We start from the raw sequence: 281,344 nt of genomic DNA, 5'->3' as shown, positions 1-281,344 counted from the left end.
CCCACATCCAGTCACAGGTTATCATAGTGCAGCCTGTCTGGGTTTTGTATGGATAAGGTTGGGGTGCCCAGTCCCACTAAAGCTGCCGTTTGTCTTTTAGAGAAGTTGCAGGTGAGAAGTGCAATGTGGAGCACAGCCAGATCTTGGAAACCTGGCTATTGCTACAGGTGCCCATGGGAACAGTGTTTTTGCTCAGTGTTTTTGAGCAGCATAGGCAAAAATCCTGTGATGTGCATGGGAATGGTCCAGGGACACTAAAACATAAGAGCTCTGGGGTAGAACGTTGCTATTGGGGACAGAATTTGTCCCCAGTCCCTCTATGCAGTAACAAGCTGACCCAACACCACTTCTCCATCCTCAGGGGGCATTGGTAGGAACCACCATCCCTCTTCCCAGGACTTTGGTTTAACAGAGCTGTGGCTGTTTAGCTGCTCAGATGAATCTCTGTGTTTTAATTAGAGCTGATGCTGAGGATGAGGATGGTTTGGATGCTGTGGGCTTCATGGGCATGTGTGCAGTTAGCACAGGGGCAGTCCAGGTCGAGGCTGTGGACTTTGGGATGCTTGAGCAGGAGGCAAGGCTGATAGCAGCCCAGAGCACTCCAGGGAAGTCCGAAATCCTCCCTCTTATTCCCAAGCTCTGTAAATGCTGCTGTAATGACAGCTCTGCAGCACTGATCCTGTCTTCTACTCAGCTGCGAAAACTGGAGCTGTTGAGTGGCTGTGGGGCAGCTTGGCAGTGTGTGGCAAAGTCAAGCCCATCATTTCACCACACTAATTGCACCCTTCCTGAGGGGGCTTTTGCTTGTGTTTCAGCTGGGTTGAGATTTAGGCTTTAGAAACCAGACTGAGTTGGAAACAAGTCTGGGGGTATTAGTGAAGTGTGACTGGTCATGAAGGTTGTGGGATCATCTATGGGCTATGAGGCAGAGCTCACGTCTATGACATTGGGGTCCTCAGCAACCCTGCTGCAGTGACTGTGGGAACAGCGTGGGAGAAGGTTCAAATCCACACCACTGTTTATTATCTCCACTGCCTGGAGTTTGTCAGTCCCAGCTACAGCAAGCCTGGGCAATGAAACCTGAAGTAAGAGCACATTGTGGGAATAGCATTTGATCAGAATGTCTGGCAGCTCTGGGCTTCCCCTCTAGTCATGTCCATGGCTGCGGTCAGACTTTCTGATTCTACAAGCGTCTTTTCACAGGCCCTGAGTTAGGGGGAGGCGGGAGAGGTTCCTCTTTGGGGTCCCTCAATCTCGCCTGGGTTCAGCATCCTGCTGTGCACCTTGGTCTAGTGGTGCTGTGGGAGGTGGAAGAGAGACCTCACACTGAGGATGTGGTCTGCAGCTCCCAGGTTGGGTTTGACCAGCTGATCCCTGTGTCTGTCCCACACTGGTCAGTGTGGCTGCTGCTACCCCAACACAGGGCACGTGCTGAGCCCCAGCTCCTGACACTTTCTAGGCATGAATCCCCACAAATGCATAAGGAATAACAGGGGTCAAAAATCCCCAAACAGTTTTGATGTACTCCTTTAAAAAAAAAAAAACAACTTCCTTTTCCCCCCTAAGTAAACCTGATAATTAAGTGAATGATATCTTCATTACAGCTTCCAATTGGCTGGGCCAATCCTTAGCTCTCCCTAATTAGCTCTGCATTAATGACCTCTTTAGAGTAGGACTGGCTTTTGTTGGGGAAGGTTTTAGCATGTTTGCTGTGGTGCTGGCTGGAGTTGAAGGCCTTGCTTTGGGGAGCAGTGCAAGGGCAGAAGAAACAGGAGCCAACAAAGTGAGTTTGATCTGATCAGCCATGTGGAAATGCAGCCCAGAGATGCTGTAGGGAAGCTGTAAGTGTAGCTTATGTCGCTAAGCATTTTTCTTTTTATCCACCCCAATTATTGAGGCTAAGGCTTGGGTTTACAGTGGCGATTGGAAGCAAGGAGTCTGGGAGGGTTATATTTAAATTAAAATACACTGGAGTAATTTCTGAGGAACTGACCCCAGCTGTCAGTGTGTTCAGGGAAAGGTTAAAGTGAAGTCTTCATTCTAGTAGCTGGAGGAAAAAAGAAATGCTGTTTTCTAAAAGCAGCACAAGCCGCAGAATGCAGTTTTTGGGTCTAGTGAAGACAAACTGGATGAAAGCAGCAGGTTTTTAGGAAGAAAAGTCTGTCAGAGAGTATGGCATTAGCATCCAGAACTGTTAGTCTTTATTTTTAAGGCTTTTACCTTGGAAGGCAAAGCAGCAGCACACTGGAGTAAACATCAAGTGCTGCAACCAAGAGAGCCCTGTGATAAGCACCTTACAGCAATACACAGGGTGTGAGCTGCAAAGTCCTCCAGGGACCAGTGCTGCAGACTGGGAAGCCTTAGGCAAAAGACAGCCTGGTCCCTGGCAGTGCTGTGGGGGTCGTGCTGTTGTGTTATGGGGGGCAAGCCTAATCCCAGAGCTGCCCCTTGAACTTTCTGCAGCAGGTCTCCCTGCAAAGCCTGCCCATGGGCACGCTCACCCTGCCCTTGCTGGCCTCCTGTACCTCCCAGGGAGCTGCCAACCAGCAAAGCCATTTGCTTTAAAAGTGCTGTGAGTTTCCCCCAATCCCCAGGCCTCCCATACCTTGCCTGGAACGACCTCTCACACTGCCAAGCTCTAAGACTCGGTTATTTCAGCTTGCACTGGGAGCCTGTGGCGACAGCAAAGCAGGTTTTAATTTGCTCAGAGTCCATGTCAAGCCCAAATGGTGTTCATCTGGGGAGTCTGGCTCTGCTCCATGGAGCAAGGTAGTTAATTAATGAAGGATTTAACTTTTGGTTCAAGCAATAATTTTTACTGGACCCCACTACTTTGTGGACAATTGTCTGTATCGAAATGACCAATTAAATTGGGTGAAGGAGAACTGACGTGAAGAGATAATGACTGAAGTACCTGACTGGCATGGAGGAGGTACAGGGAAGCAATTAAAAAGGGAGATCTGAATGTTCTGGGACACAGGCTTGGCTAATGAGAAAATAGGATGTAATGCTGAAAAAAAAATAATGCAAGTGCTGAGTTAGGAATACAAATCCTTTAAAGACAAACCAGAGGAATGAGTTAAATATAGTTTTGAGATTAATAAGAGACTTCTCTTAATAGACTTTATTGGAGTTGACTGCTCTGATGGTCCCTTTCCATCTCAGCAGCACAATTCATTATGTTTCCAGGTTTGTTTCTTAGCCTTAATGCGCTTTTCTAGGCATTTTTTAAGGTTAATATAAATAAATCTCTGGGTTCCAAAGGTGGAATATAATTGGAGCTTAAGAAAGAGCAAGCAGAAGGGAAGAATGCATCTGAGTACATAGGAAATTAGAAGAAAGAATAAATAGCATCATGGGACTTGGGGAAAGAACAGAGATAACCACACAGTGTGAGAAGAATACATGAAAAAGTGGAAAATTCTAGCCTGGTAGAAAGAGGAAATTGGCTGTGTTGCTGCAGACATGACAGCAGATGGCAAAATTGAGCTACAGAGAGCAGAGAAGCACCTGGAGGGATTAGCAGAGGCTGTAAAGGTGATGCAGACTTGCTGCCACAAAGCAGAATAAATGCAACCTCCTTCCGTCGTGATGGAGGTCCTGGCTGGGAGCTCAGCGTGTGGCTGTCTCCAAGGCACCCTTTCGACATGCGTGGCCTGGGCTCTGGTTTACATGTCCATTAGCAACAGAATTTCCTGCAAGCCTCAGTAACACCCTGCTTTTCCTGTGCTGCTGAGGCCACGGCAGCCGTGCACTTCTTGGCTTCCTCTTCCCACTGATGTCAAACCTGAGGTGGGAACAGCATGGCATTGATTTCTCCTGCTAATTTAAAACATAAACCCCAAGATCTGGCACCTCCTGCAGTCACACCATGGTAGCAGTGTCCTGGCAAAAGAAACATCAACCTCCCACTATCCTGTAGCTCACCTCGGCATCCATTCCCTCCTGCTATCAAGGTCATGACAGGGTGATGGTATTGGCAAGGGGCCCTCCAAATGATCACTTTGGGGAGTGCTCAGAACTAAGGTAAATGCTGAGATTAGAGTGCAGCTTCCTACAGAGGAAGAATCCTTTGGTAGGAAGGCTCATCTCCTTTCCATGAGGTAAATTCAGTTTAAGAGCTCTCAGTAGTTTGAAGCTGGTATTGGAGGTCACAAGGACACTGGGAAAATGGATGGAAACTGCAGTCTGTGGAAAAAACCATTGAATGGATTGGGGAAAAGATAGGAAACGATCTCTGGTGTAAGCTCATTGGTGTACTTTAGTCTTTCAAGCACTGAGCCTTTTCCAAGGGAAAGGGAAATCCCCCACTTTGCAAAATGGCTGGTTTTCTTCCCTAAAAAGGAAAGAAGCTTCATGTTCTACTGCTCTTTCAGATTTAAAAATAAAATCCAGAAAAAATGAAAGGAGAAGAGGAGTTGGGTAGGTAATCCAAACCAGGGAGTAACTCCTGTCCATAGCTGTGTTTTCTGAACCAAAATTTTAATACTAAGGCCTAGCTCCCTTCATTTGTGTACTGGTATATGCTCTGTAGTTCTGCTGATGTTAGTGAACCTTCAGTGCCTGAAGGTAACCCCTTTTCATGCTTAGATGTACATCTAATGAAGATTCATGGCTTCAAAGTTGCTCTCAGGCACCAGAGCAGCCAAGTCATCCCATGGTTAATATACATCACACAATCATCTGTGTATTTAATGCAGGGCAGAGAATTTCTGTGGAGAAATCTATAGCTTTTAATCCAGCGATGAATCATTTATGGGAGTTTTGGGTTATTCACTTTGCACTGAATTAAGTTGTCTCTCTTTCACAAAGTGAGATCCCCCCCCCCCCCCGCAACATGGTCTGTGTCACAGACCAGGCTGCACAGTGATGTATGTTGCAGGGATGAATTATTTATTGGACCTTTTAGATCATTTGCCCAGCAGTGAACTAAGCCCGTTAATTTTAAATCTGTTCATATCTATTCCAAAGTACTCAAAAAGGATTTTATGTACGTGAAATTCATCTCTCCTCCTTCCTCCCTCTGCCTCCAGTATACTAGTGAATAATCCATGAAGTTTAGGTTGGGTTAGTTTTAGATGCGAACTTTGCCTTAGGGGAGGTTGTGGCAGGGTTCTGGTGTGGGGGAGTGTTTGTTCAAGCCATTTTTTGGACCTTGTGTGCAGAAGGTGTTTGTCTGAGCCCTTCAGCCCTCAGTTGTGTCCTGCTTTGAAAACTGTGGAACTGAAATGACTGTGATTTCTTAGCTTGTAATACTCATTATATAGTCCTCTTAAACTGTCTGCACAGCTCCCTTGGGCTTATCAATGGACTTTGGAGTGGGGAGTATGAAAACTCCCACAGACTAATGATCAAGCACAGATATTTTTTAATTAAAAAAAAAAAAATTCAACCTGGAAACCTCAGCTTTCCCAGGGCTTTCCTGTGAGCTCTGCTTCAAGGACAAGGGGAAATCAGTCTCTCAATGGAGTGGTTAGGCAATGCTGCTTTTGAATTCTGCTTGGTGTTTTATGCCCTTGGTCCATTATCTAATGGAGAATATGATGAGGTAATTATGGAAATACACAAATTGCAAACTCATGAATACCAAAGAAATTCATGATGATCCATGCTAAAAGAATGCATAAAAATGCAAATCATTTGTAAATGGGGAGCAGTAAATCTTGTTAATATTAATAACTTAGAGCATTTAATTTCATCAGGTCTGGATGAATTCTAACCAAAGCCCTCTGAAGGGAGGTTTTTAAGACTCTATCCTGTGAACTGTGTACCATGAGGTCAAGAGGAACTCTAAGTTGGATCCACTTGGTGTGTAGTTTCCTTTCACTCCCTCTATAGCCAAGGGAGGGAGGATGAGAGGGTGATCCAGAAGGTGACCCAGCTCACCCAAGGGAAGGTGAGGTATGCTTTTTTGTGGGAGAACGTTACTACTTGAATGGGCTTTGCTAACTATGTGCAAGATTCTGGACACATGTCATAGAGGCTCACAGTTTGAGGCTTTGTGTCGGCTGTGTGGCTTTGACTGTGTGGTTAGATGAAATGGTTCTGATGGGGAAAATGCCCTCAGTGTATAAAACCTCATTTCCTTGTCAGATGTTCAGGCTCTCTTAGCTGGACCAGTGTTGGGGGGTGTGGCTATCTGAGATTAGTAAGAGTGGATTGTCTCTGAGGTAGGATAAGGTCTCTATCTTCTCCTATAAGACAGGATGCCTGTGTCATTCTAGCTTTTAAAATGTTTTTTTTTTTCCCCCAGTTGCCTCATTAATAGTTAAGAGTATTCAGTAAGCTACCAAATAAAGAGCTCTAGTGTAGCACATCATGTTGTCTCTGCAGAAAGCTAGCTTATCTGTGGGCAGAGATGTCACCACCCTCTTGATTTATGCCAGTTTTCTCAGTCTACCAGCACTTCTGACAAGCTTGTTCCACACTGGGGGCCCAATGTTAGTGATCATGCTCTGAACACCATCAGCATGATTGAGCCGAGCATCTCTACAGGCTCAGTTGTGGATGTCACTGCACAGAGGGGATGGTAGAGAGCTGGATCCTGTGGTGGACTTGGAACCTGCAGAAGGCCATTAGATGAATCAGTAATAAAAATGGAATGAGAGGCCATTGACTCTTTATTCCAAGTTCTGTTTCTGGCCAACCTTATCCCTTCTATCTCTAGGTTGCTTAGTTTACAAAGCTGGGGAATGTGTCCCTGTACCCATGCTTAAGATGCAGCTATGGTGCATCTTAAGAACTGTGCAGGAAGGATAAGGGCTACAGCTCAGCGAGCAGAGGATATATATATAGGTGATGACTAAGTGCTTCTGCTTTCCCTAGAAGCCTGATCTGCTCTGACTGTGTACTTCAGACAGACATCACGAGTGACAAAACCCTTCCAGTGCTGGAAAGAAATGGAGTTGGTTTATTAAGCTTACTGAGAGATTCCCAACATGGATGTATAGTTTACAAAGTCAGGGAAGGTCCTGTACCATCACTGTCGCTTGAATGGTTTAAACCAGTTTTAATTAAAAGCAAGATACTGGGAAAACACAGGACCTCCCTTTCTGCAGCATAAACACTGCTTGGCCAGTTCTTCTGTGGGTTAATGATGGTGCTGGGATTTGTTTCAGGCTTCTGTCTGGGTTTGTCCTACTGAATCCCACTGGGTTTGCTAAGCTGTGTGAAATGTGGTCCCAGCACTGTCCTGGGGAGGAAAGGGTGAAGAAATTGTGTTCAGATTTTCAGCTTTTTTCGTGCTGCTGTTGTGTTATCTCTAGCCAGGGGCTTTTGTTAGGAGTCAGGGTTGAGATTCCCCCTAGACACCCACTCCCTGAAGCTTTCCCAAGCTGATAGCAAGTTTGTTCCTTTTCCTTTAAACTTCGCCAGGCTTGTGAGCGGCGAGTGTTTGGTAGGATTCATATTTATCCACTTGTTCTTTCCTCTTTAGTTCATTCATTTCCTGTCTATAGCTGAGTTATTCTACAAAAGAAATTAATTTTATAATACAAAGATACTGGATGGCACTTTCAGACATGATGCCTGCAGCTTCATAAAACCTGATGGAGAGAGGAATATTCTAAGAGAAAACGAGAAAAGGTCATGATTTATTGCTTATAAACAGCTCCCTGGATCTTATTATCTTTGCTGTGTAGAAGCCTGGAGATCTAGACTGAGCTTTATAATTCACATTGAAATTCATTGTATCACATGTCTCCTGTAAAGCCACATTTTTGAATGATACAGCAAACCCTATTAAACAGGTACTCATTAAACTACACCACCTTATAAATTCTTCTTGAGTTTTGTTGACAGTACACATCAAACACAAACCATTAAGTGCTCTTCATTTTCCTGGTAGTGTGCGATCATAATGCATTACATGACAAAATAATGTGTTTACATGACAGATTTAATGCTTGATCTGCTGCATGAAATGCTTCTGAGCACCAGAAGATAAGAGAAAAATGTAACATTATACTTCCAAGTGTCTATTAATTCTTAACTAATAATAAATTACAGTGGGATGCTGATAGAAATGGATGAGAGAGGCACCCGCACATGGGAGGAATTCATGAGGATCAGTGACACGGCAATGAATACTAAATGCAGACATCATAACTAGAGCTAAACTGAAGCATTTCTGTGTTGGCAAGAGAGCTCCTAGAGCCTATGGACTTGATGCTGCTCCATGGGTGTATGCTGCTTCTTTTGCGTCCCTACAGCTGGCCCTAGTTTGCAGTGAAGGTCATGCTAGATTTCCTTTTACTCATCCCTCCCTCCGAAATGGTGCCTGGGAATGGGAAATTGGGAATTGGCTAGGCACAGCCAGCACTGAAACTGGACACCAACTCTGGGGACATCAGGGTGCCCTGTGCTGCCCCACAGACCTTCCTGCCAGCCCCTTTGTTTTACCCTGGGGCTTAATGGCTTACCCACTTAAACCTTGTGACAGCAAGGCTTGCTACAAGAAGTTGGTTTCCTTTATAAATTTGTCAGCTGGTGTCCAGCCTGACAGCTGAGGCTGTGTCCTGGGAGGGCTCTGTGGACCAGGGGGCAGCTCTGCGGACCTTGTGGCTCCACAGCAAACCTCTACATGGGTTTTGTGCAGGGACGATGGGTTCGGTGAGAGACACACGGGCAATCACCAATCTCCCCTGGGGTTGAGACCTCCAAAGAAAAGTCAGCCTTTGCTTGCTGTCCTGGTTCGGGCCAGGCCAGAGTCAACCTCCCCAAGGAGTCAGCCCAGGTGAGCTGAGTCAGCCTGGGCTGTTTTCCACAGCACCTGACATCATTTCCCCATAAAAGGGGCTGGTTGGGGAGGGGCACAGGCTTGGTGTCTTCAGGACAGCTTGAGCACAGCCAGGGTGTTGGATCAGCTGGTAGGTCCTTGTGTCATGCAGCACTCTGTAATTGTTGGGTCAGTAAGGTACGCTGTGTTATCGCTGGGTGTGAGTGTAATTGGCTGTTATTGTTCTATGTTCACGGTGATTTGGTCAGTAAACTGCCCTTATCCCAACCCACAGCAGGTCTGGCTCTTTCTCTTCCAGGAGTCAGCGAGCGGTGTGTGGTGCTCAGTCACTGGTTGGGGCTGAACCACCCCATTTGCAAACTGACTCCCACCAGCAAAAGAAAGTAACCAGGTTCAGTTCCTGTTTTGTTTGCCATCCAGAAGCTGCTCTGTTGTGGGGTTATGGGGGGGGGGGGATGTTTTGTGGCTTGTTGTCTTTTTTTGGTTGTGGGTTTTGGTTTTTTTTTTTTCTAAAACAAAACTCCTCATTGGCTCCTCTAGCTGGGAACTGTTCCATCCTTGCACTTGTCATGCTGATACATGTGCACAGCGTGGGGCACCTGGTTTCCCACCTTCTTCCTGCATGTCCCTGTTCTGCAGCCCATGCATCTCCAAACTAAACCCCAAGGGAAGGCTTGCGCCCACATAAATGGACTGTTGCTTGAGCAATGCTTTGGTTTGGGTAGTGCTTGATACTTGTCTTCAAAATAGAGCACAGACAAATCTAGTATCAAGGCATTCTGTTTGAAATTTCATTTTCCCCTTCAAAAACCTCCAAGGAAACTGTTTCTACTGCCCTTGCTTACTTGTTTTCATCAGAAATGGCTGCTGGTTTTGGAATTTCTTTATCAAGAAATGTTCTTCTCCAGGTCTCACTAGATCACTGCCAACCCTTTTGCTCCATGAAACCCTACTGTAATCCATGACTTAATTGACTTCTAGCCCCAACAGATAACTGTCAGGGCTTTGAACTTGGAATTTCAAGAGTGATATTCAGCTGCTTCACAAGTTTGGAGTAAGAGGGCAGCTGTGTCTATTAATCTTTAAAAAGAACCCAAATCTCTGTTTTTTTTATTGCAAGTGGGAGCTAAGAAGGAATTGGTATGTGGGAAAACAATGCTGTAATAATGACATACAATCAAAGGGAGGGTAATAAACCTGCTAGTTCTGTGTATTTACAGGGGGAGTTTGCTGGGGAGCAGGAGCTCAGGCTTGTTTTAACTACAGACAGCTTTCTCCTTTCAGTTTTTATGGCTTTCTCAATCACTTTGCTCATCTGCTGCTGGAGGCTTTTATTTGCTGATAAGGGCTGTTAACCAGTTGGAAAGTGAGACCAATGAAGTTATGTAAAATGCAGTGAATGTTTTTTTTGGCAGGTTAGAGTCATGGTGCCAGAGGACTGAGGGAGGTAGGAGGGCTCCTGCCTCTCCTGTTAGAAGGTGAAGTGCCCTGAGGGAGGGAAAAATTGCAGTAAACCAGTAAAATATGTATATATGCTCTCAGGAGGGGACAGATGTACATATATACCTGTATACTTATATACTTATCTGTCCCTGCTCATTGGCATCTGCTGGTGTTGATGGGACAACATGTTCTTGTTAGTTCTGTTAACTCTTTTTTCAGAGAAATTTCTAAAGTCTTCTTTAATGGGGAAATGAACAACAAATGCTGCTTTGCAGTGGGAGGGGTGCTCAGGCTGCCTTACCCCAATGTGGTCCTGTGAGCAGCATCTCTTACTGAGGGAATGATCAGTTAACTTCCAAGAAGTCTTTGAGGTATATTAGAGACCACTTCCAAAGAGACTTTGTAATATGTAATATTTCCTTATGTGGAATAAATGATAATAAAGGAAAAAATACCTGATTTTAATGTTGCAAAGAGCGGTCCTTGGCACTGTATCCCTGCAAGGATACAGGGAGCAGTGCTATAGCTGCAGTATGTTCTTTTCTAGCAAAAGAGTTTCTAGGAGAGGAACATCAGATATGTGTGGGCTTCCCTGTATGTCCATGGGTGGTTTGAAAAATCCCAGGCTTTGCTGGGAGTTCATACTTTATAAGCCATGCCTAGCAGTGTGATCTTTTTTCATTGTGTTTAGCTGCTGAGACAGTATTTCTAACCTCTGGGGCTTTGTGTATGATGCTGCTGCAAAATTCAAGAGAGCACAATTAGTTTGACTTAAAGCAATATCCAGCATGGAAAACTGGAGTGTAGGACACAGGGCATTCTGATCAGTGGTGAACCTGGCTTTTTTGATTTGGGATTGGAATTGTATTCTATAGAGGGTGATTTTTTTAGAGGCAACAGTGATTCTGGGTGTGCTTTGATTTGATTCTTCAGCCATTATTTATCTCATTTGCCTCTTTCTAAGAGAATTAAAAATTAATCAGCAATGTCACGTCTGGAAGGTCATGTATTTATGTATATATAAAATCTATATAGCTTTAAAGTTAAAACAACAACAAAAAACAAACAAAAAACCCCCCACTCTTCCTGATATCCAGCTACTTTCTGGTCCCTCTGGGAAATTGCCAACGAATTAAGTTGACCCAAATGCACTTTCAAAAGTTTCTCCACTTTTGAAATTTTTAAAAGGTTTCTAATTTGCTTTAGTTTATTTCATGTCCCCAGAGTTGTGGATTGTCTTTAAATCCTGTATTTCTCATCAACTAATTGGAGATCTCCATTACTGGAATACAGCAACATCTAGCTTAAACAAAAAACAAACCCTGGAAAAGTAGGCATCATTTGGTCACCTCCATTTAGTCATCACTTGAAAAATGAGGAGCATCAGATCCTGATGCATTTCAGTTCCCTGTCTTGCTCTTTCAGGATCTTTTTGCCCTGAAACAAATTGGAAAAATTCTGTAGTATTTTCTTGTAAAGTCTTGTAATGCTCAGATTGTGTGTGATAAAGGCTCCTACTTACCTCCTACTTTTAGACTTGAGAAACTTCCATCTACCCACAAGGAAATATGAAGTCAAAACTGACGGCTGGGTCTGGAAGTCCTCCTGTGTAATGTGACAGCTCCTCTTCCCCAGAGCAGAGCAGCAGCGCAGGTAGCTGGGGAGAAATACTGCTGACTCCAGCGACCAACTCACTTGATTTTCCTTTTCCTCTCTGGAAACAGTTCGTTCAAAGCCCTTTGCAGTCAGGAGCCAGAGAGAATAGCTTTACAAGGTGTAGGAAAGCATTTCCTCTTTGTGTTAGTTGACAGACTGCAATCAGTGTAAGGCAGTTAATTGAAAACCAGGGCAGGAAAGGCTGTTAAAAGGTGAGTACCATGTGAATCTTGGCTGTAGGTAGTAAAGCCAAGCTTTCAAGCTAGTGCCTTCCCTGTTTCTTTTTTGAAAGAAGTGCAAGTTCAAGGGATAGAGATCTGAAGGTATTTGGAGGGTCGTAAAGCTGCTTGGTAATGACAGAACATCTCCTGCCAGAGAGCAGAGTGAGTGCAAGGTGTTCGCTGTGAAATCCCAATGGGCCTTTGACCAAATGCTTGTTAGAGTAACTGACTTCCTCTATTTCTGTAACTGTATGTGTATAAACTTCCCAAATTGCTATTGCATTTGATCTCTCCCCTCTGGCAGTCTGGGTTTTGGGTTCAGCACACTGACATGGTCACAGCAAGGCAGGTCGCTGCCCTGACCCCACACCTTGCAGGTAGGGATTGCTGCATTTGCACTTGACAGATCTGCCCAACTGCTTCATAATTTGGAAGATCTCTTAACTGTGTATAATGCTGGCACTGAAGGTGAACCTCACTTTAAGAGAGGCTGGTATGACTCCCTCCAGAAGGAGTAGACCCAGCAGGACTGTATGTCATGTGCTGGTTCCATTGTCTAACCTCTGCAGCAAGGATTTGAGATCTCTTTGGCTGATGTTACACTTTCTGATGGAGATGCATTAAAAATTGATTACTTTTTTTTTAATCAGGCTCCACTACTTCCATGCTGGGGCTATTTATGTAGAACTAGATTTAAATATCTCCTATTTACTCATAAATTGTATTGACCTGGTAAAATCCATGCCATTTTCAGCACAGTCTGTTCCATTTGCAAACAAGATATGAATCTTCTGACTTCAGAAAGCTTTTCTAAAAGACCCTCATCTGATGCATAGGTGGGGTCAAAGCAAGCTAGAAACTGAGATCCGAGTACTGGTGTGTTGCTTCCTCCTCACCCAAGCTGCCACCTGACACCAAACTCTACCAGTGCTGTTTTCCTTTGTTAAACCCCTCCAACCATCAGAAAGTTTTATTTCTTGACAGTTCTACTTGTGGGTTAATAAAATCCATGGTCTTCACAGACTCAGATGCTTTGAAACTCTCTGAGATCCAGAAACAAGGCATGCAGCTGGCTGTCAACTGCAAGGGAGCTAAAGCCTGTGACCTGCTCCCAGGGTGATATTATGCCTGAATATGAAGTTTCTTACAAAATAGAATTGCTGCTGCTTTCTTTTAAGACATGACCAGAGGAAGGAGAGGTCCCAAGGGAAAATCTCTTTAAAAAGTAACCTGTGAGTTACAGTGGGTGCTTGTGCATTGGAAATCAGGAATTCATTTCCACCCTCTCTTGAGGGAGTCTAAACTCACTTCTCCAGAGATAGTGGGCAAGTCAGGGGCCGCTCTGGATTAGGAACACTTTCCTCCATTGTCTGGAGCTAGGATACTGTCAAAAAATTTTAAAATTAGGTCTCACTGGTGGCAGAGACAAAGTACTGTCAGAAAGGAGGGGGAATCCAGTGAATAGGAGACCTGAGCTCTAGGCTCTTCCCCACCACTGCTTTGCCTTTTTCCATTCAAACAAGTATATAATCATTTGAACCAGGAATTAAGTCCTTTTCCCTCTCTGTGTCTTAGCTAGCAGCTTATGCACACATAGATCTTGTGCCCCTTTTGCCTGTTAAGATGACTGAAGGTGGATCATCCCTCTGGATAGATCAGCTTTGCCTGGATCATTTCCAAGGCAGCTGATGATCTGTGTGCAGTGCCCCTCTTCCAGGCCCTTCACTCCAGTGCCTGGATCCACTCCAGCAGCAAATAACCTTTATTCAAACACAGAAATGTCCATGCCTATAATTTCAGATGCAGAAGGTACTTTCATGCAGACCTGAACATATACACACAGGAATAAGTGAGCTACTTGAAGAACTGATTAAAGATTTAGATCTTAGAGCATATGGGGAAAATCCTGGATCAGGAATTCATCTGTCTGCACTAATCCATCTATAATTTTCTCTCATGACTTTGTATGGATTCATTTCCATGCCATGCTGCAACACTGGGTCAGCAGTCTGTGTCTGGTATTGTGATATGTTGTTTATCTGTCTTCTGACTCATTTTGGTTTTGATGGCATCTATTAGCATGGTTAACTCCTCTGTTACTATATCCCAGATACTTGTCTCTAAGAATATGGGAGGAGATCAGCAAGTGGTTCTTGCTTTCTAATGATGAGCAAGTCACTGCAGCAAGCAGCAAGCCCAGTGCTGTGCTCCTGCTTGGGCTGAGTGTAGACGTGGGCGGGTGTTGCTAGTATGGGCACGGACACTGATCAGAGATGTGTTCTCCAGCTGCCTGCTTGCACAGCCCTTGTCTTTCTCAATGACTGGTCCCTCTGAAAAGGGACTGCTCCATGTCTCTCTGGGCATGACCCACTTGCTGCCTCTCATCAGTTGTGATGGGCTTTTAATATTTTAAAATGCCAGAGAACATGTATCAGCCCCAGCAGTGATGAAGCCTTTCTTCGGTGTTCCCAGACTTGTAGAAGTGGTGTTGCAAGGGACTGCAGAGCACTTCTGGTTAGTTTCAAATCTTCTTGTAACAGCTGGGCTGTATCATCTCCTGTGCTCAAAGCAGCACAGCACGGTGACCCCTCTCAGCAGGCTGCTTTCTCGCTCTCAGCTGCATCCCTTCAGGGTGTCTCTCATCCGACCAGCCCTTCCTGAAAGGTGTAGCAGATGCAGAGCAGCAGTCTCCTCTTGGGATTACTTATCATTTTCCTTTGCTGGACTGCCTGACTAACAACAGCAATACTTCTATCATTGCTGTCCATCAATTAGAAAATCCTGTGAGTTCCCTAAATTACAGCTATTCCTCTCACTTACTCTGGATTCCCAGTAACAATAAAAAAAAGACAGCTGGGCTGTGCTGTGTAATTCCTTCCTTGCTTGCCCAGAGTGCTTGGTTTCAAAGTTCTGAGGCCAGGGCAATACTTTACCTCCAGGGCTTCAGTAACTTGACTATGTCAACTGCCCCATCCCACAGCCAGAGAGAAAAGCAGCTGCTGCTGGAGAGACATGGCAGCAGGGTTTAGGAGAGGTTTAGCTGCTGGCAATTAGTGTTGCTCTGAAACACCTCCATGGGCTCCCAATGACCTGTAACATGGACACAGAAGTCTTGCAGATAATCCACTCACATATTTTTGGGAAGACTAAAAGCCCTCAAATTTTTCATTTCTTTTTTATTTTCCACCTTATCAAGCAGACAGGCCTCAGCTGTACAGTGTCCCTAGCCAGGATTTAGATGAGGTCATGACAATTTCTGCCCTCCCCCCCCCCCCCCCCCCCCCCCTTCACACAGTGGCTCCCATTCATCCAGGAAGGGCTGCAGCCCCAGAGAGGAATGCAAGCGTTGGTGCATCGGGGCAAATGCTGTTCTTATTTCCTGGGTTGTTGGTGGCATCTGGTGTGTGCCTGTTCCTACTGCAGTAAGATGAGCTTTGACTCCGTTCTTTCACGAAAAGAGTGGCATCTTGACTAAACCATCTACCATCAGAGCAGTCCATTGTGCTTTGGAGGCATTGAACAGGGGTATGGGAACTCCACCAAGATTAGTCTGAGACCTCTCATAGTTTTGTTTCTGATTTGATTGCATCCATATCAAAGCCATGGTTTCTCACTGTGCCTTTCTTTGCTCAGCACCAATATTTCTTCCCTGTGAAAACCCTCATTTCCAATTCTGACAGGTTTTGACTTTTTTCATAAAAAAATTTGACCTTTAAAACGTCCCATGGACTCCTAGTTTTCTAAATCTTAAAATGTTTTGTACGTCTCTTTCAGCCAGTCAGTTTAATATGCTTTTTAAAAAAAGCCATCGGCACCAGAGTTGAACCAATATCCTGGGTTTGTCTCACCAGTGGCACAGTTGGGAGTAAAACTTCCCTTCTTCCTTCTGCTTGCTCCTGTGTGGTTGAGCTGGATATGTCCCCAGTCTTTAATTCAAATACCTCCTGTGATAGAAAATCTATTAGGAGCTAATGGAAGATGTTCCCATGGTTAATTGCTCTCTTTGGTTTGGGGAAAAAAAAATAAATTAAAAAATTAGAAAATTATTCTCATACTTGGCTTGGATTGATCCAGTTTCAGCTTCCAGTCACTGGGTCTTATCGTGCCCCCATCTGCTAGTTTAAAGAGCTCTTTCTTAATAGAAAATCATGTGGATATTTTACTGACCTCTTAACCTCCTCTTGGGGAAATCAAATAAACGGAAGCTCTTTGGTCTCTTAGTGCAAGGCAAGCTTTCCTCATGAGGGTCAGGGCAGGGCAGCAGGTCAGAGATCACAAAAAAAAAAAAAAGAGAGAAAATATCTATGCTCTTGGCCCATTTTCTGGAAACCCAAAATAGCTGAACTCTGAGAAGGGATTGGGCACTTAAAGACATTTCCTCTCTCCACTCTTCATGATTCAAATTAACAGAGAACTAATGGACAAAATTAATCAGGTGCCGTTTCATCCATCTCCTTCAAGAAAAGGCAGGTGAACGTTAAGGTAGATTAAATATTGCTTTCTTATGAGCAAATTGAGATTCCATACAAATACAGTTAATTACAGATTGAGACCAGCCAATTACATGAATATATACAAGAATGATTTGAATACGAATGCTACAGGATTGGAGACTGCTCTGAGACCCATCAGACTGGCAGGCAGGCACCCAAAGAGATCACAAGAATCACAAGGTTGGAAGACACCTTTGAAGATCGAGTCCAACCATTCCCATCCTATGCTAAACCATATCCCTAAGTACCTCATCTACCTTTTTTTTGAACACATCCAGGGATGGTGACTCAACCACCTCCCTGGGCAGCCTGTTCCAGGCCCTGACAACTCTTTCAGTAAAATATTTTTTCTAATATCCAATCTAAACCTGCCCTGGCACAGCTTCATGCCCTTGCTCTATCTTCTGTCCCCTGGCTGAAGAGACCATCACCCACCTCTCTACAACCTCCCGTCAGGTAGTTGTAGGTGGTGAGAAGGTCTCCCCTCAGCCTCCTCTTCTCCAGGCTAAACAGCCCCAGCTCCCTCAGCCGTTCCTCATATGATTTGCCCTCCAGCCCCTTCACCAGCCTGGTTGCCCTTCTCTGCACTTGCTCAAGGCCCTCAGTGTCCTTTTTATGGTGAGGAGCCCAGAACTGCACACAGTACTCAAGGTGTGGCCTCACCAATGCCGAGTACAGGGGCACAACTACCTCCCTAGACCTACTGTTTTTGATACAAGACAAGATGCCATTGGCCTTCTTGGCTGCCTGGGCACACTACTGGCTCATGCTCAGCCTGCTGTCAACCAACACCCCCAGGCCCTTCTCTTCCTGACAGCTGTCCAGCCAACCTCCCCCAAGTCTGTAGTGTTGCATGGGGTTATGTCCCATGTGCAGCACTCTGCACTTGGCCATGTTAAACTTCATCCCGTTGGTCTCAGCCCATCAGTCCAGTCCATTCAGATCCCTCTGAAGAGCCTCCCTACCCTCAGGCAGATCAACACTTCCTTCTAGTTTAGTGTCATCTGCAAACTTACTGAGGGAGCATTCAATCCCTTCATCGAGGTCATTGATAAAGATGTTGAACAAGACTGGACCCAGGACTGAGCCCTGGGGGATGCCACTTGTGACCGGCCTCCAGCTGGATTTGGTTCCATTCACCACCACCCTTTGGGCCCGGCCATCCAGCCAGTTTTTAACCCAGCTAACCGGGCAGCCGCCGCGGGGCGAAGGAGCCGCACACGGGGTGCCTGGGTGTAGGGAACCTCCCTGCACAGCCCGACCTGCCGCACGGCCCCTGAGCTTACCTGAGGGATCGCTGGCACCGCTGATCGTCGCTCACCGGCTGGTGAGATGCCTCATCGTCCCTTTCTTGGCCTCTTTGGCTTTCAGACCTCCCCTCTTTTTTCTTGCTCTTCTGGATGTTGCTGTGTTGTTAATGAGCCCTGATCATGCTGTTGGTTTATGGGTCTGCAAATGAATATAAATGAAAAGAAAATCTCTACCCAGTCTTTTATCCAACCTATGTGCATTTACTTGTCCATAACAACAGTACCAGAGGCTTGGTTAATACGTTGGTCACAGGAGCAGGGTCCTGTTGAACACAGATAGCATAATTTAGCCCTTAAATCACAGGAGATTTGGGAGATTCTTGAATTATGCTATTATAGCTGGGTGAATGTTACAGTTTTAGTGACCTCCAAGCAAGGGCGAAAAATAACTGCTTGCTGTCTAAAGCCACTTTCTGCAAAAATAAGGTAGAGTTCCTGCACACAGAGGAGAGAAGGCAGCATAGATTCAGAAGCTATGTATGGGAGTTATACTTGCAAATTTTTCATTTGCTGTAAAACATTGATGGGTTGAATTCAGCGTCTCCATTCCCCTCTGGAACTGACCTTCTCCTGGGAACAGGCTGCTGAAGCATTTAATATTTAGATTGCTGCCAAAACTTCCTGCAGCACAAACTGCACCAAGAAGATGGGAACACATTATTAAGGTTTTGTTGCAGTGTGCCTTCACAGCCCTTTCAATTTAGGCTGAGGACCATCAGGCAGCAGAAACCTCTCTGATCTCACTTGGCAGCTGCAGAGCTGGCAGTTCAGTGCATGTTGCTGGTAGGGAAGGTAGATTTGGCTCCACCTTTCCTTTTCTTCTGTGCTGAAGGGATGGAGTTTTGCTTTTATGAGCATAAACCGCTTTTCATTATGGGAAGCTAGAAGGAAACCTCCCTGGGACTGGGTTATCCAGCAATTGACTACCAGGGAGATTTTGTACCTACCTTTGTAGTATCTGGCTGTCATCACACCCTTGCTTGACAGCTGTGAGGATGAGAAGGCTGCATTGGCTCACAAAATGAAGAAGCCACTGGTTCATTATAGGAGAGCACTCATGAGGACAGGAGGAAATCCACTGAGTGATCACAGGAGCATCTTGCTCATGCAATGAGCACTAAACAGCAACAACCAGAACTGGGCTGGAGACAGTCTTTCTTGGAGGACCCAGTCTTTGTGTCACATCTCCCAGAGGCCACATATATCAGCCTACACTGGCAATGCCATGCAGTTTGGGACAGAGGAAAGCTGAGCTGTGTGTGGTGCTTACATTTACACTGTGTCACATAGAGGTCAGAGGAGACGATAAGATAGTGGTTGTTTTGATTCCAGGCATATAGGTGCGCTCTCTGCTAGGGAAGAAAAAGTTATTTGTGAAAGGGGAGGCAGAGTCTTTTGGTTTGTATCGTAGAGAACAGAATAGGTGCTAACACGGGCATGCTAGAAATGTTGACAAGGGAGAAAAAGAGGAACAAAGTAGCACCTTGAAAATGTTTGGCCATTAGGTGACACTCTTGCTACGTTTCCAACAGCCAACGATGCAGGTGGACACCACTAGAGAGACACAAACTCTTATTTTGGGTAAGGCATGTGTAATTGTTTCTTCAGTCTTCAGGTTTAATTCACATGGGAACTTTACCAGATATTTTCTGATCAAGAAACCTCATGCTTCATCCAATTCCTTATTAATTTGATTCTCCACTTTAATGTGACTGAGAATTCAAGAACCAGCTCCCTTGCATTCAGAATAATAACCATCAATATATATTGCTTGGTTTCAATCTGTTTAGATAGGTATTGAGAGAGAATTTGGTCATCAGCTCCAGGGTGTAACTGTTTAGTTTGTGCAGAGGGTGGCATTTCAACACCATGGAAGGAAAAGGAGTCCAAGAAAAATATGTGAATAACAGGAAAGAGAATGACAAACAGGGAGTTATTTTGCTGGGATTTCTGGCTGTGCCACTGATCTGTCTAATGAATTTGGTCAAAACAAAGACTCTGAAAGTAGCACAGAATAACCCTCCGGTCAGAGAGATGAGTTTTCCATTTTCTGGCAGCAAAGCCTGTACAAGGGCAACTATTCCACCTGCTTTTCCACTGTCTTCTACTATAACAAAAGAGAAATGCATGCTTGGCCATCCCTCGAAAGAGCAGCATTGGCTTCTCAGATTACATCCAAATCATAACAATTCAGCTGAGGATGACAGCTTACATGGAAAAAGCAGTAGCATTAATTTATTTTAAGGAGCATTTGAAAGATTTATAGCAAACTTGCATTGTAGTTCTAGGGAAGTAACTAGATTAGTACTAATTGAAGACTATGCTTTAGATTTAAAAAAAATCCAGTCACTTATGGATTGTGGATATAAAACTCCCTGGTTTTTGCTCCTGAGATTTTGTTGTTGCTGCAGTCAGCAAATGGAAAGCTGTTTGCTGCAGTGTACCTTGTTGGGAGGAAAATTGTCAACATAAGATGTGAAGGAGACCGGTGGGGAAGGCATTATATATTCCTTTTTTAATCTTTTTAATATCCATGTGTAAGGGACGCAGAGCCTGTCGTGACCTCTCCCCAGGTGATGGAGTGCCTCTGCTCAAGGTCACTTATTTATGCCTCTGTTTGTTTGCTCCAGAGACCACCTATCTTCCTGAATAATTCACAAGCATGCTTGGGCCCAGGAACCCTCTTTAATGAGTTCGGGAAGCAGCCAGGGCTCGGTGCTGCAATCAGCTTCAGACTGCTGAACTGCAGAGCATGGGGCACCGTGCGCCAGCCCCAGGGCTCCAGCATGTACCTAGACAATATTGGTTGTCCAGCAATTTACACTCAGTGAGGGCAGAATAGGGAAGAGGCTCCAACAAAAGGCTGCCAGAACTGTCCCAGTGTTTCTTCTTCTCCAACCCTTCAAGATAATTAAACCTGATAAGAAGTGAGGGACAGAGATTTCATTTCTGCTGTGAGGACGCTCTGATGCTTCTCTTCTCTTTTGACTTTTTTTCCCTGGCTAGGGCCCGATCCTGTCCATTTTGCAGGTTGAACTGAGTCACTGATGTGGGAGTGAAGTATTTGATGAGAAGTCAGGGTGATCAAACCAGGCTTGGAGGAGCCAGTGCAGATGGTTTTATTCTGTCTTTAGGGAATATGTCTACTTGCTGATCTGCTGAGAGCTTTCCAGTCATGATGCTGTTTGTAAACCCAAGAGAAAACTGATCTTTTGCTTTCTTTGATGCTAGATTTCTGGTTGTGGGGCAGAGGGAATTGAGTCTCTCACAGGCTCCCATGGCAGTATCTCTATGCAAGACTCACGAACAAGAAATGCAACAAGATCTGTGAATGGGCTCCCTGTAGCAGTCAGCAGCCTTCATCCTCCTCCTGTTGAGCACCTCCGCTCTGGGAGGAGCCAGCATGGAATAGGATTCCTATGCCCACCCCAGCCAAGCTGGTATTCATAAGCTTGCTTACAAGTTTTTAGAGAAAAATCAGCTTTGAATATGCTGCACTAAACCATAATGACTTTGGTGTTGGTTTTTCATTCTGTTGGCATACTTGTATTTACTTTTTTGCAACACTTGAGGTTTTGGGTTTGTTTTTTTTTTTCTCTGTTTCCCTTTCTGCATCTGTGTGAAATGAGCAAGGCAATTTTCTGTTTGAATTGCTTCTGAGGAAGGCACGTTTAAAGCCACACACATCTCAAGAGGCATGTTAAAGATTTAAAAGGTCATCTTGGGGACCTAGCTGTATACCTTGACTTCTCTAGGATGTCAAAAAGGGCCATAATCTGTATGGGTTCTTCTGATCCTTTCAAGAAAAAAAGGGGGGGGAGGGGAAGCTTAATTTGCAGTAGGTTTTTTGTCGACTATTATTGGAAGCTTTCTAATGACTAGTTCGTTGGAACAAGCTGCAGGAGGCTTTTGACAGCGGATTATGCCATCACCCATCAAATGCTGCTGTATTAGATCCTGCAATGAAAGAAAAAATGGATTTATTCCTTCTGGATTCACTGTTTATGATGTCACCTGCCAGATCTGGGTAAGCAAGCGTTACATTGTTGCCCTCAGTAAGTTTGTAAAGACTTATGTCTGTTTGGCTCTTCTGTGAACCTGAACTAGACTGGTGGTTAGACAAGATTTGTGTTGTGCAGCGACCCCACCTTTCTGTAGGATGGTTTTGCTCCCTTTGTTAGTAGCACAGGCTAAGGTGGGATTGTCAAACCTGGGAAATTATATGTTTTTAAAATACTTGTTCCTATTGCAAAACGAGCTTTAAAAAGCAAGGGTCATGTCCCACAAGGCTATGGGTTTTGATTATGGCTTTTTGGCTGGTCAATTGAAACATTTGATCTTTTCTATAATGCATAATGAATACTGGAACAAAAGCCATACCACAGTGCTGAAGCAGTTGAAGTGCTCCATCTTGACATTTGCAGAATAGAAGACAGATGTTACCAAGATATTTATGGGATGGCCTGTGTTTTTCTTTAATGAAAAATCATTAGCAAGCAAATGTCCACAGAAGGTCTGAACTTTAATGCAATGGCATTTTTCTGATGTTTTACAGAAAAGATGTTTTACAGAAACTGGCTGTTGTGGGGGTTTTACAGTTAATTGGCATACCCTTTCCTTACGTATGCCCTCAACCCTGCTTTTGTGATTTGATCAGAGAATCTTCCTCCTAGAAGATATTGCTCTGCATCCCGCTCTGTGCCACATTCCCGGGGCTCTTTGCTCCTCTGCCCAAGCTCTACCAAATGGTGCTATGGCATTTGTGCTGGCCTGTAAATAAGACAGAGTTGTGTCTTTAGAGATCAGTTGGCTGCAGGCTCAGTGCCAGTGGAAAGCTGTTCCTGAGGACTAGTGCAGGAGGTTTGTGATCAGGTGCTGGAATGAGCCTCAGGGACTATTTCATGATGTCTGCTTGTGGAAACGTGTAAGAGCACATGTAGGTTCTCTCTGTGACCGTGCCTTGTTGCAAAGCCTGGGGTTAGAGATGGGCTGGCTGGGGCATGTTGGACAACTTAGTGCTCTGCACTGCTTCACTTCAGAAAAAAGGTGGAAAAAGAAATTACACTTCTGTGTATGTAAAATCCAGTCAGGCTGGTATCTTTTCTCACTGTGGTGGTGTGCTTGTTCTGTGCTCCCTATGACTACAGAGTATTATGGAGATTGTTCATTAATTGCTTGCTAATTGATTGAAAACATAACTAAGGTGTTACTTTGTACGTCTGTTTTCACTAAATTCGAAAGAATAACATTAGCAAATTGATATTAAGCACAGATTCAAGGCAGTAGCATCTCTAAGTGCTGCCTCTCAAAGCTCTGTGGAGAAGTTACAGTCCTAAGGGCCAGTAAGGGAGAAGTCTTGGGTCTTAATCTCAGCCTTTCTCTGGTTGGGCACAGAGAAGAGCTTGATGGAAAAAAAGCCACCTGAGACCTAAGGGGGCAATGTGAAAAAAGATGGGATCAGTGGAGGTCCCCAGCGAGCAGGGGGCTGCCAGCAGAAAGTGCCATGGGAGGGTTTGCTCATTCTGACGTGAAACCTGTGAAATTATTCAGATACTGGTCTTTGTGGTGTCACTGAGAGCCCACAGCTGCTGAAGGAGGGATGATCCAGCTGCAGGGATTGAGGCCTCTGGGACTCTGCTCACTCATGTGCTGCCAGGTCCGAGCTGGCTGCAGTGTCTGTCTGAGCACAGCCGGGCTCTGGCAAAGCCACTGCTGGGCTGGGCAGGCACGCTCCAAAATCTGCATGCACCCGGCTGGCTGGAGCGTGCTCTGAATATGCTGGAAGCATCAGAATTTGCCTTCGTTCAGCCAGTGCTTTAGGGAAATAGCAATGCGGAGATTCCCAGGTTTAAAAAGCACTGGGCTCACTCCCTTTGTGAAGGATGGTTTCTCTGAAAGTCAGATCTATATATGGACCAAATGAAGGTTCCTGCTTGGTACTCAGCCTGCAGACCCAGGTCCCTGCGGCTGGAGGACACCTATATTTTAGTCTTTCTGCTGCAGGTGGCACTACTGTTCCTTTTTTTGTTAACCATCCCAAACCTGAAGTGATGAGTTATTTGCTATGGTCCAAAGGGCAGCAGAAAAGGCTGACCAAATTTAACTAAACCAGAAGGGCACAAAAAGGATTTTGAACAAAATGTGAGTGACTTGCTTGCCCTGCCCATCCCTTCTCAATTACTGTGAGCAAATAACTTGCATGTAATGGCTATGGGGGAGAGGCATGGTGAAGAATCACAAAAGTCTTTTTTTGCAAAACTGGTGAGCTTCAGGTGGAAAAAGAAAATGAATTTCACAGTGTTTGCATGAACACGGTGTGTGCTTGGCTGGCTTGGGTCTTCAGCTGACACTGAGCAGCAGCAGTAGGCTGGCACTGAGGGTACCCTTTCAGATTTAATGTTCATCCTTTGCACCCTGGCGTGGAGGTGCAACTCTCCCCAGTGTCAGCCCCCCAGAATATGTGCCTGAACATCTTTCCTAACTTGCCTAAGGTCATAATGAAAATTAGTCCCTTTAGCACCATGGTGATGTTTCTCCTCCTCCAGCCTGATGTGCTGGGGATGTGACACAGAAGATCCCCAGGATCCATTGGGTAGGTGGTATCTATAGGGTGGTAAAGGCCAAATTTCCCTGGCAGAATACAAGCAACTAGTTTTCTTCCGTTTCTCAAAATCCAGATGAAGCTTTGTTTCTCCTTATGAACTGTGTTTGGGTAGTGGAAGGGAGGAAACTAGTAGTAGTTAATGGACCGAGTGCACTAATCAGGTAGTGCTCAGGTAGGAGGAGGGAGGTGGTGGGACTCTTTCCCATCATCCCAAATAAGTCAGCAAGGCCCAGTGTTTGGGCTGGTTCCACCTGCACAAAACCATCCATCAAATCATAGCAGGTTCAAAAAAGAACAAAACTTGAAGGTGTAACTGTGCAGGGCTGAAGAAGCTAAGGCATTTAGGGCTATTATCCAAGGGAAGATTAAGAGGTGACCCAGTCACAGCCTGTAAGTAACAACACCAGGCAGAATAGTTTTTTAATCGAAAGGAAAGAGTGTAAGTAAATTTCAAAGCCTGTAAATAGAAGCCATATAAATCCAAATGGGAAATAAGGCATGTGAAATGCCATTCAGTGCCTACCCTGGGCAGGTAACAGGACGGTACAAGCAAGATGTATTTCTTGCTTGTGTGCATCACCATGTGCACTAATCTAAAAAGCCCATAAAAATCTTCCTGCCGTTTAGCTTGATTCCATGCAGTACAGGAAGAGTAAACAGAGAGGAAAAGTATATGGATTGAGTTGATGGAAATTTACTTTCGACTGATTGAAACCGAGGTGACATAAAGCAGATGGATTTTTTTCTCACCACTGCTAGCTTAAGGAAATGAAAACTTGCATGATGATCCAATTTTTTTATTAATTTTCATATAAAGAACACAAAATATTGTGGCTGTGGAATAGCTGAATATGAAGCAGATATAAAATATGTACGTAGAACAGGGTAACTGACAGCTTTAATACATTTTCAATTTATATGTGAGTATAGACACAATTCCCCCCTGCACAAACCAAACACCTAGCCACAGGGTATATAACACAGGGAGCGTAACATCAAAGTGATGTGCAGCACTTGAGCTAGAGAAGGGATGGTGGAGTGGTGACAGAGGGCAGGTACTGCCCATTGGCTTGATGGGATCATCCCCTCCCTCCTTCCATGCGCATCTCTGTGGCACACATCAGATTTGCTCAGGCCCTGACTGGCACAAATCTTCGATCTTTTTGTGTTGTGCCTAACGATTTCTTCATCAGCAACTTGGATGTTCTGCTGGAATCAGAGAAATCATCAGGGTTTGAAGAATTGATTGTAATGGCTGTGTATGACAGACAGCAATTGGAAGGTAAAGCTGGTGTGACCAGGGTGTAGCTGTTTCCTAACAGCTCCCAGATGACCCGTAGAGGCTGCTTCAGGATTGTTCTCAATTGCACTGGGCTCAAGTCACATCCTGTGGGACACTGGTGCCATAAAACCACTCTTACCCCCATGATGTCTGTACTTCACCTAAAATTTTTTTGCTAGCTTTAAAATAAAACCAAAAAAACAGTGAGAGAATGAAAGGAAAGGAGAACAAAGAACCACCCCACCCCTCCCACCTTCCCCCCCCAAGAAAGAAAAAGAGTAGAGACACAAACATAAAGGCAGAATAAGAGGTAAGAGATTAAAATTTTCTGCACCCACAGCAGTAACCTGTCTGACTCCCAGGGTGCCAGGCTGTGCCCAGTGCTGCCTTTTTAATTATTGGCATAATCAGGTCATGCGGCTAATCGGCACCCTGGTGTGGGAGCTCATCCTCACGCTGGCTCGCCTCTGCCAAGGAGGTTTTGGAATTTGCTTAGCTGCACGACACGGTGAAACCTCATTAGGAATAAGACCGGCTCTCCATAAAGGATAAGTTCTGATGAGCAGGTCTTTTCTCTTCTGCTTGAGCTATTGTGAGGGCTTCTTGAATTAATTTGATATAAGCAGCAACAAAAGCCTCTCAGACAGCTCTGCATTCTCCTTCCCACATCGCTGCTCATAAGGATTCCACTGTCCTACCCTGTGTTTTTCAGCAGAAACCTTACAAATACTTAGCAGATGCCACCAGGACCTGCTGCAGCTGCTCCTCACTCCCCTGGGATGACAGTCCTAATGCAAAGAGTTGTTGTGATACTGGGAACTGCATCTTCTCCTGTGGCTGATTCCCTGCCGGAGCGCTTGGGTGGCTGTAACATACCCAGAAAAGAAGGCTGTGCTGTGCCTAAAGAAAACCATCTCCAGGGAAAAGGGACTAGGGATTTTATATGGGTTTTTGAGGATTGTCCCCATCTAGACCTTCTCTCTAGATCCTCTCAGGGTTTTCCAGGAATGCCTTAATCTAGATCTTTTCTAGGAATTTCCCACAGCTTTTCAGGAACCCAAATCCTTTCTAGGAAATCCCCACGACTTTCAAAGAGCCTAACAGTGGCTTTCTAGAAATCCTTGCTTTAGAAGGTTTGGAGTAATTTCCCTGGTTTTCCAGGTATTCCTCAATCTAGAATCCTCCTAAGAAGCAATGTAGTGCTTTCCACCAATTCCTTGGGCTAGAGTCAGTATGGAAAGTTTCCTGGTTCTTTCTAGATGATTTCCTGCTACTTTTAAATTACTTTTCCCAGCTGTTTTCAGGTTGATTTTTTTTTTAAACCTTTTAGACAATTTTATCGCAACCTTTCAGCATGTGTTTTCTGGGAAAAATTCCACTTCTTTTTGTGACTTCTCGTGTTTTTGAGGAATTTTCTTGGACTTTTCTAGGAATTTTCCTGTTGCTTTTTAGGAATTTGTGTACTTCTCTCTAGGAATTCAGTTGGTGCTTTTCAACTTGATTTTCTTCTAGAAAATTAAATTAACTAATTTAATTAGAAATGAATCTATTGTTGTCTAGGAATTTTATTTGTGCTTTCTTGAAGCTTTCCCACCACTTTCTAAGAATTTAGATGGTATTTTCCAGACATTTACCCATAGATTTCCAGACCATGGCTTTCTAGGAATTTTCTGCTGTGTTTGAGGACTTCATCAGTTGCTCTGTAGAAATTTGGGTTGTGCTTTGGGGAAATTGTCCTGTGCTTCCCAGGAATTTTCCTGCTCCTTCCTAGTCATTTTTCCACTACTTTCAAGGATTTCATTCACTGCTTTCTTGGCATTTTCCACTACTCGCTAGGAATTTGCTTTGCTGCCTCAATTCATTTGTGAGGTCAAAAATCTGTAAACCCCTTTCTGCTCTGTTAGCAAGTCCTGGCTGTGCTAATGATGTCCACATTAACAGTGCGTACCATCTGTGACCAGGTCAAACAGCCCAATGAAACAAGGTGATGGTGTAGAGGGCAAAATAGGGCAACTCTTACACTATCACCCATGATTATAACTTGATTCTGCTATTGCAATTTCTGTCTGTATTATGTCAGAGCTGAGATTTGAGGGGAAACTTTATCTTTTTAAAAAGTTGATTTTTTTTTCCAGTGGAGTAACACTTAAATAAAGGGGTTTTGCAATTAGAATTGCTAATGTTCAAGTGTGGTAACAGCCAAGCACGATGCAGCCTTTCTGTTTGGCACAGCACTAGTGAATTGTTAGGAAAAGGAACTGATTCACTTTACTAAATTAGAACTGATGCCACAGGCATTATGAATGTTAACATCCATGTGATTATGCAAAATATTTGTACTTTTATCTACATTAAGCATGGTACAAGTGTACAAGACACAGGGGCTGTCAGCAAAACACCCACAACTTACCCAAAGAAAAGTTTCTTATCTCCTTTGTTCCCATGGAAAAAAAAAAGGGAAAATGATAAAGAAAAGAAAAAAGAAAAGAAAAAAGAAAAAAAGACAGGTGTAGGGATGGGACACCTAAGTCAGCGTTCTGTAGCAAACTTAAGCATAATCAGGATTCATAAAGCAGAATTCGTGGTCTGGGGTCTCCTTCTTGGTAATGGGAGGAGCTGGCCTGCTGTGCTGGGAACACTGGTCCCTTGGTTGTAATGCTACCTGTGCAGCCCCTGGGAAACAGGAACTCACCATTTCTCCCTGTGAAATAAGATTTGAAGGTAACCCCAAAGTCTGCATGAGGAAATGGAAAAATAATGAATGACCCACATAGATGATATAATGAGAAGTCAGGCACAGTCCTTTTCTTCATTATTCTTGCTAAAGAGGAATTTTTGGGGTTTTTTTTTTTTTTCTTCCCCCAGCCCTTTCTGGGTAGTTATCACCCTTTCCTGCAGTGCCAGAGGTCAACTCACCTGTCTGGAGCTGCTCTCGTGACCTCAGAATAAGGTAAGGCACCTATATTATTATGGTAGCCATGGATTAACCTTTTCTGCTTGCCAGCTTGGACTTGGTGGTAGGACTCAGTACAGGGCAAGGCAGGTGGCAGTCTGAGGAGAGACAGCAGCATGTTTCACCCTGACAGACTCTCTTAAGCTGAACTAATTGAAAGGATAAGCGTGTTTAGAAGTGATAGTGTACCTGTGCCACTTGTAGCTGCGTATCTGCGGTGACACTGAGATCTTTGCAGGTAATGCCATTGGATTCACACTTTTCCTTATTTGGGGAAAAAGACAAATCTTGGTAGTTTAAACACTAAATCATCCCACATGTTCAGAGCTGCCAAAGATTTATTGTAGAAATAACCCAAAATAGATGATTTTTACTTTCAGCTGTTTAAAGTTTTAATCTGAATTTAATTACATTTGGGGAATGGAGGTGGTGGTGGGGGTGTTACTACAGAACACTAAAGCTTCAGCACTTGCCAACTGGAAGGTGACTTCTCAAAGGAAAGGATTTCTTAAGAAGGCTTTCAAGGGCAGACACACCTATTTTTAACCAAAAGGAAGGCGCTTGAAAAAGATTCTGATCAGCAAAACCCTTGATCCTTCACTTTGGCTTAATAGATTCTTTTTAGAAGACTTTGTCACTTTTTCCTGCTCATTATTTATCTCAGAAGCTTCATGCCTATGCTCTGAGAGATATCTGACCTTTGTATGTTAAAAGTTGTTCAGGTGGGAACTCTTTTAATAGAAAAACCACCTTCCTTCTGTAAGCTGAACTTTTACTGACATATGTATAAAACCATGACAGTTTGGACAGCAAAACCCCATGGTCCTAGAAGAGATGCTATTTATTCATCAGGCTTGAGAAGTAAATGACTTTTCATCAATATTAACATGGTTCTGGAAGTCAATACCCAATACCTCTGCTTATACTCCAGGAGATGGTTTGAGACAGCAGTGATAGAGATGAAATTCCTCTGTGAGGTCCGTGGTATGAAAACCTTGGCAGTTTATTCACTCTTCCACTATTCTGGCAGCCATGGGAGAGAGGTATTTGTGAACCAAAATGTCTCAGTTAACCTCAAAATATCTCAAGAGCTTTGTATGCTGTGAGGTTCTGGGCTGGATCTCACTGTTGAAAGAGGGGTTACTATTTTCTTTAATGCACGCTATGAGTATTAATTACTAATACTTATCAGCCAAGTATCGACTCAGAGTTGGGCTTATCAAGTTCAGCCATGTCTGGATGGAGTTAAGGTGACAGAATTAGGACTTATCCCTGAGATGTTCTGAGGGTTTTTCTCTTCTGTTTCTTTTTTAACAAAATAGAAAAGGTGATTCTGAAGCACCAGCCTGTTGTAAGGCAGTAAAACTGTATTCCAGCACAGCTCCTAAGCCATCTTATTCACAAAATCATCCAATAATCCTTTCTGCTTTTTGTGAAGATCTACAAAACTTCAAGCCAGCTTCTCCTTCAGAGAGTGCATTAAACTGAATTACTTCTGCTGTAGATACTTCACTACAGAAGCAGTCGCATTTAAGTGAGAAACTGCAGTAAATGGGATGTAACTGTAAGAGCCATGGGGCATCAGTGGGTTTGCTGTCTCCCCTCATGAGTGATGGTCTCAGAGCAGGCTGTTCCCATGGCTTCAGTTGTCACTAAAGCTCAAGACTTTGCAAGTGTAGCTCATACTGTTAACAGAATTAACTTTTTTTTTTTTTCCTAAGATCCTTTTTATCATGTTAGATTTTATATGAGAGTTTATGACATGGGACCATGCCTGAACAGGGCCCTGGGAGCCTGGATGTGGGGTGGTCAGAGATGGATTGCAAATTAGTTCTTTCACCGCAGGATGAGCAATCATCCTCTTTTCCCTCATGTTGTCCAGACAACTCACAGTCACCAGGCTGAGTCCTACCTCCTATGTGGAAACAGATTTTGTTTGCTGTTCTGCTGAGAGTCTGGAAAACTCTGCAATTGGTTTCTCACAGATGGGTCTTGGGCACAAAGGTATGTCACCTGTGTCTATGTGTGTGCACATGTGCACAGACATGCACCAAGTGCTGGTTTGCCATGGCTGGGCATTTTAACCTGCTGAGGGAAGGAAAAACCCTTTATTAAATGAAAACACCACCCTAAACCCCAACTCCCAGAGGGACCGTTTATTTTTAGAGAAAAGCTAGTTTCACCATATGACCCCATAAAAAGATGAACTGATGCCCTCTGGAGAAGCTTATGAAACTCATTTAGCAAGTAAAAGGGCACTGCTCCCAGGTCTAACAAGTGCAGCACTCCCTCACCCCTGGGTCCTGCAACTGGCATAAAAAAACATCCTAAGGTGAAAAAAACAAGTAAGAAATACTGGGTTTCCTACAGGAATCTTATGTCTCACCTTAGCAAAGTCCAGGCAAGGTGTTCCTGTGGGCTGAACTGGGGACCTGGCTGTATCCTGTTTCTTCAAGTAATTTAGCGATTTCATTTTTTTTTTATAGCCAAAATTGGTAAGTGGTGGTGATTGCTTGACACAGAGCTTTAGCACCTTTTATATCTTGTCTTCACAGTCAGTTCTTTTAAGGTGCCTCAAATTACACTCCCTGGGTAAGATCTGCTCCTTCTGTGGGGTATTACAGTGTTTGAGCAAGAGAAGGACAGTGTGTGTGTCCATCAGCAGATATGACATAAGGCAAGGAGAAATACTGGTTGTAGCTGGGTGAAGCATTGCTCCTAAGTCCTCTTACCTCCTTCTTTCATTTCCAGAAGGGAGGAGTTGAAGCAGAATGAGGTGGTTTGCAGTTGCTAGCTTCAAGTTTGACAAATAACTGCAACTGCTGGTGGGATAGGAAAGTCCACAGTGGAAGGCTTGAAGTGCTGATTATCCCACCCTTAAGCTAGATATCTGATTTTTTAAACTAGAAGGTCAATGTACCACAATTTAGCTTGGGAACAGTCTGTGAAGTTGTTTATAATTCTTTTTTAGGCTATCACTGGGTGAAATACTTTGTCAGTCATGAAATCTGTTCTAAGTCCTGGAGAACAGCTGAGGAAGAAGCTGTTTGTACATGACCACAGAACGGCGTCTCCAGACCTGCTGCATATTTACAGCTCTCCCCCTCAGTAGTTTTCCTGTTTCAATTAGGAGTCAGGATGCATAAGAAAAAACCACTTTCACTCTCTCCTGCCTAGATTTGGGTCAGCACAGGAGGAGCGAGGGAAGTCAGCTGAGCAGGGCTAATGTACAGAGGAGGTATGTTGTTTGTATTGACTGTCATAAATAGCTTGAGCTCCAATATGCGATTCGGATGGGAGACTGCCAAACTTCTGTGTCAACATCACAGAGAGCAAGCTCTGTAAACAATCCTTCACAGTGTGACTTTCTGCGTTGTTAGACAAAGAGGGAGCAACTAACTGGAGCGTTATTTTCCTAACAAAAGCTCACATTTTGCTCCCAGTTACATGTCATCAACTACACTAAAGTAATTGGAATAACACCTCCAGCAGAAGTAGTTCAGATACCATGGTGATGAGAGCTAATAGAATGACTGCTTAGATGAAGCAGGATCTGTAGATGACAGATCTGTTCAGTGTGTTTTAAAAGTCAGAAAGGTTTTCACCTGTGGCTTTCCTTTGAACCAGACAGGTAGTTTTACAAGTCTTCTTCCCAGAGAGGTGTTCATTTGCAGGAGTTTTAGGTTTGCTGTACTAATGCTTCAGAGATCCAGTTTGTTTTCTTTGATGTCAACAGAAATTTTGCAGTTATTAATTGTGATCTTGGTTATGAAATCTCACTTATTACTGGAAATGTAGATAATACACTTTTCTACCGTATCCGCTGTATGATTAGAAAGAATTTTCTATATTATATATTTAAAGATCTGCAGCTCAGGAGTTTTCAGAGTAGGCTAATGACACCTGGATGCTAGTTCTGAAACATGGCTAGAAAATCTGTAGGTAAACTTAACCAGCATGTCTATAAATGTTTCATTGCTATGAATATTTGCTGAAGATCTGTTCCCCTGGCACTAACCACAGAGGACAGAAATTGATTTTTAAAATTCCCTTTTATATTTTTTCTCAGCTAACACTCAAAGAAGATGGAGAAAACTGTTCATGACTATGATTTTTCTTTTTTTATTTTATTTTCTCAAAACATCTGGAACCAGTTATTAGGGAGTTCAAACGATTAAACTTGTGATTATTCTATGACAGGCCAAAGTTGATACTAACTTTATTCTCTGAACTGTATCACAAGTAAATTAGTGTGTCTGGGATGGAACTGGGCTGGTGTGCCTAGAGAAGAAATCAAACTGGCTTATATGCAGCAAAAGCAGTCACTGTATGCCTACCAAAATCTAGATAAACTACTCAGAGCAGGACTTGGCCACTCTTTCCAAACAGTCTGTGGGAATCACTAGGCAGTTTAAAGGGAGCTAATTTGCACCTCAAATGTCCACATGTCCTCTGAAAAAAGTTAGCTCAGTCATGTAGGACAACATCTCCACCTCCTTCCTTCCTACACTCAGAAATCTTCCACCTAGAATTTACTTGTGAAGATGTACACTGGCTAACAAAGTTCTGCATCTTTCACTAACAGGTTACTTTATAGAGCAGAGCCACAAAACTGATGCTTGTGAGAGCATCTGCTTATAATTGCTTGTAAGTGCTAATCGAGCTGTTCAGCCATTAAAATACCACCTGCACTGAAATACAAAGGTGTGTTGAATGGTGATGATCTTCCACCACTTCTGCCTAGGAAGTTCCAGTGGAAATAATTAAATGCTTTGGTCTCATATAGCCGAATAGTGTCTCAAAGCTTCACTCAGTGCAGAAGTACTGATGTTCATCTGGAAAATGGAAGTGGTTGCCTATACATAAAAGCAAGATGCACAAATTTTTTAGAAATCAAAGGTCAACTTTATAAGAGGGATTATCTTTTTCTTTTTTAGGAAGTTAAAGTCACTGTTTGATGGGTTGCAGCTGACAAGAAAATTATATGGGCTGACAATCTTCCTGCTTAAAGTAGAAGGTCAGCTTCCATGGTATCAGGAATCATTCCTTTTGTAATTGTTCTGGGCAAATAAGTGGGGTTTTTTTCTAAGTTTCAGCCAGACTCCAATACAAAAGCCTGTAGATCAGACATGGTGGGAAGCAGATTGTCTCTTCGTAGGTGTCTCAAAGCTTATTCAATGGAAGACTTCAGCAAAAGATAACTCCTACAGGTATCTCCTAGTCGTGTCACATGGGCTATGTTTCGTTTCTTCTCTTCCTCAACTTCTGCTTTTCCCAGATTTTGTCTAAGCCCTTTAGACAAACAGCTTCTGCATTACTTCATGCTCAGGGATGTTGCAAATGGGAGTGTTCTGTGTTAGCCCTTGCAAGAGGGCTGTACGCATGTGCTTCTCCTCATATGTTAGATATTGGAGTAGAACTAAGAGATGCTTCTGTACTGAGGTTATCTGAAGCTTCTTTGTGCTGATTGTTTCGCTATGTATTAGAGAAGAATCTCCCAAGAAATGTATTAATCTGAGAATAGAGCTGCAGCCAGAGATACTAAATGGCTTATTTGGAATTGCTGTAAGCACAAGGTTTCCTGGACCCTAGCCTCATGCATTAGTCTCAAAGTCAATCTTCCTCAAATAGTTTGCTCTGTCTAATTTTGTTGTAAGACTGAAAATTTAAAAAGTTGGCCTGTGCTTCACTTTGCAGCTAGAAGCCAGAATTAATAGCACTTTGCTGAATACTAACGTTTCCACCTACAAGATAGCTCCTCCAAGTCCATGCCAGCTGGTGGCTACTCTGATAGAGTGCGAGGTATTGGCATAGACAAGAAGCTTCAGAGCCCTGAATGGAGAAATTCAGCTCTTTTGTCCTACCTAACTATATGTCAAATGTTAATTCTGCCTTGGAGATAACTCACATCTCTAAATTTTTGGGCTAGTGCTAGGTGAACTCACTCAGATGAGCCTCAGAGTTAGTATGTGTAAAACCAGACATTATCTTTCTATGTCGTTCTTCACATTGTTATCATGTCTAGCAAGGGGGTGGAAGAGTGCTGTTTCCACGTTAAATACATGTTACTTGCTTGCCTTTATCATTTTGGAAAGCAACTTTTTGCATCTCAGAGGTGTCTGACCTGATGCCTGCAGAATCTCCTGCAGGGTATGTCAAATCAACATTTCCAAACTTCTGCCAGTTAGAGCGAAAATAGTCAGAGGAAGGCATCTGTCAGTCTTTTGCCAGCTGAGCATCTGGGAAATACAAAGTGGTCCCAGAAAAGTTGATGCACTGAGGCATTTCAACAGCTATTTGCTAAGCAAATATTGGTAATTAATAGAGAACTTGAGAACATTACCTATCGGGTTTTCCATGTACCTAGCATCTCATTATCTAGTGTACAAGTCACAACTGTGTGTGTTATTCAGTATCAGGCTGAGGACCACCTTAAGAGGTGCATCAGGGACAAAACAGAGGCAGTACAGCAACATTTGCTGAGGAAAAGCAGAACAAAGCTGTCTTGGATAGAACATCTTCTGCACCTCTGATCTTGGACTCATCTCCCTTGATTATCTTTCTTCTGGGGCAAGTCCCAATTTTCTGACATTGCCCTCACATCTGCCATGCGGCAGTAGATGTCCAGGGCACAGAAGCTTGGCTTCAGTGATCAATAGCTAACATCAGACAGACCATTTCTTCCAAAGACTCATTGCTTGCTTATCTACAAAGATAAACTCCTGGAGGACTGGGCCTCCCAGCACTGCCTGTGGTTTTTCCTGTTAGAGGATTCAGCCATCTGAGCTTCACTAAGCATTGTTTGAGATGATGAAACCACAAGGTGAGGGATAAATTATGTGAGAATTGTCTTGGCAGTGGGGTCTTACTGCAGCCACACTCCCAGCCTGGGATTTGACTGAGGGATGGATTTCTTTGCATGGGTAGGAACTGTTCTTGGTGCCCAGGAATCTTGCACCACTCTGGTGGGACAGCAGATGCCTTTGCCTTCCTATGCTCTGCAGAACTGATTGTTGAAGAGGCTGCAAGCCCATCAGTTTAGGCTGTGTGGGGTTGGCTTTAAATGGAGCATCTGCATGAGGGATGTTTCAGTCTGCTTTAGCCCTTCTCTATGCACCTGATCAGCCCTCTCATCTTGAGGAAAATAATTGTGGAGAGGTGTTGGGATGTCAGGGGCTTTCTGTGCCAGCTCCCCTGCCCAGCTGAGCCAGAACTAGCTTTTCTCTCAGGCAGACTGGGCCATAATCCATCCCATTTTCCCAATGACTGTAATCCTAGCACTGTTTATTCAAGCATGGCCATGCTACAATTAGAGCCAAGGGCTTTAAACATCCAAATGATGCCACTGGTAAAACTTGTGGTCCAACAAGTGAACTGCCAGCTCCTCCTCTATGCTTTGGGCAGCTTTTTCCAACCAATAACCTTAATATGGTCTTGAACCTAGGTGGAAGAAAAGGCTTTTCCAGTCTCACCCCTGCTTTTCTTCACACCTTATCTCTGGGCTTTTAAATAACTGGCATGGCTGAAGGGACCTCCTTTTTCTTCTGAAACATTTAAACTCTCACTCCATGCAGAACAATCTCCTGTTTGAATGCTGGGGAAAGTCCTGAACACCAAGAGCTAGAAGAGAGAAAAGTTTTTATTCCTCTGGATATTCCTCTCTGTGCAGCAAGCCCCCCTCCAAATCTGCCTCCTGCTGATGAACAGAAAGCCCATCCTGCTATCACTGGCACATCTGCATCCACCCCTGAGAGGCAGCTACCTCGCAGGCTGCCAGCGGCCGCTTCAGAAGCATGTGCCTCTCCTCAGGTAGGTGTGTGTTCCCACCAGACTTACCCTCAGCACTTCTGGATTAAGAAATACGATTTCATTGCTAATTCTTTCAGCTGCCTTTTCACTTGAGCCTTCCTGTTTGAAGGGGTATTTGCTAAGGCTGACAGCTTCCGAAAAGGCTTAAACAAACAATGGTCCCTGGAAAATGCAAGTTAAAGCTAGCTGTTAGGAGTCTAATGCAGGCAGGCCTTTTTCTCATCCCAGCAAGCTCCTGATGGCTGTTAGTTGACATGTTAGATTAAAGATGTGTAGTTCCTCACTCCAGCTTCAAGGTCTCATGAATCATAGCGAGGAGCAGTGTGGGACAGGGATGTCCGCACGGTGCAGTGCAGCAGGGATGCTGAGGGCAGTTGCTGCTAGCTGGTGCTGGATGATGCTGGGGGATGTACCTGCCCAACATCATCAACATCATATCTTGGTTTGTGATGAGGAAGAAGTTTGTCTTCTAGAGCTGATGCTTTAGTGGAGGACAGCTGCCTTCTCCGTGCCATGTTTCTATGTGTCTGGCTGTGTTTAGTGTAAGGAATGGACTCCAAGTCCTCTGTTTCACTTCCTCCAAGTTTTTCTGTTTGGGTGGTTTGTTTTTTTTTCCCAGTGAAAACTGTCAACTTCTCTACTGCAAACAAACTACCCCAGGAGACTCTACTTGGCTTCTGGGATTGAGGGAAGGCAAGAGAAATTGCCCCCAGAGCAGTGCAGCCATGTTTTATTTCTTGTGGAGGTGACAAATTCCAACAGTGAAAAATCTTGAGGGGCACAGAAAGATCCAAGGTGGGAAATCACTGCCTAATCGATTTTGCAGTTCAGCAAGGATCACTTAGAATTGGCCATTTATCCAACAACACTATTTTACAAGAACATTATATTATGGCTTAATCTCAGCACAGAGCAAACCTGAAGAAGCCAGGACACTTCCAGTGCCACTTTGTCACGATACCCTCTGGGGAGTGTATTCTTTTCTAGATTTGAATAAAGAGCAATTGCTTCTGGATTTATCAGAGTTTTCTGGATATGCAGCCTAGGCATTGTCATGATGGCTTTTAACTGGTTTGTTCAGGTGCAGATGCCCATGTACTCCTGTGCAGCACCGTGTGGTAGTTGGATGATGGGTGTTTGGGTGATGCAGTCTCAGGGACAGGTTATTCTCCATTTCTTTGGGATGGTAGGAGATAAATTTAACAGTTTTGGATTCCTATTAGGTCCTCCTAAGGCAAGAGTCAGGCATGTGCAATGAAGCTTATTCTGTCGACAGTAAAATAACAATATCCCCAAGTCCTAACTGCTCTCATAAATTAAGTGAATAATTGAGGTCAGGCCAGATACAGTTATTTTCTGGAGTATGTGTAACTTTACAACCGCCTGGCAGTGACTTCTGGTCCACATGACACCAAAGCCATTACAGCATTAGATCAGCTCTGCATCTGATGGAGGAAACAGGTTTCTCAGTGGTCCCAAGCATGCTGCATTTATATTCCTGTTGCATCCAGACTTTTGCTGCAGCCCAGATTGCTGTAATACGTGCATTAGAGCTTTCAGCCTGCTCCATGATGGGCTGGTCTGGGCAACGTTCTCCTCACCTAATTATTTTTTATGTGGTGAGATGAAAACAGAAGACAACTGGTTTTTCTTTAATATGCAGTTAGGGGTCATTTTATATAGGCCATGCAATGTTAATGGAATTTAGCAGCTTATACATGTTGTTTAATTGCAGATAATTCATTGTAACTTACTGAATGAATTATTTACCCTGAATTGCCTGCCACCTCCATTCCTGGGCCTTCTAAGGCTTATCTTGACATCCTCTGTGCAGCTCTCATGCAAAGGAGGGATGAGAATATTCATGCCTTTGGTTGATTATTATTATTAAAGTATTCATTTCTCCTTTACCCTTGTTTTGGCTCCAGTGGCTGTTTTAGTCTTGTATTTCTCAGGAAGTGTATAGCTCACATCAACTCTCCTGAGACTAATCAGCCTATGGTTTAGATGAATCTGGATCCAAACTGTCATTCATGTCATGTCAAACTTTGGTCCTTTCGTTTTAAGCTGGCTGTTCTGTCTCTTAAAAGTGGAAGTGACAATCCATATGTAGACAGAGCACCCATTGATTGCAGTGGGGACTGTTTGAACTTGCTGCAGGGCTGCAGTTTTCAATATTTCTACTGTCATTTTTGATGTCTCCCATCATCGTCTTGGGGAAGGAAAGAGCAAAGCAGTGAGTATGTCTTAAAATGGCAGTAGGGGGGAGAGTTAAGGTGTCTTGTCTCTACTGAGCTCCCTAACAATGGTCATCTACAGAGATCCAAACATCAAATCACAAAGAGAATACTAAGAAGAAAAAGAATGAGGCTTGATATCTCCCTGACTCTGCCATGTGAGAGAGAGAGGACAGTTTTGTCTCTCTCACCGTGCTCTTACCTTTCTCTGTGATAGAATTTACACGTGCAATGTCTTTGTACTGCAAAACTGGCAAAAACCAGGCCCCTCCTCAGCACATTGTGCTTAGCACTTTTGTCCCACCCAAGTATTTTATTTGATGGACACCAAGCACACGTGGAAGAGGCCTCAGGTCAAGAAGTCATTGGAGAAAGCGGAAAGGAAAAATGAAAGGAAAGGAAAAATGAAAGGAAAAATGAAAGGAAAAAAAAATAAAGGAAAAAGAAAAAATGAAAGGAAAAAGGAAAGGAAAAAGGACAAAGGAAAGGAAAACAAAAAATGAAAAAGGAAATGAAAAAGGAAATATGAAAGGAAAAAGGAAAAATGAAGGGAAAAAGGAAAGGAAAAAGGACAAAGGAAAGGAAAACAAAAAATGAAAAAGGAAATGAAAAAGGAAATATGAAAGGAAAAAGGAAAAATGAAGGGAAAAAGGAAAGGAAAAAGGACAAAGGAAAGGAAAACAAAAAATGAAAACGGAAATGAAAAAGGAAATATGAAAGGAAAAAGGAAAAATGAAGGGAAAAGGAAAGGAAAAAGGACAAAGGAAAGGAAAACAAAAAATGAAAAAGGAAATGAAAAAGGAAATATGAAAGGAAAAAGGAAAAATGAAGGGAAAAAGGAAAGGAAAAATGAAAAAGGAAAGGAAAAAATGAAAGGAAAAAGAAAATATAAAATGGAAAAGGAAAGGAAAAATGAAAAAGGAAAGGAAAAAATGAAAGGAAAAAGAAAATATAAAATGGAAAAGGAAAGGAAAAAGGAAAAATGAAGGGAAAAAAAGGAAAGGAAAAAGGAAAAAAATGAAAGCAAAAAGAAAGGAAAAAAATGAAAGCAAAAGAAAAGGGAAAGGAAAAAAATGAAAGGAAAGTGCAAGTGAGAAAGAGGAAAGGAAAGGACAGGACCCTGGAAAAATCATATTCTGATGACTTTGTTGTTTTTATCTGCTCTCCTTCAGCTGGAAACATTGACCATCCTCCTCCACCCATGGCATTTGATTTGCAGGGGTGTCTTAAGTGTTTTACCTGCTTCCCAAGGTCAGATGATATAAACTTCTTTAAGCTATCATAGCATCTTTCTGCCTTTATGTTCAGTCTTTATGGTGAAAAAAATAACACAAAGGAAGGGCAGCTTCTCACTTGCTTTTGGGAATTACCATGGCTTCACCTCATCTTCCAGAGCCTACACGTGTGTGAGTCAGATTTACCAGGGATGCACTGCTGCTTTTCTTCCCAAGAAGGAGCTCTGAATGCAGTTCCCAGCATTGCCAGGAATCCAGTTAGGTTTGTTTATGCCTGTTATCCATGTTTGTGTTAGAGAAATAAGGCACACAGCAGCGGGTTAGCCCAACAGTGTGCCACGCAGCTGCGTGGCCAGCATCAGGACGATGGCTTGTCTGCAGTCACACAGTCAAACCAGGGACCCCAGCTGAGAGAGAGGTAAAAAAATCCCCACAAAAGCATTGATTTAATGTCATGCTGAAGGCTGCTGCTGGTGTGGAGCTCTCGCTGCAGAGCCCATTCCAGCACTGGGCAGGGACAGCCCCTTTTACAGCCTAGCTATAAAGAATTAATTTAAAAGCAGAATGTGGCCTTTATACCTCCTGATTTCTTTGTTCCTGTCATTAGCCCTTAAGCAGCAGCTTGCTGCGCCTGTGTTTTAGCTCAGCATAAAAACAGAGCGGTGGGGAAAGGTGTGAGGCAGTGGGTGACCCCTCCTGACTGTCAGAGCACTGACAGCCACCACAGATGCCTGTAGCCTGAGAAGTGTTCCTGTCATTCACCTGGCACGGGATGAGCGATGACATGTGCAAGTGGGGTCACAGGGTATGTCAGGATATTAGTACACCAGGCCAGTGTTTGTTAGGACTCGGATTATTTTTGTCTTAGACTTCCTTAGTGTGCAGCTCCTCACCCATACACTGCTAAATGTCTTGCCAGGGGAGCAGCACACCATGTCCCCTGCCGTCACTGTGTTTCCTTTGACTGCTAAACTGTTCATTGCAAATTCATTCATAAATAATGCATTGGGTGTTGCATTCTGTGCTTAAAAGTTCATGGTGTAGGTGGTAGGTCGTGGGTTTTTCTTGGAAGTGATGGTGCTTTTCTCCTTTCTTTTTTTGTTTTGTTAACTGGGTGTGTGTGCAGAGCTCCCATGTACGTTCACAGCCTGGTGGCTCCACTATGGATGTTTTAATGTCTTTACAGCAGATGATAGTTATTTTCAAATTTAGTTATTATGGTTTGTGATGAGTGTGTTGCAGAAGCTCCCTTTTGAGACTGGGGTTTATTGAAATACCCAAATGCTTTTGGGAGCTGCTAAAACTGACACAAAAATAACACGTTATTAAGAAATGGATGCTCCCCATCCCCATGCATGTGCGCGCGCACACACACACACACACACACACACACACACACACACACACACACACACACACACACACACACACACACACACACTCTCTCTCTCTCTCACACTTCCTAGTCAGGTATTATTGCTAAGCCTGCTGTTACTAGAAAGCAATGAGGTTTTCATCACCCTGGTTTTCACAGGCAGGCTGTGTTTGTTGGGTGGGCATTAAAATAAACATTATGCAGACATACTGAGATGCAGTGCCCCTTTTTGGGTGTACATGTACTCTTTCCTTCCTTTTTTGTTACATCTCCCCAGTCTGGTAAAGCAGATGCATGAGCCATAGTCAGAGACCGAAACTCCATCTCAGTTCTGCTCCACATCCTTCAGCTGGCTTGGAGCTCTCAGCTGCTGAACTCAAGTTGCAGGCAGAGTTTCAGCCAGGTAATGCAAATGTACTTTTTATTTGAAAATGTGCTGAAACACTGAGCAGCACCGAGGTCTTATTGTTCCCTGTGTACTTGTGTGTTCCACTGTCATTTAAAATATTTCTGTTGCCTAGCCAGAGTCAGGCAGTGGCATAGGAAGAGGGCTCTGGAGGAAGGAGAGGTAGGACCGGGAACCCCAGGAGGGGTCCAGCCCCAGCAAGACCCCAGGCTGCTGCCAACTTTGCCTCTGCAGCTGTGTGCTGCAGCAGAGACAGCAGAAAAGAAAGCCAAATGAGGTTATTTCAGAGATTTAAAAGGTGTTTTGTGCTTTTTTCCCCCCTCCCTACATGCACCCACTGAATGGAGCAAAGCAGATGGCCACATGCATTCCTCAGCGAGGAGGCAGCGGGTTGTTTTCTGCCTGCATTGCTGTGCTGCTTAGGAGACTGAAAGCAAAGCTTAGAAGTAGGGCAAGAAAATGTCCCTGTAGGTGTGAAAGGGAAAATACCACAGCTGATGTTACACAAGCTTGGTTGTATGATGGCCTGAAGCAGAGCTGTTATGTGAAGGGCTATTCACAAACCCCAATTTTAAAAAGTGCAGATCATATCAGTTATGTATATTACAATAGCCTGATAGTGTGAATCAAATATTTAAAGACTACCTTACACTCTGCTTTTTGTTCTGAAATGACTGCAGAAAAGAGCCAAGTCCTAGCTGCTGGCCAGACTTCTTGCTTTTTCTGTATTAAATGAGGCCATAATAATTTTCCTCTGGGATACATTTGGCACCAGGGCTATTGAGGTCTGAACTCTCGTCATTAAATTCAGAAGGATTTTTCTGTTCAGTTTAAGGAAAGAAAAATCAAGGTCACAGCACTGGAGAAAAACTGTTAAAAACAGATACTTCTCATCACTGATTTCTGGACACAGTTCATAAAAATAAAAATAATCACCCTGATTTAACAACTGAACTTCAGCAGCAGCTTGTCTGTACTAGACTTACATGAAGAATACAAAAACCTGGCTGCACATAAGATTTTAAAATGTTGAGGTTGTTATCATTTTAGAGAGTATGAAATGGACTCATTTAATCTCAATGATTCTTTTCTGCTTTTGCAATTCTTTTTTTGGGGGGGGTTGGTTCATCTTTTCTGTTTGCCATTTAGGGACTGAACAGATAACTTCCAGGGTAGAAAGGAAAGAAAGCAAAGATCAGGGAGTATTTCTTAAAAAGTGAAAGGCAAGATACCAGGAAATAAATTACACTTTGCTAATTTCCCCTGGAGCCAATACTGAAAGACAAATCCTGGTTTTCACTACAGCTTCCCAGGCTTTAAAAAATGCTTACCATACTGTGGCTACTCAGCCACCACAGTTTGCCTTTCTAGCATGGGGGGACTGAGCATGCTGATAGTAAGGCTGAATTTCATACCTACTCTCTGCTTAAATCACAACCCACTTCCAGGTGAGGAATTTGCTATGACTGGGGAAGGAGTCAGCTGCTGCCTGCCATGGGTGCTGCCCGAGCAGCTATGTAGAGTGGGTCCTGTGACATTCCTGCCAGCGCGCTTCTCCATGGAGGTTAATTAATGAATTATTTCACTGTCAGTTTGCTAGAAATTCCAAATTCGGGCCAGGAACTGCAGCTGAAGTTCAGCTGAAAGATCTTTTCTTCTTTTTTTTTGTTAAAGTACAAACCACCCAAACCCCAGCGAGCGAGAGAAAGGCCGTGTGTGCCCAGCCAACAGCACTGAGTGAACCTATTTGAAGCCTGGTAAACAGTAGCTCCTACAAACTGGTAAACACGTATCCCAACAGCCTGGGTTTTGGCAGTGTCTCAGCAGCCAGGACTGGGCTGGTACTCTCTGTGTGCTTGGAAGGCACGTGGGTCTTTTCAGCCGGATTGAATTCTTGCTATTCGTTCAGATAACGAGCCTCAATCAATGCTCTCATTTACTGACAAAATCCAGGGCAACAAATTCCTACTTAAAACCCAGCTCCTGCAAAATGCCCTCGCAATTGATTGCCTGGCATGTGCAGAGTCACCCATGAGCAGCTGATTAGTTAGCCAATTAAAATAAAACTGATGGATTGTTAAAGCAGACAGAGGTTGTCAAGTGGCTTTTTGTGAGTTTGTCCAGGATTCTGGGCGAGTTTTTTTGCAGGCAGACTTGAGCCTGTGCTCCCCACTCTCTGCAGAGCTCGTTCCTGGAAATGTGCACCCACCTCTGGTCCCTCTTGGAGAATCTTGAGCTCCTGCTGGTTTGGAGCACAAAGAGCACCAGATGCTCACTGCTGAGAGAGGCAGTGATCCTGAGAGGTGTGTGATGCTCAGCAGGGACCTCAGTTGCTGCTGCACCTCTTGGCTGTGAGGGTCTAAAGGTAGGGCAAGGGTGAAAAGTTAAAGAAAAGTGGAAGCAAGACGGTAGCTCAACTTTTCTCAAAGGGAAGATGTTTTGCTGACCACAGGTTTTCTCCTGACAGTCATCTGCAGCGATGCTCATTCTGTCCTCTGCAGCATTTCTGGCATGAATATATCCATCGAGTTGACACTGTGAAATGGATCACTAGTGTGATCGTGTCCTATGGACATACAGATATAGAGATGTATCCTACAGACATACACAAGTTTGAGGTCTAATTCACATTTTCCATGCTCAAACAAACAAAAGAACCCCTCAACATCTCTTTCCTTCTTAACAATTATTTTATTAATATATTTTACAAGATTGCAGTTGAAATCATTTAAATACAAATTTTTTTTTTATACAGAAAGTGTAATAAAGTTAAAATAGTTCCTTGTGTAATTCATAGCATTATTGCAATGCTTACAAAATTTTGCATAGAGTGTGCAAGGATTGATGTTATTTGATACAAAAAAGCTTTATATTTTCCCACACAACCACACACATACATAAATTAAAAAGAAAAAAGCCAAACAAATCTGAATTTCTTAATGAGAACTGTGATAAGACTTTCAATTAATTTTGTCCTGTTTACAAGATCATTGGTGGTTATCAGAGTAGAGGTCAGACAAGGTATTTTACCATCACAGATGAAAACTGCTATAGCATATGGGTCATGCCTTTTATGCTAATGCTGTAGGTGAATGGGTTTTTGCTTTGACTTGCACCAAATGTTGCTTTGCTGTTGGGTCTACCTACACGGAGCATTTGTTGTGTTAATACCGACAACTCTGTTGGCATTTGTGCACAAGGAAACTAATTCAAATAAGGGGTGTGCAAAGAAAAAAACCCCAAACCTCAAACCCAAGGGGATCCGAGTCAGATCCAGCAAGAACAACAGCCAAAGCCACCCAACAGCCTCCCCCAGCTCGCAGGCTTCCCAAGTGAAGGCAGCATACTGGGTACCACCCCATGCCATCCTCTCTGATGTGGTACAGGACAAAGCAGAGGTGGCTTTAAGAGCCACTCAGCTGCACCTGCTGCAGTTACTGCCAATGCTTCCAAGGTGGTGAAGGTCTTGTTAGTACAGCAACCACCAACTACCAGCGTTATTTACACCTCTAAGGCTGCAGATACATGGAATCTGTAAAATCATTCATACTGCCAAAGTGTCTCACTATCCATTACAGCACTGATAGCAAACGCACACGCCCAGAGGAGGACCTGGATGAAGGCGAAATTATCAGGCTCTGCTTTAGCACAGGAGCTACCTCTGTTCTAAGGCAGCTACCCTAGAGAAATCTTGCCGGCGTGTTGGGGGTGGTGGTGTTTGCAGCTAAGTAAGTGTGGGAGAAACTCTAGCAGCAACATTTTTTTTTTTTTTTCAACTACAACCCAGCCTTTGATAAAAATAGAACCGCCCCCAAATAATTATTCTTTTGCTCTCCAGTGTGAGCCTGCCTCGAGATGTTTCAAGGACTCCGGTAGGAAATTTTTAAAAGACCAAAGAAACTACATTGCTTTAGAAAGCGATAATGCGTTTAGCAGGAGCAGGCTTTGGCAGGCTTTATCTCCTATCGGCAGTTAAGCCTTTTGAATGGGGTAAAGTGTGCGAGTACAATGCAAGTTAAAATTCCTGTTACATGCAAAGATGCGCATGACCTGTGCTTTGTGATGGGCTTGTTCCTATAAATGACAAATATGTTAGAAAGAGTGAAACTTTCCATTTGGGTATGACCTGATGAAAGGCTCCAAGCAGTCCTTTTTAATCTTAGGAAAAAAACCCAACCTGTTTAAATAAGGCTGAGTGTTTTTATCTGAAGCATTAGGTAGCAGGGCACAATGTAAATGTAACAACTTCACACAAAGTTCTCCTCCTGATATTTTTCTCTTGCTGGCAGAAAGATTCAACCAACTAAATGTGAGACAAACATACAGTTACATACCGGTTCACAGTGGGCATATCCTTCCTATTCTTTAATACTGGTTAAAAAAAAAACAACCCATAAAACAATCCATGGGGAGGAGTTACCTGGAAGGAAGTCTGGCTTCCTCTGAATGAGCAGCCTGTAGCTACTGAAAATCCCAGCTGCTGTGTGGCTTCGAGCTGTAGTAAGGTGAGAGATTTCCTCGTGGTAGTACCAGTGCTAAGTTTCCCACAGGAATTATACTTGCAGCAAATTAATTTTTAAAGGAACTCGCACCTCTAGCTTAAAGTGACTTGCACGGGAAATCTCGGTGGTGCGCTATGATTCTATTTTCTCCTTTGCTTCGGATAAAAAATCCTGCAGCTTTAAATATCCATCCTTTCCTGTATAAAGCAAAGTGTGTCGCTTTTCACAAGGGCACAATATAATTCAAATGGCAAGACAAGAGAGTCTGAAATGATAAAGCCCCAGGGCTGTATGTGCATAACCATGGGCTTCTCAACCACATCAGACTTAAAAGCTTTCTAAATACAAGCTATTCACTGTAATTTCCCTCCAAGCCCCAAGCCACTGCCGTTATTGTGGATGGAAACAACACCCTAGCAATCTTGAATGGCCCAAGCTGTAAGTGGTTTCAGTGACAGTAATTTCACCATGCACCATGAAAGATCAAGCATAATTGCTACCATATTTAGTAAAATGGATGTTATTAATCTAAAGTATAATAGTGTAAACAGACGGAGAAGTTTGCTGCATTACTGTGATTAGGGTGAAGTCTCTCACCATTTCTTCCCTCTCCCTTCTACCTGCCTTCTTTAATTCACTGCACACGTGCTTGAATAATCTCATCAGTGCCACATCACTCTAACCCTGCTCCACTAAAAGCCATAAACTCAGCTACATCAGCTGTGAAAACACTGCAATTGCAGTGCCAAATTTACCTAAAAGTCCCAAATCTCACCTTAGTGCCTCTGCCACACGCAGGTTTTGGTTCCTCCGGGGTGAGATCTGAGAAGCGGCACGATGGGGATTTGGGGGCTGCTGGACACCTGTGTGTGGCAGGACACTGGCTACCCAAATATTGCACAGTGATTCCAGAACTGAGGGGGAAAAAAGGTTTAAAAATGGGGAAAATGGAAATGTTGCTGGGGTTGTGTTCCTGACCAACAATGGCAATAAAAAGGCTGGTATTTTCGCAGTTGAAAAGCACCAAGTGCTTGGCAAAGCGCTGCAGGAACGTGCCCTGCATTTGCTGGGGCGAATTCTGGATGCTGACATTTCAAAATTTAAAATGTCAGCCCTAAGGAAAAAAGGAAAAGAAAAAAAAAAAAAAGGAACACAGCCTCTAACTTATTTTTTTTTACCGTATGCACTTTTAAAATGAAATCATCACGGCACAGTTACTCTTCTTCACCGAGCAGCGACCGGAGTTCCTGGTCTTGCTAAAGCTCAAGTGCAGGTTAAGTGAACAGCCGGTAGCACTGACTCAGTTTATTTATACTTTCAGCCCAGGATGATGTCTTTTAGCATTCTGGGTTATTTCTTCACATTTCAAATTTCAGGTAACCTTGCCCTCTCCTCACATTTAAAGATTTTTCACATTATTTCCTTTTGTCCCAGTTAACGAAGTTAGCGTTTTCCTGCCACTTTACTCTCTCAAATGCAGCTTGGTGATAAACCTCTATTTTTCCTGCCTGGATTCGAAAAAGCACCATTAAAGTTAATGCATTTCAGGCATGAGGGCAACCAGCAAAGGGATGAATTTCTGTAAGTCTTTGGTCTTTGTCTCACTCTCTTTTGCAATGTGAAACTTAAAGCCATAACAAAAATATAAAGATAATTGGCTTTTGTTGTAAACAATATGTGAATGTGTATATACTTATAAATATACATATTGGGGGGTGTGTACACGCATCTGGGGACAACAAAAGCTAATTTCCTTAAGAGCATTTGTGTTTGTAGACTAGATATGATGTGAACTAACCTGACATCTTCACAAGTTTCACAGGTATCTCTCTTTAAGCTTGGAGGGCTTTACTTTTTATTATTATTTAGACATAATTTTTGCTATACTGTATATTGAAGATGGTATTTTTAGGTTTATGCCTTAAACTTTTTTATTAGTGCATATATGCGGTATTTCTGCCTAAAGAGGAAAAAAAAAAACCCACATCCTCTCAAAATACAGCTGTTTGACAGGACATGACTGAGAGAACCAAATACAAATCATTCTCATTGCACCCTTGTTTTAAAAACCAGTATAACTAGGAGAGGCCTTATACATATTTTAGCAGTTACTGTCTTCTTTTGATGACTTCCTTTACTGTTAACATTTCTTTGTACTCTTAAGCTACCCATTTCACTGACTGCTGAGTAATACACTTCAAAAAGTGTAAAAAAAAATCCCCCCGAAACCCATAAAGAAACTGGAGAATGGATACAGTTTTATAATCAGCATTATGATCACTGCTTTTGCTAATGGCAAAGTCTTTTTTTCTTTTTTGCTTTAGAAACCCCACCACAAGTCCCCTGTGACAGCAGGAGGGCCATACAGGATGTATGGATATAGTACTGGTGTACAGGTGAGCACTGCGTACTAACGTGTCACATTTAAAGCAAATTTGCCAAGGTCCCAGAGCCCTATAAAGCCAAGAGTCGCAATACAGAAGCGTATTTATCTTTAACTGCACTATTCATGGTTGCCTAAGGTATATTGAAATTAGTATGGCAGTCCCTTGATTTGCATTTCAATGGGTTTTAATGCTCTCAGCTGCAATGCGGACTTGCACCAGTCAGGGTTTGGTCCCGCAGCCCCCCCCCAAGGGCTGTCAGTGTTTCCACTGATGGTGGTGCCCTGAATTTTCACCCACCCAGCTCCTGTCAGGTTGTGAAGTCATCAGCGTCTCTTCCATCCAGCTCAGTAAAACCAAATCCACCACCCACCCCAGCCTTGCCTTAGTGTTGGGAGGTAAAACTAAACACCAGCGTGAGATAAACGTCAACTTCCTAAACAGCAAATGCTCTTTAGAACTGAATTGCAGGCCCAGTTCATAAAGAAATATGCACACCCTTGGTCATTCTATTGATGGCAGGTAGAGCACATGGACGAAGCTCCAGCTGGGGTGGCTCTAGTTTACACTGACTGAGGGAAAAGCAATCCATACAGGTACAGCGACTGAGAAGTGTTTCTGGGCAAGGCAAAGGGACTCTGGTGTATTTGCTTCATCCAACAGCTGGGTCAGTCACTCCACAACAGCCCCCAGCATCAAACTGTGACGCGTGAGATAGCTGGATGGGTGTGCATGCTGCTTTTTAAACAAAATGCCTGGATTTTCCCCTGGGATCTTGGAGACATGGTCCTGTTTGCTCTGCTTTGCCCCTCACAGTACAGCAGGGCACTCACGGGGAGGCCAGCACAAGTGCAGAAAGCATCGTCTAAACCCCTTCTTAAAACTCAAGTGGGGCTCATATGGTTTCCATGTCTCTATACTGGCTCAATCTCTGGCAACAATTCTTCATCTTTCAACACATCATCTACTTTTATGCTTTTTAAGATGGCAACATGATTGTAAAATACAATGAAGCAACCAAAATTCCTTATGTAGACATTATTAAGGTACCTTTCTTACCTCAGAGAAGCATCTGCAGTGATGACACAGCTCCTCCCTCCCGAAATTCATACCACAGTAAAGAGCTGAATGCCCTTATGGAGTTTCTTGGCCTTCATACACGAGAAAGCCACAACCTCATCCAAGAGCCCGGCCTCCCAAAATTAATTTGTTGGGATGGATATCCTCCGGAGAGCAGCCAGAGGATGCATGGGGATATGGACTGAGCCACCAGCCACTCTGGAGCTGAGTACGGGAATCGGGATGCAGCATCCCTGCTGGGTCAGTCCCTGCGACCAGCCCTGCCTTTCTCACCTCTCTGCATGGGGAGGTTAATGCAACTCATCGTCCATTCCAGGTACTCTTCCTGCAGCACACGTGTTCACAACTGCTTACATGGGATTTGTTTATGAATTGGGCCATGCTTGCTATAAGGTTTGTGACCAGTATTAAATGAAACAGGGGGAAAAAAACCCCAAACCTCTGCAGTGAATGTAGGACTATGAATGGGACTTCAGATGTGGCCCCAGAGGTAACGTACACAGTATTTTTCTATATTTAACATGGTAAAAAAAAGTCTGTATCACTCTAGGTGCCCCTACAGTCTTAATGCATTTCATTAATATCTGTTTTAAGTTGTACAACCAGTTCCCAAGACACCCTCCTGTCCCTCCCCCCCTCCCCCCAAATAAACTAGTTTTAATAACAAGATAAATATGATGTGCTTCTCCTTGCTGAGTGCATTGACTTAAGGCATAGGCACAATTCCCCTCTTTGAACAGAGATGGTATAGTCCTGTGTCCCAATACAATTGTTATCCTGGGTGACCCTTTGCATTCAAACGTTGACTCAAGACATAATAATTACAGGAATCATTCATTAACGAATAGTTGGGAGTTCACTAATTAATTGGAAAACATTACTGAAATAAAAGGAGATCATTAAATCTTCTTTCATGAATAAATTTTATGGGAGTGTTGCTCTGTTAGGCAGTAACATTTCTGTCCTAAACTGCATAGAAAACTTTCTGTGGAGTCCAGCCAGTTTGGTATTAAACCAGAATTGTTCATCAAAAAAAATAAAATATATATATATAATCAAACCCTGGTACTCTCCAGACCACAAGAAAATACGTGGAAATCTGTAAAAAAGGAATTGGCTAAATTGTTTCTAAATACTTCTGTCAGCTACGTTATTTTCCTTGAAGCTCACTTGAAGTATACCAGCTTTGTGTATCAGTAGGGATGGGCAGAGATCTGTCATATCTGCAAATGAGGTAATATTTTCAAAAGCATCTCAGTGGCTTAGAAACCTTGCTGTCCTTGTGAGATTTACTGCGACTTGGACACTTCTACGATAATCAGAACGTTTGGTTTTTCAAGGATTTTTTTTACATTCATGTGGATGCAATTATGGGTCAGAATTCAATCATCTGGGCTCTTCTCATTATTTTTCAAAACTCCAACTGTGGAATTAATACCACAAAACCAGATTTTCTCATTTTATCCTGCTTCTAAGTGACTCCTGGACTTCTAAAAAAAAATTTCACTTATAAAGAGATTCAACCACAGAAGTTTTTGGGGGCTCAAATTCTAGATGAACCAGCACCCAAAGCTCTTGCTTTCCAGCAATCTGGCTTTGTCACAATCTTTTGTAACTGCTTAAAAAAAAGCCTGTTTTATTGTCTGCATCTCTGATAATTTGTAGTCTCCACCAAATCTAAGTGGCCTTGGGCTGTATATCCTGAAAAGAAAGGTGACAATACACATCTGATTTGGATGACTTTCTCTGTACTTATGGATAGAATTGGTGATTTTCTCCACTTCTATAGGCATTGATAGGTAATGTCTGAATCTGGAAATCTTCACACGGTATCTTAAAAGATTTTCAAAAGTAAAGGTGTTAAGGGACAGTGTGTAGGGTGATCCAGGACACCTGCTAACTGAGGAGGCTCAGGATTTTTCTATTTAGTCCAACATTTACAACTATTTCCTTCCAAGAGCTAAATGCAACGATGTTTTGTTAGCACAGAGGTGACTTTAGGTTTGGGTTAGAGCTGGAGCATCACATCTGAGTAGTGTAAGGCATCCCTGGCCATGGCCAGGCAAGTCTCAAACCCCTTCAGAAAAATATGTGATAACTCCAGCTAGCTCTGGACTTTTCATCTCCCACCAGGGAGCCATGCTTCAGGTGAAAATTAAAGAGTGTAACTTAACTTCAGGTATCTTGGATCACTCTAGGTGATCAGTACAACACATCTGGGTATTATATTGATTTTGGCTTTTTTTCATGCCACTGATTTAATGGTGAAAAAATAATCAGAGATGCTTCTCTTCCCTTTGTAGGTTGGTGGCTCTACATCGGTTCCAGGGTCTTGCCCAGCCAGCAATCCCATTGGTCTGAGAACATGATCAAAAACGAGGGTGATCATGAGACTATATTAATACCAGGGGAGCATCAAGTCCAATTCAGCAGATTGTACCAGTAAATTTTGGTGTGGGAAAGAGAAATACTACACAAATGTAACAGGGTCACCCTGGGATTCTTTGTACTGAAACATCATTTTACACAGAGGATATATATATATTTTATATATATATTTTTATATATATATTCACACACACGCGCGCGCACACACAAAAAAAGTCTTTGATAGGCTTTCTGTGTTCTAGTAAAAATAGTTGGCAGCTGCAATCTGTGAGACCAGAACTGGCTTTTGTGCTGCCTGCGATGCCCCACTGCAAATTGTCTCTCAAAGGCAGACGCTTGTATTTATCTGGCAGGTCGAGCTAGTACCTGCCTGAGACAGAAATAACCTCCCATTGGGACACACACAGAGCTCGTAGATTTTTTGCCTGGACCCTGCAGAAGAGGAAGATCCTTGAGGCAAGTTAGGTAGTTTGATTTTTGCAGAATTCAACGTTATCTAAAGTCGGAGGAGGGAGAGAAACAGAGAGAGAATTAGCGGTCTTGTGTATAAAGCAGCTTCCTTTGGACACCTCAGCTGCTACAAATGCTGGGTAGGTAAGTGTATTAAGATGGTAAAGGCTGATACAAATCTAGGTAAGAATGTGATCTGCCTTTACCATGAGCTACCTAAGACCTCTGGCTTGTTTCTGCTAATCCACCCACCGTGATTTCTTGGCTTGCGGCTTCCTGGGGCACCTCAGTGTTTGGGTTAACCCAACCAGAGGTACCCCACTGCTAAGTGGGGAGCATGCAGTGACTCCTCTGGGACTTCTGGCACTGTAATCCCATTGCCAGTAACACTTGCAGGCTCACAGTACTGACTTTTATGTGTCTTTTATGTATACGTGTAACACTTTTATGTTTATTAAAACTAACTTAAACGCCACAATGGGCCTGAATTTCTTCTTATAAAACAGAACATAAAAGTGAACATGTGGCAGCTGTTGGACATGTGGCAGCTACAGGGGAGTGCTCTAACGTCACCAAGAAGAGCACAGTAAGATAACCCGCACAGCAGAATATTACAGGGTGACTGACAGTACATGCTCTTATCTTACAATTACAGTAAGTCTCTAGTTTTAGTATCCAACCACCTCATCTCCCAAGACAGATGCATTTTAAAAGAAAGTTAGTGTTAAAAACACTAAGGCAACTGCTTGCAGTAGTGAAATGCTTTGGATGTCAATTGTAGTATTTTAACACCTATTTTGTTCTGTGTTAACCACTTATTTATTCTCTCTTCCTCTTAGGAAGTCTCCCCAGTGCAACAACCTGTGTCTCCTAATGTTCCCTTTATTTCCAAATGAAAACATCAGCTACAAATGCCTTTCAGATCAATACTGGTGTATTAAGGTCTTATAGAAAAATGTATGATAAAAGATGTAATTATGTTGGCCAAGTAAATCTTGTTTTAAAGTGACAAGGGAACAAAGAATTTAGGAACACTGTGTGTTTTACAGCCACATAAATCTGCTTGAATAACAGATGCTATTATCCGAGCACTTTAAAACTAATGAATCAGCCTTTGCCACAGAGTGAGGCTCGTCTGCATATGAGATGTTCAATCACCACTAGCAGAAACCAAGCTTGGAGTGCCTGCTGCACTAGTGCTTTCTCATCAGTGTTTCAAATGGAGCCCCTCAGTGACTCAGGAGGCCACAAATCTGCGAAAGATCTGTGGCATGGTTTGTTTTTGCTGCAGATCTGGAGATCCTTCTCTTACCTCTCCATCTTTGGATTCCAGCCTGAGCTCTGTCCTGCACGTGGCTTTCAAACTGCCGGCCTCAGCGTTGATCTCGATGCCTTTGGGAGCCTCCATCACCAGCGCGCGCGTAGGCGACTCCAGTCTGTAACAGAAAGGGGAGTTACAGAGCCTGGTAGGTTCAATAGTCACTCTTACTCTCAGGCTGTCGTCTTGCACAGCCTGACTGCCCACAGCGCAGCACCTTAGGACCTGCTGATGTTCAGATCCATGCCTGGTTTAGTTAGTGGAAAGAATTCAAGCACGGTGTGGAAAACACATCACAAATGCAATCTGCTAACATTTCACATCAAGTTTGCTGCTGCCAATGCTGGCACAAGATGCGAGAGCTTCCCTGCATTGTTGACTTCCCCATATGCAAGATGTGAGGTTTGGAAGGGCATTAGGAAATAAATGAAAAAAAAGAGAAAAATTTCAAGACCCCCAAAATTCCTGGTCCCCACTCCTACACTCACATCCCACTGCTCACAGCCAGGCCCCCTGTGCATCGCTTTGACTGCTCATAACTATGGATACAACACACACACACAGATCTGATGACCCTGTTATAGCACTGGCTAATACAGCCAAACCTTTTAGTTCAGGCAATCAGGGTTAATGCTGTAAGAAGCAGAAGTGCAAGGTTCAGTCTTCACTGATTATCCATTCATGGGTCTTGTATTATACCTGTCTCTTCTTTATAATACAGTGTCTCATTACTTTCTGCATTGAAAACAATAATAAACTCCAATGTTCCCTCTTTGGGAATATCCTCTTAGTTGAATTTCTCACCATTTATTTACTGTTCCTTCACAAAATCTAGACTATGATGTCCCCAGGTATAGCGAGCAGGCGGACTGGAACAGAAATGCTTCTGCTTTGACTGCTTTGGGCAGGCAGCAGCGGCGACCGAAGCGCACAGCCCTGAGCTTACTCAGGCAGCTTTTAGGATTTGCTTGCATTACTGCAGTGGCACTTCAGCTGTTTCTTCAGCTCTTCATATATAATCATTTGTGCAAGTAAGTGTATTCTTAAATGGACTCCTGCTGCTACTGAGACAACATTATGGGAGACTGAGGGAATTCGGCTGTATTTATTGCAGCCAACAGTTCAATAAAGCAAAGGCACAGTTCCCTCTGTGTGGCACTTTTCAAGTTATGACTTTCCCTCTTGTTGCTGTCTTCATATCACTGCTTTTTCAAACACTTTTCCCTCAAGACCCCCAAACTCATCTGTAATTTCCTGGCTGACTCAACTAAACCTAAATTTCAGGGAATAACTGAGGCATACACAGCCAAAGGAACGAGCATGGTCTCTTGCTTAGCAGCCTCTCTCCAATCTTTCTGAGCTGCTTTTTGTTTGCTCTCTGCAGGGAAGCTACTTCTAACATAAGCCTTCTTCTGATCCCTCCACTGGTATCACCCCTTGGCTGGTTCCTGTACAAGGAACCTCAGCTTAAGCCTGCTGCTACTCGCTTCGCCCTGCCCCCCTGATGGAAGTGCAGATTGCATGGAGGAGAAAAAAGCTTGCAAAGAATGATTCACATTAAATATTGCTACCTGAGATATGATTCCCTTTGACCTTCCAATTGCAATAACTGCCTTTCCAATACCTGTTGGAATTTCTTTATGGTAAAAACAGCCACAGCACCCAGGATTCGGGCTCTGGTACGTGCACTCTGGTGACTTTCATTACAGCAGCTTAATGCACTGCCTGCCCCAAATTCTCCCTGGAGGTTTCTGCCCAGGGACACAGAATATTCTCATCCTTGGTGGTGCAGCTCTCAAGCTAGTGTCTACCCCAAAAAATGAAAGGTGCTCTACCTGTTCTAAACTCACAGGATTTGAGCTGCAGTGGTTGGGATGCAGACACACATTCCCTCCTGCTGCCTCTGATCCAGAGGCAGGACGCTCCAGAGAAGCAGACAGCTAAGGCCAGTAATGTCTTAAGTCACTGTAGCTAAATTCACCAGAGGATGTGTCCAAACCCCAAGACAGCTGAGCTAATCTGAGGATAAAATAATTCCTAAGAACCATGGCCAGGTGACTCTTCAGCTCTCCGACATCTTAGTGACTTCAATTTCTTTGATGTCTTGGCTGTCTCAACATATTTGTTCATCTGTTAATCTTGTGGCTCTTCTGCCTACTAAGAAATAAATCTTGTAAGTGCAAAACAGCACTCAGACACCACAGTGCAAATGCACTCATTTGCAGCAGCAGGAGCCCTCAGTTCCTGCCCTGTACAGGAACAACCTCCCAGTCCCACACCAGTGCTTTACTGGAGACTGCAGAGAGCTGGGAAATTGTTGGATCTCTTCCTATGGTGTGGGACCATCAAGAAAGGACCTTCTTGTGTATCTTCTCCTGTGCACACAGGTCCCCATAACATTAAACCTAGTTAAATCCGAGCTTTGATCACGTTACCAAATATCTGGGAGTCTATCAGATAACACTGTCCCAAAGATTTATTCTCTTTCCATACCCAACAAAGAGACTGAGCTCTTCTCCCTCCTCCACCGATGAAAACCTACAGGCAGGACAACAGCATCTTAAAAACACTGGTGAAAACCTACAGAATTTTAGACATATCCTGATGTTTCCAGAGCTTCCTTCCTCACGGAGGCACAAATGACCCTCTCGAGCACCTCCAGACAGTTCATGCTGTAGTGTGGGACAAGCACACAACGTCAGGGCTTTGCTGCTGCTCTGTAACAATTGCTGCAGCACCACGTATGTTTTTTTTAGTTACTTGAGCTGACCCCCTCTCTGTCATCCTAAATCACTAGCTCAGACAGCCGCAATCTTGCTGACAATTAATCAAAAACCATCCCTTTAATGTTAAAAATATAATTTTGAAGCCATGAGGCTTTTTTTAGAGCCTTAAAACTATGGAAATGAGTGCAAGTATTATAGCAGCAAAGTGCAACTCTTCCAAAGATGAGAAACTTGGGCTCTCAGCCCACAGGGTTTTAAACTCGTGTCGTGGGTTTGAGGTTTCTCTCTTCTGTCTCTTACATGCTGGTTATTGGTGTTAACTCCATCTTTTTTGCAGGGAACTCCTGTCCTGATTTGTGCTACCGTAAATGAGGACAGAAAGGTCTTAATAACATTTTCCTTGGCGTTTGAGGGGCATATGATTGTAAGGGATTTAATTTGATTACTTTCTGATATCCTGAATGAATCCCTGAGACACCTGCCTTTAAACCAGGAGCTGAAAAATCTATGCAAAGCCAGAGAAAGCAGTTGAGGAGTTTATGCTCTAGGGGCTTTGAGTAATGTTTACCGAATACTTTCATTTGAAGCAAGTGTTTAAGAGACACTCTGCTTTTAAACCTAATTCTGTCTTCCAGAGCAGAACGAATTTGGAGACTAATAATGAAAGAAAATGATTTAGCGATGAACAGATAATTTGTTCAAAATCAACATTTGTTTTCCAGTGTGATACTCTGGAGCTTTCAGTAGGATTCACATCTCCCGGTCAGGTGTAAGCCTGTATTTACAGCAGTAGGCTGGAAAGGTGTCTGCCTGAATATAGATTGTTTCATTATTTGCTCCTGCTCTTGAATTTTCCATCCCAGCACCAGGTATGCAAGCCCTTTTTATTGACTATGGGTGCTGCTTATTTTTGCTCCTGTATTTCCAGGACCTGATTCTGACCCCTCTCGCAGAGCTGCGTCAGGAGGGCAAGTTCAGAGCTGTCCAGGGAGTTACAGGATGCTGAATTCAGGACTGAAGTAAGCTTCTTCCTCCCACTGCCACAACATTGCTCCTGTTCCACCTACAGTCTCTCTGGATAGGTAGACAAAGAGACAGTCTCCAGTCTGGGTGACTACTCACAACATGGGAAACTCTCCTACCGATCCCAGGGTGTCATGTAAGCCCAAAAGTTTAAAAGGAAGGACACAAGTAATAGGATTTTGAGAACTATCAAAGTACCCGGGTTCCACTTATTAGAACAGGTGTTAGGTACTTGTGAGAATCCCATTGAGCACCTAAATGCCATAACAAATCTGACCCTTAATCTCACTTCTTGGTTCTGCAACAGAAGTAATAGCACTTCCCAACTCAATGAGGAGGATGAAAAGATAAATATATTAGTGGTTGTGAAGTGGTTACGTACTGTAATAACTGAGGCCAGGTAAGAACCACAGCCAAAGATAGATGGCTGGCAGATGGGTAACTGATCTTTCCAAAGCTGAAATATTAAGCTCTTACCTTCATCAAAAATACTGTTAGTCTTGTTCCTCCCACTGAGCACACTCTGCCTGCATATCAATATGTGAGATGATGTATGCACAGGAAGCCTCTCTCCAGTGCACCATGCTTAATGGACAGTGCTAAATGTGCCTCTCAAGCCCTTTTACTCAAGCCTATCACCGAAGCATCTCACATTTTAAAGAGAGGTGGTACCATGCGTGCATCTCGCAGTGAACCCCTCTCCTGCTGTCGCTGGAAATTCTGTGCTCCTGGGAATCAACAAGGGGGCAAAATTTCCTGTGCCATCCCTGCTTTGCTTTGAAAACTTCAGCAATAATTTAAAGGAGGTCAGCACACAAGTTTATATTGCTGTTCCAATGAAAGTAATTCGCTTAGAAAGATCATTACTTACCCAGATTTCTAGTTTTCATTTCCTTCATCATAAACAGTCACATTAATCACTCCAGTAGCACGGATTATATTTCCTCCTTGTCCCTCTCCTCATCCCCTCCAAGATAATGCATCGCTTTCCTTACCATTATGAACAGCTTTTGAATTTGAGGAGAAGAGAGGATATTACAGACGACGAGGCACTACCACCAGCAGCACCACCACTTCAAATAGAGTGGACATAATTTCCTTTAAAAAAATAAAGTTTAATGTAAATAGTTCAGGGAGAAAAATGCTCTTTCAGGTCCAGCACTGATGCAAACAGGACTTGCAGTCTGTGTTGCGTACCACAGGCTGCAGCACAGTAGAGGGAGTTAACGTGAAGGGAGTTAATGTGAGCTGGGGACTTACTGCTGCCACTTTTTAATTCTTCAAAGTTTTTATTACTTTTTTCTTTGTTTGTTTTAACAAGGAATGCCCCTAAGTGTCAGAATTTCTTGTCCACAGCAGGGGATTTTTCTGTGTGGGGCACAACCTTTGCTTGCAGTATGGAAATGGAAAGAGTTGACTCCCGTGAGGTGAGGAGCATATGATGCAGCAGTGTGGTAACACGAGCTAATTTAATTTTGCTTAGAAACCTCTGGACTGAGAATAGAGCATGTATTACTGCAGCTGTAGCCCATTATTTCTAATGACTCTAATTATTTCTTATGGTATCCATCTGACCAGCTATAAGATTTCACATTGAGCATAAAATTAGCCAATGTTACCACTGTGCCTGCTTACATCTCATACAATTGGTAAATTATGCTAGCAAGTAAACGTAGAGCTCCATCAATTTGCTGGTAATGAACCAGTATCTCAGGTTGAAATTTGTTTTCAGTTTTAACTCCCTTGTTTCAGTGAAATCAATGGGATCGCCCATTCGCAGTGACTTGTACTTCTGACCCCATTATTTGTGTGTTATCTTATATATATATCTGTTAATAGAAGAAAACACAATACTTTTCTCCCTATTAACTGGAAGTTAATTAGCTTTTACTGAATTGCAAAGAAACCATGGTTAGTTTCTATTCCTAGAATTCCTTTAAACTTTTTTTTTTTGTAAAAAAACTTGTCTTATCTTTCTTTGTGTTGGAACAGAAAAAGTTTGGGAAGAGGAGTAAGAGGTTGAGACTGGACTTGCCTGGTGAGAACTTCAACTACGATAAATTCAAGCAAAGTCCTGTCATTTCCCAAAGAGCAAAAGGCTCTGCCTCGAGCTCTACACTTCATCACTAGATTTCCTTCCTACTGGAAGGTACTGCCATTTCATGAGAATAAAATAAGCTAAAATACGTCAGCAACAGCAAGCCTCATACAAACAGGAAAGAGCAAAAAGGAGATCTGGCCTTGCTACGTCAGTGAGAGGTTAAAATCAAAAGGGGATAAATCCACAATGTGTTTTTCCAAGATACCACAATTTTGACAAAATGTGACATACATGGCACAGTACAAAACCAGCAAGTACCCTGAGAACTTCTAGAAGAGATCATTGCTAATAAGAAAATATGTATCCCTGTTATTTATTGCCTAGCATCCACATAAATCTTGTTTTCAATTACATTTTAATGAAGCACACCAATTACTGTTTGAATGGGGACATCTGATTGCAGTCTCAATCAACAGAAATAAATCTTCCTTATGGAATGTTTCCAGGACATTTTCTTTAGGAACATTAATTACAGAAGTAAACAAGGATATATTATTATCATGCCTTCCAATTGTAAATCCTGCCTATCGCTGTAAATACTGGTTAGTTTGAGGATGCACATCACCTTACAGATTCCAGTGTTTATGCTGCAAATCTAAGAAGTGACAATTCTAGTGCAGCCAGACTCTGAAAACAGAATTTTAGGGCTGGTGGTCTAAAGCCTCATGTAATATCTTACATGACCTAGCAGACAATAAATGAAAGTTCTTTTAGCTATCATCTACAAAACATGGTTCATGCCTAAGAAAAGTCCAGTTAAATCTCTCAGACCTGAGCAGAAGTCTAGTGATGCTTTATTGGGAATTAAAGCTTTCTAATAGAGCCAGAGATAAGTCTGGTTCAGATGGCAGGAGGTTCAACAACTTTGCTTCTCTGCATTCGGGCAACACAGATGCTAAAGAGATTCTGTACAAAGTTGAGTCAAGAGAAAAAGAAATTTAGAAGATCATATGAATTACCCTTGTGCTTAATAAGCACAAGCTTACAAAGTTCACAAGCTTTAACATTTCTTTTGATAGGGAACCTAGTGAACATGCTGCATGAATAGTCCTGCTTGGGCTCTGCAAGTGCTGCAGGATGGATGGACGGATGGATGACAGATGGATCCATCCTCCACTCCTGGTGTGCTACATCTCCCAAGTCCTGACCATTTCTCTCTACTTCAACTCTGCTAATTAAGTATCAAGCTAATGCCTTAAATCTTGGTTTACAGCTTTCCTTTTCTTTCTTTTTTAAATTTTAAAAATTTTTATTAAAACAGAACTCTTGTATCTGCAATACACAAAGAAGTGCTTAATCATCATATGAACTGTAATAAATCTTGCTAACTTCATCTTAGAGCCAAATGATTCAGGTTATATTTTTTTCACTTAGCTGGGAGCTACAGGAACTGTATTTTGTGAATTCTGCTTAAACAGAATCCATGCTAAAACAATACTGCCCTGATGGTATAATAGAAACATCTTAGTATCTCTTCAGAGACTACACCCCCAGGACAAGGGCTAATTCAATAACAGGAGCAGTTTGAAACCATTACGAAGTAGGTCAAAGACAGCATGAGGACAATGCTCCACTAATATTCAAAGAAGATTTGAGTGGGGTTAGACAAATGAGGAACCAGAGGAGTTTGAATGTACTTGCAGCAGTAAACAGGTGAGAACTGCCTTTCATTCTCCTCTGGAAAAAACTTTCCTTAGGAAGAGGAAAAGTTTGAGCATGCAGTTCCTCCTGCCACAGTGCAAATCCCCTGTTGTAGTCTTCCAGTACACTTTGCACTTGCTGAGGCTTATCCAGAACACTAAAAAGCAGTAAAACTAGAAAAACAGGGACGAGTCAAAATGCTCTGTAAATTCTTTGTGACTGCCTACCATGCTACAGTATGGGAATTGCTAAAGGAGATGTAATGATGCAAAGTTGTCCTATATGTTTTTGGGTTGGGTTTTTTTTTGAGGTTGTTTTACTTTTTAAGTAATCTCTGGAATGGTTTACAAGAAGCCAAACATAGTATTTAGAAGACAAAAGCAGAGATCAAACAGGAGATATCAAATTAATCTATGTACTGTGTAATACTATTGAGACCTAGTTTCATCATGAACTGGTGAAGTGGTGAAAGGTAGAGATTGTCAAAGAAAAAAAGTGCAAGATTAACGTTTAATGAAGTGGAGGTATGGCTGAGAAAATTAAAATCATCTGGATAATTAAAAAATTCTATTGCTTATAAATCAAGGAAAGAAATTATCATAGAAATTGGGAGATAGTTGAAAATGATGTGTGGTAAATACAGATGTGGTTTAAGAAGATGATGTGTTTAAGTGGCCAGGGAAGGGATTGAGGGATGCAAAATGAATTATTCCTATTTGATGTGTAGAGATGACTGCAACTTCACTCTCCTCACCCAGTGGGTTGTGAGCAGATTGGTTTTGCTCCGAATCCCTACTGTGCCTGACAGACCCGAGCGAAGAGCTGTCTGCAGGATTACCTCTGTCCTGCCGTGCTCAATCTTTCAGCCTTAATTGATAAGCTGGAAGACCTAGAGTCATTAGTGTGCCATGAGGTAAGGAAACCTCCATGTAACATGGCGTGGCTATGGCCAGCAGAAGATGCTGCGTGCTCGGGGGCTGGTGCCACTGTGCACTGCTTGGCAGTGGCGTGATCAGCTGGGAGCATGGACGGTGTTAATAAACCCCCAGCCACTGTAGGTGGGATGGAGAAGAATCAGCCCATAGCATATAGCCCTCTATGTTACCATACTCTCTGCCAGGAACCAGCCATGCAAGGCTGTGAAATACAAGAGAGCAGGCAGTCAGCTCAGGCTGGAGGAAAATCAAAGGACAGATGTCCCCTACCCTGGCATCATCAGAAGTGGGACAGTAAATGACATTATCACAGAGCTCAACTAAGCCACAGCACTACTATTGGTGCTGTCAGCTGAAACTTAAAAGCCTGTAATTATTTTTATTACTAAAAGCTCACCACCAAATGTCTCTCATAAAAATTACGTAGTCTGGGGCAAAACTGGTCAAGTAATGGTCTGGAAATTCCCTTGTGGCTGGAGTGCTACCCAGAGGGCTTGGAGCTGCAGCATGGCCATGCCCCTGCTCCCGATGACTGCAGCTTCTCTGCACTTGGTAGTTAGAGAAGTTCCATCTACCACCTGAAACACCTTTTTTTTTTCCTTCTCAGCTGATATACCTTGTTACATAACTTACTGCAATAAAATAAACCAAAGTAAAATCCTCCCCCCTCCATGCCCCCCCTGCTGGGTGCATTAATGAGCACGCTTATTTCACACATGGAGAAAAATAATTACTTTTTATGTTACCGTAATTGCCTAAACCACAAATGCATTTTTCAGAAACAAAGGTTGGGCTAGTGTAAGTTTCTAATTACAGGTTGAAAGCTTCTAATTAAAAGGCATAAATTGGAAGAAACCCTTTCAACCAGAATTACAGAAGAGCCTGCTAGGATTTGGTATTATCTTGACATCCTGTCACCAAGCAAAGGAGGGGCAGAAGAAACAGAAACAAAGCATTGCAGCTCCCCACTGGGGCTGCTGACACCACTTGCTACCTAATGCCTAACAAAGTGCTGCCATCAGGAACACGGATGAGATGACACATCACAAGTAGGTTTGTGGGGCCACCAAATTTCATAGCACCCCCAAGTCACTGGAGCAGGGAGAGGGACATACATGTCGTAGTCTGGAGGTGAGGCTTATATGGGCCTTTTTTTTCCCTGTACTTTATACTGGCTTCTGCATGGTGGCAGGAGGACAAAAGCCACCCGAGGTGGCCTAAAACTATAAAACCCAATGGAAAAATGGTACTTGAGTCAACTAAAACTTGCAAGATTAACCCATGATAGATTTGTTCACAGAGACATTATGCAGTACACTAATTTGGGTGACACTCATGTGCAGCAGTCAGGGGGTGGGCATGGGGCCCATTAGGGCCAGGCCAAGTCTCCACTGCTTTCACAGATTGTTCTGCTCAGCATTGGAAGAAGACTGCACCATACATTTTTTTTCTCTTATTCTTCTGTTTGTTACGCTGCTAAGTAATCCTGCTGAGCAGACCAGCATGTCATCACTGACAGAGAAATCACTTTCTTGTGATAACCCAACTTACTCAAATGAGAGGATTACTGGCAGGGGTGCAGTGCTATGCAAATACTGCAGTCATTACCATTGGTAGTTTGCACACAGTCTTCTACATCAGAACTGCTTTACAAAGAGAAAGACTGTTGATCTAGATTTCCATTTTAAAATGTGTTTTGAAGTGCATCTGTCATGGGAATTTTAGCTGCTGTTTGGTCAGACATAAAGGAAAAGGGTCAGGTAGATTAAAATCTCACATGGAGAGCGCACAGGTTCAGCCTTCAGTGCTTTCTGCAGTGATGATTTACTTTTCCTCTTCTCTGATGATTTATTCTATTCCTTCTAAAAAGATTGGACTTAATAGTAAATCACTTACAATGAGAAATATAGAGATAACAAAACCAAAAAGGATTTGAAATGGTAGAATATAAAACCCGATGGAAAAAAAGGTGTGTCTGTATGCATCATATACTGGGTGGTGACATCCTTTGGAAACATGTACACACTTGGCTAAGTGGATTTGAAGAGCTTATTTAGCATGACAAATTGGCTACAACCTGATGGGTATTTCTGAAAACCCATTTATAGACCTTCAGACAGTCATACTCCTGTGGCATATCCATTCACTGTACAGTCAATTTATAATGATTCCACCAAATTAAATCTTTATTAACAAACTTATTGACTCTGGCTTTGACTTTTTGTCCCCCCTTTTAATTAACTGCAGTAATGAGACAAGCAATATCCAATATAACTGACCAAACATTTTGTTTAAAACCTGCAGTTTATTTCAAGCGACTTCACAAAATATGAAGGCTGAATTGCTATTTGCTAAATGTCAATTTTCACACTCTGTTGAACCTTTTCTGAAGCTTGTCAACCACAAATCTGTAGTCATTTTCCCCCCTCTGATCAGAGCAATCCATATAGAGCATATAACAGGTTTTCAGTTACTTTTCGTTACTATGCAGAAGATTTACCATTTTCTGTCCCCACTATACTTCACAGAAACGGTAAATACAAGCAAATTGTAAATATAAATATAAAGGGATGCATATGCCAAAGTTGTGACCACTGTCACAATTTACACCAGCAATACAGTTCCGTGTCTGCATGCACAAGGCCACAGGAACGAACCAAACACCTCCACAATCATCATGCAACAACATGATCCTCTTTTCAAATGTGCTGGGCTCCTGCTCAGAGCTAGGGAGATGCTTCACCCTCCAGACCTGTATTTATTACTATTTGCTAAGGCTGGGATAGCAAAGAGGGAGCGCAAGAGGTGCCATCTAGGTCAGGATACTGAACTGAACAGCCAGGTAACCACTGCCAAGTCTGATTTCTGGCATCAACCAGCCTGAAAGTCAGTTGCTCATTCCTGTATCAAACCTAGCTGAACTGAATTCTGCCTTAAATTTAGTAAGACAGACAATTTTTAGTAAATTTACAGCCCCTGATGTAAGATTCCTCTACATGCCTCCCTTACTGCACTGCTTCTAACCTATTTTGACAACTCAAAAAATTTTCCTGTGTACAACTTACAATGTGCAATAAAGAATGCAAATAAATGAAACACGAACACATCTTCTCTGGAGAAACACCAAGACAAAGCCAAGGAATGGGCAAGACCGCTGAGAACAGAGAGGGGCCCAGTCCTCCTTTGTGTGACCAGTTCCACCCGAGTTTGGCAGGGCAACAAGAGGGATGGAGAGTATTTGAAGAAGTTAGACTCAAAGCTCTCTGTCAGCCTAGAACCAAAAAATCTTTAAGCTATTTGAGATTTCCTACAAATTTCTTGCTTTCAAATATGTAAAGGAAAATAGGTTGTGAATTAGTGCAGAGAAGAAAATAAAGGGATTGTGTGGGTGGGTGGAGGGAGGAATGGAGCAGAGAGAGGAGGAGATTGGGAAACAAACAAACAAGAGAAAGAAAACCAACCTGCTGAAAAAGAGAGCAGAGATGTCTCTAGAGGGACTGCTTTAATTCTGGGAATAGGATGTTTTGCAAATTCTGAGCCTCAATTTATCTTCAGCTAAAAATGAAACTCCTTTCTGTTTCTCTTTTGCACATCACCACTCCTGAGTAAAACACGCACGTTAAGGCAAGGTTTGGCAGTCTTTCAAGGGATATGCTAGATGATATTTTTAACTCAAAGGCTGAGGCTGGTGGCAGCAATTCACCATGTGATGAGAGGTAACCACAATGGCATGAACCCACCTCTGTGTGGGGCAGCTATATCCCTGTTCTGCTCCACCTGGAACTGGTGGGAACTGGGAGCTATGAAGCTACTCACAGGTGCCTGTCTCCCTTCTCTTGGTTCTGCTTATGCTATTTGATATATGCCACTGTATTGCTGGCATCTGTGCAGTAGGTTGTTGACCAGGTTTGTTCTAAGGTAAAGAAATCTGTTCTCCAGCTCTGTGTGTCAACCACAGCAAAATGCAAAAATGTTCAAAGTTTCTTGACTTCCATGGGGTTCTTTCCATCTTTTCTTGGGCAAGTCTGCATTTTGACTGAAATAAACTCCCTTCTGTGACTTTTTAGAAGATAAGAAAAAGACAATTACATCTGCTACAGTTCAAATGGAGATGAAATGAATGATTATTTTGATTTTAAAGAGAGGCTTGCAGGTAGGAGGACTGGCTTTGTGGTTGAAGTACTGGAATTACATCTCAGCCCCGTGATGAGCTGCCTTTGGTACCATGAGCAAGCACATTTGGTGGTCCCTGGGTTTACTGCAGTATAGCAACTGTGAGGACGGCTCAGTACAGGTCAGGAGTAATTCTCCCCAGTGCAGCAAAGTGACACAGGCAACTCTTCACCACTGATTTCTCCTAGTAGCCAAATCAACTCACCTGAAAACTTGCTTATAATAAACTGCCACCTCTGCTGCAGAGCATGGCCTGAGCCATTACCTTCCCAAGGAACTTCATCAGATGGTCTTGTGCAGTGGGAATGCCCCCAGGTACACAGAGGTAACCCTGCTGACTTCCCAAGTACTGCCTTTAATGGAGTCAATAGAGTTACCTTGGAAACATAGCATAGGCAAGGAAATGGGACCTTAAAATCTACCTCAATTTTTCCATCGCCTGGCCAAACAAAATAGTAATAATAACAATAATAATAATGAAGAAACTTTGTGGGAGAACACAGTAATTGTGGTTACTCTATTGCCTTTGAAACCAACAACAATCAAAGCTGTAAGGTGCAATTTCTTTCCTGGAATTCCTTGCTTTTTCTGAATTGCCTGCACCCTCATGGTATCTCTCAGCAGTCACATTAACACTATGTATCGATTGTCTGCTTGGTAGGCAGCAGGAGGGAAAATAAAACAAGCAAGAACTTAAACTCTCTTTGGGTTCCTCCAGTGCATGTGGGATATGGACAGTTTTCTGTGGGTGGCCTTCACCACTAAAACCTTCCTGGTGAAAATTATTACTATAGTCTGCATCTGCATCAGTAACCAATGCCATCACAAAGCCAGGCAGGACAGAAGTTAGGGTATGTTTCTTCCCTTCTCTTTAAAATGCTTCTGTTTTTCTTTTTTTTCAAGCAAAAAAGTGAGATGCCTTGATTTCTAGCCTTTAAAGCTGCTACTCTGCCAGGTTTCCAAATGTCACCGCTCCCCACAGAGAGAGACGTGCTATGTACTAAGGGCTGGCCTGTCACATCCCTGGCACCGAAATTCAGCACTCCTAACAGCCCCATGCCCCAGCAAACAGGAGAGGTCAATTCCAGCTCCAGAATCATGAATCCAGTCCTCACTTTGTTGCTCCAAGGAAACGAGGACATTTATGTCACACCCACGTACCACGCTGAGGAGCTATGTCCACATCCCACATTGGACCTTCCAGTCCAAACCAGTACCACCACCCACCTGCTAAGGTAACCCAGCGTCACTGCTGGGACAAAATGCTGGAATGAGTCAACATTAAAAAGTTCACTTGTTTTGACACTGAACATCAAGGCTGCCACAGAGAGCTCAGAGAAATCTATATATCTGTATCACAGAAATACAACTGACAATTTCCTTCACAGAAATTTCCTTAGTAGGGAGGATTCACCCAATGCTGGTTACCTCCTGTCCCCCCTTTCTAAGACAGATAAGGAATGTTCTCAACAGTAACGGCTCATAGGTTTCCCCAGTGTTTATTTTTCATCATCAGATTTCAAGATGCCCAGATATCAAAACCCAACTTTTCAAGCTGGATCCAAACATTTACCAAGACTTGGCTGTGATTTAGGAAGGTGAAGAACCAACAGCCCCAAACCCATAGCCATACATCAACATGCCAGGGTGCTCTTCAGTACTGTGAGTCAAAAGCTTCAAAATGGTATTTTTTGAGCTGCTGTTCTAAACCACATTCCCATGTCTGTCCCAGTTCATTGTGGCAATGAGTATTTGTTTTTCAAAGCAATTTGGAAGTGCTGGAGAGGCAATGGCCACGGAGTCAACATGGGTCTTCTCCTGCCTCAGCCCCTGCATTGCTGTATACAACCAGAAAGGGCTGTGTTTTTGTGTTTTCCTGTTTGCTCAGGACACAGTTAGGTGGAAGGACTCTCTTTCACTGTCTACACAGCATTATGCACAGTAAGAACTGGTTATGACAGCAGCATTTACAAACTAATACCATGTAGGGAAATATTAGCCCAACGTGTGCTGGCTACCCAAACTGAATTAGCTGTGAATTGGAAGGGAAAATATTTGAAATAACAGGACCATTAGAAAGGAGATTTGCAAAGATGTTTACATGCCTGCTGGCCTCTTTTTAAAATTCTGATGTTGCATCTTTGCTGTGTCCATTGCATGTGAAGCAGGTAACTGTATCTTATCTTCATGCACTATCTGCTGCTGGATCTACTGGTCTAAATTATTTTCATTCTCACATAACATACCACATTAACGCTCAAGGGAAGGAAACTATTTCATCCCTGGACTCAATAAAACACAGACAATGGGATCATGAGTCCAATCACACAGGTCTCTCAATTGAACCTGGCTCTGGCACAGACAGGAGTGAGAGAGAGACAGCTGCCTCTTACAAAACTTGGAAATTGCTAAAGAATTACTTTTCTGTCCCTCACATATTAACTTCACTGCAGTTCTTCCCTCCATCTCACTCCAATGATTCTCACAGTCCTTTTCTATCCTGTGTACTCCTATAGAGCAAGTCACCTGGTATAAACATTTGCCGCTACCCGAAAAATTAATATTTGCAATTGTTAGTTTATAGGTGGTAACAATCATGGAGCACCCACAGCAAAAACACACAACCCCCCCCCAACCCAGTGTAAACATACTCTGCCACGTCAAGAGTTCAAACAACTCCATCCCAGCAGCATTCATGGTGGATGAACAGGACCTGCTTCCCTGCAGAGAGCCAAGCTCTTCTGTCGGGAATGCCTGCACCAGGCTGCAGAGCACATCCAGGTCCAGCAGGGTCTAGGTCTGGCAGCGGGGATGTGGAGTCAAACCTGGGGGCAGGTTTTATCTGGTGATGCCAACTACGTTCCTAGTATGCTTCTACGGATGCCAGTATATGAGGCATCTTTATCTCCTCTAAAGGATACCTTTTATAAAGCAGTCACATCCTGACAGTCATGCTGCTTTAACTTTACTGCTCTAGTTAGAGGTATAATGTGGGGAGAGCTTAAAGAGATATAACTGGACAGGTCTGCTTTAATTGTTCCCACCAGACCTGTGCTCCGTGACCTTGGACATCTACGGAGCCATAAATATGAGCTTTGATTGCTGTTCCCATAGTGACTGGCAGGAAGAACACACTGGAGGGTGGACTAGGACCGCTTCAAGCAGGCAAGCAGCAACTGGAAATGATTAAGTTCAGAAGCTCTGGGGACACTAATGTCACTGCAGGCCAGCCAACCTGGAAGATAAACATTGCTGGGACTGTAAAAATTATTTTTCTATTTGCTTTCCTCTGCGAGAGTGAACCAGGCTACACTATAGGCACTGGGCTTGGCAAATGAGGCCATGAGCTCTTCTGAGGCAAATTTACCAGTCCCTTTCTGCTACTGGAGATGTCAAAGCTACTACTGGGGCCTGTCACATTTGTGCTGTGTACATTTACTGTTGAAGGACAGGAACACCACCCCTTGAGCTCAGTTAGACCTGAAGAGCAGGCACAGCTGACATAGGGAGAACATTTCCACATGGAGCCACACACAAGGTGGGAGGCTAAATCATCCCATGCAAGGTTGTCAGGTAGCTGGGCTGTCCCTCCTCTGTGCCAAAGCCAGAGCAGTTATGTCTATAGTGCCCTGCATTGCACACTGAGTGCTGTTACGGGGTTTGGTGTGGAAACAGGGGACCTTTGGCATCCCACTCCAAAAGGGTAAGGACCCAGTGGATGCAGTCAAGGCGAGGACTGGGACATGTGGCTCTCGGTCTCACTGTGCTCTGTTCTGTGAACATGGAATTATAATTCAAACAGCTCTAAACTGTCCTATTTCAGTATGAAAAAAGGTAGGATTTCAAGAAAAAAGTAGAGACACATGCTAGTGGTGTGACTCTATTAAAGCAGCTCAGGAATATTTATATTAGCAGAGCACACAGCAGGAAAAGCTGAGCTGTGCTAATGACAAAGCTGCCAGGGTATTTCTGAGCGCCTTGCTCAATAGCACCGCATGGTGTGCTCACTGGCTGCCCATCCACATTCAGCTTCATTAACTCCCTGGTGATCAGGGCCCTGCACATCACAGAAGAGTGGGATTTACACATGGTCAAATCTAGCATCGCCCATAGATCACTCAAAGTAATAACCCTTAAAACCACAACAGCCTCATGGTCTCCATGAGTATATTAAGGTTGAAAATGGAAAATAGGTGTTCTACCATCCGGGATAAAGCAGTTAACTACTGAGATGGAAAGTAGCCATGAATCTACCTGTCTATGTGCTTTGTACACTATCCCAAGTCTACAATTCACATAAATGAAACTTTGGATTTTGGTATATTAACATCAGAAGAAAACAGAGAAGCCAGTAACAGAACAAGTACAAGACATCGTTTCTCCCTTAGTACATACAGCACTTTTACATACAGGTGTGTTAAAAACCCACGGCAATTCAGACAGCTTTTCAAGTCAAGATTACAAGGGCTTTTATGAGAAGTTTAGTGGCACTCACAGGGACACATGGTACCATTCTCATGCGATAACTCATCACCCTGCACTCTTCTCTATGCCTCTTGCCTTTCACTTAAAGTAGATACCATCATTTTTCAAGTAGTTGAGCCAGATTTGCAAAGTCTGCACATTCTCATAGTGGCCACAAGCACTTAAAGCATCAGCTATTTTTTTCTAAGTTCAGTTCCTTTTTTTTTTTTTAAAAAAAAAGAAAGACCTAGAAACATGTCAGAATTGTCCAAATTGTCCAACACTCTTTTCTTTTTAAATGACCAGCTCATGATCTACTGGTATTTATACAATATGGACCATCACACCCTGAAAAATCAAGCATTATAAAAAACTAATCTCTCAAATCAGGTGCCTAAATGTCTTTAAGTTACTTTTAGAAACATTGACTAATAATAATTATTGCTTGCTCTGCTTCACTGTTAATCTCCCTTTCAGAAAGTGCATTTCTTGAGCTGCAGAAAATGACATTTTTAAGAGGAATTTTGCATTTTTCTGACCGTAGCAGACCATATGGAGGGTGGCTGACAGGACTTGATGGATAACACATATACTAGCAGCTTCCCAGAATATTTATCTCTGAAAAGAAGAAAGCTCTGCAGAAGTGGCCTGGATAGCTCCATAAATCAATGCCACACTGTTAATTCCTGACAGCTACTAAAAATTAAGGGATGGTCAATTTTAAGGATTGGTCCTACAAAACTCTTGCAATCATTCTTTCAAAAGAGCCATAATTGCCACTTGGGAAGCAAGAGAACCATTATATGCAAGTATTCAGTGTCTCTCTTGAAATTTCAGCCTAGCTCTTGGAACCTAGTAAGTAAAAACTTATCCAAAGAGGTTTCTTTTGTTGATGTAATTCTGCCCTCCTGCCCCAGAAATTCAAACCTCAAAAAGCATTTGATTTGTTGTGGAATAGCTTGGTCATGCTGCTTGGTTAGCCAGTGCTGTAACCTACCATAGCCTGGACTACAAAAGCCAGTCATTAAGGAAATAGCTTGCACTTTGCTTCACTCAGAAACAGAGAACTGGCATCCAGCTAGAGGAAAGCATCCTCAAAGAGATGGTTACGAAACCAGCCCTTGCTTTGGTATTGCAGATATTCTGACATACTGCAGGAGTCAAGAGAAACATTTTTAATGTGTATCTGAGCACCTTTGCCTGCAGAACTCCCATTTCACTGACACCGCTTCCCCTTTCAAGTCACATCAGTTCACAAGGTATGATGCAACATCACTGAAAATGTGCATGTATTTATTAGAGGTTACAGCATAAAATATGCAGGCACCTTGAAATATATTTCAGACTGTGACAGCAGGCAGAGTGACTGAATATATGTCAGAGGTTTATGATGAACTCTAAAGTGTCTTCATTTAAGAGGCAGCATCCTTTTTTATAGGCATCCTTTATTACTTGATTTATTCTTTCTGTCTCTAACTAACCTCTAGACTCATAGATTTTGACTCCTGATGTGATGTTGCTTGAATGCCACGCGCCTCAGAGCTCAACAAAATGTTCTGACAAAGTCATTGCTTGGTTCTCTTTCACTGTTCAGAACAATGCCAGTGGTTGGAGAGATTAAATGATACCCTAACTGCTCAACCGAAAACCCATAAAATCAACATATTTACTGAGTGGTCTAGAAAATTTGTCACATGCTAAGCAGGAAAGAGAAGGGAAGGTCTAGGAGAGATTTAGCGTTCCGCTTTCCACTCTTTAGCTGTACTGCCCTTGATGCTTTCAGTAAGACCTTTTTAATTTTTGCAAAGAAATAGGCATGAACCAATTGTGGAGATGAGGAACTGAGCCCAAGTAAGTGATGAACTTCTCTTTGACCCCATCTAGCAAAACCTGAGCATTTATGGAAGTGTGCAGAGCACAGAGGGGCTGAGCCATCAGCTCCCAGATCCTGAGTTCAGGAGCCAGGTTGTTTGCATTGCTTATAGGATTTAGCCTATTAATACTAACACCAGAACTGCAGTGGCAATCTGCATTACTGAAGTTTCTGTGCTTCAGAAAGCATTACTGAATTAAGCCATGCAGTATGGCACACACCTAAAGCTGTGGATTTGGCGAGGAGCAGAAACGTGTTGCCCAAAGCTCCTGGCACAACACAGATAGGACTGGCTATTTCCACTGTCCTCCCAGCACAGTTCCTTCTGCCCCATGGGAGGAAGAATTGATTACCTGGTACTGAGAGGTTTGGAGGCTTTTGATAGAAATGAAGTGCAATTACAAAGGACTTAATTTTTGTACCCTAAAAGGCTCTGTCAGAAATGTTGGTTGCAATTCATTAGAAGTGTATAAAGCAGATAAAAGCCCATTACTGTCAAGTAGCTTTTAACTCAGGGAACTCTGGGTTTCAACCGCTGGCTGAAAGCTCAGGACCTTTTCCCAAGTTTCTCTGTGCTTTCCAGGTGATCCTCCTGTCAGCACACAAGTTTCCAAAATTAAATTCTTAAGGTTTATAAAAAAGCTGCCATCTTTAGACACAGCTCCTCAGCTGATTTTTGTAAGATATCCTGTTTTTCTAAAGAGACTTTTATTGCAATATGAATTTATTACAAGCCATTTCACTTGCACACATTTTCAATCATACCTTGTGGGTCATAAGAGAGAGAATTTAATTTCAGAAACCTTAGGAAGCAATAATAATCTTTAACCTCTGGCATTGCACGAGAAGATACTGTATATTTTCTATCAAAATGAACAGCTCTAATAACCTTCCATTAATATCCATTTATATTTATTACTCCTTCATTAAAGTTAAGACACCAAATCCTCAATAAAGAAAATTAAATTGACATTTTACTTCTTTCTCTGTCTTTTAAAATGGTAATACTTAAGGAAGTGGACAGGACATGACATATTTTTATCACTGCCACGCAGTTCAGCACTAGCAGCATAAACCCTTTGTGCCTTGCTTTTTGCCCTTATTATATCAAATATAAGCAGATTTTCACCGAGTTCACTGGCAGGGAACATCTCCTTACGGCAGCACATCCCCTCATTATCCAGCCCTCTCAGCTGTTCTCAAACTCACCAGGAGGCCATTTCCCCTCTGCTTTACAACCTCTTTTATGATCCTTGATGGCCTAAGTTTTGGGGGTTTTTGGTTTACTTTCTTGTTTGATTCCCTTGTGTCACTTAATAACATGTCCTCAGCCAGTCTTCCTACAACCATCCTTAATGACATGAAACCAGGCAAAGAGGGAGAGAATGTCTTTTTCTTTTTGTACTGTGAAAAGCAAGAGATAACTCATGAACCCAGGTCACCTCAACATGAGAAACAGAGAATTGCAGCCGAGTTTCAGCTGGTGAAACAGCTGCCAGGAGGGTCCCAAGAGCCCAGCACCCAGTTGTGTTAGCCTAACCCAGGGGAAAGCTCCTCTCCTCCAGCAGCTACAGCCCACACCCTGGGCAACTCTCTACAGAACCAAGCTGTATTTCTGAACTTGTTTTTCAGGCTTTCTTGGAGCCACTCACCCACTTTTTGGACATTACTGGGGTTGGAATCACATTCCTGCTTCCTCAGCTCCTGCACGGCCCCAAAGCTGCACGACACCACGGGAAACACACACTTAGGAGTTTGGCTTCTCCTACCCAAGAACACAATGTCCTTGTGCAGCTGAAGTGAAATGCAGTGTTATTTGACTTGCCAGAGAAGCTGTATGTATGTACTGAGGGAAGTATTTATAGCAGCCACCTCTGCTGAGGGATGAAATGGCGGCTGCCGCTTTGCCTTTCAAACCAGCGATGCTCCACGTTTAATACGGGGCTTTCACAGGTTTGCCTTCAAAAAACTGCTGCTTTTTTCAGTGAGTCACACTGATGCCAGATCAGCTGGGAACCAAAGCGGGGCAATGGCAAGTTCAGGAGCATCAGCAGAATCTGGAAATGCAGTGGTGAGGGCCACAGGCTTAGCTTTACTAAGATGGAGAAGAGAAAGAGGAACCACCTGCCAGTGCCTGCCTGTGCTGCTGACACAAGTCGCTTCTGCATTTCCATTTCCTCCCTTCATGGGACATGAGCATGTAAAAGGTGCAAGATGGGTCACCAACCATCTCCAGTGCAACGCTGCTGAACCAACTCCCTGTTCCACCCAGGAAGTACAGCAGCACACAGCTAGTGCTTACACACTGATAATGCATACTGTCCTTCCAGGCAAAATAGAGACATGGGAGCAACTACAGGCTTGATGACTGAGGGATGTTTAGAAAAAAGTTCTCATTAGCTACATGCTGACTCTGCACCCAGGGGCAGCACGGAGTCCAAAAACCCTTGGAGAACAGGGAGTGACATTCCTTTAGTGTGACCAATAGCAACACTATTTGGTCAGAAATTATCACTACTGAAAACAGCCAGAGGTGCCCAACAACCACCCACAGGATAAATCCATACCACAAAATATACATGAGGAGTAGAGCAGCAGCAGCCACAATGCGATAGAAAGATAAAATCAATACAAGTCATGAGGAAACGACATAGCTACTCCTGTTTGGCCTAGAGAAAACAACTCTATTCCACATGAAGCATGAATTCTGAATAAAGATTCTGCAGGCGCAGTGAATATTTATGATTTCTCTTAGTAAGTATACAAAATACTGCTTTCAAAAGAAAGGATCTCATTACAGTTACGGACGCATTTTTCTCCTCTCTATAACAGGGTTATACAACAGCTATTGATTCCTAACTACGGTCTAAAGCACAATTAGTGTGCTTGTAAAATTGTCCTATTAAATGGCAATGGACTTGTACAGCTCGAAGCACCTCACTCATGCTAAATAATAAGTATTATTGCCTCAGTACAGCCAAACCTGCCAGCATCAGCAGACACCAGAAGGAAACAAAACCCTGAGGACCTCCTCCCCTGGGCAGGAAAGCATCTCAACTGTCCTTCCCTGTTTTGTACCCGGTTAACAAGAAGTTAAAGACTCGAATTTAAGGAAGCTGGTTTGTCACTTCAGCAGGCGAAACCCCAGCTGCGGTTCCTGTGCTGGGCTCTGCAGGGCTTCAGGCAAAGGGAGCTCAGTTTGCCGGAGGGCTCCCAGGGTGGTGTGTGAAGTCTCAGCAGGGAGATGGTTCTTCCTCAGAACCAGAAACTGCGTGCTGAGTAAGGCAAAGATTTTGCTTTTGCCTGTTTTTCTCTTGACTTTGGGTTTTAGAAATGCAAGATACACAGCTGCAGAGAAAGTTTAAAGGGATAGAGAGAAATATTAAAGAAAGCCATGTATTTTTCTACCCAAAAGCAAACATGGTGCTCAGTGGATTACATTTCTCTCTTTTCTTTAAGATAAGAACAGTGTTCAAAGGAAAATCTTCTTCTCTGAGCTATTTAGTCATTTTGAACACGATTACATCCTAAATATCTCAGTATTTGCAAAGGCTTGGGATCACAGGGATGGGTGGGTAAGGTGCTTTCCTTGCCACCTTTCTATTTACTTCTGTATTTCATGCTCTATATCCTTGGCACAAATAACTCTATCTCAAGTACAAATGTTATGATAAAACAAGAGTTACTGAGCCACTCACAGAGCATTACAAATGCTGCATCCCAAACCAGCACACCGACTGCTGCAGCATCTCCAACATCCCCCACGTCTCCCCCATAGCAGCAGCACCAGCAGACTCTGCTGTGAGGCAAACACGTTGTCCAACTTGCACTGAAACAACTCCTGGTTTGCCTGCTCTTGTCTCTGGGCTGGATTTTTTTGTCTCCAGGATTACTTTTAGGACACTAACGGCTCCTATTTGTCAAAAACCTGGAGATTATATTACAGGTGACACCCTAAAAATAGTCCTTAGAGCCTGCAGACCAGGTATTCCTCCCAGGGCACAAGCAGAACTCTGGAACAGGGTAGCCCTCCTTAACCATTATGAAAATGCAAAGGAACCGAAACATTTTCCATAAATATCTGCATTCCAGAGGCTAAAGGGTATTTTCCTAATTTTCTGTAAGGCCTTCCAAAAAATAGAACCTCAAGGTGCAGAGTAACCTCCTAGACAGCTACATCACCGTAGATGTGTCACCACATCCTTTTAATCAGCGCACAGTCAATATTCTGTATTATATGAATAACTAATTAGTTTCACAACTTATTTCCACAGATGTCATTGCAAAATCTGAGGAATGTCATCTGCACTTGAGAGAAGGACAAGCATTGTAATTAAGTATTAAGCCATTTCACCACTGTGAGTCTGCCACAGGGTGTGAAGTGGCCATAATTCACATTTTTAAGACCTTGCTTTTATTAGCATCTATTTTCTACTCAAGGTTAGTGGTGTGCTGCAGAGAGTTAAAAAAAGCCAAGAAAAAAAAAAAAACAGCTCACTTTTTTGTTATTCAAATGGATATAAGTGCACGTGTGACTGTACAGATCGGTCACACTGACAGGGTTTCTCTCAAGCCCCAGAGGACTTGTGGCTCGTACACCTGTGTGAACAGCACTCGAAGGTTAGATGAACGCTCCGATTATGGAGCAGGCAACATTCTGCTGTTGAAAGCTAATGACAATCCTGGGTGCAACACACCTAGGCAGGATACAGATCTTGTATACAGGAAAGATATTCAATCTGAGATAAGAGTCAGGACTGATGATTAATATCTCCCAGAAAATAAGCTCTGTTTGCTTTAGGAAACCGCTACAGAATACATGCAGAGAAAGAATAATGAACCAGGATGTTGTATTTCATTCCGGGTCCCGGAAAAGTGAAACTGCTCCAGTTATGATTATGCTGTGTAATTATATGCAGAAGGGGAGTCTTGCCTGTACCCTGCCTCCAACTGCTGAATGAGACGGATATCACCACTGCTCTTTATCCCACTGGTTATGCCATTTGGCAGTAACTCCATTCAGAAATCTGCCTCCTTACCTGCCTGTTCCCATTCCTCTGTTCTCATAGCAGCACCACATAAGTTCTGATGCAATACACATGCTCTTGCACCCACATGTGCCTTGCAGCAGCACAGGGGTATGAGTGCACCTGGGCAGAGTCACACAACCCACTGCATGCTGCTCAGCCAGAAAATCCAACCACTTTTTCTTTGTTCCCTAGCCTGAGCTTATCTCATTTTTTCACTTCAGCAACATACTGTGTTTGAAACACCTTCAAGCCAAGCTCCCCTTCCTGCCAAGCTTGCTTTTGCTGTCCATTAGCCCTCTTTGAATGGACCTGCCTGTCTCTGGACATGAGCTGCACTGTGAGCAGGGCAGGGCTATGATTTACCCAGCTGGGATAAGTCACAAAGCTCTGTCAACACCTCTGACACTTCCGAGGTGTGTGTCTCCTGCGCATCTGATCCCTATCTAGGCTTCACCTGCTTAAAACCAGGAAGGAAAGGACAGCAAGAGCTAAATCCCCTCCTTCCAGTGCTGGGTGTGAATGAGGTGAAGGCTAGAGGATTTGCTAGGTTCAGGAACAGCAAACCCCCTCTCCTCTTCTTCTCAATAGAAACACTTTAACAGATGTGAAGCCCCATCACCTGCATTCTTATCTCCAAGCCTTACATCCAATGGTGTAAAGTGATCTTAATACACTGCCCACAAGAAGCCCATGGAAAGACTACTTTTGATTTGGGTGGGCTGTGGCTTGTCTTCTGTAATAGATGAATAGGCAGTAGCTTTGAAAGGATGTCAAGAGGAGGAAAAGGTAAAGAAAAGTGGCCATGGCTGTGAATCAGTTTGAATTCGGCTCTGAGAAAGTCTCATTCAACAACAAGGATTTCAGGAAGCCTTAGCTGTCATGGGAAAATTGTTAAATCAGTTGTGGTCTCCTAGAATAGAAAATGGAGAGTGATGAGGACCTCTGCCATTCCAGAGAAACTCACTGGAGTTCACCTAAATTTGCTTGAAGTTTAGAAAACAGGATCCTATTCTCTTGCTCTCATTGTATGCCAATAGGTATGTGTTGACTTTAGTGGAGATATCATATAAATACAACTCATCTATGTCATAGGAAAACAGTTGTATTTGTTACAATGAGGAAAGCAAAACAATCAAAAGCAAAAGCTTTTTCTCTTTGAAGCTGGTAAGACTATCAAAATTATCTGGATTGCACTGGTATAAGAGAGAAAAGAATTACATCCTTCCTCATAAATCAATCAGAAAATTATCCCAGCTAGATACAAGGTTACATTGACATTTTTCCCCTTGCTAAAATCTCCCAGGAAACCCCAAGTGTTTGCTGTAAACTGAACAGTGTTTCAGTATCACGCACAAGTCTTTATAAATGACTTCCATTTCCCACCAATTGCTTCCTCTTTCATACCATTCATTTTTTTTTTTGCATTTCCTTTAATTTTCATTCTCCTAATCTTTATTAACGTGATGGGCTTAAGACAGCAACGTTACTGGGGTTTGTACTTACTGAAAACGTCTCTGCTGCCTTGTGAAACACAGCTGTGAGAAAACTTAATTCAATAAGAATTATTGTTTTGCAAAACAAGCATATTTACATTAGCTGAGCAGCGTATTTAAATTGCTTTTTGTTGCAATGGGTCTCCCTTGGACTATTCGGATAGTTCAGTACAGTACGTGGGAAGGTGGAATTGCACTAATAAAATCAAGCCGCAAGTACATTTCATCTGCCATTTGGTACTTTCAGTGCTTCATAATTAACTTTGGTCAAAAATTACCCTTTCAAGCCCAAGGGATTAATTCTCTCTTAACTATATTTGTGCATTACAGGAAAAAAAGAGTCATCCCTTGGTTTCCTGGCCTTGGATGAGCGGTTTACTGCATTTTTAACCTACAATAACTGTGGTGTACTCTTGCCCCTCATGGAGTGAATTTCATGCTGTCTGATTTCTTTTTTATTTAACTCAAGGAACAAAATGCCCTAAACCAGGTTTCCATGCTCCGTGTGCCCCTACTCATCATGACCTGGCCATCGGGAAGGTACATAAACTAGCTCTGAGCCCAGGGACAGGGATGGATGCTATTACACAGTGCCCATCTGGCAAGCACCCTCCCAGCTTCCAGCACTTTGCAGTTTAACAACAGCCTCATGATAATTTTTCTTATACTGAATCACCCACATTCAATCCTCTCCCCTCAAATTACTTTCCTTCTTTCTCACTCATTAACTAGCCTTTATCCATTGCCTTGAAAAGCGCTGATCTTGTGTTTGTTGAACAAATTCTGTTAGCCTCCTTGGCATGCATTTGCCTTTTGGAAGAAGATAAATAGAGGAAAGAAGATGATTCCTGCCAGTGTCAAGGAGAAGCTCTCAGGACAGGCTCTTGCCAAGTTACCTAAGCACTACTAAATTGTCCAGTGAGAAAGGGTCATCTTTAGTTCAACCTTTATACACGGGCAATCATATTACCACATGTCAAAGACATGTGCAAACAGTCAGTGCAGAGGAGTACAAATACTTCAGTGTCCTAACAAAACTATTTTGGGATGATACTGAATGGCAATGTTAAACATTCCAAAATTTTGAATGTAATCTGAATTGGCTTAGTTTACATTTTACTGATTCTGACCAGTTTTAGAACCTGATGAACAACTACCAGAATCTAAAATTACTTTAAGTAAGTAAAACCATAGACATTTTCACAGAAGCATATCAAACAGTTTTTCAACCATTTCTAGTCTTAGGTCATTATTAAAGAATATTCTAGATCCCAGATAAAAACACAAACTATTAATAATACTCTGCACAGAACAAGATATGCATGAGCTCTGGGTTTTTGAGTACAACTGATACTGGGCTGAACATGATTCTTGCTTTAGGATGCATGAGTTTCTCTGCCACATGGGAGAACAGTTCCTAAGAAGACTGAGCAGCACAGTCCAGACCTTGCTCAAGCAAGCATCAAACCAGTTTTTGGAGCCTTGTGGCTCTCTGATGGGCTTAGCATACAAAGAAAAAGCTCCACACACACTGCCACCTGAATTTTCTCCATCTAAGCCACTGCAGACAGAAGTGTTTTAAAAATGCATTCAGAAGAGGCTGGTGACCATCTTGTAGAGCAGCCAGTTACTAATAAATGGCTAAGGCTGTATGAACTGAAGGCTGCTTGTCAGCTGAATGGGGACAAAAAAATCTGTTGAGAACGTGTGCACCATCACTCGAAGCATGTCAGTCTTTGTGACACATGGTCATGACTGGAAGCCTTGGGGAGATGGGAGGAAAAAAAGGAAAGAAATAGAGATGACTGGCAGGATGGTGTGCTGCCTATCTTGCAGGGCATATCAGTCTGATGGGAGGGGAGGAAGGGAAAGAAGACCTACAGATGGTCTGACTCCCGCTGGTGACAGGAGCAGTTGGTCTGCTCTCCTTCTGATAGTGACAGTCACTGTCACCCTATTTTGAAGTCTCCTAACGAAGGGGGAGTCAACATGGTACTGAAAAGAGCAAATAGATAAATCACACAACTAATCGCAACCATTTGGTCCAGGAAGAGTGATGGAGGTTGGTGGCGTCTGGCGACAGCCTCCAATAGCTGAATGTGCACTTTTCCACTCTCAGAACTTCAGCCTAAGGAGGAAAGAAACTTTCCCCTATTTGTTAAAGGAAAAAGCTCTTTTGGAGTCAAACGAGCTACTGAGTGCTTGTTTACAATGCAGCGTTCCTAGCAGGGTATGACACCTCGGGAGCCATAGGCTGCCATCTCCTTCAGTCCCTTTTCACTGCAGCATCTTTTTAAACAGGCCAAAAGGACACCTTAGATACACAAACATTGCCATCAAGATAGGAAGGTGCAAAAAATCCATCCCCAGGAGTCAGCTTATTGTCTCTGTCAACTCTGTACTGCCCAAAAGGCACCAATTTACCTAAGAAGCAGCCAGTGTTCCAACACGTGCATGTGGAGAGAGAGAGATGGATGGCTCTCAGTGAAGGAGGAAAAGAGCATTTGCTTTTGAGAAACCTTCCTTTCTCTACCCAGTGCTACCATTGAGTCTTCTCAGGGTGGTGGAAAAAACACTTATTTTTGCCAAAATAAAATTTGCACAAGCACAGAAAATGTTTTAGGACCCTGCAGGACTTCCTTTGCAAAGTAAATTCTACTCAGTGATTTTCCTTTAGGAAAAAAAAAAAAGAAAAGAAAAAAAACCCAACCCAACAGATTTTTAAAGGATTTTTTTCATCCAGCCCACTGATTTCAAAGAAAGTCTGTTATCTAACAGCTCTCTACATAAAACAAGTGAAATAACAACATGAATTTAAAGTAGATCAAATATACTGAATGAACCCCTAGCATGAATACTGCCATTAATTAATTTCAATTTCATTTAGTTTAATTCTCTTTGGAACAGAAGCATACTCAATCATATTAAGGCCATTTTAATTCACATTTGTCCCCTCTAATATGACACCCAGCACTTATTTGGATTGAATTCCCCTCCCATGTTTGTAAAAGTCCTTAGTAACTGCAAACTTGGACCTAAATCTCCCATGTCTTTGGCATTACTGAAAGCAGGAACTGGCTTTGTAAATTATTTAGGTGCTATTTGATATTTTGAAGACAATCTTGGGTTTTTTTTTTAATTTTTACTGAAAATGCCAGCAAAGATGGGCTGTGCCAGAAAGCCTGTGTGACCTGAACCTCACCTACAAATCCTCCCACCCACTGACTGCTTAGTTTGCTTGCTCTGCCCAAAGAAACAGAGGGTACATGTGCTCTGCACCATGGCACCCTGCCCTCCTGGGGCTCCCAGCAGACCCTGGAGCTACCCTGGCAGCTGCATGTTAGGCTGAGCAAAGAGCCTGTTTTCGCTTTTATTAAAGGAAACATGCCAAGATTGGGAAAATCAGAAGGGTTAAAGTCACTGCATGGAGAAAGAGAACAAACTTTCCTAACGAATGGAATCACACCGCTGCTGCACTTGTCTGACATATGATCCTCAGAGTGCAAAACAGGAACAATTAGAGTGCTTCCAGAAAGAAAATGAAAGGTAGTGACAGACCCAAGGGAAGGCAGCCAGGATATTCTTCATCTTCCAGGGTGACCTAGCTGGGCCATAACTACCCCCGGTATCAGAGCACAGAGAGTTAATGAGAGGTCCTCTCCCATCTCGGTGCATCCACAGTAAATCTGCAGCACTCCAGCACAGCTCCAGCTGTCTGAAGATTGCTCCATCCCCAGCAGTTTCTAGGAAAGGAGAGTTTGCAACCTAAGACTGACCTAAGGATAAGATGCCCTTCTGGAGGTTTTTTCACCTTTCCCCTCACTCTCTTTTCCTAAGGAATGACAATTGGAGCATTGATGGCAAAGCCCAACAGCCCTCTTGGTCAGAAGATATCAGGAGATTCAGTCAATAATTTATTAGGCTATATGATTAGTTTCTTTTCAGAGACTAGTTATCCAAACTAATCTGTAGTGCTAGAACATGGTGGTTTGGTTTTTTTTATTATAACATAAAATAAATATAATGCCCAGCATTAGCTCGAGGGCAAAGCTTGTTCTCAGGAGCTGTGCTGCTTATTCTCTCCTGATACACTGCTGTCAGCAAGCAGCATCTCTGCAAGGGTTGGCAGTCACATGCACGCACAGGCAGACCCTGTGGAGGTGAGGGAGGGTTTGCACTTCTGCAAGACAGGTAATACTTGAGAGCTTTATTCTGCTGCCTGCTGGTTCTCCCTGTAATTCAGCATGGACTCCAATACCTCCCTGCACAACCAGGAAAAGATTTCTCTATTTCTTTTCATAGACTGAGTCCAGGGTAGGCAGAGCATGTTACAGATGTTACTATGCTGTCGTGACCTGTGATCGATTGCCTTTAGCTCGGTCATATCACAGGTAGACACAGCAGGTCCTTTCTATTCCATGGCAACCCCTTGGTGATGCCTTCCAAGGTGAACCCCCAAGCTCTTATGCAAAAGCAGAAACGATGCCCAGCAGTATGCACAACTCCAACAAGGTGCCACTGAGTTACCATTAAACCACATTCCAAAGTTTACCTTAGTTCCTTGAAGGGGTCTGCCCTGACATTGGGAGTTTCTATAGATTTAGGGAACACTGTGCCTTCTGCTCCTGAAATCACAAAACAAAACAGAAGACAAATTGTAAACATTATAAGCTGTTATCAGGGGAGTGATTGTCAAATCATACCTAGGTGCAATTTAACCCGTCGCCTGACCCCATTTCTCTCTTACACACATCCCTTCTGTCCCCAGGAAAAGCCAGACCTTGATCTTCTCAAATTCGTTGCCTTGATTACAACTGGAATTTGCCTGTAAACTGCACTTATGGCTATAAAAGCAACTGCTTGCATCCCAAATGTGGGAAGTTTGCTGACCCAGCTGATGGAGAAGACACCCCCTTGGTAACCAGGCATCTAATCCAGCTACAGCCCTCACCACCGAACCTGGATGTACATCGTGAAATTATTTCTTCTACTAAGCTCTGAGAGATACTCAAGGGAGAGACCCAAATACTGGGCTGATCACTGCCAATGTCTCTCTGTTCAGGCTGTGTTCCTCCCTGGGGAAAAGGAGGGAGGTGGTCGTTCAATGAAATGCAGCACAAGTAGGCTCTGCTCTACTCCCAGCTCAGCTACTGATTTGATGTGTGACCCAGAAATCATTAACTTCTGCTCTTTTCCCCCTTCTCTTCGAGACAGCAGCACTATCCTCGTGTTTTTAGATCATGCACTGGTTGTAAACTGCTAGGCAGTATGAACAGCTCTCCTAAGCTTCAGGCCACTGCAATCCTCTTATGTGACTGCATAGCCCAGGTTGGGCCATTCCACCCAGCCCTCCCTGCACTGGGTCTGTATTTGTGACAGTTATGCTGTGTCTCTCTAGAAAGATGTGCTCTCCCAGCTTCATTGTTTTAAGCCACAGGCAGCCCATGCCATCGTCTGGTAAGCCTTTCTGCTAATTGCTTTAATTTTAAAACTTGCATCTAATCTGAATTGCTCTCACACGAGCTTTCAGCCACTAAATCTTCTCATGTCTCCATGTGCCAGCCAATCGGCCCTGTGTGAGCAGACCCTCCACCTTTGGTAGGTAGTTAACCAACGGTGATCCAACCACCAAACCCCTCTCTTTTATTTGAAAAGCTATGGCTTTCTGAATCAGTCACTGTGAAACAGATTTTCTGGACTTTTCATTTTTCTTTTCAGAACCCATTCCCCTTTTCTAAAACCTCTGTTGGAGCACAGGAGTCCCCAGGTGCCATCACTGATGCTCTGTGCTGCAGAACATCACTCTCTCATTCCTGTTGAAACCTCCAATTAAAACACAGCTAGGAATGGCAATAACTGACTCACAGCAGTGTGCTAGAGATTAATGTTGATGTTCTCTAATACATAGCTACCTACTAAGTGAGCAAGTATGACCTGTATTCCTAATTTAGACAAGTGGTCTTGTGTTGACACATTGTGACCAATTAGTCATTCATTACCTGCATTCACCACAGCAATTTCAGTGTCAGCATGCAAACAGCATCTTTTTTTTTTCTTTGATAAAGCTATTGGTGGAAACTCCAGATCCTGATGAAACCTTTTACATGGGCTATTTAGGGCCTCTCTTAACGTGTGCTGTTATAATTATCTATGGGCAGTCTGGAAGTCACCACGATAGAACATGAAATGCTCTGAGATGATGAAACCATGTTAATACAACATCCACCTGTAACAGAAACATTCGTGGCTTCAACAAGACTACATTTTGCACTGAAATAAATTAACCTGTCCTACTGTGTTAAAGAAAAAAAAATCAGAAAGCAAATAAGCACTTCAATATTTATAAAAGAAAAAACCCCAGCTTTTTAACCTAAAGAAAAACAAAGTAATCTCAACGATGACAAAAGCAGTCTAACATTTGAAGCTTTATAATTGGGAATTGAAACTGATCCTGTGGCCTGAGACAGATATTTAGCCCTTAACTTTGCTAGAAGCCTTCACCGTTAGAAGTTGTCAAAAGCAGCTGTAACTTTCCAGCCATGAAGGTTATTATTATCTGATCTGTCCTCTCTCACCAGTTTCCAAATGATTTAAGTCTTTGCTTATCCACACAATTGCCTTGGTTATTAGCTTTGCGATGAAACTTAACACAAGATGCAGCCTGCACATATCTGCATAATAAACCAATCATTTCTGAGGGGATGAAGATGAGGAAGTGCAGCTGGAGAAGTGCACAGAGATATTCCTGTACCCATTCTACCCGTATTGTTTAAATGGGGAGTTTATGTTGGCAATTTTAGTTCATTTTTACATACTTTATGTCAGCTACTTCAGTTACCCAAAATCATGATCTGCAAGTAATCAGCAATGCCTGCAGAATAAGGAGAAACTTTAGCATATTTCTAATAACCTGGGGTTTTCTGGGCTTTCATTATTTAATTTAAATGCAGGAAGCAACTTTGGAAACAAAGCCAGTCAGGAAGGCTGGATATAAAAAAGCCTAATATTCCTTTTATCCATCTCTTTGTTTTCCTTTCCCTCCACACAGTCCTTAAACTTTCTTTTCCTGTCTTATTTATCCCCAGACCCATGGAAGAGTCCCTTATGCACTGGGAACAGGAATGAGATTTCCAAATCCTTCTGTTTTTCTCCTTTGATGTGAGTTAGAAGTGAAGTCTACCTGCCTTGATAAGGCTTCCTGACTTGACAATATAATTTCTTATTACTCTGTTTTAAGAACACAGGATCTCCCAAAGGACCATCTGTCCCTGTCACTGAGGAGGACATCAGCCATGAGGGGATGCTGGGGGACCAGGACTGAGACTCCCTCCCTTGACTCTGGCTGTCAGCAGCTGAGGGGACTCCTTGAGCTGGTTGTGTCATCCAGCCACTCCAGAGACACTGATAAGCTTCCCTCACCTTACTTAATTATCATTTTAAGTGCCTCCATTTCTGCAGCAGGGGGCTCACAGATGAATTAAATACTCTGGAGAAGTTCTTCCTTTGGTTTCAACCTGCTGCTTGATGGTTTCACTGGATGCTTGTTCTGCCTCGGACTGTGAAAAACAGTAAATAACCATCCCATTCTCTTTGTGCTATTGGAAATAGCACAAATCTACCCAGTCTCACCAGGCCTCACTTTTCCTCACTGAAGACTCTTGTTCTCTGGCTGGGGGATCTCCCAAAGTGCCTCCTGATGGAATCAACTGCCTTGGAGACATTCCACTACACTGGACACTTGTGTCAAAGTCTGGCTCTTGGCCCCTGTGTAAGTTTTCAGCCAGGCTATGAGAGCATCATTGCTGGGCTAGGCTGAAAGTGAAACCATTAGGCTGGAGGAAGTGACCTCATTTAGTGGTTTTAATAAAGGCTTTGGCAAAAAGGAGAAGGAAAAACTGAGGAAAATGTCATGTTGACACTTATTTTGGCTATTCTGGCTCTGCAGAGGAGGACTAGAATGTCATGCAGAAAGACCTTAAGGAGCAGAAGAAGAGAGTTAAAAATATGAAGTCCAAGGTCATGTGCTTAGAAAGAAGTAAGAATTTCTGCTCCATGATAGATGGTCCCTGGTTGGAATGCCTCTGGATAAAGGCCGAGAACTACTCATGATTCACAGCAGAGGGACAGGGCCAAAGGGTAGACAAATGTGATATTAAACTGAAAGGCAAGAGGCAAGCCTAACAGGAACATTAAAAATCCCACATTATTTTATGAATCATCAGTGAATCCTTGAACTATGATGTAGCCCCCAGCTCAACCCCAGTGCGGAAAGAGTACGGAGAGGAAATACTGCCATAACTGTAGGAACAGAAAAAGCCTCTCCTACAAAAGAAGCCTGGAAGTATTTGGCTTTCTAGCCTAGTAGCTGATGGCTGAGGAAGGATATGAATGCTATGTATAAATACCTTAGGAGGATAAATAACATGAAGGAAAAAGAACTACTGGCTATAGGCCAATGTTGCTATGACAGCAAGTGACAATAAACTTGTCCCAAACATACTTGGGAAGAAAAGGGTGTTTTCCAGCCAAAAGAGCAAAAATGGGAGGAGCTTTTCAGTTAGAATAGATGGAGCAGATGATCTAACAGATTCGCCAAATTCATGACTATAAGATGTGGGGGTCTCAAAAACCACAGACAAGATACGCAAGACCAGAAAGTGTCTTCTAGTCTTGCACTCCCTTAGTCTTATTTTCACTGTCCTCTACCTGAGGAATGATGTGTTTTGGCAAACACATAGCTCCAACACTTCAAGATTTAACTGCTACAATCTCCCTTCTCAATCAAAGCTGCTATACCCTCTTCTCCCTTTACTGAGTATAAGGCAAAAGTAAAATGCATTTATTATTGCACAACATAGCTTCTGCTGCCTGAATAATCTGTTATTAAAACATCTGGTATCTACCATGAAAAATGCATAATATAACATTTATTTTTAATTGCAAAGTACTAAAAAACCATTTTTTTTCATCTTCTGAGACTCTCTGCTGCTGCTAGGCATAACTTACCTGCAAACAGCCAAAGACAGCTAAGAGAAAACAATCACATAATTTGTATTTAAACATACTATACTGTACATCCCTAGGCAATAAATTATTCTTTCTCACAGTATTATATCAGAGCAACTTCTATTAAAAGCCATACCTACTGATTCCCTCTTCTGACACTGTGTAATTTACCACCGATAAATGTTCATAAACAGTTTGACTGAAAAATCCATAAAGCCATTTCAGCTTTATTTTAAGTTCCATTTAATGTCCCTCAAAAATGATTTCATCAATGTGTTTCCATTAGCTGGTTCTCTGCCCAATAACTTAATTCCACGCAATCAGTCAGGAACTTATAAAGCATATGACAGGATCCACCTAAAGTGTTTTGAATCACTCACTCAAAAAGTGGTTCCCTCCACCCCCCTTCTGGTACATAAGGTGTGGGGGGCACAAACGTCCAGGACCCTGTATATGTTCATTTCACACAAGAACAAAACCCAAGAGTCCTATGGCAAGGGAACATTTATGGCTCAATTTCAGTGTTTGGGGATTTTCTTTCTCTTCTTTCACTCGTGACTCAGAAGAAAGACAGCAGGAGAACAGCTCTGCCAGTCTGCATTTTCTTTGTCACCAGCAGTTTCTTAGAAGCCCACTGCCACATCCAGGAGGCAAGCCCAGTTGCAGTTCAGACCACTGCAAGTGAGTTGCTGGAGCAATGTCAGGCTTCTGGATCTCCTCTCACCTCCTTCTTCCCACTCTGCACCCACCACAGGAGCCTCCATGGCCACTGGTCTGTTGCCCCTTTGACCAGCTCAAACTCTTGCACAGGAAGACACTGTCCCTTCTTGCTGCAGAGCATGTGCCAGGCACAACAAGCTACCCTCACTGTTTTCAACATGGAAGCAACACAAAGAGCCAGTGGGCTGAGCTTTTGGCAATCATCTTGTTCTATGACATGAATCCAAACCACAGCATAAACCCCAGAGGTTTTGCATTGAAACAAAGGAGAAGCATGATGTTCTGCATGCACATGCTGGTGAGCCTGCCTCCTGCTGAAGAGCACCTTCTGGGCATCAGCCCTCTTCATTCAAATGTGGAGTTGCCTCCTCAATCTCATAAGCTTTTTGAGAAACAACTGGGAGATGGCTAATGATCCACCAAGGCCATAGCTTGAGCTCAACGCTGGCTGGATGCCAGCAGCTCCACAGGGGAGAGAGGAGTTACAAAGGCCCCAAGGAGAAAGTAAATCTGAGATGGATTTTTGCTTTTTAACCAGGAACAGATCCAACCAGAGGAAAGCAAGGCATCAACAGTTCAGCTTTCCAAGCTGCTTATTGCTTCCCTCTGCTGCAAAAGTACCTGAGCTGCATGACACAGTCCTGGCACATTCCCTGGTGCAAAGACAAGGGCCATCCCTGCTACTTCTCACCAGGACTGGGCTGCAGCCATGGTGGTGAGATACTGATCACACACCACTCCCTCTACACAAAACTTGCTCCAAGCTTCTCCTGCTATCTGTTGGAAGGGAGAAAAGAGTAGCTCAAATACAGTAGAACGAGAGGTATTTTTAGACTGATGATTGATGCTCCTGCTTCAAGGGTAGGTGGCAATCAGCTGAACAGCACTTGGGGGTGAACAGAATGTGAAGGGAAGAAATCAGGTTTCAGTTCAGGTGGAGATGCACCCAGTTAACAATTCCCCACTTTCTTTTCTTTCTAGACAACACATTTCTTCACCATTCTGTGGTAACTTATTGCTTTTAGTAATAGTTCCAGACCCAGGGTACACCTTTAGTGTTGTTATCACTGTTTTATAATGAGATTGGGGTCTGAGAGTCCTGTAAAAAACTTGGTGATTAAGTTGGCTTCAGTGTATTTTCCCTTTAGTGCTCTGCCTTAATATAGTACTGTGCAAATGAGGGGAGAAGAAGGACTTGCTACAAATTTTTTCTACCTAAGTCAAGTGGCGATGTATAGCATGCTGTGGATCTCCATAAACTACATCTATTCTTACTATTATTGATCAGGACACATTCAGCAATTTGTCCAAGAAAACACTACCTGACGAGGTTCTCTCCTCTGTAGGTCTCATCAGGGTAATATGTGAGAGTGTCAAAAAAGTGTCTGTGCAAACAAATGCCCGGGAAGTAAATCCAATGCAATACAGGTAGAAATGTTTTGTGCTCACTTCTTTTAATTCCTAGCTTTAAAAGCCTTATTCATCCTTAATTTATGTTTTTAAATGGATGAACATAGTAATTGCTGTTGCTCCCCTTGAATCCCATCAAATCTGAAATCAATAAGAGCTCCATTTCAGGGCCCGGCAATAATAGCATGGCTAGGTTAAGCCAATGCACCGAACAAAAGCCATAAAGCTTCATTCATGTTTCTTTCTAGCATACTATAAAAACAGTTCATTGCAAAGGTCTGACCACCTGCCTCGCTTTGCTGTCAAAGTGTTGGGGAGTTGTTCATTTAAGGGCAATCTATGTAATGAAATCACGTGCAGCATCAACACATGCCTTTGTAATCAAAATGTAATACGAATTATTTAGAATCTTTTAGGTTTTGTTCTTGGCACTGTAGGCACACAGGGAGTGAGTCAACCCTTAGGCACTGGGCTGTGGTTGAGTTAAGCCAGACGGGAACTCCTTGTGACTCCAGCACTTCCAGCTCTGCTGGGTGGAGGAGAAGCAGTTATCTGAATCACAGTCCCAAGAAATAAATGGAGAATAGTTTTAAGTCAGGAAACTTGCAAACAAGATGAGCCACAAGTTCTTAAGATGAACATGTTGGTTGCTAGTGACATGTGTGTCTGTAGACACATGTTGAACATCCAACAGCCTAGCTTCAGCATTTGAATGTCTGAGCAATACAAAGGGAATAGCAGAAAAGAACAGAAAGCTCACATCCAAACTGAGGAAAGACACACAAAGAAGGGTTGCTACAACCTATGCTGACCTCTAGGTATCTCCTTCTTGATCAGTTTTTGAGTCCTCCAACACTTTTTCTGCAGCTCTACAATAGCAATGTCATCACTGAATTCCTCTGAAGCTCTTGCCATTCTTGTGCAAAGTTGCAAAGAAATTCAGGAGAGCATCTGCAGTGGGAATACACAGTGGGAATTTATCAAGGAGAATACTATGTGAGCTTCAAACAGATCAGGTTGTGAAAGCTGGGGAAGACACTTAGGAAATAAAATATAAATCTGCCACACTTTTAAACTTGATTTCAGTGTTTGGTAAGTGTACAGTATGTTTCTTTCATAATCCTTGTGACATTTAATCAATATTAATCTGATGGTGGATGATTCTTCTTTTTCCTTAAACAGGATTAAAGTAACGCAATCTGAACACACAGTTCAGCTTGGACTAGAAGCCTATACACTTTACATAAATGCTATCCTTTTTGCCTGCAATGTACTTTGAAGTAAAAGCAAACATAAGGGAAACTTCTCAGTATACCTCTCTCCCAACACACATTGTTCCCTCCAGCAAAAGACAAGTTTACAGTCTGAGTGAGAGGATTTTGTAAAAGAAGGCAATGTTATTTGAATCTGGCATTAAAAGGAATGGACAACAACATCTACACCTATTGCCCTCAAGGCAGCAAAGCAATCAGAAGTATCCATTAAAGAACTGTATGTTTGCTCAAGAACTGTATTTTTGCTCAAGATCTGGTCATTTTAATTTCTTCCCTTACACAATAAGAAAAACCCACGACTATCTTTGGAAGAAAGCATCCAGAAATGCCATACAGCTTCTGGGGAAAAACCCCCACCCAATTCAACCAAATAATTTTTTTCCACATAGTTTTATAATTCTTTGTCACTGCTGATTACAGATTAAATCAGTTTTTCATACCCGACTTTTACATTGATACAGCAATAATGCAATTCCTAACTGAGCGCAAAAGAATCTTTCTGTGGCTTTAATCACTGATAGGAAATGTGTATTTTCTCCCCAACTGCTCCTTAATTTTGCTAAATACATATTTTTTTCCAGCACCACAGCTCTGCAGTAAGTGCATAGAAATTTGATGAAACTCTGCTGCCTGACTGATTGCTACAGACAGTGGAGGGTGTTTCCAGTCTTGGTCCTGCCAGTGCTAAAACCTGGTATCTTCATTCACCAACATATTTCCCTACTTTCCTCATTTTATTCTCTGTCTGTTTTCTGCAGGACCAATGGCTACACGACAGCTTGGCTACTGCTCTGGGACTGCATTAGTATTACTGCTTAATTGCCTATAGGGACTGCGTAGTGAATATTTGTAGCTGCTTCCTAAAGAGGTTCATACATCTTCAGCAAAAGGTCAAATGCCTGTCCCAGCTTCATGAGCAGCACGGCTGTGGCACGCTCCTTTCTCTTGCCAAGAGCACAGAAGGCAGGTCTGGAGCAACTGCTCCCTCCAAGTGCTTTGAAGCAGCCTGAGCAAGCAGATCATTTGCAACTGGATGAATTGGGAAAGGCCTCTGACCCCCAGCTGATGGTATGGTATTGGGTACCAGGAGCACGGCGAGGTATCATGGCCACACTTCAGCAGCACCAAACCATCTCTGAGTTAGGGGCAACTTCCTCTCTGCTGCCTTTGTAAAGGAAAATGATCACAGTAGGAGAAGTTTCAATTTGTTAAGAAATGAGTCTTGTAGCACCATTTCTCATTTGAAAAAGCTGTTTACAAACCTGTAGCAAGGACATGTTTTTCAGGAAAACTGACAAAATCCATAATACAAAGATTCAAGCTCAGAATTTATCTTTGGGCATAAAGTTGCAGCAGACTCAGTGGTGAGGCCAGAAAGCTCAGTTTCATCTGGATCAGGACACATTTCAACACTTGGCAACAAAAACTGTTCACTCTGCCATAAGCAAATCAGCAAAATGCCCTTTTGAAATCATAATGGCTGCTGTAAAGGGCAACCATGCATGTCCTGACCCATAAATAATCACTTCTGAAGAAGGGTGCATACAGCAAAAATGGGTGGTAATGCCTGGAAGTTGTGATATATCCAGCTTACAGCACCCTCTCAAATGACCGGTATCGGTCAAACAGCTTTGTAGAGTATTTTGTTGAAATACAACTACTCTTGCACTCATTAAAGTTACTGTGCTGTAAATATTCAGCAAATATAAGCTAGAAAGTGCATGCCAGGAAGCGACTGAGACTGTAGCACTACGAAAGTGTGAGCAGAGTCCTTTGACCAGGCTGGCACTGCAGCCACAGTTCTGCAGGGTTCCTCCCAGATCAACTGGGCTCCCTGAAAATATTTGGAGATGTGAAGCTTTAAAGACAGCTAGTTCACCATATTCATATTAAATTGGGTTATCCTCTCATCCAAAGAGAAGGACACTGCAAATGCTTTCTTAACCTTTTCATGGGTAATGAAACCCAGCACTTTGCATTGTGCAAATACAGAGCAGGTTACTCCCTCTGCCCCCAACAACAGAAAACCCAAATCCTCCCCATGAGACAATCGTGCAGTGATCTCACTGATGATAATCTTAGGCTATAGTTGGTGTTCCTACACTAAGACTTCTACAGTCTTTTATTTATATACAGCTCATAAATAAAATGCTGGAAATATGCCTTGCAATTAATTACTCCAAAATTATTAATAAATTTGCAATAACATTTCAACAGCTGGCTCCTCTTTTCAGGTGCATTCCCAGGCACCTGGAGAGAAACTAGAATGAAAAATGTCCCCAAACTCACATTCCTGAAAATTTAACCTATGGTCAGGATTTGCACACTCCACATGGTTCATCACCCAGAAGGAATATGCTACAGTGGAAAAAAAGCTACATAGAGCTAGTGGCTAATCATCTGAATGGAGGGCATGCAAGGGGTTGGCAAGATCACAGGTATGTTTTAACAGGCCACTGTGCTGGGGAGGATTGCAGTGCATGATAGGTGGGTCACACACCTCCTGCAGAGGAGATACTGCAATCTTTACACCTCAAAGATCATCAAGTTCCAACCCCCCTGACATGGGCAGGGAAACCTCTCACCAGATCAGGCTGCTCAAGCTCCCATCCAACCTGGCCTTGAACACTTTCAGGGAGGGAGCATCCACCTGGGCAACCTGTGCCAGGGTCTCCCCACCCTTGCAGTGAAGAATTTCTTTGCAATACCCAATCTAAATCTACCCCCTTCCAATTTAAAACCACTCCCCCTCATCCTATCACTACATGCCCTTCTAAAAAGTCCCTCCACAGCTTCCCTGTCAGCCCCTTTAGGTACTGGGAGGCTGCTATAAGATCTCCCCGGAGCCTTCTCTTCTCCAGGCAGAACAACCCCAAATGGAAGGCATCCTACCCTACTCTAAACACAGATATTTTCATTAAGGTTTGCCACAGGGAAAGGCCTTAGCCAAGTTTTGATCATTAGGCTATATTGGACATTTATACTAGCATAGCATGAGCTTTTTTCTAAGTGGCAGGCACATTTTCCAGGGATCCGGAGTGGGAGTAATTTGGGAGCAATCCCTGTATTCTCCTATTACAGGAAAGGGACCTTGTGGTTTTATGATTAATCCTACCCTTATTGCAAAGGAAAACGGTAATCTCAAGGGTGGTTATAAGGCATGATTGATTTCTAATAGGACAGCATCCGGCCTCCCACACTAACCTTCCTGTGCCACTCAAAACCAGGAACTATGAATGTACATAAGCTCCAGGAACTTGTCTTTTGTGTTTCTCTCAGCTCACTGCAATGCATGTGGATTGACATCAATATTTAGTCTTTAAAAAAATGGGTTAAATCCATCATAAATATTAAACACCAGAGTATACTGGCAAGTTTCCCTGAAAACAAACTTCAAAAAATTATCTCCAAAAAAGATGTCAGGGCCCTTGGGAGAGCTGACACTGCCATGTCATCAGATGTTGTCTTATAAGGCTAAATTAAGCATCTGACCAGAGTTTAATTTCTGTAAAAACTCATGCTAATTTAAATTGCTTTAGATTTAATTAAAAATGCTTTTGTATAGAGATAATAATGTAACTCTGTTAATTAGTATCAAGTGGCATCTAGAGGGCATATTTTAAAACTAATCTGGAGAATAAATAGAGCTAATTAACAGTCAGAATAATGCTTTATGATTGTCTTTTGTTTATAAATGCTATAATGTTCAATATGCTATTAAATGAAATTGGTAATTAATATATATCAAAGCTATTTTTTAATGCTCTTTTAACTAAAGAGCACTTTTTACACACCATTTTTCAGACTCCCTCAACACTGTTCATGTCTGGAGGGAGGGAGGAGTGGGGAAGGAGAACCGCTGCATGACATACTCCATATGAATTCAATTAGGACCAGCTCATTCATCTCCCATAACAGACCATATGTGTTTATGCACCCACGGGGGACATCAAGCAAGGCACTTGTTTGCATCTATGTGGTGTTTGCAGGGTGTGCTGCTGACTGTGGCAATGGCCCGCTCAGGGAAGGTCTGTACTTCATGCCCACACAGCTGAGGAGCAGCCCCGTGGTGGTGCTTAGCGGGCTGAGAAGTGGCAGATTTTGCCTTCAAAATCTAAGCACAGTTCAGAGGAATGAGAACAGCTCTGAGGTTTCTTTCAGTATCTTTTAAAAAAACATGGGGTGCTCAAATACTACAGGAGGGAAGCTTGTCAAAGAAAGTGGTGCTTGCAGGGAGGATGTGCTGCCATCCAATCCCACCACGAGACTGGAGGAGATGGCTGAGCAATTGCAGGTGCTGGCAGATGAGAAGAAAAAGGGCAACCCAGATTTGGTATAAAGCTCAGTTTCTACATGACATTTTGTAGGCAAAATATGAGCTCCTTCTGAGTCACCTGGACCAGTGCAGCTGCTGATCTCCTGGCTGGCTGTGAAGCAGAGGAAATTCGTGCTTGTGTCTGGAAAACGTGTAGATGTTACCAGAACTGACCCATGAGCAAAGGGCTCAGAGGGTTGCCCCGTCCTCAAGCAGAAGTTCCCATTATCCTCTAACCTCTCCTATGGCGACAGTTTGATTGGATTCACTAAATCAAATAAAATAATTGAAATACTCTAAATTATATCATGCGTGAGAAACACAGGGAACCAACTCTGTCTTTGTGTCCTTTAATGGTTAATAATCAGAAATAACCTCTGAAAAGACAATTAAAATAAAAGCACTTTCGTTTGGTAATCTCCATTACCCATGGTGTGCAATTTTTTGAAGTACCATCAAATGCAGCACGTCCTACTTGTATTTTTTTATTCATAATTCTGTGTATTCCTCCCTTTTTAATGCCTTACTAATGTTGAAAAACCCCTTTAGCTACCCAGAGCAGAGTCCACTTCAGAAAACGGAAAGCATCTCTTTTCTCCTGACAAGGCGTCAGCATTACTTTGTAGAACAAACTTTCAGAATCAACTTTGAAGAGTGTACAAAGAAAAAAAAAAAGTAATTATCATTAACAAGATTAAAAGCTAGCCACAAGCCCAGGAACTGCTGCTCTAACCTCTGCGAGATGACTTTCATGCCAGATTGCAGACACACACACTTCCTTCCCTAACAAGTACGTGTTCGGCAATAACAAGAACAAGTTGAGATTATTTACATAGCGTAGATAGGTGTCAGCAGACACATACCGACAGCACCTGAGATCCCCAGCACCAGAAAAATGATCAAAGGAATTTGTCTGTGTACTACAAGTTGGATTAGCCTCAAGTGCAGACAAAAACACTGGAAGAAATACGAACATATGGTGTAACACTTCCCAGCGTGGCAAAGCGCCATGGCAAACACTTTTGGAGATAAAATTAGACTGGGGAAGCAAAGCTGGAGAAAAACAAAGCCAAGCATGAACTCTGAAAGCATTTCTGCACAAGGTCATTGAAACGCTCGCCATGGAACTTCACCAGAGGTATCACACTACCTTTTCTGATAGATCTGCATAAAGCCAAGTAAACCCTGAGAAACACTGGGCTGCACATAAAAATGAAAGTGCTCTACAGTGGTTAGCAATATTTTTGATGCTGTTTATTCTGGAGACTAAAACAAGGCAGAAACTCGAAGTAACTATAAAAAATAATCTCTGGCTTCTCCAAAGTACAAAGTAAATAAAAAGCAATGCTTTTGTAAGCATGCAATCTGAAGAGAAGGACTTGCAACTTGTAAGGAAAAGTTTCTGTATTATTTTTGGAAGAACCAACGATATAAATCTTTCTCGGTTTAAGGTCTCAAAGAAAATACTTAAAAATTGTTGCTTCCTGACTTCATCTACCCTGCACAAAGACTCTACAATTTATTAGCTCTGAAGGGTGCGGTGTTGGGAAGGGAGTAGAACATGGATTGTGACAAATACTCCCCAGCTCTGTAACACTGCAAGAATTTAATGGTCCTTTTCCAAGTTTTAAGCTAAAAAAGATACTGTTAATTTAGTGAAGTTCTATATTTATCCTGCAAAACTTACCTAACTTTGTACAGCCTGTGACTGAACTAGTCATGCATTTAAAAACAGTTGTTCACAAAGAGCTACACCTTCCCTTTCTGCAAAGAGGAACCAGCTGGAATAGCATAACATCAGGTAATGAAACATGTTAAAGTTTGGATACAAACCCGTTCATGATGGTTAGACTCTGAGGCACTCATGTTAAGCTCCTTGAGATTATATGTAGCATACTAATAATACACTATGTAATACATAGAAATAAAAATAATTAAAAATACTAAACAACATTCTAAGCTCCCTGATATGTATCTCTGTTTTCAGGAGCTTACTAGAGAAGTAAGGAGCAATTTGGAGCAAATTGATGCATCCAAATCAAGCCATTAGAAAACGGGTATCAGTGCATCCACAGAGACCAGTGGCACTGTTTGGTGATTAACTGGTAAAGATATTGAGCTGCCCAGTCTGATCTGACATGAAAACATTCATGAGCAAATCTCAGACTAATCAAAGAGCATGGATTGAACTGGAGATCAAGAGCATTCAAGTTCCTATGAGGTAAATTCATATAACAATCAAACACATTTTAAAATTTAACAATGACCATAACTGTTTCTTTTCTCTAATTAAAAAAAAAACAAACAACCAAAAAAACCCAAACAACAAACAACCCTCACTGCCCAAACCCAAAGTATATGCCCAGTTTTTAATAGGGGCTACCAATGTAAAGCCTAGCAGGCAGGATAGCTGGGGAGGCAGACCCTGCACAGGCTAAAGGGGAGCTCAAGCTGCATCATCCATCTCCAAAGGCAGACAGGGAAGTGTTGGCATTGGTAAGGTTGCCTCTCCTTCTGAGCATGGGACGCCTAATCCTACTCACAGCACAGCTGAGGACAGCTCAGAGATGTACAGTGTGCTCTTGCACATGGCTAAGGAAAGCTAGCTAATATAAAGGCCACAACTATTCAGAGAATTAATGAGTGGTCCTAACTCATGGTGACATTTTCCCTGCCGGTCTCCTCCCTAGTTTTGGAATGAAGGAGGAGCTGGTGAAAGCAGTGTGATCAAAAACATGAAGCCTGAGGCTTCCCTCTGCACAGTGACTGCAGCCATAGAAGCATCCTTAGAGCTGTCCCTCACTGTCCTTCATACCAGACCCAGGAGATGAAGTCCTTTGGTTTCCAGAGCTGGTTTTAACGGTACTTCACTGTGCCAGACAAACCACTTCCAGGGGAGTTTTTTTCTGGAGGGGAACTAATGCATTGTGCAAGTTAAGATCCCCCTCAGATAGAAACTCGTGGCCATTATCTGCTTGGGGAAGATTCAAAGCAATAAAGACAGCAAAAGACTTTATCTCACAAAGAAGCTTTCTGCAAGCCTGAAGAAACTCTACTAAAATTTGAAGAGGCGCATATTAAAACAGTGATTTAGTGAGTAATTTTTTACCTAAAACTCTCAATCTCTCAGCTCCAACCACCACTTCGTTGTCATCTGCAGAAAACAGCAATTTTCCAGAGAGGGTTTTCACCTCAAATTTTTGGCTGTGTGCTTCCACTGCTTGGGGACCTAGAGGGAAGAAAAGATTTAGCACAACCTTTTAGCAAAAAATATAAGAAAATCACATAGTAGCTTCATACATTCATTAAACCCATCTGCTGAGATTACCCTAATAGCTCTGCAGATTCAACCTGCATCTGACACATCAAGCAGGGAGGTCTGTGCTTTTCAGAGGGTGACCTCTCATTAGAAAACGGCGCTGTTTTCTACCCAAATAACAACCTCTCAACTCTTTCTACTTATGTTTTTGTTAATGTCTGTGTGTGTCATAAAACTTGGGACAGCTGGGAAATGTTCAGAAAAAGAGAGACCCACATGTGAAGTAGCAATGAATATACCTAGCCATGCTTTGGGATTATTGGCATGGCTGTAAGAGGCATCAAGAGCTCTTGAATACATTTTGCTTGGGCTGATGCTGCAATGTAAAAAATTCCTGGTTTTCTGCCAGTTAAATATACCTGGATTAAAATGGTATCAGTGTCATGCACAGAGCAATTAAAAAAAAATTAAAGACGACAAACACCACAGGAGCAAATGTTTTCTTTCAGACCATTAAAACCATTTGCAGGCCAAGACAAACAGCAGTCTTCCATGTTCCAGAAAGTTTTCAGCCCAGTGAAACTTTCCTTCGTTGCTCTTATTTCAACTCTGCTGCTTCTCCTGCAGACTGCTGTGCAGTGCTGGAAAGCCTCTGGCAATGCGTATTGTTGTGGAGCCTGATAAACATCAGCTGCCTGAATAGCAATTCTGTGCAGGTCTGTGGCTCTCTCTGCAGAGAGCTGATCCCTCAGCTACCCATCCCAGGCTAAACTTCAGAGAAATCACCATCTACCAGCCCTGTGCAACCAGCCCAAGCCACAGCCTCTCTGGAAGATGCTACTGCACAGGGCAGGTGCGTGGACTTTGCATTACTTCTGGCCGTCTTCCTGACCAGTCTCATTTCTCAAACAAGAGAAATAAGAGCTGATAGCCAGTATTTTCTTACAGGCAGTTCCTAACTCCTTCTGTACCCAGTGTTTGCCTGCACAGGTCATCTGCACTGGCATCAGGGCAAACAGAATCACACCTGTGGTTTGCACTAGAGAAAAGTGAGGCTATGCCAAGATCTCTGGCAACACTTAAAAATCCTGCAACCATTCTGAGGAAAAAACAACTTGTACCTTGTTAATTAACTGCCTCCTACTCACCACAGCAGCATGTGCTGCATGGGACCGTGTCTTTGCTCCACTCTGAAACCAAAGCTACAGTTGAACACAGAAACGAGCTCAATAACCAGAACATCATATCAGGAGACATCAGAGACTGTGGCCTCCCAAGCTCTCATGAAATGGAGGTGCTTAAGTCAACCAAAACCCCTCTTGAAAATATACAGAGAACCAACAAACTAAACGTGTTAATTCTGAATGTGAGAATCAGGGAGCTTGGGGTTGAATTTATTTCCTTCCTCCAGGCAATTTTCATGCATGCTGCTTAAATCATTGCTTACTGAAGCTGCATATTTAATTATTTAATACTGTGACTAGAGGCCAAGATGTTATATAAGCAAACCAAACAACCCAGTCTCACGTAGAAACAACATGTTTATGGATTACTGGCTCTGCCACACAGCAATACTTCTCCTGGTCCCTAGATAAATCTCAATAAATAAATATCTATCCTATATCATATATATATATATAAAATATATTAGCATGTATAATGCATTAGGCTCTTTCAACCCAAATTACACATGCATTCATTCAAAGGCTGCTGTGCACTGGGGATTTATGAAACGCCCATTTCCCCATCAAACACACTTATGCTTGGGAGCACAAGAGCATTCTTCATCAGCAGAAGGGCACAGAGCGCTCTAAATTGCAGTGTCCCAACCCTGCCACAGTTAATCAGCAGAGTTCCCAAGATCTCAGGCAAGCTAACAGTGTCTCAGGAAAAGCCTGCTACAACAGAAATGTCAGCCTGCATATGTTCTTCCTTGACCCTGATGTCATACAACTAACCTTTCTGTCTCTGGATCGGCTCTCAAATGAAAACGATGGTCTGCTTCGTTATCAGAAAGCACCAACCAGCTGCCTCTCCAGCATGGCTTTCATGTCCTTATCTTTGTTTCTACAAAGTGGAGCAAAGTTTTCATTTGTACTTCACAAGACACCTAGGCTGATCTCCTGTTTGCTAGAGCCAACACAGCATCCCACAACACACCTGCTTTCATCCCTCCTTAACTCTTCCACTCAGCCTTTCCCCCTCCTTACCTGTTACAAGGCGAGTAAGGACTTTAGTCTTCTCATTGAGGATGTTCACTGTCACATTTCTGGCAGACTGGAAGTACAGTGGGTTGCCCTGGAACAAGAGTAAACACGTGAGATGGGGACAGCTGCCCCACACCAGCCTGCTTCAGACACCGGGAGCTTTGCCTGACACTGCTGGGCAGCTCTTAATGCCCCCAAGGCTGGGTGAGTGGTCGAGGTGCAGGTTACCCTGTATTTATTTTTATCGTCCAGCATAAAACCACAGTCTGCACCTCTGGCCTGATAATGTCGCAAAGACTAGCCTTGCTTTAGGGAAGGTTAGCTTTATCACCAGGGTAAGTCAACCAACCTGTCATTTTAATAAGTGCAGGTGACATGGGAGCTGACATAAGGTTCCCAGAGGTCCTGGTGTTTTGGGCACTTGGCTGACTGCAGCAGCACGTTTCAGAGTCACATCTGCAACACTACACACAGCTGCAGAGGATTCAAACCCATGACTGTGTCTGTTTATCAATCACATGGGAGTGCCCAAGGGCTGCCAATGAGAAAACCTTACCAATGTGTAGTAAGTGCCTTTGATCTCAAAGCACTTACACACCATCCGGCACATACCACCGCCACATTCCACTCTGGAATGCCAGCTTGGGACCAGGTCTATCCCATCCAGGCTGAAGATGCATAAGACACAAAGTCTTCCCCCCTCCCTACTTGACCACACACATTTCTGAGAATTTTTGGGTTTCATGCTGCAAGAAGGGCTGGAGCAGCTGTTAACACACAGGAGCCACAGAACTACCTGGCAACATCCATTTCAGGTATTTCTCCTGCAGAGCGAAGCCAAAGAAAACCCACAGAGAAAACCATCTGGCTCCTTCTGTGTGCAAATGCATCCAAGACACCCAGGAACTCATGTTTTCTACAGGCAGCCCCAGTCCAAACAGTTGGTTTCTCAGGGACTATTAGCCACTTACGGCACTAGCACAGGGTGACCCCAGCTTAAATCAGCCAAAAACCTAATGCACAAGGTGGAAATTCACAGCCAGGAGCTCTTCATAATGTCTAAGCAGGCAGCTGATTAAATTAACCAACTCACTAAGCCACAATTGGTAAAGGGGATACAGTAGCAAGAAAATCAGGAAGGAGTTGAAGATGTTATGCCTATGTGCTTCCTCCAGCCAAGTCTCTTTCCAATGTTTCAAAGTTTTTTCATTAGGAATGAATAATCAGGATGGAAATGGAGGATCGTGTAGGTAGCACGTTCTTCTCACCTCCTGAATTTATAAGGAACATAACTAATATCTGCATTGATGCAATTTTTCTGGATCATGGGAGAAGGACTAAGTTATCTGCATATAAAACATAAAGGGAGCATAGGAATGCACTCATGGGAGTCTTGTGATGGACTGGAGCTTTGAGGAACGCTTCTAGTGATGGGCAAATGACTCCCAGCAGTGTTTGCAGAAGACAAACCTCAAAAAACCTAAAAAAACCCCAAACCTCAGTCACACATATGACCAAACATTCCCAGTAATTGCATTTGTTGCTGTAACTTAATGCTGCGTACACCCATGGGATCAGCCATTCAGCAAGAAAAGGGGGAAATGGGATTTATTTGATCAATTATAATTCACAGCTTAAGTAATATAGTATCTGAAACATGATCAGTAAGTTAGAGGTAAGGAACAGTGGTAATGCTTGGTAATGATGTTGCTCCTTTTAATTAATTTTTATTTGTGGTCTTTTAGAGCCTAGAATTTCATGTTGGTTACTCTATTATGGTTAAGAGCACAGAAGAAAAGATGACTTCAATTGAATACCCAGTTGCTCTGGTATTAATTCTCCGCCACCCAGGTCAGGCACTAATTTGAACACCTCCACTGACAGGAGTTTACTGCTACATTTTCATCTCACACTTAGAGGTGAAGGATATTTTTAAAGGCAGATAACTTCAGTCTCACCTACGACTACAGAAGTTACTATAGGCACTATAAACATGCCATGGGAAGCACAAGAAGGTCCCATTTGTGAATTGCACTATTTAACTTTTGTTTATGGGGTTATGCACGTAACTAGGGTGCTTTGAAGAGCCCAGGAAACTTTGTAGTCCAAATTCAGGTAGGAAAAATCATTCAGGTGTCATGGCTTTGAAACTCTGTTACCCATCTGCGTAATAGGAGATTGCACTAGAGAAGTACTAGATGATAAGCCAAGTGGTTAATATAAAAAAAAAAAAGTCAAAAAGTTGCTCTAAAGTCTTACAAGACAAGCTAAGAGCTGATACCCACCTACAAAAGACTTAAATACATAATCAGACCTTGAAGCGCTTACCCCAGCACACTCATCTCATTCACTGATTCAGAGCTCAGATTCATGCAGGCTTCAAAAAAACCTAAATTTCCCTAATGGAAGAGTTATGTTTTTATTGGTCTGCAGGGAAGGAACATTTCAAGCACTTAATGCAATGCCCGCTCTCATTTCCATAATTCCTCTTCCATTAAGAAATGAGAAAGAGCTGAAAAAATGACTCCCTTTTGTGGAAAATTCTGCAGATTTCCTGTCCATCATCTCCTGTTTACAAAGGTAACACCACCAACACCTCCCAACTACTGAACATTTAAAAAATGTTTCCTCTGTTGCAAGCTTGGTGATGATGCCAGCTTCCTTCAATCGCAGAGAAAAAAGTAACTGAAGCATTAACAAATTTATCCTAAACCAGAAATTATAACTGAAAAGACAAACCCTTTCCCTTCTCTTACACTTTCACACTCATGCACACAAGCAAGTGGAAATCTAGATCAATATGGCGTCATCAGCACAATTAGAATAATTATGTAGTGAAGTAATACTCTCACAAACTGTCATAACACTTCATAGACCTAGAGTTAGAATAACAGCATGTCTGACTTTAATTATAACACTCTAAGTACAAGACACACCACATTTCTGAAGTATAATATGGCACAATGCAGATCTGAATTTTCCAGATAAATAGTATTAAAGAAATAAACATATTTTACTCTCAGGACTGATGCAAAGAAAATGGAAGTGAATTGAAAACTGGATTAAGTATTCTTTTGGGTTCAGAAAAGTAAGGCAAACAATCTTTTTCTCTTTGTCTACCTGTTTCTCTCCAAAAGATTCCACCCAGTTCTTCAGAGAAGCACAGTTGAGATAAAATACATCTGATATTGCTGATCACACAATAACCCAACATACTTCACTGCCTGCCTGCTATCTGATGTACTGAGAAATCTTTTTCCTTGTCATTTGTTCTTCTTCCTTTCATCACAAACACAACAACAAGGCTTCTCTGCAACTCACTTCACAAGAGCAGATGCTGCTTCCAGCCCACACACTGCCACTGACTTGCTCTTTATGCTCAGGCTGGGCTGTTACAACTTTAACCTCCTGACAACAACCTCCCATTAACTTGGGTGCTGCGGGGTGTTAGCAGAGTCGCAGTTCACGTCCATCTCCGCCGTCCCATTGCTCTGTGCTGAACTGCAGCCTTTGATTTAACTTCCTATGGAACTCTGCAAATTAAATCAGCAGTCACCTCCTTTCTCACACCACTTTACATTATTGTTTCGTTCCAGTGGTTCCTTTGATCTCAGCTACATCTGAGACACTCAGGTAGAGGCATTGATGGGAGGAGGATGTGTTTTCTTCCCCTTCTGCACGTTTTCCTGTTTGCTTCTGGCTTATTTCAAGCATTTTACTTGGAGGACATTGATGGAGGATCCCACTCCACTCTGGGCTGCAGCTCCATCTCAGGGTACAGGTGAGGCTGGGGTCTTTTAAGGACTCTTTGGGCAGGTTATTTACTTGCAGCCAACCACAAATCTCCTATTCCTCTCTGCAGGAAACCATACACAGCAAACAGATCATTCTCTCTCTTACTCCAGCCCCTCATTAGCAGACCCAGTTGCATAAAGATAATGCAAATTTTTCTAGACAGAGAAAGAAATTGCCACTGCCACTCAACATATTAAAACGCTGGACACATGCCGTAGCATAAAAAAATGGGAAAAGAGCAAAAATATGTCAAAACACTGTAGCTTGTTTCCTAAGTAGTGGGGTATTCAGCAAAACACAGAAGACTTCTTGAAAGGTATCGGCTGACTGTTTGCTAGGTTAAACACATGGCAAAACAAGCCCTAACATCACACTAGCTGTCTGTCTTTGGCTCACTCTGGAAGAGATGCTAAAAACTCCAAGATCAGAGCCCAAAACAGAAAAAGAACTTGATTGACAGCCCTAATTTGCAGCTGAAGCAATACCAACCAGTGCTGTCTTTAAGGAAATTCAATTTTTTAACAGATGTCCGTAGACTGTTTTAGAGAATTATTAAAAATATCTGGAAATCCTTTTAAATTTTATCAGGCAATTTTAAAATAATGCATCACAGTCAGCATCTTTGTAATCTGGATGGTCAAAAGGAGTAGCTTTGATTTGATTCCGCGGATTGAAAAACTTCACATAGTAAATGTAAGTGAAACTTGTGGAAATAATGGAAATGGTTTGAAAAAGCAATGGGAAAAATTAAAATACTAAAGCATAAACCAGGTTGGCAAGAAGCAGCCTATGAAGTAGCACTCAGAGCATGATTTTCTTGCTCAGCTGTACTTCTCACTGACATTACAGAAAGAAAACATTGCTCTATACACAGCTGGACTCTCAGAGGGTAACAGCTCATTTTCTGTAAAGCAACCAGCCAGCCCACAATGAGAGCAGAAGCTCTCCTTCACCTGGAAGCAGCACATCCACCTGCCTGCACCTCTGAGTGCTGTTTTACAGAGCTGCTGATACAGAGGAAGTATTTGTGTGGGTTATCTCAAATATGTTCCTGAAGCCAAACCAGTCCTAGTACACTAGCAGCTAAAGGATGTTGATAGTAGTAACAGCAGTGATACTCACTTCCCTGCATTGCATTTTCCAATGGTAGTAACAACTCACACCTGTACCAGATTAACACTTTTGGTCTGTTTTGGAGTGGGAAATATTCATCGCCCTGAGACACAAAGCAATCATTTCAGGGCACAAGACGTCCCTTCACCAAGAATGGAACATTTTGGTAATGAAAACTCACAATAACATCACCCCTGTCATACCTCCCAATGTAACCAGACCCAGCAGCAAACACTGCCTGGCACACAGCACTGTGCATTTTTGCAGCTGTCAGGAATATCCCCAGACCTACCATAAAGCTGACTTTAACCCTTACTCTGTTATTTTGGTCGGTTGACACAGATGTGCTTAAATTAGTATCCCTGACCCAGTTTTGCATGTTCCTGTATGACTTGCTCATCCTTCAAAGGGAAGCACCAGCAATATCCTCACTGCATGGCACTAAATGTAGAGGTTCCTAACCACAGAGACGTCCAGGACATGCTGTGAGCACACAGGCAAAAAACCCAGACCTGACCCCGAATGTGCATCTCTCTCCCCCACTCCTGCCTTAGGAACAGAAACTCCTTTGGGGAGTGTCTAATACTGGAAAATCTCAGTGCTTATCCCATAAAATAGTGAGCTGGGAGGAAAAAAATCATGCAAAAAGCCCTCAGAATTGGTAACAGATGCTGCAGAGATCAAGCAACCAGCACTGCCACGAATCACAGCAAACCTCACCAGAACATCGTGCAGATGTGCACCTCCTGAAAAACAGACAAAACACTGGACAGCATCTATCCTTGGCTGGGAAGAAGACAGACTTGGGAGTATCTAGTGAACCCCATCCCTAAGATCCTGCTTGGAAGAGCAGCCTGGCCTTCATCTGCATCAACAGAAAATCTAGACTTCAGGCCAGGCTCGCAAGCCAACCATTACTGTTTCTGTTTCAAAAGTAAACCAAATAACTCTTCCTCCTGTTTCTGATCTAGCTCCCCACAGCAAGAACAGGATTTTGCCCAGAAGCCTTCTGCACAAATATTTAAGTCATGTAGCTAAATCCCTAGGTGCCAGATTGAAAACATCCCTTAATATGATTTGAACGTACTTTTTGTTGTTTAATCACTGAGTCTCTTTTGATCTTGAGTTTGTCCTTCAAACAGTTGACTATAATGTTCATGTAACTAAATCCCCTTTTTAGTAAAACTTCTGATTTGACAGTGTAAGCTTTTCATAGCATAACAAAAGCAAACCGTGAATGGAATTGGTAACAGACAGATTAAAACAAATGCTACAGAACGCCCCAGCATGTGCTATATTTGTGTCTGACGATGACTGCTTTTAGGAAGGAGGCAACAGCTCCAGTGCAGAGATAACAGAACACGTCTGCATCCCCTTCCACCAGGAAACAAACTTCACAAGTGTAACATGCTTCAGTCACGTAACCTGGAGCAGTAACGGAGCTGATACATCCCCGACCTGCAACTGGCACTCAAAGACATAAAGGTACAGTCATGACCTTACTCAGTGTGCTTTGTTCCAACTTTTGATGTTTTATTAATTATTCCAATGCTTAAAAGCAAAAAAATCAAGTCCCTTCTATGCAAACAAGGTACAGTCAGGTTTGCAGACAGCGTGCTTTACAGCACCATGAAGCTCACAAAGTACTGTGGTCCCACCGAACAAGACACATTTTAACAGCATAGGTAGTGCACGTCTTGGGAGTTTTATGTCCAATGCCACAACCTCCCTTTTTTATGGCATTTCTTGAAGTTCATTTTAATAACAATAGAAACAAAAGATGAATTTCCCGCTGCTGCATTAAAGCAATTACATCCCTGGCTCTTGTCTTTAAAGTGCAAAGAAGGGAGGTCTGTGATGTGAGATCTAAATGACTGGGTCTTACTTCTGGATGGCTACCCAAGGGGGTTTGAATCCATCAAAGCCTGGCAATGTAGGGGTTTCTCCCTTCAGAAGAATACCTGGAATAATCTCATGAATGCAATGCCTTGAGAGAGTGGTTGCTTCTTCAGGATGCCTAACCATCTACTTTGCAGCTGAGATTCTTCTGAAAATAAAATTACACCATGTCTGCTGACATCAAAAACACCACCAAAACCATCTCCAAGACATTGCATCTGCCTCAACAAACTTGCCATTCTTTTATCTTTTTCACTTCATTGACTTATAATATGAGGAAAACCACAGATGACATGATGAAACTGATAGACACACACATAAAAATAAAATGCAACTGTGCATGCTGGAGTTCTATTCAGTATCCACGGGGGTGGGAAATCTGGATTTGTAATATCTGAAGGCTGCTGTGCATTCACAAAACTCAGTACTGATAGGAATGAGCAGAGTATTACCGACATTGGAAAAAATCAGACGCATTAAGCATGCTCAGCAGCAGGAGTCCTCTGGCAAGCCAGCCTCAGACAACATCTGAAATGAAGAGAACTGCACAACTTGCAAAATGACCAAATAATTCTGAAAGTGCTTCAAGCACTTCAGTGCAGAGCTCAGGCATAGGTGCTGCCCTGGATCACACAGGCACTGATGCTTAACTTTGCATCACTGGGGAGCAGCTCTGCCTCATGCTAACTCGAGAAACTGTAATGTTCTTGAGCAAGAGAACAGCAGTCCTATGTTCTCAGCACACTGATTACCACTTCCAGTAAAAACGAGCCAAGTGTTCACCAACCATTTCGATTTACTCAAATTCTTCTGCAGAAATACCGAACAGCGGTTGCTGCTCTGTGGCAGCTCACACCAACCCGATCCTTGTCTATAGGAGGTGTTGTAGCAGCGGGACTATGGATTTGTGCTAAGTTATAGCCTATTTTCCGCCTCGGGCTATCCTAGTTATGGTCAGACTCCAGTGGTGACAGATCTCTTGCTGAAGAGAACACACTGTAGATAGATAAAGGACTGTAGGAGAGAGGGCGAAAAAAGAAGAGAGCTCCACTGAGGTTTAAAATATTCTAAATCATCCAACTATATAGCTACTCCACTGCTCGTAACTTTTACGCCAGACAAGTGTGCAGACCTCTGTTCATGTGTTTTCATTTTTATGGCCTTTCTGATATGCCTACTGCCTGCCTTAAACATCTTTTAAAATGGCTTTTAAATCATACCTCACTATCTATAAAAGGCATTTGAAAACAATATTAAAATTATAAAGAACTAGTAATTTCTGACTTGCTTTCTCTACTACCAGCGTTACTTGAATCATAGTCCACCAGAAGCAATTAGGATCTCGCTCAGTTAGTGAGGTGAATACACATTAAGGAGTACATATGGTTAATCCCAAGAAAGGCACAGTAACATTTTCCAACAGTCTGGTTCAGGAGACGCGGGTTCTGCAACGCTCACAGCACCTCTTAGGCATTTTGTTACTGCACTGCATAGTGCCAGGCTGTATATCCAGATATTTTTCTCCAAGAAGGCCAATAACATGCTGATCTCTGAACACTGCTTCGAAATGACAACTTTCCTTTGCTGCGTGTCACGGATCGCTTACCTCTGGTATTAGATTATAAATGGCCATGCCAACTTACGTATGCATGTACGGCACAAAACACAGGCAAGATCCTAGCAGAGGCCCCTGGTGTTACCGAAATTCAGCTGCTGCTAATAAGAAGAAGGGAAAACATTTCCATCTGTCTGGATTGGGAAAAAGAATTCATGAGTCTCTGATTCATCTGCATCCATATGCTGATATGTAGACAATACTTATGGACACAGACATATGCGAGGTAGCCAGCAACAGAAATCAAATCAATCACAGATCACAGCATGTGATTTGCCTAATTATGAGTAACACCTCACATTTTTTATCTACGCAAAAAGCACTTTGTGAGCGAGCAGATGGCATTGCTATGGGATGGCACCATCCTCGACAGTTGCAGATGCACAGCATTTACACAGCACGCTGAAAAAATGACACAACACAAGCTGCTTCCTGGGAAAAAGATTCAAATTGAACAAGTGTCACCAAACAAAATACACGTATTTATTGATGTTCTGAACTTATCTGATCCAGCCTCTCTCCTCAAATCAAATACACACACACGGGCCAGGGAGTGATGCTATCTAGACATCATTAAAGTCTCTTAGATAGAACTGTCACGTGAGCTGCCCAGCACAGAGGCACGGAGATGCAGACCAACTTGAGTCTAGTTCCAACCCGCAAACAATTTAAATCCACACAAGCAGAATCAATAGGAAGAAGCCCTGCAGAGAAAGCAATTACACTGCAAAAGCAACTATATTACAGCACGGTTACGGCTGGGAGGCAGGATGCAGAAGGCCATCCTCACTTCTGTGATTACCCAGTGGAGTTCTCTCCAGTGCATCTGGCCTGTGAAATGACAAGGTTCAGCCCAGACATGTTCCTGTGACCAAAGCATTTCTGCTTCTGGGCTTTTGTAAGTCTAAGGCTATTTATGAGACCTGTCCTTCAGGTTTGCTGTGCTCCATAGGCAAATGCAGCTCTGTGCATCAGGAAAGGTTTTGAAGGGCTCAGTGCACTCTCCTTTTCAATAGCTTCATGGGAGTAATAATCTTATTTCCTACATCTGCAATTATGTATTCATTGGAGACTGTGCACTTGCCACTGTACAAGACACAAAGAAAGATCATCTGATAATTCCTGATGATAGAAAATTCAAGTTTTCTACTCAAACTCTTGCTTTTATTTGTGGTTTGTCTGCGTTTTTTCCCTGAGCTGCTGTAAGCACGTACACTGGCGTGACAGGTTGGAAGCACCTATAAAATGATTGATGAAAACCGTATTATGTCCTTGTTAAGGGAATATTTATTGTAGAAATATACTCGGTTCACTCTGTATGGGCATATCTAAGAAAACAGGAAGGACAGTAAAGAAAGTCTGGGTCAACAGCTGCACTTCTGACACCAAAGTAATCTGATCTGTTTTAATTATGATACAGGGTTATGGGGTGACAGAGACATTTGCACAGACTGGTTTTGAATTGCTTCTGCCCAACCACTTTGTTTCTCCTGCTGAAATGATCAATACTCAGCCTTAAGGAGGATGCTGTCGGTCTACATGACTAGACAGAGGCTCACCCACAGGAATAAACACAGGGGCCAAACTGACCTGTAGTGCCCTAACAGTCCACATGCGAGTCAGTGTCAGACAGGAACTGTCTCGGAGAGGAAGAACTGCAACCCTCCATCTGTCTCAGACAGGCTGAACGTCTAACAGCTGAGGCAGCAGTACACTTGAAAAGGTAAAATGACAGATGCAGCTAAGCATGTGACATGAAATTGGATTGATCTGGAGGAAAGATGTTAAATCCTGCTGGAAGTTGCTGCACTGAACACATGTATCTACAGAGATCTCATGGCAGCAAATGTCTGATCACTGGGACCATTGCAAGAGCAGGAATAGGGTGCTCTGAGTTGAGATTTGATTGCATCTCGTGGCTGTCATTCAGCAGACGCTCTTCAGTTATCTCCTTCAGGGTGAAGAGAGGAGATGAATGCAGGGTATTGCCTTGGTACTGGGGCTGAGGAGCAAAAGTACATCCCTAACCAACACCACAAGGGAGGTGGGGAGTGGTATTTCAAGAGATTTCAAGCTCACAAGAACGAACAGCAGATGCTTTTTCCACGCCTGAAAGAATACAGGAATGTTGTCTGGGGAAATGGTGAGTAATGGCAAAAGCAGCCAAAGAGGTTAGGATGCGTGGAGGGAAAATTGAGCACAGGGAAGCATATAAAAGCCAAAGACCCCAAATTACTCTTTGGGCAATCAGCAGGGTGGCTCAGCCTGTCTGGTTGTCTCCACTTTCAAACAGGAGGCGTATATGTCCCAATGTTTTCATTCCTGAAGTTCTTTCATAACTCTGGAGGAGCAAAACTGATCAATGAAAACACCTGGCCAGTGGCTCCTACCAGGAAAGTGCAGAAGAAAGGTCCTGCCTGTGTGCCCTCATTTCTTCTACTTCAGCTAAGCTACACTTCCCAGAAAGCTGCATAATGGATAATGCTGCAGAGAGAAACAAAAAGCCTGCTGCTTCCTAACTGTGTAGCAACGTCAAGAGTCATAATTTATAAATCACAATTGGGATCTTAAGGAAATATACACAGCAAAAGTCAGTTTGCAGAAGGGAATGGGGATTTCAAGAGGTAGAGGAATACAGAGAAAATATTTTGGCTTGAAGCAACAGTAAACATACAACAAAAGGTGCTTCTCAAGCAATTGAGAACATACCTGCCATTGCACTGTGTGGCCTTTACTTCATTTAAACAGTGAAGGATGCTCTGCAAAAGCTGGAGGACACAGCCTCAGAACCCTCTACTACAGAGAACATCAGAAGAAACATTTTCAGGTTCATCCCAGCAACCCACTGCCTTCCAGCCATGGCTTTTTGGAAATAAGATCAGCTCAGGTTGATCACTTACTCTTGACCTTTTACAGCACACCTTGGTGGGCATTTGGATTATGGATTATTTGGCCATTCACTGTGTGGCTTCACCTGTGTGTACAGCACAACAGCAGATTTGCTTAAAGGGAAATAGCAATTTCTCCATGGTGCTAAGTCTGTACGTCTGGAAAATGTATCTCCAAAAATAATGATTTTAAGAAAAACAGTGAGTTGCTCACACTCTTTCAGATCAATCTAATCAAAAGAAAGACAATAGTTGTTGGCTAAAGAGCTGAAAGCCTTGCTGGAGAGATATGCTTGTGCTGTCAGACAAACGACCTCTCTTCTCCCCTCAATCAAGCCGATTGCCTGTAATTTTATTTATTTCTCTGCTCTTAAATATTGATGTCTTACAAAGCTTCTCATTGGAAAAAAACACATCTTATTCAGTTGTGCTGCCTTAGGCTGCAGTCCTGTCAGATCACATCCAAGGAGAAGGCTCAGCTTGCATTAGTATTTGGAAAAGAAGACTTTCCAGGCACTGCAAAGAGTGATATGGATGATTCAGTGAACAGTACGCTTCTCTGCCAATCAGTAGCCACCCATTCATGGTGCTATTGGCAATCTTTGGCAGCTGTTGCAGGCTTCTTAGGAGAGAAGCAGAACTCAGATGTGAACCACTTTTATTTATTAAATGCCCCATGACAAATCCATCCCTTGTCTAAATCAAGAGAGAGACAATGTAACGGTATATTCTTTTGCTCAAGGAGAAAAAAGCACTAGAAGCAGAATCCCAAGCTGCAGCTGAACAGAACGAGAAAGGAAAAAGCCTAGGTCATAGCAGCAATTTCACTGCACAGTTTTAGACAACAAATTCAAAATCCAACAAAGTATCCTGCACTAAGATACTGTGCAAATCTTGGCATGCATTTCCTCACCATTTTCATAAACAGACCATGATTTACAAATCAAATTTTAGCACTGCTGCATTTGAAATAAACTTTAAATAAAGCCTTCCCCTGTAGACCATAATGAAGGACTTTCTGAGGAAAACATCTCTCTGTCTTTAGAAGGGATGTTTCTGGGGGAAGCGGGATGACAGCAGTGCTATATGGTTGATGCAATTTGAGGAACCTCAACAGTGAGAAGACAAAAGCCACAGACACTTTTTCTCCACTTCTGCTTAGGTAAAATTTAAAGTTTGAAAGTGAGGAGTCTCCTGCTAGTCCATGGAAGCATGGCAAACAAGGATCGTGCCCTGATGGATAAACAAGGAAGAAATATTGTGAGCTGAAACACTTTGATTTTTCTTTCTGTTCCATAGATTATTCTCTCTCAGAGAGAAATGAAGAGCAGACTACCTACAACCTGCTTCAGAAAATTATCTCACCTTTTAAAGGCCAGAGTGGAAGCAACCCTAAGAAGTTCACTGGATTCAGAATCACAGGAAATCAAGAGGAAATCAACGGACACGTGGCCTTTAGTACTGAAAGACTGCAGTGAAAAAAAAAGAAACGGGCATAATCGAAACTGCTTTCCTTCACTTTCCCCACAAAGGACAATTTTTACTGTATCAGCTTTTCTCTGAAAATATTTGCCAGCCCTATCATCACACTCACTCACACTTGGGGCATGTGATCTACTAAAACGAGCACACACATGGGCACAGGCTCCTCACATCAGTCCTCAGCTGCTGTAGAAGCTGACGGGAAAGCTGCTTCACTCCCTCTCGTTCTGATCTCTTGTCCCACCCTGTGTCTACCTAAAATCTTCTGGAGGAAAGGGCGGTGCCTGTCCCCACGTCTGTACAGCACGATGGGCTGCTGATGGTGGCTTCGCTCTGCCACACAGAGGCAGGATATGTAGATACTGCAGGGTGTAAACAAGCAGAGAACATAAGGTATGCAAAGCTTTATGCGTGTGACTCGCTTTACCGATGTCAATGAAATCACTTATGTCTGTAAATTATACACATAATCAAATATCTGTTTAGACTGAAGCATAGATCAGTGATTCCCTGGCAAGTCAGAAAGCCTATCTCTGTGACTAGACTTAAGTCTTTTAATCACACATGCACAGTAGAATCCTGCACTCCAACACCGTGCCACTAATGCTGGCGTGGGACTATCCCTTCCTGAAGGACACTGGTGTATAGGGGAGCGAATGGCCAGGCACAGCCTCAGAGAAACTAAGATCCACAAATAGAAATGTTCTGGCCAGGGAAATGTTAACAGGAAAAAAAATAATAAAAAATCTTACTCTTAGTTTCAAAAGAAGCAAGTCAGTTTTCTCAAGGGCTTCAACCAATTTGCCCTAAAAGAATAGGAGCAAATTTAGAGCAGTTCTTGTTTTTCCCTGCTTTCTTCTTTCTCCAAATCCAACATTTGTCATTTAGAAGCAGAACAATCACAGAATTTCTTATTACTGGCACAGCAACTGGTAAATGAAACCTGGAAGGTCTGGCTTTCCCCTGTTGCAAATCAAAGAACACACAAACTGAACTGTCTGTAAAACCAGTTGTGTGTGCCTGCTCTTCCTAATGACAGCACAGTTTGTCTTGTCAAGTGCTTCCTGCCTTACAAAATACATAACCTTGCTTCTGAAATAGTTTTGATCCGCACAAGAGTTGCAGAAGTGTTTGCTGTCCTGCGGTAAGAAGACATGAAGCTCTGCTCTTGAGGCTTCTTGGAAAGATCAGAAAAAACATTCTTTTTCTTTATAATTGGATCTTGCTACTTGTTTTTCTGTGCTTCCTTTGTCTATTTGTCTCTATCTTCTCTCTATCCATACTGTATAAAGTTTTAGTCCCTTTTCATTTTTAGTATTAAGAAGTTGTTTTTATATTTCAGCCTTTCCAAAGCAGCCAGAATCCTGATTGTCAGCAGTGATGTCTAGACATGGTAAATCCTTAAACTCAAGGCCTTTGCCCTTGAGAGAGAGAAAAAGAGAAATGCAGTGGTACACGATTGCACATGTTTTTCCCTGAGCAGTTTCAGGTGCTTTGTAAAGCTTACTTCTTTCTGAGGCTATAGCTTGTTAAGATGAAATTTGGATCAAGTTTTGGTCTGAGAACTCAAGGCTACTCCATGAACGCGTTCAATCCCATGGGCTGGCTCAGGTCAGCTGTAGTTAACTATCAACACAGCTTCTCTTTCACCAGTTAATACTTGTCTGGCAATACAAGCAAGCAAAAGAAATCCCATAATCAGTGGGTGTGACTGATGTGTCTTGCACTCATGAATTCCCCCAGTAAATCCTCTATACTTTTCTAAGAAAAAGTATTTAATGTAAGATTAAACATGGAAAAATAGGGACGATGTACAGCTCCTGAAGGTTTACAAGCCTGCGGGAATACTGAGAGGCTGCAATAAACAGCCAGCTAGGAAAAAAAAGAGGCTTCCAGCAGCTTCCCAGTTAATTCATAGAGGTAACATGCAAATTTGAGATGCCAAACCAAAGCGGAAATATCAGACATTAGATGTGTGGTGCATGCCCAAGGAAGGCAAGAAGCTGCCTGCCAAATTCATTCAGCTCAAACAGTTTTTCTTTCAATTTTAAAATCATTAATTCCATGCCTTTTATTCTTCCTTTTAAAGGAATAAACTACACAAAATGTTTATTCTGTTCTTTTCAGTTCTAGTGCCTGCACTCGTGTCTCAACGCTTGGGACACGCTGTTACCTGATCTGCAAAACTGCCATGAAAACACAGCCCCACCACAAAGCTCAGCCCCACCGTCCTCCTCTTCACAGCTTAAATGCAAGCAATTTCCAGGATCATGGCAAAACTGCAATGCAAAAGCTTAGAGACCACAGAGCACCCAGCCTTAAGCCAGCAGCTCACTCTGAGCCGTGATGCGCATCGTCTGTTTTTGTGACCGCAGAGTCCAGCTGCAGATGTTTAAAACAAAGAGGAGAAGGGAATGGGATCAGAACAGCAAACCAAACACATGATCTCTCCTTACACAAGCAGCTCAAGCAGAGAAATGTCACCTGTCAAAGGGAAAGTCATGAAAATTGGGAGATCGCTTAGGAAATTCTCCATCTCCTTCACAGCTGCCTCTGGAACTGTTAACTAGTCCACAGCCTAAACTCCCTGCCTAGAAGGTGAAAACCACTGACTACAAAATGCTTATTCAGTTTGTGGGTTCTGATACTTCCGCAATGACCACGTTGGGTTTTCTGGACACAGGGTCTCCGCCAATGTGAGGGCAAGAAAGCACAGACGTTGTTCCTAGAGTTAGTTCAGAGGTGTGCCCATGATGAAAATATAGACAAAAGCCGAGGTAGGTAGCCCACTTGGCACAGTTGATTGACTCTAATAGGTGTTGATTACACTGCTCATATTGCATGAAATTAAAAAGCTTACAAATGTTATGAGCCATTACCCTTCCATTTAAGAGAGCTTATGACAAGTTAGCAACATTTAATGAAATCCTTTTCAAAATGCCATCGGCAGCCTCCATGAGATTCTGCTTTGAAATGCAACTTGCGGAGTTACTTCAGAAAGTTTGTTCACTTCAGAGCTTCCTCTCTTGCTCTTCTTTGGGGTACTCAGATTTTGCAGCTGGTGGGATACCTCAGTTCCCTGTTGTGCTCTCAGTGTGTGACACATAACACCAGCTCGTTTGATTAACAACAGAGAAAAGGCAAAGTAAGATTTAATTCTGGTGTTACTGGAAGTCCCCTTTTAGCCAGCCGACAAAATTTCCTTAAAAATTTAAAGCTGAGAGACTTCCAGCCAATTCTACTATGAAGGTAAAGGGAAATGTTTTCACAGTTTCTGTAAAATTTACTTAAACTTCCACCTTTTCAGCACATTGGAAATACCACAGAGCAACTAACTGCCCCGAAAGCACCAGAGCAACCAAGGTTCAGTCTGAAGTAGGCTCTCTGGATTTTATTGCTTAAGAATGAAATTTATTAAGAGGAGAGGATGTCAATTTTATAAATCCCACAGGACACTCACAGCATGCTGTCGTATGCAGGCTCATACGAGCTCTGGGTGGCAATGGCAAGAATATCTGTGCATCAGGTGAAGGTGCTTCTGCCAAAATGATGTCTTTTGCAACTCGCTCGGCTGCTCCTGCTTGTTTTTACTGTTCGTCCTGCTGACTGCCAGCTCTCCTCTCAGTTGATAGCTGTTGGGCAAGCGAGACTCAAACTGACCAAAGTGAGAGAGACATTTATAGCAAAAGTACACCGGAGCTGAATCTAACAACAAGGTATCTGGAGTGGTGCCACAACAAATGCTTAACAAACCCTACAGGGACAATATGAGATACCCAGGCACAGCTGCAAGCTTTCTTTTGTTGGCTGTGCCATCACTAGCAACCTTGGGTTTGGATTTTTTTTTTATTATTAGGGCTTTAAAACAATATTTTAAGATCTGCTGCTAAACACCAGGCAAGCAGCAGTAAGCTATGGAGAAGCAGTTAGAGAAAGTATGGTGCTTCAGAAATCAATCTCGGATAGCGTGTTTTTTCTACCTGAAGCTACAGTGGCAGCTGAACCACCCCAGGGGCAAATGCCAGGGGACCAACATCTCCATGAGCTGCCAAGAACTCTTACAGGCTCATTCCTATCATAATGCGGAAAAAAGGATGATTTTCTCTTCTTTGACAAACCACTCACTAAGGGAGTAGTTAAATGCTGGGAGGAGTAATGGCCAAAGAGGTGGTGGGAGTGCGCAGGGACTGCTAAGTGACAGCAGCATGGTGAGACAAACTTCATTTCCACCCTGTGATGGTTTCAGTGAGCGTGCTGAAATCCTTAAGCACTTTGCTAGATCAAATCATCAGGAACTAATTCAATATCCTTTTATTGCTCTGTAAACTCTGACAAAGGAAGAAAAGGAATTATTCTGTCTCCTTCCTCAAAAAATAGCAGCCTTCTTTCATGCCATCTACCAAAGCCTTTACTGAAAGCTAGATTTCTACTACACAGTTTGAACATCATACAAAGTTGCAATTATCTTGCCATCTGCATTGACTTTCCTCATGGGTGAATGTTGCCTCTTAATCCAAATTAGTATGTTATATTGTTTATAAATATGTATTTATGGCTATGAGGCAGATATGCCCCATTGTGGGCACATCGCTGTTTACTCCACATACATGGTTTATTGTTTCTCCATGTGTATTTTTAGCTTTGAGGCAGGTAGACCTGCAGAGCAAATAATACAAAAGAATACGTCCATTACAGAACTGCTTCTCTGCTTTAAAATTATACCACTCTTCTTCCAGATCTGAATGTAGTGAGACAAGTACATTGGCAAAATAATTATTTATCACTCTTAAAAGCTTCCTTTAAAATTTCTATCATTCAAATGCTGGCTGGGGAAAATGTAAAGTACAGACAAGCATATTTTATGCACTTGCTAGTCTAGCTTTTATGCTGATGAGAACTTACCAACACCAGTAAAGGGAATAGCAGTTATCAGCCCTAATTCACAACTGTGAATTTTTTAGGCCAAACAGATGCCCTTGCAGAATCGCAGCCAAGTCTTAATGACAGGCCCAGTCCTTCTCCCACTGTAGTCACCAGTTACTTCCTACGGCTTCAAACGAGACCAGGTTTGCTCCAACGCTCTGAGCGAGCATGCTGCTCTCAGCGAGATACTCGTTGCCGCAGGGAGCAGGATAGGGACCTCTAACATCACCCCAAGAAAGGAAAATAATGAAAGACACTGTACTTTGCCTCAGGCTTTTTTTCTTTGATGTACAGATTCTTCTTTTAAATTCTTTTTTCAGTTGATTAAAAATAACGTGAAGCAGACCTTCAACATCAAACCAGCTAAATACACTGAGAGCTCTCTTTTAAAAGACATTGAAAATCTCCTCAAAATCTGTTCCGTGAGTTTTGCCATCACCTATACCTGTACAACAACAGAACAGTTTGGAGGTGCCCCCAGTAGCAGCAGACAGACATGATGGGTTGATCCCCAAGTTTATGTCTGTGTTCCCAGGCCCACAGTAGGAGAGTCTGCAAGAGAGCTGAATGGGTAGGTCACCAGTCAAGAGCTTTATACTGCAAAAAAATCTGTCAGGCAAATCCATACTCTTCACTTTAAAAGGATTCAGGGTTAGAAAATTTAAGCCCAGGTGTAAACATTTGCAAACTGACGTTTATTTTTTCTATCTGTGCACTTGAAATGAACATTGAAAGGGCAAAGCCATCCTAATCCTATCATGGCAATGTCCTTCTCTGCTTCCTACAGCTGAGATTATCATCTCATTGGTTGTCACACAGCTCCTGAGAGAAGTAATTCACTTGATTTTCCTGTGTAATCACAGCACAGGATTTTATTTCTGTTGTTACTGGAATGGAAAATACACAGAGACTATTCTCTGTCTTGCCCCTTTTAAGTTACTTACAGTCCTAGATGTGGTAAGCTTAAGAACATCCCAACTGCACTAAGGAAGCTAAATCTGTGCTCACTGCAAGTCTCAACCAACCTGCTAATTGTTAGCAGCTCTCCTCAACAAAGGCAGGAAAAAATCGGGTTTTAAATTTCTATTTAAATTAAGGCAATGAAGACTGAAGACCACAAAACTGTTGCCATTGCTTTCCAGCACATAAAATTAACAATTTGTGCTGCTGCGTGCAACTTTCAGTCAAAGTTTGTCTGATTTATAAACAAACAGATGGTTCACACGATAGACCACAATAAATTACAACAGTTAGAAAGACAGCTACATTTTGAGAGTGACAGTACAGCTGAGCTGCAGATGGGTTTATAGATGACCCTTCCAATTTTTAATAATCTCCATAATTTATGTGCAAGTAAAGAAATGTGAGGATTCCTAATGCACCTTCTTGACTAAGTACAAATCACTTTTATTTACAAAGGCAATGCTTCATGGTCCAGTTAACTTCTTAATTAAAGGCAGCAAGATGCTCATGTTCCATGCAAGTGGCATGGAAAATACTGTTTAGTGTGCAATATGTTCAGCTGGGAGTTTAAGATGCTCTGATCACTCCTGGAAAATGCATCTATCTCATTTCTTTAAAACAAGACTACAAGGGTGCAAACACTGCTACCACCAGTTACTAGTCATTAATCTCCAGATTAAACTTTAGGCTTGTGCAGTAACAAGGTTATTTTTATTTGGAAGCACTGATGCTTAGAAATAGGCTCCTAATGCAGGCGAGACTAGAAACTGAGTATTACTGAGCCAGGACTAGGATGGGGAAACAACAGTGACAGAGTCCCTTGTTATATGGAGAGAGAGGGATTTGGTGGGGGGTCACTCCTGAATGGGTAAGGGAAAAGGAAAGGGGGTCTGGAGGGTGTCATTCCTGATACTGGAGGCGGCAGTGATGCAGAAATTGGCTGGAAACAACTCTAAGAGGCTGGTTCATGTTGGTGGATTTAATGGCCACTTCTCCTGCAAGGGACCCAACCACTTTGGTCCAATCCTTCTGCTAACATTTTTGAAAGGGACTCCCAGGAAGACACCTCTGTTGGGTTCCCATCAATTGCCACAGAATATGTAACAGACTCAGTTCTTGGCTGCAATTTCAGCCGCAATGAGTTACCCTCCAAACGGAGCACAGCCAAATGCAACTCTTCTTCCAGAAGGTGATGAAGGGGGCAGTACCTACTAAAGCTCTTTAAGGCAGAAATTACAGAAGTTCCCATACAGCCAGTCTCTTGGGATAACATTTGAGGGCTTTTCCTCCTCTCTAGACCTTGTTCTCCCCTTCCTGCCAAATTATTTTGAAAAAGAAATCCACTTTTAAGAGGAAATCCAAACCTATCTTTACACCAGAAGGCACAGCTCCTAGGAAAGCAAGTCTGTGTATACTTTCAATTACCACCTTCTTCCTGGGACTTAAGAGATACAGCAGAGAAGAGGTACCGGTGACAAATTCAGGCTTTCCAGAATCAATAAAACTCATGTTTTGGAGAGGCTTTGGCAGGGGTTGCTGTGCTCTGCCCACAGCAGTTAGCACGGGGAGCAGCACTGTGGAGACACATGAATGGGAAAACCCACTCCATGGAGGGCTGGGGGCTGCAGCCACTCACACTGAAAGCAGTTCTTCCCCTGCCACTGCCAGGCAGCACCAACGCCCCTTCATCTCCTACACAGAACAACAGCAACAGTATTTTCTTTTTACAAAAGTGAAAGTCTTCTACAAATAAGGCAGCATCTGAAAGTGTTTTGAGCTTTATATAAAAGCCATTATCTAGTCCTTCACACAACTGTTTAATTAAACATATGAAAAATATTATATGTCAGCTCATTTCTGGGATGTTCTTTACTGTTATTTGTCATATTGTTTCTGTAACACTTCGCATATTTAGAGCCATATTATGCATTTCTGAAAACTCAGAGAAGATTACTGGGGAATTAGTATGGATGTTCATCTGTACTACTGAGTGCTGAGTTTGGCATTTTATTTTAGCAGTATTCATCAAGTTCAGGAATTGCTAGTGCAAGAGAATACTGGATCACACTACTGTCCTTTACAAAAATACAGTGTTGATTATTTAATAAGAGTTTTAAATGATCCATATAACTATCATCCTTTGATTGACTGCAACTCTTTCATATGCTTGCAAGGGGTCAAATTCACACACAGCAAAAGAAAGCAGTTGTTGTCTGAAATCATTAAGATTGCCCCAGTTTCCCCCAAGCCCAATAGTAATTATAGAATTATCATGAGAAACCCAAAAGCCAGCACAGGCTACTCCAGCTTAACTCTACTGATAAGCCAGAGAAACTATATGCATGGTTTATAGAACTATAATGTAGTCTCCAGGACTCATCTACTGAAGCCAGCAGATGATGCTCCAACTCACTAGGCTGTAGATCATAACTCTGGCTTTCAACTACGTCCTCCTCTGGCTGACAGCTAAAATAATCCCGGAGGTGGGATAATGCAAGGAACACACACAAAGGCCTTACTTTATATTCCTTGCTCCTTGCATTCATTACACTGTCAATGCTGTGGAAACTAGTTTCATAACCTCAGGAAGGGGACAACTTTTGTCCCCCCCCAGGTGTATTAAAATGTAGATCAATATGATAATATGTAAACAGTAAACTCCCCACTAGCTAGAAGTCATTCCCAGTTCTCTTAGTAATCAAATATTATTTCCAGCAACCTAACTGGAGAAAAAGAAATGTAAGCAGCAATTTGTCATTCTATTTATCAAACCAAACACTGCACCTTTTCCTCACATTTTGTGTTACAAAGTATATGACATGTAAGGTTCTGCAGCTCTGGTTTAATTCAGGGATGAAAACGTTTATAGATATGAACGTTTTCTCATTAACTTTTCTTCCTAAACGATTATGCTTGTTCAAATCAATTCCTAGCCATCTTACAGAGGTTACAACCTTCAATTATTAAATCGGATATTGTATTGGATGTTGTGTTGATCATGCTACAAGTTCCAATTTCTACAAGACCGCTGAAATGCTGAAATAAAGGGATGTTAACTTTATTTAATTAGCTATCTGCCATCGTTATCAAAATGGAAGGTTTGTATCTGACTCAAATTAACACTTTGGATCAGGAAACAAGATAGATGACATCTTCTGAGAAGGATCCTGGAAACTCTTTATAATCATTTCAGTTATTTTCAAGCTGCTCAGGACAAACAGGATTGCATACGAAAGAGCAAAAGTCACCGACAGTCAATGAAGTACTGCTATGGAAATGCTATTTCAATCACACATGCCTTCTTTCTCATTTTCGGCTGTTAACATCCTTGCCACTTTTGTCAAGCAGTCTCAGCAGCATTGAATTTTAACTGCACATAATTTTAAAACGCAACGTGAAGCAGGACTCAGAACATAATACGGGTTCATTGTGCCAGCTAACAACAGGTCAGGCCCTTGTGCCAAGGCATCACCTCTCTGCAGAAAAGGAGTAACAGGTTAAAGCCAAGCTGGATTTCACAAGGGCCTGCTATCCCTCTACCTCAGAAGTGTTACATCTCTCAGTTGAGGGTTGTTTATGATTTATCTCAAAAGGAAACAAAAAGACAACATGAAATCTCAGCGGTTCTGGAAGCATTTTAACTACAAAATAAACCCATCAACCTTGTATCAACCTTGCCAACACCCAGAGGATACAGCATCCAGATGAGGTACCCAAAGGACACCCGCTCACTTCCCTATATTGAATTTGTATAGGGTAGCCACAATAATTTATCTGATAAAATAATTTATCTGATAACCACGCCACCCTGGCACTTCATGGTTTCTTACAGCTGGGGCTACAGAAACATGTTTATTCCTTTCCCAACAACTTACTGGTCTTGATCGTATTTCTTTGGCGTAGAGAGGTTTCAAGAATTCTGAATCTCCTTCGAGCTTTAGACCTTTTTCTGTGATTCTCAGGTTCCCCATACCATCCTGCAACACAGACAAAAAGAAACAACCCCATTAGTTACAATTACTAAATTCACCAGGCTGCTGATCACTGATTTTATTTCCCCCCGATAGAGGAGTACGTATAAAGCACTGGGAGGCACTAGAGAATGCAATTACTTGTGTTATCATTTTAGCCCTGTTTCTGTGAAAGAAATTTCTATGCAGAGCAATCTGCAATGCCCCCCAGTAAACCATTTACACAGATGAAAGATGTTCTTTTAAGCTAGTCATCTCTACTCAAAGAGATGCAGAAATGCTCTCTGTTAACAGGAAACTATTCACTGTAATATTCACCAGCTGCCTGTACATTAATATACCTGCTTATTCACAGCAAATCCACATAAAGACTATGTGATTAATTCTACTGAACGCAGTATAGAGAATATGTGATTAATTCCACTGAACCGACAAAATAAGGCTTGGCTATGGAGGCCTATCATGATAAAATGTTGTAGTAAACTTGACCCCTATTATTTGGGGAAATCTCTGCAAAATGTGGACTCTCTGGTGGGGTTTCTTGAAGGCTACTGGTCCTCACAGCAAAAACATGTGGAAACCTGTTGATTAGTTTCAAGTCTCACAGTCTTTCCTGCACTTTCAAAATTGTTAAGATGATGCACAGCTTTACTGGAATATGCATTTATGCAAGTATTTGCTCTGGGAGAAGCAACCACACAACAGGAATATCCTTCCAACAGACTGCTGTCCTAGGATAACTCCTGATGTGTGTCTCCCACAATAATCAGCTCAGGATTGGAGCCCTCACTCTGCTCTTTGCACAGCCCAGCCACATCCCAGCAATCTGAATCTCTATATCCAAATGTTTGGGTGTCCTGAGTCACAGAATCACGGAATTGTAGGGGTTGGAAGGGACCCCCGGTCATTCTCCTACCCTTCATATAACCCTTGCCACTGACTGACGTTAACATGCATTTCCATCCTCACCTGGACTTCACAGTTGCAGCTCCCAGTCCTTAACCTCTCCCCAGCCCTGCTCCCAACATCCCCAGTCCCCGTCCGTCCCTGCACTTCCATAACAAAAATCTTCTTGGCTTCAGGCCTCCAGCAGATGACTGCAAATAGTCCATTTTCTTTAGAAATTGTTTAGTTACGTGTGTCCAAGATGTAATGAAACATCTGACAAACCATAATAGCAAACAAAATATATGTCAAAATTTTATATGAGTTTTTCTTATGGTTTTTATGCAATGAGACAGGTATTTGGATACACTGGCACAGAGTAGAATTGGACCAAACTATGTTTCACCTTTAACTTGTGAAAGTCATAACTTTTACTAAGATGAGAGATTTAGGTTCATTTAGGCTATAACTGCTTAGAAAGGTGTGTGCATGTGTAAGCAACATGGTGTGGGGAGGGAATTGCAAATGTAAATCTATAATCAACACACATCAAATGCAAGGTATTATTTCTAAGATTCAGGGCAACTGTCAAAGTGTTCAATGATTGAGGTAAGTTTTTGGGGTTTATTTTTCTGAGAAACATGTGGTCTAAAAAAATACCTTTTAGCATAAATTTGAACTAACATTGCTAGGGTTTGAGACAGATGCTAGCAAAAGCTATTCCTCCACACATGTAATTTAAGATTGAGGTATGACCAAGAATTGTTTTTTTTCCCTCGTTTATCCAGGCCAGGGAAGCAAGAGGAGGATGATGCTATATGATGCCCCAGGACTCCAAGCTAAGGCTGGATACAATAATCAGAAAACCGACAATGTCTGGAGCTCAGCGTGGGAGGACATTGCAGTGAGGGACACATGCATCAGTATTCAGAGCAACAGGACTCATGTTACAGTGAGAGAGAGAGGTTGAAACCAAGGGTCATGCAGGCCATAGGATAGCAGGAGTAGTAATTTGAATGAATTGCTGATCTATAAATATGGGCATGCCATACTGAGTCCATGGCATCTCGTCATGCAATTTAGGGACTCGCTGAGAGGGACTGGGATGCCGTTTTCTCAGTTGCTGCTAGGCATGTCCTTAAACACTAGAAGTCCAAATCAAAAGAGCCACGTCAGCACCTCGCTCACTGCTGTTTCAGGAATTTTAGAGGAAAGGGCTATAGACTTGGGTAGAGGCCCTAAGATCAAGAGAAGACCAGGAAAATTCAGGAAAATTCAGGAAAATTATATGCAGACACATTGGATACACATCTCTCATGCTTCCTAATCCAGCTGCAGAAGATAAACCACATCTGTCTACTTTCTTTTCCTCCTATTGTGTGTGCACCTCCAGCACTGCAAGAGGAACCGCTGCCACTGAAGGTGAAAGGCTAACCAAAAAGGATCTCAATGAGTTATTGCCTAAAGGCATGAATTTGGAGGGATACAACTCAAAGACATCGCACGGCTCCACAGTGACACCGGTCACTTGCCAGAGGTTCTCCCAGTCCAAGAAATATCGCTCCCAGGGTGTCCCCTGCCAAGGAAGGATCTGTTTTGCCAGAGCGTGGTGTCTTATGAACAAAGGCAGGCTCAGTGGTGCTGGGCAATAAAATGTCTGCTGTCATCTCATTTTGAAATGAAAGCTGTAAGTAAACTTTAAATAGAGATATATGCTGAAGATGCTATTGATTGTTGAAGGGAGGGGAATGAAAGATGGGTCATAAAGTGCCACTTGCTGCACTCCTTGTCCCGGGTGTAAAATACTGGCTTATGAATTCTGGGTTGGTGGTGGCACAGAAGGGGTTCATTTATCTCAAGCAAAAGGATGAAGGAAAATGAGTGAAATATGATTATGCTCCAAAGAGTCCAGATTAAATTTTGATAGTGGTATGCTTTGCAATTTGAGCGAGCAGGAACTATTACAGTTATCTGCAGGCCCTCACACATTTGGTGCTGTTAAAAAAACTCTTCCAATTTTTTTCTTCCTAAAATAGACATTTGAGTAAGGATACAAGCCCCGAGGGCTTTCACACTGCAGGCTCTTCTCTGGTTTCATTAAGAAAAGTTGCAGGTCACACAAGTTAGTATGTGCCATGTATCACTGCAAGACTGACCACCTCTGTGGATGCACAATCCTGACCCCTTCCAGGGATTGCTCCTGAGCTGAAGTGGGGCAACACTTTACCAGCAACGCAGACCAATGAATACAGGGACTTGTGAAGTCAACACTGAAGCTTTGACAAACCAGCAATTTCCATGTCTCATAACTGTATTCTACCCCGTGCGGCAATACAGGTCCAGCACGCCACCCCACTCTTCTCTTGGGCACATCTCTTCCTTTCTGCCCATCACTCTCTGTCCCCCAATTGTTCTCCACAGTTTTTTTAGATATGAAAAACACACATATAGGACATTCAGCTCCCAGCTAAATATACTCATCCCAATAAAGGTATCAGGCCTATGGGACAATTACAACCTAAACATGAAGACCACATCCTTATACCATACAAGCAGGCACATTCTCTTACAAAACCAGTGGGTTAAAGAAAAAGAGGAGGTGCTTCCCTATTCTATTCCTCTCAACCTTTGATCCTTCTCGACCTCAGATCCTCACTTGCTGTTCTCTCCTCCTGCAGCTGCCAAAACTAATAAAAGCTACACCCACCAGACATTATCTCTTGATTTCTCCAGTCTCTGTGATTGGGTCCCAATGCTCAGCACTGGCTCTTACAACGATTAACTCTCTGCTGCTCATGACTCTCTGCTGTTTCTCATGATTAAAGATGACAGCTTTCTGCAGTGAGAGTCTGGGTCAGCAGGTCAAAAAACAAGCAAAGGTTGTAATATGAATTAAAAGTTAATGCGTATCCTGGCCTCTTATGGTACAGTCATGATTAAATCATATTCATTTGTTATTTCCCATTCGGAAAAAAACCCCAACCAACAGCTTGCAGAATTATATAGAGATCTCAAGCCACAGATACATTAGAGAGAAATAATTTTATCAAAATCTACCTCACATGTTGTTTTGGATAAAGCATCTTCATCCTCCCTGAATTATATGGTTTAATAACAAATAAATGTCATACCCTGCTACAGTGAATATATATGAAAGTTCCTATGAAATTTCACAGACTGTGACCTATAAAATGTAGCAGAAAGCTGGCCAGAGTGACAGAGACTGTGAGATTTTATTAAACATTGTGTGTGTGATTGGTAAATATCCTTATCTGCCACTCCACTGCTTTAAGTAAGAAAGAAAAAAATAGTCATTATTTGCTACACTGACATCTGACAATCTTTGTTTCTCTCTTTTTATAAGCCAGCTCCTCAGCAGAGTATGAATGACTCTATTGTGGAGGCACAAGCCAGCTTTGTGTGAGCTTCCAGAAGGCAAGCCCCAAACAGGAGACACAGGGTCAGGAACTTTCCCATTACTGGCTGCTTTGAGTTAATTTGGGGTTTTGGTAGGGCATGGTGAAAACTTTCCCATCAATTTTATCATCTACACCACCTCTCTTTTTATACAATGCCTTGTAATGTGCAGCCATAAAAATTAATGCGCTGTTGCTGCCCGCTCTGTGTCGCAAAGGGAGAGCAATGGTATAATCCTGAATAACACAAGTGTCATTTCAGTGATGCTGAATAGGAAGGGGTTTTTTTTTTATTATTATTATTAGCTTGAGAAACAACTCAGTTTAACAACAACAATGATGGTGTCAGCGTTAGGGGAAGAGCCCAGCATTGCTGCGGTGCAATCACCAAGGCTCCTCTCTGTCTTGTGGTTAGTACCATGGCTACACAAGCAGGAAAAGCCTAGGGTTTGTTGTTTTTTAACAGTTGTGGGTTGCTTTAATATTTTTGTTTGTTTTTTAAATGGTATGGCTGGTAGCAGCCAGATTTAGTTAACAGAATAAGAAGCAACCTAACCAAAGGCACACAACTGCTGTGGTAAGCACCCGGAGGAGGCATTAGCCGCACCAAGCTGGACTGCTCAGACATAGGGACGAGGTATTTTCAGTGGGGCAGCTTTATTAGATTTGCCTGGGCTTGTGCCACAGCTTAATCTGGGCAAGAACCAGGTGGTGATGACACATATCCACTGTGGTCCTTCATACCAGGATGCTTTGTTCTTTACAAACAATAAATTCAGTCTCATGCTCCTCTGCACTTCCTTTGTTTAGGCATCTCTGAACATAGAGGCAAGTTCACTGTTTATTGAGATCTGTTGAAGGACTGCAGGGACACTGGGACTGGGGAACACAGAGAGCTCTAGCTGTCTGCTGGCCACTGTGACTACTGGTGGGGTTTTTTTCCCCATGTCTTTTACTGTACCTCCATCCCCTTTCAGTTTTCAGGAGAAAAACTGTTGGCAGGGTTTGTCTCTGCAAGGCAGGTAAGCATTTACTTTTTTACTAGGAATAAACTGAAGTTATGTTTGGCAATGTCCTGTGGGAGAGAATTATCTTTGGAGACTGCTCATGTCAGATGGCTGAAACACCTGATTATCGTTGCTTGTATTATTGATTGCTGTGCTCTGCATTGCTTCCAGATATGTGCAAGTTATTACACAGCTCAATACATCCAAAGTTAGGGGGAAAATAGCAGATGCAAGTGACCTGTTTTTTTCTTCCCCTACTGGGAAGATTTCTGTGCTGTTCTTCTACCTCTGACTTGACGTTAAATGTTTCCAGATTTCACAGATTTAAGGAAGAGCTGTATGTTGTCAGTTCTTCACAGCCTCAAACACCTACTTGCTCTAATAGGATCTGCCCTCCCTCCTTCTCATTTTCTTCAGTTAATCTGCCATCTCAGTACAGATCCCAGAATCCAGCTGTGGGCCAGCAGCAGTGTTTTCCTATGAAAGCCGTAAGAGCCTAAAGACCCACCAGCAACACCAGTTCTATGAAGTTAAAGCTGGTTACCCAATACAGCCCAGAGTAACATGTGTAACAATGTGTGACAGCTTCATCCTCTCACCTTGTTTTGAGACCTCACCTACTGACAGGTTTGTAGAGACAGTAGAGAAACCCAAGCCAACGTAGCATTCCACAGCATATATGATCATGTGCACAGATAACATGCTTACGCTTTGAATTGGACTGTGAGATCTCATGTCCCCAATTGGCATTTGTCTCCCTTTTCTTCTGCCTGCTTATTGACCTCAAAAGTCCCTGCCAGATGTCTTACTGGTAGTGTTTTCATTTAGAAGTGACAGACACAGCGTAGGATAGCTGTGCTGAGACACTGGTGGGCGAAGGAAGGTGACCCCAAGCACCTTGCATCACTGTGAGACTTATATATGCCCTCTCCAGGGAAGGAGGGAGACACAGATGAAGCACAGCTAAAATCTTTGCAGCTAATTGGCACACTAAAATGATGTTATAAATTGCAAGACTAGCAAGCAGCTAACTTGCTGCTCCCTCCAGAAGCTCGTGACAGTCTGTGAGAAGACACCTCTATATAATCTCAGGCACTGCAGTAATCAGTCATAGGGAGACACAGAGTTGAATGAGCAAAGAAAGACCAGCTGTGGGAGTAAACCACTGGAAAATGACCTCCAGAAGCTGCTGTTAAAGTTGTATGAGCTATGTAGACACTTTTACTTCCTTCCACAGCTGTGAAGTCATTTGTGATAGCTACAGGAATGTCAGGTGGTTGCTAACTTACCAAGGGATTACATACAAGTGGAGAAAACTGCCTGCTGACCACTATGGTTAATGTAAAATTCAGCCCTAACCAAGCCTGTCCAGAGCTCAGAGCCCTTCTTTTCCACCTGGAACTCCGGTTTGTCCAAGTTCCTCTGCATCACTGCAGAAAAAGAGGCCGGGAATGAGAAAAAGGGGTACAACAAGGAAGAGTGAGAGGACATCTCACAGTTAACAACAGTGAGCTGCGATGCAGAAAATCTTGACTTCATTCCCAGCAGACTCAGATGCCACAATGGTGTTAGGGATGTTTTCCACATGCACGTTCCCATAGTGCCTTTCTCTTCTGTAGGTCCCTCCCTCACCCACCGAACACTCCTGGAGCCAATGCCATTTATTACGAGGATTACTTGAAGAACCCTATGAAGCTGTCATTGAAAGGAAAATAAACTTAGGCACTGACTTCAGTGGAAGTTAGGAGAAAAGTCTTAAGCAGGAAGGACAGGATGAAATGCGGTTTTCCAATTACTGTTTCAAATAAGTTACAACTGACCAAAGCAACTAAATCCCATCCTTTGAAACAGTTCCAAACTAGTGCTGGAGTAATTTCTAAACAAATCGTTCAGCCAGAGCTTGAAGAAAGCTCTCAGTTCAGGATTTACTGCATATTGCTGGAACTACTTTGGGCAGGAGGTATTTCTTTTCAAAGCAAACTGCTAGTGAATTTACTCAACATACGATCACGTGTGGCACAACAAAACCAGGACTTCTATGAAATAAGGCATCCCATTTGAAAGCACATTTTTGCAGGGAAAAAGATTAGCAGACCTTTTGGGGAATTGATTATGAATCCCAGTGTTGTTACTACAACACAACCATCATATGCAGAATTCCTCTCTGGAGTAAAAATTTCCCTTTCCATTGGTACAGCAGGGAAGAGATCAAAATTTGCCTTTCATGCCTCCCAACTCCCTGCTATATGGAGCACTTTGGCACTGAAGCATTAGAAAATGAGCCATGTTCTCTTGAGCGTTTACCCACTCTTTTACTCCAACACAAATAGTAAGGTTTCACATCTTATCATCAACAGAGATTCCAAATGTGTCCCCTGAATTCTCCATCTTTTTTCAGCCTAGCTCATTACCATAATTATGCTAACTAGAAGGGAAAAGTCCCATCCTGCAGAAATTTGTGCTCAGTCAGAAGTGGAAAAAAGATTCTTATCCTCGTAGGAACAAGTACTCTTATAATGCAGCAAATTTTATAATAAAATCAGCACATAAATTCACTGTACAGTTCAAGGGGTTTCAGAAACAGGTTTTATAAATTATGGTCTAGTACTCCTGAATTACATTAGTCTGTCAATCACTGAATGAAGGGGAGAATAAACACTTCTCTCTTTTTTTAAGCTACGAAGATTTTGGACACAACATCCTCTGTAGTATTGCTCCTACAAACTACACCGAGGCTGAATTGAACTCATTCATCTTTATATTGTTAGAAGAAGTTTTAAGGGAGAGGGAGGATTTTTTTTTTCCTTTCACTATCTTAGTGGATCCCTTCTGTGTTCTGTACTTACACTCTAGAGTAAGATTTTTCTGACTAATCCAGTATTTAGCAATCCCCCCCCCACCAGCAGTGAAACTGGCAGATTAAGGACTGACAGTGAGACAAGGAAAGTATCAGGTCTCCTGTGGAGTTTCTGAAGGTCAGTCTCAAAACCGGGCACAATTATTGGGTCATTTTCTTGTCTGGCATGAACATGCCAAAACAACATAGGAGCACTAATTAGAGCGTAATTAGGTCTATTCAAAGAAATAAGGTTCATGCAAACACACTCTGGTTTCACACCCCTGTTCAAGATGCCAAAAATAGAAGCGCTGGCAGGGAGAGACCAAGCAAGGCTGTGGCCACTCTCCAAGCCCTGCAAAGCACATCTGAGGATCCCACCTCAGCACACTGATTTACCGGCTTTAGGGAAACTCAGAGAAGATGCCTGTTGCACTGACCTTCTCAAAAACCCACCGCACCTGCATTATATACTTGCTGCTATGGCAACATCAGCCTCCGAAGGAAGGATAATCACGATGTGAATCCATATTTTCAGTTGCTTCATTTACTTTCCTCTACTATTATCTCCTCTGTTTCCAAAAGCCAGGAGAAAACAGGGTGGATGGGGAGGAGTATTTTCAATGTAACTCAATTAATCACTGCTGAGCTTGGATTCAGCTAGTATTAGGCATTTAACTGATGAGTCTGCATTTGGAAGATAATCACTCCATGCTACCTCTGCAGTTCGGGGAGAGAAAAGGACCATGGAATCTACCCAGCACCCAAATCGCTCCCTGGAAATACTTCTTCCCAGGTGCTGTGGAGCCTCTCCAAGGTGACTTGGGCATCTTTTCTGGATGCCTATAGATAACTGGGATAAATGCAGAACTCAGTAGCATGCAACAGGATTCAAACAGAAAATAAATGGGTTGCCAGGCAAAACAATAAACAGATATCATGAAATAAAATATACTTCAGAAATGCAATTCAACTATACTGATCTAGAGTTGCTTCAGGGATTTTAATGATTTCTTCTTTTTTTTTTTTAATCAAGACTCATACTTTCAGTATGAGATGGAAGATTGGGCACATTCAATTTATTTGCACAGGTAGGTAAAAAGAAATTTGCTTTAAAATCAAATTCACTGCGTTAAGAGGAATCCATAGTCCCCTTGTTAAGAAGCTGCCCTCATGGCTAAGGAAACACCACAGAATTTTTATAGCTGTATTTGTCAAAAAAATATATGATTTAGGTCTTCCACTATCAGAATATACCAAAAAAATAATTTAAACTGTCTTCCAGACTTATCTACAGTGTGTCTATGACATTGTTGTTAGCAAGGGAGGCTCTGGGGACAGCAAAGAAATGAGAGAACTGAAAGCACAGCTCCCACAGAGCCTGAAATAAGTATATTGCTTCTATTGCTTTCTGAACAACTGCCAGCAAATAATTATTCATAGAGGAAAATATATGGGTATGTTTAGGGTCCCTCGCCACCACAAATGGTGGGCAAAGAATGAGATCAGATCTTTGGAGTGCATCTGCTGATTTCAAATAGCTCCACCGATTTACACCCCCCTGGTATCTGGCCCCAGAGCAAAGAGGTAGGAAATGAAGGGCAAAATCACCCATGGCTGCTCGGCTGCAGAGGCAGTGATGCAGGCAGGATGCTGCAGCTGCTGCAGGTTGCAGCATGTGGAGGAAACCCTGGCACAAACCCACTGCACCTTGTTGGGAGAGGGAGGGATGGATGCAGAGCCAAAAATCAACCAAGCCCCCATGGCTTGTCCCTCATGCTCTGTGATGGGCTGCGACTGCCCAGGAGCAGCTACAGGGGACTGGAGGATAAGCAGCAGTTTCATTACTTCTCAGCCTTTACTCCTCCCCAGACTCCCAGCAGCAAAACACCTAGCAGCAGAGCTAACATACGGCCTGTATGTGCTCTCTCAGCTGTGCATGGCACACACAGTGCTGTGTGCATGCTTGCACATGTGAACACCCTCTTGGGGGAAACTGAGGCACAAAGTCAGACACCCACTAACAGGCGGGAAAGCTGCATTGAAGGAAGAGCTCCCAAGGTTTCTCTTCAGCACTTTGTTGTGTCACAGCACTGCAGCAAAGAAACTATATATATCCTGCTCCTAAGAAACAACAGGTTAATTTTAGCAACTTTCAAATGCCAACAATTCAGACTTCTGATATTCTCTCTTCTCCCTGTGGTTTGAATTCCTCTGCCTCCTTGCCAGACGATGCATTATGCTTAATGCCCCCTTCTTCTTCACAACTTTTTAAGTGCACATTCAAAAGTGTTTGCTAGAATAAAAATAATGATCATTACACAGCAAGGAAACTAGAAGTTCGCTAGTTATCAACATGAGCCCAGAAGCATCCTGCAAGACAGTGCTTCCTGACATGATTTCCAAAACTATCATCAGCGAGCTTTATACTTCTAGAACTGCAAAGTAACTGGAAAACATTGAGATCATTCTCCTATACTGTTTACTTTTCAAGGAAAATAAAGCCAAAATGGCATTTTTTCATATCCAGAACCCGCGTGCAGGGTGTTTTTAATTTCAAATTATTTACTGAGTGGGTGCTTACCGAGTCACAGGGGACTTTTGCCAGATACCAACAGATTCTCGTGGAAGTCAGGAGTACAATATTATGGGCGTGAAAATCAGGCAGTAATGTGAAATAGTCAAGAACCACATGCAAAAATATACAATTGGCACTGGCAAACCACAGCAGAGCAAGACACCAAGCCTTCTTTAAAACACTTTTTATAACAGAGATGCCTAAAGTCACAGGAAAGTGCCTCCTCCTACCGCACTATGGCCTTGAGAGAACCGTATCGCTCTGCGTGCCACTTCACAGAAATATGCTTATTTGGGTTTATTAGCATTTCTTCTTCCTTCTGCTCCTTTCTAAAACATGACACCAGCAGGAACAAATTAAGGGACTCACAATCTGCATACTTATGTATCTATGAGTTTATTTATCTGCTGTGTGTAACCTCACCTCCGCTATTTTTTTTTAACAGCACCAAGACCATCTAAATAATGAAATCTTTAAAAATAAATACAAAGTGTCTCAGATATGGATTTCTGTCACTGTGAGCCATGTTTGAACCTTCTGCCAGGCCATGTGCATTTTGGAGGCGAGCTGCTCCTGGATGCATCAGCACCAGCACGTGTAAGAAGTGATGCCCACTCCCTCCAGCCTGGCAGGAGGAGCATAGGTGAGCAGAGTGCATGGTGCCATCAATTTAGACATGTCATATTCTCCAGTGGGTGTCTGCAAGGTTTGGGCAGAAGCCCCTGGTTATGCTCCCTAGGAACATTTCAAAGAAAATAAACAAAGAAGTGGCTGGAGGAGGATGCAGCCCTTGCTGGGAGCAGCTGCCCAGTCCCTTGGGGCAGCCCTGGCTGGCGCTCGGCACGCTTGCATGTGGATCACAGCAAACAGGGAGATGGCAGCTGGGCTCAGGCTACGTTAAAATAATGTTAAAATAATGAACTCACTGGAATGTTTTCCATCAGCGAGTGCTGCTCACAAAGTGCACTGGTAAGCTCCTCCATGCAGCCTTTCCTGGGCAGAGTTGGGCTGGCTCAGAGGCAGCACAAGGTGACTCTCCAACCCGTCACAGTCTAGGCAGGGCTCTGAGGGCAACCAACGTTTCTTACAGCTCTTTGGCCATTTTGGGAACCTGTGCTTTTTACTGCCTGGGTAAGACTTTTCTTTCAGAGAGAACAACCATGGTGTAGTGACACATAATCGCTAACCCATGCACTTGGTTAGGGACCAAAAATGCTTGAGAAGGAATTTTTATCCCTTAAAAGAACACAAAGCATAAACGCCAAGGCAAACATTTGTATTTCCCTTTGGGTAACCCTATCTTCAGACTGGCTGAAACCACCAGATTTCCTTCCCCCTGCACTGAGGCTGCTTGTCAGCAGCTTTGCCTGGGACACCAGGGTAGGAGCTGTGTGTCACTGTTACCTCCTCCCCTTCCCATCCACCTAAATCCTAAATCATAAGATTTCTCTCTCTTCTTTTAGCTTTCATCACTGACCTACTTCATAACTTTAGTGAATTTAATCTCAAAACACTCAGGGGTATAGGACAAAAAATATTTTTCCCAGGCTACAGATAAAGAATGTAGTTTCAGGGAGCTTAAATAGCTCTACGGGACATTTTGGTGACCGGAGGAAATTTAGAACCTTATGATAAATTTGGGATATTAATGTAAGAATAAAGTCACACTGCTAGAAGCAATATCTTATTGACAAAACTGCTAGAAAGTTGCAAAGGTAATAAACAAAGAATTGAGATGGATTACTGGTGATATGCTTTTGAATGTATTATTCAATGCCAGCTGCTGGATACCTTGTGAAGTCCTTATAAAGCCGGGAAAAATACTGCACCTATGAATATCTGTCTGAGTAGGACTATTAATGAAAGTAGCTACACTATGTGTGGTCAGTGATCTTGTTATCAAGGGAAAGGTATTAATACTAGTGTTATAGTTTATTATTCTAACTGGTTATTTCACAGAATCACTAGTTTGAAAAAGACCTTTGAGATGAGTCCAACCATACACATCCTCTACACTAAACCATATCCTTAAGCACCTCCTCTAACTGTCTATTAAATACATCCAGGGTTGGTGACTCAACCCCCTCCCTGGGCAGCCTGTTCCAATGCCTGACAGCCCTTTTGGTGAAGAATTTTTTCCTAATGTTTATTCTGACCCTGCCCTGGCACAGCTTGAGGCCATTCCCGTCATCCTATCACCTGTCGCTTGGGCGAAAGCTATAAGGTCTCCCCTCAGCTTCCTCTTCTCCAGGCTGAACACCCCCAGCTTCCTCAGCTGCTCCTCACAAGGTTTGCTCTCCAGCCCCTTCACCAGCCTGGCTGTCCTTCTCTGGACACACTCCAAGTCCTCAATGTCTTTCATGTAGTGAGGGGCCCAAAGCTGAACCCAGTGCTCAAGTTGCACCCTCACCATGCCGAGCACAGGGGCACAATAACTGCCCTGGACCTGCTGGCCACATTGTTTCTGATACAAGCCAAGATGCCACTGGCCTTCCTGGCCATCTGGGCACACGGCTGGCTCATGTTTGGCCTGCAGCCAACCAGTACCCCTAAGTTCTTCTCTGCCAGGCAGCTTTCTAGCTACTCTGCCCCAAGCCTATCGTGCTGTATGGGGTTCGTATGTCTAAAGAGCAGGTCTCTGCACTTGGCCTTGTTCAACCTCAGTCTGTCTTTACTGACACTCCAAGAAACGTACATTTATAGCTATAGCTAAGGCTGTGCAGCACAGCTATTTTCCCACTTGAGTTTTATTAAAAAATCATTTCAGTTATTAGTGGGGCCTTAAAGACTTTAATGGTCTTGGCAATCAGTGCAATACACTGTGTATTTCTAGGAAATCCTCAAAAAATATGTGAAATTCCTAACATAGGGAATGGGACCAGCTCACAAGCAGACAGTCCTATCGGACATTCACTCCTTAATTGAACAATTTCTAGTTCTGAAATGTCTGACAAAAATTTATTACTTTATCTAGTGTTTCAAGGTTCTGTAGCCTGCAGGGGCCATTCCTTGGAAAACCAAGTGTATTCCTCAAATGCTTAAAGATGATTTCATAACGTTTATTTCCAACATTTGTTAGCAAATGCTGCAGATCAAAAGGTTGCGAGACTGTCAGAAGCCCAAGAATCTGTTACACTACAAGACACAATATTGCTATTAAATGAAAAAAAAAGCCTATTAAAATATTTGCTAGTTGTCAACAATATCCTTTCCAAAATAAAAAACTCCACAGTTCTTAAAAGGTGGCAGTGGAAGCCTGTAACTTTAAAGACCTTGTTTGCAGCTGAGCTTGAAAAGATCTGTTTGGGAGCTGAAAATCCTTTGTATGTAACTTAAGGATAGTTTGAGATATTTTGGGCAGAATTTTCATTTTTGTGAAATGATGGAAGAACTACAGGAATATCTCAAACAGCAGACTCAGCTGAAGGAAAACAAACATTAAAACACTAATTATATAGACACAGGGAGTATTTCTGCTACTCAAAAAAATAAACAGAGAGAAAATTGGGATTCGGCTGCAAACTCATTAACAACCTGTATTTTCAAAGCTTACTGATGTGTCCAGGGCCAATATTTCAATAGAAATATTGACTTTTATGGCAAAACTATGGAAAGCAGGAAAAAAAAAATCTGACTCAAACCTATCCCTCATTCAGCATTTCTCTGACCTCAATATTTTCACTTTTCTTAGCTAGGACGCCTCTTTCTATCCCTCAGCAGCTCTGCACTGCTTCTACAACACAGGTGTAATGCTCACACATCTATCATGAAACTGTACAAGGGCTTTGTTAAAGTCCTATGAAAGGTTTGTGATTTGGGTTTTTTCTCCCTTCTCAATTGCTATCATGGGGGAAGCAAATCTTATGTAAGTTAAGATAATAATAGCTTCCCTTGTTAAACATCAGACTAAGTATTTCTGGAGAAGCAATGGAAAGTAACATCAGTAAATAGAGAAAATAGCAGGGTATGAAATTCTTAATAGTCATCAATTTGCCTCTTTCAAGACAGCTCCCTGAATGACGTGCAGGTAACTGAAATGAAACACGGTACTTGCCTTCTCAGAACTTAGTTCAGAGCCTCTACCTTTGTCCCTTTTTAAAGTGGTTTAAGTACCACGTGTGTGCCAAAGAGGACCCAAATCACCTTCACCAAAACTCTTTGTCACCTGTGGACTGTTTTGTTTACTGTGACATGACAGAAGACTCTGCTAATACATTTTTTTTTTTCCCCTCATGCAATTCATGGCTCGAGATGATCAGAGTCCGAACCACTTTTGGCTGGAATTCACCACAGAATCTCTGCAGAGGCATTGAATGTGCCCAAGCTGGTCCTCTCATGGACCACAGGAACACCTGCCCCATAGCCACACAGGGCTCCCAGGCTCTCCAGCATGAAACTGGAAGATATGTCCCAAGGGCTTGGCCGAAGGACATCTATGGGAGAGCTGGGGTTGGGCCATGGGTGGGAAGGGTGACACTGCTGCTCCAACACATGCACTGAGCTCAAAAGTGCTAATCTCCAAAACCTCCCTTTTGATCCAGATTCTCACCAACCACACAGGCAGGCTTACCAGCCCCTGCCGAGAGAGTCTGCTCCTCCAAAACCAACCTGGGTACATCAGCATGGCACTGCCCAGTGCCACAGGGAGATTCCTGGGCTGGAGGTGCTGTCAGTGGCTGCACTAAAACTCTGTTAAGCGCAACACTTCACTGAGCTCTAAGTAAGTGACTTTGTGGCTCCCTACACAAAACCACATTGAGCAGTAAAAATTCACCCATATAAGCCTTCAGCTACTTCCCTTCCTGCAGGTCTCTTGTCATCGCTTCATTACATGTTGCCCTTTTCCGGTGAAACTATGTCTACTTAAGAAGCACTATGAAGACTAACAGAAGCCGTAGCTGCACAAACAAGTCAGGTCTGGGGGCGTACCAAACTTTTAGAAGGGTCTTGCAGCAGTTTCTCATTTACACCGAATGAACTCTGCTTTGCTGTATCGTTATAAGTAATTGCTTCGCCTGCATAGCAACTAATTTTTAATGATTCTTTTTTCTGTTGAATCTCACGCTGTTTTCTTTTCTAAGTAATTCCTTGTTTGCTAGAGTAAGGCAGAGATTCCTAAATCACTGAAAAATACAATTTTGTTTACTTAACTTTTGGTTAATCCAAACAACTTACAAATTTGCTTTTTAAATTCTCCTCTGGCTATTGACTTCGTGCATTATTAGTGTCTTGTTAAGCTCACTATAAATCTTTCAGAAGGAGTCACTTAAATTTATAAGCTCTCCATGTTTTGGCTTCTAGCTGTATGTGGGACTGTGTTCCAATATTTGTGTTCCTTAAGTTCCAAGAAACATCTTGTCTGCCCCTACAATCACTCAAGGAATTTTGGCATAAAAATGCCTTTTATTTTCTGAACAGACAGAAAAAAAATTGACAAACAGGTTCCCTTTCAGCTGATACATCCAGAGTGTGATGCACTGGGTAATAGCTGTGTGTGTTCAAGGTTTTCTCCTCTGCCCATGCTGACACCACGCAAAAGGGGAGCATGTGCCAAAATGGGCTTTGTCCTCTGTTTTGTGTGAAATTCTGATGAAAACCAGTCTTCATGTGAGTTCAATTAGTCCACTAATGTATGATGAATTCCACTTCATAGACTCCAAGCTCCTGTTTATAGCTCACATTGTTTTGAAGGCCTGTGGTTAACAAAAGCCTGCGCCATGGTTAACAGAGGTAGTATCTTTAATTGCCGTAGCCATGAAACATCAACAGCTGTCCTAGCATTACCCACACAGTGTCTTTTGGTCAGAATGAGAGTAGAGATGAATGCCTATTAATTCAAATTAATTAGTGGCTTTCTATATTCTAGTATGGACATTCAGTAGATGCTTGTTCAGCAAAACAAACGGGTGCATGCTTAATTGTGGTTCATTCCAGGCTGAGCCATTAACCGTTGTGTGTCTTCCCAAGAATGCACGTTCATTAACTCAAGTTAATTGCTATTCAATTACCTTGAGTTATAGTATGTCCCCAAACACTAGTGCAGACAGACCCCCTAGAGATTTCATGTACTTCAACCGTTAATGAAGCCATGGCATGTATTGTTGGTAACTGATTACGTCTAGTTTTGAAAATAAGAAGTTCACAGTTACGCTTAAATTGTTTCCTATTAGGATTTTTTCAAATCTCCTATACAGGTAATTGGAGTAACAACATTTCTTCACTGTAATAAAACATACTTGCATTAATATTTTTATTACTGCATTTGGCCAAAGATGTTTCACTTTTTAAAAATATAATACAGTTGTTAGATGGAAAGAACAGCATATATTTGACCTGATTATCTCAGAATGACACTCAGATGATGGCAAATTTTAGGGTTCTTTCTCTTTGTTTTCAAATATTTTTAAGGTTTTCCCACAGTCTTTTTCTAGAAAATTCAAAAATGTACCTTACTAATTCATATGTTTTGATTTTTTGGCTCCTGCTAACAGAGTAACAGCACGGCCAAAGCCTTTCTTTTCACAAACTACAGCAATTCTGATAAACAATAGCTCGGAACAATTGCCAAAGATCTCAGACAGTCATCACAGCAAGAGGCTAAAGCTTTTTAATAGTAAAGCACACCAGAGAATGAGTAATATGCTGGCAATCCTCTGCAACACTGAAATGTATTTAAAAAAATTAAAGTGATCAATACCTTCACAGTATTTAAAACGAAGACAGAAGTTAAGGAAATGACCTTAGGGTGCAACTTCTTAAAAAAGGAACTAATGTAATTTTTTTAAAATTTAATATAATCCCTGCATTAAATGTAAGAAAAAAGAATTAGTCAGAGTTAAGACTGAAGACAAAGGTGTAGCAATAAATATTTTTAAAACTGGTGAATGCCATTTGAATATATTTCTACTCAGTATGTCCTCCTGAAACTAATGGAGCCCCTCCTGGGCACTTATATCAGATGAACAAAGAATAACTGGGAACTCTTAAAGTTGTTATATCCAACTGGCACTCTAAAGCTTCTCCTGATGTGGGCTGAGATTGTGAGAAGGAAATCCCACACCAGCAGCTCTTCATCTAATGATCACCCCACAGAAAGCTCTTTGCCCCAAAGAAGAATTTTATCATACCATCAACAAAGCAAAGATATTCTAAGCACAAATTTGCTTCTAATATTATTTAGTCCATGCCAAGAGAGAAGCTTTGCAAATTTTGAAAACATGTAAAAGTTCTAAACTTCTACAAAAATGAAACTGCTTTTTGGAAGGGTATGTGTGGAAGCCCACCCAACTTCTGCCAGAGCAACGTGCCAGGGGTCCTAGTTACGGCACTTGTCAATCTGAGAATGAAAACCATCCCTGGATTGGTCTCTCCTGTGTCACTGGAAAACTGGAAGAGGTGGCACTATCGGCTCTGACTGCACCTCTGCATCATGATGGTTTCCTGATGGGCAGTCGGAATGGAAGAGACTGAAGGAAATCAAGTGAGGGATATAGAAGTGTTAGAATAGGCACTTTTGCTAGGAATATATTTAAAACAAAACATATATAGCAGTAGCAGCAGATTTCTTTGATTCTGAAGATAATTTGCTCTGTTGACACCTGTGAAACGACGCAAAAATGGACTTTCTGTTTAAACTCACTGGAGTGACAGCAATCACAGGAAACACATGGGCCTTCCTTTCCCTGGGCCACACTGCAAAAAGCTGTAGAGAAGTGGTGCAGAGCTTCAGCAACGGGACGAAGACACAGAGAGAGGACACACGATACTGTAGAATGGACTCTAGTACTAGTTGCTCTGCCTCCCTTGCAGAGCATCGTTATGCAATGCACACATGGAGCCGCTGCAGTCAGCTCAGAAGTCCTGATTCGGAGGGCTGGGATGAGCACCAGTCAACAAGGCCATGTGTAATCCCTTACACCCGCTGAATACCATTGATCCTAGGACTCCCTTTTAAGCCAACATACTTTCTTCCCACCTTCCTCCTCTCTGGTACAGCAATGAATTATGGCACTTCCGATGCCAAGTGGAAAAGCCAAGCCAAGGAGAGGCCGCAACAGGGCTGTGCTGAGCTGCATAGCATATGGTTAGCACTATTAAAGCAGCCAAAAAGCAATAGCAACTCGCAGTGAATTTCACACAAGACTCCCATCAGGATCAGCTCTTGCCAACCTCTAATATCAGCATAATAGAAGGGAAAAATGTCCAAGCTGCACATGGCCACTGAGCACCCACTCCGCTCCGTGACAGCACCATGGAGAGCAGGTGCTGAATGTCACCTGACTTCTGAAAAGCTCAATGTCTCTGATCCCCTCAAAAGAAAGTAAAACCCAATTCCCTCTGTCAGAGCCAAAAGCCATGCAGCACACATCCTCCTCCCCACCTCCGTTGTAGAAGACCTCTCTCTGCAGATCCTTAGGCAAAAAACTTCCATTAACTTCCCTCAAGCAGGACACTGAGGGTTGTCCCAATAGCACAGATTCAGCTCCCACATGCAACATATGGCATGTACATCACCCAGTAAAGCATCGGGAGCTAGAGCCAAATTTTCAAAATTATTTAGGTGCCTTTGCCTAAACCTCACACAGCTAACAAGTATTTCCTTTCTAAAAATGATAGGTTTCTTATTAGTTGGCAAAGGTTTTCAAAGATGACTAGAACCTGGCACTGCAAATGTGGAGGCTGCACACACAGAAAAGAACAGGCTAATACCTGCTGTCTGAAAAACAGGCCCTTACAAAACAGCTGAGCTTAGTCAGGCAAAAGTAACGGAACCTCAAACTCGTATCAGTTCAAAACATCTATATATTTCACTGTATGTAGCAAGAACCCATTTTGGCTTCCTTCAGACACCTCTCCAGTACTCCTATGCACACATGTCCCGATTACATGGGCTCTGTTGACACCTCATGGTACAGCTGCACCATCATTTATTTATAAGCGTTTAAAAGAAATATTTACATTTCCAAACAAAGTTATGCATGCTGCTCATTCATATACCCCAAATTAAACAGTTTCATCTTCCTCTCTCTCTCCCAAATTCTTCAGCATTTCTATTGTCTTTGTTCATTGTTACATCAATATCAATCATTGTCTTCAGTTACCAGAACTTGCATGTTCTTGAAAATTATGTTAAATTTAGATGCTAATGAAAACTGTTTACACTGCTTAACCACAGAAATGAAACCTCTATTATAAACCATACAAACTGTTAGTTATAACAAGAAACCTTAATTTCTACCTCAATCTCCTTTCTACCATCTGCTGCCCTACAAGACCCATCCTGGAAAACAGGGACTAAACAAACAAACAAACAATAAAAAGGATAATTGTTAACTTTGCTTCACAACACAACCATCATTAAAATAATTAAAAGAGTTCCATTAACCATTACACTGAAAATTATGTTATAAAGCAAAATGTATGCCAGCACAAGCCAATATTCCTTCTCTCCAGCCATCTTTCCCAAACAACCAAGCAGACATCTCGCATAGACATCTACGACTGACCCCCTGAACGCTCTCCATCCTCCCAAAAAGAATAACACAGAAAACTCGCAGTCATTAAAAGAAATACCATAAATACACCCTACCACAGCAATAGGTGATAATTGTTCTTTCATCTAAAGCACTACACAGTCAATTAGATAAAATTTAAAGTATTCATTTTTTCAACATGTAACTTATATCCTCCCTGGCTCTGTGAAACTCTGAGACTGAACTGAAGTCTGTCGTTCCCAGATGTTTTTCTCATGGGTCACAATGTGTCTTTGTACAATTACAGACACTGTCATGTTCTGGGAAATGCTGCATCAATCAGCATCAGCCTCTCTGTGTGGTGGGATGGAGAGAGTTTTAAGGTAGACACTGCATTTCAGAATTATTCAGAATGTCACAAAAAGGTTTAAATCTCCTAACATAAACTCATTCACACTTCTTGTAGAAATTCAAAATCTTAATTGTAGGGAAAGGTTAAAGTTATTACAAAACTCTAATGAAATGTTGTAATTATTTTCTGTGTAGCAGCACCCAAGCAATCTTAGAGAGTCATTTTTCCTTTGATTGGGTTTAGATGAGATACAATCATCTCAGGTAAGATACTCTGCCCCGTATCTTGCTTTTTAATGGTTGAAAATCTTTACTTCTTGCTTTTTCCTGATCTGCCCTCAAAGAACACTCAACACATCTCCATCAGGTCTATAGTACAGGCAAAAGCCTTCTATTTGTGACTTGCACATTAGTCACGTCCCAAGGAAGACAAAGCAAAATCAAACACAGCCATGCTACACCACTGCTAAATAAAGTCCCATGAAGTATGAAGCTAATGAGCTCATTTGAGCAATAATGTGGTAATGTGGTTTATGCCATCTGGAATGCAGAACGAACATCTCGTTTGCTCTCTGTTTCTCTCTCTAAGTCCTAGCCCCCTGCCCCCGCAGCTAATAAACACCACCACAGAGAGATGGTTTGGATTCCTGATGTAAATTCAGTAACTCCCAGAGAGAAAAACATGGATTTGTACCTTTTAAAAAATAAATTTTAAAAAAAACCCCAAACCCTCTACATAAACACATCATTCTTTTTATAGTCTGGACAATTTAGTCAGGAGCTATAGTGTACCTCTTGACTGAGCTAATTCTCTACTTCAGTTATCTTACACACCTTCTTTAATGAATACATGTTCCTTTGATTAAATTAACATTTTTGTCTACCTAATTAGCCTGAAAAGCCTGTGCTGAACCAATCTAAAAGTGACTTCATTACTGCTCATTGGTGCATGTTTCCTACCCATCACTGTCAACTCAACAGGCGAAGGATTAGAAGAACATTAACTCTGGCTTATTTGGCTTTCCATAGCAATTGCCGCACTCGGAGCGCGCAGCCAATCCGAGCTTCCAATCGACCCGGTAGGACAGTGACAGATGTTTTAATCATGTGGCTTCATTTATTAGTGCTCATTTGCCTGGTTGGCCAGGTTTGTGGCTATGAGAGACAGTTGAAACAAAAAATAATTAAACCTAACCAGCTTAATTACCTTTTTACATTCATTCTTCAGCTAGTACAGTTCACAAGTAATGAAATATTGAAAATATAAATAAAAACCAGTTTATCCAGACCAATGAGCTAATAAGTGCGCTCTCCAGAAGATGCATCGTTGCTTGTCTAGGAACATAAGCACACGTTGCTTAATAGGCACTTAATGTACATCAGTTAATGAAATCATACCATATCTAATGAATATATATAATTGGATAGGCAGCTGCCACTGAAAAAAAGTTAGTGAAACCATCTTGCTAATTCAGTTTGCAGAGACAATTAGAGAAGGCCCTTGAAGACAATTCAATAGACCCTGCTAATACTGCAATTGCTATTGATTATTTGCATGGTGGTATCAGGTTGCTTTTTTTTCTCCCTGACCAGCTTCTCATACAAGCAACCCCAAACCTCCTCGGAATTCCTAAATAAATAAACTGAAATAAAATTAATAACAAAATTAAAAATATTTTAAATAAATTCTATTAAAAACCATCTAAACCAGTGACTGAGTGTCCACAACTCAATACACCTGCTGGGACTGCCCTCATCAGCCATCAATTCAGATACCATCTAATTCAATTCAGATACCATCTAATGGTTTGACTAAACCAAAAATTTTACAAATTAAGCTTAGGGGAGAGCTACAGCTTAAATTGGTGGTGATAATTATGGATGTCTGCACTGTAAATTTGGTATGTGAGATCCTAAGAATACTGTGCCAGTGAAGCTGTCACGGAACAATATTTATCAAAAACTCTCCAGCTATTTTAACTTTTTGCCTTCACCTGCTTTGTTCTTTCACTATCAGAGACCCTCAAGTCTTGCATCATTAAATGTCTTCAATGAAAATATCTCTTCCTCTGTCCTCTTCCAGAAACCCTTCAGGTTTAACCCTTAAGGAACTTTCTTGTTACTTTATGTACAGCATTTATAGGAAATTCAACATCTGGATGGGGTCAGAGAGAGCACCTCAGAGGATTTTTTATTAAAGATCCACTTGGATTTGTTTCAGCATCACCACAGACCATTTTTCTATAGTTCCCAGCAGTTGAATTAATAAGAGAAAGAACAGAGACAGAGAGCTTAGAGCATCTTTTCTCACGACATTCCTTAAATATAGCATGACAGGATGCACCAGTGAGCAGGGACAGTCCCACCAGCACAGCCAAAAGCACAGGACACCAGGGGCCAGGGAGGTGAGGCAGAAGCAGCCCAATGGACACCCCTGCACCCCCCCCCCAGGTATCACCCACCAGGGGCAGGCGAGAACCCCAGCCCAATGCAAAAGAAATCTGAAGATGGGAAAGCGCAATAGCATGGTCTTCCTCCTCATTACCAAAGAACCTAAGCTATAATTCAAGACCTCTGTGGTATAATTTATCAGACCATAAGTACTTTCTTGTATTAATGATTTTTTTAGAAAGCTCTGGATATGTAATAAATACTGGTGCATGGATTTTATCCCAGTCATAGTTTGTTCTTATCTTTTCAAAGAGATTTTTTTTTTCCCCAAAAATATCCTGTGGAGACCATTTGGAGTTTGTTTTCATTTTCAGGCTCTGCTGAACTAAGCATTTGATTCAGAGAAAATAACAGGTTTGAAAGGAAGGCTCTGGGAAACTTAAACATAACAGATGCTTATTTGCAGACATCTGATTTAACTGAACTGAAAACCCCAGTCTAAATCCTGAAAACCATAAATGTCAGCCAGCTAGAACAGAATAATAACCACTTATCGATATGGATGCACCTAGTAGATAACAGAGTTCCTGCATCATAATATTCATATAACTGCTCTCAGTCTGCTTCTCCTGAGCTCCCAAATTACAACTGGCAATACCCTATCTCATTTCTCAGTGCTGTGCATTGATGGTTCACAGTGAAGGGACTGGTTTGTTACAAGCTGTAGTTTTCTTCCAGTATCGGGGTGAACTATTTGGTTTGGAATTAATATCTGTGGAAGCTCATATAGGATTTTCCCAGCAGCATAAACAGCCAACAGCAGTCACCTTTGCAAGTTTCCAAAGAGCCCACTGAATGCAAGCTGACAACTTGCAACTCATAAATTTAAATCTCTTAATCTTTGAAATTACAGCATCTGTGTTGTCAAATCAAAGTCACAGGAAAAAAAAGCTCTGACACTGCAAAGCAGCTGTGATGGGGATATCTGGCTGTTCTGCATGTCTATAATGAGGTAAAACCCAAACTCTCAAATAGCACTGAAGTTTGCAAAAAGTTGGTAAAGATAACAGTCTGAAAATGTAGGACCATTTGAAGCAAACCCTTTAGGACCATAAATCAACCTGAATGTACAGAGCAGAGAGGACACTGGCATTTTAATGACAACTGAGAAATTTCAGCTCAGAAATCAGCATCAGGTCAGGCTCTTTAATACTTTCTGATAGTTTTCACTTTACCTGGGTAAGGAATTAGATACTCACAAGCTAAATAACTTGGATGGCTTTTTGCCCTTAGTTGGGAAGCTGCATTTTGCTCTCTGTGCTCTCGCCCTTTCCAAATCAGGCCCAAATTACCTTCCCACAACATGAGTCACCTAGGCATGAGGTGCACACTCTGAGCGAGGTGCTCAGGTTGACTCCATAGCCAACAAAAATAGAAAGCAGTCACCGGAGGGTGATTCATCTTGCCCAAGTCAGATGCCTACTGTGGGATGTGCTAAAGCAACTCCCCCTTTGGATACCTGAAACTTGGCAAAGGAAACTTCACATCAGAAGTGTAATATGCATGATTCCTTAAGCCAATGGTCTATTTTAGGGGTGTTAACCAGTTTTTGTTAAAAAATTTCTCTTTGAACTTCTAATTACTTTTCATAACGTTTCAAACTCGTCTGAGACATACTTTGAGAAATTTTAGCAGTTTGATTCCCTCATGATTTCCTAAAATCATGGCTAAAAGCCCAATGTGACATTAATAGAGTTTAATTAAATTCATTAAGCTGTTAATTGAAAGGAATCTGAGGTATTCTAGAACTTTGTTGCTGATCTCAGAGGGAACTTGGCCGAAGACTTTCGGTGCAGATGAGCTGACAGACAAGAAGGTGGCTGGGCAAGGTTGACTGGAGATTCGGTTGATGTGATATGGGCTGCATTTTCAGCTGGTAATATCCTAGAAATACTGCATAACGCACCACATATATTTTCTTGGGTAATGAAGTGTTCTCCAAAATTTGATGAAAGTAGATGGTAGCTTCACTGAGATTTTATGCAAATCTCTCAAGACAAAATACAGTTACCATGTCTCTTAAAATATTCAATGAAAACGGGGAAAAACCTTTTTTATTAAACACTCCCTGATGTACATGTAAATGTTGAAACTGGGAAAAGATGAGACTCTACCATCAGTCACCATAAAGAGAAAAATCAATTTTGTATATAAAGTAGCTTATTCAAGTTGTGCAACAGAAGAAAGTAATTGCATCCCTGCACATTGCAAAAGGGTTGTTCTATCATGTTGTATTTGGCAAGTCAGGTCACAAGGAAGGGTGAGTTATTGAATGAGACAACAGCAAGAGAAAAAAGGAGGGACAGCAACACGAAAAGGGAAAAAAGGGAGGCGAAGTGCTAATGATGACATGCTCTGCTAGTGGGGAGGAAAGCAAGAGAAGACAAATCACTATACAGTCAGACAAGTCAAGAGATCAATATAATATATACTGTGAGGTGTAAGTCAAGAAGAAATGCAATGTATAATGAAGGGAAGCATCGTTAAAAACCTGAGTCAGAACTCACTGGGAGCTGTATCCTCCTGGCTCTGCTCTGGCTGCCCAGAGGGATTTAAGATGTGGGTGAGACCTGTCTGAGCCAGCACAGCCAAATTCTGACCTGTGCCAAGACATTCCTGAGGGTCACTCTGGAGCTGCCTGTGGGCAACTGAACAGTGCTCAACCAAGTCACACTGCTCCAGTCCACCCTGGCCAAAGGAGCATTTACTGCAAAATGCAAAGCAGAGAAAAGAAGGGAATGGAAATACAGAAGGGCTCTGAGCATCCCAGCTCAGACACGAACGCTGCAAGAGGTGCAGGATTTCTCCATGCTTTTGATGGGGCTCAATGTTCTCTTTGTCCAAATATGTTCACAAAGAACAAAAGGCAAAAAAGGTCACATGAACACACTTGATATGAACTCATAGCTTTGATAGTATATGCACTGCTGCAAATACAATACTGTCATTGCATTTTACACAGCTTTCCCTTGCATCCATTCTCCTTCTGAGCACACAAAAATCATTACTCTTCTTTCTCCAATGGCCTTTAGCAGAATATCCCCCATACCCCTAACAGAGCTTAATACTCCAGCACATCCCATTTCTGGCAGAGTTACCCCACAAAACAGAAAGTCTTATTCTATGTGCTCGTAGCTGGTAAGCAGCTGTGCTGCAGATCAACGGGCCACAACCCCATGAGCACAGCTGAAGCTCTGGCTGCCTTGTATCAAAGCGCCCATCGGAAATGTAGTGCTAAAAACCCCCTTCAATATTATTTTGGCTGTTCTGTGACATTGATATTCATTTTTCTCTGCATTATGGCCTCACTTCTGAAGTTAGAGTAGTAAAAGTAATATCCCGTTGCCACAGGGCAAAAACTTTCATTCCACACTTATGTGGAATGTACATTTCTACAGCAAGGAAAGTTAGTGAAAAATGAGCTTGTAGAAGTGACTCTCCTTAAAGTTAATGTTCCAACCTTTTTTTAATATGATGTAAGTAAGTGAAGTTTTACATTCAGAATTTATTAAGTTAGAAGAGTTGGGCCTTAAAGGTGCTATCGAAACCCTGAGGACACTGCAAGAATATAGTCCAGCCTTTTAAATTATATACTAATTTTTTCTTTCATTCTTTTTTTATTCATGGACTGCTTGAGGTGAATGGCTACACAGAAAATAAAAAGGACAGCCAGACAGATATCATGGAAGAACACATCCAAATATTTCACTACCCCTACTGACACAAGGAAGAACTGTATCTCACATCATCTGCAGAGTCCATTTAAACTGCCAAAACCCCATTAGTAATTACTTTCATTATTATCCCTGTCCCAAAAAGGCTATTATCTTTATCAAGTAATTGGTAGTTCTGACTGTCCCCTTTCAAAGGTTGCAGTCTAAAATTTTTGAGAGAAAACCAGCCCGGATGCCTAAGTGCTGAGTGTTTGCAGCCAGACAAACTCATGTCTAAGCCTCTGCAATAAAGACTTGGGCACACAAATAAACCAGCATCGTCAAATGCCCTGGTGAGGGTCTACTGAGCCATTTTATTGTGTCTCTTCATATTTGTAACTGTGGCAAAAGCTAGGCAGCTATAAAGAGTTGCAGTTGAACAGGGCTAAGCTAACTCAAATTATCCTGCATTCGCAGTGAACAAGCCATATTCAGCTGCTTTGGGCTTTGCTAGCACACAGTAATTCTTTGAAATGCATCTGAATGCTTTGCTGAGGCACATCCAGGCCTGGAGACTGTCCCCCAGGTGGGTCTGACCAGCAGCTGGGCACCTACAGAATGAATCACCTTCACCCTATCACTAGTTCACCACAATTCACTGAGGCTCAGAACAGGCAGATTCACCCACATCCTACCTTTGGTAAGTCCTGAAGGACATTATGTACCCTTTGTAAGTATACCCATTTCTCCTGTTTTCACAACTAACCAAAACAATTTCAGTTTAAAATTTACTTGCTTTTATGCTGTACACTACATAAATGTTTCCACACTTACAGTTGGTCTGGATGAGCAAGAGCAACAGTTATGTTTTGTTTTGCTTCAGCATGTGCAATCACGGCAGCAGTGATAACCTACAGGGCATCATAAAACCCCACAAAAGTCATTGCAACACAAACCTTTAATGATATTTAGATTGAAGATCTAGTTTTGCTCTTAGTAAAAATTTCAGAAGGAATCACCCTTTATTCAGGTAGTCCTGAATATGCCTGGGCACTCCTACTGAAACCTCTGCATGTGCTGGAGAGGGATCACAGAATATTAGGAGTTGGAAGGGACCTCAAAGATCATCTAGTCCAACCCTCCTGACAGAGCAGCATCACCTAGACTGAATTGCACAGGAATGCATCCAGGCAGGGTTTGAATACCTCCAGAGAACGAGACTCCCCAGCCTCTCTGGGCAGTCTGTGCCAGTGCTCAGTCATCCTCACAATGAAAAAGTTTCTCCTTACATTCACATGGAACTTCCTCTGCTCCAACTTGCACCCATTGCCCCTTATCCTGAGAAGAGCCTGGCTCCATCCTCCTGGCTCTCACCCTTTATATATTTATAAACATTGCTGAGGTCACCCCCTTAGTCTCCTCTTCTCCAAGCTAAAGAAGCCCAGCTCCCTCAGCCTCTCCTCGCAAGGAAGCTGTTTGGTGGCCCTGCGTTGGACTCTTTCAAGGAGTTCTGTGTCCTTTTTGAGCTGAGGGACCCAGAACTGGACACAATATTCCTGGAGTGGTCTCACCAGGGCAGAGCGGAGGAGGAGAAGGACCTCTCTTGACCTACTAACCACCCCCCTTCTAACACACCCCAGGATGCCATTGGCCTTCTTAGCCACGAGGGCACATTGCTGGTCATGGTCATCCTGCTGCCCATCAGGAACCCCAGGTCCCTCTCGCCTACGCTGCTCTCCAACAGGTCCCCAACCTACACTGGTACCTGGGGATGTTCTTCCCTAGATGCAAGACCCTACACTTGCTTTTACTAAATCCCATTAAACTTCTCCCCGCCCAGCTCTCCAGCCTGTCTGAGTCTTGCTGAATGGCAGCGCAACCCTATGGTGTGTCAGCCACCCCTCCCGTGTGGTGGTCCTGTGAGCAGAGCATGGGGCAGGGGGGCACACGGGCACTGCTGCCTCCCCGAGGGCCCCAAATGGCCCAAAGGCTTATTTCAAAACTCACCCATCATGCAAGCACAAGAAAATGCTTTGGCTATTGATATATTTGTACCTATTAGAAAAATGAATCCATGTTTCTGCTTATGTGCTCAACATGTCTTACAGTTCAAAATTTCCAGACCTTACTCAGCTCAGCCATAAACCTGTTCACTTAGAATAAGGTTTTTCCTGGTTAAATTCTGGGTCATGTCAAAAGAAAGATTTCCTAGGCCACAGAAAAGGCAGGGTGCTGCACATTAAAGTGCAGTTCTCACTTTTAAGTGACTTTCCGAAGAAGTCTTCCCTTTTTTCCCCTCCCGAAAAAACCCACCGTTCACCGTTTTCATAAAGCAGTTTGGAGTACTTAACAATTGCAGACTTCCAAAGGCATGTTTATCTTTCCTGGTTTACAGAGCTGCTGGATAATATTTACACGTTCTCAGCTCTCCCTGAGCCCCTCTGGTGAACTCTCCTTTCCTGCTAACACTACTCCTAAGTTCTCATACTTTCAAAAGTAAATATTTTTACTTTCTTTCATCATAAGCGCATTGGAGTCATTAATCCCTTTAGAATTTAGTGCGTTCATCTCTCTGGGTATAAAAGACCTCATTCTTCAGCTGTACAGAGTATCTTCAATTTACCCTGAATTGCAAGAAGGCTCAAAGCGTGCAGGAGGCATTCAGCACCTAAGCACAGCCGACTCCCCCTCGCCGCTCGCCTGTTCCTCTCAGCTGCAGCTCAAGCTTCTCGCTTTTTTTGTCCTTCCCACAATAGCCAGAGAGATGGGGCAATATGTGGGACTATCTAAGGATTTCTCAACACGATGATGGGTTGTATTGATAAAGTCACACACGTTTCTGGAATCTGACAATGAACCCTTTTGTAAGTCACCTGGAGAGATGAGCACTTAAACTTAGCGACCACATGTGTAAAGAGAGAAGGATCCCCATCCCAACCCACATCTCACATTTTAATAAACAACCAGAAAGAAAAGATGGCTGAGATTGAAAATACTGATTTTAAAAAAGAAAGTGAAAACAAGCACAAGATGGCAAAGGTTTGATTTCTTCTGCTGTTTCTACTTTAGGCACTTAAGACTATACCAAAAGACGAGGCCTAATTAAGTGATACATAATCATGCCTGGTTTTTAACATCATAAACTCACTGAACCTGGAAGAACATTTCCTAAAGGCTGCCAAAATCTGCAATCAATTTGTGGAAGAAACAATAATCAGTCATTAATTGATTTCTGATTCCCTATTCATCCCAATCAAACTCATCCTTGTGCTCTCATGTAAAGCAATAGTTCTTTATCAGATACACTTTATCATGTTTTCCCTTCCCAGCAGGATGCAGCACAAAAGCCTGTCAAGGAAAAGTCACTGTAAATCTGTGTGGTCCCAGCAGCCAGGTACTCTATCAACCTACACTACACCAGGTTTCCCTTTATTCTTCCATGAAGTTTGTTTTAAGGATTGCACGACAGAGATGCGTGTATCTGCACACAGCTGCATCTGTAATTAGAGCTGTTCTGTTTGCATGCTCGGCTGCAGGTGAGGGTAGCTTACCCACCCCACCTTCCAAAGTCCTAGTTCAAAAACTAAGGAACAAGTCAGCCCAGCCTTGGCCTTAAGCAGGGCCACATGATGGACAGATCACACACAGCACCCTGCGCAGAGTAATTTTACCTTCCTCCTTAGCAATTTCTGCAATGTAAATTTTCCTTTTTTGGCTGTGATATAAAAAAAGTCTCTCCAAAAAAAAATCTCGACTGTGCTTTCATTGAAGCATTTTTCTTGATACAAATTCATCAAACTTCATTTCCATTTCACTAGTGGAAGATCAGAACTCATACATCTTTTTCATACCTGATGTTTTACTCGCTCCATTTACAAATTCATCAAAGAAAGAAAGAAACGAGTTTCACAGACAGCAGAATGAATTCAGCAGTGAGATTCATCTTTACGGTTCAGATTTGAGCCTGATGCTGGGTCTCCATGAAGGCAGCCCTGTGATTTTGGCTGTGCTCAGGTGTGGGATAACCCACAGCCGTAGCCACAGCCCAGCCCATCTCAGCATATGCTGTGATTTCAAATGGCAAAACATGTTCTGCAGCATGCTGTGTATGAGGGCAGATGGGACAGACTCACTCCTAAAAATATGAGAACAATTTGCCCCCGCCCTTTTTTTTTTAATTTGGCTTTACTAATGGTTTGACAAGATGTTCTGCAAACAGCCCATGGGCTGCTCATGAGACAACCCCTGTTAGCTTTCAAATGAGTATTTTTGGATGCCACTTGGGAGTGTTTCTCCAGAACCACTTTTTGCTCATTAGAAGGGTTTGAGCTGCTGCCACACTTGCAGAGGAAACTCACTGAATGTCTTTCCAATAACTGAACTTAGCTGAAGTATAAACTTCAGCCTCAAGCATTCCTTAACCTGTGGGCAGCACAACTGCCAGCACTACTATGAAAAAAACACAGCAAAACAATCCTATTTCAAACCCTTCCACCACATTATATTATTTTCCTTTCCTTACCCCATCACGAGCTATTGCATTTAATTTCATTCTGCTCTGGAAGCCATTTGGAGTTTATGCAAATAACCCCCCTACTTTTATAAAGGAATACTATGCGTCAAATTCTAATTCTTCATCTACTTAAAGTGAGTCAGTAAAGAGCTTACACAACTTTAGCAATGCTACTTCTGTATTGCAGGGCTGCTTGGAGGGGCAATATATCATGGCAGCGGGCCCTTTGGCACCTTGTAACCTCCCATGCATATATAACTTGGATTAGAAAGGCAATGACATATTTGTACTACAATTAAAAACATGTTTAATATTCCCCCAAGGATCCACCTTTTCCAATTATTTTCTGCTAAAGGTGCCTTAACCTGCTGCAGCAGCCCACCACGATAAACACAACAGTTGTTCCCGTTGCTGAAGTTTAAACACTGAGTGTGAAAACCAATTCTGGATTTCCATAACCTTGAAATGTCACCACACATGGATTATACTCGCGCTTAAGCACAGCCTGCTCTTTTAAACAGAACCTTTAGAAGTCCTCACATACAAACACGACTTCGTGCTCTTTGGCAGTAACACATTTCCCCGAGATGTGTACGATTCCATTTGCCACGGGAACGCAATAAACAAAGGCGAATGTGTAATCATGCGGCGAGGAAAGAAAGTAATGCACTGGCAAAGGGGAAAAGAAAAAGAGAGAGAGCATGCAGGGACAGGAAGGAGAGAGCAAGACAAAACAGACGGACAAAGTAGTTTCATGCTAAGCTTTCCATTACGCTAAAAAAATTACATTAAATAAGTTCTGTTGCCCTGCGGCGAGGCCATTTCCCTGGCGGCTTCCTGGAACATCTCATAGCACTGTCGAGGCATCCTGCACATCTGCAGGTGAGCAGCTGGCTGCTGGGGGACCCACCAAGTATCAACAGACCAGGGACCAAACATTCCTGACATATTCTGGCACCTGCAGTACCTCCAAGCCGTGTTTTTAGAGAAACAAAACAAACCTTTCCTGTTGCAGCTTTTCTGCACTGATTGCCTAACAATTTCCAAAGGTATAAGACAGCTCCAGACCGAGGCATGATGAGAGCTTTCTACATCACTTTGAAGTTGGTTTCTGTGTTCAGCTACAGCTATTATCTTGTACTGAACTACAATAGCTCAGCCGATATTTGAGAGCGAGCAGAAGCTGCACAATGACAACTTGGCTAGTGATCTGCTCTGCAAATCGCTCAGACTAGCTTGAGCTTATCGAAATCCGTCTTCTCCAGAACAACCTCCAAAACATGACTAATAGGCTGATTCTCCTCCAACAATATCTATCTTGGTTCCTGCTGTAAAATAATCAATTACACTAAATGGAATTATTTATACAGAATACAAAAGCAGTTTGGCTTTGGTGGAAGTAATATGCTTATCAGATGGATTACGATCTAATAGGCTTTTCTCTCTCAAAGTATAGCTGTTCCTAATAGTCTGTCAAACCTCTTATGGAAATTACTTTGCTCTTGACAACACATATTAGATAGAAGAACTATATTTTGTTTACAGACTTCAAGTAACAAGATTTTAAATTGGCTGTGCCAAGAGAATCAAAAACTATGTTTATGAACTGAAATTGCCTTAGACTATTTCAGCTAATGAAACAAAAGTGAACTCTGCATACTGCTTGTTAATATGGTGATTCCGTGAAATTCAAATATTTATTTCTTTGGTCTACATGAATTAATACACAATTTCTCCAGCACAGGAAAAAGAAGGCAATGCCTTCCTTAATGTGTGCCTTAATGGAGTATCTTACCTCCCTGGGGTTAGCTCCGGAGAGCAGATGATTGCACATTAGGGTTCAAGGAAGCAGCTAGAGAGAAGGGAGCAGCAATGCTGATGACCTAAGCCAGCTTGATGAACACCACCAACATTCAAGGATGCCAAACTCTGCCTGTTCAACAGCTGCACAGCTAACTGATGCTCCACAAAAACTTACTCAGAGATAAATTTAAGAAAACTAACTCAGGTTTCGAGGGACTGTGCTTTGACATCTATTCTTACTCCTCCGCTTCAGGAATATGGTAGAAGGAGCCCTTGTATTGCAGTAGGAATAACAGGAAATGTGTTTCTCCTGTATCTGAAGATGCATTACAAGTCCTAAAAGCATTCTTCATAATACCTTTATTTTATACAAATCTAAAAGAAATGTTTTCTAAAATGTATGTAAGAAGTAGGGGCACTGTCTAACTTAGGAATATATTTAGTATATTTAGCAATAAAGACATGATATCTTACAAAGCAAAACTCTGGACTGGCATTGATCTGAAGTACTGGATGAGAGCAAGATGTGAGCATTTGTAGATTCGTTTCTAAAAACCGGTTAATACAGCACAAAAGCAGTTTGGCTCTGTATGACCATTTCACAGCTCCGGACTAATTAATACCAAGTAAATTACACTTGGCCCAAAGCTTGGCTAAACAAAAAATAACAACGCTTGCTAAAACGAGTCTTAAATAATTTCTGAAAAGCCCAGATGATTTCCTTTATGAGATGCAACTAAGCATTTTTGCCAAAAGAGAACAAGTAATTTATGATGCCATTTAAAAGCTGGTAACTGCTTCTGTTACCTGAAAAATAAAAAAAAAAGGAAAAAATTGAATCCCTGACTTGATTATGATTCACTGTGTGTATCAGTCCTCTGCATCATGGGACTGGAGTATCCTTTTATCTGTGTTATTCGTCAGGACAGATTGAATAATGACAAGTGGAGTGCCGAGACGGAGTTTACTCGCAGATTGGTTAACATCATTTTGTTCCCAGAACAAGTCTCATCGGCTCTTATCAGGAGTCTCCCAGAATTGTTTGAAAGTTACAGGCAGCACACCAAGAAAATTAATTTCCCTGTCTCCCTCCTAGTGTTGTTCAAATCTTGTTACCCTTATTCACACAAAGTAATTCAGCGATCTTAGAACCGAGCGCCGCTGCATTTCTGCTTAGTCTCACAAAACCCAGCAATGTGTAATTTCCAGGGACCCGTGCAGGGTTCATTTTCCATCAGATCTCCACACGACATTTTATTTTGCATTATACATATTTTATTGCTCTTTATTTACCTGTAGCAATTACGAGCTTTGCTCACCAACAAACTGCAACTTTACAAGGGTCTTAAGAGGAACACAGCCCAGCCTGAAAGTGCTGCTTGCACCCAAGAATGTGACAAAGCCCCGTGGGCGCAGGGACGTCATTTCTCACTCTTGGCACACACTAGGGATGCTTCTGTGCCTTGGGATATCCAACATTCTGTATTTTCAAAGAATGTTGATTTTCTGAGCTCACCACCAGAATTAGGAAAAATTTATGCGATTCAGACCATGGTTTTTTACACTCCTTAGAGTCTGCCCTGAGATTTCAGCTTTATGAACGAATCAGACATAAATGATACAATGGAAAGCTGTTTGTACGAGGGACTGACTGGAGAAATGAATCCAGGGACAAAGTTTTCAGATAAATTAACTCAAACAAGGACGGATGCATCTTTCAGTGCTGGTCTACTACTGTAAACACGGGCTGTATGATGGCATCCACCATGAGCAACCATGGGTCTGTGCCATGAGGTTTTAAACTCACATGACATTTTAAAATCAAACTCAGCAGAGACTTTCTTGACGATTTCATTTACCTTCTGCGTTAACAAAGACGTTAGCACGCACTAATGTAGTAAAAAAACCAAATCTTTACAACTGCTCTCAAACAGGATTCTAGCCTGCTGTCTTACATCAACATATGAGGAAGAAGCCCAAAACTATTCACAACAGCACAGCCTCAAGTGAGAGGTGCTTTCCACCCAACTGAGCAGTCTCAGCCCTGGGACTTGTTTAAAGATCCTGCCTGTGGCTATTATTTCCAGTTGTTCTAATTCTCAGTAACATTTTGCACTGAAGCTTTTTAATTTCAAGTGACTTGGTACTGATCCAGGCACAAAGGTAAGAGTGCAACACTGACTCACAGGGCAATAGCTAGAGCAGGTTTCTGTTTCAAACTCAACAAATCTAAATATATTCCTTTGAACAGACGCTGAGGTCGGATGTGCCATTCCACACAAAGCCAAGTGAAGTCCCCTCCTTACACCCACACTCCGCCGCTCCTCGGTCCACTCCCACGCAGGACACCGCACACCCAACCATCCCTTGACCTAGTTCTGTCAAAACAGTCTGGATTTCTAAAACCTGCTATTAAAATTGTTAAAAGCCAGTTTGGATCTTTGTGACAGAACCAAGAAGGAACAATGATTTGTGCATTTAGGCCAGCAGACCTGAGACAAGCAAGAAATCATCAAGGAATGAACCTCTCCCAAACCAGCTCGGCATCGCTGACCACTGTGCAACCCCTCCCCAGGACTGGTCACCTTGCTGATCCAAGCTATGCATCAGCCCACTGCTTTTAATACATCCAAGCAAAGAGAGCTTACAAATGGTTTAAATACTCGGTTTTTACCTCAAGCAGGTGCGAAGACCCTGCTTTTTTATGGTTTTAATTTATAGGCTGGAGGCAGTCATATTAAAATCTACAGTACTGTACTGAGAACAAGGGAAAAACACCAAGGCTGCAAACCTCTCCAACACGGATGCTGAACAGATGTTTTCAACGTCTATTTGCATTTTGAACTGAAATTAAAGGGCACAAATCTCAATGGCTTTAAGATCTCTGCCAACAACTTGTGAATACTAACAAATGGCACCTAATGATCCATCAAAATGGGTGATTTTTCTAATTCTTCTTTTTGGGAAGTGCAGATTTAACTAACTAAACAAAATAAAAGAGAAGTGAAAAAGTATCAAATAATAAAATCGAAAAACTTAAAACAGGATCTTAAAGCCCCAGCTACAAAGCCTGACAGCCGTGCAAAAGTCTGACAGCACAGATAGGGTTTAATATTCTTTTATTTGAGGAAGCTTTGAATCTCATTTAATTTTATCAGGTTTAGAGTCATTTGCTAGGGGCCAGACAGCCAACTAGTGTAAATCAGTTGAGCTCCATTAACTTCTACGGAATTACAGTTTCCAATTTACATCAGCTGAGAACCTTGCTGTTATGCTACTATTATTAGCTGCTATTTATAATGCAATAATACCTACAGCAGTCATCTCAAACATGTGGCTCAACAGGCTTTCTGACACTGCCTGCAGACACTGGAAGACTGCTTCTCTATCCCATGTTCCCCAGAATGGCAGGGTTGTCTGTATTGTACTACTTGCTCCATGTTCAAACGAGTGAGGCTGGAGACTACTAGTTAATATTAAAACCTGAGCCTGGGTTTATTATGATACATAATAAATGCAGTAACTGCAAACATAACAATAATAACCATCATCATGAAAATTATTATAGAAAAGCTGTCCCTTCCAAAACATCTCATAGTGGCACCTTGCTAAGGAAGGAAGAGAATGGCCAGAGAAACGAGGTTAAATGACAGAAGGCTGGCTGCAGAGCTCCAGGGAGAAGGGGAATCCTAGTGTTATCCCATGGGGACAACTAAGTCACTTGCTTCGCAGGGAGTTAAAAAATCATCAAAATTCAAAGCTGTAGATGGTAACTAAAGACATCCAAGTCCCTCAGCTCTTGCAGTGAAAAGAGTCAGTTTTAAGCTTACAATTTCCTAGTTTTAAAAAGAAGTTTCTGAAGTTGATGCATTGGGGATACTCACACTAATTAAATTTAGGACCTAACTCATGTGCTTAAATTAGGTGGCCAGAGACATTCCTCAAGGTGCCAGTCAGTGCAGAAGCATAAACCTAGATACCCTGAGTTATTTTCTGAAGAATCCTAACACTCTCTTAGCTATTCAGAAGAAACTAAGGAACTCTTTGCAAAGTAAATGGGTTACAGAAACAATTCCCCTTGCCCATTTTTGGGACACAGGCAGGTTTTGATGCTTTCTTGTCTCTCTCTGCTTACTGTTCATTTATTATGAACACACATCCTACTCTGGCACTGGCCAAAGAATCATCTGTGCCAACAAAGACAAATCAATCACAGTCCTTCACATCACATAAGGAATGAGTTCTCCCTGACTCTGTAGGGCAGACAGAAACAAAGGAGAACATGTCATGGTTTTGGTCCACTTCCTCCATTCACTATTTGACCTCCACACAGAATTGGGAAGAGCTTTCTGTCACACGCATTACACTACCTACAAACTATGTTTGTCTGCTTTTCTACAACACATCACAGAGAATGTTAGGTTGGATGGGACCTTTAAAGATCATCTAAGTCCAAACCCCCTGCAGTGAGCAGGGACATCTTCACTAGATCAAGTCTCTCAGAGCCCCATCAAGCTTGACCTTGAATATCTCCAGGGATGGGGCCTCTACCACCTCTCTGGGCAACCTGTTCCAGTGATACACCACCCTCATATGTTGAAGATTGTTTACCTAATATCCACCCTAAATCTTCCCTTTTCTAGTTTAAAACCATTACACCTTGTCCTATTGATACATGCAACTTGTGTGCTACACCCCCTATAGTGAAGACTGACCCCAGTCACCAACTGGAAATCCCTTCAGAGATGAACAAGACTTTTTTCTGAGGTTTGGCACTGTCCTGTTTCCACATCCAGGCAATATGGGATGATGGAGACTGAGATGCACAGATCTCTTGGGACCAGGAGGAGGTAGACAGGTAAGAGACACCAAAGAAACAATCATTGCCATTAACAAATGCAGCGTGATGTCCATATCTCATGGCACTATCAAAACTTTGCAGCATTTCTAATCAAAGCATCCTGTGTTCGTTCCCTGGTTGGCTCCTGGTTTTGAAGCTGAACTTCCCTTAAGTTCAAGGGCTCAGGAAGAGAAATCTAGTGCAGAGCTTTCTCTTTTTATTTATGAACTCCCACTCAGTAGACTTCAATCTCACAAAGTGGTTAAGCTTATGCAAAGTCTCTCTGATGCAAACGGGACTGTTCACACGCCTGAAGTGCAGTCCTTTGCTGGATCAGGGTGGCAGCTCACTTCTTGTCAGTCTTTCCGAGCTCTATACATTCTGTTCAAACATTTTCTGAGGCACACGGGTTAGTGTTAAATATAGAAAGCCCTCTGTTCCTTTTTTTTTTTCCCCCCCCTCCAAGACTGTCAGATGCTGCTGAGTTTCACAGCAGCGCTGTGCACAGATCTGCAGAGCACAAGGCTGCCACTGCTTGTCCATTGTGAGGTGCTGGGTGTTCAGAGAGGCGTAAAACAGATCATCTCTGAATTTAGAAATAATAAAAAGTTTTCCATTAGGACCCAACAACTGTTACTTGCCTGTAGTAACTACATTAGAACATCTTATTCTGCATCTGTCAATAATTTGGCTGAGTACAGATCCCGAGCCATTTGCTGGGTTTGTGTGGCTCTCTAGGAGGATGATTGAGAGTTCTGTATAGACTGATCAAGCAACCCATTAATATTTCACAGCTGGGCTCAGGTTGACTGGCAGTAATTATTCCACAGATTACTTTTTCATTTGAAGTGCAGCTGGTCATCCATTACTTTCTCTACGGCTTTGAAGGTCCAATAATTCCAATTATTTTTATCAACAGGAGACAGGTAAACTGGCTATATGGAAATCTTCCCCGACATGGGCACTGAGTAGGTGACAGGAAGTCCACCTCCGTTACAAATCCACTCTTGAGAGCAGAGATGTTTGTAGACAGTGACAAACTCCTTCCCTGATGTTCCAATCTAGAACACAGTGTGTGTTACTGCTGTAAAGGCTGGTGGCTTCGGCACGTGCCTAAAGCTGGCAGTCACTAACCTCAATTACCTTGGACAGGACTGGACCATCAACAGGTTCCCATTAATGATGATACTGGCCAAGACTTGTATGCTGAAGACTTGTGGTGCCACAAGCAAGTGTGAACAATCTGTTCCCTAAAGGCACACAGGGTCTTTTCACTCATCAGCTGCCCCACCAGTCCGGTAACACACTCCAGGCAGGACCACTGGTTTGAGCTCCGGGGGGGCTGTATGTGGCTTAATGGACACAACCGTGACTTTCTCATGCTAAGAGCATCTGCTCCAGATACTGAAACAAAGGATCATAGCAGGAATTGTCTGCATTGTTCAGAGCAAAGGAAGACTTTCAAGCTCTCCCCAACTTCTTGCCAGCTTTCTCTCTGCCTACAGCACCATAACTTTCACCGGGGAGCTCAAAACCTGCAGCGGACCAAACACTGAAAATTATAACGACAGAAAGGGTTCACCATAAAATTGGCATTCGGATCTGGCCTGCAAGTATGCATTTAATCTGGGAAACATTAGCTGGATTGAACCTGACTGCTGATGAGTTATTCTCCCTTGCTTGACTGGAAGGTCATAAACATCCCTGATATTAATGGCCTGGTAGAAGTCAAGGCTCCACGTGGATGGACTGTTCTCTCCCCATTCCTCATCCACTGAGAACTTTCTGCTCCACTTGTTCAGCAAGTGGGCACTTTGAGCGATGTGGGAAAAACGCCACTTATCTATTCATAGGGTTCCTCCATCTCGCTGCCGCAGAACTGTCGAGTTTGCTTCAGGACAGAATTTTATTCTGCACCTATTTTTCTTAATCTAAAGGTCCATTTAAGAGATCTGTTCTACAAAATGATAGTTCTGGTATTCACTGCTCTGCTTTAATAGCAGCTACATTTATTTCATCCTTTCGGTGGGAGTGAGATTGCTTCTCTTTGACTCAGTGGGAGGGAAGCTTCTGCGATTTTTTTCCTGCCACTGCTTAAGCGTGTGCATTGCAGCAGCTTCGCTTACATTAGGACCAGGCTAATTAGATTAACAAAGTGAGGCTGTAGGGCTCTTCCTTTCCCTATTATTCTGATCAAGCTCTTTCTTCTCCTCAGTGCCACTCACAAGTGGAGGGACTGAATGTGTGTGCTAAATGCGCACTGCCCTTTGTGTTCCTCCACACACTACTCCTAATACGACTCCATGCTCCACTAGAAACGCAGCAGCAGCGAAACTTCAGAGGAATATGAATCCCAGAGGCAGGTACAGAGAGGTACGTTTGAGATATTCTCCTCCACAGACTGCATTGCAGCTACTGCCTCAAACCTACACTGCTGACGATCCTCAGGATGTTTGTGCTTTGCCACTGCCACGATGTGAGAGTCTGCACGCTCCTACACAGCATCATGTGGAGAGATACCTCCCTAAAGCAGGGAGGCATTTACACCAGCAAGTCCCAGCTTTCTGTGGGCAGTACTGCATGTGTTGTGAGTGCTGGACTGGATTTCTCCTCTCCAGGAGGCACTTGTAAGACTGAAGACCCAACTCTTCCCGTGGTGGTGCCAATAACACCTCACCTGGAAGCCAGGCTTCTTATGCAAGACACAGAAGATCGTCCCTACACAACACATTCATTTAAATATACTTAGAAAGTGCTATAAAAAGTGCCCTTATTTCAGCTCACCGAGTATGAAATGCATGCATAATATCCAGGAAAGTCACAAGAAGATAATTTTATTGGCTATAATACCCCATCTTACCGAGTCCCTAAAGGCACGCTCCACAACCCACCAAGCACAAGAGTATCCCAGTGGGTATGTCTACATTGCTTCTCTAAAAAAGAGCATAAAGGAGTTCTGGGAACAGCTGAGAGCAGCCACGCTGCCACACTCGCCTCCTGGCTGGGCAGGGGCCTCCCAGGCGACTTGCAGACCCTCTGGCAGCAGGTCTGCCGGAGCACGGCTGCTGCCATCCAAAATTGCCTCCTAGCAGCCTGAGCCACCTGGCCGGCACGGCTCCCCGCAGCTCCCAGGGGCTCGGGGCCACACTTTCCAGACACAGCCGCCGGCTGAGCACCCAAGCTTGCTGTCTCAAAGGGCAACAGGTCTTGCATCGGGAGTTTGTTCATCCCTATGTGTGCCCTGCTCTATCTGGGAAGCTGGGGGAATCAAATATTTAACATATTGAACGAGAGCACTCCCAGCTAAGAGGAGAAGCAATTAAAGACCTGCTGACTCATCTGATATCAAAGGGGAAGTGACACAGTGGGGAATTAGAAATATTCTGAAGGAGCCAGACGTTTGCAGTGCACTGGGCCAGGAATTCACATTAATGGCATCCCAAACAGGCTGGAAACAATGTTTGCTTAAAATCCCCAGCGGGGAGCTGTATCATCAAGAGGGGAAAAAACAAAGGAAAATGGGTATTTTGAAATTTATAAAGAACACATCCCTTCCTTCGCAATAAAAATGACAGAAGATGGCAGTGTTATAGTCCTAGATGCCCGGAACCTGTCTGTACACCACAAGGAACAATTTAGATGTTCTGGAAAACATGCCTTTCCAGCTTTCTCTGCAAGCTTACCTACTTTGATGGGCATACATCAGGAATGTACATATCTTACGTGGGGCCAATCCTGATATTTCTGCTCAGTATCTGCTCAACGTGTGCTGCTTGCTGGTCCTGAATCAGCATACTAATGGAACTCATGGAAAAGGATTAGAAAGCAAACCTCAAGTCCAATAAACTCACCCATGAGCCCAGTGAAAGCAAAGCCAGACCTGTAGCATTAACATCCACACGAGCATGGCTGCTGCGGGTACAAAGGTTCTGCAAGTGCCAACACTGTGCAAAGTGACTTGGCATTTTCTGTGATTCATCATCAGGAGGCATTAGGTTTACAGCTAGACTCGACGACCTGAAAGGTCTTTTCCAACCTAAATGATGCTACGAGTAAAAAAATCTAAGAAACCGAGAGGCTCCTATAGCTGCCAGATTAAGTACTGCATATTTCCACACACATACAGATAAGCCTGTGGCACTGCTCATGGGTCAGCAGCAGGACAGGTGGCACAGAACTGGACAGGAGTCCAAATCTTTGTGATTATGAAACAGATCGAGCACCTTCATAGCTGCAAAATGGTACTTAAAAGCAAGTAACTGTGCAAGTCAGTACAGGGCTGGTGGCTTAGAACGCACCAGCCTTTCCTTTGGGAAAATGTCCTTTATGTCACCATATGGTTTACTTCTCCAAATGTCATAACAAAAGACAGATAAACTCTCTCTCTTTGTGATTTAAAAGCCACATAGGCAAGACAAAGTTGCTGTTTCTCTCCACTCCAAAAACGTTCCTCTAGTTCCTTTTCCATAAACCTTCTCTGTGTCCTGCAAATTTCCCCACCAAATTCCCCACCTAGAGAAATGATGTCCTGATTCCACTGCCAGAAGAAGGTCACTCGAGCAGCTCTGTATACCTCAGTTCAGGTGTTCATTTTTGAGTTTGGCTAACCTTAAAGCAAAGTGCCCTTTAAGTACGTATCGCTTTAGCCCTAAAATACTTAATCATTAACGATTTAAAGCAGAAAGGATTTTAAGTGAGTTAGACAACCTGTAATAGGCCTTTTGACTAGGGCCATTAGGAACATTTTGGTTCAGTTCAGACATAATTTATCATCCTGAGTGGAATTCACCTGAAAGGCAGGCAGGGAAAAAAAAAATAAAATCCATTCAGCTTTTCTGATTTCCTAAATAGCTTAAGGTTATGAATGCCAGATAGCTTCCAGCTAGGCATTTACTGCTGTCTTTAATAGCCAAAACCTATCAGAAACCTCCTGAGGCTAAATACAGAGGAGAGAGCAAAAAGTAATCACTTTATATTCCAATCCCTAGTAGGAAAAACCTGCTGAAAGAAGGTTAAAATACTGTAGACTGGTCTCCTTACCATTTCTAGCTCACCAGTTAATTATCATAGCTTGGCCAGTTCCTCAGCCAACATGCAGCTCTGCTGGCTTCAGGGCACCCACGAAAGCAGCAGAGCTACCCTAGGACTGCTGCAGCAGCATCCCCCAACGCTAATGTACTTCTGGATAGAGCCAGTAAATTAAGAAAAGGGCACAGCTTAGCTATTAAATAGCAACAGGGCCATAAAATAAGACATTCCAGCATCTATATGTGATTTTTAGGCTGGTGTCAACTTACAGTGATGCTCCAGTTATTCTGGGGAATAGAAAGTCTGACAGCCTTTGTAAGCATGGCTCATTTTTATATGGGAAACATATAAAAATGCTGATGCATTATACTGTTGTATATAAACATGAAAAATAGCAAAGGTAAGCCAGAAAAGGTTTAAGTCCTTCAGAATGTAATAGAAAAAATATCCGGCCATCTTTCTGAGTGATTACAGAAAATTACATCCCTATCAAAGAACTGTGAAAGATAACAAAAAGCTGCTAGGATGGACATGTTCTCTGCTTAATTTAGTAGATTTTGAATGTCATTTCTACCAAGCCATAGCGATTGCGTTTCTCTTCAAGTTTTAAATATTTTTTCCCTATACAGACAAGAATGGAACGGGTATGAAGTAACTGCAATGCACTGCAAAACACCAGAATATAAAACCACCATACTCTCACATTACACTGCAAATACGGACACAGAATCACAGAATGGATGGATGGGACCTTTAACAATCACCTAGTTCCAACCCACTGCCATGGAATACCATCCACTTGACCAGGTTGCCCAAGGCTCCATCCAACCTGGCCAACAAGATGATGTTCAGTGCCTGACTTGGTATGGCTGTGAATGATTTTTAAAGGAACTACAGTCAAGAAAGATTGGAACTTATGAAAAATAAATGCTCAGACCACCTGGTAATTTAACTGGTGGATATGCACAGACAGTGAAGAGGGAAGGTGCATGCCTGGAACTACCACTGATTCCAAACTTTTAAGAACCCTAATTTACTTATTAAAATGCAATGGAGACACCTCTGATCAGACTCCTTATGCATAGGATAAAAAAATGAAGCTGTCCTGGTTTTGGCTGGGATAGAGTTAATTTTCTTCCTAGCAGCTGGTGTAGTGCTGTGTTTGTATTTAAGATGAGAATAAGGTTGAAAACACTTTGATATTTTAGTTGTTGCCAAGCAGTCAAGGACTTCTCAGTTTCTCATACTGGCCTGCCAACGAGAAGGTGGGAGGCACTCCAGAACCTGGGAGGCGACGCAGCCAGGACAGCTGACCCCAACTAGCCAAAGGGATATTCCATACCATATGATGTCATGCTCTGTATACAACCAGGGGTTCACTGGGATGTGAGGCAGCTGAGCATTGGCTTCGGATGGTGAGAAAACATTTGCATCACTTGCTTTATTCATTAATTATTATCCTTATCATCAACTTCCTTTTCTGTCCTATTAAACTGCCTTTATGCCAACCCATGAATCATTTGTTGTTCCTTTGCGATTCTCTCTCCCATCCCACTGGGGCAGAGTGGGGAGGGAGCAAATGGCTCTGGGGTTGTTTTAGCTGCCAGCTAGTTTAACCCATGACAGAGGCACAGAGAAATGCTCAGCAAGCAACAGGCTACAGTAGCGAACATCACATGCACTGGGGCCATCTATCCCTCATCTACATGGCACACACAACGACAACCAGCTACTGCTGCATGACTGCAGCCTGAAAGTATGGGAAACTGCTCTGCTTCCACTTTTTATTGTTTCAAAGGATTTTCATGGGGGGCTGGCAGCTTTGGTAACCGATTAGTGTATATTACTAAGACAATTCACAGGGCTTCTATAAGCCAGAAGGATTCATGCTGAGAGATCTGCTTTCTGCTCTAAATATAGCAGCACAAGAAATGAAATCCAAGTGCCAGATTTCAGTGGGATTTCCCAGGGTGAAATGCATTGCACACATGGCTCATTAGAGACCTTTAAAACAAAAACAAGAACTACAGATTGCACCAGTGTATTCCCTTCCCAGTGCTGTTACTGAAAACATTTTGGATGAATGGCGGTCATTTCCCCACCACGAATCTCATCATCTCTCTACACTGGTTTTCAGTAAGCATTTCAGCCAGCTCTTCCGATATGAGCATCAGTGATAATTGTGACTGAGCACTGAATTCAGCCAATTAACTTCATATTTCTTATTGAATGGATTAATTTCAAGAATGGGAAAACATTAAATGAAGAAGGGAAGCGAAGGGAAAAGGAAGTGGAGAATAACAGATTTGTTTACTCTCGTTTACTGGGGTTCACGTCTAATTTTCAGCATTTCCAGGCTTCTGTGCTATGTTTCCAAAGCTGGAAGCCTGCTTCGGTAAGACTCTGGAGCATGGATTTGTAGTTGTTTCCAGCTATTTCTGTCCACAGAGCTCTCCTGGGTCTTTGTCCATGTTTTCTACTGCATAAATTTTCACAGCATCTCTGCATTTGTTTTAAACTGATAAACCTAATAGGTGAGTGAAAGCCATTTAACATGTCACCCAACAGATTATTACTAACCCGAACCAACAGTCTCTTTTGTTCCCTACGGTGGGAAAACACACAATCTCCCCCAAATCCAGGGCACACCCTGCAACACACTGTCTATATTTCAAAGTTTAAAATCCTTCTGGAGTCGTATGCTGCCAGCCTCTTCTTCCCTCATGTACACCTGTGTAACCCAGAAGCGATGCCATGGATTTACACCCTTTGCTAGAGAAGAACTGAGTCATGCATCAAATGCCTGGCTACTCCTTGTTTGTTTAGCATACTCTACAGACAAAAAGGAATTAACTGCCTGCCCACAGCTCTGACCCCCAACTGCAGAACACATTTGTCCTCAAAACGTGATGCTCTTCCCCAATGCCAACTGCTTCTGCACAGGAATATTTTAATGCCTTTCGTTTTGGTGAATACGAATTTATTTAACATTACAGTGAGTTGCTCTGGCTGGTACCTGAGAGGATGGGAAACATGACCTCAGCGCTGCTCCTACGGGTGAGGGAGCACAGGATGCTCTGGCCGCCGCTGCCTCTCAGGCTCCCAACCCCGCAAGCACAATGGTGGCACCAGGGTCCCTGACTGCCCTCAGCCTCTCTACACCAAGAACTGTTATTTCAGCCCTGAATATGTAAGAGGTCCTTATTTTCAGCTCAAAGGAAAAAGGACTGCTAAGGCAAACTGTTCTGAAGAAACACTTCCTGTTAGAACAGTGTGATTGGAATAAACGTAACTCCACTGGGAAGACAAAGGAATTAAACATGTCTGCCTTCTAACATACAGGGATTTTCTTGGGCAACACAGGAGACTGAATCACTTATAATACTTACAAATATCTTTGGTCAATAGGTCTTAACAAAAAAACTTCAAATAAAGATGAAACTTTGCCTTGTCATCTCTACCTGCTGGTGAACTGAACTGTTCTTTCTTCTAAGCAGCACAACTTTCTGTCAAACCACAGAACTGCTGGGATCTCCCTGATCTTCCTATAACCCAGCCATCAGCTGCTCAGGATAAAGTGCCTCCCCTTCACACAGTTCAGGGCTTTGCTGCAAACCCTTTATCAGATTCTGCTGATGACATCTCTCCATAAATAAGCGCTTGATACAGAAGTGGTTTGTGTGCACAAATATGTAATTAGCAGGAATGCCCTTTCTAGCAGAGGAAATAAAGCCTGGAAAAGGCTTTTGGTTTCCTTGTTTCCTAGAACAAAATTCCTTAATGCCTTGTTTTGAAAGATTAAATATTTGTTGTCAGAAACAATACCACCCTACTAAATATTCTGAATCAAAATCAGCACCTACACACGTCTATATGATTTGCACCTACACGAAATACAAGTATTCCAGGGCTCCACATATAGAATTAAAGGAAATTTTTTTCTTTTAAAATCAAGGAGTGCACTTTGCCAAGCGTATTTGCTTGTTGAGAAGGAACACAGGCAGGTCACAGACATTTTCATGTATTTAACTGTAGCTGCAACTTCAAAAATATGACAAATCTGCTGCTGACAAACGATGGCTTTTCCATTTCTGACATTTCACCTGTGGCCCTCTAAGAGGTCACTGAAAAATTTCAGCCCACCTAGACATTTAACGTGTTTCAGGGGACACTAAAGAGAACCTTCAGGGTAACAGAAAGCAGAAATCGGATGTACCTTCCTGCTGACTTGTGTGATACAAGGCATTAATTAACAATGCGAGAACACAGGAAAGCAGAACGCTCTCGTGTTTTCCAGCATCAGTATTCTCAGTGGGGAGAATAAGCAGCAGAAAATGGCCATGTCTGCTGCTACAACATGCACACTTTTATTTTTGTCATGCCTGTTTTCAGATCCATACTATGAGGAGGAATTTTAATAGAGCCAAAGGGTGCAATCAGAGAGACTGCTTCCAGAAGCGGCATGGAAACGCTGATAGTCGTAATTAGCCAGAATACGTAATTGAAGTGCTGCACGCTTGAGTCTGAGGTGGTGGCTTAAAGGCAAGGTGCTGTGCTTCTCCCCAGACACAGCACCCACACGGTCCCACAGACCCTCTGGCCACAGCTCAGCTCTCTGCACCAAACCAACACCTCAGTGAGGGGGGCAGGACTGGTTTTTAACTCCTGTGCTACAGGTGGTGGCTTCTAAAATGCCATGCCTGCTTTAGGGGAACACTCCACACACTGGGATTCACAGGGCAGGGCGCTGGCAAGCATCCTAGAAAAGGCTGCCCATGCCCAGATTCCCATGCTGACACAACAGCCAAGCCACAAACAGCTGGTCACAAGAAGGATCAGCCCCTTGCAGCCACAAAGGCTGAGCCTTGGAGCTGTGTACAGGTGGAGGAGCAGGGAGATGGCTGAGCTGTTTCCAAGCCCTGCACATCTCGAGCTGATAGAACCCCTCTCCTCAGCATCATGGGAGGTACTAAGGTGAAAGGCTTGAAATTTGTTTCTATAATCAAAATATCATCAGAAGTCAACAAGAACTGCACAAACTCAGAAATCTGTGATGGAAATGAAACCATCAGGTCTTTGGCAAGACACATGCACCTGCACCCCCTGCACCTGATCAAGGGACACCATCACTCAGCATAGCCAGTTTGGGAGGATGGTCTGCTCATGAACACACCACAAACCAGGCTTTCGAGTAATTAAACTTTAATTTTAACTGGTTAACCCACAGTGAAGAATCATTTATGAAGACCCTCAGTCACCTTAATTGCGTAAGGATAAAACAATTTTCAGGGACCCCGTGTGTGGGAGTAAACTTTTTAGGTTTGTTTTTTTTTTCTCCTCCTTTTCCTGGGGGGGTGGAAACTCTAAAGACTTCAATTAGAAGCAATTACTGGAGATGTAGAGGCTTCTCTGAGGTTAAGCCGCCCTTCATTTTCTCAAGAGAAGCCTTTAATTAAATGCAAATAATCACAGATTTCATATAGCAGATTGCCATAATTTCACTATTAGTTACTGGATCTCATTTAAAAAGGAAAGAGGTGGGTAGTAGTGCTGGGCGGATGCAAAGTAATGAGAACTCAAGAGGTCAAGGCTGAATTACCTGCGTAAATCTATTCCTCTTCTATAAATCTGTCTGCAACCACATCATTTCAGTGTTAACAGGTTGTCCTTCATGCAAGTGCACTGGAGTGTAGTCCCATGGAAACTGAGGCCTCAATACAAATAATTACCTCGGTCCATCTTACTGTTGACCACAGCGGTGAAGGCAGGATGGGTAATGGGGAAGGTGTAATTGAAGTGGAAATGACCAGAACTAAAATGCAAGTTATGATGAATTCAAATGGTATATTCAAGCTCATCTCCATAGCAGAGCTCTGGAAGAACAGCCACATGAAATGGCAGCGACTATTTTACAATCATCTATCAGATCAGGTATGGTAGCGTGCAAGTGGAGAGGAGATAATGTAGTGCCTGCAGGAGGGGAGGGGAGGGGAAAGACAGACTGAAGGCAACCACAGGTCTGTAATTCTGCCCTCAAAACCCTCAGCCTCTCGAGCAGGTTCTGACAATTTCAGAAGGCAAATAACAGCGCCCACAACACCAGGGAGGACACACTGCTTTCTCCTTATTCCTTTTGTTTAGTCAAACACAAGCTTATCATAGCTAACAGGCCACAGGTAGGCCGCAGGCTGGAGCTTCACCCAAAGAAGGTGGAAGCTTCTGCTCCTCAGTACTTTTTGCTGTGCAGTCATTTACAATGTAAGAGTGAGTCACCTCCATCCCCTTCCCATGGCTAATGCTACTACCCCAGGATACAAACAGCAGGAATTCAGGACCAAGCTCCAAGAAATGTTTTAAGAAGCAGCTTTCTGAAAAGCTGATGGGTTTGCATTTCCAGGACAAGTTTAAGGAGGCATGGAGGCTACTCCAAGCAGCACCTCAGCCTTAAGGCAATCACGCAGAAGAGGTGCTTCAGATGAATTAGACTTTTGTCATAGCAATGGCTGCTAGGTTTTCAAAGCTGAGAAGGTCACTGCTCTCTGCCACGCAGAGAGTTCAGGAGGGATGTCAGGAAGCTCAGAAGGAAAAATAAAAAAGCACGAGGAACAAGAGAAGTTGCAGTGGAAAACTTACTCTACGGCACAGCTTGGCATGTCGCTTCTGTGCGGGTTCCCAAATTAAATCATTCCTCCTACTGTACTGTGAGAATATGGGGAGGGATCAGATTGTAAGCTATTCAGGGGACTGATTATTGGCATTTTAGCAGCAACTGTTTTTGTTCTTTTGCACATTCATAATAATACCTTTTACATGTTCTCTAAAAGACAAATCTCCCTGCTTCAGAACTGCTCTTCTGAAGATCTTTTGTTGGCACTAAGACGAATGCTAATGTGAACTATCTTATTTCTTCAGATGAAAGAGAAGCTGAGAACAATCCCCTCTGGAGGGAGGTGGCAAAAGGTGGGATCTGGGATGAGGAGTTTATGCGTCACTCCCCGCCCCCTGGCAAAGCCTGCCCATGCCTTCCTCACTGTTTGCCAGGTCCTCCTGCTATCATACCATGGAGCAGCTCCTCCCAGCCCAATAAACCTTCCCATCCCACTCCCTGCAGCACAGCAAGGATGCTGGGCACCAGCGGACAGGACCCTCTCTGTTCACAGGCAGTAACGCCTGGAAACAAAAGTGTTATGCCACAGACCAAATGCTCAGCATCACATCACAAACCACCCAGATCCCTGCTACTCTCCTCCTTTTGCCATCTATTTGTCCCTCTGTTCTTGGAGGGTCCAAACAAAGCCATAACACCTTTTTAATGCAGCGACCTATTTTCCTGCTGTGGGAATACACAGGAGACTGTGGATGGAGGCTCAACAGCACGGCCCAGACAACAAATCTGCTGGGTGATGCTTGCCTGTGTGCATGCATTGAGCTGCAAGAATGAGCAGAGAGGTATTGCTCAGTTACCAACAGCTTCCTTCAAATCAGTAGTAGTACTAACCAAGAGATGCTGGGCATCTGGATTTAAGGGCTAAATTCTCAGGTGTCTGGTAGGAAAACAGCACCAATAAAAGCTTTTTCCGGTGTGGGGACATTTGTAGTATCTCTCACTCCCGGTGAGTAGTAAGTACAGAGCTTTTGCAGCAGCTTCTTCCACAGTAGGGATGCTAAGGGATAAGATTGCCTTCCTTCTGCCTCTGAAAAACATAGAAGCCACATACATTTGAGCTATTCCCATCTTCCAGACATACATGTTAGTTCAGATGGCTTGAGTATGAACAAGTGGCTTAGAAACAACCAAGAACTGAGAGCTGGGAGCAAGTCCATGGAGACAGAAGCACAACCATGTAACTAAACCCAACCCAGCGTATGGAGGGTAAAGGGCCATCTGCTGTCATAACACTGCACACCACAGACTGCCTTGTGCAATAGTGAGAAAATAAAGCAAGAGAATTACCTAAATGATTCCAGTGCACCACATCTAGCTTGGTTTAGTGGTACTAGTAGACGACTTACTATTTCACTATTTCCTTTGCTCCCACAACATATATGTAAGTATATCCAACATCATGGCAGGCCTCTGAGAACTCAATGGTTCATCAGAGGGTAGAGATAGTGAGGTGAAAATCTGTGGTCCTTTCATCACTTTTTGGTAACAAGAAAGATGAAAGCCTTATGTTCTTATCCTGGCTGAGAAAATGTGGTATTAGGATAATAAAAATGAAATACTATCACAGACTGAGTTTTCAAAGATGTAGTACCAGAAGAAACTGATACATACATAACTTGGCAAGTCACCACTACCAAATGCTTAATACTAAAGGATGCAACAATGAAAGGGTCAAACTTGTAATAACATCATGCAATATCCTATTAAAACTATGTTATTCTGAATTCCAAAGCAGTGAAGGCAAAAAAGTACTGTATGTATCTTTTTAAAAGATAAGTAATCCAAATTACTTTTCAGACAGAAACAGAAACTCTCTAGGAATGAAATTCAGATCTCTAAAAAGTGTAGAAGAAAAGCATAACATTTTTTTCCTCATTCTGGGAGGAAGGAAAATAGAATTTAGTGCAAAACCCTGCAAATAATAAGTGTTTTGGTGAAGGGTTTGATGCACTGATGTCAGTGCCAAGATTCCTACTAAATTCCAGAGGGTAAGGATTTCACCTGCAGAAATCTCTTCACTTAACAGTACAGTCACTCTCAGCATCGTTGGTGTTGTCAGACACCTCTACAAGATTAACATCTTTATATCAGAAGATGCAGTCCATATGAATGAGGAAGGGAGGGAAATACTCAAAGCTCTTGGGCTGTGCAAGCAGTCTCAAAACAATTACTCGATTTCTAAAAAGAACAAGATGAATCAGGATGGAAAAGCACACAATTTTGTATTCGTGTGGGTGTGAGGGACAGGAAAAACATCCCGACCCTTCACTCCTTCCTCCATTAGGATGTAGTAAGATTAATTCTAACTCTAAACAATTTTAGCTGACTGATTACAGTTGCACTACCAAGCTGAAAGGCAGATCAGATTTCTTTCCCATGTTGGCCTTACCACTGCACCTAGACAGACCCTACAGGCATCATGAGAAGGCACTATAAACTGCACAGTCATTTTATTCTGAGACCAATTCTTAATTTAGAAAAAATGCAGAATAAAGTTTGTTCGTTTAAATCATTAATAAAAGAATCCTGAAATCATTAATAAAAGAATCCTGCCTGTTAGGGCACTGAGCTTTCTTAACGCTAATCCATCTTTACTGCTGTGTTATTACACTACTGTTTTCCGGTAATTAAAATGTAGCAGGTAGTTTACACACAAGAGGGAGTAATTGTATTGGAAATAACTGTTCATAACCAAACTTTAAAAGCTCATTTTTCTTATCAACTTTTAATAAAGAAGGCAAGATGATAATGATATTATAGCATTTGTGCCACCTACAGCAGCGTTTTGTCTCTCTAAATTGCTAACGCTTCACTCAGCGATGCTAAAACATACCCCTCCAGCTCTGAATGCAGCCTGCAGCAAAAAAAGGAAAAGTCTGACCAACTGCAGTGATTTGTTCCTGTTCTATTCAAATCATAAAATAGGGCTGAACCTCACACTAAATGACCCAACCTTTCCAAAATCCTGGCATGATCCTGGAAAAACAAGATGGGGTTTGCATATATTGTGGTTGGGGAGCACTCTGACCTCAGCCTGACCACACTGGGAAGGGCAGGAACCCCTTCCCCCAGCATCCTAAGGAAGATGGAATGATACGAGTCATTGCCTGCTCATTTCTACATTGCATCTCCTCAGAAGTGCACACAGAGATAGGACAAGCATTCTGCACAGCAGGAAGGTGTTACATTTGGCTCATGAAGGGCCTCCTGGACATCAAAGTCGCAGAATATTTTCCTTATAAAGATTATTCTGGAGGCTTTGCTTTGGAGGATTCTTAGAAGACAGTTCTCTGGGAATTTCAAGCAAACTGATTATGAAAAAAATATTATTTTTCCTTTTTTTTTTTGTTTACAGCCTAGTAGAACTTGCAGATACATAGGGCTACAGGATGCTGTATGCCAACAGCTTCTGCCTCAAAGAGCATACAATCCATAACACACAAACAGGCAACTGTGGATAGAAACAGAAGGGAAGGGCTAAGGAAAGCAAAGGGTCCTCAGTGGTTTGATGGGCAAGCAAGTAGGTAGACATTTGCCATTTAAATGCAGCCACAACAGGACAGTCCTGTCTCTCCTGTTTAGAGGTCGTCTTGCTACCTAAGAGGCTATAAAGGGGCACTAACGCCTTAGACTCCTAACGCTGTTAAAATATCAGGCATTGTATGCTACCCTTGTGGAAAGCGGTCAGAGCATTGTCCCGTTCCATTACTGAGCCTTCCGAGCCGTGTTCTGTTTAAAATAAGGATCCTGGCTTGCCGTGTTTATGGAAGCACATCTTTTGTTGCAATACTCCGAATCTAATACAAGAGGAAGCTTTTAAAATGTGGTTTAAGCTCAGCAGTAACAGCTAAAATGGAGATCCCCAGCACATCATGGTCACAGAGAATAAAAGATGCATGTGCTAATGTCCACAGTCATGGGCAATCCTACCACTAAAGAGCTACATCACTGGATGCAAATGCAGGTGGACCATAAAGAGGAAGGTCGTTAAGAGCTCTAGTTCCAGCCTTGTAATTAGATTGGCACGTAGGAACCCTTGCGGGGGCTGTGCTGGCCCCAGCTCAGCGCAGCTCGAGGTTGAGCCCTGCATCAAGCAGGCGTGACAGCAGGACGCAGCCCAAGTCTGCGCTGGGCCTGGAGACGGAGCAGCTGAGTCACACAGAGAGCCTGCGGGCATTAGGTTGTTTTTCTTCCCAAACCCAGTATGTGTAAACCACGTACTTCTACCAAGCTTGTCCAAGATCTGCATAGAGTTTCTTTTAACTACATATCATTGGAAAGTTGAGTGCTGGATGGTGGTCTCTACCTCATTAGGTTAGGCCACCTTCAGGGTAAATGCGGGTTTCAACCCAAATTGGTGGCTTTGGTCCAGATTCATTCTGTGGTTTGGCTCAAAAGAAAAATAAATCAAAGTAAGGTTTAGAGAGGTAGCAAACTTCAGAGAGGTTCCTGCAGTCCCAGAGCAGCGTAGTGCTGATGTAAATGAACTGGTTAAATGGACCTGGCTCTGGGAACCGGTTCTGGGACGGGCAGATGATATTTGAGGTCACCTCCAGGCCTATTTTTCATACAGCCTGTGCCAGTGTGATAAAACAAATCGAGGATCAAATACTAGATGAGAAGTGAATGCCTGCGTCGGAGGACAGACTAGATAGTGACCAGGCAGCCCCACATGAACATGACACTGTCTTGACAGCCCCATGTGAAAAGCAGTAGCCACACAAATTTGTTTAAGCCTTGAATGTTCAAATAAAAGCAAAATCTAGAATAAATTAGTGATGCATTCTTACTAAAACCCATGAATTGCAAGCTCATGGTTTGATTTTACAGGAGTTTTGTGCTGGAGCACGAGCCAGCGGGGTATGCAGAGGGACGAGGAAGGGAGTTCAGGACTTGATGTGGAAGGGGAGTGGATGGGTAAGGTGACAATGTGCATGAGAAGTGCATCCCATCCCCCAGAGCCTGTCTTGCTTCACCTTCTCCTCCCTTCTCCACTCCCCATTATCAGCATCTACAACATCCCCCAGTCTTCTTGAGCAGGTTTGCTGTGCACATTAAAATTCTGTGAGCGCGTGTCGCACTGCCTCAAAAAAGCACTCATTAAATGCTGGTATGTGCCAGTACTGTCCAGTGGAGTTGAACAGGTTCAAGGTCTGGGAGGAGAGCTCAAGGGTTGGAAAGACTGGAAATACTACATTTTCCACAAGACAGAACTACAAACTCCCCCCCCCCCCCCCCCTTTTTTTTTGTTGCACACGCACTCAAACCTGCCAAGCAGCAGCTATTGCTGAGCACTCAAATCACACCCCCGCCCCAGAAGGACTCTCAGCTCCTCTTATCGGAACAGGAACAAATTAAAGATTTTTCCATATTTGCATCTCCTCATTTGAGAATTTTCCTACATTTGTTATTTAGAGATAAAAGTCTGCCTCTAAAAATTCACTTAGCATAGTGGTTTTCTCAGCCTCGGGGAATGGTGCAGGAGGGATTGCAGAGCGGGATCCAGAGCAGCTGGCGAGGATGGAAGGAGCAGCAGGAGATCAGGAGATGAACGGGTGCATACCGGGGCAAGGATCACATTTTACATGCTCTGTTCTTACATTTACTTCCAATTGGAAGTGTCAGACGTGTACTCCGGCTAGTGTGGCCATGCCTATAACCATAAAGCATCTCCCACTGCAGGATTCAGAGCTATGTGGTCTCTGCCATCATCACCAAAAGCTGATCATTGCTACTAACATCAGAAGATATGAATTATCTAAAAAATATACAAATATAATTTGCCTTGGACTAATCCCCAGTGAGTCCCAAAAGGTAAATAACTATTTAACAAATCTGGCAAGGGCTAAAGATCAGCACATCCCCCAAGGGCAGTGTGCATCCTAGTGGGATGTTCTGTATCTCTCTAAAAAGTCAATGTATCTCCTAAGAGAGAATTTCGCGTGGTCTGTGGCTTCCTGACAAGGGGGAGCAAAGGGGCAGGTGCCAATCTTCTCTCTTTGGTGACCAGAGATAAAAACTAAGGGAATGGTATGAAGCTGCAACAGAAGAGCTTTAAACTGGATATTAGGAAGAGGTTCATTACTGAGAGGATGGTTGAACCAGCACTAAGCTTGACTGAATTCAAGAAGCGTCTGGATGATGCACTCAGTCCCATGCTCTGACTTGGCTGGCCTGTGTGAAGCCAGGAGTTGGACTCGATGGTCCTTACAGGCCCCTCCCAACCCAGGAGGTTCTATGATTCTGTGAGTCACCAGGCTTCCCAAGCATCTTGTGGGGAGTAGATTGACCACCAAATAGCAGGATGCATGGGACTGACATACCAGGGTGGTATTATTCTAAAGAAATAAAGTTGCATTCCTGAAAAGTGAGAATCTGAAATACAATTATTCAGGTCTTGGGCTGATGCCCACACCACTGTCTGTATGACCAGCACATCACCTACTCTTCCATCACCTCATAAATACCTACATTTCAACTACATTAATCTAAATCTACGAATCAGCACATAACATATCAAAATGGCATCAGCTTCCAAAGATTAAATAACTGCTCTGGTTAAGCATTAATTGCTCCAGTTTGGCTCACACTTCACCCACTCACAGGAGCTTTTTGTGGATTACTGCTTTATAATTGCTTGCTCCCTAAGCACACATGCATCGCAATCTTCTGCACACCTTGACAGCATCCTGGTTAGAGAAAATGAATGCTACACGTTCCCCTGACACAGCATTTTGTCCACTAGATACAGTAAGTCAGTGATTGTTTACTCAACTTCTCATGGCCCATTAATGACAATGTTGGACACAGCTGTTCAGGGCTTCACCAGACCAAAGCAGAGAAAGCAATGCCGAGAGACTTCAAACATGCTGTTCACATCAGAGCCTGGCTGGCAAAGTCTTTGGAAGCGGTCATGGGAATCAGCCTTACAGCTCTCTCATAGGGTAAATCCAGGATTAAAGCCCCAAACTTACTTTCTGCTGAAGACCCAAATAATCTTGAAACATCTCCGTATGACTAAAGTGGCAATGACTGCTTTGAAGAAGAGGCGACCAGTTATTTAATTTTCACTCTTCTTAACCAAATCATCTATTGAAAAATCAGACTTGCCATACAGAAAGGGTTGCTAGGCCTGGACATGGGGTATGCCTGGTTCTTTGTGCCCTGACTTTCAGTGAGTTTGAGCAGAAGAGGTGAAGTTCATCCTGTAAAAAGGCAATTCAAGGCCAAGGCACCCCTGAAGATCTCAGTTTGAATGGAGTTTGTGTGATTCACAGAGCACTCCATGCCCAGAAGGCACCATCTGCCCCAGTGCAATCTACCTCCCAGTACAGCTGCCCAGCATTTCTCTAGGGGCTTCTGGAAAGCTAACCCTGGCCAGGGGTATACACCAACCACAGTATAACGAGAAAAAAGATATGCTCCACCTAAATACCACAGCCAGAGCACCACTTATTTTTTTCCATGAAGCTTCTGGAACCACATCATTATGGAACAGAATGAACTTTCTCTAAGAAAAAGGCAAATCAAGTTTCTTGATTTCCCAGTCATGGAGAAAAGCAGAAAAAGCATACAAGAAAGGCTCAATCCAATTCCCACACCCAAGCTAAAAATAACTTGGTTCATTAATTTCAGAACACTTTATAACTGAATATTTGGTGGAGAGGGTTATATGTTGTTTACGTATATATGTCCATGCGTGTGTGTGTATCAGGTAGGAAGAGGAAAGCGGTTTGTGATGCTGAGCTGATTCCTCTGGTTGGCAATGCTGCAGACATCCCCCAGACCCTTTCTCCAGCAGAAAAAGGGATCATTGGGTAAATTTGTTCCTCTCTGTAACATGGCTATCCACGGCAACTAAAACACCCCATTATCAAAGCCATATCTGAATTCACTCTCAAAGGAAAGACCATCACCCTCCCTCATCTTCCCCATCTTCCCCAGACCTTTCAAGGTAACCCCTACTTACAATTGTGAAGTTCATAACCTTCAGAATCCAGATGGTCATAGCAAGGTTCACCAGGATTAAAATCATTAGAAGCAGCACAAAGAAATAGAGGCATCTCTTCCTCCAGCCATAAATCCCCACTTTGTATACCTGGGGTCCTTCCGAGGTCTGCATGGTGCTCCGGTGCGGGTACTGTTCCTGAGGCATCTGAAACGACCACAAAGAAATAACTGCATGTGTTAAACGGTAAGAGAAAGATGAGGATAAAAACTGCTGGTGTCTGTGCCTCTTAGAGGGAATTGGGTTTTTCTTTTTCAGAGTTTGCCAGCTGGGCAGCGTCTCTTTTGATATCTTGGTTCAGCATTATTTTTCTTTCTGTTTACTGCACGCAGTAACATACCAAAAGAGAATTTCATGTGTTAAATGTGTATATATACACTTATAAATACACATAAGCACACTGTCTAAAGGTATCCTATGGAGATCCCTCTCAAGTGACTCTGCTCGCCGCCCCAGGTTTTGCAAGGCAGGCACTCCAGGGCCTCTAAGGATCCTGAGGGGAAAATTTTGCATGCGTTTGGTAAAAGCAGTTGAGTTCAGCAGTTTGTTTTGAAGATGCAATAATATTTCTCAGAGGCTTTAATTTAAAAAAAAAAAAAAAAAATAGAATCATTCCTTTCAGCCAGAGAAAAAAAGGTGAAGGGGAAATGTTTGTCTTTTCCTCCTCCCAGCCCCAAATCTCCCTCAACCAAGAAAACCTGAAGCACAAGGTTCTTCAGATGCCACATCCTGGACATATTAACCCCAAACATCTATGCTGGTTTAACAGCCACTGCACAATGGTTGTGTATGATCTGAAGGGTCTCTTCCAGCTCAGGTGATTCTATGATTCCATGAGCTGGCAGTGTGCACTAGCAGCTCAGAAGGCCAACCGTGTCCTGGGCTGCATCAAGAACAGTGTAGCCAGTAGGTCAAAGGAGGTGATTCAGCCCCTATACTCTGCTCTCGTGAGATGCCACATGGAATACCAAGTCCAGCTCTGGGATCCCCAGGACAAGAAAGGCATAGAGCTGTTGGAGCGAGTCCAGAGGAGGCCACAAGGATGATCAGGGGCTGGAGCACCTCTCCTATGACAGACTGCAAGAGGGGCTTGTTCAGCCTGGAGAAGAGACGGCTCTAGGGAGACCTGATTACGACATACCAATACTTAAAGGGTTCCTACAGGAAAGTGGGAGAAGGGCTGTTCACCAGGGAGTGCAGTGACAGGATAAAGGGCAATGGCTTCAAGCTGAAAGAGGGTAGGTTTAGAGTAGATGTTAGAACAAATTCCTCACTGTGAGCATGGTGAAGCACTGGCACAGGCCACCCAGAGAGGCTGTGGGAGCCTCATCCCTGCAAGTGTTTAAGGCCAGGTTGAATGAAACTTCGGGCAACCTGGTCTACTGAGGGTGTCCCTGCCCATGGCAAGGGGTTGGAACTAGATGATCTTCAAGGTCACTTCCAACCCAAAACATTCAGTGATTTTATGAATGGCTAGGTGTGCACCTGGTTGTGATGGTGGGGTATTTCCTGCTGCACAAATCAAAGTATTCACATTCTTGCCCTTCACGTTTGGGGGAGAGGAAAGCCACTTTCACATCCCCCAGGAACAGTTTCTTGTGTTTTCAGACTCCTTTGATGCACAGACTAAGGATATCAAGTCATCTCTAACAGCACAGTTTGCTGAATATTTTGCATTTTAGACTAGACAGATAAGAAGCCACCAGACACATTCCTGTACTACTGATTCTACACCACGGGCTTCTTCCTCAGGGTATCTGGCATCAATGTTTGTTTTCAGTGAATTACAAAATTCACATACCAGGAGGATACAACACAAGTTCCTCTCTGTGGGAGTGTGATCCACAAGGGCAGAATGAGACAATGGTAGAAATTAGACACTCACTGATAACAGCTTGTTTTCGCTTACCATTAGTTTCCTGGTTTCCCCCCCTACTTTGTTGCTAATATTTTCATATTCCAGCAGCCTGAAGTCTGAAGGAAGTTGAGTTTCTTTGTGGCATAACTTTTATGCCAGTTGCATTGCACTGGGTGTGAAGTTAACACTTGGCGTTTGCTGTGCCAATGCTGAAGCCCACACATTAGAGGCAAGGGCTGCCCAAAGAACCACTTACTTTTTTTTTTTAACCTCTCTTTTCTTTAACCTTTTTTAACCTTGCTCCAAAAGTCACTAAGACCTGTGTTTTCTAACACTGGTTGCTATTGTCACCTGCAGTGTAGGGGACCAGCCACCTCTCCCCTTCTCCATGAGCCCTTACCCAGGCTGAAATGTGGTCTCAGGTGCTGAATAAATCCATCTAGGCACTAAATTCTTTTCAGATCAGAGATACTGATACTTGTCCCAGTCTAGACCTATCAAGCAAAACCAACTTAGTGGCACATTCTTAGCTCAGGAAGACTGGGGTGCTTGCACCCCAGCGCTCATCCCAAAAGTGATGCTCCTCCACAGTGTGGAGGTGCCCCTCTGCCTCCTTCTCTAATGTCGGCAGCCATGTTCACTTCACCCTGACACACTGAAAATTCATGACAGCAGCTGAAAACTGTAAGATTAAAAAAAACAGTAACAAACTCCTATCATTTTCCTCTCAGGCTCCTGAGCTACTCCATCTTCAAACTTCTTTTCCCCTTATATGCCTGAAGGCTGCAGTCTGCCAATGAGAAAAAGTAGGTCAAACTTGTGCAACAGTGGGGTGCTGCAAAGGACACCCACAAGAGGAGACCCTGGGCACCACCGCTGCCCATCTGCAGGCACCTGGCAGGCTGAGCTCCCTCCTTCTGAACGAAGGTGCTGCCTGCGCTTGCAGAAGTAAAACCAGAACAAGGCGAGCTGCAGCCAGCCTGCCCACGCCTCCAAGCACGCCTGCTTCTCCCCGGCTTTCTCCACTGGTCTAAAAAAGGGATCCTGCATCTCCCCACAAAGCAACCTCAGGCTACTCCAGCCCCAGCTAATGCTGTGAAGACCTGCAATGTCAATCACCACAGTCATATCATGTTGGGAAGAGCCAACAGCTCATGGCAAAGGAACCTGTTAATACGGGTTGGCTCAGCCAGTTTAGCCAGCGTGCTTTAGAAGCGCATCCCTGAAGAGAGGTATGTCTGTATTAAAAGAGTAGTTTTCCACAGTGTAAGTAGGCTCTTCTGCTACCCAGACCAGCTGGAGTATCTATCTGCATACTGGAAATCCACCCAAGCTTTCACCAAGGGGGAGCAATGCAAGTTGCTCACAACAGATCCAACTCCATTTGCTCACAGATGCCAAGTCAGCAGCTGTGCAGGGCTTTGCAGCGCTGAGCTCATCAGAGAAAGGAGCTGGGTCACCAACAAATATACGCTCTTGGAGAGAAACAGGAGTTTAACACTGCTCCAACCACTCCGATCTGTGCAAAGGGAAAACTTAAACAACAATAAATTACAGAGTTTCCACTACCTGGGGGAAATTATAACCACAACTACTGTACAGTCAAGGATTTTATTGCCTAATATTTTAACAGGAGAGCACATATTAAATGCAGCCTCTCCCTTGGAGAAAATGAATAAATTGCATCACTAACCCTCTCAAATCATGGAAGAAATTTGACCAATAAGGAAAAATATGAAATACCCAGCTCTAAATATCTTTTCATTGCAAAAAAATGGTTTATTCCCTTTATCTCTTTTCTTGTGTATTCTATTTTCCCTTTCTTTTCTTCACTTGCAATCTCTAGAATGGAGAAAATGGCATATCCAGCTGGGGCACAACTTTGTGGACATCAAAAGAATTTATAGGAACAGAACGTAACCACAAAGAGCAACTTGTGTCCACGCTGCAGCCTGATTTTGAGCATTTCTCCAGTTCTGATAAAATATTTAGCTCACAGCTGCCCTACCAGAGATAGAGCAACTAAAGTACAACCCCACACATGATGAGGATGGCTTAGTAATACAGCATAAATTTATTACAAGAAAATAACATGGGAATCACAGATAGTATGTTCTTTCTACGTTCTTTTTATACAAGCTCTTACACAGCTACGCTTACAGCTATATACAATTCCTAGGCAGCTTTCCCCCCCTGAATTGTGAATAACAAAAGAAAATGCTTGTTGTCTGCAGCTCTCCAGGAAGAGAAGACAAGAATGATGGACAGAAAGTGCTGAGGTGTGTTAAACAAACGAGTAGAATAAGAAGGCCTGCAAGGCAACTACACGAGGAACAAGCTATATCCGCTATCAATAATCTGCTCTGTGTGGGAGGGAAAAGTATGCTAGTCATAATTTACATGTTGGCAACTTCTCCTGACTCAAACGTTAAAAAGAAGTAAGGCACCAGGAAAAAAAGCATTACTGTGAAAGGACATCAGTGGTTGCATTTCCAAGGTACACTCCCATCCCGTTTCGATTACTGAGCTCAGGGGAAAGGCTGCTAGTTGCTTAATAGAATATTCTTCTTCAGGAAAACATTAGGAGCAACCATCTAATTTCATAATAGTGGTGAAAAACTAACACTGAGACAGACAGAGAAATTGGAAAGAGAAGCACACCTCCCAAAAGCCAAATCTGGAAGTGTTTGCCTGCCATGAGAAGAGCCTGAGGACACACATGCTCAACACTGGACCACCATTAGCACATGTACAATCCCACTTATGATACAAAAAATGCAGCATGCCAAATCTTCACAGTTTAGCCACGGACAACATTACCATGACTACAAAAGTATAGCCTAGAACCTGGGTAATTCTCCAAGGAATTCTTGTTGCTGAAAAAAAATGGGTAATAAGTTTTTGCACAAGAGCTACACGATGAGTTCTTATATATGAACACTGTAAACAGGGTCTGATACAAACCCCAGTCCATTCAGCAAAGCTATTCATCCTTGTGCTTCAGCATACCTTAGAGATACAGTCCAGAGTGAGAAAGATTTATTTGGCTTTTTTTAACACCACTGGGAGAGTCACATCATTGTGTCCTCTGGTCTGCACAGGCTGCTTGTCGAGCACTTCTGGCCAAGAAGCTTCAGCACTTTCCTTCAGTAAAGCTGAAACCAGGCTCAGCTAAAACCAGGCTTGGCTGAAAGGTTTTGCAAACCTGAACTGGCACTGAGCTTCCAAAAATTACATCAGTCCCCACTAGTTATGCCGAATTCTTATTGCGTGCCCCTCTCTCTTTACTACACCCATCTGCCCTGGCAGAAAGCTTCTCACTCAGAGCATACAACCCAGGTTAACGATTCATCAGGTAGAAGAAGTGTTTTATGTGCACAAGGATGGATAAACCATTTTCCCTAGCTAGCTCTGGAGCTGTAACTTCCCCTGGCCATGCCAGCTTTTCAGGCTCAATGAGGGCAATGAAGAGGGTGAGGCATAACAAGAATCAATAACGTTTCTGTGCCACGGGGGTTTCTTTGATCAGCGTTTAAATGATCTATGTTTAGTAACAGAACAATTATAAGCTGAAAGGGGATGCAATCTGGGCAGGCAGCTTCTCTTTTACGAGTCCTCTTGAAATGTGCTCCTGAAAACGCCCTAGAGCTTGTGGAAAGAGCTCACTGCAGCACAGACCCATAGCCTACAATTCCCCTCGCAGCGTTTCTCCTCCCTGCCTGCGTGCATATAACTGAGGTGCAACAACCTCATTGGCAAACCGAAGAGCATCCGACCTCAGGCTAACCTGTAGCATGGTGATGGGAACACGCTCCTGGAGATGAGACAGACAGGTTCAAATTCCCTTGAGCCTTGGACCTACATCTCCCACATCTGACTTCTCTTTGTGTCTGTATCACCGACAGTCCTCTTTCTCTTTTTTTGGTTTTGTTTTGGTTTTTTTAAACAGAAACCTTTTCTTTTGGGCTGAAATGAGAAAAGAAAAAACCCTAAAACACCTTCAGAGGTGCTCTCTGCTGTATCACTGGAAGGTGATGTACTCTTACTCACTAGCTGTGAATGCTCTGCAGATCCATCCTCTTTAATTTCTCTGTCTTTTAAGTGCACACTATCCACCACGTTCAAAAGAACAGACATTTCTGAAGCATGACTGAGAACAAAATTTGGCATGAAGACGACTGTTTTGAGCCATCTATCAATAAGACTTTTTGCCTCTCTATTGCACATAAAACTCTCTCAAGCCTGACACCCTCAGGCCCGTTAATCCACTAGCATCGTGACCCAAAATTGATTTATGGCCCTACACATGGGTCAGACCACAGCCTGGGTCTCCATGAAAGGATCTGGTTTGGGAAAATGACTTTCATTTGCATCTTGGCCAGCAAGGGCTCAGCACTGGGGAGCAGCCTGAAGGATAGAATACTTGCTGGGATTCTTAAATCTCACAGCATTTTCTCCATACCATCTAAACCACAAACTCAGGCTCTTTACCTCAGTGGTTGGGCCAGCACTTCCTCTGCCACCGCCACAGGTGTCCCCAAAACTGAAATCTTCCCTCTCCACTTGTGTCTCTGCTTCTGTCAACAGTTCCTATCCCTCCGCATGGGGAACAGCTCTCCCATTAGTTGGGAAGACCATCATCACTTATTTTATATATGCCCACTTCTCAGGTATCACCACAACATAATGCACAGCCTGAGAGACAAAAAGTGTAAGGAAACATCCTAAAGAGTATTTCCTTCTTTTCTGACTAGTTTCTATCAGCAGGGTACATCTCATCTAGGGTTCTGCAAATACCTCACCTGACTCTGGCAAACAGAAGCACATCAACAAGGTTTCTTGGTGTGCACAGTCCATCCACACATGCTCTGTCCTGTCCACTAGGAAATAGGTCTTTTCCCAGTCCCACCTCTTATATCTTGAGGAAGTTGGACTCAGCACAGGCAGCTGGGGAGACCTTGGGGATTCATCTCCCGGTAAGCATCTCTAATCCAGATCCCTCAATGCTCCAGGGTACTCCCTACTTCTAATGTCTTGAGAGCTCATGTCATTTCCCCAGTTGCTAGAGCTGACAGCATTTTGACAATAAATATGAGTGAGGATAAGGGCACTGCAAAGGCCTCAGCTTATAAACCAGTATCTCCGAGCAGATGGATTGAATGAAAAGCTGAACAGGGGACTTCTGGTCTGCTCTGTCGCTACTCGGCATTCAAGGAGCACTTGCAGTAAAACTCTAAACACATTTCAGTTTGCCAGAATAAAACAAAGTAACAGGCAGCTCCATCACTGAATAGCATCTCCTAAACTAAAAGTGCTATTTTATTAAGATGCTGCTAGAGTCTGTGAGCAATGTGTTGTTAGTATTGCTTCTCTTCTCCGAGAAGGAGAAACGTCTGTTTTCTTATTTATGAGTGTTTCCACTAACTTTTAGACTTTTTTCTTGATAGCTACCTTGTCTCAATGTTTTTCTTTTTCAGAATTAAGGACAAAATTGAAAGGAAAGTCAACAAAGAAGAAAAGGTTTTTGCAGTGAGCTCTCTTACGTATCAAACTAGTCAACAAAGAACGACTTTCACAAAATGCCCCAAAATTTGTGCGATACATTCACGCTGCATGCAAACATCATACCGGCTTTGCTGCATTCACACACTGGTTCCTTTGCACCACTCAGATGATGTGAAGTGATCATAAGCCCATGTCCATCTGTGCCAAGTTTATAAACGCTCTTTCCCACTGGAATATCTCAAAGCAGGATGAACAAATATGAGAACTGCACTAAAATAGCCAGCAGCAGGTGTGACTGCAGGAGGCTGTGGGAACAGCAAGAGGGAGATCATCAACTGAGCTCGAATCAGAATGCAAGCTACAGGAGGTGATACTTCGCAGACTTCTGCCCCAACACACTCTCACCACTCAGTACCACGAAGAGAGATAACGGCTTGTGGGAATGTGCAAAGCAGGATCGTAATATGGATTTATACGGCTGGAATCCAACCGACATGGCACAAGTTGAGAACTGTGGGTTTGAGCATGTGCCAGAATCCAGAGTGCAGTCTCTGCAGTGATCCTGCTCTCACAAGTCAGAACTTGTGCCGCTGCATCCTCCCTCTACCATCTTCCCTCCATACAACATACTCACTGTGCTCACCCACTTGTTCATTTGCACAGACACACTTGCTTTCCAGTTTGCTCTTGGGAAAGACCAGGACAAGAAATATATGCATTAGGGTGTGCCGATGGCTCTCTTACCCGTGTGCCTGCAAGATTAGGACACCCTCCAATTTCACTTTGGATGCATAACATATTCTGCCTGCACATGCCCACATTCTTGTGTGCACCCTTTGGTCACAATAACCCCAGGCAGTGTTAGAGCCTTGGGGCAGAGTGCCTGGAGAGCTCCCTGGAGGAGAAGGGCCTGGGGGTGTTAGTGGACAGCCAGCTGAACATGAGCCAGCAGTGTGTCCAGGTGGCCAAGAAGCCCAACAGCATCTTGGCTGTAACAGGAATGGTGTTACCAGCAGCAGTAGGGAAGTGATAGTTCCATTATACTCAGCTCTGGTGAGACCACATCTTGAGTACTGTGTCCAGTTTTGGGCCCCTCACTACAGGAAGGATGTTGAGATGCTGGTGGGCATCCAAAGAAGGATGACGAAGCTGGTGAAGGGTCTGAAACACAAGTCCTATGAAGAGCGGCTGAGGGAGCTGAGGCTTTTTAGTCTTGAGAAAAGGAGGCTGAGGGGAGACCTTATTGCTCTTTACAACTACCTGCAAGGTGGTTGCAGAGATGTCAGGGTTGGTCTCTTCTCTCGAGTGACAAGCAATAGGATGAGAGGGAATGGCTTCAAACTGTACCAGGGGAGACTGAGGTTAGAGATCAGGAAGAATTTCTTTACTGAAAGGGTTGCCTGGCATTGGAACAGGCTGCCCAGGGAGGTGGGATTTAAAAGGCATGTGGATGATGTGCTTGAGGACACAGTCTAGAGGTGGACTAGGCAGGATTAGGCTATGGTTGGACCTGATGATCTAAAGGGTCTCTTCCAATCTAGGCAATTATATGATTCTTCAGTTATTTTGGATAAAAAGCGAGCTTGAATACTCAGTCTGGGTGGAGCTGCAGAAAGGTCACCTCTGGCAGGGGGAGGCTTAGGAGCAGTTGCCAGTCAGGGAGGGAATGGCAGCTGCCTTTATCAAACCCAGCCCAGGGTGTTGCAAAGAGGCTCCACTGCTCTGCCCAGATTCACACCCCTGCAGCGATGTCTCCCACTGCAGTGGGTACAGCAAACAGCCCAGTTGGGCGCTTGAGATACCCCATGATACAGACTGATCCCATACCTGAGGGAAAACCTGTCCTGCTCATCTCATCCTGATGTGAGGCAGGATCACCCCATAGCCAGCTACAGCAACAGCTCTGGCTGCTCTTGCCAGGACGGACGGACTCCTGTCTCTCTGTCTCTCTTTGTCTCTTCAATGCTGATTGTCACATCTGGGAGATCGTATGCAGAAACTTCAGTTTTGTTTTTTCTTTCTTTTGTTCTTTTTTTTTTTAAAGTAAGTTTACAACTCGCAGTGAAGAAGGTAATAAGCTGACTGGGTGCCTAAATTAACAGCTGCTGAGATAGAGCAATAGAGGTGCAAGTCTGCAGGGTAAGATGGCAGCCTATGAAGGCTCAAGCAGTCCAGATCATGTGAGACCTTCATTTAGCACAGCATTTTCACTGCAGGTGTATTTTCTGCAAAGCAAATTTGGAACTTAGCAAGACTTTTCATTTTCATCATGTCTCCCTCTTCCACAGCTCATCTCTGTCCTTCCTCTCATTCCCTTCACCCCCCCTCAACCTCCGGGAAGCCACAGTACACCCATGGCTCTTGGAAGATGCCTCACCCAAACCAGTAATATCCTTACTTGGCCCGAACTAACCCAGTCCAACTGACCATCACTTCCACAGGAAAAAAACAGATACGATGGCAAGGAGAAACTGCTCACAACCAACTTTGTTTTCTCCCTCCCATCACACAGTATGTGCTTGCACTGACCCAGATAATATTTCCATTGAAGATCCAAATCCGTTGAATTCTACCGTGTCCAGGTGGTGTTTGCTGCCTGCCTGAACCTCCAGTCACCCCTTGGAGTTGCCTTATGTACACGCTTCACCAGATTTACCAGGAGAAAGCTCTGTCCCCGAGCCATACTGGTTCCAGTGCACTTTGGTGGCCAAGTACCCCTTGTGACGGAGGTTGCTGGATGGCCAAGGTGAATGCCAGTTTGAGCCCTGTATGTGCAGTCCCACAGGATGCAGGCAAACCTAACTTGTAGGTTTGCTCCTATGAACTCAGCCAGAAAAGCGCTTAGCCCTGTCCCACTGTATAATTTAATATCCTTAATTCATTCCTTGTGGAAAGAAAAAAAACCCAACGCAACAAACACCACTGCCATAAAACACAGCTAAAAAGCGTTTTCAACACATCACATAACATTGCTGTGAAAATCCCAGGAAAAGGCACTGGCAGAGACAAGGAAGTTTCTGAAGCTACGCAAGGCGGGCTCCTCTTGACATCCCCATCCCTTGACGAACGCGCCGTACCCTAGCTCCCCACCACAAGCCTGCCATATAAGGTGCAGTCATCTCTGCAAAAGGGAAGAGCAGTTTTTAGTGCTGAAACTAAAAGGATGAGATAGCTTTGCCTAAATCTGGCAGGCTCCTAAAGAGAGAGGGAGATTTTTATCATAAATGTTTCCTAAGTTACTTGGGGAGAGAAAGGCAAATCAGAAGAGAAGTTACAGCCAGAACAGCCCCTAAATGAATGTTTGTCCTTCTAATCTGCTCTATGTGGTTTCCGACTGTGCTGTCTGTTGCAGTTTGCTTGTGCTTTATAAAATACAGAAGAAGATATGCTGAGAAATCACAATCATTATTACTGAATTACTGCCTCTCTTCGCATGCTAGCTGTACCAGGAATTGCCAAACCACCCCCAGACAGGCACGTTTTCAATCCATTAAACTGTACTACAACATACATTTATTTACATTTATTGCAACTGAGTCAGATTTTTCATCCAAATCTGTAACACATGGATGGTGCCAACCTTTTGGTAGCCTCAGGTTATGCACATACTTATTCCCCAAAATGAAAAAGTTGGTGTTTATTTGGTTACAGCATTCACGCAGCCAGAGATGCAGCGCACGAGTTGCTTTGCCTGCAGAATTACTACCAAAGCAAAGTTCACCAGAAACCACCACCCAGCCTCAAACTACTCCCATCCCTTCGCAAATATGCCACAACTTCTCATTCTCGACTTTTCCCCTCTCAACAACAGTCTGAAAGCAAGAAGCCTCTTTGCACAAGCACAAAAGAACAGCAAATCACCCCGGCCGCAGCGGGAAGGAGCAGCGCAGCTCTTACCTCTCCCTCGGCGGGCAGATGAAAACCCCGAGGGGTGCCGCAGGCTTGGGGGGGAAGATGCAGAGCGGCTTTCAGAGCAGCACGAGGCCTGGCCTGTGCTCATGAGCTGCCCCTGTCAGATTTTCCAACAGCAGAATTGCAGCCAAGTCCCTGCCCATGCCTGAAGAATTTCCTGAACAGCATTCCCGTTCTTTTTCTAACTGCTTTGAAACCGCACTGTCTGTACTTCAATAAGGCTTTGTCAGGCCAAGTTACAGCTACTGGGCTGGCTCCAGACAGCAATTGAAAACACATGTGTTTTGCATTAAAAGCCCCCTTCTCTGCACACACACCGAGACGCAGACACCCCCGTCCGCACTCAGCCTGCATGCCTTGCCTCTGCAGCTCCACAGCCAGCCATCTCGGCTAAAAAGAATAAAAGGATTATGTTGGTGGGGATTTTATTCGGGAAGAGAAGAAATGGGGTGGGAGGCATCCCATTCCCACAGATAACACCTCGACCTGCCTTGCAATGTTTTGCTAGTATCAGCAGGTCACAGGAGCCCCGGCTAACAATCAGCTCTGCCAAACCCCAACAAGCGAGGAAGCACGGGAATTAAAATTTCAGTTCACCACTACTCTCCTCTTACCTTTGCCTCTGTCTTTTCTAAAAACTGTGAGAAAAGAAAGCATATTTTTAGCATCTCCAGACACAGTTCAGCACATCAGAACTGTATCCTAATCTTGACACATACCCCTGTATCTGCTTATACTAAAAATAATGCAACTATTTTTGAGTACTTTCATCCCTCTCTGTGTTCCAGCTGTCCTAACCCTTAAAAGATATTTTAAGCACCTAGCATCTCCTTTTAAACAGCATTAACGCTGCTCCAGTGTTGGCTTAAGGAAAAGAAATAGAAGATATAACATTATACCTTTAATCAGAACGGGTCCCAGTTCTTAATATCTGTAATCATTTCCAGACAGCACCATGGGTCAAGGCAGCGAACGTGGGCTCTGCAGCTCGAGATGCCCTGTGCCTGGCATGTGCCCGTGAAGCTGAGCCGGAGTAGATGTGGAAATGCACATGGATGTCCCCCTTATTCCACCACGGCTAAGTCCCACCAAAGATGAAACACAACAGCAGAGTTGTCAAGGTAACAATATAGAAAAGAGACAGTTTAAAGAGAGAGAGTTATATTTTTCCCTCTTAATGTTCTCTTTCAAAACCATGCACTCCACTTCCATCGGGTGATTCTGTTCTGTGATTTACAAAGGTGTGGTGTCCAGTTGAAGTGTTTACAAGAGACAAATACAGCTGGGGATTGGAAATAATTGAGAACCTTATGTATGGGCTGCTCCAGAGCTGGCTGAAGGCGGTAGGAAGCCTGTTGCCCTCCACAGGCTGTGGATTAGATCCATAGCAAGGACTCATTTATCCACAGGAAGGCAAGATCTGCCTTTCACGCACTGGCAATAAGATCTCTACACAACCCACATGGGTTGCCTGTAGGGAAGGACCACAGTACTACATCCATCCATCCATCCATCCATCCATCCATCCATCCATCCATCCATCCATCCATCCATCCTGTTTGAAGAGCTGCTGTCATAACACCATGTGTGGCTTTCACCTGCACCCTGCTCTGCTACCAGAATGCCCTTTTCATAACTGCTGCTGAGTGCCACACGTCAGTCAACAATATTGCCCAGGCATCCAGGCAATACTCATAGGCCAGTCAACCTGGAGCACAGACTCCAGTGGGGATGTGTGCGGAATAAACTGCTATTTTGCAGAAGAGGATATAAAACCACACACACATTCTGCCTGGGTTTTCATGACTATAAGCCAAGCGAATGGCGTGCACACAAGCCACACACATACGACCACTGGTGATGGCATTTCAGATTTATTTGCACAGCTTGTGAGGAGCCAATTTGTGCCAGAACAGAAACCACAGACTTTTGAATCACTAATCAGGGGAGCTATCGATGCAGCTACAAGACAGCTTCCTGAACCGGCTACAACAGCAATGACAACACCCTGGGTTGGCAACCGGCAATGGCTGAAACCAGCGGCGCCTAGAATCTTTGGAATCTCAGTCTAATCAAACCAAAACAGAACAATATGAACCGCAGATTCACATACTTAGATTTTCAGTTGTACAAGATAATCAGGCATCTGCAGAGCTGCTTGCAAGATGATAGCAGTCCTCGTCCCCTGTCTTAAATTTCCCCATGATCTTTTTTCAGCAAACCAGCTACGTGTGTATGGTGAGAGGCAGTAACTTCAGTGGGTCAACATGTGTTTTGAGTTAAGCACACGCTCCATGAGCCAGGACTTGGTATGGGAGCCTGGCTCTGGTAGGACCAATAGTCAAATCACCGAGTGGCAGTCACTTTGAAGTGACTCAGTTCTTTACACAAATACAGTAAATCAGTGGCTTTCAGTTTTCCTGTCTGTGTGTGGACCCCTAAGCATTTGCCACACATGGTGCGCACCCCTGTAAGGATTTCACAGTTCTACATACCCTACACAAAACTCTCTTTCCGTCATTTTTCACAGCTCCCTTGGGAATAGTCCACAGGCCTCCCATACATCCGTGGACCACAGGCTGGAAACTACTGCTGGAGATAACTTAATCCCTTATTAAAAATGTAAATGATCCCCTCTATTTATGCGCCATACTTTCTATCTTCAGAATATTTATGCGAGCTTGCAGCGCACTGGCAGGTAGAGGCATCGGGAGGTGACAGCATTAATACTGCATTTTTTCCATTGGCATAATTAGTAGGCCAAGTCTATAAATATTTACATTAAATCTGTCAGGCATCACACCAACCTCACTGATAACTTAAGGGTGTCTTACTGTAAACTGCATTAATGCCTAACTATTTTGTCATCAAGTAACACATAAAATGCTCCTTCAAGCTAAGCCACTTTGACTAGGTTGTTTTTATCTCTCTCTCGTTTGGGTGCAGGATTTAAAGGTGCTTCAAGCATCAGGACTGTGACTCAGGGACTGCTCTATTTTTCTGTTATTGACCTATCATTTGTATTAGTGCCAGTGCTACCAAAAATATATGAACCTTGCAAGCGTAAAACTTAAGTTGATGTTGACATAACTATCTGCGTAACTGCTAATATTTCTCAGTACTGGCAGGGTTATGAGGATTAAAAAAGCCTACCAAAGCTCTTTGGGAAGACAAAATCAAATTACCCCCCTCAAAGCTCCAGTATCTTTGCACCTGGAGACTGCAACATGTAGGGACCTCCATATTGTGCATGAGATCCACTTCACCTGGATCCATGAATTTCTACACCAGGAAATACAGGAGATCTATGAAAGGTAGGAAGGAAGTTTCTTCTCCACTGTTTATACCCGTCTTGCATTTTGGCATCTAGCAGTTTCTAGAAGCCACCAAAAAGGAGTCAGTATTTACTGTTGACTTAGCAATATTCATAATTAATTCTGTTTAACTGATACAAAATGAAACTCAGGATTTTCATGCTGTGCAGATTTCCAGGGACTCTCTCAAACATTCCCAAAACCTTCTTAAGAAAATCAGGGCAAAACAAATATGTAGACAGAATCAGCGGGCAAATGCAGGTGCATTTGCACCTGGAATGGAGGAAGAAGTAAAAATAAAAACTTTAATATCTGAATGAGATAATTAAGCAATCCCTTGTTTAAGCTTTACCTCCAAATGGCTTTTTTTTTTTTAATTCATTAAATCTCTTGAAATACCACAACAGAATAAATATAAATGTTGAACTATTTTTAAACTCTCAATTGAAAGAAATCATCTGCCTGATCGCTGTTATTTTAAAACACCCTCAGCATTGGACTCTTGTGATAGATCCCTTCTATATGCTTGTGTAAAGGGAGAAGCCAAGACTCATTTGTGCTCCATCTCCTCAAATGCACAATTAAGGTAGTGGGTGGATTAGAAACTTAACTGGCTTGGGTCAGGAACAGCAAGCCAGGACAAGGCAGCTACTCGCATTCCTGACAGCTTCACCCAGCCCTGAGCATCCAGAGAAGCCAATGCAATGAAACATGAAGAAGAGGAGGGGGTTTCCCAAATTTGTTTAGCTAATGACAGTAGCTGTAGGTGAGGAATGCTTCGCCAGAGAGAGAAAACGTGTCTGTGTGTGCGTGTGCCTGATTTGGTGGTAGGGAGCAAAATCCTATTTAAGTGCTGCAGCAGGGAATGAATGAAGACACACAGGTCAGCAGGTAATCACACACAGGGCTGAGATGGGCTTGTTGGACAAGTGGAAAGGAAATGGGAGAAAATGAAAAAGCACTCGTGTGTGTGTGTGTGTGTGTGTGTGTGTGGCTGTAAGGAGTTTGTTGCAACCGTGCCTGGAGAGCAACCGACTGTGCATGCAACTCCCAGACATGCAGCACCTACATTCTCACCCATTGCTCCAGTTTCTTCAGAGGAGATAAATATGGCTACATCTTAGTAAGGAGCTATAAATATAGGACTGCCTATGAGAATTCCTAATTCTTGGAAAGTAAAGACAAAGAGGGGCAGAGCTAACACCGCTGTGGCACTGCTCTTCCAGTCAGGCATTTGAGGATTCTCTGGATTTCATGCAGATGAGAAACTCCAGTAACTGCAGAGGTGATGCTGCAGTGGAGACCCTGGTTCACATGACAGCGAGTTATTTAGATCTGACTACTAAATTTTGCCCCTTCTGTTCATCTGAAGTTAGCACACAGTACAGTAGTGTAAACAGATCAAGCGAAACACAACAAAGAGTCCTGGTTTCATCATAATTTCACAGGTGAGCTGGGGAACAGGGGGTCAGGGCAGCGTGCACAAGGCTGAAAACACAATGTGAGTTCAGGTGAAGGGCTCAAGGAGGTGAAGGACTGAGTTTTTATGAGGCCAGACCCAGACAGCTGCTGCTACGGGTCTGGAGTAACATCAGCATCTCTGTCACTGCTACAAGACAAGGATCGAAATGGCAAAAAAGCATCACCCAAGGCAGGGATCTTCCACTGCAAAGGTCAGGGGAGCCACAGAAAAGGGAGGGCAGAGGATGGACATTCAAGTATCCAGTGAACCAGAACAACAGCAGGCTCGTGCTTACCATTACACAGTTTGCACTGAGAGCAACCTCCTCCTGATGGCTGTTTTCTCCTTGGGGTCCAAGACCTGCAGATTCCCTGAGCCCATGTGCAGACTTCAGCATGCCTAATCAGAGAGCTCTGTGCCATGCTCCTTCTTCCACAAAAGCAGCAATGTTTACCCGCCAGCCAAAGAGCCACAGCTAGGACATCATCCAGCCCTCCCTCCCGCCCCAACCACTGCTTTGTAATTATTCTGATGATTTCAGCCATTTGCAGGCTCTTCTGAGAAATAATTTAAGGCCAGTAGAGCTTGTTAATAGGTAAAATGGAAAGTGTTCCTTTTCATTTCTCTGGCAACATTAATGTAATTATCCTGAATCATTCTCAAACTACGTGGGCTGTAATTTCAAGGCAATATTACTATTACAGAGCCCTGTTCTTCCAGCCAGCGTGTGTCATACTCCCCATCCAGAAGTTATTTATCAATAATCGGAAAGGTCTTCATTTACAAACAATAGACCCTCTTCATCTGCAGCACGAGAAGGAAGCAGGATGGGTGTCACCACACAAAGGTGTGCTTTTTCCCCAGCTTCTACCCCTCTGGCATAAGAAACGCAAGAAAGCAAAAAAAAAAATAACTGTGAAGATTAATTTCATAGAGATACAAGAGCAAATATTCAGTTGGCAAGGGCAATAATTGTTCTTCTATTAAAGTCTTAACGGTATCCAAATTTATTACTCTTATCTGAGGGGCCTCTCCCTTTGTTCCTTCAGAAATCCAGTTCAAGGCACACAGCTGCTCTCGGTGCTTCAGTTAGATATATGCCCCAACACAGACAAACCCTCACCTCTGCCTGCAAGAATCATCTTCTGCTGGGGGGGGGAAGGTTCTGTTTCGCTGCCAGGTCTGTAGGGGTGGGGATTCTGGAGCACAGATATGCTGTGCTGGTTACACACTGAATGCAGAGCGCGGCTGCTGGTCAAGCAGGGCTGCTCAGCAGTCTGTGCATATCACCGTCTCTCCCTTTGCGCTCCTGGCTATTTTTATTCTGTCAAGAAAGAAGCTCTGCTTGTTCTTACACTTAGATATCCTATTATATCACAAAGTTTAACACCACCCGATGCACCCAAATTTGGCTCCACAGAACAATTTCCATAGGCAGCTTATCTGTATTTTTACAAAGCAATTAGCAGGACTCTTGCAGAACACTAACAAGGCAGACTGTCAGTCCGTGAGCAGCCCTGGACATTACCATCTGTTTTAATGAGCTGTGGTGTGTCATCCTGGACACTAAGACTTTTCTGGGATCATGTGAGCCTCCTGAGATGAGCAGTGGTGACCTTCATACATAAAATCTGATTCAAAGGAGAACCCTTGCCCTCCTCTTCCCATGACAACATTAGCCACTCTCCATCAGGCTAAAACCCGATGTAAAACATCCATTGTAGAATAAGTGGCAAGGAGGCAGGAGTTCTGGTAATCAAAATGATGAGCCAAATTTTGCAAATTCTTTCTCTCTGCTCGTACTCTGCAAGAGGTGATAAGATACATACTGCTCATAAAGCAGCTCTTGACAGTATGCAGATACTTGGAGATGTAGCAGAGTAAAGAATGATTATGCTTATGTATAAATAAATGCACATATACTCACATATTTTGAGTTTCGACAGAGAATGAGGGGGAAGGCTTAAACAGCAAATTGATAGGAACATTAAGCTACGCTGAGATTGTGTAGAACGTGTGAGCCAGAGGGAAGGAAAAAAGATGTAATGACCCGAGAAATAAATGCATGTTTGTATGTCAATAATCATGCCTGACCTTTGCTAGAGAACTCAATATGGTAGAGGCATATTGGTGAGGATATTTATTCCAAGGACCATGAAAAGGCCATTGTGCACAAACTCCAGACTCAGATTTATCTAGAGATCTACCCAACGGCCTCTCAATATCAGCATCTCTACTTGTTTACAGCAGGTTTTCTCAAAGGCTTAAAAAGCCTGTTAATTGGGAAATCCTTTTATCACCATAGCTGTTACCTCTCAATTTCAGAGGGAATTCCTTGTCCTTTCTTCATACCTATCCAGTTTCTTGGAGCCTGGGCTAGGGTTTTTTCCTATGTGTTCAATAGCAGCCATAAAGACTGTGATGTCCAAGAAAGCTGATGAGACTGTTTGCACTTGATCTGCTGTCCCTTTCCAAATATTTATGCAATGCAGCAGCTGGTAAGGCTTAGCCCACACTCCAGCATCAGAGAGCTGCTGCAGCTTCCACAAGCCTGTGTGAGTCAAAAGACTCACACCATGGACGAGTGTAAAAATGTTTGGTCCCATAGCAGTATGGAAGAGTGAAGCAATTGTCCTGTGCCTTCCTCTTCAGAGTTGAGAGTCAACATACACTTTGGTTCTTGGCCCCATCTTTTTCTCCTATATCCTTATAATTATGGTCCTGGATTACCTGTGAGCACGCTGACTCTGGTTTGGCAGCAACAGGATCTTTTTTCATTAGCAGGACACGTGGGAATTCCTATCTCACTCATATATTTTGGAATGAAATTTCATCACTGCTGTGATTAATGTTAACATCATTTCTGCCCTAAATTCTCTATTCTTTTAGGCTAAAAATACCCTCCTGGATTTCCTGATGTTGCCCAATGATAATCACAAAGGGAGGGAAGGCAAGGAGAAGAAAGAGAGAGGGTTTGTGTCATGCAGCCCAGACTTGCTTTTGGGGCAAAATAGCTTTGAGGAAGATAAGAGTTGTTCCTTTTTAAAATATGAGGGGCTTTACCTGCCCACTTTTATCCCAAATTGACAGACAAAAATTTATGTGGCTGCTTCTCAAGCAGTGGCATAGTTTTCATTCTATCCTTCACCCAGAGATATATATACAATTATAGCTTAACTCTATGATATCACTACCTGGTAGTTAACAAGGCAAAAACCCCAAACGTATTCGATTTTGCCTTTTTTCCAAGTGCCCAAGTGGCTTAATTCTCATCATTCTGTTCCTGTGGGTTAGGGCCATCCTGGAGCTGGAGGAAACTCTCCCTCCACTACAGCTGGCAGTATGCAAAGTGAGAAATTAAATCCCATTCTCACAAAATCTGTTTCCAAACACAAAGATGGCCTAATAAAAGGCTTAGTGTCTTTGTAACCCCCTGCCTTACAGAAGATCAGCACCAGAGAAATCAACGCAGAGCGCTTATTCTCAGCCGTGTGTACATGGGTACATTTAAGTAGGGTGATATTTAAGTAACAAGTAATGTATTGTTACAGTGAGGTTAGATGTGAATTCTGCAGCAACAGCTCCCATCTGAGGAGGCCAGGGGCCAAGCATTTCTCAACATGCTGTTCTAGCAAGCCAGCATCTGTCCCTCCTATGAAGCAGCACTGCCCTGTGCTCGCACCGGCGATGACGAGCAAAGCCTCCTCCTCCCACCCCTGCAGCTATTTATCACCACCACAGAAAATCAGGAGCAACGTAGCAGGGCAGCACAGAAGTCTCCATCCCTTCCACCACACAGAGTTTAAACCAATCTCCCACAACAGCAAAGCCAGTGTGTTTCTTTAAGCTAAATCACCGGGTAGCTGGGCTTTGAAGGCGAGCAGGTGGGTGAATGTGTGTGCTTCTAGGGGATGCTGCTGGGAGCACAGTCTGGAACAGTCCCAGAGTTTTATGGGTTTATCATCCCAACACATAAACTTTCTCCCAATAGGGCTCCTTTTTCACTTACCTGTTTTTATTATTCTACAGCTGGAACTCCACAGCAAATCTCTCAAAGGTTAACAGGCCTGTCCAGAAAGCGCAAGGAACAGCCCGGCTACAGTCCATGAATTTTAATGCTCGACATTACAAGTGTGCTATTTTTATACCAGGTAGCAGTCCACAACCAGCAGTATTTCGGTAACTGTGTAAGATATGACAGAGGCCAAGGAAAGGTGCACCAACAGTTGTAAGACAACCCACCCGCAAATAATAATAGAAGACCACCATAAAGATGGAAAGGAAAAAGGAGGGGAAACAACAAACCAGGGAGACTCAGAGAAACTCCAACAAGGGCACCTCCATCTGCTAGCCTTGGAAACCAAGTAAATGTTGTTGTGCTACAGCAGGTCGGCACGCGTTTCAGACAGATGGTGATCCCCATGTGAAATTAGTCAATCTTTCTTTGATAGGTTTCAGAAAGCCCCACTGCTGTCTTCCTAGGAGAAATGACACCTTTATGCTGAAAGTTACAGGTTGTTGCAGGCAAAAGGACACAAATACACCCACGTGCTTTCCTCATCCACTGTACACTCAAGCTGTCCATGTATTTTGCAACAAGGAATGCCTTTAAGCACGGAGAGATCTCTCAGAAACATGCTCTCGAAACCAACATGTTTTAGAAGCCATTAAAAAAATGGGGAAAAAAAAAAGCTGGCTAGCAGAATATGTGTTGCATTTCTTCATCCACTGCAATGCAGTAAACAGCAAATCTTTAAGTGATACTTAAGTCTTGCACATCTCAATAAGGGATTTCTAACACCTTTGCTTGTGAGACCGTCACTGGGCCAAAATCAGACCCCAATGTTCTTTGGTTGTGCAGTGAACCCTAAGCTTGTTTCAGCACTGGGGTAAAGGCATTCTCCTCACCAGTCTTACAAAAGATTGCGTAATACTTGACTCTTGCAAAGGAGCAGATGACCATCAGGGCAGCTCTGGCTGGGATCCATGGCTGCACTGTGCTGCTCAAGCTGTAACCTGAGGTCAGCAGGCAGCAGCCCCCATGCAAGCACAGCACTTGAACACAAGCTGGGTATTAAGCATTTTCTGTAATAGATGCGTACATGAGCATTTGATATAACTCAAATTATATGCAATTCTATCCACAGACAACTGGTGTAACTCATAAATGAAATATTTCAACAAAACCCTGCTTCAGTGACTTCTTCAGAAGCCCATTAGCCTTGTGCTTTCTCTATCTTCTTATCTACTTTCAAAACTAACCTAGGTTGCCCACTTGATCTCCTTCCACCCTCAAAACTGTGAGAGTAAGGGAGCTGGAGGACAAAGCAGTAAGAGTGAACAGTAAGTCCAGGCACAAAGGCTAGCACCACGCCTGGAGAGTAAGGGCTGGCAGGTCTGCACTGTTAAAATGCCTCTTACACCAGAGCCCAGAGACAGTTTAGCTCTGTCTATCCCAAATGATTTGCATTTCTATATAAAGCTAAACCCAAGCATTCCTTAAATATAAAATTTGTCACAATTATATGCTGGCATTTCTTTATAATTATCTTAACTACTTCACTCTCAAGAAAATGTGGTTGAAAATGCAAGAAAATTATGCTGATCATTTGCTCATAATTAGACAGATTCAATAAAACCTGGTGCTTAGAATGTTTTTGCATCTGTATACTCTTTCTACAAAATTAATCACAAAGATATCTCCATCATCTTTTAGCCCTTTGCTATCAAGGACATATGATTTGGCAAGGATGGTCTTCATAAGCAGGTACCTCTTGAGGATTATTTAAAATCATTTCTTTGCCCACAAAACAGTTCCCTGGCACTCCAGCTTTTCCTTCTGCTACTGTTATGCAAAGCTTGGAGAATTCAGGACTTTGGCTTGTTCTGAGAAGAAACTGATTACAAAACTGGTGATTTTTGTTGGAAGCCTGGTTGTTTATGAAGAAAATAAGTTGTTTTTCCATGGTGGGAAGAAAGTGAGGAAAAAAAAGTAGTACTCTTGGGGCCCACTGCTCCAAATGACTCTCAAGCAACATCTAACTGAAATGCTGCTCAAAATATTAGCTGATTCTTAAAGGTAAAAGCAAGGATGAATATGTACATGCCAGCATAATATGTGTCTTACCTATTGATGAAGCTAAAGCTACCAGTACCCAAGAACTCTACCGCCATAGTTCACCTGTGGATGAAACTTAAACAAATGCCTGTTTTTTCTATGCAATATCACCCTTGTGTCATGGAAGTCCTATTATTTTTTCCTGGGAATACACAAAATTAGCTAACCATGCTAATTAATAAGAGTTGTATGGAGCTCCTTTCTGTAGTCTCTCCAGAGCAGTTCAACAGGCCACCCCATATGTAAAATCATAGAACATCCTGAGTTGGAAGGGACCCATAAGTATCATCGAGTCCAACTCCTGGCTCCATACAGGACCAGCCAGGCATAAGCACCTTGACTTACTACTCTGAGTATTTGATCTTCTTTTCTCTATCTGTGAGAAATTGTTCTTCTTCCTTTAGAGTGCTGTCCCCATTCCTAAGCCCAAAAAATGTGAAATAAATACCACATATAAACACCATACAACATGACAGAGCTTCTAAATTCAGAGTCAACTGAAGATATCAAGTTTGTTTTCTTTCTCAGTGATTGATGCCCTCTAAAAGAAATAATAATTATATGGCACAAGAAGGAGGAAAAAAGGCATGTTGAGTGATATAAGCATTTAGTCAAAACATAACTGAAACCCTCAGGGAAAAAAAAATGCTCTAAAACTGCTTAGCCTGAATAAGAAACCATTATTATCTGTAAAATGGATGAAAAATAAAACCCCTCCAATAAGAAAAGAACTTAAGAAATTTGTTATACGCTAATGCCATCTACCAGGCATCAGTGGAAGTAGCAGGGAAAAAGTCAAATGAAACCAAACGCAACAAAGATTAAGTAAGAATTTACGTACAGCTCCAAGTCTTTTTTAAATTTACTTTTTAGCAAGTACTGAATTAAAATTCCTGTTCTGTCTTTCCTTTTTTTCTCAGAGCAAGGTTTTCAGGGCATCTGTGGATGCAAATATTTATCACTTCTAATTGGCAAGGCTGGGGAAAATTTCCTCTTCCAACACAACTTTGAGGCATAACTTATATTTACAACACTTTCAACTATCATTATTCTTCTCCCACAAGCTTCAACTCTCTTTTGCAGGGGAAAAAAAATAACTTAGTGGTAAATTCCACGTGTTTTAGGGTCTCTCCAACCTGCCTTGACTATCTTGATCAGTGAGTCCAAGCTCAGTGAGCATTGCAAGTGGATACACTGTCAAATTAATCACAGCCCTTATCTGTATGTGGAGACCAGTTTCCAAGGTTTGCTTGATAACTGTAAAAGATTTGCGACTTCTCTTCTTGTCTCAAATGGCCCCAGATTTATAGTCAGCTCCAAAACACACCTCAAGGACTTGTGCCAAGCCTTAGCAATGCAATTGCTTCTCCATGAGAAAGATTTCCACCACCACTGAAGATGAACAATTTGAGCTGCCCTTCTACCTTCTCAGCTGTGCCTTTTGTGCTAGGACAGAAAGCTGAAACAAATGAGCCCTGAAGGCAGCATCACTTTCTAGAGAGTTTCTGTGTTATTTCAGAGAACCAAGAACATCTGTGTATTCTCATCTTTCAGAGATTGTAGATGGGATAGAAAACTATTCCTGAATCCTGTCACATCAAGACAGCCAATGTGCGTGGCCAGGGATGCTCTGACTTCTGGCTCCGTGCCCTTCCCCTGACAGTTCACCTCTGTTCGCAAGCCCAAGAGAGTCAGGCAGCTACTCACACTCTGCCTCAGTTTCGCAATTACAAAGCCTGTAGCAGCTGGATCACTTCTTTGGCTAAACCTTCTACTACAATTGCTGATCCAATCCCCACTTCATGTCTACCTTCAGATCATTCCTTACCTCTTGTGAGGAAACTACTAGACGTGGTCTGAATTCTTTCCTGCAATCACCAACTCTCGTCTCAGGGTTCACATCCTTTTGCAAAGTTTACAGCCTCTTGAAAAACTCTGTTAGGTCTACTTGTGCAGGCTTTAGCTCGTGTTTTGGGATTTGCTTTGTATGGATTTTTATGGATTCTCAAACACACCCTTCACCTGGAAGCAGAAATCTATGAAATCAGCAAGACTCCACATGCATTAAATTCTATTTGGGCTGTAGCCTGGGCATAACAAAGGCCAAAACACACACACACACACACACACAAGTAGATATAGTTTTACAGGAGAAGTCTATAAGCAGCTCAGCACTCTAAAACCTGTGTACCTCAGACAAAAAGCCATGGCCATGCGCCTGTATTTAGCCAACATCCTTCTCAGAACCCAAAGCTTGATTGCTTTTTGTATCCTTCAATTTTACTTTTGGATGTCCACCAGAAATAAATAGCAGATGCCTCTTCCGTCTCAAGGCAGTGAGAATCTGATGTAGCTACAGAATCTGCCACCGCTGTACCATGGACACAGTCTCCATCTGCTGATGCAGACGTGTATGCACAGGAAGTGGGAGATAGACAAAGCAGTTATCTGAGACCAGCAGAGCACAACATGGAGCTGAACCATTCTGAAAGACCAGAGAACACTTCCATTTCAAAAGCAGTATTATGTATGTGCCTGCTATTTCAGACACAACTTGATGTCTTCCAGTACATAAACTTACCTATAAGAAAGTATGTTGGACTTTTAGTCCTTAGTATCTCTGTAGGTAAGTATTCCAAAAACTCTGACAGTTAGAAACAATCTGATTTTCTGTATAAATGTATTCAAGATCAATGACACCTCTATGCATCAAATTTACTTTTTTTCCCTAAAATACATAATAATAAAAAGTAAATGAAAAAAAAAATCTTTTAAGGAAGCATTCCATTATCACAGAATGGTTTAGGTTGGGAGGGACCTCAATGACCATGTAGTCCCAACCCCACTGCCATGGGCAGAGACACCCTCCACTATCCCAGGTTGCCCAAAGCCCCATTCAACCTAATTTTGAACACTGTCAGGAAGAGGGCATCCACAGCTTCTCTAGACAGCCTGTTCCAGTTCCTCACCACCCTGACAGGGAAGAATTTCTTTCTAATATCAAGCGTAAATCAATCCACATTCAGCCTAAAGCCATTAGCCCTTGTCCATCACTTAGCATAGTTTTGAGTAGGATCTGCTCCATGATCCTGCGGGGCACAGAGGTGAGACTGACCAGCCTGCAGTTCAAGAAGTATTTACACATGTCAGCTAACAAAGGCCCTATCTACAAATTCTGCCAGTATTTGTCTCTTCCTGATCTTCCAGAAAGACAGAAACAAGAGCTATTTAGCCACCATGCTTAGTCTGTCTCTGCAACAGAAAGGTTCAAATGATGAAGCTGTACTGAATAGCCGCTGATTAACTAACAAAGGCACTCTCCACAAATTCTGCCAGTATTTGTCTCTTTCTGATCTTCTAGAAGGACAGAAACAAGAGCTATTTAGCTGCCATGCTTAGTCTGTCTCCACAATGGAAAGGTTCAAATGATGAAGCTGTACTGAATAGCCGCTGATTAAGATATTGCAGCAGGGCTACGAGTTGCTGTTGATTCAAGGTGAGAGGAATCGCACTGAGCTGGAGTTAGTTGGCAATGCACAAAGAGGAATTTCCATGTTGTCAAAAATCTTCCACCGTGTCTGATTCTAGCATTATTTCCTACTGGCTTGTTAAGAAAAAACGAGCCCTCATCACACTCCTCTGGTGCTTCCTTTGCTCCTTGGATGAATATTCTGCAAGTGCAAATAAAATGTTCAACAGCAGCAATTTATTTTCTGTCTCTTACAAAAAGGATTGCAGGCAGACAGGCTTTTGTATCAGGAGCTGGAAGTAAGTGTCTTACAGCAAAGCCTCCCTTCCAGGTCCGAGTTCCCCTCCTTCTTCTGTCCTTTGCTGTCTGTGAGGTAACAGCCACGAGGCACCACAACGGCCATATTAATATGGTTCTAGTCCCCTGCATTTTGGCTCATCTCTACTACTCTACTAACAGGATCACAGAATCATAGAGTAGTTTGGATTGGAAGGGACCTTTAAAGGTCATCTAGTCAAGTTTCCCTACCATAATCAGGGACATCTTCAACTACATCAGGCTGCTCAGGGCCCTGTCCAACCTGACCTTGAATGTTTCCAGGGATGGGGCATCTACCACTTCTCTGGGCAGCCTGTTCCAGTGTTTCACCACCCTTATAGTGAAGATTTTTTTCCTTTTATCTAGTCTGAATCTACCCTCTTTTAGTTTAAAAACATTATCCCTTGTCCTATTGCTACCAGCTCTACCAAAAAGTCTACTTTTAGGCTATAATACTGGGATGCAACCACTCATGAAACTTGGTCATCAAGATCCAAACCCACATTCCTGAACTAGAGAGGATGCACAGGCAGTCCCAAACTGAGCAGAGAATCAATACTGGGGATGAATATCTCATTGCTATTGCAATTTAAGTCTTGGGTTTAAACAGCCCATGTCAGAAAGCTGAGACATGCCATTGCATAACTCCTCTCTCTTACAGTGTAACATTCACTGCCTCTCTTTTGTCTGTATTTTCTTTCCCAAGATGCTGGCAGCATATGGGTTAACGAGACAATTATTTGAAGGGAAGACATTTCCAATACATCAGCAGATAGCAAAAGAGGAAAAGCACTAGAGTAATTTTTTCTGCTCACAATTTCATTATGCTCTTGGCTTTGAGCCATTATAAGGTAAATCACCCAAGTCATGTTGCACAGACACTTCTGAAAGGACAGTTATTTAAATCACTTTGTAAGTCACTTTTCTTGTTTTGAATGGAGAATTCTGCTTATTTTGTATGGCACTTATGTCCATTTAAAAGTTTTGAAAACGAGAGCTGCGGTCAAAGCCAGAGCTGTAATTTGGCTGCCTACAGCACATCATGGCACTGGTCTCAGGGTTTCCCTGCAGCTCACATTCCCCTTTCCCTCACCATCAGCTGGTGATGTGCACTAACCCTCTCCTTAAGTTTTCATGTCCACAGCCTCTGGTACTCACTGGCCAGTCACTGCCTCACAGCTCCTCAGCAAACATGGAAAACTGCAAAAATTCCCTGCTTTCCCCACTGGGAAGATTCTTCTGGGATGAAACTTCCAGAGCAAGGTAACAACAGCAGCTCAAAATAAGTTCACAATTTTGACAGAACCTGGTCTCTTCATTATCTTTCTCCCTCATGACACCAATGGGAGTAGCAGGGACAGAGCAAGAACAGTGATCCAACAGCATAACACTGTGGACAAAGAAGATGAGGCATAAAGAAAAGGCAAACACCAGGGTGCTGTTGGCGGCCCTGCATAAACTCTCTTTGGCCATTTTTAACAGCTTCTAACTTCACACACCGTCATTAATATTCAATATTTTCCTTTTCACAGGTTACACCTTTCAACTTGATGTGTTCATTGTTAGGCTTTTTAACCCAGAAGTCACTGAAACTGTCTTTATCTGCGTGGTTTGGAGCTGCACACAATTTACTGAAATACTGAACATCAGTTGTTATGACCACACGTAACAGCCAAACGCTGTAAGAATCTCAGGTTAACACAATAAAAGCATCCTCACACACCCCAGCAGGCAGGTATCCCAATTAATGCCTCACACAGAAACACAATCTCTTCTGCTTAACCCTCAGATTTGGAGTGAGAGCCCAGTGTTTGTGGAAAGTATCTGTGGCACAGTTTAGACATTTAATTTCTGACAGGGTGAAGGCTGCTTGCTTTCTCCTCATCCATCCACCAATCTCTTGTTTGGGCTAGATTCAACACAGCAAGCAGCTACTTCAGGAGACAGAGATTCCTCACCAGTTTCTAAACTAGTTGACAGACATTTCCAGCTGCTTTTCTATGTACATTCCTCTATCAATCAAAATCACAGGGTATAATTAAGCAGGCAACAGCTAAGCAATGTCTGTCTTCTACCCAAGAACCCAATGAACAGATTAATTTACTAGTGAAATAGAGTAACATGAGCTCCTCTTAAAAATGCAACTGGCAGAATAAAGGCACCATGATTTTTTTTCCTAACAGCAGGTTAAATACTGTATTTTTTCCATCCAAATGCAAACCAGAATTTCAAAAGATGCCAAGAACTTTAAGTTTCCTTTACTGTCCCATATTAATATTGCTGATCTCAGTTCAACCTGCAAACTCAGTTTATGAAGACTTCAATGGGTCATTCAGCCTCATGGCTGGAATCACAGTATCTTCTACCAGGCAAGTTCCAGTTTGATGTCCCATGAAAATGGCATTTCTACTTTGCACTGGGAACCTACAGGCGCTGGTCATGCTGGACACACAGCAGTGCCCTGTCCTATTACCCAGCATCATCTCCCAGAACCATGAAACAGAACTGCCCCAAGGAAACAGCCCAGAAAGATTCAATCAGCTTCAGCTCCTTCTTCACCTCTGGCTGCCCTCCTGTCCCTTCCGCACACTCTCGGTGACCTGCAGATCTCACCAAGGCACCCATCATGCTAACTTACAGCTATTCAGAAACAACATCAGATGTCCAAAGGATGATGAAATGGCATACAAACCATTGTAGGAATGGCAGAATCTGCCCCAAGCTGTTTTAGACTCCCAAGACCTGAATACCTTGCACTACCTGACATGTAATTGTGTAATATCTGGTCTCTTCACTTTGCATCCTTGAACTTTAATTAGTTTAACAACTTGCAGGGTACTTTTAAAATAATATTTTATATAATCAACAGGTTTTTCATTGTAATGTTTGGTTCCAGCAAGAGATCACAGTAAGATAATGAAAGGTATTGGAGCAGCCGAAAACTTAATTAAAACACGTAAAAATTAATTATAGCGCTCATCATTGATTTTGTCTGAAAAAGCTGATATTGCAAATAGGAAATCCAAAGCAAGGAGGTCATGTAGAGAATTGCTGATGTGAAAGTGATGTATTACAGAAAAAATGCATTCATGCTGAGAGGAACCATTCACTCCAGGTCCACGATCCAGCGCTCAGCTGAATTCCATCCCACATCGCAAAATTGCCAATCAAGCATCAATAAGGAGGCTGATTAAAGTGAAGCCAGAAGAACAGAGTTCATATAATACAACAATTATCTAGACAATTGCGAGATAAAAACCACATGATTAATAAAGTTATCATTTTCAGGATCTTTTTCTGCTTCTGTAAGATAAAAGGAGTTTGGTAGTATAGCCACGAAATGTCATTCTTCAACCTCTCCCAATGTGTCCAAGGCAGGTGCCTGGGTTTGGACTACAGCACTTGGTGTTGGAAACAGGGATTATAACACTTGTTAATGGCCACAACTAAAAGGGACCCTGCTAACTCCTGCATTCAGCCCCCAGTGTTAGGGCGGCAAGGGGAGCAGTTGGATGCTCTAACCCTTTCGGCTTTATCCTGGAAAAAATTACATACTGTCTTCTAACTTCAATAATAATTCTCTCTCCCTCCTGTCAGCTCCTGAGCTTGTTTATAAAGCATAATTATATCCTATTTCAACTCGGAATCAGAAGAACCAGTTAATGCATCCTTTTAATAAAATACCACAGTACAGAAAGGCCAAGCTGCCAGTGGCATAAATTTTACCCAGAGCTCTACCACAGACTGCTCTGGGCAAGTCACTTAACTTCTCTGAGCCTGGAGTATGGAATGAGGGAAATACTGTTTCACCAAACTCAGCAGAGAGATTATCTAAAACCATCTAATATTTATAAAGCACTTTCAGATCCACAAGTAAAGACCATAGAAATGTAAAGAAGTACTGACCCAGATAAGGGTTAAGAGCAAAGTCTTTTTCCCAATGACAGCTCTCAAATGACCTTGTAATGTTAGGATTTATTTTCAACGCCAAGGAAGCTCTGTCAGGTCTCGGAGCCATGTTTTGCTCTAACTGCAGATGACTTGCTATCAACTGGAAAACAAGTTTAGTCACTGATCCAAATGTCAAGAGCTGCCAAATCAGCGCTTTGACGAAATGGCAGGAATACTAACGTGGTTTCAGGTCTGCGCCGAGTTAACATTGTGCAGCCAAAATGGAATCTGGTCACACTGTTGTTTTCCCCAGGAAAATAACAAGTAACCAGCAATATATACATTATATACACATCTTCGCTTTCTTTGAAGTGAAGCTGAACAAGCGAAAAAACCCACCTACACATAAATATTTCCACTTCTGTGTTTTAAAGGAGTCTGATATCCACATGCTGCAACTTCAGGAGTACAAATATCCCATTTAATGAGACAACGTAAGTATTCAGGGTTTTTTCCCACACCTGCCACTATGCCTTCTGCAGGAAGATACCTGCAACTGGATCAGAGGAATTAAAACATCATCTTCTACCTAAATGAACGCTGAAAGGTCAGAAAGCCCAGAGCAGACACGTTCAGAAAAGATGACTGTATCTTTTAAGAATTATTTTCTTAGCCAGAAAAAATAATAAATTGGATATTTAAATAAATTAAAATAATGCCAAAGGGAGTCCAGTTTGGTTAATGTAACCAGATGTTTTCAAAGAAAATAGATTAAATATCCACATGCTGTCGCCAGTAAAACTGTGTGGGAAAAGGATGGCAATCAAACCCTTGTCATAGCCAGAAAAGTGCTTAAGAATTCCAGTGCTGGGAGAAACTGTAGATGTCCAGTATGTCAGGGAACTGAAACAATTTCTGCCCCAGCCATTAAACACAATCTTAAAAGAACCTGGCCATATTCCCAATTCCACGCTTTATACTCTTGCTCATCTCAGTGACCACACAGGAGGTACAACTGAACTGAAACACAACCATTCCTCTTTTATGAGGAATGGTGCTGCACTTACCCTTCTGGGCCCAACACCTGCTAAGGAAATACCTGCAAAGGAGCATCACGTGCAGCCAGGTATCTGACCACCCAGGGTACTTCCCTCGCTGTTCTCTGCTGAGAAGCAGGAATGATATTTTACATGGGAAATGGGTTCAAAAGCCAGGTGAGAAGTTCCAAAAGTGCAAGTCTCACAACTGACACTACCACCCATAAGCTCTAGATGATACCCTGCAATAATCTATATGTTTTATTCTATACTGACACATACATGAGTGTTTCTGACACAAGGAACCTTTATATGCAAAGTATAATTTGGGTCTCATACCTTCAGCTACTGTACTACCCACTGAGGAAGTCATACTGTGGTACTTGAAAACCCAAATAACATCCCGTTGCCAGCATGGAAATGATTCATTTTATAATTCTACCTGGACAGCACTTCCACAGGAGGGAAAATAAAAGTCTCTCCTGCCAGGAGAGCGCTGCCAGGTCTTTTATAAATACTACAGAAGTTTTCTGAGCAGGTGACCCATCAAACTGAAATAATTGATCCATGTCAGTTAGACCTGAAAGCTCAACAGTACAGCACATCATTACATCAGTCAACATAAGAAGAAAGTCCTTGTGGTTTCCCCTGCAGCAAGCAGTTGAAAAGAAACAGAACAGCTCTGCTATCTTTTCAGCTTTGCACATACTTCCCTTGAAGCCTTCAGGGGAATGGCAAACACTAATAACCCTGCAAGAGGCCCCTCCTCTAAGACTCCCTGGCTTTTTTTAAAAAATAAGAGTATCATAATATTCTCTGTTTCTTTACTGGAAACAGTTCAATGTGGATTAAAAGAAGGAAAAAGGAAAAAGAAAAGATCCTTGGCAGGTTTAAGGGGTGCTGTTAAACAGCCCATTTCCTGATGCAAAGCACAGGTCTAGCAGGCGACTTTCCTCGCAGCTGATGACGGCACAGCACGCTTCTCTTGGCAGCGCTGCCGCGATGGCCGTGATAGGACTGGCTGTAATGAAGGACACTGATTCAACATCACAGGTAGATGTCAGCAGTTGTAGCTGAAATCGCTATTGCCTCAAACTTACCCACCATGGGAACATCTCAGTGGATGGGGTCACCATCTGACTCATCCATGCCAAGGGAATTGCTCCCAGTTACATTGGTTCTCTCCAGTCACGCATGGACACGACTCTCTGCATCTTCTCTCTCACTGCACTTTCTCAGGTCCACCACAGCCTGATTCAGTTGATTATAATTTTTTCTTAAGCATCCAGGCTTTACATTTCCAGCACTATGGCTTCCAGTGAACAAGAGAAGTCACTCACTAACTATGCATTAGGACTTGGAAAAGATAAAAGCAATGTCTGAATCATTGCAAGCACAGAATAAAGCTCTATCAGCCACGATCACTTAATGAATTATTTATTGAACTTGCACAGGCAAGTCAGAGAAATACAGCTATTAAATCAGTAGCCCACATCCTGTACTCTGCCTCTAAGATCTTTCAGTGCGACCCGTAGCCATGGGAAACCAAGAAGTTACCACCAAAACACCATGAAGAGCAAAGACTGACACTGCCATGGGGTGTTGCTTCTTCAGCATCACTCCTGCAGCCCATTCTTTGTTGCTCACAGCCAGATTCCTGCTGACATGCATGGAAACTTAGGCACTCCTGAAAGCAAAGTGCAAGAGAATCTTCTCCTCCCACCTTCCTCATTCTCTCTACACATCAGGGCTCAAGATGCAATCCCACAGTGCAGTAAATAGATGTGCAACTCTGACATAAGACACTGAAAAACTTTTGGCTTCAGTCCTAAGGCCCTGCAAGCCACCTGCGATGCATGTGGACCCTACATGTGTTGGGACTTTTTCCAACTGAGAAAGTTGCTCTAGACAACTTAGATCCTGGACAGCTAAGTAGAAACAAGCTTGGTTTGACTTTTTTCCCCTTCTTCCCCCAACTCCCCCAATTTAGGCAGTCTAGAGTAAAGCACTAGTGACAGTGAGCTCAAACCTAACTTACCAGTGCTCCCACCAGCTGATCCCAGGGCAGCTCCCAGCAGAAGTCAGACAGAGCTCAAAGGGGTTAAATCAGCCTCTGGAGAGTCCTGGTCCCTGTGCTTCCTCAAGGGCAACACTGGGTGCCCATGCTCCCAGCTGAACCCTCCAGCAAGATGTGTAATATTAGAAGAAATGGTATCAAGCCTTTATTTTTCAGTTTCAGCCTCCATAAAACAGGTATAATAATGCTTGCTTACTTACTTTCAAAGAAAATTGTAAGGCTTAATTAGATAATTACCATGAAAGTGCCTTTAAAAAGGCTATGTACACACAAAGCACTACTGTATTATTAGTGTAGGCAGGCATGGGGAGCTCTTAAAGATTTTCTAGCAGGTTATTTGTTATTCTGGAAGAAGTCTTTAGCTGCATACAGCAGTAGTATAATTATTATCATCATCAGATTCACTTCCTAAAATTATTTATGAAACACTGTATGAAAAAAAAAAAGAACATGAAGTTAAGTAGCACTGACTTGAGTTTCTGTTTTGTTGCAGACACTGATTAGGAATGCTGTTAAAACGTTGCTTTGCTCTAGTGCAAATGCTGGTGCCAGAAACTTAGTTATATGTTTGCTACTAAAATCATCATTATTTAGATGTAAGTGGTAGGTATCAGCGATTTCCATGCCTTTTTGTTTGTATTTACATTTCTTTGCAATGAGATATATTTTTTTTGGAGCCTACTGGAACATTATACAAGGGTGTAGAAACTTAGGAACCTGAATCACTGTTGCACAGCTGATTTTGTCTATACCCCATATCCAGGAATTTTTCTTTTCTGTGTGCTGAATAAATACTGAATAAGAAAAATATTGAATAACACCCCCCCAATACTGAATTATGACCACGAAGAGGAAAGCAAGGATTTCCATCACACAATAACTATGCTTTCTTACCTCCATTAGAAGACACACATTGCAAGTACTCCAGCTCAACAGTAGCATTTGATATGGGAATAAGCAAATTTACCCACTCAAGTCATATAAATACTCCTGTAGTCCAGAAAATTTCCCTCATGAGCCATGTAAGAAGGATTTCACCCTACAACCCCATTTCTGTAGTTCTTTTTCAACCAAATGCCACGGCAAACTGTACTTTAATCGAGTTCACTGAGTTTCAAACATCTCCCCTCAGCAAATTTCTCGACTGATTCCCATACGAAACAAAAATCAGATACAGTCTTATTGGAGATGCATCCGCGCAGCTCAGGACTGGGCCCTGACACTTTCCCTCAGCTATGCTTCTTCAGAAGTTTAAGGATAGCCAGACTGCTGGACCCAGTATCTAAGAATCAGGCAAAACCAAGATTGCTTTTCCATTAAAAAAAAACTTCTCTAGAGAGTAATTTGTACTCGCTGCACTGTTATGGCATAAGGAATGAAGAGGTCAGTTCACCCCATCAGTGAAGAGAAGCTTTCATGTTTACTTCCCATCAGCAACAAGAAGAATTAGCTGAACAAATCCTTTTTGGAGTGACGGAATAATAAAATTGCCAGGAATTGCTTTCACCACCTTACAGCTTCTAATAGTCCATATCAGTAATTTTTATTTTTATAAATCAATAAAGTAACACACTCCCAAAGAGAAAATATCTATAAATCTCATTTTCAGTAATAAATCTAATTTTTAAATCCATTCATCTTCATCAGTCTCCATGATTCTGATACAAAACTGGGCAGAAAATGTGTTTCCACCCAACTCTAATTGAGTAGAAAACCCTCCATAAAAGAACAGGAAAGAAATCTAAACAACATCAAATATTTATATCATGGGAAAACATCAAGAGATCTTTTTTGCGGCTTGTACTGTATATATTTTACATGTAAATTAAGCTGAGTGGTTCCTCTTCATAGCTTCAAGCTGCTGCTAATGCTTCATAGATTTTTCAGGCAGACAAATATTGGTGAAAAGAGTTTTATAACCTTCATACTGAAGATTTATGATTATACGTGAACTAGAAGTCTAATGCACTGACATGCAGCCTTGGCTCAGTCTCATTATAGTGTAATTTGTACCCCGAGTTTAATTGCTGTTTTTTGAACGTAAATCATCCTCTCCTTTCACGCAGCTCTGCCACACTTGATGTTAGAGTTGAACGTACCAGATCCAGCAGAGTTTGCAGGGCTTACACTAAAACTAGCGCTAAAACTGACGCGGCTTTTGAAGGAAGTTGGAAAGACCCTATTCCGCTTTCTTTCCCAATGGGAATCAGCACCGCTCCTTCCTCTCCTGGCTCCACTTACAAAAAATAATCTGTTTGCTGTTTCTAAATGCTGAGACACACTGCTTCGATTCAGCCCTTGCACTGTTCCTACTCCAACAACAAAGCAACGCCGGTACACGACGAAGCGAACTGCGGTACCTCGGGCAGCTGGCAAATTTCACATCAGCACTGGGTTGAGATTTCCAAACAGCGTTAGGAGAAATTAATGCTTGTGATGGAAATTGGCCAATGCAATTAGAACATGGTACTTAACACTATGGCATTTTCTATTAGCAAAAAATGTATGCTAATACTGCTAGGTATTGTGTGTACAGCAAGAGACAATTAATACAACGGACTGCCACTCACTGCAAACAATGGACTTCAGGGCGAGCAGCTGGGAAAATCCTGCATTTTTCCTACCTGCTTTCAGCCTCAAATCTCTGGCTGACTACAAAAGCAAACTATGTTGGTTTAAAACATATAACCAGCAACTATTGCAATTAGCAACAGCATCATCCCAGTGGATATTTTCCCAAGCTCATCGACTATTAAAAAGCGTAAATGGTTTTCAAAGGGAGTTAAAAACATTCTCTGGATCTGCCCATCCAGGGTGGTCTAAAAAGAACTGCTGGCTCAGAAAGTCCTTATGAACTACAAACTGTCAGAAACTAGAAGCATATGGCCTGGGAAGGATCACTTCATGCATCCTATTTACTGCTGGTATCACAGCATCCACTACTAGTGACAGATGAAGAAGAAATGTTCTGTACTTTATCCAGATCGGTGTGATGGTTTTTATGTGTTTTATAAAACAGGAATGTCCAGGAACTACCCCTCTGTGAGCTGAGCAAGTCGGTGAGTGCTCGGTAGAGCCAAATGGCAGCTGGGATGGGGGACAGCCCTGTACAGCCACCCTGGCACATCTACATCAAGTGTCTGAGAAGAGCTATCTGCCTGTGAGACATTCTGCACGTTCCTAATGGGAGAAGAGGGAGAAGACCCTTTAACCCAGACCCATAAATCCACATCTGCTTTATGAGATGCATGCTTGAGGCTCATTAAATGTGCCTAATGGCAAAGTTGTATGTAAGTGCCTTCCTGAATAATTTATGGAACTGAAGCCCGAAAGTGAGAGTTTCTCTTCTTTAACCTGAAGGCGTCATCTCTGGCTGTGGAAGGCTTCCCGCCTGTTACAGCACAGCCACCACAAAGCAGAAAGACACATTCTCACTGTGCTATTCTCCATTTCTTTCCTTACAGCTTCAACCAAGCAATGACCTTCACCTGTGTTTGATACAAATAAGCTTGTGAAAAGCTATAAATATGCAGAAGAGAGTTTTTTAACAGGGAGCTATGCTGCCTTCAGCTGGGATTTGTTTCCCTCTTGAGGATTCTTGCTCCAGTTGCATTTCCCCTAGTCTTCTCTGCAAAAACTTATCCCACAGACTGGACTTACTAGTCTTCCTCTGGAAGATCCTGCACTGGGGTGGACCATGCCACCAGTGCAGTACAACCTCAAGGAATTTTTGCAGCAGACGTGGGTTTTACTGTGTCTGTTCAAAGATATCTTCAGAGAACAAAACATTTCAGCAAGGATTTGGGGAAGTCAGTGCCTGCATTCTGAACACGGGTCAGAGGAACTGCAAAAAGTAGAACCAGATTCATCTGAATCGTGGCTGTGTCCTCTATTGGTCACTGCTGCTGCTGGGCATTTCTTTTCACAGCTCTCTTACTTCTCTAACTGTGCTAAATGCCAGGTAACCCTTGGCATCCAGCCCACCTTTCCTGACCATACCCAGTGAGTGACAAAAGTCAGGGAGGATGACCTGACCTAGTCCCTCTCTGGTTGATACAGGCTCTTTATGCTGTTTCACCCGTATTATCAAGTTTAGGGTGGTGAGAATCCTGGCATCTCACCTGAGAGCATATCCCAGGAGGCTCAGCAGAACAGGGAGCAGAAACACATCTTGAAGACACAGGATTTGGGGAGGGAGCATCCCAGCTCAGAAAGGGGCAGCATATGATGCCCAAAGCGCAGCTCCCTTCAACACCCCCCCAGCATCTCTAACCAATGCTTACAGTTAGAAGATTGCCCATTTCAGATTTCTGCTGATAAAATGAAAAATGTTGGAGGAGGCTGAAAAAAAGGCTACCTGAACAGCTATAGTTAAGCTGCTGACCTCAAACTACTGTCACTTTTGTAGTTTTAAACTCTGCTTTTAGGCAGGGAAGGCTGGACAATTGCATTCAACTACATAATACAAGACAGAAAAGAATAACAGATCCTCAGTTTGGGGTTCAGTAGGGTTACATTGACTTGCGCCCAGTGAAGATCAAACCCATGTTTTTCTTACCATACTAGAAATCAAACTATTAAAGCAGCATATCACAGTTTATCACAATAGCCTCATTATAATGATATAAATTAATCACAAATGGAGTACGTATTCAGAGTGGAATACATATAGACAGAACGCTATGATGTATGGAAATACATTTGAAACTCTTTGGACTATGATTACTTCTTTAGTTCCATCCAGCATTTATCTCTTAGAAATGAATACTTGTTATTTTAAAAGCAAGGTCAGTGGTGGGAACAGTGTACTTTGCTTCTGACTAAGAGTAAGCAGCAGGGATTGCACCTGATCGATCCCCAGAGAGTAAATCACTGTTCTGATGTTCAATCCAGCAGATGGGAAGAGCAAAAGCCCACAAGACTTCACATCACCTGCAGCGATGGCTCTTGTAAAACTTACTAGGAAGTCCAACTTGCTCTACGTTGTCTTACATTCTGTGTAGGCAGCACCTTGGATGAGTGCAATGCCACAAGTTACTCTCCTTAGTTACAGTCTCTAAGGCAACTACAATACATCAGAAGGTGACCCCAGACAGCTTTATCCTGCATGGTGCTCATCCAATACCAACTGTTTGTACTGAGCAGGTGGAGCACATGCAACACCCAACACGAGAGGCAGGTGGATGCTCAACAACAGCAGGGTGTAGAAAGAAGGGGAGAAAAAGTAAGTCTTATTCCATAGGCTGGAGGTCCTGGGAAACTCTGTACTCAGAAATGCCAGGATGGGATACGCCACAACAGCCTTTGTTCTTGCTTCTCCCATGAGGCTGTTGCTGTCCTGAAGAACAGCTTTGAAGAGTACCAGGTTTGTCCCTGACCTCAACTTCTCCCCAAGAAAGTTCCCCTTTCGCCCTGCTGGAATGGCAAACATCTTGACATCGCTACCATCACACAAGGGAGTTCAGAAAATAAGAGCAGTCTAGAGAACATTTGAATCTTCCCCCCCTCTAGTCTGGCCAAAATCCCCACCAGTCTTGAAGTCTGAGGACTAACAGCATTCACTTCAACACCACCTCTTTCCTTGTGCGCTTGGTCTAGTGGGAAAGGAGAGGAAAATCCCATGTGAGAATCACCTCAAGCAGCCACCCCCTCACATCTAACGTTGGAGGAGCTGGGAGAAATTATGTGGGAATTTTTAACTATGGATTTTAGCTTCTCTTCTGAAAACTCTGTGTTTCCTCTATGGTCTAAGCAGCTGTGCAATGAACAGCCTGAGGGAAGGACTGAAGGCTGGTACTCCAGGAAAAGGCATCACCCTTTTCTTTTGAGCATCAGCATTATCCCTTCGGCAGCGTTTCCACCACTGGGTACATCATCCCGAGTAAAATCAATGCTTAAAACATTTGGAAACAGGACTGTCAGAGTCCATGAAACATATAGGATTTAATGTCTGCAGAAGCACAAAAGCACTGTCTCCAGATCACTTAACATATTGACAAGCCATGTGAAAAGGGAACATTTTTCTCCAAGTAGCCAGTTATTTTGGTTCCTCCGAGGAAAGTATCTCTCTCGCAGTACCACATAGAGATGGGGCCCCTTGTTGCCTCTCTAGCCCCAGATGCTGCAAGACCTCGGTCCTCACTCAATTTTACACCAAACTAATCATGCCAATTAATCTAAATCATGTAAGGAAACTTAAACTGTAGGCAGGGAAGTCTGTTAAATGCATCAGATATTCCAAGGAAGGGTCTATACACGGCAACGGATTTCACTACCAAGCTTTTGTTTTAATAATTTGGAAATGGCAAAACCAATCATGCACCCAAACAGCACTCTCCTTAATTAAGGAAGTCAATTCAGAATCAATAAAAGCACAATTAATCTGTGGATGTCACTGGCTCTGAATTAAACTGATAGCCCCAAAGTCGTGACCCTGTGACCTCCAATGCTTCTCCCAGGATCTGAAGGTTTCCACACACTGATCTATTATTTTATGACAGACACGCCGTTAGAAAATACACTGATAACTGTCAGGAAACACTGAAGGAGAAATGAAACTGAAAAGCTATATATTTTGCAAAATTATAGTAGTTAAATGACTTCTTGCTTTGGGTCCTCATAAAGGTTCATCAAAGGGAAAAAGGGGATTCAGTGGAGGATCACGTGTGCTTTCCTGGGGACCGAGGATCCAGCTGATCATCCAGGATCAGAGCTTGAACTAAACCAATTAGAATATTTCTAGTTTCCCCATGCCAGCCTCTCCCAGTTGCTTTGCCCCAGCCCCAGCTCTCAGTAGAGTCCAAGGTCTACCTCACCACGGCAGGACCAGCACTGCAGTGGAGACATGTGGGAAGGACCACCGCGCAGTCAGCAGCATGAGTCAGCATCACTTTGAGCATCCTTCTCTTCCTCAGGGCTTTCTCAAGGGCCTCTGGCAGGTTTTGGAAAGGAGGAGCACACAATTTAGCACTGTCCCTCTGCCCAAGACAACCTCTTCTATTCAGGAATGGGGCAGCCCGGGTTTTCCAGGGGGAAAACGCAGAGTACGAAACAGCATAAATCTCTTGGCTTGTTCCCTCACACACCTGGGCACGAATCACTGGAACATGTGGACTCATGTTATCACATGTGGATTTATGTCACACACATGGATTGGCACAAAAAAGAAACTTCTTGGCTTTTTATAGGGCCAGAGTTCAGCAGCTTGTGAGACACCCCGGTGCTATGGAAGGTAAATCCAATGGAATTCAATAGGCGGTTGGAATGCAATTCACAGAATGGTTTTGTGGAGCAACTCCCTTCTCAAAAGACAATCTCTCCAACTTCACTGACACTTCATTACTTATGGAATATGGGGCTACAGGAGCATGTTAAAATATCACACTCTGAGCCCTTGTAAAAGTGTTAGGTTAAAAAATATGTAAAAGCCAGATCCGGGGTAAGCGGAGGTGCAACTAAGCTGCCATCCAGGGGTGACTTAAGAAGTTTATCTGCATTATTCTGTACCACTCTCCACTGACAACTTTAACAGTTATTCTAAGAAACATCTTACTTCTTCCACCATGTCCCATGTATCTGTAGCTAACACCACATCCAGCAGAGACTTCATTACAGGCACTTCATCTCAGCCCGTACCCTGAGACACACAGCTCTGCCTGACGTAGCCCATACCTGAGAACTCTGACTTGATCTCTCTCTTCATTTCTAATTTTTACCTGGTTCATGGCTATAGTTTGCCTTTTGGTGCCTCCCTTTGCTTCTTCCTTATTACCAATCCCCTGTCTCATGAATTTTGAGTTGCACATTTCACCTCCTCTGGCAGGAGTTCTCCAGTGTGAGATGACTAACAGACATTAAATTGTTAGTCTTATGTTCGCTTTAAAATATGCTTAGAGCAAATGCTAATAGCAGCACATCTCAAAAGACTCCTACCAGCATTTGTCTTGATCTTTCATTACCCATCTGTCAAAACCCAGGTGACAGTTACGAGTTTGAATCAAAGTTCGGAGGCACCTGTTAGTTGAAAAAAACTTTTGCCTCTAAGGCCTACATTTTAGGGGGCTGGGTGTGCTTGCCAAATCCCAGCATTTGAACTGTTGGCAGGAGCCTAAGTACATGGGCACTGTACTCAATGAGAAGAGCTAGGCAACCTTACATTTAATAAACACTTTGGGGGCAAATAAATCACATCCCCTGGAGCAGAGCATCCAACGAGTTTTCTCTGTACCTCCTCAAAGTGGTTCAGAGGGCTTCAACTTACCAAATCAAGCAGGGGAAGGTGACAGAACAAAAAGAAAGGAGTGGCATCATCAAAGGTCAGGTGGTTGCATGTTTTGAGATGCTGGAGATCATTAACCTGGGCTAATCTGTTCTAAGAGGGGGCTACAAATGAACAGATCTGCTTGTGGTGCTCAAGCTGCAGCATGGAGATGAAAAGCCTAATCATGGTTTGGTGTGAGGGAGTATCACGGAGAAACACAACCCACAGAAAGCTCTCCATCCTTCTCAGAAATTCCCTCTTCCCTACTGGAGTCCCAGCAGTTTGGATCTGACCTTTGGGTTTAGGTTGTGATGCATGAATTTAGCTTTCCAGACTACTCTGAGTAGAATCAGGCTGAATCTAAAATTCAGAACCAAGTAAGAAAATCCTCCCCAAAAGCCTGGCAGAGGAGCGACCTTTGTTCAACCAACCAGCAGCTACCAATCATGAAATCATCAGCCACAGCCTGACACCAAGTTTATTCTGCCAACTGTTTGTATTGCCTGCTGTATACTATCACTCCCATTCATTTCCAACTGTTGCACACATTTTCCACTTTTGTGAATGGTTTATTTTAATCTGAATGTCACACATATATTGAAAAGCCTGTGGAAACAGACTACTGTCTACATCTTTCTGGTAATTTCTGGATACTGGCAAATGCCAACTCATGCCACAGTGTGTCCTTCAGAAAGGACAGAGTGGGACTGATGCTTTAAAAGATACCCTCAAAGATCACTGGGACAGGTACAACTTACTTTTTCTTATAAGCATCATTTTTACATCAAAATGTTTTCTTTGAATTCCTATTTCTGTTTTCCTATTTTGCAGAAAACTTCTACCTATACCAAACTAAATAATTCATGGTCATCACATCCCAGCCGTATGTTGAAACCGGCACAGAAAGTAGTTCTCTATGCTCCTGTGCAGAAATCATTTTGCAGCTCCATTATTTGCAATCAACTAGCAATGCTATGCTTCAAAGGCTGATTTTGATACCCTGAATAGAAATGCTATTTCCACTTCTCTGCCTTGTTAGAAGAGCCTTGGCAGCTCAGCGTGTCCCCTGTTACTAACCCCATGGTTTCATTCATAGCACCCGGAGGTCACACTGGAGGTAAAGCTGCCAACCCCAGTGAAGTGTAGATCTTATTAATGTTTATAAATATCTCAAGTGTGGAACATGGGGAAATGGCCAGCCTTTTTTCTATGGTCTGAAGGGACAGGACAAGGGGCAATGGCCTCAAGTTGGATTCCGCACCAATATACGAAAGAACTTCACAGTGAGGGTGACAGAGCCCTGGGACAGGCTGCCCAGGGGGGTGTGGAGTCTCCTTCTCTACAGATATTCAAGACCTGTCTGTACGCCGACCTGTGTGACCTGTCCTAGGGACCTTGCTTTGGCGGGGGGTTGGACCCGATGAGCTCTGGAGTTGCCTTCCAACCCCAACAATTCTGTGATTCTGTGAGTATATCTATGTTCCAACCAACCCCTCCCTGGCTTAACCTTCACCTTGTCTGCACACTCCAACCAGCTTTAAAAAAACAACCTGGAAGCTGCTTCTTAACCAGGTGGAGGCAGACAAAGAAAGCACCCGCATCTATCTTACAGGTACCGCTGCGCACGCAACAGGTCCCTCAGGAATCTGACTCACTTTTTGTGCCAGTCTCTGAAATTAGACCTAATAAATCAAGATAAGGCTATAAGCCAAGCAATGCATCTTTTTCAGTGGATGGCAGAATACAAATGCAATAATTCGTCCTGATTATGCTGTTTGATTACCGAGCGTTAGAAAAGGCTCAAACAGAATGTAACTTTTAATTATGCCATTTTATGGCAGTTCATTGCAAAGCCAGCAGCTCTTTCAGGGCTGTGCAAATGTTTGCCTCGTTCCTGATAAAGCCTGAAATATGTCTTGGTGCCTTCCATAGCCTCTGGGCATAGTCTGTATTCATTCTTGCAGATCTCACTGTTGATTTGCTATATTTTGCTACTGCTACCCTGGCAACCCTACGAAACACAATGAGCTTATTTCTGTGCCTCTCTTATAAGGAAAAAAAAATAATATGTATTTTGATACTTCTAAATAAACAACACCTGCTACCTAATGAAAACCCATGCAAGAGTGTAGTATGGCTGTCATTATGCAAATTATGGTTGACCAAGAGTTGCAAATAAACACACCCCAGAAGCCCTGCATTCCCTCTGCATACATTACCCCAAGCACAACTGCCTATCTCTCTCCAAAATCCTTGGCACAAATATGGTGGCCAAAGGCTGAAGGAATAAGGTGGGATTTGAACATGCTATGGCTATTTCAATATGCCTTAGTTGTGTAATTGAGGGCAGAAATACTCCCAGGAGATGTTTTTTTTTACTTAAATATCTCACAGATTGATTCATTAACACAAACCTTTCAAGACCAATCCCCCCCAGCAGGCAGCAATGTCCATTTGTGAAGTTCAGAAAAACTAAGAGCAACTCACATTTCATGACATCGTATATTATTCTAAATAAACCAAACCTTAGCAGCATCTCTAGCTGAAGTGAAAAAGCATAAGAAAGCACCTAAGAAATCTCACATTCGGAATAATACAAAAGCCTGTGTTCTGCTGGGCTTAACAAGAAGCATATTATGGTCCTCTGAAATCAAAATTTGTTCCTTATTCCCCAACTGGTTGTTCCTTCTCTGACCCAGCACCAGTCCATGGTGAATGCCAGTGTGGGCAAGAGTTTTGGGGAAAGGGAGGGAAATGCAGGTTACAGTAGATGCTCCTGAGGTTACAAACAGAGACAACATAAAAAGTCAGAGACATGGATGCTATTGTTAGTGTCAGGGGCAGAAAGGAAGGAGAGAAGGTACATTCAAGAGATGCTGCACAGAAATGCAGATGCATTTCACAGAACCTTGGAGATGAGGGACAAGTGAGCAGTGACACCACTGTCATGACTCTGTGGGACATGGGGTAGCAGTGAAGCTGTCAACATTAACAGGAAGAGGAGGAGGTTGGGAGGATTTTGAAGGATAGATAAAGAGTTTGGGTTTTGAGCTGTTGGTCTTCAGTTGTCAACAGGACATCCAGGATCTGTCAAGGGAAAAGGCATGGAAAGAGAGGAGTCTATGAATCATTGCCTCTGGATGGCAATTAAAACCTTCACGCCATGAGCTGCTCTGTCAGCAAGTGCCTCTCCTGCAGCATGGGTGGAAGCTGCTCAACACTTGGCATTTTCTGCCCAATTACCTAGAGGAATTAATGCAATTCATTGTTCGCATCCACCTTCTAATTAAGCTCATGTAGAAATTAAGCATCCACAGGTCAGAGGTTTGCTGGGGCTGCCCCAGTGAGCTAACCTTGCTTCCAGGTTTTAGTTCATCGGGCCCCAGAGACCAGTTGCCAGAAATAGATACATACTTAAGCAGCAGTTTTGAGACAGTTGCTCCTTGCATGATAATTAGAAAGAAACAGTTGATTAGTCTCATGGTTGAATTAGCCAGCCTGCCTTTGAGGCTTGCTGGGGCAGCTGTCCTCCCAGAGCAGTCAGTCTGAAGCTTATCACTTTATTTAGCATCGATCGGTCAGGACCATACTACATTGTTAATATTTCCAGCATCTGCTTTGATCATTTTCTTCCTTTCTCATCTCAGAATCACAGAATCATAGGGGTTGGAAGGGATCTCAAGAGATCATTGAGTCCAACCCCAGAACAACCACGGACTTAAAATACTTCAACACTCACATCAAAGAGAAAAAAACCAAGATGATTTTTATACATACACATATGTAACTCCCCATCTGACACTGAGATACTTCATGTGATCACTCCCAGCTTTCTAGATGCAAAACCACATCTATTCAGGCTGAAGCCCCTCACCAGGCTCACTCTGCTCACACAACTTCATCCAAGTTGAGATATTCCTTACAAGGTTTTGAAGCAGATGCTGTTCCCACCTCTCTACCTTTCTGATTTCCAGAGGCCTGAGGCAACCACCATCCACTACCCAAGTTCTGAGTCTGCCTGTGCCTCATGGTTTCGTGGGGCCGCTGCAATACAGCAGGACCATGTGCAGTCTTCACCAGAGCTGCTGGTGAATACGTTGCTTTGGGCTGCGTTTCTACTGCACAGCAGGGTGAGAAGAAAGCCACAGTGCCTTGAACCAAATGTCTGGCCAACATTTCAGCAGTTGCGAGGCCTCTATTTTAATGCAGGACTCACCCTGACATCTTAAGGGGTTCCTGGGCAAGTTCACAGATCTCTAATTCCTATTTTTAAAAAGATTTAAATGCAATTACTTTCTCCTCAGAGCCACCAAAATGCTGTCATAATGTAGGCATTTTTGCCCCTCAAGATATAAGGTAATGTGCTGTCTAAATCCCTACACCTGGCAGCCGTGATGCCCTCATCCCCAGGGATGTCTCTCTGCTCCACTCTCCAGCACCCAGGGCAGAAGGCTTCACCCAATTCCAACTGTAACTGCCCTGCACAGGCACAGGTGAGCAGCCTGACCTGGATGCATCTCTGAAATACCTCTGTACCTGTCTGGGCAATGCAGGCTCTGAGAAAGACCTGCAGAAGGAAACCAGCAAGAGGAACTGTATATAGGGCTTCCAAAATCCGTGAGAAAGCCCCACTGCTAAACTTTCCATCAGAAATCCTCACTGTGATCACTTCACATCTACACTTGTCCCATGTAAGCTGGGATTGGGAAGGATCTCAGGCTGCCTCATACTTCCCTGCTCATGAAAACATCACCCTCACATTGGTACTCAAACGAAATAGGCCATTCTCCCTCCCTGGTCCTAGCTTTTCTCCTAGGGAGAAGCAAGCCCTGGGACAGAGCTGGCCTCATTTTCCACATTATTTCTCTTCGGGTTCTCAGAAACATCTTCCTACAGCCTGGTCAAGGAACTCCTCCAGGGAGGGCTGTATCAGGACTAGTACATAGTGTTAAGTCGGTCTCTCTGAAGCACAAACCAAGCAAACAGCCCCTGACATGTAACTGTGGGTAGTGGGTACAGCTTTCAAATGGGTGTCAGAATTCAAAGCAAATCTTAATAGCATTTTCTGTTCAGAAAGAAGCCTGTCTTATTATTATTTTTAGTACATTTCTCAGGCTTGTCATTATGTACTTCTGATTTACAGCATTAATGCCAGGCAACTGTGTTACCTTTATTCTTCCCTGCAGGATTACATGAGAATATTCTTTAGAGAGAACACCACACTGGGCTAAGGTTAAAAAACAATCAAGACATGCAGCAAGCTCCAAGGTGCCTTCCCATATCTCTGAAATATAAATGATTCCCTGGCATAAAAGATTCTGAAATACATAGCCATAAAGTCAAAGCTTTGCTAAGCAAGTAACAAATACAAGAGGAAGCTCTCCTTCCAAAGACTCTGAATCACCCCGACAGCCACGGCGTGCGTGAAGCTGAAATAGTTCCTAAAAAGCCAAAAGCTGTCAACAGAAGGGAGCAAAGCACTGGCCAGTTCCTAGACCTTCATTATAATTCACACAGAAATACACATTGGAAATAAAGCACAGTATGTGTTTCTTGGAGACTTTTATAGCCAGGTATTAAAGATTGAGGGTCTTGTACTCTTCTGCCAGTGACAGTAATTGGTAACAGCTAAATACTAACTGGCACCAGAGTATCAAATGGCTTGGGAACTTCTTCCTGCCTCCCGAGAGCAAACAGGACTACTGGACTTAATCAGTCAAAATGCACAATTCCACTTTGTATTAAAAAAATTTTGTCCATCAACAACCGAGGAATAAAGTCAACATACATTGAAGAAATTACTTAGGTTGGACACTGTCGATATTTCTAAAATCAATAGTTGTGTTTTAGGACTCAAAAATGAAAACATAAGACTTATTTTTCTTTGACAAAAAATATTTTTCTTTTCCCAAAAGTAAAGTAAACCAGTTTCTAAAAGCCCAGCTGGGCAAACCACATCCTAAAGATTTAACAAAGCTTCTCTCACTGTCATGTCATCATACCTAAGCGTAACAGGTTCTGGTGTTCCAGATTACTTTTCCAAATACATCTACAGCCATGGATCAAACACAAGAATTCATATTTCTTGTGCAGATGTGAAATGCTCCATCTACAAACAAAACTCACAGCAAGAAGTTACTAGGTCAAAGAGAGTGGATTACTCCAAGCAAGTACATTTCCCTGTCTACTACACAGGAAAAGCAGGGAGCACAGAAAATCACTGCAGTGGGTTACAGTCAATATAAACACCTCAAGTGTTTAAAAAGGAACCCACAGGACCAGAGGGGCAAGGCTCGGGTTCTTCACAAGCAGAACAGGCACTGTTTTGCCCATCATTTTGCAGAAACAGGCATCCAGAAGTATGAAGTTCCCGTGAGCTGTCCCTGTCACAAGCAGCAATGTGTGCAGGAATCCAGGGCTCCGGCATGCTGTGCACAGCAGGCTCACATCCAGGGTGGCACCCGGGAAACCCGATGGAAAACAGCAATATTGATCCAACTGGCCATGGTCCAGGCAGCAATCACTAGCACGCAGGAAGTGTAAATACATTTCCACACCTTCCCCAAACCATAGCCTCTATTAGTTTAACCTGTGCCACTGCAATAGGCTTTTTTTCTTGTTCTTTTTTTTTTTCCCCTAGGCAGAGAAGCCTTCTTGAATGTGAAACACCGGCCAGGAGACATAAAGGAATAATGTCCAAGGCCTGACATATAGCATGAAAGACAATGAGACAGACTTTTCCTAAATTCTGAAACACAAAGTATGCCAAACAATATTTTTTCTTATTCCAGAGTCCGGAAGGTCTTATTGAATTTTTTATCACAGTGAATGTAACATTTTTTTTTTCAGAGATTGAGAATAGGGAGAGTTATGTATTGAGCAATTCAAGCTAAAGGTGTATAGTTCTATCTCTGCTACAGGCATCTATATGTAAGATCATGCAGATCATTAGTCAGCTAACCTCAAGCACTGTAACATGCTGAAAGTCCCAGTAATTTGTTCTACAAAAGAAGTCCTGGTCAGTGGTGATCAACCCGATTTGTCTGACAGAACCCTATAAAATTTCCTTTCAAGACAGCACAGACCACAGGAATGTGTTTAAAACTCCTGGCAAAAGCTCTGGTTTTACTACTTACTTTCTGTAATCCCCTCTAAGGAAACATAAACTGCCAGAGGTCCAGGTGCAAGAGCCTGAAAGTCACTTTCAACACCGAACACAGAAACTGGCCACACTGCTCACATCCCATAGGTAACCATTTATCAAGGCCAGGATAAAAATCTGGCAAGTTTCATATTAAAAGTGCCAGAATGAAATAAGTAATATCCTGAGTGCACATGCAAGTGTTTCAGTGCAAAATAATAAAAAAAAGGGAAAAAAACCCCTGCCTCCAGGACTAGCACTTATAATCATGTACAGCCTGAAAAGAATGAGTAAGAACAAGTGGGCACCAGCACCATTTGTCACCAGCAGGTCTAGTAGTTCTTGGTTACGTTGCACAGAAAATTGATGTTATATATAACTCTAAGTTCAAGTTTGCTTTCCTATCTCCTCCTTATATCAAAGACGGAGCTTTGGGGAGCAAAGACGAAAATATCCTTTAAAATTAAGGTCCCAGTTCAGCAGAACACTGACACACCAGAGCACTGAGGTGCTTCACGTTTGCCTGGTATCATTCAGACACCTGAGCTACAAGTAGAAACCACCATGAAAACTTCAGAATGCAAGAAGAGCTTTCTCTAAACAAGTAATCTTACCATAGATGGATCTTTTCAATTCAATTTCCAAGCAAAGCAATGTTTTGTGATTTAGTCCCACTAAACCTTAACAAAACAGCACGAGGAACGCATCTTTATCTCAACTGTTGATGCCGTCTATCAATATTAAAATAATCTGCCATGGACTGGCTTGCTAATAAGCCAGCAGTTCAGAAACGTTGCAAAACAAAACCATGTGATTTGTGGATGATATAAAACATAAAACCTATGAATAAAAAAAAATGCTGCCATTGGCACAGCAAGATTAAAGAAAAAACAATTACAAGGCTGAGTACATTAAATTAAACTTGGTGCAGTCAGTCTTGACAAAAGTCCTCCTGTTGGTAATTACACATATTTGGACTTGTAATTGTTAGAAATATCACACTGCAAGTGTTTGATGCATCTGAGATTCTACTTTTGAAAAGCCATACAAAATTCCCAATAGAAATCGCAGGGCTTGTTTTACAATGAGCTCCTGTAATATTTGATTCTTCGCTACTTGCTCTTCTACTGTTTATTGCCTCAGGATCAAAGATCCATTCTGTAGTGAAAATAAATTCCAAATCATTGTTTGCATGCTCTTTTACCACAAGAGACATAAGAGATAGGGCTGGAGTGACTGAATCCCATTCACCTCCCCAAATTCCTGCTCCTCTGGGAATTCCAGAGCAGCAACATCAGATTACAAAGGTTTAATAGATCTGCTTTCATTCCCAGTCACCAAAACCCAATCTCAACAAATTTGCCCAACAAAACCAGAAAACAAGAACCTGGTTGATGCCTGAATTCTCTCTTAGCAAGTACTGCATTATATTACACCTAAAATGGACATTGTATTAAAGGGCTCCAAATCAACTGTTGCAAAATGATGACTTCAAAGTTATGTGCCCCCATTTCTTCCGTAAGACATCCAGAAACTCAATTTTACTAAATCAAACAGAATCTAGGAAGTCCTTCTTATGTATTTCAGATCAAGGTAACTTTCCTGAGGTAAGAGAGTACGGATCAAGCAGGCCAGAGAAAAGTGAAGGAGGAATCGCTGATTACTTGATTATGAAAAATATCCTTGCTATTTTGTATGCATTTCACTGGTGTTTCCACATTCTTGTCTTGAAGCATGATCTGCAAACATTTTAATGGATCTACCAAACTCTTACATGGCCACTGTCATGTCAATGCCTGCGTGTGAGACACAAAACCATTTGTGCTACCGTTTTGCAGAGCAAACCTCCTGTCCAAAACAGACCTACACCTTGCACAGCAAGCACTGTGCAAAACTCTGTTTTCTCTTGGGCAAAATGCAGCCTGGTAGCAGAGTTTTCTCCTATACCATCAGCACAGTTTCACTTTGACACTTGCTATTCCCGAAGACCCCCAAGGAACTTAAAATACCCAATATTCCTAGGGAAGAAAACACAGCACTCAGTGCGTGAGAAAAATCACATCTGTGCATCTGAACTGTATTTTTGTAGGTCCCCTCATTCTCTCCAAACACAGGCTTTTTTTTCTGAACTTCTCAAGATCAGTAGATACAGACGTTGGCAGAGGAACTCAGCACAGTGGTTTGGGTAGTAAGTATCTTGTCTGCACTACATTGGTGTCACTGTTGATCACAGCTCAGTCCAAAACCTTTGATGTAGATAAATTACAGCATGCATGAAGTTTTCTTGAACTTATGGAAATTTTTTGTCTGACAAATTAATACTTGGGCTTCTGCATGCTGTTGAAGCAGGACATTGCTTGTCACTTTCAAAGTTGAAGGTTGGAAGGAAGAAACTAGATATTGATACATGCCTATGGTATGCCAGGAAAAAGTTACCAACCTTGCTCAGTACCTTTGCAAAATAATTTTGCCAAACTCCAATACAAACCAGTTATTAGGCATGTGATAGGTAGCTGGTGGAATCTCCTGTTGTAACTATCTGTATCATCTTAAATAGACTGTGGAAATTTTTAATCACTCTTCTTAAAAAGTGTACTCTTTAGTGAGCATTAAAAACATTAAACATGTACAAAACTTAAAAAAAGTTGTCCATAAAAGCTTACTATGTCTCATCTAACATTAGATACTTGACCTTTTTGGTGTCTACTAAGGTGAGATGTTCCCCACATTAACATTGCCTACTTGACTTGGACTAAACTCCTTCACAAAGCTAAGAAACCTTTTCTCACACCTACAGTCGCTGCATGGCTCTTCCAGATACCTTGCTTTTGTCATCCTGCCCTGCTCTGATGAAGTCTGTATGCAGCAGACAGGTCGTACCACCAACAGGTGGGCCTTGGTGCAAGGAGCCCTCAACACATCCGCCCCACATCCAGAGAACTGGGATAGAAAGGGGTAACCACGACTTCGATATGCATCACAAAAACCTCCACCTACCTGAACAGTCCTAAGTGCAACAGGAATACAAAAATTATTATTATTTAAGGTTGGCAAATTGTCTGCCATTACAGTTTAGGCGAGTCCTCGCTTTCTGGAAGGCGCGCTGAAGCACAGGCCTCACCGAGGCAGGGCCACCGCGTCAGGCTGCTCAACAGCCGGCTCTCTTGTGGCCTCATTAGCCGAGTTCTCGCAAGCAAAGCAGCTGAGCTGCGTCCCAGATTTTCATGCACCAACTCTGACATTTATAAAGTACTTTCAGTCATGACAAGATCAAAAACTCAGCATTCTTTCAAATCTCATAACTCTCCAACACCCCCAGTGCAAGTCTGAGGGAAAAAAATCCCCACAACTCACAACTGCAAATGATAAAGCTCTTATTAGATAAAACTGGAGGAATTATGGGATTGGTGTGTGTGTGTCCCCCAGCTTCATTTGATTTCTGCAACATATTTTGCTCTTAGAAAACACTAATCACATTACCTCCTGGACAGGCCTCATTTGCAACCACTGTAGTCCTTCCCATCAGCTCTTCTGCCAGCAATTCACTCAGAAGCTTGTGGCTCTCGTCTCATTTTGGGCTCTCAACCATCTACTCCTATGATTATATTTAAATGTCAATGCGAGACAACTCCACTTTGCATGTTAGAGCATCATCCTCCAGCCAAGCTTGAACAGAAGTTGCGTCAGGGCTCATACTCTGAACTACTCGTTCTGAGTTGTAAAAAGGGACTGTTTTGTTTTATGGATTTTGCCATAAAAACTATTGATCAAAGCAATGTTTTTCGTGTGCTCGCACTTAAGAATTGCTAAAAGTGACTGGGGGGAGGGGGAAAGGTTGAGAATATAGTAGAAAGGAGTCTCCCTTGATCACAGCCAACTGTTTAAAGAACTCCTGGACAAAAAGTCATGCCAGCTGTTGTGTATTCATCTACATAGAATCCTGAAACTGCTCCTCATTCGCAATTCCCGATAAGACATATGATGATACATGATAACCTCCTGTTCTTGGAACCCCACGTTTCTGTTACCTGTGGTGTGTCTGGACTCTCCTCACTGCCTCGTGTCACTGGATGGACCTATAGGTGCTACCGCTGCACCACCACCATCAGAAATAACTGAGGGCACCTTGCACTCTCCAGCATTATTAATCCAGAAGGACAACACTGTATTTTTTTCTCCGACCTTAGAGCCAAGAGCTTGGCCAATACACATATTTCGACAAAAGCAGACTACACACCAAAAGTTGCAGATATGCTCAACCAAGGAAGGACATTACCATGTTGATTAACAATGTAAGCCATGCAGAGCTGAAGATGAAGAGATGCTGAAGACATCAAGTAACCAACTCCCTGAGAAAGGCTCTTCCTAACTTTCAGTGTTAAAGACTATACAGTTCTCCAGAAATGAAATATTTCTATCCTTTTCAATTTTCTTGGTTGCTACACAAGTAATAAGTGCTTTGCAACCCTAGATTTTCTTCTAATCTGTACTAACACCCAGCCTTTCTTAAGTCTGGATAACTTTACGCCCAAGTAACATGCTACAGTTTATCTATCTGCAGTATTGTAGAAAAAGACAACAGCTGAATACTTGAGCCAGACTGTGTTTCTTCTAATAGCTCTATTGATAGTCCCTACCAGAATAAGCATGACACAGTACCTGAAGCACACGTGAATCAAAATAAAATAATAGCAGGAGCATACACAAGGACAAAAGGAGTGACAAATATTCTGGTTAGAAGGTACACAGTTTTGTAACCTATTTCTCTAAGGACTTTGTTTTTATTTTCTCTTTGTTGATTCAGGGCCCTTTACTTATTGTTTTACTTGTTTATTCCAAACATAAACCAGCTATTAGATCCGAGGTGTTAAAAAAAATACACAATTGAGAACATTTCAACAATGAACAATACTTGCATGTTTGTTCTATGAAAACTGTAACTGGAAAGCTAAGAGTGACTCTGCAAGACAATGAAATCACAGACAAAATAGGTAGGAAACGATTAAAAAACCCCAATAATCCACACACCACTGTTCCAGACATGCATAATAGCATTCCAGGGCTTTATAATAAGTAACAATCATCAACCATGAGAGCAGACTTTTAATTAGCAAACTGATGTATTCTATAGAATGGAGAGCGACATTACATTGTTTCCAGAGTCTCAGGTGTGTTTATACAACTTACTCAAATGAAATATTTCATTCAATCTCAGCTGGACAACCGTATGCAGCATAAAATACAAGTTCTTGTTTACATAGCTAAATTGTGATTAATGTGCACCATATGGAAGCACGGGCCAGCCCCAGCAAACAGTCATGTCTGCACAGAAACCTGCAATGGGTTTGTAAAACAGGCGACCTGGCACTGGCTAGGGAGTGGCAAAAGAGGATTAAACCCCAATATCCACCAAGGGGTTAGCAACTTTCAGAACAGCAACACTGGCAATTAGAAATAAGTACAGAATAAAACTATAACTAGGCAAAATAATGTTGCAAGCAGCGCTTATGAATGCAGTAGATAATCAGGACAGGTACTTAGGACACCGGCGTTATGTGTGGGTTTTCATTAGCAGAGAGGATGCCAGCAATAGTTCATCTAGCAAATTTCATAACCAAAAGGAAAGATTAAGCTGGCGTGTTAATCAGCATCACAAATGTATCATTAACGTGTTGTTCAGGCAGCTCCTGGAATGACACTGAATGCCAGTAAGCAGATCACCCGGCACAGCTCCAGGCAAGGACAACAACCCACAGCACCTGGAAATACTCCCCCTCACTGCCCCAAGTTAAGGCAGCTTCCATCTTAACCACACTTTTGTGTACATCTTGCCATATAGCTCGTACTGGTAACAGAAAAGGGGAGTTAAGGGTATTCCCTGAATGCAGTGAAGTCATTTAACCAATACTTTTGCCTACACTGGCCCTGATGCTGTAGCAGATACAAATTTCTGGACTCCTGCTAAGTCGCACTAATTTGAAATAAATGATGTATAAACATGATTGAAACAGCAGAGCCACAGACCATAAAATCTTTACCTACTCCAACCTAATAGCTCAAAAAGATTATTTTTTTTTTTAATTAGAGCTGTTAGAGAAGAAATCTCGAAGTTGCCACTTGCCAGAAAAATGGGAGCTGCCCTGCCTAACATCACCATGTGGGTCTTCCCTGTAACCCTTCGATACACTGCAACAATAGTTTGCCATTGCTGACTTCAAGGCTGAACATATACCACTGCTTCATACATCTAGAGCAACTATTTTGGTGACATTTCTGTGGTTTTTACTTTTTCTGTTATTATTTAATAAGATGAGTAGAATTAAAGAGGAGGATGAAAAGCTAAATATTAAATAATTCAGTTTTCTAGCCTTTCAAGAGCAAAAATCGTAAGTATATTAATCCCAAACAAAAGGAAAGGTCATGGTTTACAGTCCTGAAAAACTTCTGAAGTTTGTAAAAGTTCAGCCCCAAGGCCTCTAACTGAACTGCCTTGAGTCAGGCCAAATTTGAATTTTTGTAAAACTACAGAAGTTTTTACTTTCTTGTCTCTTCTACAGCGCTAATCACAGGTGCAGAGCTGCTAGAAGCTGGATCAAAACCACAGCCACAGTATTTGATAGAAGATAACTCAGCCTTCAGAGCTTTAAAACCCTACTTGACCTGTGACTGAACAGCCACTTGTCCCATGGAGCATTCAATTTCTGCCAAACTTTGCCAGTTAAAATGTTTTACAAACAAATGGACCATTAACACTTTACTCATACAACACTTAAAGAATAAAACAACCCACCCCAAAACCACCAAGAACAAGAGGAAGCTCTAACAAACATGCTCAAACAGCTGACATGAGTCTTGAGTTTTTGCTTCTGCTTATAAATCTCAATAAATTCTTCAACAGACTAAATTTCTAGACACCAAAACAGCCAGATGGGGTGATGCCCCACACGATTTTCCATAGAGTATCTGCAGGCTTGTTTTCAGGTAGTGATACCTACTGCAGAGTGGGGGTAACCTGAGGCATGAGTGTACACCCGGGGAGCGCTCACATCCCATGTCCCTGTTTGTGACACACACAGGTTAACCACAGTGCCTGGTTACCTGGTTGAAGTTTGATCACCAGTCAGATGCTCTTCCGCGAGAGCTGAGCTGAAACCTGAGCCTGTCTGGCTCCTTCTGTCCTGCTACTGAGCTCGGGTTTGCATTACTCTTCCTGAGAAAAACTGAGAAGAACCCCAGGACAGGAGTTCTGTGCAAAGGGACGCTGGAAATTTCTGCCAGGGGCTATTCTTTGTCACAGAGAAAGAGGCCCAAGAGGGCTCTGGAAATGGAAGTGGCCTGGCAGTCAGTGCAGAAGCACACGAAAAGCTTGTAAGAGCCTTTTGATGACAGAAGCCAGCAATACCAGCTGAATGACATCAACACTAGGCAACATGCACATTTAGTCAGATTTTCCTATTTCAAACCACTCTGGCAATTCTTATACCACTGTAGACTACTGGAACCAATAACCAAAGGTCTTTCTCTCTGAATATTTGGTCAGAAGGTAGACTATGGCACCCAATGCCCTGAGACCCCTGTGGAAACAATACTTGCGAGGCATGGGGCAGGTCTGGTGTTACCCAAATGCATCACTTCACCGTAGAGAAATAATAACTTGGAAGGAGGAATTGCCCCCAGCAGAAGAAATATTTTCTCATCTGCGCTCAGGTCTCTACATAAAGAAATGGAGGCTGATTTTTTTACAGCAAATCATGGCAAATGGATTGCAGGGAGCTGTGGGAGAGACTGCTGTGTGCCCGAGCCTAGCAAAAGGTTTTTCCCTGCTCACAGAACCACAGAATGCTAGGAGTTGGATGGGACCTTGAAAGATCATCTAGTCCAACACCCCTGCCAGAGCAGGATCACTCAGACTAAATCACACAGGAATGCATCCAGGCAGGGTCTGAATGTCTCCAGAGAAGGAGACTCAGCAGCTGCTCTGGGCAGCCTGTCCCAATGTTCTGCCACCTTCACACTGAAAAAGCTTCTCCGTATGTTCACTCCTCTGCTCCAGCTTGCACCCGTTGTCCCTTGTCCTATCACTGGCATCACTGAGAAAAGCCTGGCTCTGTCCTTCTGACTCTTGCCCTTTACATATTTATAAACATTGCTGAGGGTACCCCTCAGTCTCCTCTCCTCCAGGCCAAAGAGAACCAGCTCCCTCAGCTCCTCATAAGGATGGTGTTACACTCCATTATCTTAGTGGCCCTGTGCTGGGCTCTTTCAAGTAGTTCCCTGTCCTTCTTGATCTGAGGGGTCCAAAACAGTATTCCAGATGTGGTCTCACCTGGGCATAGTAGAGGGGAAGGAGAACCCCTCTTGACCTGCTAACCACACCCCTTCTAATACACCCTGGGATGCCATTGGCCTTGGCAGTGAGGGTACATTGCTGGCTCATGGTCATCTTGCTGTCCACCAGCACCCTCAGGTCCTTTTCCCATGTACTTGAGCATGACCCCGAGCTCACAGCAGAACAAACCCCTTGCTTGGCTGCTGCCACCCCCTCCATGGCCCTCTGGAGAGCAGACAGGGAATAAGCACATCCAAGCTGTTCATATTCCAGACAGCAATTCACCTTTTGCTCAGTCCCGCAGCTGGTTTCACGTTCTGCTGCTGAGCAGATTTACCCAACATGGTGCTTGCAGGACCGTACAACAATGAGAGCAAAACAGGCTCTTCAGGGGTGTCTGCATGCTAAGAATGGTGTGAGAGCATAAATCAGGCCAACAGACCTGCAAAAGCCTGCTCTGTGTTCCTTCAATTCTTCTTGCCTCATTTTCTTCTCTCGCATTATTTTTACCTTCTTTGCCCTGTTCTGTTTGGAAACTCATCTAATTGTCACTTGAGATGACAAACGTCCCTTGCCTCAATGCCCCTTCCTTGGTAACGGATGTTTCCATTCTGTGTCACGCTGCTTGTAGAATTCATTTTCCTAATTAAGTGATGTCTGCATTTATCATTTCCTAATTTTCATATTACATCTTTCTAGATGGTTTTTCTTGGCAAACAGGCTTAAACCCCACTGCTCACGCATTGTATGTTTTATAAACCGAGGTTTAAAGATCACAGATCCCCTTCAAAAAGCAACACCTTCTGGCACTGTGGTTAGCTTTTACCTTAACTTGCTGGTTTTGCTATTTCCCATAAAATATAAACATTCATTTGGTTCAGCTCTGGAAGGAAAATGAAGCGTACTGTATTGATCAAAAAGGTTTGAGGCCAAAACGTGCTATTTCGATCGTTAGTTTGACAGCCCATACAACACAAAGCAAACATTTATCCCCGGGATTCCTGCATGTGCTAATTCCATTTAAAAGCTACTTGGTTGCTTTTAGCTATGGATTTTCAGTCTGCTGACCTGAAGTTGTCCATGTTGGAATAAAAAGAAACCAGAAAATATGATGTTCTTCACCATCTTTTGATTTATGTGTTCTTTTCGTTATTGCTGCACTATTGTGTTACTTGTGAATCAACCAAGAAAAACACCAAGTTTTCAGAAACTATTGTGGTTTAGTTTGGTGGGTTGTTTTTTTTTTTTCACTTTTACTATCAACACTGTAACCAAACATTTCATCCACCGGCTGATACTAAGAGAGGCCAAGGATAATAAGCTGTCTCCCACAGCAAGACTTAGGTAGGTTAAGTCTTCTTAACTGAATGGGGAAAACCAATAATCCAGGATTCAACAGCATCCACACCAAAGCTTTTAGACACTCCTGTTTCCTATGGTCTCTCTCAGCACTGCAACCCTGCTGTAAATAGACCTTTCTTCTTCAGGAAGAAATCATTGACCTAGAAACAAGAAAATAATTTGCTTTTTTATTGTTTTAAGTCTCTTCCTCTCTCCCTCTTTTCCTCCAATTTTCACCCGTCAATACAGCGATGGCAGCAAAGCAGGAGAACGCAAACACATTTCAGTGGCACAGTATTTGGTATGGGGTGAGCAAAATGCCATTTGCATCGATGGTACCTGGGAATTCTTGGCAATCTCCCATATGAAAGCGAGCCAGGGTCAACACTACTTAACCTACAAATTCAAATGAAACTGAACACATTCAATCCCTTCGATCTACAGACCTTATAATATCTGACATCACCCATGCTAAAAAGGGTGTCTAATTAAATCAAGATAGTGATTGTTTTGACTTTAAGTCTGAAGAATTAGCAATCCACTCTCTGGGGAAATGGCAATGAAAGAAGACAGAGTATTTTCTTGTGTCTCCCATGACACACTGCAGTGGGGCAGAAACCAACAGCCGTCCCGTGGATGTGGCAATGACTTAAGACCCACCACGCAGTTCATGTCACTCTACATCTATAGATGAAAACAGCTCTGTTTAGACATGTTATTTAAATACCCTTTACAGTCAATGGAGACAAAGAAGCCCTTCTAGGATATGAGTCATCTGATCCACTGAGATGTATACCTTAAAATAGAATACTGTGCCTAAAGGAAGGATCTGTTTCCATCCCTTGGTTAGGAAGGGGATCTCTGTGAGGAGGTCAAACATTGAGATCAATAATTTCATGAGATATCTAAATTAATAAAATTAATCCAAGTCAGTGTTCAAGTTGGTCACATATATTAGAAACAATACAAACCTCTAAATAGCCTCAGAACATGAAATAATTATTGGTCTAGTTACTCAACTCATTTGGCTCCCAAGCTTTAGCGTATTTGCTGAGGGGGGAAAAAGTCATGGTAAAATCTAATTCAATACATACTCCTACAGCCTCAGTGTCTGGTGGACCTCTGTGCTAACAGGGTAGGTCATGGTACACCCAAAATGTCACCGCAAATGATCTCACAGGGGAATTACATGGGTCACAGAAGAAAAGAGCCAAGAAAGGAATGTTATACCTGTCACTCCCTGTATAAAAACTTCAGACAGCCAGAGCAAACACTCTGCTACGTACCCAGAAAAGACAAGGAAATGAAAGGGAAAGGAGGAAAGAGAAAGCAAAGGGAGGTTGTTAGTTTTCTATGAAAAATAAGATGATTAAATACTGTCAGGCTTTAATGCCTGCTGACAAGCAGAGCTGCATGAGAGATATGGGTTGATTAATTATAAAGAAAAAAGGCTGTGACACTGGCATATGAGGCAGAAACACCAAAAGTAGGATATTTTTATTTATTTATTGTTAAATAAAAGGCACTTCCTAATGAAAGGAGAGCCGCTTATTTGGATCTAAAACTTTCAGCCCTACTTCTAAATCCTAATGCAGTCTCCCTGCACGTATTTGGGGGCAGGGAGGAAAGACCTGACAGCTGAATTTGTTTTTCATAACAGAATTTAATTCAGGCCCTGGGTAAGCCTTTCTGGTCAATACACTGGGATTTATTACTAGTGGCAGCAAAGGACAATACTGGAAAGACTGCTTCAACGTAGCGTAACGGCAAACAGCCCGATGGCCAAAGGACTGGTGTAGGACATCTCAGAGCATGGAGGTGAATGACTTTGGAGAGGTGCTAAGCGAAAGTTTTGAGAAGCCAAAGTGTCAGGAGAGTTGCAGTTCAGCAGACATCAGTAGGCAACAAACACTTGATACCATTTCTTCTCTTCCTTCATGTGATTAGCAAAGGGGCTTTTCTCAGTTGTTTCATGAACTACGAGAACTTGGTCCCAAGCATTACAATTTTTGGTGTAGCCCACTCCACAAAATACAAACTACAATTTTGCTTTCCCCTAAAAATAGGGAAAAGGAAAAATTCTAAGCTATGTTTCTGGCCACAGCTCTGCCAACTGCAGTCTGGTGGGGGCTTTCTCAGAGCTATGCTTTGTTTGAGGCACCACATCATCTGAGACATGGTTCCTATTTCACCCAGACAAACCCTGATGAAACTCAATTTCTTGTTCCAACATCCACAATTGATCTAGCATTTGGAAAGCAGTTTTTTGTTATTTTATCACTTGCTAAATAAATGGGGATTTAATTCCAGGCTGCCTGGAAACCTGTCAGCCTAGGTCTAGTATAACACTGCTAACTGTAGCGTGCTTTTGGCTTGTGTCTGGGAAGACATAAGAGAGAAGCCAAAATAAAATGGAAAGAATCACTAAAATGAAAAGGAAATAACAGTTTGTTCAATAGTATGTTTCCTGATGCCATAGCAAGGGACATATCTCATTTGAAATAATTCATTTTCAAGTAGGAAAGATGCAAAAGAGATTCCCATGGTCTGTGGTAAGCGAAACCCAACTGAGACAGCATCTGCTACTGGCCCAATGTGGATGCTCCAACAAACTTCTCTGAATTAAAGCTAAAACTGTCAAGCAATTTTGGCTGCTGAGAGATGTGTTGTAATCAAGCACCTTATCAGGAAGGAACACATCCCCAAAAATGAGAGACTGAAAAACCTCTACATTACAGCTGGCAAAAAAATACATATGGCTTGGAAATCTGAGGAGGAAGCAGCAGCTCCACACGTTCCCAGTCCTGCTTTCCAAACAGTTGAATCTGTCCTTGCTGCAGACACTGCCAGCCACAGCTGCCTGGCCTGTGTGAGGGTACGTCAATCTGCAGCAAGTGTGGCAAGCACAGCCTCACACCCGCACCCGACAGCCAGCTCATCGTTTCTCCTGACACCTCAGGGAAAGTGTCCTGCCGTCTGAACGCTCCGTAACTCTGGCCTGCTGAAAAAGAAACCCTTCTGCCCAGCACCATCATCCCAACATCCAACCCAAGCATCCCAACGCTCCTACTCCTCCCATGACAGTGGAATCAGAGGATCACCTCCCTACATTTAAGTGGCTCCCTGGCACTGCCTGTATGCGGTGCCCTTCTCCTCCAAGGATTTAATTATTACTTTCTTTTTTCAGTGAGATGCTCGCTTCATCCTAAATTATCCAGCAGAGATGACCAGGGCTTCACTAGGAAGTGAAGAGCCCAAAACAAATTAAAAATCTGGGTTTTCCGTAATCATACTTCCAGCTTTCCTCACCAAAATGCTCAACCTTTTCACACACAGATTACAACACCATTAAGCAAGAGAAGAAGGAAATGCAGAACGAAAGAAGATACAAGAGAGGGGACAGAGAGAGGAAAACAGAGACAATTCTTTATAGCCCCATAATTTCATCCTGCAAAATTTCAGTCTGCATGCACCACTGATTCAATTACTGTATACGGCTTTACCCTTCAGCAGAACTAGAATTACAGAAAAACCATTTTTAAAGGTTAGTGAGAGAATTTTTCATTGACAGTGATCTGCTTCAGTAGGGGCACAGAATGTAAGGTAGGAATTGTATTTGCCTTACTCCTCCAAAACATACTGAAACCTGTTTTGGGCTGAGTGAAATGTCTGGTGATCTTAATCTACTCCCCATAGAGGGCAAAGCGAAGGAATAAACTCAACTTGATTACCAGGTTCTGCGTAAAATACTGAACCTGGCATTACGAAGCACGCTTTCCTGGACAGAGGAGCTGAGCCCTACGGCATCTTTAGTAGATAAAAAATTATGAGTCACAGATACAGGGGTGGCAGATCAGAAGGGGCAAGGTTTAATGCTCCTCGCATCGGGAACTGTGCTCCTCATCTCACGAGGTCACGCCATCACCCTGTGAACCATTTCTCCAAGCACTCCTTCATTGCAGTTTTGGCAAGCTGTGTATACTTCAAGGCTGGTATTCAGGGCTCTGTGGAGCACACCCAAGGATGGATGCCAGAGGAGACTTGACCCTAAAGCTGCAGCTCCTCAGTGTTTTCACAAGTGCAATCTAAAGTATTTCCCTAAAGTCGATCTAAGATGCTCAACAACATAAGGCTGAAAGAGCTCTTCTGATGAGAAATAAGCGGGGTTACTGCCTAAGTATTGTTTTAATTACCTAAGCAAGTGTCCTACTAGTGCTTGTTAGAAAAGGTAGAAACATATTCCAACATCGTCTCTTCTCTTAAAACATTTCTCCAACACATTTCATTTACCAAAGCTATAGCTACAAGCACACAGAAGTTCATCTGCAATTTAAACTCTTGAAAGCTATCTGATAAATAGTCTCTCTTTCAAATTCAGGGAGAGTGTGGCTATGCCTTGCTAGAGAAGAGCTCTCCAAAGGGAGCAGCAAAAGCATCTACGGTAAATCAACAGCCATGTGGCTTCATTGAGCCTGGAGAGGGGCTGAACTCACAGGACGCCAATGATGCTGAGAAGAGTTGGAATTATTGCAACTATTTACATAATGAGCAACGCTATGACAAGATATAGTAGAAGTAGTGCAAGCACTGCTAATTATATTACTCTAAACTTGGTGTTCTCAACCCAACACGAAGTTCTCATGGGGAATTTCCTTGATTTTTTTGTTCTTTAATCAGCTAAATTATAGCCTTCCAAAAAACTCGGGGCAAATGACAGCTTATTTTTCAAGATGACTGCCGCGCAACTGGACTGGAGAAATATCAAGACCATTTCCGTGCAACATATTCCCATTTCCCATCCTAATTACTGATGGATTAGTTAGTGTCACTGAAATTACAACAATTCGCCTAAGTAGCAGGTTTTTAAATAAAGATGGAAATTGCATTCAGAAGCTCCTCTTCCCCACATTATTTATACATACTGCGTGTCTGTTTACCCTGCATGCATGAGTGGCTATTTTGTCCCTGAAGATCCAAGATAACATGATAACAAGGATCCTACAAGCCTACACACACTTTCATCTTTTCACACTTGCAAGCGTTCTCATTTCCAGGATGATCAACGTGCTAATGCGCCTCTGCCAGCTGTCACCAGGCTGCATTTGACGCTGGCAGTGGTGCCCCCCCTATCCCCCCTGCACATGCACCTGTGCGACGCAAGCCGGGGGAGCGCGGGCTCATTCCAGCAGTGACTGATTTAACTTTGCTGAAGACAGAGAAAACACCCCATCGCTTCCACTTTCCAACCACAGGGCAGGTTGCTTGAAGATTACATTGCCCTTCGTGCCAGCTCTGACCCCCAAGCAGACCTCTCTCCTGAGTGGAGCTCGTGGCCTGTGCTGGTCTCTGCAGGGGACTGCTCATCACCCCCAGGGTGATGCCATGCACCCTTTCAGCCACTTTTGGATATTTTCCTCCTTCCCTCGTTGGCTGTTTCAGTCTCAGCATGGCTTCCAAAGGGCCATGAGCTTTCTTCTTTTTTTAGTAATTCGTTTGCACAAACAAAACCACTCAGTGCCATGCACAATGAAGCCTTCTGGAACAGGCTAGGCATCACTTGTCATCGCTATGCTGTTTTTAGCTGGCTGATTGCTTTTCCCCCTTCAAAAATAAATGTAAAGTATTTGGGGGAGAGGGAAGGACTAAACCAATCTCCCACTGCACCAGGGTAAGAAAGCTGTGCTCAGGCCAGGTCCAGCAGGGTCCAGGAGGAAGGACTAAACCAATCTCCCACTGCACCAGGGTAAGAAAGCTGTGCTCAGGCCAGGTCCAGCAGGGTCCAGGAACCAGGAGAATAACAAGTCCTGGTGATAAAACATCCTTAATCTTTCCAGCCATTCCCTTATCTCCATTAGCAATGCTATGAGTTCAAATTCCTGCAACAACACTAACCTCAATCCTGCCCCAAACTCCCTCCTGCCAGCCATACCTCCTAGACGCTAAGTACATAATCCAGAAAGCATTTGACTAAATACACGACCTTTTAAAAGTTTCCCCAAAGTTCTGAACTGCTGCTCCTCTTTCACATCCAATCTGAGCATTGTAAAATCTCTTTTTAACCCCCGCAGGAGAACAGAGTGACTGCTGGAACCTAAAATCGAGACATTTCCAACACCACTGTGTGTCCCCCCCCCCCCAGCCACTACAAAATGCCAAGTGTAATGCTCCTGTTCTGCCCAGCATGGTTCATCAAGTCCTAAAACTGAGCTGGAGTCTGTGTAGGGCTATGCAGGAGCTCACACGGCCACCGCAGTGGAACTGAGGGGGGTCTGCATGTGTATGTAGCTCATGTATCTGTTTGGGAGATTCATAGCAGAGCCAGGAAGGGAAATCAGCTGCTAAACTCCTACCAAAAGCCACAGGAAGCCGGGTGATTACTGTTTTGAAAATCCTCCTTATGAATCAGGGGCTATTCTAAGCAACAAGATAGGTTGGAAATATCTCCAATTAAAGGGAAAAAACTATTCAGCTATTTAGGAACAGAGTTTGTTCTTGTTAGCAGCTCAGAAAACGAGTTGTATTAGCTATTCTTATATTACTTTTTTCTTACTTCGGGGAAACGGGCCCATTTTCAGCAGTGGCAACGTATTGTTCCAGGATAAAGCACTAAGCACACGCAGTATGGAAAGGTCAGTGTTACTGCTCCCGTTTTACCGGGGGCACAGCAGGAAGCAGAGAGGGCTCTGAGGACACCTTTCCTGCAGTGAGAGAGAGGATTACATCCCAGGAACGCACAGCCCTTATTCCAGTCGCAACTATTAAATAAAACTCTTACATACGTGGGCAGCAAGTACAAAATATTGGCAGGAGCCCCAGCGTGGTAATGCACAAGTGTGACGGGAAACCTGAATAATCGCTTATCTTGTGATAGAGAAGCAACAGGGGCCCAATTCAGCACAATATTCCAACAAGTTTGGTAAACGCACCAGAGACTGCTTGATAATAATTTTGCCTGTTTCCAGAAAAAGAAAGGCCTTTTGAAGTTTGTGCATGTGATGTCGGTTCGTATTTTCAAAGGGGCAACGTGACAGCTGTGTTGGAGATAATCAAGAAACCTGGGGGCAATTAGGTTTTAATGCTGTGACAGTGGGGAAGTATATCAACCTCCTCGTTACAGCCACAAGTTTCTTGGCAAAACGCTCTATAATAAGGCACATGGGATATCATAATTTCTTTGCAGAATATTTTCACGCTTTTGTTGTTGTTGTTGTTTGCTTGAAACCATGCAAGGATTTACTTGCAAATTTGTAGGTGCCAATCACAGCTACAGAACTCTGTTTTACCTGAAGTAAACATTATTACAGTTATAATTTATAGCAGGGAGAGGAGGGCAAGTCTTGCAGATGCTGGTGCCACATACAAACTGAAGAAAAAGTATGAGAGCAGGCAGTGCCTCACAGGGCACTTTGAATTCTCTGGTGCAACCATCCCTGATCACGTAACATTGGGAGTTGGATGGGACCTCAAAAGATCATCTTGTCCAACCCCCCTGCCAGAGCAGGATCACCCAGACTGAATCACAAAGGAACACATCCAGGTGGGTTTGAATGTCTCCAGAGGAGACTCCACAGCCTCTCTGGGCAGCCTGTCCCAGGGATCTGTCACCTTCACAGGGATAAAGTTCCTCCTTATATTCACATGGTACTTCCTCTGCTCCAGTTCACACCCGTTGCCCCCTGTCCTATTGCTGGCATCATTGAGAAGAGCCTGGCCTCATCCTTCTGCCTGTCACCCCTTACATATCTATAAACATTAATTAGGTCACCCCTCAGTCTCCTCCAAGCTAAAGAGGCCCAGCTCCCTCAGCCTCTCCTCATAAGGACGGTGTTCCACTCCATCATCTTACTGGCTCCGCGCCAGACTCTTTCAAGGAGTTTTGTGTCTTTCTTGAGCTGAGGGAGCCAGAACTGGATACAATATTCCAGGTGTGGTCTCACCTGGGCAGAGTAGAGGGGGAGAAGGACCTCTCTTGACCTACTAACCACCCCCCTTCTAACACATACCAGGATGCCATTGGCCTTCTTAATCATGAGGACACACTGCTGGCTCATGGTCATCCTGCTGTCCACCAGGACCCCCAGGTCCCTCTCACCTATGCTGCTCTCCAAAAGATAGTCTTTTCTGGTGCTGCTGGTGTGAAGTACCTCACAGCTGGCAAAGTACTAATCTTCCCAAAATCCCAGGTAAGGGTGAGTGAGAGCCCCTGGAAAAATGGAAAATCCAAAGCACAGAGGAGCCAGGTAAAGTAGTCACACAAAACATGGTCCAGAAACAGGTACTCAACCTGGGCCCTGTTCTTCCATGCTGTCTCTTCCTCCTGCAGGCACACTGAGATTTCCCGTCTGTTCTCACTTATGAGTGTGGCCTCTGTGGAACCCAAACACTCAAAGTCTGCTTGGAGCACCTTCTGCTGAGGCAAAGGCTTCAGCTCAGGCTGCTGTAATGTCAAGAATGAAATGGACTTCACTATGCCAGAGAAATCTCACCCTTAAGTTACTCCCTAAGCCTAAAATTCCATCCAATAATAGGTCATTGGGGGGAAAAAAAAAAGTCATTACATTCCAGAGCAGTTCAGGAAAGCAAAGACTTCAAATTTATGGGGATTCCGACCCTGCTACAGACTCCTGATGTGCTGGTCATGAGAATGATGTGGCTAAGGTTAGAACTGCCATCCATCATCTCCATGCACCCTGGTGCTCCAGGTACCAAATGCAGCTGGGTTTTACTCTCCCCTTCTTAAGATTTTTGGTAAGAAGCACTTACACTTTTCCTTCTCCAGCTCCAGGAAAGCTATTTGAATCCTTGGTCATCTCTAACAGTGGTCTTACAGATAAAGAAAATGGAATGAGACATGAGTTAATGGTCAGAGGCATCGTGCCTAAGTGATATGCTGGAAGGTAGGGAGGGAAGAGCATCTCATCCCTTCCCCACCGTAAATCCCTTTTCCTCCCCATACCCTCCCACATGCATGAGTTCAAAATGAACTTTAGCATGTCTACATTGTGGAATATAAAATAGAGCAGCAGCAGCTTCAGCAAAAGGTGTTCAACAACCAGCAAAGCACCAAACATACAGCATCCAGCCAGAACGTCTCACCTGCCAGGGCAAGAAGCCCTGGTGGGACATGATGCTCAAGCAGCCATCTATCCAACTCCCAGGTCCAGAGCCCCAGCAGCTTCCAGCTCTCTCCCCTTCTCCCTGCCGCCACCCACAACACCACCAAATGCAAGCTCCAGCCAGTGCTGTTTTACATTCAATTTGCACAGGTGTAAATTGACTACTCAAGGCAAAGAAGAATCAACTTTCTTTAGCAGCCAAAGGTGAAGCGATGCTGTTTTCACTTGTATAACCTCCTTTCCTCAGAGGTCCCTGTACCATATGAGCCTGCTGCCCTTTGCCTTCCCTTCCCATGAAGGAGGTTATAGATTCCTGCACCACAACCTGCATCGCTGCCACACAGAAGGCACTAGATTTCCAGCAACAGAGAGAGGGGGAGGAAAATAAGAATTTTGTGACCAAAGGCTACTTATTCTGTCTTCTGTCCTGGTTCTGTGCTCAGACTCAATTCCTGACATAGTTTGGTTTTATATGCAGGTCACTCAGTCATTCTTCTCACATGTACATCAGGCGCTGCTGGAAAATGTGGCCATTATCCATCAAGTCCTTTGCTTTAGTCAGCTCCCAGCAGAAGAGTAATAGATGCACTTGTGTTGTCACATCATTGTCCAAAATGTCAGGGAAAAAAGCCCTGAACATTAACAACTCCCTAAGGAAATCAGGTCTTTAAAAAAATAGAATAAGGGGGGAAAAAAAAGATATACAGAAAGAGGCAGAGCATCCCTCTCTATCAGGGATGAGCTATGCAAAACCACCATCCTCCCTGGCTGTAAGGCAGCCAAGCACTCACACTGTGGTTTTCTTTCCACTGAAGTTTACATTGCAGCTGGATAAAGCAACATGTGCACTATACTTTTTCTTCACAGGATCCAGAATTAGAAATGATGTCTTTGGACATTATACATTAAGAGAGACATATCAGTTTGAAGGGTGAGTGTAATCTCTTCCCAGGGCACTTGCATTAGGATTCAAACAGTGCAGTGAGGTGATAGTATCAGGCAGCGCAAATCTTCATAGACAGTAAAGGGAAAGGGGGGGGGGGTGAACCAGAAAAGATGAAATCCACAATGACAAGAAGCAGCAGTCAAAGTTAGGAGGAAGAGGAGGTCAGAAACACAAACTCGTCAAGGTGCCCAGTGGAATTTTCCTGGAATTTTCCACCTCTGTGATCTGCTTTTACAGGATTTGCCAAAGTTAAGGGAGAACTAAGAAAGCTCCAGCTCTTCTAAAGCTAGGTAAAATGTAGACATGAACAAAGACATTTCTTTGTTGAGATTCAGAGAAGAAAAGAGAATTGGAATAAGAGGGAAGGAATACCCTGCCCAGGACCACCTGATGGTGGCTTTTGGTGATGTCTACTCTCTAATGCCTAACAACACCCCAACCTGGGACTGTAAACCCTGCAGAGGAGCTTGCCAGCCCTGGCAGGTTTACGTGACTGGCACATGTTGTTATGTTTATGGCTGAAAGTATGTAACATCAAAACCTCAAAGGAGAAAGACACGGTGCAATGACTTCGATTGTGCTTTGCCCGCTATGTTTCCATCGAGTGCCCCTCCTACACCACCCCTTCCTGCAGCGCAGCGAAGAGGTCGCAGAAAGGTACCCGTAGAAAATGGGAAATAAAGCCAAAGTTAGGCCAGACTGCAAGAATCTGGCTCAGAAATGAGTAACAGCACCAGTTCAGCTCCCTACTCCAGGCAAATCCTCTGCCTCTCCAAACTCAAGCACATGCAGCCTCACACATGCAAACGCTGGAAAGGGACCCTCTGACTCCTGTCCCAGCACTCTGTCTCTTTGGACAGGGAAGGCACAGCCATGCTCTCAGCACTGCGACCTCCCTCCAGTTCCTTTACTGGGCTTGTGTATTACTGATCAGTAATTGATACACAGGAAATGAAGGCAAGGCTGCTGCCGAGTCAGCTCCTGCATACAAATATGGGCAGCTGAATGCGAATCGGCAGCGAACGCTGCAGCCTTGCCATTCCTATGGCATTTCCAGTACAAACGTGCTTAAAATATCTCAACGTAAAGTGTTTCACTTTGTACAAATGATGACAGCGTCAGTGCTCAATGTCTTTTCAGAAAGGGAACTACAGAGGGCTGAGGGGGTCAGATAAAACCAAAGATAACCTGTTTTGCAGACCCTCGTCTGGATTAATATCTAGAGAAGAGCGAGGCTTTAAGGGGCAACACACCAACAAATCATGATAAAGAGGAAAGGCGCACAAAGGCGAGCATACAGCTCTCCACACATTCAGCCTGTAGGGACAATCTTCCTATTTTTTTCCCTAAGAGCCAAAAAAAGCCCCAAAACTAATCTCTGTGCACAGCCTAAATTTGTACTTAGTGCCAACCTAGTGTCTGCATCGAATTCCTCCACAGCGTAAGATGGAACACAGTAAATAGGCTCATTTTCGTTATTTTATCAAATTGTGCTAACTTTCTCTCTGCAGCATCCTCCAAGGCTGACAACACTGAGACGTGCAGGAAATGTAAATCACTCCCCTTTTGATATGATAACCGTAGCAGTGAATTGCATCCCAGAAATCAGCTCAGGATTATAGCCGAGAACTCGCTGAAAGGCACTTAGCTGTGGCATGGTGCCAGAAGGGTAAACTTCAGCTGGCAGGTCAGTGCAAAGCAGGCGCAGGTCTTGGGAAAGTAGAACAATGCGTATCACACAGCTATCTGTGGCTGCACAGACCTCAAAGCCAGCAGCCTCGGGGTCAATCTATAATTAAAGGATGCCAACAGGTGTTAAAAACAAGTGTGTATTTATGTATGCAAATACATGGGAGAGCTATATTAAATATGAATAAGAACCTAGGAAAGCAACAGCCAGCAGGCAGTAGGATAAAATCTATTTGCCAGACAAATACGGATGTATATATAAAGAACCACATAAAAAAAAAAAATGCATTTCCTGCATGAAACTATTTGTGGTAGAGAACATTAAAATAATCATTTTAATCATGTATCGTTTATTTAAATAGTTTTTCGGTTTCAAAGATTCAGCGGATGTTGGAATGCAAATAAAGATAATCAGAACGTGTAAATAATAGTTTTCCCAACTTCTTATTTTCATGTGTAAACACCACTGCTAACAGCTACTAGAGTTAACCCCAGGCCAGGACCCCACTGAATTGGGTACTGCACAAACACAGGAATAAAAAGCTGCCTGAACCCTAAGGAATTTGCTGCTCTATCAGAAAAGAGGCAGCAGATGGATATAGACAGAAATAATCAAGAAGTAGTAGTTAACAAGGCAGAAGTTAGACTCAGCAAACCAAATCCCTGATTGCCGTGAGCCTGGTACAGGCACCACAACAAAGAGGAGTTTTGATCATCGATGCCCCCAACACACAGAGCTCTGAACATCCTTCATCTTCACTGCTGTGCTCCATCTGTCGTCCCCGCGCACTGGCAATCACGTCTCATTCACATGCTATACTTTGGTTTCCAACTGGAAAACTCTTTGGGCCAAGGATTATCACGTATGACCTTGCTCTCCAGCACCAAGCATAGTAGGGCTCAAGCTGGTCATAGAGACAGGAAAAACCATTGATGAATGAAATGGCTTGTTAAGAATAATGTTTACTAGTAACTACTCCAACTGAGTATGATAACACACACAAACCCACATAAAACAATAGAGGCATCCATCAATACCTGAGCAATACTGCCTTCTGACAGCTTTTACTCAGTCCACACATCTCGTGCTCTCAATCTGGACCACACAGAGGAGTGGAGAGGCCAGCACATAGTTACCTTGTGAAACTGAGACACACAGTAATCACATGGATTATGTCCAATCTCAGCTGCAATCTCCAGAGACACCACATTATGTACCACAGCAATAAAAACTAGTCCAGCAAATAGCTGGATGGCTGTTGCAAACAAGTCCCACAAAAATATTTAAAACATCCTTCAACAGTTTTTCCTAACAGAGATAACATCTGCAGGGTACAGGGTTCTCACTGGAAGACTCAATGACCTCAATGGTCCCAATGACCAACTTATTACTATACCTTTTGGACTAATTTTAAGCCAGTAAAATATTTATCACCAAATCTGCCTTTCATGACTATTCCACATGGCTTTCAGCTTCTTAAATTAAATGCTTAAAAGTCACTAGATAGGAAAATCAAAGACTGCTGTACAGCATCAATCCATTCCTTCCTCACACCCAGCCAGACCTGCATGGCAGGGGAGTGCTGGTCTTCCAGCCTCCACTTCCACACAGTCACCAAAGGGTTAAAAACCCAATTTAGCCGTTAGGACATTCTCATTCCAGCACCCTGCGTGCATACAGCCGGGCAGAGGAGATGAGCAGGAAAAACTGCAGCACAAAGCTGCCCTCCAAAGCTGCTGTCAGTGCCACCAAGGACCCAAACAGCTAAAGGTAGGGTGCTGTGAAGAGTTGTCTCCTTTCAAAAGCCTATACTGAGCACTGTTTAACATACTAATGTTTTCAGTGTGGTCTCTATAGAATAAAACTTCAAAATAACTCTACCTGCATAATAAAACAAAGAAAACAGTATCTGTCACTCAGCATTTTCTGTCTTTGTGCCAGGAACATTATGAACACATACTTTATAGCTAGGATCCTTCTTCTCTAAGTCTTTGGAATTTTTATCATTATGTGTCTATTTTTTTTCTTTTTAAATTGTACATTCTACAGCCCACCAACATCTCCCAAAGACCAAAAGTGACCGAGAGAAAATACTGTTTAGAGTGGAAGTTCATGGAGACTTCACTCTGCAGTCAAAGGTGTCCCATACCTATTCATTATACTCCTTTTTCAGTAAGATTTAGTGAATTGCAAGGTAAGAAGGCAGCTGCTACATAAAGGAACACTCAGTAAAACGTTAGCTGCAACTTCCACGCTCAAACATGCAATGTGACAGATTTTTCAATGTAATTCAAACCTTAGAAGTGGAAAAGCAGCAGCATGTAAATGGACCTCGCTTGCTCTTAAATCACTGTTAGCAAAGCCCAATCTCTTTAAGCCTCCTAGTTCCAAATCAGGCCTATTTAACTTGCAAAGGTAGGTCAGGTTTTATTGATCACCTCTAATGCTTATAAATGCGCTCTTAAGAAAAAAAAAAAAAGAAAAAAAAAGAATGATGAGAGGAACAAACACCCAGTTCAGTTGCTAAAGGCTCACTGGAAAAATACGCGGTAATATTTCCAGCCTCCGAGCTATGCTGCTGTCAGTGCAATCACCATACGCACCCGAATGCAGATTACAGGCTTGCCAGTTCATACTGGAAAGGGGAAAAGAGAGCCCTGCCAGAGCGGAGGTGGATTAGTATTTGTATTTACTAAAAGCACAACGATTAACTTCCAGGATACAGTCACAGCAGCACAAAGTCCATTTACTTCTCAGTTATTATTCCTCAACCTTTTTTTCAATACAATATTTTGTGCCTGGATTTCCTGCTCACAGTCCATGCTATGCCCTGAATTCTGAACTATTAACAACTGGTGGCATTATTCCAGTTGCTATAGAAATAAGGCAGGCTTATTGTTATTTGTATTACGGCATCGCTGAGAGGTGCTTTTAATTAATCAGAGCTCCTTCTTCTGCGCCTTCCAGAGAAGGACCAGACAAGAAGCGCGTTTGTGATTCCGATGGGGTTTTTAAATGCACAAGTGCTGACTATTTGAAGAACCTAGATTTTGAAGAGATGAGATGTCAAATAAAGGAAATAAATATATGTGATCTGACTAAAGGCCAGCGATCTGCTTCTTCGCTGAGAAACCAGGCAACATCTAAATAAAAAAGGGCAGCAACTTTCTACCCATATGAGCACACACAGACTGAACACACACTGCAAGATCTAGATACAGTCTTAACTTGATGGAGCTTTTCCTTTCGTACCCTAGCTGTCTGTAAAGGATTTCACTTATGAACCATCTCTCAGAACAGTGGAAAGTATTTTCCATGCAAAACTAAACATGATTTTCACTTTGTTATTTTTCATACCACGCTAAAATAAAACCACAGTGGGTTTTCAATTGGTATCTGAGACATCACTCCCATTCCAACTATTAAATACTTGTTTTTATGGCCTGACAGAGATTCTAAATATAATATTTACAGACACATAAACACATAAAAACCCACTGCAGTTAATGTACTAGAACAAACATGGGATTTCAGGGGTTTATTCTATTGCAGATTTCTTGTGCAAGTCAGATAAATTCCTTAATCAACCCTTATACCCAGGCTTCCTCCTCCATCTAATGAACAAGTCAGCTGCACAAATGGATCACTGCCTAGGACATGCTCTGGAGCTATGCTGTCAAATAGTTAGAAACCCCAATAATAAATAATATAAATCCCCATCACCAGCTTTAGACAATTATCAAATGTTTATTAAATGCCTCCAAAGTGAAGGCTAAGAAACCTGCTTATTTTAGGAGATAAAGTCAAATTACCTTGAGTAAAGTTGGTTCAAAGTCGAACAGCTATGACCTCATTTGCTTTTAGTTATTTTTGATGAAATGTCAGCTCAAAAACCTGAAAGATACTTCCTAGTTATGTAGGCAATGTGAAACTTGGGCAGTTATTTTCCAGGAAACATGGCCTGCCTGACAGGTTTTAAATGAATAAAAGTGGTATTATTACAATTATCATTAGAAGAAGATGTCCCTCATCAAAATGTGTCTGGATTTTAATTGACAGGGTCTGGGTTAATGCTGTGAAAATGCCAATGAAAGCAAAGCCTGTGGCTCAAACTAATTGTCAGCACTGAGCAACCTCAACCTCTAACCCACCACAGATTTATCACTCCATGCACACTGTACTCATGACAAGAAACGTTTGAATTAATCATTAACAACCAGAAATTCCTCCCAGACAGAAAGCAAGCAGAGTGCAGGGCTGCCCACCCCCCCTTCCCGTGATCCCAAGCCAAGGAGAGGTGCCTACAAGCCTTCCTAATGAGAAAGACTTGTTTTGGTGTTGTTTCACTACTTTTTTCTTTTAAAACCATTGTGGGGGAAACTTTCAGTGGTCCTAAAAGGACAAGAGGGACATCGGCCTGAGCAAACAGCACACGTGTAGCTAAATGTCCTCTGGTCACCCTCCCCGATCAGCTCCAGCACAGCCAACAGGAGCACACAGCCTTCACAGAAGAGGGGACAGTAGTGTATGAGCATGAACGTCACACACAGACACAAATCCTAGAAGCTAAAAGGCTTCCTTATTCCCAACAGTACCCAACACAATTGGTGCACCTTCTCAAGAAGGGACAGCCCAGCGCACAGCACACCCGCTCTCCAGCGCAGCAGATGCATGGTGCTTGCCCAGGGCACAGTGACTGCCATTCAGCATGCACAGCCCACTCCTGATGCCAGTCCTTCAGATGGACTCATCCCAAATGGCAGCACCGGTTTCTAGAATCAGGCACTGAACATCCACTGCTTGGGCTGTCCCACCTGTTACTTCAGGGTAGGTCTCACCATGGCAACTGGGACTTGTCAACTGGGAGCCAGCCCAGCAAGCTTCCTTTGCAGTGGTGGTCATCAGTCACAGGGAAGGGGGTCACTTCGGTATAGAGACCAAGTGACAGTCAAAATCCCAGGAGAAAAGTCAGCAAAGACTGGGATGCAAGCACAGACACAGCATGGTGGTCCCCTGGGTTTTGGCAGCACCCCAACAGTGCAGAGGATGACTTACAGCCTCCCTACTTCAATCACAAAAACTCAGTAACACCTGGGGAAGTCCCCTCAGCTGCAGTGACAGTCAGTATCACTTCTCTCACCTGATCTCATAAATAAAACACACAAGTGTTCTGTAAAAAAATGTCCTCCTTATTTATATTTTCTCTATCCCAGCATGCAGGCACAAACCTTCCAGAATATTGCTGGGCAGAAGGAGGGTCTCCAGTACCTGACAAGAGGCATGGGGTCTGCCTAAGCCTCACACTGCCTTTTACAGTCCTTATTCTGAATGTTTTGGTTCTCAGCTTCATCTGCACACGTTACAGCATCATCACAACACAGCTTGAATGCACATCAGTTTGTTGGTTCCTCCAGATTAAGTCTTTACATGCCATTTGATGCAAAACTAAAGACTACCTGCTCACACAACATTAAAACAGGAAAGCACAACCACGCTGGCTGGAAGAGAGGAATCTCCACAAATATCAGGGGCCAGTTCCTGAGGTGGTGGCAAAGGTACATGGCCACTAATGCCAAAGGTACCAAGCTTGTCTGGTGAGACATAAATGGGAGCTACTTACCCAACCCAGCAGAGAAAAAAAGTAATAATTAAAATCTCCCTGTTATCAACTGATTAGTCAGGAGAAAACAACAGACGGTGTTTGCTGTGGTGAAGGAGTAAGACACTACCTTGCTCAGAGGGTGCCAGTGCCACCAGGGTCTCTGCTGGCCCCTTCGCAGCACCTGGGAGACAGAGACTGCCAGGGGTGTTAGCCCACCAAGAGAAATGCTGCTCCCTTCACCACCTCTTCTCTCTCCGAGGCGAGAGGCAGCCATTTCTCCTCCTATTCACCTCCAGCTACCCTGCCTTTCTAGTTTTTTGCTGTTTTCTATGTCTTCACTGTAGAAACTACAAGTTGGAAAGCTCCCATTAAACGATGCCAACAAGAACTCTCCATTCACAGCTAACGCTTGGCTGCACACATTCTCTCTTATTTCCAAATGTTTTCAGTATGTTTCAGCTTCCCTTCATTAAACATATTCATAATTATTTGCAGCACATCTAAAGAACTTGTACAACAGGTTTTTGCTTCCAAATACAGGCTGCTGGCTGCAAAAATCTCAGCGTGACAGCACTAAAGAGAGGTGTGTGTGTGTCAGTGAGGAAATAGAGTTCCAGAGGAAGAAACTGGAACCACACCATCATGACTTGAGTCAGTAACTTTCACCAGGCCCTTCACAAAATCCCAGTATTTCTTAGAGCATCACCCTGCAGTTCACCAAAGAACTTGGGAGCTGTGAGCATTTTTAATGATAAAAATGTGCCAAGTGGAGACTTCTGGTACCTTAACTAGGAACTTGAACAGCCTAAAGGGTTTTTCTGGTCTAAAGAGACTATTTAATACAGCAAAGTATCTCCACAACACTTCACCCCAATTACTGTTGTGGTTTGCAAGGCTTGCACATTGCACACAAACATCCTTTAGACTAAGCAAAGGTTTCACTGAGGAAAGTTACATGAAGTGCTCATTTCCCTAGCTAAGCCCCAAACAGTCATTCAGAAAAGTTGTGAGAACTTTCTGAAATCCTAACTCTCGGGCTCTTCCATGCATTCAACAGGACTACCTAAGGAAGGGCACTTAAATCATGCCCATGTTGGTTCTGCAGCGCTCAACTCAAGCTCTCAGGATCCAGCATGCAAGTACAAGAGCAGAATGGCTCCTGAAGTACATGTAGTGCTGGGGCATCCAGCAATTATTTCTGTGACCCTCAGGACAGAAGTGGTTCAGGGACAGAACTGCTCCTTTAGGTAATCACACTTGCAGGACTACAGGGTGCCTGGCAAACTCCCCCCCTCTGCATCACTGGACAGATTTGTGGATCGTTATGAAGCCTGTCATCCTGAGAGATGAAAATACAGCAAGCCAAAGCTGATCTGAACCTGAATGTTACCAAGGCACCACTATGAAGAAACACTAAACGTTGCACCTTGACTGCATATGGGACACAGGTGACCTCTCGTTATACATACAGACCTTTATCAACTCAGGAGGCATAATTAAGGTATCATTTGTCCAACAAAAGCTAAAAATTAGTATCTGGATGGTGTCACAGCTGCAGACAGGGCTATAAAGGCTCTAAAGCATCCAGAAAGCTCAGTCCCACATGTGATATTCTGCCCTAAGCTTTGTTCTAGCTGCATTCCCACTACTCCAGGAAGGAAATGCAGTATTCTCCTTTTTTTCCTGCAAGGATAGATGTAAAGCTTGGAAAGCAGAAGTGCCTTAACCACGTGGCAGAAGGATGGTAGTTCATAATTAATTTTCCACATCAACTGTTGGCCGCCCTCCTCTTCCTCTCTGCTAGGCTGCAAACTGCCAGTGGATACTTATCCAAAGAGCAGACACAGAGCAAAAAGCATGATTATTATTAGCTAATGCTAGCCAGCCAAAGTAAGATCAGCCAAAATTTAGCTGGCCAAAAATAAGAGGTAAGCAAGTCTGGGCACAGTGAGAGCAGTGCAGTGCAAAGGCAGCCCTGCAGATAAGAGATCCAAAAATGAAGGGGATAGGAAAGCAGGATAGGCAGAGCAAGACAGACAGGAGAAGGCTGCAAAGCAGAGAAGGAAGCATGTTCTCAGAAGAAGGTTTTCAGGCAGGTAATTTCAAGACATCTGTAGCCCAAAGAAACACACACTCTTTTCCATCCCACTTGGACTCTGACCAAGACATGGCCCATGGGCAGCCAAGCAGCAGCTCAGAGGGGGACCAGTAACTTTCAAACTGCTTCATCTTCTGAAGAGAAAGCAGTTCTACTCCATTTGGATCTTGGTTGTCATTTTCCACCATTCAGTCTCCAAATTTCTCAAACACCAGAGTGCAAAGTAATTACAAGGACGTTGATGGTTCTCACAGGAGAAAGGACTCCAGAAGAACATAAACACATCATGCTCTCTGAAGCAATACTACAAACTCTGGAATCCAGAAGGCAGAGCCACAGACTGACAGCACAGGAGCAAGCCCATTTGTATGACTTTGGGCAAACCCAGTGACTTCTCAGTACTTCAAGAGTACAGGTGAAGGACTATTATATTTCTGTTCTGTGATGGATATCTTAAGAATCTCATGTTAGTTTTGGAGTTTATTTTCTTTCAGAAATTCAACTCAGTTCTGCTGCTGATAACAGTTTTTTAATTCATTTTACACCATGATATTTGTTATCAGAAATTCTGCTTTGATATGTGTCAGGTTGATGGATTCAATAAAAGCCCTGTCAGGAGAAGTTGAGCGAATAGGGTTGCAAAAGTGGTGTCATCAAGGGAATTGATACGTTAACAGCCAGTCTGCTGATCCTGCACCAAAACACGCCAACATAATAGCCATTTTATTTCCTCACCCTGGCAAAATAGTTCAGAGAAACACTAGAAAATATTTGCATAAATATTACTCATACAAACAAGCTCAGCATGCTCACTGATAGAAAACATATGTAAAAAGGGATCCTACATGCTGTCCTGTTTTCCTATTTGGTGTGCAAAATTCAGTCAAGAAGAATAAAGACTTTATTAAAATAAAGCTTTGAATTTTACTTGGGGAATTCAAGCATACGTCCCGTGACGCTCCCCAACTGAACTGTTCTTCCATAATGTAGAAGGGCGATTTTACTGACATATTTTCACCCACAGCCAGCAAACCCTCCTCAAACCACTGGAAAGTTCCGTTAAGATCTTGTTTTGACATCCAAACCTAGAGGCACGTAAAATCAGTGCTTGTTTCTGATTTCATGAATGAAATCACATGAGCAGCAAGACAGATTTTAAGAGAGAAATAATAACTTTTTATCAGACCACACAATACAGGGAGTGAGAAAAGGACACCTGCCCACTGGTCTGCTATACATCAAGGACATGAATATTCAAGCTCTCTGCTTCACCTGTATCAGAGCATCACATCTGCAACACCACCTCTACACTGTCCTGGAACGCAAAGAGATTTTGCCAACTTGAACTGATTTACAGAACATTTGAGAACATAAAAAATGTGATGTTGAGATTCAACTTTTAAAAAAGAGAAATAATATTACAGCCCAAACAAAGCAAAGGAAGAAGTTCCAAAGCAATTAATCTGAAAAAGGTGAATTACATTGAGGTTTTATGTCCATGTAATGAAGACAATTAATTGCTACGAGATCCATAAAACACATTAAATGAACAGGGCTTTTTCCAATTCCACTTGCAAGATAAAATTTATTAACTATGCTTAATGGCTACTTAAAATTTTTCTCTTACATATTTATTAAATGTGCTTTTTCAGCAGAACAGAGAATTTTACTAAACGGATTCTACTAATCTAAAAAATGAGCAATTTAAGGAAAAAAATATTACCCTGCGTGTTATCTACAGATCCACTTGAAATAACTCCTTACAAAATAAGATTACCATCACTACAATTGCATAAAGGCTGCTAAAAGGGAATCTGCTTGTCTCACACCAACAAACAACATTCTGCTGCAAAGATGAATGAGTTCAGCCAACATTATTTGGACATATGTTGCCATTTCCAGCAGAGATAGAGAGCAAACTTGAATCCTGATGACATTTGGTGTTACTCTAAACATTTAATTAGAAACTCCTCTACTTGGGAGGGCAGGACACATGGACGAAACTGGCTCAGATCAGAGCAGTGACCTCAAACAGATCCGCATCCAAACCTCGTGCTCTGCCCTATAGACTCAGCTGCTCACCCAAGGCTACCTTCATGCTTCCACCCACAGGTATCAGATGCAACTTCTGCACTTGTGACTGCATGTAAATCTGAGACAGATGTTTACTGCTTCGAAGTGACCTACAAGCAACTCTGCTCCTTAGTCACCATCTGTAAATGGGGATAAGTAGCACTTGTGTCATGCAAGGATGCCATGGGAACAGATAAATCTCATGGTAGCCAGTTATTCTGGTAGGTTTGCATGAGCCCACAAGATGAAGAGAAAGGATGAAAAAGGACCTCAGACACTTGAATGAACAACAGCAGTGTTGCCAACCATTTAAACATTAGCACAAGCTCCTCAATCTGCAGTGTTGTTTTTAAAGATCGTTTCCATAAATACATGAGCTTTCCTTAAATAAGAGGCAAATTTTAGATTTGAAGGACACAAACTAAAATGCAAAAATGTAACCGAAGTCCAACCTAGCATTTAATGCTGAAATGATAGTTCTGCATAAATCAGTTGTTATATGGAAAAACCTCTGACATGGTGAGGTTCTGCAAAGTTCTGCATGACCTCTGCGCTTGGAGTCATACTCATGCTTCAGCCCAAGACATGAACCTTAGACTGAGAGGTGGACTGGTTATGGAACGACATGGGGAACTCATCTCACACCATCCAGCCCAAGACAGGGTCACAGCACCACAGTCACACAAGCAACCAACAGCTCCGGTGTGGATCCTCACCTGCCCTGGGGCACCCTGTGTACCCCACAAAACACACACTCTCATTGCAAGGAAGAGTTACATCCTTTAATCTAGACAACAGAAGCTATAGAATCAGCGGCAATGCTACCCCAATGTTTCTGTAGCACGAGCTTCATCTGAAATATGTTCAAGTCCTGGAAGTTAACTTCTTGTTCAAAGAATGCTGCCTTGTACAGCTACAGCATAACCAAGGCAACGCGTGTGTGGGTAAGAGAACCCACACACATACAAAAACTGTAAGTGCTACACAACACCAAAGCAGCACATGTACAATTACACGAGAACTAAGTACTGTTTCTGTCCCTGGCACACAATGAGCACATACAAAGACAAATGAAAGCACAGGGCTGTGTTACAAATTGGCTACTTTGGCATCGTTTATTTTTTTCATCTCTGACCTCTCTGAACTGCAGACATTATTTAAACACAGCAAGTGAGGCTTTCAAAACGTGGCTGCCTATCCCCAACTATGTATCACCAGCAGCAAAACAAAATCACCAGTGAGAATTGTGTTCAATACAGCTCTTGACATAAACACAAACACCCTCAAGACCAAAACTTTAAAAACACTTCAGTCTTGATGATTGCTCTCCAAATTTAGGGACAGCAAAGGTTACAGCAACTGTATGAGCACAGCACTTATACAGCAATAAACATGAATGCTGCTAATTTTTCTATTCTCCCCATATGTAGACAATCAGAAAAGAGCAAAAAAAGAGAAGAGCACAGGAGAAATTCCATACCTTACCAAGCCTGACTGTCGGACACAACTCGTTTCACAGCAACATTGGTGTGAAGGTAAGTTCCTCGGACGACCACCAAGCACAATTCCTTTCTGAGCTCTCCAGGGGCTCCAGCTCCTCCTTGTCTGTGTCCCTGAGGAAGATGCAGTATCCTCCAGTATTTCAGAGCCTCAGCTACAAAAGATGCTGTTCACGAAAAGGAAAGAGAAAAAGGTGGGGCATTAAATTCTAGGGTCAGTTGTGTGGTGGATTCAAAACAGAACGCAAGACAACATCGGACAGGAATGAAATGTCACAGCAGGACCAAGAGTCTGTGACAATCCATCATGTGTGGCACCTCTGGAGGGAAAACTTCAAATTCAAGAGCTGTGGTGCAAAGCTATTCTTGCTTTAGAGTACTTCAATAGCATCCCTACACCAGGAAATGAATGCCAGCCCAGCTGCTTTTTATTCCAGACTGGTATCGTAATAAGTAAGTAATACACTTCTCCACAGGGAATATTTTAATTCATTATGGTATTTCTGCAGAATAACAGGACTTTCACATTAAAATCGGAGACATGGCCTGGGTCTCAGTCCTTTGCACTGTTAAAATGGCTCTCACTCAAGGAATTCAAAGCTCCTCAACAGTCAATCACAGTAGGACCCTGCAGCCAATGCACAGTGGTGACTGCCAGCCCAACACACGGCAACGAGTTCCTGAAGTTCAGCCTCCAAATCAACTGTCAGAGACAGGTAAACTGCCCAGGGTTCCCTGGGAGGGTAGAGGCTCAGCATTGCCATGTTTTCCATCTCACCATCACAGCTAGGTGTGCTCAGTGTTTCAGAGGGGTCAGACCCTGGCACTGAGCATGGACATGGGAGCCTGACTGCAGCCAGCCAGCAATGGAGACAACCACCTGGCAGCCACCAAAACCCTTAGAGAAGCATTGAGAAGTCCAAACATTCATCACTATCACTGCATTAACCATCCCTAATTCCTGGCAATGGGAAAACACTTGAAGGACCATCCTGCCCCAGCTGGACAACACAGGCTGCAAAGCGAGATCAGGCAGGGTGGCACGAAGCTGGCAAGGACCAAGCACAGTGCAGCATCCCACCTCCATAGGTCAGATACATACACACTAGGCAATTTGTCTCCTTAAACCAGGTTCACAGACACTTTTCTAGCATCAACTCAGCACAGCATCTGTGAACATCATCTAACTTTGTCTAGAAATGCAAGAAGAGCAACTGGGAAGAAAAAAAAAAAGAAATATACAGAGAGATTTATTCCTTAGAGGTCTCCTACACAGGAGAAAGCCCGTGGCAGCTTGAAATACCACAAAATCCCATTACATCTTCACAAAAAATCCTGAACCCATGAACAGGTTACAGCTATCTGGAAAACCCCATTAGCTTTTGGGCTTGCAAGAAGGAAGATTTCAGTAATCAGTGTGTAAGACTGTCCATACCGAGAGTGAGCATCATACTGCTTTTTTTTTTTTCTTTTAACATGTGTGTGTATCACACATATATTATTTTTAGCAAAAGTTCACAGTTCAAGCATGGTCACACAGATCAGAGCAACCAAATATATTCACTTTATTTAACACTAATTGTTTTTCTGGAACCTGTATAAATGATTAGGTTACATTCCACACCTAAAGACTCTAAAAGCTCATGAGATACTCACAGGAGGAGTAAGGATGGCAGAGCCCAGCCCTGCATTTGTTGTTAGGCATTTTCAGACCTTCTGCCTCTCAAATTCAGATATGAAGGACAAAAGTCGACCTGGATAGTTCCTGTTCTCCTCCAGTCTAACCATCAAAAATCAGACTGCCGACTGAAACGGCTGCTGACTGACTTAAGGGAATAGAATCAGCTGATGATGTAGTAGTTCGATCTGCACGTAGCAGCAAGACTTAATTCTGCAGCTTTTAAGGGATTTCTACCTCCAGAGACCACAGTTACAATTACTCCTCCATTTTTCCTCGTAAATTGTAACACAAAATAGTCACAAAGAAAATCAGCGCTACATTTCTGTGCATTAGCTACAGCATCAGCTGAACTGAGAAGCAGAACAACAATACAACTAGATCATCAGTGAAAGCTGAGTGCAGGAGCCTAGTCTCAGGTTGGGAAAGATGTGATTTTTAAAGCTCCAATTCAGTACTGCTTGCCAATGCTCCTTGGAAGCAAATCTCTTTGCTAAGACGTTGGCACGTTGCCTTAATATGCTGCTATACACGTGCGCCGAGTTTCTGTACCTCCTGAATTCCTGCACTGCTGGGTGGATCTTAAATTGCAGTACAGGCAGAAGCATGCACTTCCAGCTCCTGGTTAAGCCAAAAAAACATATCTTCCCTCAAACCCAACCACCATCACTACGAGCACAAGAGCACAGCAGCATCAAGGTGGGAAACATTGCTGCCAAGCAGCTTCTAGATCCAGACTGAAGGCAAAGTACTATGAACATGCAGCAGTGAAGATGAGGGAGAAACCACTCTGGTCATGGCAAAATGCAACGACTGCACACCATTCCCATCTGACACAAGAGAGACTGCACCATAAGGAAATTAAATCTGTGGTCAGGATTCTAGGGAGCAACGTGCTCCCTCCACACTTGGACACCGTGCATCACACAAATACAAGAGAGGAAAGGAGGCCAGGGACCGCTGCTAGTTAGCAATATGGTAAAATAAAAGGCTACTAAAAATAATGCAAGGAATCCCTCGTGAGCTAAAACTTGTGTTGGCTTAGAGCCAAAAAAAAAAAAAAAAAGAAAAAGAAAAGGTATTCCAGTCCTGTTGACCAAACCTGCACTTTGCAGATAAAAAACCCTTCACAGTCAGTAAGCCACTGCTGACTCAGTGGTCAGTGTCCTAGCAGGCAACTGGTTTCCCTCTCACAGCTGAGGAGCCTGGAGGGTCCATTACACAGATGCTCCTCAGACCTCATCGAATTTGGGCAGCTCTAGTGAGTGGCCACCCAAGGGCTGGAAAAGCCCAGGCTGACAGTGGTCTGCCAGAGCCACTGCCCAAGCACGGAGCCCCAGGACCACCCCACAGCTGCAGAGTGTGACATACACCAGCATCCCTCACAATGACACATTCATTTCAGTCTGCAGCTGCTGATGTCACTGCTGCTACCTGAAACAAACCCAAATCTGAACTTACAGAAAAGCCCCATGTACTCAAAAATCATGGAATTCCATCTAGTTTTGTATCTAACACTTCGTGCTCCCCATTCTCCTTCGATCAGGTGTCTGGAAGTAGCTACCGACAAACCACAAATGACTTTCATTATCCCACCACTTCTCATTTCTACATCCTGCTTCTGGAGTCCTGGATTAAATATTCAGGTGCATTCCTAAATTAACATAGTCAAGTAGTATCAAATCTGTCTTCTAGTCACAAAAGCAGGTATGTAGATGTTCTCATTAATCAGAAAAGCCAGACAAGACATTTTTCCAGTAAAAAGAAGAGTATTTGCCTTGGAGGAGTCTCAACCCTTTACTGATAGAAAGCATGAATTATACAAAATAACTACACACTTTAGATGTAACAAATCAGATCAAATATTAAATTTGAAGGCACCACTTCTATCTTGAGATGTTCCAAGACCACAAGTCAGTCAGTGAAGGCTGGGAGACTCTCTCACAGGAAGCCCTGCTATACCTTTATCCCCTGTTCTTGTACCTTTCTTTAGGCATTGGCTACCAATCACTGTCAGGGTGAAGCAGGAGCTGGCTGGACCCTCATCTGACCCAGCAGAGTCACCCTTATATTTGGGTGTCATACAGCCTGAGACACATCTTGGACCTTGTGGCTAGATATGACAATACTGGTGAGCATTTGCAGCCTGAAATAGGGCAGAAAGAGGTATCCAGAAGCTGAACTACGTATTTGCAAGGAAATATTACAGTATAGTAGATATTCAAATTAGTATTAGTTTGTCTCATCAAAAATTAATTACAGCCTACCTAACTGCAATTGAAGAAATTAGTTTGGTATAGAAAAGATTAAATATTTAAAGAGTCTGGTGGCTTAAAAATAATTAAAACCATATCTCCTCGTTTAAATATTAACTTTAATTTTTATTGCTAGTGTGACCATTAAGAAAGCAGAACTCTGTATGTGTGTGCATCCATGTGACATGTATGGCACACTCAGGTGTATGTAACATATGAATATGTAATCTCACAACCTCCCTCTTGCCCTATAAGTAAATCTAGGTAAACATGCTCGAGTTATACTGGGGAGCTCTACTGGTAGGACCAGAGGAAAGGCTGTGACACGGGCAAGGGAAAACACATTTTCGTTGCTAAGTATTTAACAAGGAAAGCCTCCTCTGTAAGTACAGGAAAAAAAGAACCCACAGCAGACTCTGAATGCAGCAGGGGATTACACCAATTCATTAACAAGTGTATCTTCTAATTACAGCCTCGGACATTAGTCCCCATACAGCTGAGCAGGCAAGACCTACTGCATTTTGCCATATCCTCAGGATCAAGCTCCTTGTTTTCTGCTGAGCCTCAGGACAGCATGGCTTAATGCAATCCCACCACAGCCAACAGCAAGGATATTCATTCTTCACAAAGGATGCTCCTGACTCCTTGCGGCTCCAATCCAAAGAGAAGGCAGCTGCTACGTTTTATGGGATTTGTTCCTCTGCTCCTGCCACATCAAGGAACTGCAGGATCAACAACTCATCCTGTCAGCTCCATCCCTGGTAAAGATCTCACATTAATTTAGTGTAAAGACAACACCAGTAAAGAAAGGAGTAAAATGAGACTTTGAGTCCCTCCTTCCAGAAGGCTAATGGTAAAATATTGGGAGCGATGCAACTTTGGCACCTTTCCGACTGTAACACTTAGAGCATTGCCCACAGCCGTGTCCCAGACACACTTTGTCATTCACAATGGCTCAGTACAAAACATAAATAAAACAGAAGTCGCCAGCACTTCTGGCACTCAGCTCTTTGGAGGGGTTTTTTACCTTCCCTGCCAACAAAACGAATAGTGAAATAGCAGAACTGCAATTCAGGGGATTCAGAGATTCACAGAATCACAGGGGTTGGAAGGGACCTCCAGACATCGAGTCCAACTCCCCTGTCAAAGCAGGGTCCCTAGGACAGGTCGCACAGGGAGACATCCAGACAGGTCTGGAATATCTCCAGAGAAGGAGACTCCACACCCCCTGGGCAGCCTGTCCCAGGGCTCTGGCACCCTCACCATGAAGAAGTTCTTCTGCATATTGGTGCAGAACTTCCTGTGCTCCAACTTGAAGAATACATTGACCAAGATGAACATAATGTAATACTGTGGGGTTGCTGAAATCAGCATTGGGTTTTCTTTCATCCAAGTGCAACTTAATGGTATCCAGGAAAAAGGAAGAGCAAGCTGTGTTTAACCACACTACTTGAACTATTCCCATCATAACAGTATGCAAGTTCAAAATTATGGTTCATATCATGCTGCATTAGAAAATGCTCACGTACCACACAAGCCTTGCTGTTGCTGCATATGAGCAAATAATTTCTGAATGTAAAATCCGAGAAATTCAGTGGAAATACCCTCAATTTGAAATGAAATATGCATGCTGAAGAAAGGCGCTTACATTAACAAAGGCTGCTTCTCAAGTTTGAGAGCATTAAGTTGTGGGCTACTGTCTAGCTGCTAACACTAAATTATACTATTAAGTTTTTTATTATTATTACTACTACTACTCCTACTACAGCCTGGTTGCACTATAAAATCAGATCTCTTGGGCTCCTTAGAGGCAGACGTTTACATCTGCCCTTGTACTCTTTCATGAGATTATTGTTTCTTCTGTCAGTTCAATTGAAAGCAATGATAAAGTTACAGCAATGCATATGTCCTTGTCAAATAATGCTTTCAAAAGGGTTGGAAGCACATTTGCAGCGGGGGAAAAAGGCAATGCTTAGCTGATTTCCTGGATCTAGGAGAGAAGGAGTATCAAACAGCTTGCACTTAACTGGTCAGATCTTCAAAATAATTGAGCAATGAAATAAACCCAGTTCTTCCAATGAGCTGACAGGTTTGTATCTGAGGCAGCTGGGTGAGACCACCTTTGCCAACGCAGAATCACAGAATCGTGACAGTATCTAACTGGATTTCCTCTTAACTCCAAACTTAAAATGGGAATCTAACTAGAAAACAAACAATCATGCCACTCAGTGTCCCAGTAAAACTGCACTCCTTGCTTTCACACTGAGTGTGGTGTAACTGGCTCCTTCGGGGCTGTCCATAGCAAATTTACTTCTCCAGCCCAAGGTGCACTGTATTGTTTCCCAGCCCTAAAACGTTTCACTTCCAAAGTCAGGATGGCAGAGTCCTTAATTTACTGGTAAGGCAAAGTTGATGCCTTTCTTTTCCCTTTTCCTCTTTCTTCATCCCCTTTTTCACTGAGCCAGGGACAGACCTGCAAAATTTGGGACAGATGACCTTTCCAGCTGCCCCCCTCCACCCATGGCTCACAATGCCACATCTCTACCAAGGTACGCCCAGGATGAGGGCCCCACTCCGAAATCACAGCATCGCAAAGGTGGGATGTGCTGAGGAAACTCCAGCTGACCCAAGGGAAACAAAACTTGTCAACATATCCAACAATACAGAATGAATTAAGTTAACCAGGGAAAAACCTTATTTTTTGTGATCCAATCCAAGATAAATGTCTACAAACACAAAGCTAGTGCACTAAGACTCTTCTGGGATATGTTTTCTATGTTCTGTAATTCAGGTAACATTCCAGGATGAAGAATGCTTTTATTACCAGAAGGTCCAAATACATTTGGATCTCCTTACCAGAGCTGACAGCATTTAAGTGGATTGCATTACAGGATCAGGACGTGAATGCATAAGCTTTTTATAAACATACTGTACTCTTTCTCTGTATCAAAGGAATTAGCCTGACCACTATTAACTTTAATCTCATTTGAACTCAGTACATTTGTATTTTGACACCCAAAATTGACTTCCCTGCATCTCCTTCAGACACGTTTTCACCTTCCTTTTGTTTTTTTTTTTTTTTTAATACATGCATTTTATTTTTGTTCAAGGACTCTCTCTTTTGAATACTTCAGATGAAATTTCCCAACAGTTCTGGCACTGGCCTCTCACTCTGCTCTCACTGGAATCGGTGAGATTTATTACTGACCTGCATTAAGATTGGTCATAAGAAACAACTATTTTTGCTGCCCTGATCTGCCACTCCTCAGAGACACTCTCCTTTGTGTTTCTGCCATTCCTAACCTGTTTTCTGTTGGAAAATGAATAAGTAAATGCATATCTCCATCTACTGTTAAATGTCATTGCTAAGCAAACCTTTCGTCCTTTGCTTATCTCTCAACTTATTTATTTAACTCTAACTTTATTGTTTATCTCTGTGGAACATATTGGGATAAGCTGGTATACCAAATGTTAGAGAAAATACAAGTATATTGGATTCTGTGGCACCTGGAGGACACACGGCTGTCAGTCAGCTGTCAACCCAGAATGTGAGCTGGGTTTTTCATTATAAATTCAGAATATTATTCCCAATGTTTTGATTTTAAAAGCCACACAGGGCATCAAACTCTGATGTATTCCTGAGAGTGTAGAATACGATTCTCTTTCAATGCTTTAAGCCAAGTTTAGTTACAGTAAGAAAAACAATTTATTGTAGTAATTCTTCAAACTTTGAAAAGTTTTGTCATATAAATTAGTTGGATACAATGTGCTGTCACTCTGGAATTGCCACCTGCTGCTCTAATGTTACATTGTTACAAGCCAGGGGAAAGGCTAAGAGTCAACCAAGTCTATAAATGACACACAAAGGCAGCCTCACTCGGTGCCAGAGCTGATGCATTAGCCTGAAGAGCATATAAAATTCACCAACACTTGAAAAACACCAACCTAACTTCTGAAATGTAGCTTTTTCCTATGTGGATCATATTCTTTGAAGAAAAATAAATGTAACTTTAGCTGGAAACCAACATCAAAACATAGCAAATCTCTCGAGCCTTTAAGTGGTTTAGTTTTGTTCACTGGTAGAAAAAGGACAGAACAGGGAAGATACAGAGGGGGGTGTGCAGAGGTCTGGCAGAGCATCAGGGAGGACACAAGGGTGAGCAGATGACTGCACCAGCTTAGGAGGACCACAAGGGCTAGGTGAGCATACTAAAGAGCCAAGAAGAGGCCAGAGTAATCATCGGTCTGCAGGAGGATGTCAGAGCTTTCTAGAAGTGTCAGGAGTTTGGAGAAAATTGATGCAAGTTTAAGAGGACCATGATGAAACAGGAGCACGTGCAAGCTGGCCTTTTGGTACACATCCACCAACACATTTGTGATTATAAATTGAGACTCCTTTAATGTCTTCTCCCCTTTCCAAGCATGCACTCCACTCCAGTCTATGCTTACAGGACCAGGACGATTAGTTTTACATGCTGAACTACAGAAAGCCTTCAATAACGTGTGCAAAGCAATGAGCAATCCAACACTGACACAGAAGGCATCCCCACCTCAGACTCCAGGTGAGAAAGATCCTTAGTTCACCCATGTAACCACCTCCTGCTGCCTGCTCTTGCTGAGAGAAGGTTAGATGGACTTTTCGAACAAGTCACCAACATATCCAAACTACTCTGGTTCACCCATAAAATAAGGCTCTGTCACAGTGCTTCAGTCAGTAAAGGCTGGCTTCCTCAGCACACTGTAAATCCGATCGGATGGAGCAGAAATACGGCACTCAGCAGGCTGCACAGCAGAGCCAGCCTGCACAGCAAGTATCTGAACTGCCTTCAATCTCATTAGGTGCTCAGTAGTCTCAGAGCAATCTTCGATTTGTGCTGAAAAACCAAAGCAGCTCAGAGTAGACTATCAAATGTAAGGGAGTTCAGAACAACCTTGTTGTGAAATACGGTGAATTCTCCTCAGACACAGCTCAAGACTGCTGACTCCGTCTCGAGTCCATGATTAGTCGACCCAGCCAGAAATATGTCACTAAGTCCAGGTAGAGCTTGGCACGAGATGAAAAGACTCATTTAGCCACCATCAGCAAAGAAACCATTAAATGCACCTGAACCCCATCTAAATCTTGATATGGCCAAAATATAATAGTGAAACACAAATGAAAACTATTCATAACAGGGCAGCATTTGAGACAGGAATTAGCCTTACAACTGATAAAAATTAGTCTTCTACAGATGCATATCTAAACTGAGAATTAACAGAGCTTACAAGACAAATGCCTGTGCCATCAGGTGGTTGGATCCCCACACTCTATTCCACCTACAGTTCATCATGCCAGCAAGTAATTGTCTTCAATTAACACCTCTTTGGAAATACAACCCCATAGATATCATACATGAGAGTTTAGTGAACTTTGTCTCTTGTTAGAGTACTAAAGCCCCAAATAATAATATAATCAAAACTGTACTTAAGGTCTGCATATATTTAAGTCAATTAGCACAAATTCATCTCAAGGGTAAATTTTTTTCAGTCTGTTCACCCTTAAACAATTGGATAGTGCAATAAAAGCCCACAGCCATCTATCCGCCTAGCGCTGCAAATGCTTTGAACACCACTAAAATAAAGTTCATTGACCTGAATTTATCTCTGGTGTAACTTCACTGACTTCAGTGGGCTTTTGCCAGTGATAAATTTGCCCACTGGGTTCCAGGACATGAAATGACTATGAAATCACAGCTTGTAGAAATGTCAATGAACAGGTTTGGATGTGGGCAAGTCTGTGCATTGAGAAACTCTTCTCATTACAAATCTGCAAACCTTCGGCAGTTTGCAAAACACTGCTCTTGGAAACATTCTGAAGAGCTATAAATAGACTCCTCAGCCCATGATAAATTATAATCTACAAAGGCTGCAAGACTAGAAACGCCTGTAGTTCTGGATTTTTGGTGGGAGTGCTCAGGACTTGGACTTGAGACAAATTTTCAGACTTCAAGTTTTCATGAGCATGCAAGCCTGCGTGTGTATACATGCACGTTAGAGTCACTTCTGGATCCTCTTTCTAATAAAAAAGTGGTGTTTTAAAAGTCAAACTCTGTAACACCATACAAAGAAACCAAAATGCCCTGTGAAATTCCCAATAAATAAGAAAATAAAGGCCCCAATTCACCATACAGTCTGACGTCCCTGGAGCTTCTAAGTTTCAGAAGCTATATGGTTTCAGACACCCCTGAACTGTGTCTCTCAAACAGCTTCAGAAATCTTGATGCAACCTCCTGAACTACTGAGCCCATCTGAAGTTACGGCCACGTGCTCAGCTGTTGGAACAGCTCCAGCAAGGGCTGAACTTTGCCAGCCCTGACCTGCATTCAGAACAGAAACAGTTACCTATTCCTACCAACTCTTCTGTTCTTCTCAAGAAAAGCATTGTGATTACTCTGACTGCTGCTCACCAAACTTGAACAATGGCACAGGAAGATGGCACACGCACATCACAAGAAATAGAAAGCAGTTAGAGAGGGGGGAGTATGATCAAATTCTCAGCTACCATAAGCCAGCCTGGAGTTCTTTAAGTTAATGACTATGGAGTAATTTTTATCTTTTCAGGTCCATACCACGCATTGTGTTTGTGCAAGCAATCCAACAAAGAGATGTGGGAACCACTATCCAGCCACAACCTTTCTACATTACAATTACACACAGGCAATTATCCCAGTGCCAGAGATTGATGGGAAGTATGCTTTTCCCTTTCTAATTCACTGCTGAAGGACAATAAAGAGTAGTTAAAGTATATATTAATGGTTCTTCAAATAATATTCTTGATTACACCTACTGCAGAATATTTTCCTTCATGTTTTTGTAATGAATCTGACCATGAAAAACAAATTTATGCCTACAGTTTGTATCATAATAAACTCAACTCATTTGATGTGGAAAACCTACAGTTTAATTGCTTGATTTAGATTTGGCTGGTAAAATGCGTACTGAAACATTACTCTTTTAATTATGTTAATTTATAACTGAAAAGCTAAATTTACAAAGGCAATAACATTAATTATTTACTTGCCCATTAAAGCTGAATATTTATTACCAAGCTAATTGGCTACATAAGTCTGCCAAAAAATTAAAAATTAGTTTATGAACTGATTTATACAGGAATGATACTGCTATATCTCTCAGCAGGTCGTGTGTATTTAATGAATTGCTCTGATATACAATATAGTATTTTGCTAAGATTTTTTTTTCCCCTTGATAAAGATGCCAGTTGTGACTTGGAGCACTTACTGTTCTGTACCCAAAATCCTTCACGCTGTGTGATGAACCTTCACTGGTCTGTAATAATTTATGAAGATCACATGTCACCTGGTCATGTCAATGCTCACTGGGCACAGGACCACACTGGGTTAAACCAACCAAAAAGGGAAACAGAGTAGCTCAAAATAACCCAGCCCACAGCCAGAACAACAGCACTGTTAAAAAACAGCACCCAGTAGTCAGGACTCTCCATCCTCACTAGTATTTTAGCTCCCTTTCCATATGCAAGAGAGCTCATACATTCAGTACTTATTTATGCATGCATCCTCAACATAATACAATTAAGTTACTAATGCTTACAGAACAATTTGAGTGTTACCTTAATGTAGGATGAAAGGCTAATTTTGATTGCTGTCAGGACAGAAATTCTAATTCCAGTTGGCGATGGCTTTCAACTCCAGCACAAAGCAGATACCTTCTCTTCCTGCTGATACTCCATAAGCACGCGACACTCCCAGAGGGTGATGGGGTTACTAGGAGCTGCAGTAGCATGGCCATCAGCATGAGGTACACCAGGCTGCTGTGATCCTCATTTTTGCTTGGGCTTCTCTGAAAGTCCTCTTTGACTGAGGCCTACTAATAATTGGTCTGCAGGTTGCATGAGATAAACTGAGTAAGAGAGCTGACACCAAGGCAGTGCTCACAGAAGCAGTAACTAGTATGTTCAATATTTATTTATGCAGGTGTCCTCAGAACCGTATGATCAGGTCTAAATTAAGGCCTGAACTTCCAACCACTGTATATTTGCACTGCAAGAGAAGAGCAGGAGTGTCGAAGAAAGCGAGGCAGTAGGTCAGTGGATCTGGCATCTCATCTTATGTGAGAAGGAATGAGTTGAATGGGTTGAATCACAGTTTAAAACTTTGCTGAATTCTTTTCTTCCGAGTCCCCTGCTGCTGTCTGCAGCCCAGCCCAGCAGTGCAGCCAGTGACATGGAACGTGTGAACCTCTCTGTCTCGGGGGAAAAATCATCTGGCTTCAACTACCAATATCTCACGCTGCCTGAGGGGCTCATTCAGGACATACAGTTGATTTTTTGTATTACAAAACTATAAAGAGAGGGGGGGAAACTAACCCAAAGAATTAACCCAGATTTTCTATCTGAAAACGTGTGGAGTTTTGTCCCTGCGTTATCTCCCATCACAATAAACCAGACCTGAGCCAGGACACAATTCCATCCAACATTCGCCTTCTCTAAAATTATGCAGGACCTTGAGCAACAGAGCAGACATCCCAGTGTCTCTCAGTGCCAATGTTCTCTTAAATACAAAAGAGACACAGCTCCATACAACTGCATGAGCACAAGACAGAGAACTGGCAAGAGACAGAGGAATTCATTAGTACCCAAAATCAACCTGTGACCTTGGAGACACATTTTTTCAACAGTTTAGTTCAAAGCCCCCCAATAGGACGAGGGGTGATTTTTCAGGTGAGTACCTTAAATCAGATTAAACTGGAGCTGTTCCATATACACGTCCCAGACACCTTGGGAGTCACATGGCAGGTTGCTACAGAGAGCCCTGCGCCTACAAGCCAGACATGGTGCCGGTGAAGGCTGTCTCACCTCCATCTCCACGTGGCCACTTGCACAGAGCTTCTCTTTATCCTCTTGCAAGAGCACATATTTTGCATCCTTACTAGTAAGCCCTGATCAAAAGGCTGCTGTCATCACTGCAAGACTCCCCATTAATTTTTGGATTTAAATCAGAATTGCAGAGTTTTTCCTACTGCCTGCTGTGCCCACATCTACAACAAACCTACACACACTAAATAGTCATGGAAGCAACCACATCTTTTGCTTGCATTATCATCCATCTAGGAGTTGGGTGCAGCATACATCTCCATGGGCTTCTACTGATAAATCAGAAAGCGATCTATGTGGTGACATTCACTGAGATACCACGACGCCACTTTGAAAGCTTTGCCTCAGACATGTCTGACTTGTCTGAATCACATCTGCAGCCTCTTCCTCCCAACAAAGCACAGCCCAACGAGATAATAGCAAGGAATCCCTAAGCAGGCCAGAGGAGAAAAGCCTTTCTACCTTTAAAAATTTGTTACTTAAAAAAATAAAATTAGACCAAAAGTCCAAGTATCAGCAGCATTAATTATTTAGAAAGCTATTTGAGTTAAAGTCCATTCAAACCTCATTTATTTGTGCTATGCTTCATTTAAATTTAAAATTTTTGAAAACTTTGACTATAATGTAAGATATGTCTCTTATAAGAAGATTTATTTCCAACTAAAATATAACCTTTTTCTTTTTCTTTTTTTTAAAATCTATTGAAGAAACTAATTTTAACAAACTCCAGAAGACTTGTGCTATTCTGTTTTGGTTTCAGTCCAGGGTTTGCTAAACCTGGCCTCTCCCTTACTATTACTAAGGTATTAATGGTTTGGCACCAACCAGCGCCAACCCATCAGACTGCAAAATCCAGATCAGGTCTGGCATGAAGCAGCAAACCTCACAGATAAAGACCTGGTATGAGGCAGTGCTGGTAAACAAGGATAATACTGCGTGACAGACAACTAGCAGAAGAGAGGATGGCAAACAGAAGATAATTGTCAAGCATGTGGTATTTTTAGCAACAATCACCCAAAATGCCTTAGACATCAATTTCAAGCCACTTAATCCTCTTAATGACATGCTATGGCATTTGTTTATGATTAGGGTTTCACTTTGTTTTGCAGAGAAGATTCCCCTCAGACTCTGGCAATTCAATGTGCTTTGTAAATAGTTCTGTGAGTACACTGAGTATTAGGCTAGAGTTTAGTTATCACGGTGCTAAATTATTCCAGCTGGGTCATTATTAATTCTCCTAATTTTACTATCATCCACCATCATTACAACAACGCAGCACCCTATGGATACGTTTATTACAGAGCATAAATCCAGTGCTCATGTAAGATGCTGGAATGCCTACTCTGCAATCTTGATGAAAAGCCTGAGGAATGTTTAAAACGAATTATCCTTAAGACGACTTTTTAAAGGCTTACCTCTCGCTTCCCATCCTCCGCCCACCTACTACATTTTCCTATGATGTTAGATAAGTTTTCTGTATGTGATACTCCACTGCAGTACAGGCTATTGCCCAAGGCAAAACTCTTTCATAGTAAATACGCAAGGGAAAAGGGATGGTGAAGAGAGAGCACAGAAGAAGAGTATGTTGCTGTACACAGCAATTTCCATTAAGGGGAAGCATTTATAAAAATAGGTGTTTAAAAATATCTTAATGCATGTTGCCCTCCCCCTTCAAAGAATTTCTCTTACTGCAGATATCTTTTTCTTACACCAGCACATGTCTGAATTGGTCACGATTCAGAAAAGCAGTTCATTCAGGAAAGAGCTTTTAGCACCTGCTTAAAACCCACAAGAGACAAAGTTAAACAGATGCTTCAGTGTTTTCCTAAATCAGGACCCTAAGTGGATTTATGAATGTATAAATCCCTCCACGTCATGCATTCGACCATACAGATTTTGAAGTTACAGTTCCATTATCAAGGCAACTCTATACCTACTTGGACACCTTTGGGTCTGGTAACAAGGTCATAGCTGTTTAAGCAGCTGCTCTGAAATAGTCCCAAACAATTCAGTACTAGTTCCCTCCAACTCCTCCAGTTTACCTCCCTTCTTCAGTAAAGCTGCAACATTTTCTTAGTGGACCACAGACTAATGTTAGCAGCTGTACTAGTGCCAGCTTTGTTGCTTCCCTCATCCTTCATCAACACAGTGTCACAGCAGCTTCTGTTCTCTCCTCATCAGTTTGGGGGTCCACAGTGGCATCCCCTGAGCTCTCCTGAAGCAACTGTCCCGATGCAGCAATTCCTTATTTTCCATGTGTGAATTCAGGTGAGTTTTTTAATGACAGGTGCTCATCCACACTTGGTAAATGTACTTTTTGGTCCGTCATTCAAGCAACTAATGAAAATTATTAAGATAGATCCTTCTTGCATCCCACGGCCAAAATGTGCAAGGACATTAGAGTTAAATATTAATAAACTGCTCCTAAAGATTTTGTTAGTCAGGTCTCTAGCCATGAGTAGTTATTGACCAGTAAACTCATTGCTACCTGGGAATGTGCACTCTGGCTAAAAGCTCCTACCTATCCCAAATCAGAGAGTTTGAAAGCTGTAAGGTTGAGCTCAGCTTTCTCTCAGATATGAGAGCGCGGTTCTTAAGCAAGCGTCAGATTCCTGGCAAAAGACAAAGTGCTTCTGCTTTCCTCTCTTTTGGATTAGTCACCCAATCAAAGAAGGAAATTAGATTAGTTTCGGCTTAATAAAGCGAGCTCGATATTATTCGCTGCTCACAGGTATGTGCAAGTTCAGTAATTTGCTCTGTATCGTTTGGGGTAATTACAAACCTTTGTTTCCTTTGTAGCATCCTCTCTGATGGCAGGTACCATGTTTGCATTCCCCTGGACTTCTGATGATTACCTCTATCCTCTGTAAGCTTCTGAGTGTCGTAAATAATTCGGTGGGTACATTTCAGAAGGCATGCTGACCCAAATATATCACACTTATCTAAATACTCCTTATCTTGTTCTTGCCTTTGCTCATAACCCCTTGTTACAGGGAACACTGTTATAGATCTGACACAATTATTAACCTTTCTGTGAAGAGCAGTACAAAATAATGGCATTTGGTATTTCTGTCTTCTCTGTCTAGTCCATTTATTTGCTTTCCTTTCTTTCTGATGGACTTTCGCCTTCCTCTTCCCGCCAGTGCTTTTGTAAGTCATTTCATAGCCCTTTACAGCTGTAACTGACTTTGCCTTTCAGTCCTTCCGATTTTTGCCTCTGTGACTGCACAACTGGTAGTGTTCTTAAACCAGACATCTCTTGCTTGCCAGGTTTGTACCATTTCACATCAGTGAAAAGCTCCTGGAGTAGCCATGCTGGATCCTTATGACATTTTTTAGCAAGACTGACACCAGGCTTAGCTGTACTGACTTCAGAAGGGGCTTGGTTACAAACTTGAGATGCAGAGGAGCTCTGGAAGCCACAGCGTGCCTCCCGCATGCCGATGGCTGCCTTCCCACCAAGCAATGCACAGCTGGACCCAACAGGAAAGGCTGAATAAAAATTTGTCAATCCTTACCACTCCTCTCCATATGGAGCGATTAGAAGGGATGCAGCAAATACCCACATTTCCAGGCAATTACTCACTGCATGAATAATCAGAGTATAGGATGGAGGTATCCTAGATCCACAGCCCCCAAGTCCTCTGCACAAAGCATCAACCCTTCTCCAACACATTGCTTCAGCTACACCAGCTCTAGCTAACCCTAGGCTGAATCTCAAGGACCAGTATGAGTTTAGTAGGAGCTTGCCAGCTTCCTTAGTCTTAGCTAAATGCATTTTCTCAAATCATCACACTGCAAACTGCTTCACTCATGATTTTCAAGTTCAACAAAAATAGTCTACAACTAACTGCTTTCTCTTCTTGGGCTACAGTCACTTAATAGAGCCCAGAACTAGCAATTTATTTCACGTTCAGCCAAACTGATTGAAATGCTGGAAGTTGCATTGATTAGCAAAGCTTTGGCTTTAAATCTTGAATGGAATTCTGGGAGAACATGTAGACATCATTTAATAAAATGAATTTGAGAAGCAGACTATAGGCAGATACAAACAACATACGTACGTACTGTAAGACTGGGTAACAAGGTTCAAATGTGCCCCATTTTTCCCTTTTTGAATTCCTTACCCTCTGCCCAAACCCAGCCTGCTCAGACACATCAAAAAGAAGTTATGGGATATGTACTTGTGGCCATCAACATATCTATGTCCTCAGCTGTCTTCTTATAGCTCACCAGTCAGCAATAAGTTATTGTCCTCACTGAGAGCAATACCCTTGTAAAAATGTCCCACAACCAATTCCAATCAAGTGTCCCTGCCCTCCACCCACCCTGTCTTCATAGTTTCTCTCTTGAATATTCTGGTTGGCATCATTTTCTCCTTCAAGACCTCTTGGATTTTGTACACCTTGGTCACGACCCCTCTTAATCTCTTCCATTCTAATGAATATAAACATAATTTTCTTAACCTCTCCTCCTAGTTTATAACCCCTGAGGCCCTTTACCATCCTTGTTAAGACTGTATCCATAATTAGGGTGTCTAAAAGATCAAAAAGAGTGAACAAGAAAGCGCCTACTTAATACAAATTGTTACATGAATAACCAATATCTCCCCCCTAGATTCACCCTTCCCAGTCGAACCCGGGCGCTCAGTGTTGGAGGCCACGTCGGCTGCTGATTTCTGCACATCAGGCGGTTTGGCCGGGCAGCCTTTGAAGCTGCAGGGTGCACCGCTCCTCCCAAGCGCACGCTGCAGTACTCATCGAGCGTGGTATCTGTGCTACCTCGTTACAGCTACACACACATCCCCACTCTCGACAGGTAAGCGAAAACTCACACCTGCCCTTGTTACCTAGCAGACAAACTGCCTTCCTTCTGTCCCTACACAGGCACACATACAAGTTCATATATATGCACACAGCTGCCAGGCTGTTCCCTGCATGTTTGCGCAGGTAGGCATGCACAGAGGTGCAGGGACAAGTCTAATATTGCTGTCACCAAGGAAAGAGAACAGTGACCACAACCACATTTAATACAGGATTGCAGATGAAGACAGCACACTGGCCAGCCTTCAGCGCTCGCTGGGGCTGGTGTTCCTGAGTTGTACAGATCCTTGAATCCTCCACTGATAAGCACTGTAGCAGCCTCCAAGGGATGAACGTGAAGTCACAAAACCTCCCAGGGCACGGAAGATAAACACCTTGCAGGAGATATCGCTGTGTCCTTGCGGATTATGCTATATGATATTTAGAATTTGGAATCTGCCATAGCAGATCAGACAAGCGCTTGGTTTAGACCAGAAACCTGAATCAGTCGCAAAAGCAGATGCTTCAGGGGAAGATTTGAGAAACCCTTGCAAACAGTTATAGAACAACCAAGCCACCTGGGCTATTTTCTTCCTCATCTTGAGAGCTGGCAGCTAACCTGAAAAGGAAGAATTTCTCTACCTCTACTCAAGCACCTCCCTTTCAGTCCTTACCATTGTAGGTTGAACGGTCTCACTGCTGTGAAATGAGGTCCAACCCTTTGGACTCCAGTGCTTGAGCTTTTGCCCTTGGTGGCACCTTGTCGCAACTTGTCCCCCAGCCTCAGCAACCCAACAGCTCCTCCCACACCCGCAAAACATGAAATCACAAGCTCATGACCAATCTGCTGCTCTTTGTAAGAAGTTCCTTGCAAAATTTGCTCACACATTAGTGAATCACTTCCAATCTGTTTTGCATAAGCAAATTTAAGGTATATCATTATGGAAATGTATGCCAAAAACATCTTCCCAC

General features: G+C 42.8%; 1 protein-coding gene across 1 annotated transcript; it reads right to left on the bottom strand.

Annotated features, from left to right (window-relative positions):
* Positions 1 to 52,437: 52,437 nt before the first annotated feature.
* On the bottom strand, positions 52,438 to 181,838 carry SGCD (sarcoglycan delta; the record flags this gene model as incomplete). The annotated part of the gene is made up of 7 exons (XM_084268775.1): positions 52,438 to 52,611; positions 53,878 to 54,001; positions 83,895 to 83,967; positions 99,177 to 99,296; positions 101,537 to 101,624; positions 124,087 to 124,188; positions 181,653 to 181,838. 7 exons carry the CDS (start codon positions 181,836 to 181,838, stop codon positions 52,438 to 52,440), a joined length of 867 nt encoding a protein of 288 aa, XP_084124901.1.
* Between the last annotated feature and the right edge of the window lie 99,506 nt (positions 181,839 to 281,344).

This window comes from Gallinula chloropus (assembly GCF_964237585.1).
Source record: "Gallinula chloropus genome assembly, chromosome: 10".
Taxonomy (NCBI): Eukaryota; Metazoa; Chordata; class Aves; order Gruiformes; family Rallidae; genus Gallinula; species Gallinula chloropus.
This window is presented reverse-complemented; position numbering and strand designations above follow the sequence as displayed.